Here is a 252,732-nt window from a genome sequence, read left to right on the forward strand (position 1 = left end):
TTTCTTAAAGCTCTGTCCACATCGCGGGCAGAGACATTTTCTCTTAAGATGTAGCAGCTGTGACCCTGATAAAACAGTGTGTGTCTGTAATGATAAATAAAAACCCTGGAATGGGTTCTACATGTCAGAAGACGGATTGTTTTCTTTGTAGTCCTCTACTTGAACTGTCTTCACATTTGTTTTATACCTTCTTATAAACAGTGGTTTTGTAAGGACAAAAGTTTCATAAAGAAGGTTCTGAACCATTTTCCAGACACCAGATGAATGAAACAATGTCTTCCCGTTTGACAGGCATGGCACTTTGGCTAACTTTAAATATGACTACCACTCACATCGGTGGGCAGACCACTCAGAAGCATCTCTACTCTACTTCTAAACGTAAAGGAGACTGTGTTTTCCTCAATGAAACTCAAGAACTCTTCACAGAGTGCTAGGAAGTGTGCGTGGTGTTAAATGCTTTTGGAGAGGAAGCATTTTCTCTGCCGGGTCCTGGCAATGCTGGCTTGTACAGCTAGACTTTCACAGCGATTATAATTTTGCATAAATATAGCTCAAAAGACGGGTTGTGAGAAAAGATATAAGTCAAATATGTTGTCACATTCTGTCAAAGCAAAAGCCATCAATTTGACAATCAGGTTTCTTGTTGAAGCCGTTCATAGCTAGCGACATAACTGATGGCATTTTTTTTTCCCACACTAATTTCATCATGTGTTTTTGAAGCTTGGCACAACGTGACATGCCCCAGTACTTCTGTAGTCCTCCTCCACGCATTCGGGAAAAGCCTGAAAGAGTGTCAGGACCCTGAGAGCTGCCTTCCCCACCATCCCTGCCTGTGGCAAAAGAGTATAGCATACAACGTACTCAGTTAAACAAATATTTAACTTGTTCTACATCCAAGGCAATCAGCTTTCAGGGCAACATATGGGCTTCCAGTTCAGGGCTGGAGCACATGGCTCGGGTCAGGTCGGGGAGTGACTGATGTGTGCAATCACGGGCAAAGGTTCCGGATGGGATTGGCAGATTTGGGGGTCAGGAGAGTGGATGGACTGGTCTTTGCTTTATTTTAGAATTCATTCCAGGTTAGAGCTCTCAGGGTGGCCCCGCATTGCTGATCTAGAGTCAGAATGTAACTTTTTTAGTTCCTTCTGGACATATTATTACTGGGGTCTAAGGTCAAAGGCCTGACTCTTGGGGTCTCAACGGACCACACATGGTCACTTGCCAAGAGTCCATCCAATCAGAAAGATGAGTTGAGGGCGTGAAACAAGAAAGATGGTTATTCAGTTTGGCTATATGGGGAAGAAACTGGGTGCCCGAGTCCTGAGGCCTGTCTTTAAGGATCTGTGGGGTTATATGGGGAAAAAAAGCACAAAGGCTGAAAGACTAAATAAATACCCAAGGGGCTTTGTCAAGTGTAATCTGGTTTGTCATCAGCTCAGGTCTGGTTCTGTGGGCTATGATTGGTTCCCATCATAGTGGGTAAGCCTGCAGGGCTCACTCTTCCTGGAATTTAAGGGAAGCCAGAAGAGACCTGAGAGAACAGGCCTGAGGAACTAACTGGAGTGGATCTGGACAGTGATTGGATCCTCCTCCTGGGAACAGGGTCATGCTGGAGGCATCTCTACTGCCATCCTCAGTAATGTGCCTGTCAGTGACCAGCACTTCCCACGTGCCATATAGGTCATGCAGATAAATGGCTTGCTCTCCCAGTGGAGATATTCTTGGGGCTGTGGAGTCTTCAGGTGGCCGTGAGAGATCTAGATCTGAGCTGTTCTCCATAGCTGCTTGGCATTCCATGGCTACCGATGCTCGGCGAGTCTAAGGTCATCCGTGTTATAGGCGTGAAGTGGCACTGTGGCCTGTTCTAGTCAGTTGAGAATCCTCTAGTGTATTACCACAGGCTGGGTGGCTTAGCTGCTAATATCTAGTCTCACAAGTCTGGAGCTCAGAAGTCCAAGACTAGCAGCCAGGATACAAGGACACTAATCTCATCTTGGGAGCTCCGCCACTCTGCCTTTGTCTAAACTTAATCGCCTCCAAACGACTCACTTCCAGATATCATCGTATGAGGGACTGGAGCTTCAACATAGGAACAAAAGTGTGTGAGGGGAACACAGCAAAGGCAGTATGAAAGTTATAAAGTATGTCAATAATTTTACATTAAACAATTTCTTGATGTCTTGGGTCAGATAAAATATATCTGTTGTAGGTGACCTCTAAAAGGTCCCCTCTGGTTGCAATCTCCTGGCACTTGTGCCTATTTCTAATTTTGAGATGGAGTCTCAGACTCACTATGTAGCCCAAGATGGCTTCAAACACACAGCAGTCCTCTGGCCTTGGCCTATCAAGTGCTGAGTCACAATTCCTGGGCTGGAATAGCTCAATCTTAGTATAGAACAAAGCTCGAGTTATAGACAGTCACGTCCAAGATCAGATTATGAGGAGATTACAGCTGCCATTTTGGATCTTCCTTCTTTTACCTCATTGCTTTTCTCTCTCTCTCTCTCTTTCTTTCTTTCTTTCTTTCTTTCTTTCTTTCTTTCTGTCTTTCATCTTAGATCCCAGTCATCCAGAACTGAGTGCCATTCTGAAGATACCAGACATAGGGGCACTGCTGTGGCTTGCCATCTAAAAGTCCATGTGCTGGAGCCTTTGAGTCCCAGTGTATCACTACTAAGGTCATGGTGTCTTCAAGGTAAAGGGGCATTGTCCTCAGAAGGGACTAATGCCTGCCTGTCCCTAGGTGCAGGCTCAGTCTCAAGGCTTTGATCGGTTACCGAAAGAGAGTGGCAATGAAGTAAGCTTGGCTGTGTCTCTCACTTTCTGTCCCATTCCCAACCTCCCTCTCATTCTCCCCACCATGATGAGATGCATCCAGATCTTTATCGCCTGTGGATGCCCTGTAGTTTAGATGGTCCAGCCACCACAATAAAAGCCAAATAAACCTCTTTTCCTTATATGTCACCTAGTGTCTGGCATTTTCTTATGGCAACACAAAACGGACTAAGACAAAAAGGATGAGAGGCCCTGTAGGAGAGAAATGAAGCACTTTAGCAGACAGCCAGTAACTGGTGTATGTTGCGGGACTGAGACTTCGTAGGAGCAAGGGAGGTTTTTGCGAAAGGACTATCCTGCCCCTGTCAGCACCGCAGAGGCCGTCACCACGTCCATGATGTGACTAGACTCTGGAGAACCCCTGAAGCAAGACTTTCATCAAGCTAAGCCACAGACAAACAATGGAGGTTTTACAGAGAAGTTTTAAAACATAATTGTTATGGCAACACATAAAGGATGGGCTATTTCTAAGGTCAAGTGTAAAATTGATTTTGCCTGTTTTTTTTTTTTTAGTTTTAAAGAAAGTTTTCAAGTGTATACCTCTATTGGGACTGCACTAGTGTCCGTGGTTTGGATGGGAACAACATGACTCAAGCTTAATTTGGGATTCTAAGGAGCTGGTCTCAATTATAATACATGCATGCATGCATACATTCATACATGCATGATTACATATATACCTAAAAATATGTAGCTGCAAATATAACAAAGTAATGTCAAAAATCATTCACCTCTTGTTGACCTATTAAACAGCTATGAATTGATAACCAATTATAGCCTTTCATGAATATCCCACAGTTATCTGGAAATTGCGCCCGGAAAGATCACTTTCTTTCTTTTCCTTTTTCCAGCGCTAGAAACTGAATGCAGAACTTTGCACATGCTAGGCAAATACCACACCTCTAAGCTAACCCCTGGTCCCCGAGGCCACTTCTAATAATTCTTCTAGTCATTCAACATTTTCTGGTTGGTTCAACACTTACTCGCTCCAAGGAGGTTATGGGAACACTGGCTACGCTGTATTTTTTTAATAATAAACTCCATATTTGCATGGACATATCATACACACACACACACACACACACACACACACACACACACACACACACACACACACAACCAACCAACAAAAAAAACATGGCCTCTTACAAACCGCTGCAGTGCATATAAGGGGGGTGACCCTGAAACACAGGCATCTCCAGCACACCCAAAACTGTCCCCTACCTATGTGGCACCGCCACACGCCTCCCTTAAGCACTGCTGTGCTGTCTTCCACAGGCCTGACTTCTCAGAACTCCAGAGAGCTGTGTTTTCATTCAGTTGTTGTTGAGCTAGAGCTGAAGCTGGGAAGGAACGAAGGACTTCATTTTCTATTTATTTGAATTTGCAGAACCACAGAAAGCCAAGGTGATAATTAGAAAAAATATTTTAGAAGACCATATTCTATTGGGTTTTTATTTTTCTAGCACAGTGACAAGTTCTGGTAAGTTTTCAATAGTGAAACATCATATTTGCCTTCATTTGACCAGAGAACTGTTGGGGCAGGCCTTTCTTGCCCCGGCTATTTATAGATTGCCCTGGAATAGGCTGTCTTGCTAAAGTGAACATTGTTTTGTTATTTTTGCAGAAATTTAATTTTAAAAAATTCTCTTCCTTGCATATCTTAAACGCATTTTATTTTGACATCATAATCGCAGGTATACTTCATGCTGCCCCAGTGAGGTGACGTCTATGCCAACATTTGGTCATGAGTAGTTGGTTCACTACAAGTGATAGTGTCAGTCTTTTGAAAATGACTTTTGATAAAAGCTGTAGAAAGCATTCCAGCATGGCCGTCGTGTGTGATTTAGCCGGGGACAGGGGTGGTTAACGCTGCCTAACTTTCCCAAGGTGTTAGTGCATAAAGGGCGCTCTGAAATTTTGTGTTAAAAAGCTAACCTGCTGGGCCGAGCATGGTGGCGCACACTTGGGAGGAAAGAAGCAAGTGGATCACTGTGAGTTCGAGGCCACCTTGTCTACAAAGTGTGTCTAGGACAGCCAAGTCTACACAGAGAAACCCTGTCTCAAAAAAAAAAAAAAAAAAAAAAAAAAAAAAAAGAAAGAAAGAAAGAAAGAAAGAAAGAAAAGAAAAAACAAGAAAAACAAAACCAAAACTGTCATTAAAAAAAAGTTTACAAAGCTAACCTGCTGATCTGATGCAGGCCTTTAGTCCCAGCACTTGGGAGACAGAGGTCTCAGGTCTTGGTGAATCTTAGCTTCTCAGTGAGTTCTTGGCCAGCCAGGTCTACACAATGAGACCCTGTAGTACATCAAAAGAGCTGATCTGAGTGAACATGGTTTTGGAAGGACACATTTATTATTTTTATTACATGTATTTCTATTGTCTTCCATTTAAAGTCCTTAAACTAATATTCCAGGTGTCATCAAGTCTTTTCTAAGATTCCGAGACAATAGAGTCAAAGGAGTATGAACGCTTCTGTTTCCCAGGGCCACTAACAGCACGTGTCACAATCCACCTTTCAAAGCCACGCGCCCCCCCCCCCCCCCCCCGCCCCCCACCGATGCCACTGACTGCTTTTCTGGAGCCAGGAACACAGGGCGCCCTGCAAAACATGCTTGTCTAAATTTACAGCCAAGGACTACAAAGGTAGAACTTCATTTGTTAGTCTCATCTTAAAGCCCGTTCTCATGGCTTTCACATTCATTGCTAAGAACCGTTGGCTTAAGGCTTCGGGAGACTCTCCCCCCCCCCCCCGCCCCCACGGTAACGTACATGGCAGACACACCGTGTATGTTCCTTTGAATCAAGAAAGCTGTCAGTTTGCCAATGAAATTCTACTGCTTTCTCTGAAAAATGAGGAGTTGCTTTATAAAAGCTAATGCAGAGGGCCTGCTCAGAAATTAAAAAAAAAAAAGCTAACCATGTTTATATAAATTAGCATCGTTTGGGCACTTATTGTTTCATTATATTTCTTCGTATTGCTTTTCACTTCCACTGCTACTACACTTTCAGTGGACTTCGGGTTTTCCACTAGACACGGCATTTAGAAAACCCTTGGGAACTGAAGGTGTTGGAATCCACGCAAGGCAGGTCTTTACCTCCCATTAACCGGCCTCCTGCTTTCTACCTCCCCCTGGCTGGATGTCCATTTAGTGTCTACCATGTACACATTAAGTTTTCTTCCCTGGAAGTCACTGTCTCTAACCCTCTAACTTCGGAGGTCTCTAAGAGGAGCGCACCCTTCCGGTTGTTCTGTTTCAGAGCCACGCGATTGGGCACTCTGTCAGGAGCCTCACCCCTTCCTTCTCAGCCCCCTGCTGATCCCGAGGTCTCCTCAGTAACTCGCCAAGTGTATCCAACGTCAGCAAAGAAAGGTGCCTGTGTGAGTAATGAGAAGAAAGGAGGGAACGTCCGCTGCGGACTTAGATCAGCATCAAAGGGTTGCGCCAGCAGCCCCACCCCAGGCACAACGCACAAGCCACCACGGACACCAACTATGCAAGTGGCTTTCCAGGTCTCAACCCAATGTCTTCCTCACACACTGCTGCCTTTTCAAGCAATCAGTACAAAGTATGCCTGTGGCTATTATTCTGTGGCTTTTGAGATGGTGATGAAGGGCATAAGAGCTGAGCAGGAGGCAAGGCCTTCCCTGGGCAATTTGCCTGAGTCCCTGTGTGGGGTGGGTGCAGACTACTCGCTTTGTTTGCCGTTCCCCACATGACTCCTTGGATGACTGACAGAGCAAGCAGACTGCGAACAGCATCACTTCAGGAGGATAATGACCAGCCATCATAAATTCCTTTTTTTAATAGTTTATTACAGGTTGTAGACTGTTGACAATGACTTTGTTTTACAGCATGAAGGATGATCAGTCCTTGTTACTGCCAGTCTCTAAAACAACTTTAAGACTTTTTAGTACCCCCAGAGAAAACAGCCTTTCATGAACCAACTCGTAAATAGTTGTGTTTAAGCCACAGTTACATAGGCCGAGGGAAGAAGGGAAGAAGAAAAAAAATCTGTCTTAGATGCAAAGAGGTCCTGCTGGGGGTCCCCTTCATGTAAATAAAATGGCAAGAAGCCCTCTGGGCCATTCCTCTATATCTGTCTTTCCTGGGTAATAAATGAAACCGGATGAAGAAATCTGTGAGAGACGTCACACCACGACAGAGAAACTAAAATGAGGTGTGAATGAGAAACCTGTCATTTCATTACTAACTCCTTTTCTGTGAGAGACATTAATATCTTTTGATAAAAATCTCATTTTTTAAAGATTTTTTTTTGTTGAACATTAAATAGGAAACAACAGGTCATCAACATCATCATCACTGGAGAGCTTACATGGCTCAACAGTTCCTAAAAATGGCTGTCATGAAGTAGAAAATAATTCTGTGGGTGTTTCATTAGAGGAAAGAGTCTAGAAGAGAGTGCACATCTTTTCCCCCCCCCCTTTACAAATGTTTTGTCTTTCATTGGAAAAATGCATAAGCCCTAGATTATATATTTTTAAAGGCAATTCTTATAAAGCACACACAGAGTTCGAGCCACACAAGTCAGCGACATATGTGACTGATCATATTTTTGATATATCTCTCTGCCTAATCATTAACTTTAAATGCCATTTAAGAATTTGTAATCCACCGTAAATTATCTCACAGGAAAAATGTAAGAGGGCTGCTGAGTAATGTGGAACATGCGAGTCCGCCAGCACTTGGCCGCCAAACATTGGCGGTGGGGGGAAGTCCCAGATATAAGTTAACATAAATTATAGTGACTGTAAATCTCTAATGATACAGTGCTGGTTAGAGATGACTGTGTTTAGAAGATAGGAGCAGACCTATTAACCACCGCGACATCTGCCCAGCAGCCCTTGAAAGTCCTCACCCCCCACCTCACCCCCCCACCTCACCACCCCCCCCCTCCCCCCACCCCCCCTCACCTCACTCCCCTCACCTCACCCCCCTCACCTAACCCCTCACCCCCCTCACCCCCTCACCCACCCCCCTCCCCTCCTTACCCCCCTCACCTCACCCCCCTCACCTTACCCCCCTCACCTCCCCACCTCACCCCCCTCACCTCACCCCCTCACCTTACCCCCCTTACCTCACCCCCCACCTCAAGCCCCCCCACCTCACTGTACCACATTTCAAAATGCATCGTACTCATTACAGCCCATTGAGCACAGAAAATCATATTTGAATTGTGACATGCTACTCAGCCTCAGCTTTTATAATGAAAACTACAAAGCAAGCTCTCGATTCAGGTTTCTTATTTTCTCCATTCGCGGCAGCAGCTTAGACAGAATTGGCTCAACAGGGTCAAAAACCAGAGAGGGATGTGCAGCCCCTTAGAAACTTTGCTCAGGTGGGAGTCCACAGTGAGCTGAATTGGCTATGGTCATTGCTGCGTTTAAAGTGTTTAAAGTTGTGTTTAAACTTCCCCTATGAAGTGCAGGGGAAGTTATAAATCTGTTTGAGAAAATTAATCCCCTTTTCAAATCTTCATCTTTTCCTTCAAGATGTGTCTCCAAAGAAAGACAATTACGTCAAAGAAGGTTTGGGGGCCTCACTCTGCACATTATGGAGGGCTATTAGACATCATGTAAACTGTAGACAGCAGCATTTCCACCACCCCAGCCCTTCACATCTGCACACCAGCTTCTTGGGAGCAGAGCAGAGACATGTGCATTTTAACATATTCCAACAACAGAGTTGGGGGTGGCACGGATGTACCTTTTGCCATATATGGCCATCACGCAATTCTATCCAAGAACTCAATGCAGATATTTATTTATATAATATTGCCATTCCTTACCCCCACCTCCAGGCTGGCAGAGGTTGAAGGACACACTTTGGGGAGGTCTCTACCGCAACTGTATTCCAAAATAGAAATGGTGTTGATTGGGTTTGACATATTTTTTTTTTCTTGAGGATGGATTGGACTATCAGTGTGTGGGGTATGTCAGAGTATTTTTTTAATCAGCCCTTCTAAAACTATCAACGGGTATAACAAAATTTGAAGTTATTACACACTAAACATTTTATTTGTGCTTGGGGATTCTTGGCTGAGCGTACTCATTTCTTTGGAGAATCCCAGGCCCCACTCAAATTCCAGGCATAGCCCCATGGAATAAAATGGATTCGAGATGGTATTTCATAAATAACTTGGGGACACTGCCTAACATGCTTAGACTAAGCTTTGCTGATTGTTAAGGAGGAGAAATGCAGTCAACAGGTGGAACGGAAGGACTGGAATCGAATTCCAAAGGAAAGAGTTTATATGGCAGTAATTTTTTTTCATAATTAGAATTTTTGTAATTAGGCAAATATAAGTGAGATTATTTTAGTGTAGTGGCCATTTCAAAAACGTACAACAAGGATGAAAATGTAGTCAAATCAGAAGTTACGGTGTTATAAAATCTGATAGCAAGCAGCGAGCGGCGGTGCCCCTCACCTTTAATCCCAGCACTCAGGAGGCAGAGGCAGGCAGATCTCTATGAGTTCAAGGCCACTCTGGCCTACAGAGTGAGTTCTAGGACGGCCAGGGCTACACAGAGAAACCCTGTCTTGGGGTGGGGGGAATCCGAGGGCATGCGAAGGAAAGGGTCATTAGCCTAGAATCCATCCAATTCTGCTCTCTTCTTGGCTTTCTGATCTCTCTTCCTTAGAACTCCTCTCCTGTGACGATCAAGCAGAGGACAGTTTTAATTGCTGTGGGACAGTTAACCACCTTGGCAGCACAGAACTCAGGAACCAGGACACTCTTAAGCATGGTGCGGGGCCCACACCATTTTCACTGTCAGTGTAGGGTTCTCACTGTGGCTCCATGCCAAGCTGTCTGCTCTCCCCTTTTGGTCCCCACAGGAGCCTCTGTGTCCGAAATGCTCTCCACAAGTTAGATGAGGCGTGGCTTTATGACTCATCCTCTGCCTGATGGCCTCCAACCCACAATAAAAGCAAGCCTCTTCTCAACACCTCCCGAACCAGAATGTTCCATTGGAGACCAGAGACGCTGCAGATCTTCAGTGTTGCACAGCCAACCCTCTCACTCCGTGGGCCATTCTCTCCTTCAAATTATATTTCAAGTCAATTCACCCACCTAGGTGGTATTGTAGCTCCGCCCCATAGGGGTGGGGGAGGAGGGGCTATCCTAAAAGGTTAATTATCTGGAGCGTGGCAGGCGCTTAACATTCTGGATCCCAGAATGGAATTTAAGCCTATTTAGATTTTTCTGTGAATTCTTTGAGGTTAATGCAACTTCTGAATGTGACTAATAATCTCTAATTATTTGCGGAGATGGTAGATGTGAGACCAGATTAAATCCAGAGATAATCCCCAAATCTCATTTTAGCCAAGAGCCCAGCGCTTTTCCCACCAACCCTAAGTCAACTCAGAACCACAGGACCGACTCGATGCTCAGCTTTCCTTTCTCCTGTCCACCCTCTGCTGGAGATGCAAACGAATCGCGGGATTTCCAAGGCGTGGCTGGAGGGTGAAGGGAGAAAGCCTGCGGAGGGGAAAGCGGAAAATCCCGCCGACAGCCTGAGCCCCCTGCCTTACCGGAGAGGCAGACACTCAGTACCCGAAGGCCAGGGTTTTAGCATAGAAGGAACAACCACGTGTGCAAAACATAGGAGCCCCGGGCGCCAGTGCCACGAGGAAGCCTCTCTGTCCCTTGTTCAGAGACGGGGACACTGAAGTCCGTGGTCCCTGCCAAGTTGGACTAGCTTCCTCCTGGCAGGGGGGTGGAGGACAGTGGATCCTGGAGCCTCCACTCTGTGCCTTCAGCTCCAGACAAAGGGACGCCGGGGGGGGGGGGGGGGGGGGGCGGGCTCCCCTGCTCCCTCCCACTGAGACACAATATCTGTTAGCTAGGCCCAGAGGAGGGCAGCAGGGGCTTCCCCACCGGCCTTGCTTTTATGCTGTCTGCTTTTTTTTTTTTTTTTTGGTTTTGGTTTTTCGAGACAGGGTCTTTCTATGTAGCTTTGGCTATCCTAGACCCGCTTTGTTGACCAGGCTGGCCTGGAACTCACAGCGTGGCGCACGCCTTTAATCCCAGCACTCGGAAGGCAGAGGCTAGTGCTCTTCTTAAAGCTCTTCTTAAAGCTTATAAAATCTTTGTCTTACTTTACCTGTTTATTAGCATCGGAACAGTTTCATAATCTCTTTGAGGCAGGTATGTTTTGAAGAGACATTAAATTTTTTACATTATCATCAATCTTATTAGAAATTTCAAGATAATTATCAAGGAAACAAAACATTGCAAATATTTTTAAAGCTGAGATTTTTTCCTTAAAAGAAAAAGCTGGAATGAATATATATATATATTGGTTTTTCGAGACAGGGTTTCTCTGTGTAGCCTCAGCTGTCCTGGACTCTCTTTGTAGACCAGGCTGGCCTCGAACTCACAGAGATCTGCCTGCCTCTGCCTCCTTGAGTGAGGGTGGAAATATTTTTATTAAAGAATTAAATGTCCTCAGGTGGTGGTGGCGCACACCTTCAATCCCAGCACTTGAGATTAACCGGATGAACGGTATTTTCTTGGGGTGGGGTGACAGAAACGCGTGGAAATGTATTCCAAAAGCTGAAAGGAGCCAGTGGGGGGGGGGGTCGAAGGAGCAGACGGAAGGGGTCCATCAAATTCATTACCCAAAGCTGGGTCCTGAGCTTCGATCCTAAGTCTCAAAAGTCAATGATCGGCTAATTTCAGAGACTCTACACTCAGTGTATTCAAAAATGTAGTGGGATCGGGGTCCGGGGTGAACCGGTTACAGATAAATAGGTTCACAGACAGAGGCCAAAGCGTTAGCGGGAAGAAACTGAGCACCTCTCTTCCCAGGATGAAATGTCCCTGTGAGGGTTGGAGGAACCTTCCTCCCTGCTCAGAGCTCCTTGGCGACCGCCTGCAGGACTCCGTGTCGAGTCGCCGCCTCAGCAGAAACGGGGTACCCTACCCAATCGCAGGGCGGCTGGCGCGGGTCAAATGCACAATCCAGCGGCGACTTCTCACTGTCCTCGGGGGACTCCCGGGGACCCCCTCCGCCTCCCGGCGCCAGCTGCCACCCCGGCTCAGCGCCTCGCAGCCCCACCAGCAACTGGGCTGACTCGCGCCTCGGGCCTCTTTCCTGCCCCCGCGTGGCCATCCAGGGAAAACCGTACGGCTCTCGCCAGTCGCCTAGGGCCGCCGTTGAGGTCTTGATGGGGAACACCTGGGTCAGTGCGGGGGGGGGGGGGGGGGGTGGGGGGCTGCAGGGCGGGGCGGGAGGGGTTGAGGGCACCGCGAAGAAAAACTGTCGAAGACGTTAACGCTGGATCCAGTGGGCTCTGACAGGAGGATGGTCATCTAAAGGCCGTTGACCAAGGACCCGGCTGGCTTAGTGGGAAATCATGTGATTAACGTGGTTCTGTAGTACGGAGGTAGGAGACAGACAAGGGGCATAGTTTTGACCCGGCGGGACCAGCCTGGCTGCCCCTTGGCAGGGCCAGCAGCAGGAAGGTGCTTCACCTTACTGCTTACAAGGCCTTACAAATGACTTCCACATCCTATGTGGGTGTGTGGCCTTTCCAGTGGCCACGTAAGCTCTCTGGCTTTCAGCTGCCAAATAATATGTTTACTGCCCTCCGTTTGTCATACAAGGACAAAATTGAATGTGACTGAGGAGGGTAGGTTTCCTGTCTTTGCTGCCCCCAGAATAATATGGCTTGGGGAACAAAGATCAGATGGGGACCCATTTCCCTGTGGCCATCCAGGTTGCTGCTGGTTCAGGGCCCCGTTGTCACATGACAAATTATCCATGGGGCGCAAAGCAGGACTGATAAACGCAGCTCACCTCCCTGGAAACTCCAGGTGGGCTTGAGTCACTCGCTGGTTTGTGTTTTATGGAAGTTCTCTGGAGGGCTTTGAAGTGTTTGTCTTCAAATCTGTTTCTCAGCTCCCAGCTCCTGAATAAATTACCCTTCCCTCTGCTTCCACGCCTTCAGCCCCCCCCCCCCAATACCCCCCTCCGCCCCCACCACCACCCCGCAGTGTGAACAGGGGAAGTCGTGGGTTGTTTTTTGGCTTGTGTGTTTGTGGATTGGTGTTTGTTTGTTTGCTCTTAGAATGAGAGCAGTTGGACTTACCTGACACTTGCTGGTCCTGGGAAATCTATTTTGTATGTGGTTGGCTGAAAAACTTGAGTGAGATAAGGGGAATTGGACCGTTGGACTGGATTCTGGTGTCAGGCTTGCCCCTGGGTCACAGGGTCACAATTTGCTTCTCGAGTCTGATTGTCTTGTGAGTCAAACAGCACTGATGCTCATTTATAGATGATGTCAAACACTCACGCTGAGAACATCTTGATGCTCGTAGAAGGATTGCCACAGAAGCTGGTGCTGACGGGTGCCAGGCAGTTCTGCTGTGGAGACTTGAGGCTTGTATTTGTTGTGTTCTTTGTATAAAGGGGGGGGGGGGGTCATCAGCTAAGGCCTTTGGCAAGCCATGAGGGACTTCCTGTTACCCAGCAAGCTTTGTAGATGGGATTGCTCTTAGGCCCGTGAGAGAAGGCAGAGCGTGGATCAATTGTCCATTTTGATGCGTGTGACAGGAGGGTGCTGCCCTTTTTATGCCCTACAATGCCACTAAAATTGACATTTCCGCCATCCACACAGTATGTTGAAGAGGTTATTAAGAGCCCCTAGGGAACCCCACAGCAGCCATTTCTGGGATCCTGATTTACCACATTTTCATGACTTCCCTCCCCAGAGTCTTGTACTATGAAAAGACTCTTTGGTTCTCCAGCGGGGCCTTCCCAAACAAAACGAAGGCCCCTGTTGCCCTTTCCATGTTGAAAGTTCTTCTAAAACGACAACAAAAAGTAAAACAAACAAAAACTTAAAATAAACAAAAAGAAAGACATCTGGTGTGTTCACAAAGCACACATTTCTTACCCTAAAATAATTAAAGCCTGCCACAGGTTCAGCTGGTCCTGCCTCTGGCTGGACGCATGGCTTCAGATGCCTGGTCCATATCACAGCTCCAAAGGAGGACAGCGGAGTCATCACTGCACTCTTTCGTCTTCTTTGGGGGATGTGCTCGCTTGTCTGGACTTCCCGTGTCTGTGTGTCTCTTGTTCCAAGGCCTCAGACCTATATATACAGTGGTTCTCCTGTGCAGAGGAACCTTTGCCGGCAGCGGGGGGTGGGGTGGGATAGGGGTGGGGAGCTTTCAGGTTCCTCCCTGGGCCTCTGGACAGTCGCATGAAGTCAGCAACATCCAGGAAGGTTCACAAGCTCATCTGATACTCTTTATTCTCCAGGAGCACGTCAGGGAGGCTGAGCACCATCCTCCCAGAAGCCTGCCCACTCAGTATTAAAAAGGCCCTTCGTCCCTCCTGCCTCCCCCAAGTACACTGCTGAAGTACTCCCCCTCCTCCACCCTCACAGACCTCCCACTGAGCTCCAGTTTCCAAACCAAACTCTGTATCTGCATTCTTGATTCCCTAGAAAGCATTTAAAAATAAAATAAAATTATGTATTTTGAACTGACTTGCATACTGGAGTCTTTTCTTCCTGCCTGCTGCTCCTGTCTCTGAGGAGGACTAATCTCAGTCAAGTTCTAACCCCAGGGATGGTCCTCGGACTCCTGGGAGGTGAAACTACCTGCAAAAAAAAAAAATCACTTGTCATCTCTGCAGGTTGTCACGTAGTCCTTCAGTCCTCTCCGATGTACCAGGCATGATTTTACAAGCCAAAGCTATGACTCTGTTGGGCCAAGAACTATAAAATCACAGCCGCAGGTAAACAGGTTCACGAGTTCCTGTCTGCATGAGGAAAAGAACCGAATTCCCCAACTGGCAGTTTGTGTATCTCCTGGTGAGGTTTATTTGTTGAATATTTTCTTTAGCCTTCTACAGACATCTGTTACTAAGCAAGTAGGAGTGCGTGTCAAAGGTTGGAGGGCGGAGAGATGAGAAGAGTAAAATCTTTAAATTCACTCACTACACTCTCAGATAAAGAAGGCAAAACAGTGGCTTCCTTGGAAGGTCCACTTTCTAATAATGGAAAGTGGTGGCTGTCACCTTTCCTGGCAAAGAAGGCTTGCAGCTGTGACTATGTCAAAGGTCTTGAGATGGGGACATTTTCTTGAATGATCTGTTGGGAACCTGTGTAATCACAGGGGCCTTTGTAAGTACAGGAGGGAGGCAGGAGAGTGACAGACAGAAAGATCTGAAGATGCCAAATTGCTGGGCTTTGATGATGAAGGGAGAGGCCATGGGCCAAGGAATGCAGGAAGCCTCTAGAAGCTGGAAAAGTCAAAAAGATGGATTCTCCCCGAGAGCCTCCAGCAGGAGCAGCCTTGCCAACATCTTGATTTGAATCCAGTGAGGCCCACTTCAGAATTCTGACCTCCAGCACTGCACACTAATAAATCTGCATTATTTTAAGCCACTGAAGTTGTAGATGCCTTTTACAGTAAAACTTCACAGTGTCTGTTAGCGTGTTGACACTGCTTCAGAAAAGGGTACAGTCCTTGTTTTGGATTTAAAGGGGACACTGGTACAACATGAAAAATAAAATCATATTCCCATTTACTCCTTCATCCCGAGAGTTGTAATCTGCCGTTTTGTCACTATTATCGCTAAAATCTGCATAAGAAACTGTGATGAACTATGTGAGAGGAAACTGAGGCTTACATTACAATGGTTAGCTAACTTCCCTGAAGCTGTACCCTCAGACACAAGCGAATCCTCTGCAAAGTCCAATGCTCTGATCTTCTACTTGGTAGGTCTCTATGGCCCTTCTCAGAGAGCGGCTCACGTATCCCGCGTGTGTGGTAACTGCACAGTGCTGTGAGTTCTCCCTGAGCATATGCATGAGGCTATGCTTGTGAAATGCATGTGTGTTGAAGGTCTGTGTGAGTTACACTGTAGAATGTGGGGAGTGTATGCATGTGTGTACATATGCATGACTGTGGCAGATATGTGTGGTCTGTGTGGCGGGGGGGGGGGGGGGGCGCGGAGAGAGATTGACTGACTGACTGATAGATTCTGGAAACAGTTTCCAATCTACAATCTTCCCACTGCAATGTCCTCAAAGTCTCTGTGGCCCATGCCACCGGCGTTGACACTGAGCCACGCAGAAGAGCAGTCTACAGAAGGTTTACCCTGCAGCTCACTGAGCTTCATTAGAAAATGTAGATTTATTTTTCTCAGTGACAGTATAATTTGCTTCCTCTCTTGTAAGAAATGAAAGAGCAGTTGCTCCTGACAGCTGTGGGGGCTGCCTTCCTGCCCAGATGAGTCCAGTCTCCACCAATGCTGTTACACCTGTTTAAACAAGGAACAGAATAGGTATTTATTTAAAGTTCAAGAGGCCATATGAGCCACGGCCTAAAATCTAGGCCTGGATATAATTATGAAAGATACATCCTCCTTTGTTCTGGAGGGTTTTTGCAGGCCACGGTCCCTCAAAGGCTTAGACAATTTGCCTCAACTCCCAGAGTAGGTACCTCCCAGAGCGAGAAAGATGGGGGCGAGCCTGACCGCTGAAGTGGAGGCTGCAAATGTGTGCTTTCACATGGACCCCAGAATGATGCAATGCAGGCCCTGCTGGTGGCTGGAACCATCCAAGAGGGCATGGATAAAGATTCGAGAACCGGGTCCTCTCCTGGCGGTTGCCATGGGGCCCAGGAATCTGCATTTTCCTAAAGTTCTCTAAAGGCATCAAGATGGCTCAGGAGTAGGGGAACTGGCTGCCAAGCCTAATGATTTGAGTTGGACCCCAGGACCCATATGGAGGCATGGGAGAAGTGACTACTTACGCAAATTGTTTTTTGACCTTCACACATGTGCTCTGGCATAAACACACATACGCGCACGCGTGCACACACACACACACACACACACACACACACACACACACACACACACAGTAAATAAGATAAAAGCAATTCCCTTGAGAGATTTCTGCACGATGACTCCACTTTGGAACCCCCTAACTTAGGACCTGGGGGCAAGAGGGAGAGTGTTTCTGAGACCAGGACAGGGACAATAAAGCAGTAATTACCATTTACTGAGCCTGCTCGAAAGCACGTGCCTGTCGTTTGGCCAGTTGGCAGATGAAACCACTGGGACCTTTTATTCACTTATCTGTCATATTCTGGTGCACCTCGGGGCAGGGGTTCTCCATGTTTTTGAGGTCATAGGCTCATTTGAGATGAGAGAAATCATTAAACCCTCTTAGGATAAAATTGTGCATGTCAAAGATTTTGCACCATTTCAGAGGGTCTGTAGCACCCCCTGAAGGGCTTCATATTGAGAAAGACGGCCCAGGAAGTCAGTCCCTTGGGGTGTCCACACACAACAGCCTGAGTTAGAGCTTTCGGGCACTTCCTGTATACAGAGCAGCTGGGAACTGCTACAGACACAGAAGGGGAAGACGGGGCGAGACAGTCTGGAAGAACTGACAGACCAGAAAGACACTGTGAAGTTCAAGGCATTTGTGTCAAGTTCTGGCGCCATGACTGTGGCCCTGGTAGGAGGTCTGAGAGAGAGGGGAGGAGCTCAGCACAACAGAGGGGATTTTGGGCAGGTGCGCTCAGCACACGACCTCTTAAAGAACATGGCATTTTGTGGAGAAGGAGAAAACCACATCCAAAGCAGAAACCAGGAAAAATAAGTCTTGTTGTTTAAACAAACAAAAACTAAGCCAGGCACAGTGGCACAGGCCCGTACTCCCAGCACTTGGGGAGGCAGAGGCAAGCAAATTTCTGTGAGTTCGAGGCCAGCCTGGTCTACAAAGTGAGTCCATGCCAGCCAAGGCTACACTGTCTCAGAAAACAAACAAACAAACAAACAAAGAAATGGAGAAATAGAGGGAAGAAATGTGTGTGGGTTGAGTTCTGTCAACCTGACACAAAGCTAGACATATCTAGGACAAGGGGGTGTCTTAATTGAGAAAATGGTCCCATAAGATCGGCCTGTAGGCAAGTCTGTAGAGCATTTTCTTGATTAGTGATTGATGTGAGAGGGCCCAGCTCTCTGTGGGTAGTACTATCTGTGGGACGGTGGTCCTCGGTTCTGTAAGAAAGCAGACCGAGCAAGCTGTGAGAGCAAGACAGTGAGAGCACCCCTCCATGGCCTCTGCACCAGCCCCTGTCTCCGATCCCCTCCCTTTCTCCCTCCCTCCCTCTTGGAGTTCCTGTCTTGACTTCCTTAGACAACTGCCTGTGGTGTGGAAGTGTAAGCTAAACATGCAAACTCTTTCTTGTCTGAGTCGCGCTTGAGTCAGGGTCAGGGTCTTCATCGCAGCAATAGAAACCCCGGCTATGACAAAAGGTTAAAGACAGGGAAGACGCTTCAGATGGCAAAGTGCTTGTTGTGCAAGACCCAAGTGCTTATAGTTCAGGCAGGAACTGGTCTCCAGTCTGCACATAAAAGCTAGACGTGGTAGTACAGGGCTGTTTCCCCAACACCGAGAATGCAAGGATTTCCAGGGCTTGGTCTCCAAACAGTCTAGGGGAGTCAATAAGAGATTCAGGTTCAAACTGTTGGCGAAGACATCCAATGCAGACTTTTTGGCTTACACACACACACACACACACACACACACACACACGCGCGCGCGCGCGCATGCACTATACCAATTCCCAGTTCTGACAGGACTTAACAAAGTTGCATGAGGCACACTTGCTTGCAGATGACAGAGGAAGTCTGAACTTGCAGCAGTTAGCGAGGGTGGCATTTGAGGCGAATGCCACACGCCTCTGTCCCTTCAGTCTGACAACTATCCACTATAAGACCCTAGAAGTCTACAAAACAACATGTAGGTCTGGGTCCCTCTCCAGAGGCTTTTGGATACTAAGAATTCCCTCCTCTATCCTGTAGGGGGAGCTGCTACAGTTTTGAGATCTGTCTTTTGAGTCCTTCCAAGGTGGAGGACCAGGAATAAACGAGGCTGGGAGGCCAGCCAGGAAAGAACTGTAAAGGACCAGATGCAAGGAAGGGCTGACCAAGGGCCAGGGGAGAGCAGGTCCTGGTGAAGCTCTATCCAGAGGGAGGAGGGGTGGGCAGGACCATAGCTTTGTTGGAGAGTGGTTGAGCCAATATAATTTAGAGGGTCGTGTGGCATACCACAAGTCCAGGAGGGAGACAAGAAGTCACGTGGCTCGAAGTATCTTCATGGTATTGGGGATCAATATCGTAAGGAAAGCCCACTGTCCAGCTGGCGCTGGACCCATGAAGCTTGGGTTATTGAAACAGGCGAGGGGTTTCAGCGACTCGAGGCCAGGCTCCTTGCAGGCAGATGGAGTGCTTTGATAATGTGTACTCTATGAAGGTTAACCTAAAGAAAGGGTGAACTTGAAACGGTAAAGTGTTGAAAGAAACGGGGAGAAGTGCGGCCTAGAATAGCCCTGACCTTCTTGGGACCCGAGGGAACTGCCACAGGAGGAAGTGTGGAACCAGATGTAAGGGCCCCATACTGGTCCAGGTCGGTAGGAGTGTGTCAGAAATGTTTATAATCACTGCCTGGGAGAGAAAAATAATTTCTTAGGCAAAAAAAAAAAAAAAAAAAAAAATAGTCGCCCAGTTGAGAATGTACTGTCTTTGCATACCAATGAGGTTACTAAGTAGATCCAGAAATTATTACAAGGTCTTATAGCCCTTTTGAAACAATGGAAAACATACCACAAATATGATTTCCTGTTTTAGACAAAGCCACACATAACCACGTTTCAAGAGAAGCAGCAACGTAGGTTCATTAGCTCTGCTCCCATTCAGAAGGAAACTTGTTTTCATTTAAGAAACTCTCTGACTGGATTTCACTCTCCGCTCTACATGAGCATCCCTTAGTGACCAACAGGACAGGAGGGTTTAATCACGTGCTCTTGTATCCACTGGTGAAAAGGACCCGATTCCATCTGGTCTCCTCCAGACCAACTAGAACACAGACGGCCCTCCACTCCCCTTGTCAGTTCTGCTTGCAAACGAGAGGTAATAGTAGCACCCACTGGGACCACTGCAATCTCAACTCGGAGATGTTTCTGGCCTTCCGGGCGCCATCCCAAATGACACACAGTCACGAGTCACCTGGAGATAGGGTTTGACATAGTTCTGAGATGTGTCATTGGGTGATGTCATCACTCTGCTAATATCATGGGTGAGCTTATACAATCTGGATGGCTCAGGGCTGTCATGTGACACTGCTCCTGGCGAGGTCAAGGGATGTGCTAATCACAGCTGCGTGGAGGTGCTGTCGGGATAACAAAGCATTCTGCTTTACAGTCCGCTTTTTAAAATATAAGTGGGATTACATACTAGCATAATAACTAAAGGTATGGTGCTGTACTTGGGTGTGCTGGCACACACCCATAAGCCTGGCATTGGGTGGGGTGAAGGCAAGGAGGATCAAGAATTGAATGTCATCCTTTGGTTTATTACAAGTTCAAAGGGCTGCAGCAACCTCTGTAATGAAGAAACTATAGTGGAGAACCCAGGAATGGACATGATAGCACAAGCCTTGAATCCCAGCTCTCAGGAGGTAGAGGCAGGTGTACCTCTGTGAGTTTAAGGCCAGCCTGATGTACATTTAAAGTTCCAGAACAGCCAAGGCTATGCATTAAGACCACATCTCAAAAACAAACAAAAAAGGAGAAACTAACAACAAAATCAAGTATAGCAAATATGCAAATCAGCAACATGGATGCTCACTAGGATTGTGAAGTGTTACGGACTGTACTTTTGCACGCCCAGCAGTGAAATTTCTACCATGCCACTGAGAAAATGTGAATAATGAGTTGCACCTCATTATCGCAATAGCTATGTGATACCACCAGGAAACACATATTTTCCAGTCCCCTGTAATCTGAGACCGCCACAGTATATGTGATGCACTGTCGAACTCTGATATTGGCATGCTGTGTGGTAACATTGCACTCTCAAACAAAACTTCGAGGTGGAAAAGAATTAAGAAAGATAATAAAAAGGGCAAAATTACATGTGTGTACAAATTTGTGAATGATGATGAACAATTAGATAAATCAATTTATATTTAAAAAAAAAAAAAACCTTTGAGCTGACAATATTAAACTACCTAGAGATGGAGAAACTGAGACAGTTGTGTAAAGTCATTGAGTCAGTAAATGGTGAAACCAAAGATAGCATTCAGAATCTATGTTTTGACCACTGATTTTGTCATTCATATAAACTGGTGAAAAAGAAACAGACTTTCCCCTGTTGCCCCAAAACCAACACATACAGAGCCACTGCTGTTTCTCTTCTGTTCAAACTTTGCTTGTAAATGAGAGAGGAGGTAGGGTCTGCTATCATTATCATAAATACAACACTAAGTGTTCAAAAGCAGTGCCTATCACTCCGAGACCAAGAGGTACTCTCAGCCTGGTGGCACTAAGGGACTCTGAGCTATGAGAATTACAACTTCTTAGATCTAACCCAGGTTCAAATGTCAGCAGATTTTTCTTTCTGGCTTATGGGAGCTTTGAAGCAAAGTATATGGGAGCTTCTATATTAAGGCGCAGGTAACTTCTCTACCTCCATTGGACTCCTCAGGATGCAGTTGGTGATGTTGTTTTAAGCATCTTTTCTTCTAATGTTCTGCTCTGCATCCAACGTAGGACTGCTTGTTCACCAGAGGAACAAGAACAGCCAGCCCAGAACCAGGAACTCAAGGTGGAGCTTTCCGGACATGACAAGGGCCTCTTAAAGCCCAGGGCCTAGCCTGACAACATTGGTTTATTTACTGGATGGCCTCAGGTTCCTTCCTGTAAGAGACATGCTGACAATGTCTTCAACACCGAGTCCCCCTTCCTGGACATGCCTGTATGCCCTCTGCTTGCCAGAACTGTCATAGGTAGACACAGGTATGTGAATGGTTCTGTCCAATAAACTGTAGTTGAGATGGTGTACGTTACTAATGAGCCAAGAGAGTGAGGACCCAGCTGTCCTCCTCTGCCACAGCTTGAATAGAGGCCTCGGGCTGAGGACTGGGGAGTCACCAGATGAGCATGGTGTCGAGCACTGTGTTGAGGACAGCCACTGGAGAGTTATGTACGTGTACAAGGGACTTTGTATGAATGAAAAAAAAAAATAAGTAAACATTTGTTGTTATTCAAACACTAAGACTGAGGTGCTAGTTGTTATTGCAGCGAAGCCTAAGCCATCCTGACTAATAGGCATGCCTGCCTTAGTTTTCTAGGTTTCATTTCCTTGCTCAGGTACTTTACCACCCTCTAACAATTTTTCAATACAGGTGACTTTTTTTTCTCCCGTAGCCAAGAGGTATGTGGATCCATGATGTCCGGTGTGTGTACTGTTCAGCACAACTATTCTGCTCTTTTCTCTTTCCTTTTTAACAAAAAAATGCAAAACAAGACTACCCCCCCCAAACATAAACACTCCAGCTACATCACCCAAAGTCACGATTGTTAGATGTTGCCACTGATTGCTTGCTATAGAGTGCCTGTTGTGGTTGTTGTTTGTTTGGTTTATTCATCTTGTTTGGTTTGATTTGGTTTGATTCTGAGGCAGCACTGGCTGGAGCTCACTATGTAGACCAGGCTAGCCTTGAGCGGGTTGTGATGCTCCTGTTCTCGCCTCCTCAGCTGGGGTTTACAACATGAGCCAGCTCAGCGGCTTTCAGAGCATCCTTTTTAGAAATTAAGTAAAATAAAATGGTCTCAACTGAAGTACTCCCCCATTTGCCACCAACCTGTCCAGTACTGTTAGTGTCACAAAGTGACTCTGCCCTTGTGCCCTGGGGGAATGGGATGCAGATGTGAAGTGCTCCCTTTGAGTCCTCCTTGTGCTCTTACCTAAATTCACACTTGCTAAGGCTCGTGTTTACATGTGAAGAATTCTTGGGTTTAATTATTGTTGGCTCAGTATTAAGTTTGCCATGGGATATGTGTGCATGCATATTTCTGTGTCGCTATGATGAAGTTAGTTTATTTCACAAATGGACCACATTTGCCATCTCTTCCCCTGTAGGGGGTGCCATTGCCTCCAGCTCTCATGCTTAAGCTCAGTGCTGTAGGTGACACCTTTCAGACACCTACCCAAAGAGCTGCTCTAGGGACAAATAGGAGTAGCAGAGGTGGGGCTATTGAGACACTTGTCCCAGATGATTGCATTTTACAACACTTTTAAAACACTTTTAAGCATTAACTTTTTAAAAAGATATATTCACCATAAAACAATTCTTAAGGGAACAAAGAACTAGAAGTTACTTAACCCAGTCATAAACGCCTTCCAAACACTCCTGTTGGAAGTGGCTGGGAGTGTGTGTTGCATACATCTATGCTACTCTCCGGTCTTGGATTTTGCCCAGCAGTGTATGTTAGGAACATGTGGCACGTGTTCTCTAAGACTGTAAAGCCTCCGGCTGCTTTGGGTTGGAGTTTCTTCTAGGTTCGAAGCTGAGAGGAAGAGAAGAGAGAAGAGGGAATTAACAGAAGGATGTGCTGTCTGCTAGATCTGGTCTCATCTCAGCCATCTTGGGACACAAGGGCAACCATGCTTTGCAGGATACGGTGGTAGCTACAGAGCGGGAATTCAAGAAAGTCTCCTGCCTTTCTACATGACTTATTTTTTCCCACACTCCCCACTGGGATGCTCACTGTCCTCATCTTCCACTGGGATACTGTCACTATCCCCATCTTCTGTTGAATATAGAGAATTTGAAGACGCAAGAGGCATAAAACTTTGTCCTCACCAAAACCTTGGTGAATACAACAGAGGCAAGAATAGAAAATATCTGCTCTTCTGATGTGGACATCTGCCTTCCATCTCCCATTTCAAGAGACACAGCAACAGGGTCTTCCTGAAAGGCCTGCTTGGGATGGGATGGGGAGTTCACCACAGAGCCGATAGTTGAAGGGTAAAGATGAAAGTACATGCCTTAATGGGAAGGAGCAGCCAGAGCCCAAGGGAAGGTTCTGAGTACTCCCACATCTCAATAGGGGAGAAAGGGTCAGCAGGCATTGAAAGACAAAGATGAGAGGGCAGCATTCAAGGTGGGGAAAGAGCTACAAGGGCCTATCTGAGCCCAATGGGAATAGCTGAGACAGATGAAATGAGGACCAGGGTCCCCCAAAACTTCACTTAACCCAAGGTGTATGTATGTCCTAGTTAGGATTATGACTGCTATGATAAAACACCATGACTAAAGCAACTTGGGAGGGGCAGAGTTCATTAGGTTTATGCTACTATCTCATAGTTCCACATCAAAGAAGATCAGAACAGAAACTCAAACACACCAGAAATCTAGGAGGCAGGAGCTGATGCAGAGGCCATGGAGTGGCACTGCTTACTGGTTTGCTTAACATGACTTGCTCAGCCAGCTTTCTTATTGAACCCAGGACCATCAGCCCAGGGATAGCACCGCCCACAATGGGCGGGGCCCTCCCACATCAATCACTAACTAAGAAAATGTCCCACAGGCTTGTTGGCAGCTCAATCTTAGCAAGGCATTTTCTCACTTGAGGTTCCCATCTCTCAAATGATTCTAACTTATGCCAAGCTGACACAAAACCAGCCAATACAATGTCAGTCCATTTTAAGCTACCTGAAGCTAGGCACGGGACCAAGAGGCTTATTTAGCCCACAAATATGGAGAACTGAAGTCCTGAAGCAGGAAGCAGAGCGATTCAAGAGCCATAAGCTCCCAATTGCAACAACTCCTTCACTGCACAGCATCAGCATGACTCCTTCCTGCTGACCTCATTCCATGTCACTAGGCCCCGCCTCATAAAGGCTCTATGGCCACATGGGGACAAAGCCTCCAGGACACAAATCCTTTAGGAACAAACCACATTTAAGCCATAACAGTCACCAAGCCAGGGACCTAAAATGCCACATGCCCAGCAGGCTTCCAGGATAGTGGGGGGTGGGGAGTGGTCTAATTCTTTTCAGACTACATTGTCTTTTATGAGTGTTTTGCGTGTGTGTGTGTGTGTGTGTGTGTGTGTGTGTGTGTGTGTGTGTGCCGTATGCATTCATAGTGCCCAAGGAGGCCAGAAGACATATTGGATCCCAAGAATTGGCACTGTAAATGGTTGTGAGCTGCCTTGTGGCTGCTGGGAACCAAACTTGGGTCCTCTGCAAGAACAAGAGCTCTTAACCACTGATCGATCTCTCAAGCTCCAAGCTGACCTTTCAAAAATATTTTATTGCATGCTACTTATTCATAATTTCTTATATATGTGGGTGGCCACATTCACTCCATCCTACAATGATTTTGGGGGAAAAACATTTATTTATTGGGAAAAGGGTGTGCGCACACGCCAGAGCGCTGAGCCATCTCACCAGCCCTAGGCTAATTTTGTTTTGTAGCTATGAAGCAAGTTCACGTTTCCTGAACTTGATGTGTGGTTCAGAAGGTGGAGCTGACTCCACAGCCGTTAAGAGCCACGTCGTCACACTCAGAAGAGTTTTCTGCTCAGTTCCATCTTAGAACTCTTTGCTGTTTCTGAGCAGGCGTGCCATGTTTTCACTTTGCACGTGTGTGAAAGCACGAAGCTCTAAATCCACAACACTCTTCATAAACAAGCGTGCTTTGGGTGGCTCCAGCTATTTGTGATCGATAATTGTCACCCGTCACCACTGGGTGCATCTGCAAGGTTATTTCCAAGAGCTGTCGCTGAGGACAGCTATGAGTGTGGACATCCTCATCCCACAGGCTGGCATCCAGGACTGGACACAAACGAGAAAGTGAGCTGTGCACCAGCACACACACACACACACACACACACACACACACACACACACACACTCCTGCTTCCCGTCTGCAGACACAAGCGACCAGCTGTCTCATATGCCTGCTACCAAACCCTCCCTGCCATCGTAAGCTAGCTCCTTTCTTTTATATTCTATTTGTGAGTAGGGAGAACACGGGCGTGGCGTATGATTAGAGGTCAGAGGACAACCTTTGGGAATCACTTATCTCCTTCTGCTGTGTGGGTCTTAAGGGTCAAAGTCAGGTCATTAGGCTTGGCTGCAGTCATCTTTACTAATAAGTAAAGATGAGCCATTTTGCTGGCTTTTCTATTCCTTCTTCCATCATGCTAAACTATGAGCCCTCCACTCCTCAAGTTGACCTGATAGGGCATCTTTGTCTTAGCAACAACAACAAAAACAGAAAAACAAAACAAAACAAAAGAAATCTAAAGCACTATTGTATTTGCAAAAAACCGAATCACCCAAAGGGGTGTTGCATACATCTTTCCCACACACATAAACACACACACATACACACACACAAAAAAAAAATAGAGCCAATCATAAGCAATATGTTAGGAAATTCAGTTTGAAGAGTGCGACAGTTTGAACAAAAATTGTCCGCCATAGGCTCGGGTGTTTGAACACCTGGTGCCCAGTGTGGCGCTGTTTCTCCGAGAAGTGTCACAGCTTTTCCGGAGGAGGTATGTCACTGGGGTAGGGCTGGGAGCTTTGGGAGTTTATATGTCTCTTGTTTGCTTTCTCTGCTTAGTGCCTGTGGTTGAGAGCTGCTGGCTCCCTGATCCTGCCGTGGAGCCTGCCGCTTGCTCCTGTGCTGTCCCAGCCAGATGGATTATTATCACTCTGGAACAATAAACCCAAAGAAACTCTTTTCCACAGGTTACTTTTGTTCGTGGTGTTTTCTCATAGCAATAGCAAAGTGTCCGATTTAAAAAAAAAAAAAAAGTGTGGTGGTGTATAGTGAGGCAGGCCTAATTGGAGACAAAGCTGCTCCTGGGGTGACGTTTTGGTGTCATTCAATAACAAGGGCTGTGACATGCCAGGAAGCTCCGAAAGGTAACTGAGTGTCGCAGCATGCCCACCCTCCTTCCCGCAACAGCACTTACCCAACATGCGTAGCGCTGGGGTGCTCCCCGGCAGAGCCAGCACCATCTTGTTCTGTGGTCTTTGGAGGATTCGGAAGTCTTTGTGGATATTTGGGACTGAATAATTTCCCTTTGAAGGTCCAGGCACTTATGGTGTCTCTGCAGTCTGTTCTCAGGCTCTTAGACAGAGCAGAAATACTTCTTCCTATGTCCGGATGCTTGTATTGCTGCCATATGAGGTACCACACAGGCTCTGAGTGCACCCATGCATAGGACCTTATTAGGTAGAAGTGGGACCAGGAAGCTCGGGCACTCCTCCCTCCTACACAGTCTCTGCTGTAACCTGCAATACTCATATCCCCTCCACCACACACAACCCTAGCCTTTTAAAATCTGTGGTAGACACAGAGATACACTCCACTGAATCGGCACTCGGCACTCAAGCCGCCACCTTGGCTGCCTCCAGCAACGGTACTGCAGCTCTCTCCCTGTGCCTTCTAACAGCTCTGCAGTGAGCATGCGCTCTTGCAACACCTCCTTTAAAAGGAGCCAGAATCAAGGTTGCCCAGAGCCTCCCCTGTGTGAATAATGTATGAAAGATAGTTGGCAGTGAGTTCTGACTCCTACAGCCATTAAAGAAAGATTCTCTCCGTGAGATTTCAGCAGCTCCTAGTGTAAGGGCAAAATTAATGCCATATTCTATATTTAATCTATATTCTGCAATTAATGCCATGTGCAATTAATGTCTGTGAGAAAGTTGTCCTCCAGGTGATTCCACTACTTCCTGCATTCTGGGAAAGACCACGCACTGCCATAAACTAAACCTCACAGCACTCTCCAGAAGATACAATTAAGGCCCAGTGATCCTCCGAGATAAAACAACTTCCCTGGAGATTCAGCCTCCTGGACCCAGCCCGCCTTTTCAGGCCGACATTCCTGAGACTCACAACCTTCCCTTGAGATCCGGCCTCCACCCAACCTGCCTAAAGGACTACATTCCTGAGACTCACGACCCTCACTTATGTTTTTTTCCTTACTTCCCTGTGACCCCCCACCCCTAATTACAGTTTCTCCTTATAAACCCATTACCCTTGAAGCTCCGGGATCACTCTCCTATCCTGCTCCATCAGGAAGGATTGTGATCCGAAGCTCTGAGCCCATAATACAGGACCCTGTGTTTGTTGCATCGGTATCGAGTCCTGGTGGTCTTTTGGGGGGGGTGTCTCGCGATCTGGGTAATTTTGGCATGACACTTGCACATATGACAAGCGTGTGTCCTGTAGTTAGAATGCACCTCCATACTGCTGGCTAGTCATATGGCTTTGTCTCACAGGCTTTGTCTAGGAATCAAGGATCAGGAAGCACCAGCACTCACCAAAAGTCAATCAACACTGTACGCCCTCCCTTCTCTCTCCCTCTGGACCCTTTATTTCCTCCACTCCTCCTCTTTCTCCTCCCCTGTTTTCTCTTCATTGCTTTCTTTTCTTTCCTACTTCTTCTTTTTCTCCCCAGCTCCTTTTCATCCTCTTCCTCTCTCCTTTTGCTTCCTGAACTCTGCTTTCAACTGTCTACTCCACACAGTGGTACTGTAGACAAACCAACACCTCTCAGACAGACTCTAGTGTTTACCTGTGAAAGACCTAAGGAACTTGTTAAAATTCGGACACTCAGAAGGTTTGGGTTGGAGGCTGGGATTGCATTTCCAGCAGTCCCTGGTGGTGCCTGCTGCAAGTTAGTAAGATGCTTAGAGGCCCGAGTACCACAGTAACTTGATGTCCTTTTAGCATTTTCGTAACAAATGCCCCTGAGCGTGTTCAAACACAGTAACTTTTCTTCCAGACCTTCTTCCCTCTTAGTGAGCATGTCGCCCTGTCCTTCAGGAAATGCGACCCCCTACTTTAGTGGGTAAGGTCCTCTGCTGCTTCTCTGAAATCAAGGTGTTTGTCATCATAGCATGGGGTTCCTGGCTTGACGGGGGTTTGTATTAAACATGTTAACATTTCAAGTGCAGACGCCTACGCAGAGCCAGAGCTGGGTGCTAAGTGAGGGCTGCAGACAACAGAGAGGAAGACCCCAGAGTCTATTTTAAATTCTGTACAGAACTGAGACCCAAAGGCTGACTTTGAAATGTTGAAGGCGAACACATGCTCCAGATGTGGGGCCGCAGCAGGCATGTGCCTCGATGCGACAGTTGTGTCTCTCCGTATAAATACACACTCCCACGGGACACGGGATGCCGTGGCGTATCGTCGAGTGTTCGTGGCTACAAGTTTTACTCGTTCCTCATTAGTGGAGCAACCCCCGGGCTGTGATGTGGGCCCATCTGGAACACGAACACACAGGCTGTTCTTCCCTATTGTGCCCATTGTTTAAGCAACATGTTTATCTCATCTGGCTACATTTTGTGGGATTGCATCCCCTGCTCCATTGCATCTGAAGATTATTATTTGCCATGGAAACATTGATGTCAAATGGATGTGGGTGGGGCTCAGGCCATGAATAAACACAGAATAGTCCATCCCACGGGGTGCAAGTTATTATTGGGTCTAGGAGGTGCCAGCTGTGTGGGTCACCCCCTCAAAAGCTCCGTGTTCTGTATGGCATAGCCTTGCAGGCTGCAGGGTGCCTCACTTAGGAGAAAATGTATGTTTAAGCAGCAGGAACATCCTGGGATAAGTGTATGGAGCTAAAGAGGACACAATTTACCCATGGGAACAGTGGGAACAGAGTAGAGAGGTAACTTGAAATGAATTCTAGCATTAGAAAGAAAAAAGCTGCCAACTTTCTTTTTGCATATGTAAATGTGAGGAGTTTATGCATGTGTATGTGTGTTCATGTGTGTGTGTGGGTATATGTGCAGGCTCTGTGTGCATCTATTAGAGGCCCCATTGTTAACACTGGCTATTTTTGTCATTTCCTGTCTTGCCGAACTTGAAGCTTGCTGCATTAGACTACTCTGGTTAGCTGGTTTACTCTAGGGTTCCTATCTCACAAGGTAGGATTGCAGGCCACCATGCCCACCTGCCTTGTGAATGTGGGGGTCTAGAGACCTGAGCTCTCGTCCTCTCGCTTGCACAGCGAGCTCTTTACCCACTGAGCCATTTCCACAGCCCTCATTTTAACAGCTGATCACCGACCATGTGTGCTGAGACGAGTGATCAAATGTGGCAATCATTTCACGAGGGGCTGGTGTCTGGGAAACAAAGCACTGTGACTACCAGTGGGACAGTCTTCTGAATGCTAACTCCTGGAAAATACGGGGTTTGGGAGGGGGGAGGCGGGGTCTAGAATCCTTGTAGTTGAACAGAGTTCAAGTAAGCTGTAGCTACCATGTGATGCCAATGGAGCTAGGAGAGAGTGCTTGAGCCTAGCCTGTGGGCAGGGAAGATGACAAAGGATTGCCCAACCATGCACCTGTCTTTTTACCAGGTGCTGATTCTGGGCTAAGCTTTCTGTCCTTTCATTCTCCCAAAAGACCAGTGCCGGGAGCGATAGTGTTAAATCCATCACAGATCTAGACATGGACTTTGTAGATGGAGACCTTGCCCCAGACCACTGCCAAGTGACAAGGTGAGAGCCCGATCACAGTCACATCTGACTCCAGAACTGACTTTTTCGCACCACCATTCTATGCCTGTAAAGATAAAGGCTGACCTGGAAACATAGAGCTTTAATCTATTGGCCTAAAAGTGCTGGGGTTCTTGAAACTCACAACATGGTCAGAGGGCCCATCAGATGAGGTTCCCAGGCAATCAGTGACCAGGCTCTGTTTTCACTGGTGTTGGCAGTAAACTTCAAGGCCACAGTGGACAATAACACCATTGAAAACACCATCGCATCTCTCTGGTTTCCTACCTGGGCTCCGGACCTAGTTAAGTCCCGAGCTGAGCTTACAGCTACAGCAAGAGGCTAGAACTACTAACTCCCCTTGGAAGACAGATCACAGAATCAGGCGTGTGGCAGTTCCCAGTGGCATGTTCCAGATCACCACCAGAAGCCAGGTCTTGTCCACCTCGCTCCGCTGCCTGGAGGCAGAGATGCGGTGAGTACAGGTGAGTGTGAGGCCACATCCCCACTCCATAAGGAGGCCTTCCACTAGCTTTTATTAAGGTAGAAGCAGGCTGAAGGCCAGAAGAACTTCTACCAAATCAACTATAGACTCACACACACAGGGGCTGGCTGCATAGTTTAGGGGAACGCTTGCCCAGCATGCACACGGCTCTGAGTTACATCTGTAACTACGCAAGCATTGTATATACAGATCTTCTATGGCCACAGTCTCCCTCAGTACCTAGAATCTTCTTCCTGCCCACAGTCACCCAGTGTATTTTCCAAGCGCATCATCCACTTCTGCCTACGGTTCACAAGGCACTGTTGAGTGTCCCATTGTGACAAAGCCTTTGTTGGGATGGGCAGTCCCACCTGACCTGGGCTCCTTGAGGGTGAATACAGTTCAACAAGAATGAGGCCACATCACAGATGTGCATTTCATCTTTGTCCCTGCCCCGCCCCCACCCCTCAGGTCCAAGGAACCAGAGATTCAGAGAAGGAGAAAAAGAAACCCTCATCAGATACGATGGATGGGAAACCTCCGTGTAGACACTTATGGAAAACATCAGTTCTAGTGGTGTCTGGTTCCATAGCTGGGGCAAGGGCTTCCGCGGCTGGGCAACCCTGCGAAGACAGTGGACATGGAAACGTGTTTTACAGATTCTGGAGTGAGACTTGAGCCGTGACTATTGTTTCAGTTACATAACAGGCACAGTTAAGGTTTCTGGGTACACAGTTTGTGTGTGTGCCTGTGGAGGCCAGAGCTTAATGTCATGTGTTGCTTTCTATCTTATGGGTTTTTTTTTGTTTGTGTGTGTGTGTGTGTGTGTGTTGTTCATCTGTTGTTTGTTTTGGGCACTGTCTCTCACTGAACCTGGGGCTCACACATTCAAGTAGGCTAAGTGGGGTTCCAGAGGTTTAACTGCCCATCTCTGCCTCCCCAGTGCCAGGATTACAGATTGGTACCTCAGCACCCAGCTCCTTAAAAGGATGCTGGGGATCTGAACTTGGGTCCTCATGATTAGTAAGTAAAGTACATGTGCTCTACAGAGTGAGCCACCTCTCCAGCCCATAAGTTATATAAAGTACGTATCTTTAAACACTCAGAGAGAGAGAGACAGAGACAGAGATACAGAGACAAAGAGAGACAGAGACAGAGATACAGAGACAAAGAGAGACAGAGAGACAGAAAGAGAGGCATACAGATACACAAACATAGAGATCACACAGGCACATACACACAAGCAAACACACAGAGACAGGGAGAGAGAGAGAGAGACATATACACATATACCGACATACAGACACACAAAGATACACACACACACACACACACACACACACACACACACACACCACACAACTGGGAGAAGTTTCAGAGTAAGAAAACTTGAAATCATGCAAACCCAGAACTCAAACTGTGTGTCCAGTGCTCAGATCTTTCAGTTTCTCTATGGGCAGCCCTCACCACAGGATACTGATTGAGTCCCAAATTCTAGGTTTCTTCTCAATTTATTTATTTTTTTTCTAGATGCCATTCCTTTCTCTGTCGTCCTCTGCCAACTCTTGCTTCTCCATCTCTAGTCAGAACTGCACAGCTGTGCAGCAAAACACGTACATCCAAGTCTTTGTGACTCCAATGACTGGCTGTCCTAGCAGCAGGTCGGAAATACTTAGGGGGACCTTAACCATTATTAATGTCTTGTTATCCCCTCCATATACTCAAATGTTATGGATCTAAAGCTGTTATTCTAACAATCAGCCACAGCTGAGAACCATGAAGTCAAACGATGCTGTGAACGGTACCTACTGGGAACATGTGGTGCACAACCATCCACGCTGTGAGTGACACACCCCTGAGACCTGTGGTATGTGGTATGTGACCTGTGTTGTCCTTCAAGTTGTCCCTGCCCACCCCCTCTTGACCCTGCCCCATCCCCCAATGACTTAAGGGCTCAGAGGCTAAAGGCACGGTCCGGCCTCCATGTTTCTCCCCTTCGGTTGGAGTTGCGGGGTTGAAGACACCTTGGGGATCTAACTATGTCCTCAAAGGATCTCCTCTGCTTCCTGTTCCCTTCCGACAAAGGAGGCGCAGATGAGGCTTGAAGGCTGCTGAAAACTCGCAATCTTTTCAGGCCGGGCCTTGGAGGCCGCCCAGTTCCAGTGCTCTGCCCAGGGTGAGCATGCTGCTTTGATTGCTTGCCTGGGAGAGTGATTTAGGCTCTAGGAAGAATCTGGCTCATTTCCCCTGGTACCCAAGTCATTGTAAATCAGCCACCTCAGCCACCTCAGCAGCTGCGTTTTCCTCTCTGGCCACAAGGGAACCGGGTTTTTTTTTTTAACTGAATTAGCAATTTGATTGCACCAAACTCAGTCTTAAGGCCCCAGTGAAGTCCTGGCAGCTCCCCAAGGTGTCTGGCTTCCTGCTTCTCCCCTCCTGTCACCTTCCCAACCCAAGGAGCGAGGTAAACTCTGGAAAATCGGAGCCCGTTAGACCTCAACCATTGGAAGGGTCTTTATTCTGCATGGGTCAATATCATCACATCCTACCACAGGCATTCAATGTCAACATATTTTTCACAACTGATGTCCTTCAAATGTGGACATCGAGGAGAACCAAAAACCCACAAGAATTTAGCGAAACAAGACAAGTATGTGACACAAACAAGTCCTCGGTGTGGTGCTGGGTCAAAAGCTAGACTGTTTTACAGCTTAGCTCTCTGCAGCTCGCTGATGTTCTTAAGCGGGTCCTGCAGCTGTCATCCAGAAAGTACAAGGCAAACATTCTCTGCTGAAGCCTTGCATCTTGGTGTGTTTATTTACACCGGGCATCTCAAAACTACTGTTTTTGGTCCAGCCGTGGAATTTTTTTTGTAATTTTTTTTTCTCTTTTTAATTTCTAAATTCTGGAACAGATATTTGAATCCAGACTGAAAAGTTGAAGAGACACAGAGAGGGGGAAGAAAAGAGAATGCCAAGAATGGAAGAGCGTATTAGATGCCTGTTCAGAGCCCAGTTGACTCTCTGCAGTCAAACAGCAACAGCAAAACACTGCTTTTTGCAGACTCCCTTGCAGCTCGGTACGGCCCAGTTCTGTCAGCGATGAAGAAATGGAAGTACAATTATTCTTGAAAGAGAGAATAGCCTTATGTTGCTGTTTTAGAGCCTTACCTTCCTTTTTCTACCATGTTCACCATTGTAATTGAGGACCAGCTTACAATATTGCTGTTGCCAAACCTTTCCAGTCTTGGGGAATAATTCTGTTCTGAGCTGACTGTGAATTTATTGTCTACTGCAACTGAGTCCTTAAATCTCCTCAAATCTAACGTGTCTATAGGATTCCATTTAAGTTCTTTATAACCTTGGGGCTGCCTGGTAGGTCTTATATACTAACTGGATAAACGAAGGGTGATTTTTTTAAACAACCCTTGGAGCAGTTTCATCATGTAGTGGTGTGGTGGATTCTTGCCTAACTTCCTCCACCTGTGTCAAATTATTTTTCTCATTTTTATTTATAAGTCTCTCTAATTTTTCTTCCAAGGCTTCTATCTTATCAATCTAATTTCCATGTTTTTCTTTTTCCTGTGTCCCTGAAGCTTTTTTCTTTAAGAGGATACAGAAATCAATTATGTCTATTAAGGATAAAATGTGAAATACCAAAATTATAATAATCATAATCAGTATTGAGCCAATTTCAGGTAAGCCACTTAGCTGTTCATTTTCTGCTTCTATTTTCAAGCCATCTAAGTAGCACTACACAGGGCCCTAAAGCCTTGTATTATGGTACATCCCATCCTTAACTCTCTTCCTGAGGACTTCCCAAATCTGAGGGCTTCTCAGTTTGTCCATAGTTGGTATGATTTCTCTGTCTGATCATGCCACACATTGGGTTTGTGGCAGTTCAGTTCATGGAATTCAGGGGCAGTTTTTACCAGGAGAGTTTGACAGAGACAGGCTGAAGAGAGAACAACTAACACAGGTGAAGACTGAATGAGCCAGAGAATGAGAAGGAGCCAGAAGATTAGAGCAAATTGCCAGTTAGTTTGAGGCCAAGCAGAATAATTCAGTTAGAAGTATAAGAAGCCAGTTTGAATCAGTCAGCTAGGAGAGGAATTTGAACCTAACAGCTGAATTGAACAAGCCAGCCCAGAGCTCAGTAAGAACAAGGAAGAGTGATCTTACTCAGCGGTGAGTCTCAGAGGCTGAAAACACTCTAGGCCTAGAATAGATTGTTCACAAAGGCTAGAAGCTTCCAGCACTAGGCCTAGGTTAGCAGACAGAGGCAGTAAGCCTTCAAGATGACAATTATGTCAGGCGAATAAAAGTTGCTTTTACAAAAAGGTCTATGCTTGGGAGGATATCAAAGTGATGGCAAATGTTACTTCTCAAAGTTCTTGTTTTCCTGTGCAAGGCTGAGGGCTATGACTGTTAACAAGCAGATATATCATTTGAAGTCACGGATTCATTGTTCACAGTGTATCCCACACACAAGTCTGAGTCACTAGGAGCTGCCTAGCAATCTTAGCTTTTTTTTTTTTTTTTTCTTTTTTTTTAATTTTAAAACTAGCTTATTCTACACAGCCCAGACTAGACTTGAACCCTTGATCCTTCTGCTTCTTCCTTCCGAGTACTGGGATTACAAGCATGAGCTGCCACACCCAGTCAACATACTCTAAGTGCAAATGGCCCCCTAGAGAAACTCTGATTGGCTCAGCTAGCCACTCTGTCACAGCCCTGTTTTCTTCAGAGCAACTTGGAACAGAAGTGTGTTGCGTGTGCTAATCTTCTCCCAGACTACTAAAAAGATGTGTTCACAAGGCTCGATGTTAAACCCTTTCAGTGAGGCATTTTGTAGTGACTGTTTGGGTCCCTCTACACTGAGGGTTAAACCTAAGGCTGCCATGTGCTACACAAGTGCACTGCTACCCAGAGCAATCTCCAATGCTTTTCTTAATCCTTATATTGTCAAGCAGGTTCTCACTAAGAGACCTTGAACTTTTAGCCCTTTCTGAGCATGGACTGGCTTTAGTTTTTGTTTGTGTTTACTATAAATACCGGTGAAGAGTTAAGGTGCTTTTAAAAAGTAATTTAGCTAACTCTGTTTATTCGGCTTATGAAACACAGTCTTCCTGCACATACCCAGTCTGGCCTTAAACTTAGTAGGCTTTTGCCTTTGCCTATTAAGTGCTGGGATTACAGATGTGAGCCACCATGCTTGGCTAAGAACACAGCTACTCTGGGCAAAGGGGGCATCCTTATTACTTTCTGGCACTTACTATTACAAACTACCACAAACTGGGAGACTTAAAACAACAGAAACTTATTCTCTCACAGTCTGGAATCAAGATGGTGTCATCTCCACCTGGAAATTCCAGGGGACAGTCTGTTCTCTGCCTCTTTCAACTCCTGGTGGCTGCTGGCGTTCCTTGGCTGGTGGCCACATTATTCCAGTCTCTGCCAGAAATATGAATTGGCCTTTTCTCTGGCTGATAAAATTGCCCTCTGTCTGTTTTGTATAGAAATACCTGTAGTTAGCGGTAGGACCCACTTAGAGGGCTCAGGATAAGTAATATCCCCATCTTGGGGGCCTTAGATCCATCATATCTGCTGAAAGTCTTTTTCCAAAAAAGTTAAAGGTGACCATTTCAGGGACTAAGTTCTGATGTCTCTGTAAGGAAGACATTTTTCAGTCTAGCACAGGACAGCTTTTTTTGCCTGGTGCCAAGCCACTGGCAGTCTGATTCACTCACTCTGGCTTTCACGGCATCGGTAGAATGTCCACATGATTAAAAAGAGAATGGACGTTTTAGATCATTTCATTCATTTTGACCCTGTGAGGTCCCTGCCCCCATCAAAAGAGATGTGCGTGGTTTGGGGAAAGGCGGTGTCCTAGAGAGTCCTGGGGACCCATAGGAGCATCTTCTGACAAACACTGAAAACAGAGCTGGTTATGCAGACACATGCTGATATAGACAGAATTTTCTGATACAGTGGCCCAGAAAGGGGATCTAGACTTTGCGCTGACTTTGGGAAAAAGAAGACATGTTCTCCCACAGGACACATCTCCTCTGTGCCTGATGGGTGTGAACAGTAGGTAGGAGGGTGAGGATCAGATGCTTCAAATAATCAGGTCCCCCAGGGAAAGAAAGACCTTGTCATGTGAAGAGGAACATCTGGGCTAACAGAACCAGAGAGAACAGAGCTGGGGACCAAAAGCCTGCAAAGGACACAAGAATAGCCTGGGCAGGGTTTCACCAAAGTCACCGTGGTCAGTGGGTCAGCCTGTTTCTGAAAACCAGGCTGCTGCGGGATCAGGCTGCCTCTCAGGTGCCCCCTTCCCCACCACACCTCTTCTCCTAGGTGTAGTTAATTGTCTAGCAGCTTCTAACCTGCTAAGGAATCCAGGTGCTTAGGCTCCTCCCAGTCTCTCCTCCTGAGACTCAAGGTGGTGCCCCCTATGACACAAACTGCTGCTGGCACCACACAGTTTCCCAGGGTGCAGCAGTGGGTCTGGGCTGGGAAATTACCAAAAAAAAAAAAAAAAAAAAACCATGCGTGATATAACCATATGACTTCACCAAAGAAAGAAACCATGCGTGATATAACCATGTGACCTTGCCAGTGCATACAGCTGATGCCCTGGACACGGCAGCAGAGAACCCCAGCAACATAGGCACATGGGGAAAAGCAGAGGGAAGCCGCTCCTGACACAGGGAGCTGTGCACACCGTGGGTACAGCGCCGTGTGTGCATGCATGCGTATACACCACCGCTCCTGTGTCTGCGCCGTCTGTGTTTCTACTCCATAGACACAGAAACTGTTCATAGCAGAACTCAAGAAGACAGAGTCAACAGTGGACGTTCACAGAGAGATGCTATTCTTTATCTTCCTCTATCTTTATTCAAAATGTTGTTTTATTTAGTATGCCCTCTGGTTAGTAGTAGTTGTTGCTGCTGCTGCTGCTGCTGCTGCTGCTGTTGTTCCAACTCAACACAAGCTAGAGTTATCGGAGAAAACAAACTGAGCAAGCCACGAGAACGAGCCAGTGAGCAGCTTTTGTCCATGTCCCTTGCATCTGCTCTTTCCCTCAGTGATGGATGAGTAAGGCAAATAGACCCTTTCCTCCCCAAGGTGCCTTTGGTCACGGTGTTTATCACGGCAATAGAAACCTAACTGGATGAATGTGAATTCATGCATGTCCCAGTGCGCATGTGGGGGCCAGGGAACAACACTGTGGAGTTGGTCTTCTCTTTCTAGCTTTATGTGGGCTCTGGGCACTGAGCTCAGGTCAGCAGGTCACCAGGCTTCCACAGCAAGCACTGTTACCCATGCAGCCATTCCCTGGCCCTCCTCTTCTAGCTTAAAAATAACTGTAAGTAGGTAATATATGAATGTGACTTTAAGAGCCTTCCATTTTCCATCCCAGAATTAACCATTACCAGTTCTTGTGTATAATCTAAGAAATTTTCCATGTATAAAAACATTAAACATACACAAGTATATTTCCATACTTATTGATTTACTTACTGGTTTCTTTGTTTTTTGTTTTATTTTGTTTTACTCATAAGGGCAGATGAGAAAATGTATAGCCCAGGTTGGCGGAGAACTCATGATCCTCCTGCCTCTAAATTCTCAACTTATCTACCAGAGTGTGCCGCTACAACCTGCTATTTCTTCACCTTTGAGGCAGGGTGTCTCTGCATAGCCCTGGCTTGCCTGGCCTGGACCTTGCCTGTGCCTTGTTAGTGCTGGGATGACCAACAGCACCATCAATCTTGAGTCCATTTTGAAAATGTTATTCTTTTGAACTAAGGCATGAGAGAGAGAGGGTCGGACCAGGAAAACAGTCCTCTCCTACCTTGCTAACTAACGTGGGCTGGAGAGCACATTCTTGTCCGTGATTTACACCCTTGTAGGTTTTGCAATGCAGGGCAGAGCCCACGTTAGAGGAAAACTTCAGAAACCCAGGGAATGGATTTCCTTACCAGCTCATCTGGTCATTTATCTTCTTAAATGCTCAAGACAAACAAAATTCCCTGTGTGAGACCTCTGTGGCTTCCAGAGGTGGTGAGAACGGTTCCCGAGGCGTTGCCGCCTTCTGATTTGTCATCAATTCTTCCACAGCGACCCAGCAAAGCTTTATTTACTGCAGCTTTCTGTTGATTTTATAGCCAATGGCTGACTGCTTGGGACATAAAAAAATTTGATGATTTATGAACAGTAAGTGGGGAAGAGATCCATCAATCAGACCGCATAATAAGAGAGTACAGGTGGATGGATGTCTGCACACCTCTGAGAGTGAAAACGTACAGGGCAATTTTTTAATAAAGACCAAGTGAGAGGCTTTGTTCCTGCTTTTGAGGTGTAAAAAGGAGTTTTGTGGTTCCTAGACAGATTTTTGTTAAAGAAAAAAAAATTGTAGTGACCAGGTCAAATGTGTTGAAGTCGTGTGTGTGTGTGTGTGCGTGTGTGTGTGTGTCTGTGTGTTTAGACCCCCGTGCAGGGCTGGAAATCCAATAGTTATTTAAAGTAGAGGCCAAATCTACAAATTCCATAGGAATCCTACAGATTGGGGATGCTGACAGAGTGAGATGTGATGTGGAAAACCTTTGAAAAACATTTTTGTATGGAAAGTAAAATGTGTTCCCCATTACTGCCACCCAAGATGGAGTATGAAACAGCTAGAGACTTAGGTGTTTAGGTATTGAGTAAAAGCATCTAATTTATTGGGATCTTGATGCAAATTAAGGAAAGTGTAAGCGTTAGAAACCAAATAAGGGGGCAATTGCATACGGACTAGATATTTGATGCCATGAGGCCATTATAAATTTTTAAGTGTGATGATGGCTGTTGCAGTGTTGCAGCTGTTTATGAGTCTTTGTTGTTTAAAGATACACAATGTAAAAACATAGATTTTGGTTTCTCTGTGTAGCCCTGGCTGTCCAGGAACTCACTCTGTAGATCAGGCTGACCTGGAACTCAGAGATCCACCTGTCTCTGCTTCCTGAGTGCTGAGATTAAAGGCATGCACCACCACTACCCAGTTTAATACAATATTTTAGATTAAATAATTTGACAGATTCTTTTTAGTATCCAGGTGACCGTGCATGGTGCTGTAAATGGAAGTTGGGTGAAGGTTACATGTATTTCATAGATTATTATCACCACTCTTCTATTTTTTTGAAGATATGAATTATATGAAGAACGAATAGACCAGATATGGTGCCGCATACATATAATCTCAGCACTCTGGTGTAGAACTCTGGAATTAAGGTCGAAGTCTGGTGTTTCTGAATAGCATCTGAGTTCGAGGGGTTCCCCCTTCTCCTGATCTGGGGAAACCCAGATCCCCTAAGGAGTGTCCTCATGGCCCTCAGGGAAGAGTCCTGACCCTTCCTGGGAAGAAATCTACCCAGCAAGCACCTGGAGATTCCTGGAGATATCCACCCTATGCTAATAAGATGTCCTGGTGTCTTGGCTTTCAACCAATGACCTTTAACTGTCCCGGGAGATTCTCCCCCACCCATAGGGTAACTAAGTAATGCTTCCCCCTCTTGTGACAAGGATATTTTGTTACTTGTAGATTAAGTATCCCTGGCACCTCTAGCCCCAGCGAATCAGACATATTCACCCTCAAAACCCCTCCCACTGCCCAAAGGTTATAATTCCCTATTTCACACAAAATAAAGGGGGGGGGGGCAGCATCATTTATTTCACCATGACCATCTGAGATTTGTCATTTATTCTGGTGAAGGACAGAGTCCTCCTCCTCCCTGAAGGTCACCTCGAGCTTCTGCTGTTCGGCATGGACCAGCGCTTCCGTCTTTCTAGCTCCACTCCGTCCACCAGAGTGCCTGTCTGTGGGAGCAGGCTGCTGGCTCCTCATGAAGCAGCCAGCAATTTGTCCGCCTGGACAAAACCACAGAACAACACTCTGGAAACGGAGGGATCATGAATTTGAGGCCATCCTGGAAAACCTGTTTTAAAAAAAAGAAAGAAAGAAAAGGAGCGAGGGAGGAAGAAAACAAGAAAAGAAGGGAAGGCCTGGGAAGATAGCTCAGTTGAGAAATCACAGCCTGAAGCCCAGAACCAGTTTTTATTTATTTATTTTTAAATATTTATTTATTCAGAAGAGGGCATCATATCACATTATAGATGACTGTGAGCCACCATGTAGTTGCTGGGAATTGAACTCAGGACCTCTGGAAGAGTAATCAGTGCTCTTAACCACTAAGCCATCTCTCCAGCCCCCAGAACCAGTTTTTAAAAGGCAGAGTTGGTTGTATATGTGTTTGTAATCCCAGAGAGGGAGGGACAGGTGCACATCTGGGCTTTGCTTGGCCAGCCAGCCTTGTCTACTTAGTGAGTTCCAGGCCGGTGAGAGATCCCCTGCTTAAATCAAAATAAACCAAAACCAAACCAAACTAAAACAAACAAACATGGTGGATGCCAACTGAGGAACAATATCAGAGACCTCTGGCCTCCATATGTATACACACACATGTGTGCGTGTACACAAGACAGAAGTCCGACGTGAGGATGTATGCCTGTAGTCACATCTGATACAATGCTAAGTGAAGGGAGTCACTTGAGTCCACAAGTTCAAGACCATCTCAAGGTCAGACTCCATTTCAAAACAAACAAAACTGTGAAAAAAAAAACAAAAAGCAAACAAACAAACAAACAAAACCGGAACAGCCGGGCATGGTGGTGCACGCCTTTAATCCCAGCACTTGGGAGGCAGAGGCAGGCGGATTGCTGTGAGTTCGAGGCCAGCCTGGTCTACAAAGCAAGTGCAAGACAGCCAAGGCTACACAGAGAAACCCTGTCTCAAAAAGCCTAAAAGCAAAAGAACAAAAACCGAACAGGTAGACCGCTTATCTGAAAGTCCTCATTCACCTCACATTTTCCACTTCTTAGGAATAGTGCATCGGCTAAGTGCAGGGCTGGTGAGGTTTCTGTGGCTGCTGATAGTGACATAGGCATTCAGATAGCATGCGGGTTGTTTGTACAGGTGTGGAATACGCTGGAATCTAGACCATATCATATCTGATGGATGATGGAACCTCTCAGCTCATGGTTGAGGGAAGGTTTCCATGTCGTGGCTTTGGAGAGGGGCATCTGTCTAGGGGAGACAGCCACCCCACAGTACTGAGGTGCAGTGAAATCTTACTCCATTGATCGAACAGTAAACAAGGCCAAAGGGAGTCCCGTAGGACTGAAAGCTGAAAGCGGACACCCAAGGTCAGCACTCCACAAACAGGCTTTATTTTTCTTTCTCCTGTATCAAGAGGAAGAAAAGTCAGGGGCAAGCTAGCTGAAAGGCCTGTTTTTGTGTCAAAAAGCCACAGGGTGAATCTGCAAAGTTGCTGCATACCTGGCTCAGTGGAGCGAAGGGGAAGTGACAGGAATGCCCTGTGAACCTACACCTGCAGAAGTGCTGGCCCACCCAGGCTCAGGACAGAAAGGATGTGCCCTACAGCTCTTCCCGTAGGGGTATGGGCCTTGCTTCTCAAGCCAGAAGGAGCTCAGGCCTGCCCCACCAAAGGCATCAACAGCTACCAGCTTTACCACCAAAAGACCTGGCCCACATCTACTCCCAGACGCTCTGAGATAATATTAACTTCTTTTTGCTGTTCTTCTGAGACCAAGCCTAGGCTGGTTTAAAACTCCCTATGCACCCAAGGCTAGCTTTGAACTTATGAAGATCTCACCTACCTTTATCCCCAAGCACTGAGGTTACAGGAGAGAACCCCCATACCCGTCTAGAAAGTTCTTAAGGAGCTTGTTTCCTTCGTTCACAAGCCTTTTCCACCATGCTATCCATGGGGCCCTCTGCTGGAAAAGGAGGCTCAGGTGTCCAAGGGTCCCCATTCAGTTGTGCCTCCTGCTACTGTGGCTATAGGCCTATGCCACCCTACTTCTGTGGCCGTAAAGCAGCTTGAATTTGTGCCACCATGCACAGTGAGTCGTGCTGCTGCCTTATCAACGCTGTTTTCAGTGGTGTTTTTAGGACATGCTCTGTCCAGCTCATGATTGACAGGCAATAAAAAAAAAGAGATGGTGCAGGTCCCACAGCATCAATAGAACTGTTGAAAGGGCTCTTACCACCCTGAGCGTGGTGGCTCTGGCAGGCCTTGCCCTGTTTCCCCATAATACCCCCTGCTTTGCTAAAAAAAAAACCATTAGGTTACATTCCTAAAGCCAGCCACCAAGGTCTGTCCTCTTATTTGGCCAATTCCTCCTCCTGAGGCTGACCACCAAGGCCCAGCTATCAAAGTATTGTGGTCCAGCAATCAAAAGCTCCCTTTGGCTCACCTAATTAACATGCCCAATTAAAATTAAATACTTCACACTGTGCGTGGTGGTGCATGCCTTGAATCCCAGCACTTGGGAGGCAGAGGTAGGTGTATCTCTGTGAGTTCGAGGCCCGCTTGGTCTACACAGAGTGTCCAGGACAGCCAAGGCTAAACAGAGAAACCCTGTCTCAAAAAAACCAAAAACTAAAAAATAAATTAACAAATTAATTAATTAATTAAATACTTCATCTCAACACAGGGTTTTCTCTTTTACCTTTATAAACCACTATTTTCCTATGGGCCACATCTGTCTCTTCTCTATCCAGAGGCAGTCCTTTGTCCCTCTAGAGGAAAATACCCCTTCCCTCTCTGTGTTGTTTCCTCCCCTGCCCTTCTCCCTTGCCCTCTGTCTCCTGTCTTTGTCTCTTATTCCCTGTTCTCTGCCCCTTTTGTGCAAATAATTCTTTGTGCCGAGAGTGTGGTCTTGGGGATCTTGAGCTGATACTGTTCTCTTACAGCTGTGTTCGTTTCTAGGATTTTGTCTTTTACTTTTAAAAAAAAATTTTTTTTAATTGATTCATTCTGAATTTCACAATGTGTACCCCAAACTTACTCGTCTCACTGTCCTTTCATCCACCCTTGCAACCTCCCCATCCTCCCCCCGCCAAAAAAAAAGCAAAACAAAAAACAAAAATAAAACAAAACAAAGCACAGGAAACATGTCATCGTGGATGCTGTAGTGTGTCACAGTGTGTCCCACACTACACCCTTTTGTCCACACGTCTTTCCTTGAGAATGTTCATTGCAATGACTTATTGGTCTGGTTTGAGGCCACTGGCTTCTGCTACACCACCAATCCTGGATCCTTACACAGACTCTTCTCTGATATCCTGTTGTCATGGAGATCCTGCAGCTTTGGATCTGCAGGACAGGTCCTTTTAGGCACTCTAGCAGTTCATAGATGAGGTGGATTTGGGGATTGGCCCAACTCAAAGCCCTGAATCTGGGCTTGACTGATAGCTGTATAGGTCAGCCTGTCAGTTCTCACACCCACACCACCAGGGCAAGCTCTCCAGCATTGCTCCAGCTAGTTCACCCAATGCTGCAACCAGCAAAGGGCAGCATCAGCTCTGCTGCTCTCATGCCCTCGGGGTCAGCTCCCGAGTGCTCATGCCACCAGGGCCAGCTCTACTGCGGTGCCCAGGTGAGGGGCAGGGCTCTTTCTGCTGAGTGTTGCTGTGGTGAGAGATGCAGACAGCTCTCCAGAGTGCCTCAGACAATGAGGAGTGAGGCCCACTCTGCACAGCCCTTGGACATCTACATGGTGCCTGGTGGCAGTCCAGACCAGGCATGTCCTCATAGTGTTTAGTGGTAACATGAGACACGAACATCAACACTGCTGCTGCCCGGGCCACGGACCCAGACATAGCCCTCATCGGCAGCATCAGTTGGGAGTTCACCATGGCCTCAGGTGGCCGGGCTGGCTACTCACCACAGGCTACTCCGCTCCACCCTCGAGTCTCCTGTTCCAGCTCCCTTCACTATGCTAAACTGCTTCTCTTTCTCTCTCATCTGTCCACCACACACTTGCACACTGTGGTGGCTCCTGCTGTAAGCATGCCATGTGGCTGGTGGCACTCTGGGTATCCTCCACCTGTCTGCACCTTGAGCATGGCCTACTTTTTTTTGTTTGTTTTTGTTTTTTGAGACAGAGGTTCTCTGTGTAGCCTCGGCTGTCCTGGACTTACTTCGTAGACCAGGCTGGCCTCGAAGTCACAAGGATCCACCTGCCTCTGCCTCCCGAGTGCTGGGATGAATGGTGTGCACCACCATGCCTGGCTCTGAATGTTTCTGTGACTACTGTTATTGGTCTTTTAATACAAACATAAATTTATGCACATATATCGAATTTTTGGAAACTAGCTGTGTTGTCAGCTTTAGAGAAAAAAAGTTTACCAGGTTGAGTTAGCATTGTACAGGAATTAACAGTATTGAGTGACTATGCTGCCTGGAGCTAACAATCCCCCCCCCCCCCGGGGTCCCCATTCCTGATAAATGACTCTTCCAGCAAAATCAAGACAACTGTCAGCCTTGTCCAACGCAGTTCTGTACAAATGCCCTTTTCTGACATTTTCCTTCTGATGCTCATTATGAGTCAATCACAAATATAAAAGGAGGCGAGAATGGGAAGAGAAGGGGTAAGGGAGGGAGACAGGGCTGCGTTGTTCACCGGGACAGCATGCCATTAGTGATGCTCTATCACTAAAGTGCTTGTCTCCTAACTTCCTCCCTAAAGTCAGTGGTCCTTAGCTAAGAAATCCTTGACTACGAACTGGGGATTTTGCTGGTTGTGGTGGCACACTGTCATCTCAGCAGGCGTGCAGGCAAAGGCAAGCAGATCTCTGCGAGTTCCAGCCCAGCCTGGTCTAGATAGTTACCCTGGGAATTCAAAGGCAGGCTACATAGTGAATGCTCAGGGTTGCATGAGTCTGTTATACAGAGAGTCAATATGCTGAGTACAGAGACTTCTAGTTTTCTATTCCTCCTTACCATCAATGTGAACGCTAATCATAAAGGCTTTTGTCCCGAAGGCATAATATGAATCACAATAATAAACCAAGATCATTTTGCTGATCTCCTTGAAAAACCAAGATATTTCTGGTAGAAAATAAAAGTAACTCTACAAGGGCTGAGCGTGGTGGTGCACGCCTTTAATCCCAGCACTTGGGAGGCAGAGGAAGGCGGATCGATGTGAGTTCAAAGCCAGCCTGGTCTACAAAGTGAGTTCAGGACAGCCAAAGCTACACAGAGAAACCCTGTCTCAAAAAAATTTTTTTTAATTAAAAAAAATTAAAAATAAAAGTAAAAGTAACTTTACAGTACCCAAACCTTAAAGACCTGCTGATTCCCATGTCTTTCTTGGGGACAACCGCCTTTACCTTGAATGGTCCTTTATCTTTGTGAAAATTTGTTTTCCTTTAAAAAAAACCTTTAGACATCTCCCAAAGTCTCCGGCTTTGTTCTGGCTGTTGATGACACAGTTCGGACTTAGGAAGATGAAGGTTTCTCTGCTCTGATGGAGGTGAAGGTGAGCTCTTGTCACCCATGGAGGCCACCCCCATGATTTGCGACAGTGCAGTGACATGGCAGCCTGGCTCTGTGGAGGAAGAAATATCTGTGTTCTGAAACTCACTGGTCTGAACTAGTTTATACCTGCAGATCCTAGCCCTGGGGGCCCAGGAGCTCACTCATGTACCTTGAACTTACACCTTGAACTTCAAGCTTGCAGAAGAAAACAACAGCAGCAGGGAGTGACTGTGACTTGGGGGCAGCGTATGAGTTTATTCAGTACCCTACTGTTCTCTCTTCCACAGTGTCTCATCAGCTACCCAATACTATTCTAGCATGAGACATTATTTCACTCCACTATTTATTCATTTATTTGTTAATGGGTTCCCCTGCCCCGGCCCGTCCCACCCCACCCCACTCCACTCCCCCCCCCCTTTTTTTTTCCTTTTACAGACTTTTCAAGATCCAAAGGCTTCAAGGGAGACCAGAGGGCAACCAAGTTGTTTGGGATAAGTAACTCCATGATGGAAGGTCCAGCATGGTGCAGAGAACTCTCTCCCCAAGGCCACTTTCTCCTCCTTGCTTCCCTGCCGGCCCCACGTCCATCAGTCTGAAAGCTGCCATGGCTAGAAGTTAAAACTCCTAAGACACTAATGCCTTCAAACGGAGACAGGGTGGGGAGTGAGGAAACTGGTGACCTTTTTCCTCCTGGACTTTCTATCACGAGGCCTTGTTTTTGTTTTTCTGGCCCTAGAGATTAAACCCAAGATATTGAGCTTGGTCCACAATCACTCTGCCGCCCACCCCCCCCCCCCCCCCCCCCCCCCCCCCCCGCCCCAGTGGCCTTCCAGCTGTAGAGGCTTTCTTAGGGGGAGCGAATTCAAAGCTGTGGGGCACAAGGGCATTTACCCAGGGCACCTTAATTTAGCAGTCTTGGGACACTTCCTTCCCACCTTGACTGGCTTCTATCTGTAAGGTTGCCGGAGCTGCTTCGGCATCTAACTTCTTAAGATTACGAACATTAAAAACTCCCCACGTCTCAAGTCACAATGACTGAAATGTCCGTCCGGTCCCGTAGCACTGCAGTCTCTAGCGAGGGAGGGAGTATATCTCCTCATAAGGGGGAGGAGAGAAGCGCACGCAGTTCTCCTCTTCCGTCGGCGTCTCTTCTAGCTGGTCAGCATCAGAGCTGGGCCTGCAACGTGAGCACAAAACACAGTTGTACCTGCAGAGATCCGTTACCAGCCACCCGGGGTGGCAGGATGCACACAGAGATTTACAGTCTCCACCACCTGCCGTAGACAGTGATTGTGATGCTAAATGGGGGAGGGGCAATCCCAGGACCCAGCGTACCTGTTATTTCCAGCACCCACAAAAGGCGGGTAACCCTCGCTCTCCACAAACGCAGCGTTGTCTTGAGGGTAGATGGTATAGTACTGAGGGGGACTTAGTGTGGCAGCCGCTGCTCCGCCGGAAGGTCCAAGACCGCAAGGGTTCGTGGTGGGCTGCAGGTAGGCAGCGTTCATCCCCAAGGGCTCCTGAGAAGCGTAAGGAGGAGGAATGTACTGGACCACAGTGGCCCCGTGGAAGGTGATGGGCTGGTTGATGCCGGTGAAAACGAACGACTGTCCTCCGGAAGTCTGGTCTGAGTCCAGAACCCTTTCCTCGTTTTCTGTGCACATCTGGCAGGATAGCATTTTGAATTTGCACACAGCGATGAGGATGAACGTCACTCCGACCGACAGAAGGATGGGCCCGAGGAGCTGGGTCCATTCAAAGTGGGAGACACCCTGGTACTTGATCCATCCCATGACAGTGAAAGTGATCCCTACCAGTCCTAAAAAGATGCCCGAGAAAAGTAAGGTGGCCCCTGCCTTGTCATCGTCGGACACCTGGATGTCGGCGGTACTGGGTGTGTACGGAGTGACAGAAAACACGTTAAGCGGGAAATCCTCTGGGTGATTTCTGCTGTGTTCCATGGCTCCTCGCTGTCCAACATGAGAGGAAACGGAGACTGTGAGAGGTGGGAATGCAGGCTCAGGTTAGTTAGGGAAGGACCTTTGGGCTTCTGTGGTTAACAGAGTATAACATACATGGGGCTGAACTTTGTTTAGAAGAATAAAGGTCTGAGAAATGAAGCCTGAAGTTTTGTTGCAGGTTTCCAGACAGTTGCGGTCTCCATTTTATGAAGCAATACTTAACATCCATCCATCCATCACCACCATCATCATCACCATCACCACCACCATCATCATCACCATCACCATCATCATCATCATCACCATCATCACCATCATCATCATCATCACCATCATCATCAAGTAAAGAAAGAGCAACAGCAACAAAACTACTCAAGCCACTGTTATTGCAGGGAGGTGCTTTTCTATAGTCACACATGGCACTGCACTGTGGTCTTGTCTCTGTCCCACCAAAGCAAGGTTTGTGGAAGTGGCAGTGCCACCCCTAACGTGGAGGGAGTCCTTTGTGTATCACCTGCTTGAAGCTCAGCTGGGACGGCTCAGCAGAAACAGGTCCATACATAGTCCATGCATACTTCTAGTCTTAACCACTTAAGGAATCTCCACGGTGGATGATGGTTCTCTTAGGCCATTTGCTAATAGGAAACAACAGAATGGAGAGTTGTTTGTTGTTGTTGTTTTGTTTTGTTGTTGTTGTTGTTTTACAGTTTCAGAGGTTTCTGAGGTCAATGTCAATATGCATCTAGTGAAGACCTTCCTTCTGCCCCTGCCCCCATCCACATGATGTGAAAACTACAGTACATCAGCCACGTCTCCCTTCCCCTCAGAACGCCACCAATACCATCATGGGGCCCCTCCCTGACTACTTCATCTATCCCCGATTATGCCCCAAAGGCTGGACCTCCAAATACCATAAATGCACAAATTCAAGAAATGAGTAACATGCAAGCCTTGGGATCACACTGAAACCTCAACAACGCTTACTCCTTAACATCGGCCCTCAATGAGGCGCTGAGGCCCTGTTAGGGCCGGCTGGGGGGCCCATGTTTTTTCTAGCTCTCTGCATCGGAGGAATGCTCCAGTGGTGGGAAAGGAAAGACACCCCCAGGAGCCATTTCTGTGTGCCACATTGCTGCCACACATCTGATGGCATGAACATCAGATGTGGTGAGATGTTGCCTAGACACAGGCTTCAGACCCTGCCTCTGGTGGCTACACGGTTCCAGGTCTCCAAGCGGAGGCAAACAGCTGTCTTTTAGAACCTATTCTGTTTTGCCACCAAACCCAAGCTAGTTCAAGAAGACATCCTGTGGTGTTATCTGCTTTGACTCACTGTAGAATTTCCAAACAGACCCGTGAACTTCTTCCTCCGCTGAACAGTAACTCTGGTCTTGTTCTCTTCCTGGACAGACTTTATCCAAGCAGCCGCTTCTCTTCACTGGTTAAATATTACATCAGCTTCCTTTAGCAGAGGCGAGAGAGCTGCTCTTTTATCCAAGGCAGCCTTCCTCAACTTCCTCTGATGTTAAAGCTCACATGGGCCACTGTTTCCTTTCCCTCACGTCCTGGAGATGGAGGCCAGGCACCACAGGAAGTTAAGGAAGGGCTTTATGCTGAGCTGCATCCCCCAGCCCTCCGCTACTTTTGAAAAGAAGAAGATCGAAACTTCCAGCAAAAACCAACACACCCAAAATATCCGAGGGAGAGGGTACTAAGTGCTTATGATGGCTAATCTTCACCCTCAACATGACCAGACTTAAAATCATTATGCAGACACACCTCTGGGGCTGTGTATGTATGTGTGCACACCTCTGGGTGTGTGTGTGTGTGTGTGTGTGTGTGTGTGCGCGTGCGTGCGTGCGTGCGTGCGTGCGTGCGCGCACACCTCTGGGGGTGTGTATGTATGTGTGCACACCTCTGGGTGTGTGTGTGTGTGTGTGTGTGTGCGCGTGCGTGCGTGCGTGCGTGCGCGCACACCTCTGGGGGTGTGTATGTATGTGTGCACACCTCTGGGTGTGTGTGTGTGTGTGTGTGTGTGTGCGTGCGTGCGTGCGTGCACGCACACCTCTGGGGGTGTGTATGTATGTGTGCACACCTCTGGGTGTGTGTGTGTGTGTGAGTGTGCGTGCGTGCGTGCGTGCGTGCGCGCACACCTCTGGGGGTGTGTGTGTGTAAGGGTGTGTACAGAAAGGTTCAACTAAAGGAAAATCCACCTGGAATGTGGATGGTACAGATTCAAGAAGGAAAGAAAAAGAAAGAAAGAAAGAAGGGATGGAAGGAGGGAGGGAGGGTAGGAAGGAAAGAGGGAGGGAGGAAAAGAAAGGAAGAAAAGACAGAAGGAAGGAAGGAAGGAAGGAAAGATAGAAGGAAGGAAGAGAGGGTGGGAGAGATGTCTCAGGACTCAGGAGCATGTGTTGTTCTTGCAGAGAACCTAGGTTTGGTTCCCAGCACCAACAAGGCAATTTACCACCATATGTAACTCCAGTTTCCAAGGATTTGACGCCCTCTTCTGACCTTCCTGGGCACTGAGTATACTTGCAGTACATATATATCATGCAAGCAAAACATTCATACACTATATATATATATATATATATATATATATATATATATATATATATATATTTTTTTTTTTTTTTTTTTTTTTTTAAAGACAGAGTTTCTCTGTATAGCCCTGGCTGCCCTGGACTCACTTTGTAGACCAGGCTGGCCTCGAACTCACAGAGATCCACCTGCCTCTGCCTCCTGAGTGCTGAAGCTAAAGGTGTGCGCCAGCACACTGGGCATAAATCTATTTTTTTTTTTAATGGAGAAAGTGAACTGGGCACCAGTGTCCATATCTCTGCTCCCTGTCTGTGAATGCCATGTGATCAGATGGCTCACGCTCCTCTGACCACACCTGTCCCTGCTTTGGTGACTGTAAGCCTCAAACTGTGGTGCAAAATACACCTTTCTTTTAAGTTGCCTCTGTCAGAGAAATGTAAGCCAGATTAATCCTGACTGCTGCTAGGCATCTAGAGACTTGTTTCTACCGTCCAAATGCCTCTCCTTGCTAAAAGGCATGACCTAGGACCTTCTGCTTCACTGCCAACCACAGGGGAGATGGTGAGGGGCCCCCAGACAGCTAAGATGCAGTCATTTTCCTGTTGGGGGGAATGTCCTTCCCACTCATTTAGAAATCCCCACAGTCTACAAACATGGACAATACAGCTTTCTAACACCAATCACCTTCTCTCCTTAATCAAAATGTTTCTGCTCGGTCAGCCTGCCATGCCCTCCAGCTTCTTAAGGCTCGAGTAAACACTCAATGTAGGGGGGCTGGAGAGATGGCTCAGAGGTTAAGAGCAGTGGCTGTTCTTCCAAAGGTCCTGAGTTCAATTCCCAGCAAATACATGGTGGCTCACAACCATTTATAATGAGACCTGCTGCCCTCTTCTGGCTTGCAGGTGTACAAGCAGATAGAGCTTGTTTGTTTATTTTTGGCTTTTTTGGATTTTTTGAAACTGAGTTTCTGTGTGTAAGCCTGGCTGTCCTGGAACTCACTCTGTAGACCAGGCTGGTCTCAAACTCACAGAGATCCGCCCACCTCTGCCTCCCTAGTGCTGGGATCAAAGGCATGCAGCACCACTGCATATTCTTTTTTTTTTTTTTTAAACTTCATTTTTACATGTATGGGTGCTTGGCATACATGCTTGCCTGAGCACCACTGTATGCCTGGTGACTGTGGAAGCCAAAAGAAGGCACTGGATGCTCTGCAACTAGAGTTGCAGACAGCTGTGAGGTGCCATTTGGGTGTTGGAAACAAACCTGAGTCTTCTGAAAAAGCAGGGATGCTTTTAACCAGTGAGCCACCTCTCTACTCCTTATAGCATGTATTCTTTTTTTAAAAAAATAATTTATTCAGACTGCATCTGGATTGTCATACCCTCACTTGTATCTTCCCTTTTCCCCCTCCTTCCCTCCCTCCCTCTCTCACCCTTTCCCCTCCCCTAGGCCTGTGACAGAAGCGGACCTCCTCCCCTACCATATGATCAAGGCCTACCAGCTCTCATCTGGGTAGTTTGCTTCCCCTTCCTCTGAGTGCTACCAGACCTCCACACCGAGGGGAAGTGGTCAAATAGGGGTACCAGAGTTCATGTCAGAGTCAGTCTCCACTCTCCACACAACTGTGGAGAATGCACTGTGCATTGCCTAGGTCTGAATAGATGGTCTAGGTTTGCTGCATGCATTGTCCTTGGCTGATACTGCAGCTTGTGTATGCCACCTGCATCCAGATCCACCAGCCTTGATGGTCTTATGAAATCTTGAAATTTGCAGGCATGGATGGAACTAGAAATGATCATCCTGAGTGAGTTAACCCAGACCCAGAAAGATACACATGGCATATACTCACTTATGATTGGATACTAGCCCACCATGGATGTCCTCTGAGAGTCATCACTCAGCGGGGGATTGGGACAGATACTGGGACTTGCTATTGGGACTCCAGGTGAGAGAGGTAAGGGAGGATAGGGAAACAGAAGGATCCATTGGGTCCTGAAACCCTACAATATAAATATAAATATAAAGCATATATTCTTTAGACAGCTTCACATGAGTGTTTTACCGGAATACAGAACAAATCACTGTAGTAACTACATATGGGTTGGAGAGAGAGAGGCCTGAAGGCCTGAGAGTTTCCTGCTAAAAGACTAAACTTCCCAGTCTCCCTTGTAGACTAAGGAAGTGATCCCCACCCCTATAAAGGGTCACTTGCCATCTTCTGTAGGCATTTTGACCATACTCACACTTGGATGACAAAAGTGGCCTCTCAGTGTGAATTAACACTATTGGGCCTAAGGACAGACCAAGCCTGCCTTTTCTCTGCCTGACGTCTGGGGATACCCAAGCGGTATCTGGCAGCAGTAAAGTGCCAGAGTGAAAGAGACATCGCTGGTCTCCAGGAGTTGAGTGATGCATGCAAATGTTTTCTAAGAAATTCCAAAAGCCAGTATTTGTTTAAAACTCATTTAATTTGGTTGGCTTGCTTTGCAAATTATGCCTCCAAGCAACCAGTCTATTTTTAAATGTAATGATGTTAAGAAATATGCTAACTTCTGTCAGCATGTGGTGACCTAGAGATTTATCATTTATCCATCGGCAGGAGTCAAGAGGTTGCCTCAGCCTTCTTTGTGAAATCAGTTTGTGCTGCATGTAAATTATTTATTACAGATTTGACATAACCGACAGCTTTCATCTTTCATTTGTTGGTTGAGTGTATGCAATGAACATATAGAGAAATTTTAAAAGGTTCTGTTAATAGGGTTAATTTTTAAAAGCCTAGTAAAATAAATCATTTACTCTCTTGACAAGGCAGTCCTGTCTCTGGGAATATACCTTTTAAATTGGAAATTGAAAATCATTTCCTTTGAGTGGAATACAACTTAGAATTCAAGTTTCTCCTTACATAGCCTGACAATATAAATTATATTTACTGTAACAATTTGGCGTTAACAAAAATATGTATTGTCATGTTTTCAAATTCTAGATGTGGTCATTTAAAGTAATAGTCCCAATCTTTAATGTTTAAAAACAAGCATACCAAGTCCGTCAGACTTGGAAACAGGAACTATCACTTTGACCCCTTCTGACCAGATTCATTCCTTAGATGCTGAATTTAACTGACTTCTTTTTGTTTTGTTTTGTTTTTCAAGACAGGGTTTCTCTGTGTAGCCTTGACTGTCCTGGATTAGCTTTGTAGACCAGGCTGGCCTCAAACTCACAGCGATCTTCCTGCCTCTGCCTCCCGAGTGCTGGGATTAAAGGTGTGCGCCACCACGCCCAGCTTTAACTGACTTCTTGTGCTGGAGTCTGATTTAACAAACAGCTGGTTACAGTTACAGTGTGAGAACTGTGTGGTTTTGGTTTCCTTAAAAACACAGGCATGTAATAAGAATCTGTTCTTTGCTTTAATTCCAGGTGTGTGTGGCGGGGAGGGGCGCGGGGAGCTGCTTCACAGCAGGTGACTGTGATTTGCCTCCTGCTCTAGCAGAGGCCGGGGTTTTGCCAGCTGCAGATAGTTTCTGGGATTCTGGGAACTTTTCAGAGGATATAAAAATGCTGGGGCCCAGAGAAGCAGGTTTGCTGTTGTTGGCTGGTTGGTGGCTGAATGCTGTTGCTTGCAGTTGGCAAGTGGTTGTGTGCAAAGAAACGAGATCAAGCTTGCCCCAAGGAGCTTGCCCCCCAGAATCTGCAGGAAGTAGTAGTCTAACGGTCTTGCTGCCCTTTTCCCGTCTATCCTTTCTTCTCCCCTATCTAGTGTCAGAGGGTTCCTAAGGGTGGGAGAGAAACAAAGTAACCAACCCACAATGTAGCAAACGCCAGCAGCACAGTTACCTTATGCTTCTACAGAACTCTGCTAGCATGGCCCAGCCTGGCACACAACTGGCCTTGAACTCCCAGAGATCCTCCTGCCTTTGCCTCCCAGGTGCTGAGACTAAAGTCCTGTCCAGCTGTAACTTTGTCTCTTTTCCCTCCCCCACAAAGCTGCACAGTCATTGCCTCGTGGCTCGTGTCCTGGATCTATCAAGTTCTATCACAGACGCTTTTCTGAGGCTCTGTAGGTGCTGCTCACCTCATCCCCTTTCTGTCAGCCTTAAAGCAGTTAGAAAGATCGACACCCCCATCCTCCTAAAAGCAGCTCTAGTGACTTCTGAAGGAGGCTATTGGGCCAGGGGCCATCCAACTTGTCCATCTTCTTTGGGCATTGTTTCTGGGACTCAGAACTGAAACAGTTGGGACTGGAGCCTTCTTTGCATCACCAGCTCAGATCAGCTTAGCATCCTTGAGGACCAGTTCGCCTCCTTGACTGCTACAGAACTCCGCAATTAAAAAGGACTAGATCAGCCGGGCGTGGTGGCGCACGCCTTTAATCCCAGCACTCGGGAGGCAGAGGCAGGCGGATCGCTGTGAGTTCGAGGCCAGCCTGGTCTACAAAGTGAGTCCAGGCTGGCCAAGGCTACACAGAGAAACCCTGTCTCGAAAAACAAAACAAAACAAAACAAAACAAAAAAAGGAAAAGGAGTAGATCTACTAGGGTGGGCTTATGCTCTTTTCAGACACGCTGCTGCCAGGCCAACACATCCTAACTGGTTTGATATGAACCTACAGACAAGAGACAAAAATTTCCTTCTGGTTCCCTCCCACTCTGGTCTGCTTCTTGATTGCTCTTTCCTCCTTATTACCCTCATACCTACGTGTTCAAATGTCTTTTAGATGTTTTACTTACCCCACAAAATGTTCCGTGCAATCTCTCCCCATAGCTCTCACACTGCAGTAGCAAAAAGACCTTTTAGATGGCTGGGAAGGACCCTCATCCCTCCCACCCCAGGCCAGATACTCCTCTTTACATCAGTCCTCTAGTTTCTCCTCTTCCCTTCCTTAGACGCTCTCGGCTCTCTGCTGCTCCTGCTGGCTCATTTTGGTACAACAGTCTTGTCATCGTTGTCGTCCTGAACCAACTCTTAAGGCCTCTTTCTCTCACGGACTCATTGTCTCTTTCCCCTCCCCTCCTACACCAGCCTTCCCAGAAATCCTCCAGGTCTACTGCGTAACCGAATTATCCGCTTACAGCTTACAGCCCCCTAATACTTGTTTTCAAGTCTCTTCAAGAATACAGGACTACATCCAGTGTATACATGCCTGATCTAGTGCAGCTGATCAAGTTGGGACCCTCCCCTGCTACATGACCAGAGGACCCCCTCTTCAGTGGACCCAGAACTACCTTCTCCAACTATAACACCCTGCCCTTTTTCCTTTCCTTTTCTTTCTTTCTTTCTTTCTTTCTTTTCTTTCTTTCATACTCTCTCAGAGTTAGGAATGAGTTTTTTTCCTGCTCAAAGACTTCCCAGCTTCCCTTGCAGAATACAAAAGTCATTTCTGCCCCTATAAGGGGCCCCCATATCATCTTCTGTAGGTATTTTGGCTATCCACACATGTGGGTTACAAGAGCGCCCTCTCACTGTGAATAAACATAGCCCAGCCTAAGGTCAGACTAAGCCTCTTTCCACCTTCTGTCTTGCCTTTTAATAATCTAAAAATGCCTGTCAATGGTTGGCTGGTTCAATAAGTTAGAGTGATAATGGGGTACACTGTTCGGATTCTTCAGTAGGATATATATAGTATATAATAATAAATATATATATAAAACTTTGAGTTATATATAACTTAGATATATACACATATATATACACAACAATCCACTCTGGAAACACTCTCACTGACACTCCGCCCCCCCCCCCAAGTGTTCCTCAATCCAGCAAAGTTGACAATCCAAACTGGCCATCACGGGATCTGGTAGTGAAAATTTAAGCCAGTTCTGTACACACAGGTCTGGCATAGTCTCCCAAGATGCACCACTGCGTAAAGGGAGAGGAGCAAAGGGACCGGTGTTTATTGCGCTGCCCTCTTCGAGGGGAAAGACACGTACTCGACCTTGAGCGTGCGTGTATAAAATATTGCTGAAGGGATACACAACTGGAGAAGAGAACCGGGAAAAATATTCCATTCGTATACTGCCTTACAGCAAGCTGCCCAGCTTTGCGAAGCCCAGGAAAACATTTCCATTTCGTTCCATTGTGTTTCATTCAGTGACTAAGCCAACCAGACTGGAGGGGAAGGGAAAGTGACTCCTCTTTGCTATGAGAGGAATGTGAAGGTCACACTACAGACAGACCTGTTGGGCAGGGGATCATTACAGCTGCCCTCTTTGCAAATACCTTACACAGAGGGATACCCACTTCTGTTGCACGCTGGGATGTTACTTGGTCTGTTCACTTGAGCACCCAAGAACATGCGAAGATAATTCAGATCTTCCGTATTCATTTGTATCCTGCTTGGTCACTAACTTCCTCTTCCTTCACTGACTCAAGCTCTCCGGGTGTCCCTAGGAGTGACCAGCCCACTGTTAACAGTAGCGTAATCTGAAGCTTCCTGGGTATCCTGTTTGTTTTCACTGCTTTTCAGACTTACCCATCAGACTTCCTGTCTATAACCAGCAACTCACATTCCCAGCTAAAAACAGCAGTGCTGACATGGTGATGGGTCCATGGCATAAATGGGCAATGGTATTTGAATAAAAAGAAGATTTGCAAGGCTACCAGAGACATGTGGGAGTGAAAGTGGTGTGTGTGTGTGTGTGTGTGTGTGTGTGTGTGTTTGAATAAAAAAAAAAAACCACAAACAAACAGAAAAACTTTAATCCTAGAACTCAGGAGGCAGAGGCAGGTGGAAATCTGTAGGTTGGAAGCCATCTTGGTCTACACAGTGGGCTATAGGCCATCCCGGTGTACACAGAGGGTTAGACCAGCCAAGGTTACATAATGGAACCTTGTTTAAAAACAAACAACGACAAGAGAGTTTAGTAATGTGACAAATTTAGCTGCTCAGAGCTTGAGTTTGTGGAATATTCTCAGCAGGTGGCCACACTCCCTCTAGTCTGACTACCAGAGAAAAACTACAAGGCTCACTGATAATTTTTACTTACTGAAGATAATTTTTCATATGGTATATTCTGATGGTGCTCCCCGTTCCCTTGTCTCCTTTCCAACTCCCTACTCAGTCAAGACCATGACTTCTTTCTCTATGTATATTTAGAAAACAAACAGACCAACAACAACAGAATAAAATAAAACAGAGAAAAGAAAAAGGAAAAAGAAAAGGCCCATGAAGGCAAACACACAAAACCCATAAAAACACAAAATTGAAAACCATAATAAATAAGCAAAAAGACAAGGAAGGTTTTAAAAAATGCCTAAACAAAAAACAGTATGAAACAAAACATCTCCAAATGCCCTTAGGTGTCCTTTGTATACCCAGTGAGATTCCATTGCAGAAAACTGTTTTTTTCCCTTTTGTGAGCAGTTGTCAATTGAACTTCATTCTCGGGATAGGAATGGGGGTTATGCCATGTGAAACATGTCACATATCACATGTTTATGTCACGTCTCAGTGCTGGGACCCCATCTGCCGTGGAGCTGTGCAGGCTCTGTGCATGCTGCCACTGTCTCTGTGGGTTATACGTGCGTTGGTCCTATTGTTGACAGAACCCAGTGTTTCTATCCCCACCGACTTTTATAGTTCTTCTCCCTCCTCTCCTGCAGAGTTCCCTGAGACTTTAGGGGAGGGGTTATGATAATCCTTAGTGTCTGATATTTAAATCACTTACAGCACAGTAAAATAAAATATATTCATGAGCTTTAAGGACATGGGGGGCGGGGAGGGGAGAATGTCAAAAATGGAAACATACCTTTCCCCAACATAAAATGGCCCAATGTGGCTTCCTCTCTCCCAAGCACATGGTATGAAGAGGGGAGAAAGAGAAGCAGCAGAGGTAGCCACTGCTCCGTGAGCTGGAACCCATATCCATGGCCATCATTCCTGGGAAACTGGGCAACAGCAAAGTCAAAAAGATGTAGATGTGAAGAGGGCCTGATCAGGCCTCAGGCAAATTGGCCTGTGAGCTCAGCTCTGCCTCCAGACTGACCTGGAGAGATACACAGGGTCTGAGTTAAGAGCTCAGAAACCCAGGAACTAGATATGTTGATATCTCATCCAGGCTAGGTGTCGTGACATGCCTGCTGCCTGCTCCATAGGGCTAGGGCAGAAGCAGGCAGATGCCAAGGAGAGGGGTGTGTGGGGTCAGAAAACCCCATATGTCAGCTCTGTGCCTCCAGGGGGCCAAGGATGAAGACTTCCAGGGAGTCTAAGTAAAAGATGAGGCAACTTCTGCTACTTGCCAGCATCTTCAGAAGGACTTTCAACAAAAAGAACAATGCATTTAAAAAGGGTGCAGAGCACCACACTGGTGCCTGAACCCTGAGAAGAGTTCACGTCTGTGAATGCCCGGTGTAAGGCATTTGGAGGGACCCATTTGAAGGGAGTCACGAAGTAGGAATTATGAAGTGACTTGTTTTATTTATTTAACTCTGTCTGACTATGACAGCAAATGGTTAATATTAGCCCCATATAAAAAGACAGGCTGGTCGGCTTGTGGTTTATACTGCTGTACCTATCCTGGTGTCTTTGAAAACCATACTACAGTTTTTAAACATTGCCTTGTTATTAAAGGATGGCATAAACCATAAGGTGGGGACATCCTTGTGTGAATCCTGCCTGTTTGGACTTTTCCATGACCCAGGCTTCCTGGGGTCCTGGCGAGGTACAGGACCTCCACATACTAGATAATTAATCTCCGAAGCAGGAAGGGAGGTATTTGACTTAATAGCAGACAAAGGGCAGCGATCTGTTTCCCTCACATGCTTTTGAACTGCTCTTCCATGAAGGGCAGGCTCTCGTCCACAGGGCATCTATCTGCCTGGGTTTGCTTAGGGTGGGCTGGTCAGGTGGTTTCCAGTGTGTTCTCACCATCTTTAGTTTTTTTCCCCCTTATGGACCTGCAGGTTGGCTTGATAGAACTGGAATACAGATCACAGCCACGCTGGATGGTTGCCGTTTAGGATCTGAGGAGGTTCTGGAAGGGGCAAGTCTGCACTGAGCAGCAGCCAGCAATGTGCTTTGGTCCTCAGGGATTCACGTTACACACACATCAGATGTCCGTGGCAGGACAGCTACAGAGTTACAGACTCACAGCTTTGGTAAGTCATTAGCTCTCAGCTCCCGAGTCGGACCGACTCAGACCTGGCTGTATTTTCTGGAGGTTCAAGGAAGTATTTTTCTGAACTTCTTCAGGTTATTGGCAGAATTCCTTCCCCGGCAGAGGTTGGACAGGGCCCCTTTCTAATTCTAGAAGCACCCAGACTTTCTCATCACACAGCCCTCTGCAACCAGAGGCTAACACTTCCCCTGTCACCCTTGTCCTTCTGCCTCAAGAGCCATTGAAGTTCTGCGGTTTCTATGTGGTTAAATATCACACACACACACACACACACACACACACACACACACACACACACACCCATACACACCACACACATACATACACTCATACACACACACACCACATACACACACCACACACACATTCATACACACCACACACATACACACACTCATACACACACCACACACACACACACACCACACACACACTCATATACACTCACACACTCATACACACTCATACACATTCACACACACACCACACATACACTCATACACACACACTCACTCACACACACTCATACACACACACACTCACTCACACACACTCACACACACTCATACACACACACACACACTCATGAGGAGTGGGGAGAGACAGAGGGATGATTTTTTTTTTTTCCTGCGGGAGAGTGTTTGGCATTTAGAATTCCACCCACCGCATTCCGGCTGCTGCTGAGCTCCAATGAGAGTGACTGAAAGATAAATGCCTGTTAAAGCTGATGCTTCTCCGCACGCCTGGCCAGGGTTCATCAACATCACTAGACCATTTAAAGAGCAACACTGCAGTGTGGCTCATGGGTCCTGCCCTGTTCAAATTACTCTCATGTAGTGTGTCTCTGCTATGGCTTAGGTATAGTTTGAATGTGGCCCCAAAGATTCATGTGCCAGGTTTGTGCCTTGGGGTGGCAACGTTGAAAGGTGGCAGGAAGTATTTAAGTCACCTTCAAGAGACTAACAGGGATTCCTTGGAGTAAGTTAATTCTCACAAAACAAGTCCCTGAATCCCTTTGGCTTCCTGTCCCTCCACCTGGTTCTCTTCTTTGTGTGCTTTGGTCACTGCAATGCTACCTGCCATGAGGCCCTCACAAACGCCAAAAAGGCTCTAGCTGCCTGATTTTGGACTCCCAGCTTCCAAAACTGTGAGCCAAATAATCATTTTCTTTATAAAAGAACCTAGCCTCAGGCGTGTGCTTATAACTTAAACAAAAACAAAAACAAAAACAAAAACAGACTAAGACAGTTTCTGCTGTAGGGTCCCAGAGCCAGCATCAGGGAAGTTAGCTAGAAAAGCACATCTTCAGGCCTTTTTGGGATACACTGAACTAGCGATCAAGGCCTGGAGATCTATCCTCCAACCAGGACTGGGGTGACGATGATGCTTGCTCAAGTTAAGAGTAATATTTAAAGCAAATCCTGGGTGGGTTTTTGTTTTGTTTTGTTTTTAAGATTTATTTATTTTATGTATATGAGTGCTCTGCCTGCATGTACACCTGCAGGCCAAAAGAGGACATCAGATCTCAGTGTAGATGGTGGTGAGCCACCATATGGTTGCTGGGAATTGAACTCAGGACCTCTGCAAGAGCAGCCAGTGCTCTTAAACCTCTGAGCCACCTCTCCAGCCTCGCAAATTTTGGTTTTCATCCTTTATGTGTGATCGTCGGAACTGGGCAAGGATCCAGACAATTTGGGGAACGACTTTGGATTCTGTGAATCCCACAAGTGATGGTACTGTTTAAGTCTGAGGACACGTATACAACAGCATGTGCGCGTGCATGTGTGTGTGAATTTACACGCACTCAATGGTTAGGAGCACAGGCTCTACAATGTCTACAGTGAGACCCCCAGCCCCATCAGCTTCTAGATATGGAATTGTGTCAGTTGCTTAGGCCTTCTGAGCCTCAGTTTCCTCACTCGGGGAGAACAGTACCCACCTCATAAGGAATTGAGGGTCGAGTGAAGTGGCAGAGAGAACACACTGCAGAGAATGAGTGACAAAATGGCCGCTGAGACGCCAGCTTAAGTCCCCTGTAAAAGCAGCAAGTTCTCTTTACCACAGAGCCCTGTGGTTGTTGCTAGCCGGGTGTGGTGGCGCACTCCTTTAATCCCAGCACTCGAGAAACCGAGGCAGGTGGATCGCTGTGCATTTGAGGCCAGCCTGGTCTACAAAGGGAGTCCAGGACATCCAAGGCTACACAGAGAAACCCTGCCTCAAAAACAAAAACAAAAACAAACAAACAAACAAAAAATCAAAACAAAAATAAACTACCTATGACCTAGAACAGAGCTAAGGTGGGCTTCTGTGACCTTTGAATGAGGGAGCACATCACTTGAGGGACGCTGACACTTTCCTTCCCACTCTCCTTCCCTGGCACCACAGGCCGGAAGAGACCTGGCCTCCAATTGCTGTCAGGCTTAGTTAGACTTGAGGACAGGAGAAAAGCCTTCCTGAGAAGGCCTATTTCTCCCAATGGGATCTGGGCTCTCCTCCCAGGCTGGGCCTATGGTACTGATGAGGCCACCCAGTGCGAACTGCTGCAGCCTGAAATGGAATCCACTCTCCTAGCTGTTGGCAGTGACAGAGGGACTGCGCCTCACAGCTGCTCTCCACCCGCAGTCTGTTCCCAGGCTCCACAAGGCTTCCCATGCCACCAAGACACTGCTCAGCTAACAACCGCAGGAACCCTTGGGGCAGATGCCTCCTGGTCTTCTTGGCTGGTCTAGGGCGCATATTCTGGCTGCCCTGGGGAGAGCAGCAAGGCCTTGCAGACATATGCATGATTTGAGGTCAGTTGCTGGCTAGGGTCTTAAACAGCTGCCAGACTTTTCTGTGCCTGATGAAATATGAGGGAGAGCCAAGAAGAATTCTTCTTCTTTGGAGAATGTTACCAGCTTTAAGCAAGTGAAGTCCCCCTGGGGAGGGCAGAGCACACAAGCCTGTAGTCTTACATGGATCTGGTAGTTTTGGAAGCCTTCCTATAGTCAAGAAGCAGAGGTCCAGGGATGCACTCACAAGTGTCCTTGCAATCTATAACCCAATACCCTATTTGCTGTAGTGTCTGACATATGAATTCAGCTGGTTCCTTTTAGGCAGACCACAGCTGGACAACTGTAAGGGCAGTGTCCTTTAGGAGCTCCAGAAAGCCTACGAATAATTAGATTCAGAGAGCAAGAAGTCTGGATGTCCAAGAAGCCTGCAGTGCAAAACATTGCTCGTCAAATGCCACTGTAGAAGAAGCCTGGAAGACCAGTAGCCAGCACTGTGGAGGTACTTTTCATACGGTTCTGAACAAAACGAAGTACATAATAAAAGCTTAGGAATGGGGGAGAATGCACAGACATGAGGGCAAAGGTATAACATAAGGTATGTAAGTGAAAATGCATACGCAAATAGTGCTCATATTTTACACAAATGTGTGTGGGTGCACTCGCTTGTGTGCATGCATGTGCACGCAATGGTAAACCATATTGCTGTCATTGCCTTTGGGGAAGAAAGGTTTTCCATGCTAGGAATAGAGAAGGAAGGGAAGCAAGGAGGGAAAGAGGAATAGGAGGAGAAGCCAACGATGAGAAAGACCATGGCTGAAAGAGTGTAAGCATCCGGTTCTCCAGACCGAAACTTCTAGGATGGAAAAAGACTGGAAAGCAAGGCTTTGTCGTGTCCTCTTCTCATGACTGGCTGAGATGTGTGTCTAGTACACGGGTGCTGAGGACTAGAGGGGACCCCAGGTTGCTGGCCAACCACACGAGTTGGACACCCTAGCAGAGAAGACTTAAAGCCTGGGTGTCCCGGCTCAGAACTACAGAACTGAGAGTCAGCTCTGTGTTGAGAAACAAGAGGAACAGCTGGAAGCTGTTGGCTGCATCTCAAGTGCCATGGTGTGAAAAGAAGCAAGGGTTGCCGGGGAGTGGCTGTGTTGGTCCAGTGAAAACAGAAGCTGGTGTAGTCATGGGTAATGTGTCCATGCTTCTATAAACAAGTGATCACCCGTGCTTCTGTAAGTCATCCTAATTAAACTCATTGGTACACACACACACACACACACACACACACACACACTGCACATGTGGGTGGGTTCCAGTTGAGAAGAGGAAAGGATCATTGATTTATTTGTCTTTCCCATTAGGGAATGAATATGATCAAGACATTATATTCATGTATGAAATATAATGAAAGCCACTATGATGTATAATTAATACATGCTAATAAAAATTTTAAAACCCAAAGGCAGAAACTTTAACGAGAGGACACTGATAACGACAGGCCTATTTTGTTTTGGTGGCAAGCAGTGTGTCTCCGTGAATGAGCAGCCCGTTGTTGACAGGCACGATGGGCTCAGCTCTCCTTTGTGGCCTGAACGTCACCTCTCACAGTGAACATGTGTAGAGATGCCGCCATTGTTTTTGCGTTCTTTTGGCCTGAGCGAGGCTGAGCAGTGGGATTATATTTTAGGAAAACTGACTTTCGGTAGCTTCTCCCTTTAAAGCCACCGTGACCAATTTCAGATCCTCACAGACTCCAGATGCTTCTGTTTGCCATAGCCACTGTCTCTCTCTCTCGTTGCCAAGGGAAAGGATTCAATAGAAGTCGTGTCTTTTCTGGAACCAAGCAAGCTGTCTGATGCTTCTTATTTTCCAAACTAAAAGGCAAGGAACCAAAGTCCAACTTCCTCATGGACTTTGAACTGAAAGACCCAAGAGTGATCTCACAGCATCACTTTGTAAGTCTTTGGTGGTCATGCGAATCAACTGCCCTGTAGCAGCCATGCTGTGAGGAAGGCTGTCTGTCCCTCACAGACGGGGCCATGGAGAGGCACATATCTCTGGCACACCTGGAGCCACAGGTTATGTTAAACCTCAGGAAATGTGATCAATTCTTTTCCATCTGTTATATGCATATTTTCAAGCCTTTGCTCACAGAAGACAATACTGTCTTCTGACAGCTCCAAACACTGGTAACAAAACCATTAGCTGTCAATCACGGCAGCTACCAAAGAAACTTACTATTGGCTCATGGCTGAAGTAACGATGGGGTCCCTTCAGCTTTCAGTCCGCTCTGTCTCCAGATAGTAAAGCCATGGTCCAGGGTACACATTAGAGCATCCTGTCATGGTGTCTAGAGTACAACTAGTGTGGGGTATGGTGTCTTAGTCAGTTTTCCATCACTGTGACAAAACACATGAGATAAGCAACTAAAATGGTAAAAAAAAAAAAAAAAAAAAAAAAAAAAAGTAGGCTCCCTACACATATGTAGCAGATGTGTAGTTTGGTTATCATGTGGGTCCCCTAACAATTGGGGCAGGGAGCCCCCTCTGACTCTGTTGCCTGCCTTTGGATCCCTTTCCCCTAGCTGGGCTGCCTTGTCTGGCCTCAGTGGGAGAGGATGCACTTGATGTACCAGGGTGGGCTGGTACTCATGGTGGGAGGCCTTACCTTCTCTGACAAGGGGAAGCAGGAAATGGCAGAGTGGGAGGGTAGGATGAGGAGGGGCCTGTGATCAGGCTGTAAAGTGATTAAATAAATTAATACTTTTTAAAAAGTTGAGAGACTTAGTTTGTGTCACTGTTTCAGTTCATGGTTACTTGTTCAGACTGCTTTTGGTCCTGAGGCAAAAGGGCATGGTAGAGCTGACTGCAGAGCATGGTGAAAGTAACCTACTTGTAGATAGCTGAGAAACAAGAGTGGGGGTCAGGTACCCTAAAATTCTTTGCAAACACACCCCTAATTACTTCCTTCCACTGACCCTCACCTCCTAAAGTTTCCATCAACACCCCCAGCCACCCGCAAAATGTGCCACAGGCTGATGACCATGTCTTCAACACATGGCCTTTGGAGGGTGTTTAAGATCCTCCAAGGAAGCCAGGAGGTCAACCACATTCCAGCCAGGGGCTGCGTCACCATCCAACCAGCGTGCTCATGTTCCTGCTATGATTTGTCCCTCCTGTTCTGAGAAGGAGGGGAAGAAAGAGGAGGAGGAGGAGGAGGAAGGAGAAGGAAGAGGAGGACAGTGACTAAGAGAACATTTTGAGTTTAGTCACATCTTCAGTCACCTTTAGAGGAAGGATTTGTACACTCATGGTGAGCAGTAACACTTCAACATTTTCCTTCCCCACTTATTGTTATTAGTTTGGAAAGTTAGGAAGAAATGTTGAAAAATAAGAAACATTGAAAGTATAATAAAAACCCATATCCTACCATCTTCAACAATTGTATTTGTCACACTTGTTTCATGTCTGTGTGTGTCCACACAGCTTTCATGGTATAATGCTATTTTATTTACCAAACCACTTCAAAGTAAGTTGCAAATATCTTAAATTTTTATTCCTTAAGATATCAGCATGGATCTACTAAGAACAGAAGGGAGATGCTTCTCCTTAACCCAATGCCATTATCATGCTTACAAAGGTTAATAACCTTTCTGTATTATTAATAGCAGTATCATATTAAAACATTCCCAGTTGGGACTAGAAAGGAAACTTAGTAGCTAAGAGCATGATCCAGTTTGAAAGAGAATGGGGCCCTTAGGCTCATATGTTTGAACGTCTGATCAGAAGTTGGTGGAACTGTTTAGGAAGGATTAGGAGGTGTGGTCTTCTTGGAGGAGGGGTGTCACTGGGAGAGGGATTTGAGGTTTTAAAAGCTCATGTCTGGAGTGGATGTAAATACGTTTTTGTTTTGATCCCAAGTGTGGTATGTGAGACAGACTTGTGTGAGGCTGTTTTTCCACTGGAAACAGACTTCTGAGAGAACAGGTGATGTTTGTCCACTAGGAGAGGAACCGCCTCTTGTGGGGGCGTGGTCTCTGCCAACTGACAAACATCCTAGTACAGACCCATAGACCCATATATATATATATATGCCCAGAACAAGGGGCTTGGCTTTTTCGGTCTTGGCATCATTTCCTGTTGTTTGGCTCCCCTTTAAAATACTCCTAGAGAAAACGGCTCCAGTGGATGCTTTGAGGTCCTAGCTGCTGCTCCAGGTTCCGGCGGCTTCAGTTGCAGTGACCTTTGCTGAATTGCTCGTTTGCTGTTTAACAGGCCAGCTGGAATCCTACTGATTAAACCAGTGGAATCGCTCCAAGGAACTGAGTCTAAGAAGGTCTACTTCTCCTGTTCCCATTAACCTCTTCTCTCTCCTATCTAGGGTAGGTGGGTTGGAAGGGAGGCATAATCATTAAAGAACCCCAAATAAAGTAGGTTTGAAAGAGTTCAAAGCCTATGTCAGGCCAGACAGTGGTGGTGTACACTTCTAATCCCACCACTTGGGAGGCAGAGGCAGGTGGAACTCTGAGTTCAAGGTCAGCCTGGTCAACGGAGTGAGTTCCAGGACAGTCAGGGTCACACAGAGAAACCCTGTCCCCACTCAGGGGTGGGGATGGGGCTCATGTCATTCCAAGTTAGTGTCTCCCCTCTTTCCCTCAGGCCTGTGAAGGGGATGGATATAAGCTCTTAGCTACTGCTCCAGTACCATGCCTGCCCACCTGCCATTGGTGGTCATAGACTCACTTTCTGGAACTGCGTTATATGCTTTGTCTTATAAGTTTCCTTGGTCATGATGTCTCTTCACAGCAAATGAAAAGTAACTAAGACAGCACTCATATTGCTCTTTCAGAGAACCCGAGTTTGATTCCCAGCACCCATTTCAGGCAGCTCACAACAGCCTGTAACTCCAGATCTCTCTCCTCTGCCCCCTGAGGGCTCAGGCACTCTGGTGCAAATAACCCTAAAAAGCAATAAAGTGATTCTTTAAAAAATTTTTCCAAGCACCCTGAAATATCATTGTTTTGTTTGTAACAAATCAGCGTGCAACTGGGCACCACACATTGCATTTGGCTATTTTTCCTTGGTCTATTAAAGTTTTTTTAATTAAGCAAAGTCAGTGTGCAATGAAGTGTAGCAATTTTAAGTATGTGGTTTGGTGAATTAAAAAAAATTTTTTTATCGCCTTTATTGCTAGTAGTCAAGAATAGCCCTGAATTTCTGGCCTTCCTGTCTCCACCTCCAGATGCTGGGATTGCCAGGCTTGATATATGCTGGGCATCACTCTACCAGCTGAGCTGGGCATCACCCTACCAGCTGAGCTGTATCCCTGGCCACCGGGATCATCTATTAGGCCTTTTGTCCTCAGCATAGTTTGTCGATTCACTGATGCCACTGAATGCAAGCACTTCAGTATCCCACTGTCCAGAGGTGTCATGATTTGCTCTTCTGTCACCATCAGGGGCAGGAGGAACTCTCCAAGGTCACCATCAGACTGTGTAGCAAGATCCAGCCTGGGTTTAAAAAAAAAAAAAAAAATATATATATATATATATACACACACACACACACATATATATATATATATACACACACATATATATATATATATATGTATTTGGGCTGGAGAGATGGCTCAGAGGTTAAGAGCACTGGCTGCTGTTCCAAAGGTCCTGAGTTCAATTCCCAGCAACCACACGGTGGCTCACACCCATCCACAATGAGGTCTGGTGCCCTCTTCTGGCAAGCAGACACACTTGCAGGCAGAACATTGTATACATAATAAACAAATAAATCTTTTAAAAGTATGTTATTTACCTATAGGATATATACATATAAAATGCCACAGTGAAATCTATTACTTGAAAAGCTAATTAAAAATTAATTTTTAAAAAGGGAAGGCTGGGGAGATGGCTCAGCAGTAAAAAAAAAAAAACATGAGCTGCTCTTGCAGAAGACCCAAAGATAATTCACAGCACCCATGTGGGGTGGCTCACAACTGTTTGTAACTCCAGCTCCAGGGGCATAGGATGACTCTGGCCTCTAGGGGCAGCTACACTACACACACACACACACACACACACACACACACACACACACACACAATTAAAAATAAAAATAAAATCCTTTTTAAATTGATTTTTTTAAAAGATATGTATATGCTTAACATGTTAATCTTTAACATTGCAAATGATATTTTTTTATTTATTTCATTTTGTGAGCAAATGTACCAATAGATACTTGACTTATGTGTATCAGCTCTATAATCTGTATCTTCTTCGGGTTGACTATCTTACTTTTTTTTTTTTTTTTTTTTTTCCCTACTATAATAAAACACCTGATGCTAAATACTTTCTAAAGCAAAAGTTGGCTGACAATGCTGGAGTCACTGGCATTGGCTTCTGGTTAGGGTCTTACGGTAGATGGCATCATATGCTGGAAGCATATGAGGGGCGGGGGAAAGAAGTCACATGAGGAGAGTAAGTTGAGAACACCAAATTCAGCCTGCTCTGACAGTGACCAACACAGCTCCAAGGGCTCCTTAACCCCATGCTAGCAAATAGTGACTGACCTGTCCCCATGGTTATGGCCAAATAACTTAATCACCTCCCATTAACCCAGTACTATTACATTGGAGACCAAGCCTCCAGCACATGAGTCTTTAGGGGGAGAGGGGAATATGCTAATTACTTTGCTTCTTGCAGTGGCTAGCTGCCTATCAAGAAACAATGTAAGTAGGGAAGGATTTACTGAGGCTCACAGTTTGTTGAGATACAGTCCATGAGGGAAGGGGAGAGAAGGCATGGAGGGAGGGGCTGGCCTCTGGCTGTGTTGGTAAAGGCTTACATCCCAGGCTCCTCACTCTTGGAGGGCCAAGCCAGAAGCAGATGGTGACTAGGTGGGAACTAGAGCCAGAGTACAACCCTCAAAACCTATACTATCTGCAGAGTCTTGCTTCCTTAAGTCTCCTGTAGTGAGTTGAATGGGATGGTTCCCATAGACTCGTGAGTTTGAATGCTTGGCGCATAGGGAATGGCACTATTAGGAGGCGCAGCCTTGTTGGAGGGGGTGTGACCTTGTTACAAGACATGTTTCATGGTGGGGGTGGGCTTTGAGGTCTCCGATACTCAAGCTACTCCCAGTGTGGTGCATGTTCCCCTTCTGACGTCTGCGGATGAAGATGGAGAACTCTCAGCTCCCTCTCCAGTACAGTGTCTGCCTGCGTGCTGCCATGCTTCCCACCTCTGACAATGACGGACTAAACCTTTGAACTGTAAGCCGGCCCCAATTAAATGTTTTCCTTTGTAAGAGTTGCCGTGGTGTCTCTTCACAGCAATGAAACCCTCAGACACCACCTCACTAAACGACAGCATCTGTGTCTCCAGTCTAGTGAGACCACTGTCCTTTATTTGTGTCTTGTCCTTGTGGTGGGACAGGTAGGTGGCTCTGGCAGGAAGTCTGGGTGACTGAAAGGCTCACCTTACCTGTGGCCTTCATCCCTGTGCTGCTGAGTAGCCCACGTCTGAAAACAGTTATTCAATATCCTGTTAGCTTTCTGGTTATGTGGAGGGTGATGCAGCCAGTGCTAGTCAGTATTCATAAAAGGAGGCAAGAGATTCTTAAAGTTCTTTTATTTCCTACAAGGATAGCAAACTTTTTCTTTTCTTTCTTTCTTTTCTCTTTCTTTTTTTTAGCCCTGACTGTCCTAGAACTAGCTCACTATGTGGTCCAGGCTGGTCTTGAATTCACAGCGATCCACCTGCCTCTGCCTCCCGAGTGCTGGGATTAAAGGCGTGCGCCACCATTCCTGGCATCAAACTTTTGTCTTAAAGGGTAGCTAATAAATACCTTTCGTCCAGTGTGATAGCTAATCTTGGTTGTCACTGAGCTGCATCTGGAATTAGCTACAACTTAAGCTGTCTACACTCCTGTGAGGGATTTTCTTGACAGGATTGGGGGATTTTGTTTTGTTTTGCTCTTGTTGTTTTTGGTTTTTTGAGACAGGGTCTCTTTGTGTAGCCTTGGCTGTCCTGGACTCGTTTTGCAGGCCAGGCTGGCCTCGAACTCACAGAGATTTGCCTGCCTCTGCTTCCCCCATGCTGCGATTAAAGGCGTGTGCCACCACACCCAGCTCAAGATTGTCTTAATCAAGAAGAGTCACCCCAAATGTGGGCAGTACTCTCTGGTGGCAGCCCAGATAAAAGGACGTGGAAGAAGGAAGCCGCTTTTTGCCTGCTTGCTCTCACTCTTGCTGGCAAGTTCATCTACCGTCTTGTCTCAGTATTCCTCCACGATATTAGAACCGACTTCTTCAGGGTTCCAATGTAGACTGAAGTCCAGCTGCTCTCCAGGAATCCTCTAGAACTCTAGTGCCAGACTGGAACTGCTGAGACATCCAGCCTTGTAGACTACACAACTACCAGCTTCTCGGCCTTTCCAGTGTGAGCCAGCCACTGTTGGACTACTTAGACCACAATCTGTAAACCACTCTAATAAATCCCTTTAGAGAGCCCTGACTAACACCCCCAGCCTCGTTGACTTTCTCACCACACACCACACAAACACACATTACAGCTCAAACGCTTAGTCCTGCCACATGCAACAGCAAGCTTTATTTGTAGAGACAAATGACTTAACCTGCCAGCCATAGTTCACCAGCCCTTACTCTGGAACAATACTTTTGCCCATTTTTTCCCTACAGATTGACTTTTTCAGGACATTCAGCCAGGCATCTCATTGACTCACCCCAACTCTGGATTAAATTAGCTGTATTTGCAAGACATAGTATATCGTGTGTGTGTGTGTGTGTGTGTGTGTGTGTGTGTGTGTGTGTGTGTGTGTATGCAGCTAGTAAACCATATTTCTTTTGTTTTTTATAACATATTTCTTTATCCCTGTGTTGAGACTTTAAGCATTTTGGGCAAATTAAGACTACTAAATTTTGAAGGAATATCACTAAAGTTGATTAAACTGTGAACATGGATCACCCTTTCACCTGTCCACCTTCCATTCACTGTTCATTCATCCATTCACATTGCTGGGCTAACCTCTGCTATGCATGTTGGAGAATGTTCTCAGAGGCATGTCATGGGACCCACCTTGTCCTTGGAGTGAGGTCAACCCACCACAGACTACTACTCAGATAATCTTTTTTTGTTTTTTTGTTTGTTTGTTTTGTTTTTTCGAGACAGGGTTTCTCTGTGTAGCCTTGGCTGTCCTGGACTCACTTTGTAGTCCAGGCTGGCCTTGAACTCACAGCGATCCGCCTGCCTCTGCCTCCTGAGTGCTGGAATTAAAGGCGTGTGCCACCACGCCCGGCTCTACTCAGATAATCTTAAAGCTAAAAAGAAAGCCTTTATTGCTGACCGGGAACTACATGGGGGACTTGTCCAAATCGTGCTGCCCAGAGCCTTACAGCCCTTTGTCTCTTTATGCACAAAAACACATCCTGGTTGTCACATTTCAGTTACCAAGAAGCAGAATTACAGAAGCCAAAAAGCAAGGTTAGTACAGTTAGGGGCTTCCTGGAACTACAAGCCAGGTCTATTCTTCTTGTTTTAGCAGGTGGTGGGACCTATGTGCTGGGCTTTAAGGTCAGATTGGTGCCTCCAGCATGGCCTCCAGCATGGCTAAGGTCTGGGGGCCTGTTATAGCCTCGGTACATTGAGGCAGAGATGGTTTGGTGACACAAAATCATGGTGCGCATTGTGTCTGAGTCAGTTTTCAAGGACCAGGTTTTCTAGATCTGTGGGCTAGAAAGGACATTGTAAATAAAGCCAGCAGGGGACTGCTTCTACTGTCAGGGTTACCAGTGAGGTAGGCCTGCCTCAGAGACCATGGGGGCCAGAAAGCCCTTTGCTCAGAATGCATCAGGCTTCAGAGCCTGTGGTGATTTAAAAATGTGTTCATAAATTCCTTGTGACATCTGCCTTCTAAAGATCCAGCTAACTGCTCCTGAGCTGGATTTTTACCAGTTTCTGACAGGCCATAGAGGCAAGCAAGGGTTGCAATGGGAAAACTATATACTAAAAAGCACCGCAGCAGCACCGCCCTTGCTCTGTCTCAAGTCTCTCACCCTGCATGAAATCAGACATCATTTGAAGACACCCCAAGGACCCAGAATGGAATGGAGACCCTTGCCACCAACCAGCATCAAAGTGCCAGCCGTGTGAGTGCCTTCAGCCTGCTATGACAAAGGCACAATGCCAGGCCAGTGACTTTCTTCCAGTTCTGCATTTCTGAGGTGCCAGAAACTTCAACCTCTAGTTGGACTTCCTTCCCGGGCTACAGACGGATAACTTTATTTCTTCACATAACAGGAGTTTCACCGTCATGACTTGATCACTTTTGAAGGTGCTATTTGGATCCAAGTATCATCATGTTGTAGACTAGAACTCAGAAACGGAGAAGCCTGGAGAAACATGTCGAGTTAGAGCAGTGACTAACTTGGAAGCAGGTCTCTGGCCCCACTCACACCTTCAGACAACCACGGTCTTGCCTGACGTCCCTCGCATCCTCATCACTCTCATGAAATCACCACCCAGCCCGAGCGGCTCCTAATTCCTGAAATTCAAGAGACAGCAGAGTCTGCCTCCTTAAGCCCTCCTTTGGGGAGCAATCTTCAGGCAACAACAGACAGCTAGCTACCCGGGACTTTGCCCCCTGTTAGAGCTGCTACGGCTGGGATCACATGGGAAAGGCTCACCTCCTCCCTCTGCGCAGCATGTGGTTTGAGAGGAACACAAGGCAAAGCTTGGTCCCCTGCATGTGTCTTTCTGATGGCTGCTGACCTCATAGGGAAATTCCCATGCAAAACTTAGCACTGAGCCCCCAAAGAGCCGCAACCTGGGACACCCACCCCCTGGGCGAACAACATTTGGAGATGACGCCACAGCCCACCCCTCCCCACGGAGTATTCTTTTGAGACCTCTGTCTGAATGTGAGGCAGCTGCGTGGCCCCACTCCTTGCTGGGGAACAGCTTTCCCTCCCGTGTAGCCAACAGCACATGTGGCTGTGCAAACTGCAATCTTTTTCTCATTAACACCATGTTCCAATGAAACCAGAGGACTGGCCAAGATTCTAAAAAAACACTAAAATGGTGAGTTGGTGCCAAAAATGCTCCAGTTGATTCAATGGGACCCACGGAGAAAAATTAGATATTAGGAGCTCACTAGTACTTTTTGTTAGACAAAGCTTCAGAAGGAAGGCTCTATATTTCCCGATTGGTTTGATTTGCATTTGATTTCTATATATCTAGCAGATAGACACTAGAGGGGCTTTGCTTGTCATGTGGTAGTGATACATGAGGCAGAGGCAGAGGCAGGTGGATCTCTATTCATTTGAGGGCAGCCTGGTCTACAGGTCAAGTTCCAGAACAGCCAGGCCTACACAGAGAAACCCTGTCTTGAAAAACAAAACAAATCAGACTATAACTTAGTAAATAAAGGTAACTATCAACAAGTAGTTCATAGAAGAGTCGACAGGTTTTGACACAGAAAAGACGTCCAGTTTCATGGCAGTTACAACTACCATGAACTGTGGACTCTTGGCTGTAAAACTGACAGAAACTTGTCCATGTTTCTGGTAGAAAGATAAAAATGGTCCTTGGGGCTGGAGAGATGGCCCGATGGATGCTGTTTGTTGCAGAGGACCTGAGTTAGGTTTCCAGCGCCTTCATGGTGGCTCCAAAACTGTAACGCTAGCTCCGAGAGATCTGACTCTCTTCTGGCCTCCACAGGAACCTGCACGCACAGGGCACACACACACTTACATACATTCTGGCATATGCACACACACATTAAATAAGTAAATCTTAAGTAAATTTTTTTTTTAAACTGCTCTCCAGGAGAAGTTGTGGGTATCTGACATAATTACATGTGCCTTTTAAGATAGCAATAGTGTGTCTAGGGATTTGTTTGCCCTGATGCCACGCTTCAGAAAACAACAACATACGTGTGAGACTGTTTGTGCTGGTGCTGTTTGTCATGTTTAAAGGACTAGAAACAACCTCAGTGCCTACTGCCAAGTACCATGGGGGAGAAAAATCATGTGGCATAGCCACACAGGGGGGTGAGATACTGTCAAGTGAAAGAAACAGAGATGTGTGTGGAATGGTGGCCAGAAGATATTATTAAATTAAAAAAAAAAATTAGAACAATGCGTATGTATACATGTGTGCATCTCCAAAGGAAACACGGCGGGGGCGAAATCCATGTGAAAATAATAAAATAACAATGGCCTGTTGGAGGGCAGGTGTGGAGCAGCGTCTGTGAAGGAAGCAGAACAAAGGCTTAGTGCATCCTCGCCTCTGTGTAGCAGATGCCTGACACGTTCAAAGTAAAAGTGATCCAAGCCCCCAAATTAACCTTAAATTTTAATATAAATGGGACCAAGTGGCTCTAATTATATGTCATCTTAGTAACGTAAAAGCCAATAAAGAGCCAATAAAATGGCTCCGTGGTGCTTGCTACCACATCTGACAATCAGAGTTGGAGCCCCAAGTCACCATGTGGACAATCCCTAGATCCACAGGGTGGGAAGAGAGAAAACTGTCTTCTACATGTGTGCCATGATATGCACATTCACACCCACTCACACATCTACACATGACAGACAGACACACACACATATGTGTGTGTGCTCAAAAGAAATAGAATGTTTAATAATTAAAAATCACAGAAGAAGTAGTATTTGAAGTGCTTTTTGGCATATTACTTTTACTGTCTGAGCATAGTGAGATATTCCAAAGATCTTTTTTAAAACCAAAACAATCATGCTCCATTCAACAGTTTTATTAGCATTAATAATATTAAATAATAATGGTGAAATTCTTTTATATAGTGTATGATAACTCAGTAGGAAAATGAAATGGGTGTCTTATGTGACATCTTTTTTGTAAAAATCAAGAGTTGAGCTGGAAAGATGGTTCGGTGGTCAAAAGCACTTAATGCTCTTGCAGAGCAAGGAACACAGGGAGTCATGGAACTGTAGACCATATTAACTAACGTTACCCATACATGAGCATAAAAGACAGTAGACTGCTGGACAGTCCTTGAGACAAAGCAGAAGTCAGCATTAATTTTAAAAACAAAAAATGTAGGCTCAATTTTCTTAACCAATATATTTTATTAACAACTTAGTGAGTGACCAAGCATATGTCACTTATAACCCAACTAACCAAAACAATAGGAAATGATGATTAATGGACACATAACAAAACTGTAAGTATATCAGTTCCGAGGAACGATTCTCCTGGCACAATCTGCAGGATTTCTTTTGCTGGAACCTAGAGTAGCCAGAATCCAGAACCTTAGCAGGAGCCGGAGCCCTGAAGCCTTCCCTCAAGCAGTTCTCTCTAGGAGTGTCTTGAAGTGTAGCAATGAATAGCCAAAACTATCCCAAGTCTCCAAAGGTCCCACCTCCAGTTCTGGGCTCATTTATATATCTCCTCCCAGAGTCTGTTCAGGGGATCTTTTCAGCTGGCAACAATCAAGCTCCTGCACGAGGTGGTTGGTCTTCTAGTGGATTAACCTCACCTGTTCCCACAGGACCGTTCCAATCCCGCACTTGGGATCCTACAAAACAGGTTTATCTCTCCTTCAAAACAACAACAACAACAACAAGCTGACTTTACTTAAAGAGAAATTTCAGGGCCAGGCATGGTGGTGCACATCTTTAATCCCAGCACTTGGGAGGCAGAGGCAGGCGGATCGCTGTGAGTTTGAGGCCAGCCTGGTCTACAAAGTGAGTTCAGGACAGCCAAGGCTACACAGAGAAACCCGGTCTCGAAAAACAAAAGCAAACAAAAATAGCAGTTCTCCAGAGAAACAGAAACCGTAGGAGATACTGAGGCAGGGAAGAAAGACTGTGATGGTTAGCTTGTAGCGACTGCAACAAAACACCAGAGCTCATCAATCTGATAAGTAAGAAGGTTTATTTTGGCTTCCGGTCTCAGCCCACGGTTGCTGGCCCTTCCTGTAGGGAACTGAGATGTGAGAAACAGGTCCACTTGCCAGGAATCCTTCTAGCATCTGTCCACAATCTTGCACTTTCTGTGACTTCATGAGTCTTTTGTTTGGTGGGAGGAATCCAACAACTGAGGGAGCTTTCCTGGCCTCTCTTCAATGGCGTCTCTCCCTGTTGGCCAATGTGCTTGATAAGGAAGAGCTGTGTGCGAAAAGGTCAGGCTGGAGCGGCAGGCACTTGGCCTCCCATACGGAAAGACTCGCCGAGGCAGGATGGCCAGGCAGCAGGGAGAACTCACAGTTTCTCCCCTTGCTTCCTACTGTTTATTTATAGAGAACAACCTAAATGTCCCAGAATAAGAGAATGGAGAAATGTTATTAAAGCTGAGATATCGCAAACATATGTGTATGTTGTGTTAAAAAAAAAAACCAGAAATATTTTGGGGGAAAATATTTAAAATTGGATGCCATTTAAACAAACGTTCCTCTTCATACTGGCTGCTAGCCAGTCCCCAGCAAGCACAGAGTGACCCTGAAGAAGAGAGTGACTCTTGACCAGGGCTCCACCCGCCAACCTTTCCTGCATAGTCAGTCAGGCTCTGGGGCCAGCCGTGCTGGGACCCTCCTGAATCTCATCTGTCACTGAACATCTCCCAGCTAACTACAGCTTTCAGGAAGGTTTTTCCTTCACACAGAGACCTCCACAGCCACAGGCCATCCCACCTGCCCTGCAGGAGGGGCCACATCCTGGGATCATAGTGCACGCTGGCTCTTGGCTTCACCCACCAGCGGCTGGTGCTCAAGACATTCCCAGGATTTCCTAGAGTAGTGAGCTTTCCTCTCAGGCCAGGAACTCCAAAGTGCCTGCCCAATAGCAAAGGCGTCCTCTGCTGCCACTTTTTTTTTTTTGTATTAATTTATTCAGATTACAACTCAATTGTTATCCCACCACTTGTATCTTCCCATTCCTCCCTCCCTCCCACTTTCATCCTATTCCCCTCCCCTAGGTCTATGACTGAGGGGGACCTCCTCCCCTACTATATGGTCATAGGCTATCAAGTCTCATCTTGGTAGTCTGCTTATTCTTTCTCTGAGAGCCACCAAGCCTCCCCACCAAGGGGAGGTGGTCAAATATGGAGCACCAGAGTTCATGTCAAAGTCAGTCCCCACTCGCCACATAACTGTGGAGAATGTCCTGTCCATTGGGTAGATCAGAGTAGGGGTTCAATGTTTACTATTGTATTGTCTTTGGTTAGTGCAATAGTTTGAGCAGACCCCCTGGGCTCTGATCCACCCATCACGATGTTCTTCTTGTAGGTTTCTAGGACCCTCTGGGTCCTTCTATTTCCCCATCTCCTATATTTCTCTTACCTAGAGTCTCAGTAGGATGCCCTCTCACAGAACCTGAACTCTGCCTTTGAAGCCACGGTGTCCACATCAACCCTCGCTGTTCTAGCCGCCTCCAGCCTGACAGGATTCCAGATAGCTTCCTAAAGTCAGTAGCCTAGCATGGAAAGAAATGCGGGAGCCTCTTTAAAGTCTGGGATGAAATTCTAGTCCCCTTCCAGAGCCAAAGCATGCTGCAGACAGGTGTGGGCCGCATGGGAGAGGTGCGGTTTTTCTGCTCACACAAACCTGCAACTTGCATAGCAGTGAGAACATGGCCTCCAAGTCAGGCAGGCAGGAGGCGGTGCTGTAATTGATTCTACATGCCTGGGCTGTAGATTCTCTGCTGTGCTGAGAAGCACACAGCGTTTACAAAGAGGCTTCAGAGCAGCACCTCAGAGCAGTGTGACTACGCCATGGGAGCAGGCTGCCAGGGGTCCGAATCCCTAGACAGCAAAAGCCAACACAGCAGCAGGGTGGCCCCGGCAACTCTGCTGTACCCAGCACTCAAAAGAAGAAAGGAGACCTCAGGCCTAAGGAACAGACTCTGCAAGGTGACTTAGCATCCTTGTGCCAGAGTGAAGGCTCCAGCACCACGGCTGCTCCTGAGGGAAAGCGCTATTGCCGGGGCAGAGTCCAGAGCCTCAGGAAGACGCTGAGTTTGAGAAAGAACCAGCCATGCCCAGCCTGACCTGGGAAGGCCCTAAACACCAGCCTGGTCTCTCAGCTGTTTCCCCAGAAAAGAGGTACTGTCCTCCTTGGTGAAAACCGCTGCTAACTATGCTATTTGGCTCTGCCAGTGCCAGGAGGCAGGACTCGGTGATAAGACCTTTGAGGAACTGTCCTGTGATAACTTTGGCATGACACCGGGCAGCTGAGGGGCCTCATCCACCCATTGTGGATATCTAGGCCTCGCATAGCTCTGTCCTTACTGCCCAGCCTAGTTTTCTGTCTGTTGCCTTCATACTTGGAGCCATACTACACTTCCCAACTCAGCCCAGAGTGGTGTTCTAGTGTGGACTGGATCAGAGTCCAGTGCCAAACCATTAGCTCTCTGTCTGTCTGTCTGTCTCTCTCTCTCTCCTTCTCTCTCTCTCTCTCTCTCTCTCTCTCTCTCTCTCTCTCTCTCTCTCTCACACACACACACACACACACAGAGAGAGAGAGACACACACACACACACCCCGAGTGCTCCTAGTTAGAAAAAGCTTCATCCATCCTCCATCCTCTTCCTTCACGTTGCTCCTCCCTGGGGACTCGGGCTGGTGGCAGCATGCTTGATACTCCAGGAATGCCAGGTATGCGAGATCAATCCCAGGAGGGCTTCTAGGCAACCATGCATGGTTCCCCTCCGAGTTGGCTCACCTCCTCATGCCCACCACCTCCGCAGTGTGCTTCATGACTTCACCCTGCCTTATGGGAGGGGTGCAGCCAGCAAAACCCAGCCTGGCTCCTCAGGGAAACTCATCCACCTGACTCACCAGGGGCTGGCGGGGACAGGCCGGAAGAAACCCTGGCTAGGACCTTTCCGTGATCATCCCCCTTGGGCGGCAACCTCAAGCGGTTTTCACTTTAATCCAGTGGATGCCCTTCATCTCTGCCCTGACAAAAGTCTTGGGTACCCACTGGACCAGCCTCCTCGGAGATACAGAGGCAAAGATGAAACCACGCTTTCCTTAGTAAATGAGCCCAGGATTTCCTACCTGGGTGTCTGACTCAAGGCGATAATGGGAAGGCTGCAACAACCCTGGGGGCCAGCTCTTACCCCCACAGACTTCCCCTCAGGGTCCCTCAGCACCAGCTGGAAAATGTAAGCAGGACTCGGAGGAGGCAGGAGGAGGCTCTTAAGATGTTGTGTCTGCTACCTCTCTATGGAGCCCCATATCCCTCACTTAGGTGATGAACTTGGCTTGCTGTGGATTTGCTGGATGGCAGGACGGTTTACACTCAGCAGCTGTTCTAGATGGTTCTTACCCTCCTGGAAGGTGGGGACACACTATGCAGGCTGCCTCTGATTTAGTACTGAGAGTGGCCTGAGCCCTCTGTGTGACACCCACCTAGCAAGCCAATAGTCACACCCACAGAAGGACATCAAGGGGCCACCAGAACTCTTTCCATCCCTCTCATCACCACCCCCAACCTCTGAGATAGAAATTGAGTATGCACTTGCCTTGCCCCATGACTCTCATCTTTTGAACACCTGCTCCCCTTGACTTTCTCTCATTCTTCCTCACTCAGGTATTGAAATATCAAAGGGAATTATTAGCTAAAATATGCTTTAACTTTAGCAGACCTGGTTGGCTGGAGTCCACTTCAGCAGTCCCCAGGGAAAAGCAAGGAACTCACAAGAGGTTTCTACAGAGGCAGCCTGGTGGCATGTCCCACCATAAATGGGCCACCTCGCCTGAATTTTCAGCCTCATTGTACTTTTTTAAATAATGTGACTTCCCTGCATCATAAGCATGGAGTCTGGAGTAAGATCTCTGTGTTAGTCACTATTCATTATATGACATACCTGGGGCAGGCTACTTTAAGAGGAAAAGAGGTTTATTTAGCTCACAGTCTGGGAGACTAAGCATAGCACAGGCTCTAGTGAGGGTCCTTGCTAATTTCATCATGTCAGGGGTTGCCTATGTTTTTTTTTGTGTGTGTGTGTGTCTGTGTCTGGCCTCTGTCCCTCTTCTTAGAAAAACCAACAAAATTCAATTATGGGCGTCCATCCTAATGTCTTGATTAAATCTATCTTGCCAGCCCCAGTTCCTGACTCCTAATGCCATTAACCTATGACTTAATGGAAGTAAACTCCTGCTTGAGTTTGGAAAGCAAACTGTAGAACTGTGTAAGCTTGTGTGGCTGGTGATACGTGGTGTTCAAAATCAAATACATATAGAAAAGTACTTGCCCCTTCTGACAGAATCGTCCTAGCTCTAAAATGGCCCAGGTCGCACCTCTCCCCTCCATCCTGTATAATCCACACCTCCAGAAACAGCGGCACATGGACAGTGCTGCAGAGTTCTGCCGGCAGCTTTAGGTGGAACCTGTACCGTGAGCCACTCATCGTCGTCATCGTTTCCCCCGCCCCCTGCACCCTCCCCCACCGCGTGGTGCCGGAGACTCCTCTGTGACTGTGCTGATCCATTTCTCAGTTGCAGCTGCTTCTTCCTCACCAGCCCCAAAACCGACCTGCCTCAAAATGTCCAGACAACTCAAGGCTTCATCTGTAAATCCAGTTTCGCTCAGGTTCTCAGGACGGGAGCAAAATGAAGCCATATTCTTGGCTGAAATTACACAAATGGCCTCTGGCCAGTTCCTGAGAAGATCCTCAGTCTTCTTCAAAGGGTTGCCAGGCAGGCCTCTGTCACTGTTGTTTCAAGTTCCCACCAGATCAGGCTGTTAAGCTGGGCTCTGGCGCAGCGCGTGGAGCAGGGAGGAGCACTTTTCTGACCCAGAGTACCAAGCTCTTCCACATTCCAGCCACAAAACAGTTTGAAAGGCCAAAGAATCACCCGTCCCGTTCCTCGCAGCAACAGCCCCACTTCTCGGTGCCAACTTGCATCATGGTTTCTTTTCCTGTGATAAAAATTCTCACAAAACCAGTTTAAGGGAGAAAAGGAGCATTTGGCTTAGAGCTCTGCTCACCACAGCAGGAGGCGGCAGCTGCCAGTCAAGACATGATAGAAAGCAGAGAGCAAGGGACACCTTCACGGTTTCATTCCATGCAGAGTACAGCCCAAGAACTGATGCTATCCATAGTTGGGGTGAGTTCTCTTATGTCAGTTGGCCCAATTAAGACAATACTTCACAGACCTGAAGGCAGGCCAAGCTAATCTAGACAGTCCCTCACTGAGACTCCTTTTCCAGGTGCTTCCAGATTCGGCCGAGTTGACAATTTTTTTTTCTTTTTTTAAGGAAAACAAGTGTTAGTGAGGGTGTAGAAAAATTCGAATTCACATATTTTGCTAGTAGTAAGGTGAAGTGGTATGTCAGTGGATAAATGGATAAAATTACTGTGGTATATCTATACCATGGAATATTACTTGGCCACAAAAAAGGGATGGAGGAGTGATAAGTGCTACAGCATGAATGAACCTCAAAATATACTAAACAAAAGAAGTCCAACATAAAAGGTTGTATTGTATGATCCGACTTACATGAAATATTCAGAGCAGGTAAGTCTAGAGTGGCAGAAAGCAGATGAGGTGCTGTGAGGAGATGGGGATGCCAATGTGAAAGGGGATGATGGGGAATGATTGCTTAGTGAGCATGGGCCTTTGTTTTAGGGAGCTGGAAGGAAGTGGTGATTAGACCGTGGGGCGTGAACTAAATGCTAATGAGTTTTCACTTTAAAGCAGTTCATTTGAGCTGGGCAAGTGGTTCATTGCCAGGGCACTTGCACAACACACGCAAGGCTCAAGGTTCAATCTTCAGCACCATAAACAAATGGCTTAGTTTGTAGTGCACACTTTGACCCAGTTAAAACTGAGAGGAAAGGAACGCTGAAGCCCTAAGTCGGCTTTCAGAAGCTGCTGCTCAGATCAGACTCTGACAGGGGGAAAAAGGTGGCTTCCTGTTGGATGACAAAAAAGAAAAAGAAGAAAGGAAGAACGTGACTGCTCCTAGGTATGATGGAGGAGAAGGTTTATTATAGATAAAAGGGAGAGCATAGCCAGAGGCAGACACATCTGGGAGAGTCCAGAGTGGACATGACCCTGAGCTGTGTGAGGAGGGGAGAGCCAAGAGAGTAAAGAATAGACAAAAAAGTGGATTACCAAAATGGCTGGATTATACAGAGAAGGGCAACTGGGGGAAGGGCAGCCCAGCCCTTGGGCTGGAGAGCTCAGGGTAGAGGGCAGGGTGTGCCAACCATACTCTGTAACAGGTAGGTACTGAGGGATGCTGGGAGAACCTGGCAGCTAGGTCCAATTCAATATGTGGTGCCTGTTTAACATATAGGTCCTGGGTTTGAGACCTAACATGTGTCACATGATCTCGTCCAAGTCTTCCTCCTGCCATGGTAGTCCTCACACACTCCGGGCCTCTGCTGGGAGGCCTTGGCCTCTGGCTTCATTTTTTCCAAGCTACCGAAGACCACAGAGTCAGCCGACCTCCACGACCACAAGGTCAGACTTACTCCTGACGACTCCTAACCGTTTGCTTAGCTTTACAACCACATAAAAGCAAAACCCTCAGTCACAAAGCCGACTCTGAGCCATTAAATAGGCTCTGGATTATAAACGAAGACTTGTAACTCGTAATTCTCCCTAGAAGTTTCAGTTTGGCCATTTTAAACAAATAGCCACAGAAGGAAGTGGTGGTAATCCATCCTTTGTTCTAATTTTAAAATGTGAATAATTAACTTTCCAGGAGGAAAAATACCCAGACTTTTAAGAGCAGTCCAATCCAATGAATGTCCAATTTAAAAAGAGATTAGGACTTCTTGCCCAATCAGCCACCCAGATTTACAATGGCAATTCACGTGTGACCAGTCATCACGGCAGACAGACTGCCTCCCCCAGATGCCCTAGCACCACCCCCGCCCCGTGCTCTGTTGTCAGACTCTTGACTGCTAAATAACATTGAGGCTTGCAAGGTTTGTAGTTTATAGAGAAGGCACACACATGCACAAGCTTGCACGTGCACATGCACACACACACATGTGCACACATGCACAAACAGGGGCGGGAGGGGGGGTGGAGAGCAAGAGAGAGCAAGCATGGTGGCTTATGCCTATAATCCCAGAACTCTGAAGGCGGAGGTATGAAGAGCACAGGTTCAAAGCTAGCCTGGGCAACATAGCAACAATTCTATCTTAAACACAGAGCAGAACAGAGCCAGGCAAATTACAGCCCATTTATTCAGAGGCTTCACTGTGCTATGAAGCCTGGAGACTCCTAAAGCAGGCAGAGGGGAAGAGAAATAGGGAAAGGAGAAAGAGAGCAAAGGGATGAAATGAAGGAAGTGTACTTACACACACACACACACACACACACACAGTCACACAGACACACAGAGATACACACCTATACACACACAGATACACACACAGACACACACAGACACAGGCACACAGATACACACACACACACACACACAGATTCTTCATCAGAAGTTCTGTGACTTTGAAGACGTTCCTTACTTTCTCTGAGCCTCTGGTTCCTTATCCACCAGTACAAACAAGGCCACCACCAGCCCCTAGCATTGTAGGTCTCAACAGGCAAATCCTGTTGGTGTCTGACAGGATCATGCTACATACCCCCATGGTCTGAAGCCAGGCAGCAGGGTCTAACATGAAACAATGGTCACTTCCTTTGGATGCTATAGCAGAAAAATGAGAACGCACCCATTGTTACTGTATTTTTTATTAAAAAAACAAATTAAATAAAATAGCAATTTGTGGCATATATAAAACTGTGTTTGAGTCCATAGTTCATGGTGGGGACGGTTCAGAAGGTGCAGCCGAGGGTGTGGCTGGGGCAGTTTCTTTCTCTTCATATCTAGGGGGCAGATCCAATGGAAGATTACCAGTGTGTGAGCTCTCAGAGGATGAATCCCACCCAGAAATGGTGTAGATGAGTTGCCGTTCTCTTTCAGAGGCTGCGCCCTGGCTCTCAGGAGTTGGGGTCCTGCTGGAAAGAGAGAGCAAGATCGTGAAAACAGTGTCAGCCATCAAGCACTAGGCTTCACTGAGTGTCATGTTTCTCCTGTATTCTACTTTGTGGCTGCTGTTTTTGAGACAGTTTCTCTCTGTGCTGACCAGGCTGACCTCAAATTCACAGACATCCACCTGCCTCTGCCTCCCGAGTGCTGGGATTAAAAGTGTGCACCACCATCCTTGCTTATTCTGTTTTATAGATCTGCTTTCTTTCCTTACCCTTTACTTTTTCTAAGAAAGTGTGTGTGTGTGTGTGTGTGTGTGTGTGTGTGTGTGTGTGTGTGTGTGTTATGTGCCATGATGCATGTGTGGAGGTCAAAGGACAATTTTCAATTGTTGGTTCTCCTCTTCCACCATTTGGGTCACCACGATTGAACTCAGGTCGTTGGCTTGGCAGCAAATGCTTTCACCCAATAAGCCACCTTGCAAGCCCTATAGCCTTTATTTTTCTTAGAATTGGCTATAACCTTAAGACATCCTGGTTCCTGATGTCATTGCCTTTGTCAGGGACAAGGGTCTATGCCTAAAGATTGACACATCACTTAGAGACAGCTGGTGTGCCAGCACCCCGATACCTACAGTCACTGCCTTCTGAAGGGGACACGAGAAGAAATATGAATAATGAATAATGAATAGAATAATGAAAACACTAAACCAAAAGCCTGCTGGGAGTCCCTGGAGAGGCTCCAGCGGCAGGCAGGGCACTGAAGTCTCAATTCCACTCTGTTCCTTTCCCTGTGGGCAATCTTAGATTCACCCTTCATGAGCCTCTGTTACCACGTCTACACCACTCTGATGATGGCAGCACCTTCCACCTGGGATGACCGTGAAAATCAGAAAGTAACGCAAGCGAAGCCAGACCCAGAGGCACCAAAATCACCACAGCAGCCACAGCAAGGACTCGTCTGAAGACCCTAGATGTTGGTTTTAGGTTTAGGGGAAGTTTAATCATTTGCCTCCCGGGTCCCCAGCTCTATGCGGCACTCATGAGCTTGATCTGCCTTCTGCCCAACTCCTTCCCCCTCTCATTGGAGAACCCCTCCCCCTGCTTCCATGGTAACCAGGGACAACCTCATGCTCTTTAGTACATTGATGAAGGGCACGTGTCCTCTGGCCCCTTCACCAGGCTGCACGCCTAATCTATTTGAATGTTAAGGTTCTCTTAGCTCCCCAGGGAAACTCTTAGTGATGGCAGCCATGGGTGCCAGGTCCCTAGGGCCTACCTTCTCCTCTGAAAAGATGGACACATTTCCCCATCTGGCCAGGTAGCCTATCTACATTTGCCTAGGGATGTTTTTGCACAAACGTCCCTTCCCTCCCCACCATCTGGATCTCCTCACACCATAAGCAGCTGGGGGGCTACACACGCTGGCCGAAACTCCTGCCTGGATACCTTCTACCATGGCTTAGCAGCTCCGCATCAACACCGTCTCTCCCCCTCTTCCTAGAGGCGAGCCTTTCTCTTACCCTCTCATACTGTCTTGGGTTCTTGCTGCCTCAGGCCTGCCCCATGGACATCTCCTTGCTGTTCTGATGTGGAGCTGCTTCTGATGTGGGGCATGGACCATCTACCTCCACTACTCAATGGTTTTTCAAATCGCTGAGGCCCAGAGGCAGCTGAACATGGCCTCCTTCATTAGACTACTGAAATCCTTCTGAACACGTTGAAGGTCCCCTGGGGCTCTGACCCTTTCTGCCATTGGAAACGGTGACGCTAACAGAACAGAGGCCTCCAGCCTCTCAGCGTCAGATGGGTAGCTACAGGAACAATTAAGATGCTTAGAGGTTTCCTAGCAATCCTTCATCACTCAGCTTATCAGCTGCTAAGTGTGAACAGTGAGGCCAGAACTCTAACATGCCACCAGACGCTTGGCGTTCTACTATTTGTCCTTACACCCAAGCCTTAAAGCTACACTGGCCTGGAACAACTACACATGCCCCAGCGGGTGACGGTCAAGAGGAAGTCTTACCCATAGTTAAAAAGGCTGGAATAGGAAGGTGGGTTTTCAATCCGGTGCAAGCCGTTAGCCCCAGGAGATTGAGTTCCTGCTGAAGATTCCGGAAAGTAAGGTGGTGGAGGAGGCGGGAATATTATCACCGAGTCGCCTTGGGAATCACATAGCAACAAATTAGGAAAAAAACAAAAAACAAAAAAACCAAAGGCAACAAAAATAACGACTTCTATCTTACCCCCTACGCCATAAAATGTCAAAACACTCCTGAGCGTGCTGGAATGTAAAAGTGGGGCTGTGTCACTTCCGTGTCAGATGGAACAGGCTCTGGAGAGAACTCTTGCCCAATGGGATCATGGGAAGGTTCTGAAAGCTGAGGTGATAACAGTATTACACTATTTTGACCATGTTTAATAATATTACATTGCATTTTTGTTGCTGTTTTGGTTTGGTTTTCTTTTTTGTTGTTTTGTTTTGTTGGTTGGTTTTTTGGTTGTTTTTTTTTTTTTTTCTGAGACAGGGTCTCTCTGTAGCTGTCCTGGACTCGCTTTGTAGACCAGGCTGGCCTCAAACTCACAGCACTCGACCTGCCTCTGCCTCCCGAGTGCTGGGATTAAAGGCCTGCGCCACCACACCTGGCTTGTTTTTGTTTTTCAAGACAGGGTTTCTCTGTGTAGCACTGGCTGTCCTAGAACTTACTCTGTAGACCAGGCTGACCTATAAACTCAGATTCCACCTGCCTCTGCCTCCCTGAGTGCTGGGATTAAAGGCTTGTGCCACCCACTCCAGCCCTGCAGATTGTTTATTTTTTAAACAGTTAAAATAGGACTGGGGGCACGCATGGGGTGGAGATGGTTCGGTCAGTAAGCATCACAAGCAGAAGGATGTGAGTTCAAACCTATCCCTGCACCAAAGTAAGACACTGGACAGCCTGGAGTGTGCCTGTAATTCTAGCTGCAGGGCAGTAGAAATGGGAGGATCCATAGGGTTCCTCACCTCGCCAAATCAGCAAACCTTCAGTTGCAGCTGGGATCCCCATCTCAAAAGGTGCATAGTGGCTGAGAAAAACACCTAACATCGACTTCTAGCCCCCATCTGCACACACATGTGCACATGTGCAGACAGACACACACACTCACAGAACACGAAAGTAAATGAAAATTAAAAATGGTCAAAATGGTAAATTTTTTGTTGTTTTGCTTTTTATTGGTTTTCCTTTCTTTTTTCTTTCTTTCTTTTTCCTTTCTTTCTTTCTTCCTTCCTTCCCTTCCTTCATCCTCTCTCTCTCCCCCCGCCCCTTTTGACTTTTCAAGACGGGTTTCTCTGTGTAGCCTTGGCTATCCTGGAACTCATTCTGTAGAACCAGGCTGGCCTCAAACTCACAAAAACGTGCCTGTCTCTGCCCAGCTGGTTTTCTTTGTTTACTTGAGGCAGGATCTCATTATGTAGTCCTGGCTCGCCTCAAGCTTGCTCTGTAGACCAGGCTGGGCTCAAACCCAGAGAGAGCCACCTACCTTTGCCTCTTGAGTGCTAGGATTAAAATACGTGGGATTTAAAACATGGGATTAAAAATACCATGCCTGGCCCTAAACTAATAAGTTTTGTGCTACATATAGTTTACCACATAAAAAGCTGGCCTATAATTCAGAGCCCTGAGTTCTCCTGTGGCAGTATGGGCTCAGTCTTTATCAAGCGTGTCTGAAGTAAAGTATCTGTGAGAGTCGGCTTTCCACAGACTGCTGAGAGAGCTTTTATTGCTTTCTCGTGAGAGACTTAATTCACCAAGGGCCAGCTGCTGGATAAGGTACAGAGTTGCTCAAATACAGTACTCTGGGCACATGGCAATATGCCACACTGTGCCTCACCTTCGCCCCAGCTACATGGGTGCCGCCAACCTAAGAGGGCGGGGAGGAAGGCACCACCAGGTGACACTTCCAGGAAGATGTATATGTGTGAGAGAGCACGCTGCTTCTTTGTAGGAAGGACTCCAGTTCACACAAGTGGCAGGACTTTTAGAGAACATTTGCCAGGAACCAAGCCCTCGTGGCCCCCCTGAGCAGACTCGGAATTCCCTGGCCTCAGCTCCCACAGCTGCCAGCTGCAGCTGAACAGCACCTGTGTTGGAGGACAAAAAGGACAGGATGTGGCCACTTGTGTCCAGTGTTGCACACCACCTCACACAGGGAGAACTGGTAAGCCTCTAACACCTGTTGAGGACACCTTCATTTCTATCACCAGCTAAAGGTGTTTATTTACCTGGTGAAGAAACACTTCCAACTGGCGCTCTCTCTGTCCCCCTGGCCTCAGCCGTCCCCCACAGGTCACAGAGATGCCCAGAGAATGGACGAGACCATGAAGTCTTCCTCTCCTGTGAGGAGACAGTATGTGGTCTCTGACCTATTTCTTGCTGACTGAAACACTGGAAAGGCTCTTTTAGATTCATCTACTTTTTACAGGGTATTGGAGGCTGGGCTGTGGGGGTGGCTCAGCAGGTTAAACGAGTGCACACTGCTCTTTCAGAGGTTCCCAGTTTGGTTCTGAGCACCACCATCAGACAGCTCACAACTGCTGTAACTCAAGTTCTAGGGGGCTCAGCACCCTCTTCTGACCTCCTCAGGCACCTCTACCCATGTGTATATATCCCTAAACACACACACACACACTTAAAATTAAAATAAATCTTATCTGGGAATAGAAGCACGTGCCTTTAATCCCAGCACTTGGGGAGGCAGAGGCAAGCACATCTCTGTGAGTTCGAGGCTAGCCTGGTCTACAAAGAGAGTCTAGGGCAGCCAAGGCTACACAGAGAAACCTTGTCTCAAAAAACCATAAATAAATAAATAAATACTTTTTAAAGAGAAGATCTTGGTAAGTCTAGGAACTAGAATTGAATGTTCACTTTAACTACGTATCGTAGTATAAAGAGCCTGTGACGCAAGCCCACAGGGCAGGCCATCTTGTAGCCTATTTTCACTGGAGACAGGCCTCTTGATTGATACACGCTCACATGTCCAAGATCTATCACTGAACATGTCCATAATGGGACAGTGTTGAACACTGTGAACCCTCTCCCACAACCTCATGGAAAGAGGAGAGTGTGAGAGGCCAGGGACTCACAGGTTTGATGGGCAGTGAAGTGGAAAGTGAGTTTTGACATTTGCAATTTCAGTGGCATGCTGGGGCAGGAGGACGGGTTTCAGGAGTGGCACCCCAGTTCTGTTCCCAGCTCACCCCAGATTCCAGCCGCCTGCTGACGGGACATCCCCTTCTGTTAAACCCCAAGAGCACATCTCAAAATACTCCCACCCTAGCCCAGTGGAGGAGCACATATATCTGACACATTCATTTACCTCAAAGGTAAACAGACATCACGGGTAACACACATGACACTGGGGCGTCTCCTCATATCTCCTAGATTGCCTTCTGAGAACACCTGTGACTGGTGAGATGTGACAACACCTGACTTCTGCTGGGGAGGGCCCAGTGCACAAGCTAGAGTCTATGTGGTTACCCATCTGGCTAACTGCTCCTGCCCCTTACTCATCTGTAACCTTGGGCCTCTGTCTCTACACATGTCACGTGGAGATGGCAGACCTGCCTTGATGGGTCACTTTAAGCGTGACTGAATCTCAGATAATAAGCTCGTTAACACAGGTTTAGACCCTCTGTGAGTGCTAGCTTGTATTGATTCTTGTGTTGTCACTATGAACATTCATGTACATGAATAAATGAGCCCGAGAGTTTACTCTAGCTTAGGACGGTACACTCTACAAACCCATATGCTCCCCACCCCCCCCCAAGCCTGCTACCTCAGGAGGCCCAGTGAGTTCATTCCCTCCCTCCACAGCCAGGGAATACTGCAGCGACCAGCAGACGTCGCAAACATGAGCCGCACATCTCGCCTATGGTCTCTTTTCTGTAACTCCCCACTTTCAGCTCTGAGGCCTCGATGCCCAACCCTTCATTGAGGATAGCCTGTGTCTGCATGGAATGGCCAGTGAGGGGAACCCCAACAGTGACCCTAAACTGAATGTGTCCCATTCCAGCACAGGAAGAACTGGGGAAATGAATGGGTGTCGCTCGGTGGGTCTCTTGGGTGACAGAAAGCTCCAAGGCTACTTCCTGGTTCTCTCTTTCTTCTTAAGTTGTTCTGTAGCCCAGTCAAGGTCATTACTGACTGCCTCAGTGCTTATGCTAAATAACACTGTTGCTGGGGATAGAATAACTCCCACAGGGCATACCACAGGGATGGGTGTGTGTGTGTGTATGTGTGTGTGTGTACTGTGTGAGTGAGTGTGTGTGTGTGTGTGTGTGTGTGTGTGTGTGTGTGTGTGTGGTAGTGGTAGGGTATCTGTGTGCATGAGACAGGAGTTGAGGAAAGGAATCTACACCAGACCTAGGGAAGCCTGGTTAAGCCTTGAAGCAACATCCACTGTGACTTGAGCAAGTGCACAAATGTCACACACTCACCTACAGTGATGTGGACAGGCTCCGCACTGTGGTTGTGTCCGCCTTCGATTTCAGAGGCGTCTCGGCTTGAACTCAAGTTGTTTTTCTTCTTGACGTGGGCCACCACAAAGAAACATAATCCCACAAGCACAATCAAGGGGCCCATGATCTGCAGTGAAAGGAAGCCACAGATCTGGGGCTCTGTCTCTCCACTGTCTGTCTCATTCAGCAGCTCCTGTGCCCAGTCTGAGCCACATCCAGGCACCCAAATGCCCAGGATGCTGATAAGCATGCCACTGGTCAGAAACAAAAACCCAAAGATGAGGCACTGGGCAAACTGGCGGCTCTCTCCGCAGAAGAAGGATTGGTCAGGATCCTGGTGGCCTCGCCGCTGCCCCTGCCGCAGATGCAGTCGTGCCCGGGATCTGGCCAGAATCACAGCCCCAAGCCCCATCACAGCACACGAAGGCCCGGCAATCTTTAGCACCATGCTGCAGTGTGAAAGGGGCTTATATTGACATGCCTGGTACCCAAAGATGGAGAGCAGGATCCCCACACACAACAGGACTGCGCCGAAGACAAAGAGGAAGAAAATGAGCTTGCTGACATGCCTGTCCCTCTGGTCTGTGTCTGGCTCTGCCGTTCCTACAGAAGACATGGCCAGAAAAGAAAAGGCTTCCTTGATGTTTTCCGACCCGGAGGGAAAATGCCTTTCCTTCTCTCCAGCAGTTTCAGACTCTACAAGGGAAAATAAATGTAAAATTACAGTGGGTACAGGTAGCTCTGACCAGCTATGATCTCTTACTGGCCGTTGCAGAAATCACAGAAGGGTGAGCTGTCAGGAGGTGGGACTTCATGCCACTGGTCCCAGTGTAGAACAATGACTTGGCCTATGAGTCAGGAGAACTGGCATTCAAAGACTCCCAAATGTGTAATTTCATGAATATATAAAAATAAAAGAGGAAACTCAATTAGCATGCTTCTGAGATAAGGAAAATCTTTTCTAAAATAAATAGAATGAGTGGGTGTGGCCTTTCCTGTCCTGAATCTTACAAACTCACTTCTCCAGAATTAAAAAAAAAACAAAATCAAAAACAAAAACAACAAAAAAACAATGGCAGATAAGGGAAGAGCAGTAGTGACAATTTCTGGCATGTAGCTGCCCCATAACGTGTCAGAACTGCTCTGAGCCTTTTGGTGTGTTTCTGTCCGATAACTAACCTTCTACTTTCTGCTTAAGACTCCATCAACTTTTCATTTCTCACTGAACCCTGTGGCTACATTCGCACACGACCCAGGGTCAGCAGTTTCAACCAAATGAAAAGGCGGTGGAGAGACAGTGTGGGCTTGTAGACTGTCAAGGTAATTCTGTCAAAATGGAGTTCTCAAGAAGCAAACCCTGGGACTGCCTGGGCACCCCGCCCCCACTGGCAGCTCAGTTTCGGGGACCCTGGTGTGACCTGGGAGAATCTGGCACAACAGGTAAAGTCTAGCACCAAGGTAGACAGTGCCCTTGGGTAGGGAGACAGGCCAAGGCAGGTGGCTATCATGGTGCCATCCACTTCCGCAGAGGCTTCGGCACAGTAAAAAGCAAGCAGCTACACAGCATAAAAGGCTAACAGAAGTGAGACCTAGTGGAAAAGCACCTTTCCTCCAAACCACACAAGGTCAGTTCTTCAAGAGTGTTTTATACTGGCTTGACATGGTGGCACACGCCTTTAAGGAGAGACAGAGGTAGGCAGATCTCTGAGGTCAAGGACAGCCTGGTCTACAGAGTGAGTTCTAGGACAGCCAGGGCTGCATAATAGAGAGACCCTGCCTCAAAACAAAACAGAGTGTTATATACTAACTTCGCCAACAGTAGTTAAAGGGGGTGCTGGTTCACACAACACTGATTTTTTTTTTTCCGAGACAGGGTTTCTCTGTGTAGGTCTGGCTGTCCTGGACTAGCTTTGTGGACCAGGCTGGCCTTGAACTCACAGAGATCGGCTTGCCTCTGCCTCCCAAGTGCTAGGATTAAAGGCGTGCACCACCACGCACAGCCAACACTGCTCTTTAAACCAGTGATCTTGTCTCTCGCCAATGAATTGGGGTAAGGGCCCTGCTATACCATCACAAACACTACCCAAAGTCAAGAAGGACATTCAAACAGAGAAAGCTTTAAAACATCCTTTGCCACTCACATTCATGATTACATGAAGGAGTCCAGAGCTCCAAGGCCAAGACCATCTTGACAAACTAAAATCATGTGTTAGGAAACTAAGTTTGGGTTAAGAACACAGGCAGTTGACGCTGCCACCCTAGGAAGTGCTTTTCCCAAGGAAAGTGCAACGGAACCAGAAGGAAGCAGAGAAAAGGAGGAAACAGAAGAGCGAAGTAAGATTTTTTTTCTCACTTAGAAAAGCCACATCCATGAAGACGCTAAGGTGGAAGACTTAAAGCATCCTGTTAATTTAAAAAACACATCTTCCCATGAATCACACAAGCTCCCTGCTGCTTTCCCAGATAAGGACCGCCTGAGTTCTGCTAGGAACTCACTGTGTTCTTGGTCTTGTCAGCTTTGCGCCAGCTGTGGGCTTCAGCTCTCTTAGGCCATATTCCCAAACACCAACAATACAAATAGAAGAAGCGCCAAACTAGATTTGTAGTTTCTTTCCCCCAGGACGCCTAGCACATGTCGGCTCAGCGCCTACCCCGCTCCCCCACCCCCGTCCCCACCCCCCCACCCCCGCACCAGGTGAGCTCAAAAACGAACACCCAGGGACATCCAAATAGATGGAAAATTACAAAAGAAATTGAACCTTTTCTACCTTAAACCCGGTTTCCTCACAAAACCAAATCCGCCCCCTAAATACTCCTTTGGTTTTTCCAACAGCTAGACACAAATCAACAGCATCTCTCAGTTTCCAAAGCTCCAAAGCTCGAGAGAGTTGGCAAAGGCAGGCCAGGAGAGGGGAATGTTTGCAGGGAGTTGGGAGCCGCTGTGGTTCCCTGGGCGCCGCTTACCTGAGCTGATCCCGGGACTCTCCGCCGCCCTCCTGGCTCCACGCACACCCTCTGCGCGTCCGGGCGCGGAGGGCGGGCCGCCTCTGTGTGCAGAGGACCAGGCGGTGCCCGGCTCGCGGGTTCGGCAGCCAGGCGGGGCAGGGCAGGGCTGACTAGCCGGAGCTGGCCGCCGCCGGGTGCTGCCCTCCTGGGGCCCGGGCGCTGCCCTCCTGGGGCCCGGGCGCGCCTCTCCGGAGCGCAGAACTAAGGGGCAGCCTCGGGGGCCCTGGTACGGTAGGACTTGGCGAAGCACGTGAGGGACTGGCTGGCCGTGGAGGCAGACGAGCACGTTCCACCAAGCTGGGGGGCACCAGCGAGTTGAGATTGTCCTACTGGTGCGTGCGGCGGCAGCGACAAGGAGACGGGCAGCTAAGAGAGGAGTTGGTCCCTTTGCAGCCTAGGGCTGCAGGATATCTGAGCCCGGGGCAGAGCAACAGGGAAAGTTAAGTGCCCCAGCCCGCGCGGCTGAGCGGAGATTCACCGTCGCCTGCCTCCACTGCCAGTCAGAGGGCAGGTGGCCTTTCTACTGCTCTGAGACCTTGACAGGGTCACAGGAGCTACAGCGTAGCAGAGAACTTTCTATAGCGATACCGGGGACCTTGTTTTCTAGCCTTCTACCTGAGGGTCTAGCTCCTATACTGAAGCAAACCCCTAAAAACCCATGTCCCTTCCTGGTCATTTATGTACATGCAGCCTTCCTTTGCCCTTCCTGCTGTTTCGGGGGATTAAACTGTTAACTTTCCCTGCCCTTGACCGGAGTTTCTGATGGGCTTGCTAATCCTGGTGCTATTTGCAACCTGCCCCCGTGACACTTGACAAGTATCCAACTGTGTTGGTTTCCACACCAGAAGTCAGGCCACTGTGAGAGATGAGTCAAGTGTGCTCCCAGCCCAAACACAGAGGCACCCAGAGTTCTGGGGACTTCCCCGCCCTTACCTTTTCTCCCTAGCTTCCTGTCTTCTTGAAAGCCAATCTATTCTTGTTAGCTTCCTGATGGGTGAGCTAGGCTCTGTAAGATGAGGTGGAGGTGGAGAAAGGGGATAGAGAGTTACCTGGTCTTTGGGGCGGGTGGAGTGGGGAGAGTGAGATGGGGGCTTGCCAGGGAGGCACACAGCCATGGGAATGGGGGCAAGGGACAAGGCTCTAACAAGGTACTTAGCCAATGGCTAACACCATCGTTCAGCCCCCAGCTGGCTCTGGAGTTCCTCCTGCCTTCTTCACCTGCAGCCCCTGCTTCCCTACTGTGTGTCTCCAGCTCCCTGGGAAAGTTGGGGTCATAAATGGATGGGGACCTAGCCAACCAATTGATTCAACTAAGGAACTGAAGCCAGGAGGTGAAGTGACCGCTTGTGTGCTGAAAGCTACTGTTATGCCCGCGGGTTTGCCTGTCACCCAGAGAACGTGCACTTATGCTGTGGGCTTGGAAAGGAAAATGCTTTTATTGCATGGTCTTGTGAGACCAGGGAGGGACTTGTGCAGATCAATAAAGGGACTATCCCAAGGATATTGCAGTCATCCATGCCTTGGGTGGGGATATATCTTGGTCAAAGTGTCAAGATATACCAGTCAACCTCTGGAAGGGCACCAAGGTATGCCCAGTTAGTTAATGGGCAGAGGACTAGCCACTGCTATTGCATAACAGTGGAGAGCCCTGGGCTTTCTAAGAACTCACAGCATTAGCCTCCTCTGACCCAGGCCTGCCAACAGCTCTTCACCCTACAAGATGGTTCCATACCCATTGCCCACTCACTCTTCCCTTCTCGCTTATTTGAAAGTCAATCACTGGCTGAGTCCTGTATGAGCCCACAAGGGGCCTGTTGATACAGCTGCCCTCTGGTGCCACATGACTGCGGGCTCGCCACCCATGACAGCCTTGAATGTCCTGGCACCAAGGACGATCAGATTAGCCTCCCCCTTGAGATCTCCACTATTTGTGTCTTTTGGGGCCCAATTGACTGGATCAAAGCCTTGGAAACTGATCATCTGTCATGTATGACTTCAAGGTGCCTGTCCTTAGGTCAGGCCTGGTCTTGGGGGAGATGCTGCCTGAGCCAAGGCTGGTACCCCTCCCCAGCCTTCAGGCAGTGTGAGCGAAGATACACCCAGGCAAAACCCTTAGGAAGATAGCAGCAAAGCAAGATTTTAAAGCAGGATGCAGCCAGGCACAGCGGAGAAGGCAGCCTACCATCCTAGCACTGTGGAAGCTGAGGATCCTGAGGTCAAAGATAGCCTGGGCCACACAAGTTCCAGGTTAACCTGGTCTACGCAGGGAGACTCTATCTCAGAAACAAACAATACAAAACAAAACACGGATACATCCCCAGATCCATCCAGCCCCTGAATACAGGAGGATAAAGCAGGGGGGCGAGCAGTCATTCATTCAGCCAGCAAATATTTACTGAGCGCTTAGAGAATTAAACGGGGAGACGACTATTTAGAAAGCTAGGAGAACAACACATGCGAGGGGGTGGGCTGAGGGCGCTGTTCTTATCAGCGTGAGTGATGGAGGTGTCTTCACAGGTGGCAGCACAGCACACACCTGATGGGAATGAGGAAGCTATGCACTGTCTATTATTATATAACAAACAGCCCCCAAACACAGACGCTGAAAACAATAGATTTACTGTCTCAGGCAGTTTCTGAGGGTCAGGAAGGAGATCACTTTCTAGGAGTGGCTTAGCTGGGTGGTTCTGGTTTGGGGTCTCTCCCAAGGCAAGGCTGCAGTCACGCTGAGGGCCAGAGTGGCAGGTCCGTGTAGGTGTGCCTGGGGCTGGAGCGCAGCTTCAGGGAGGCTCCCATTTGCTGTTGCCAACAGCCGTCCCCCGGATGGGGCAGCTGGCTTTCCCTGTGGGAGCCATCTCAGAGGGAGCAAAAGGGGGTGTGGGGGGGTGTGGAAATGCAGGGCCTTCCGTAAGGCAGCCTCTAAGATTCCACCTCAGGATCTCTGCTTCATTCAGTTCTCAGTATTGAGCCACTAAATCAATGGGAGAGTTAGGTTGTGCATCCAAGAATCTGTGGGCAGGTTTTTAAATACCTGGAGAAGAAGGGGAGAAGACTGTAGACAGACTGGAAAACTCGCTTAGCTCTTCCTAAGGACCCAAAGTGGAGTTCAGTTCCCTAGCACTCACAGTGGACAGCTCGATACCTGTAACTCCAGGTCCAGGGAATCTGACACTCCCTTCTGGCCTCTGCACACACCAGACACAGCTACACACACGCGCGCATGTACACAGACATGGACGCATAAAATAAAAATAAGCCTTAAAAACAGCACAGGGTGTCGGGCAATGGCAGCATACACCTTTAATCCCAGCACTCGGGAGGCAGAGGCAGGCGGATCTCTGTGAGTTCGAGGCCAGCCAGGCCTACACAGTGAAACTCTGTCTGGAGAAAACAGAAAACAAAACAAAACACAGCACATGCACAAACACTCTGAGATGGGTGTTTGCAGGTTCAGAGTAGAGCAGGAGGTCAGGGTGGCTGAAGCAGGTGAGCACAGGGGTGAGGACGGTAGAGGAGAGAGGTTACATACACGGGGCAAGGGCGGGGCGGGGGCGAGGGGCAAACAGCCCTGGAGAGCAAATGCCTACAAATCAGGCCCAGTCTCAGGAACACCAGGAGCAGAGGAATGAAAGCGGCCGTCAACCTAGGGGGGCCTTGAAGATCACTGTGGGCAGCCTTAGTGAGGGGATGCCCTGGGCTGGCTTTTGAGCTTAATGTATGGTGTGATTTTGCTTTATTTGTTTGTTTATTTTTAGTTGGGCTCTCATGAGGAGCAGGTCTGGAGTCTATAGTCTATAGGCTCGAGCCACCCTCTCTTAGTCGTCTAAGAAGCTAGGGTTGCTGATTCATTAATTCAGTTACTTGATATTTTATTTATTTTGCAATGCTAGATACCAATCTCAGGGTCTTGCTTATACTAGGCAGGTCCTCTAAAACAGGCAAGTCCTAGCAACCAAACCACATCCTCAATGCTTGTTTGTTTCTTTAACTTTTTTTTGAGATTTTTAAAAAAATATGTTTATTTTTATACTTTTTAAATTGTGCACACGCTCATGTGTGTGTGTGTGTGTGTGTGTGTGTGTGTCTGTACATGCACTTGTATGGCTATGTGCACATGTGAGTGCAGTGCCCACAGTGGCCTGACGTGTTGGAGTCACCAGTTACAGATGGTTGTGAGCCACCCTACCTGCGTACTGGGAACGGTGTTTCAACACTGTCCCCAAGATGCCCAGATTATTCTCAGAAGCTGCCTTGCCCGATCCAACCACTATTCCTGGTGGCAGTTTTTTCTTTTCTTTTCTTTTCTTTCTTTCTTTCTTCTTTCTTCTTTTTTTTTTCCTCCACAACCCAGGAGTCAAAGACATGGGTAGAGGTTGACTCACCAGCAAGTTAGACTTTCAGGTTCAGGCTGAGTACCTCAGCTGACCCACACACAAAGGCGAGCCTTGCAGTCATTTTATAGCCTGGATGGTGCCCTTGATCTCACGTGGCTGATAACAGCTCCACCTGAGTGCCTGGTAGCGCTCCAGGAGCGTGGAATGCATGCATTTGTTTCAGGAAGAGAGAGTTCTGCCTGGAGTACTGTGGCCCTGCTGAGGACAACATTTGTGCACTTTGTCAAGGGAGAGGCGCCCTCAACACACACGTAGTGGCCGCAGCTTCCTCTCTGAGGGTTGGAAGAAAACGATGTGTTGAAAAAGTCTGAAGGAAAAAATGGTGGTTTCCTGGTATCTTGTGCCGCCCGTTCAGTTCTCTGCTGCCTACTGGACCTCAGAGAATGAATGATTTCCTCTCAGCGTATATAAAGAGGGGTTAGATGGGCTGGATTCCGATATTGTCTTTGCTAGTTTACTAATTGCATAGCCTTGGGCAAGTAACGTCTCCATGCCTCTCACTCCTCCGCCATCTTAGGGGAATAACAAGACTTACCAGAAAGGCTAAGTGTATGGCAGGTGGAAGACGCCAACAAACACATTTCTTTTTTAACCTCTGTGGTTCCTCAGGAGAGGTGAGGAAACACCCACCCACCTACCCCCACTCTGTGATCAGATGACATCACGGTGATTTTTTTTTTTTTTTTTTTTTTTTTTGTTCCCCAGATCTGAGGACTGAACCCAGGGCCTTGCACTTGCTAAGCAAGCACTCTACCACTGAGCTAAATCCCTAGCCGCGTCATCACGGTGATTCTAATGGCCAGGTAGCAGTGGTTTGAGCTGACTCCTACAGAAGCCCTCCCTTGTCCCCTCTGGGGTCGAGAGGTGAGCCTCAGATGGTTGCAGACACCAGCATGTCTGCCCAGTCACTCCATGTGTCCTGTGTTTCAGCCTTCTTGTATCCACACTTACAGTGCTTGTGAAAGGTGTCCAGTGGTTGCTGGTTTCCCCAGAGGGACACGTGACCTTCCAAAGACGCTCTGACAGCCCGTCCCTGGCCAAGGCTCGGATTCTGCCTGTCCCAGTTCCCCCAGATCCTTCCCTGTCTTCAGATTCTCTGTCTGGCCTCTCCACTTCCTAGTGGCCACTGCTGACTCCCAGATGGCGCCAAACCAGTTTACTGTGCTCTGACACTACAGCCCAATGGAGCAAAACCAGGAAATGGATGGTGGAGGGAAGGAAGGAAAGTCTTACCCTGGCTCCCACCCCCTTTAGAGAGACGGTGGACAAAGTGCTGGGCAGATGTTACCTGATGTCACCCATATAGGTAACTTGCCTACTTTAGAATCAGCCAGGGAAGCATGGCCTGGCCCAGAGACCCAAGTGGGACTCTTTGACTGTCCCAAAGTGCTGCGTGACAAAGGCCAGGGGTCTGGTAGGTAAAGGCTCTTCCCAGGTGTGGCTGATCACCTTGATGACATTGGAAAGCCGCAACTTCTCTCACAGTGACTTTTGGCCTAAAAGAAAAAAATTTTTCCCCTTAAGTAATAAGAGTCTAACACCTGAGAGCCGGGAGGGCTTGATAAATAAAAAAGACAGCTTGGCAGAAAGCCAGCCCCCACCCCAGTGCCCCACATTTGAACAAAAGGCTTTTTGTAGAAGCCACAGACCTCAGGTAGAGGTAGGGCTGGAGGCCGCATCGTTTCAGAAAGAAGGGAAAGAGAGCCACTGGTTAGAGTTGTTTCTTAACCTCATGCATAAGTTTGCGGGAAGAGTGCGCAGAAAAGGACCAGCCATCCTGTGTGCTGGGTGTGATCCTGGAGAAATGGTTAACCTCAACTGTCACGGGAGCTCACGCTACCAATGGCCAGCTGAGGCTGGGACCCTCAGAGGTGGGAACACCTCGCCTGTGCTCAGTACCCTAGGAGGTGGGTCCCACAGGTGCAGAGAGGTGGTGGCCGTCGTCTGTTACACACTGCACAGATTCACTGTTCCCGAGGGGGCTCCCAAGCCGGGCTCAGTGATCTGGTCCCCGATGGACGCTCTGCCACCACCTGGAAGCAGCCGTGGCTATTGTCAGTTTCGAGTCAGCCAAGGCCAAACTAACAGACTCCCATTCATCCTGTAGAATTCCAGCTGGGTGTTCTTTCCAGGCCTCCCCTTGACCTGCTAATCTAAATGAGCCCCAGCGCCTACGGCACCTGTGACTCTGTGTGTGCTTACAGAACATCTGTTTTTGCACTCCCGGCCCTTATCAGAGCTGTGGTAATTTATTATCTCGTTCAGAGCTACCCCCGCCCACCCGTGGGGTCACCTCCTGCCCTCCCAGTCACCATCACCACTGGTGCTCTGGAGCTCCAGTCCTTCTTGGTGTCTAGCATCTGCTGGATTCTGTCGTTCCAAATCCCACCTTAAAAATCCTCCTTCTGTACTCGGGAGGCAGAGGCAGGTGGATCACTGTGAGTTTGAAGCCAGGCTGGTCTACAGAGTGAGTCCAGGACAGCCAAGGCTACACAGAGAAACCCTGTCACAAAAACCAAAACCAAAACCCAAACCCAAACCAAATCCTGCTCCTTTTTAGCCTCTATGTGGTGGCTGTCATCAGGAACCCAAGCCTCGTCACCTGAGTCCTTCCTCCTCCTCCATATGCCTCAGCTGCTACCATCTACCTGCTCAGCCAGGACCAGTGATTCCGAAACAGCCTCTCCTACCAAACACAGGTTGCGGTATCTACCTGCCCTGCCCCGCTCCTGCCCCCTCTATCCCCCTCTCCCCTCCCCCCGCCTGTCAGCTCCAGCTGTTCCTGCTGCCTCTGCTGCCCTTCGTTCATGTTCACTGTTACATTACTTCTTCTTCATAACCTGTTCTGTGACCCATCAACTCAAGCTCTTTCCTTGTGGGTAGTGTCAGCTCTGTGATCTATCAGTTTCAGGAACAGTCTGATACTCTCATTTTTGGTCTGTGTCTCCTGGTTCCCATCTATCAGTTTAGTCATTGCTTGCTGTGTTGGTTAGCTTCCTGATGCTATGATTTAAAAAAACAAAACAAAACAAAACAAAACAAAACCTGAAATAGACAAAAGAGCAAAGATTGGTTTGGGGCCGGGCATGGTGGTGCATGCCTTTAATCCCAGCACTCAGGAGGCAGAGGCAGGCAGATCGCTGTGAGTTCAAGGCCAGCCTGGTCTACAAAGTGAATCCAGAAAAGTCAAGGCTACACAGAGAAACCCTGTCTTGAAAAACCAGAAAAAAAAAAAAAAAAAAAAAAAAAAAAAAAAGAAAAGAAAGAAAGATTCATTTGGGCTCAACAGTGCATCCCTGATCACTTGACCCTGTCTCTTTGGCCTGAGCCTGAGGCAAAGCTGAATATCTCTGTAGGAAGTGCAGTGTGGAGCAAAGTTACTCCCCCTCATAGCAGCCAGGAAGTAAAGCATGGACAGGAAAGAGGCAGGGCCATGGCCTCGGTATTGCTTTGAAGGACACATCTCTAGGACCTTACTTCCTTCTTTTGGGCACCGCCTTCTAAGAGTTGTACCACTTCCTAATAAGCTTGGCTGGCCACCAAGCTTTAGGGTATGGTCTTTGGAGAGCATTTAAGATCCAAACCTGGGGCTAGAAAGATGGCTCAGAGGTTAAGAGCACTGACTGCTCTTCCAGAGGTCCTGAGTTCAATTCCCAGCAACCACATGGTGGCTCACAACCATCTGTAATGTGATCTGTTGCCCTCTTCTGACATACAGGTGTATGTGCAGGCAGAACACTGTATACATACTAATAAATAATACATCTTTAAAAAAAAAAAGTCTGGGCCAAACCGGGTATGGTGGTGCACGCCTTTAATTCTGCCTCTAGGGAAAGAGGCAGGCAGATTGTTTTGAGTTCGAGGCCAGCATGATATAGAAAGTGAGTCTAGGACAGCCAAAGCTACACAGAGAAACCCTATCTTGAAAAAACAAAACACAGTAAGATCCAAACCCTGACACCCAGGCCTCTGCCTCAGTAGCTGGGTTCTGCTGCCTCCAAAAAAAAAAAAAAAAAAAGGCAACTCAAAAGTCAACTGTGACCTGTGAGTCAGCATCTTCTCAGCTGAAGTGGAGTTTCAACCCTGTCTGACCACACAACCCCAGGTTACTCCTGGACTCCCAGAAAGTTGCAAAACCTACCAAGCCCTTTCCTGTGCCCAGATGACCCCGTGGCTCAGGCAGCAAGGCTCTTCAAGCCGGACAGCAAGCAGGTGAACCTTAGCCAAGCATGCCTTAGCTGCCATGCCCTGGCCTGGGTCTCAGGTTAACTCTTCACTTTGCTATCACCTGCTTGGCTCCCGAGGTATAATGGCTGCCAAGTCAAGTTGGTGACTTCACACCTTAACCTCCTGTTGTGGAAGTGCTGGTTTTCCTGGCATGGTGGCCAGACAGATGTCAGCGTGTCCACAGTCTTGTTTTTCATCTTCGGTCATGAGTTCTGCCTCAAGGGCATTTGATACTTCTTGCAGGTGGCCTAAGCAGGAACTGCCTCTCTCTATCCGCAGGACACAGAGCGGGTTAGCCATCTTTTTGTGTAAGGGGCGGATAGTAAAGGTTCCAGGTTCTGTAGGCATCTGAACATTTGGCTTCTGCCATAACTATTCCACTCTGCTGCCATAACTGGAGAGAAACCCCAGACACAGTCAGCGTGTCAACAGACAAGCAAGGCCTTAGGCCTGTACAGCCTGTGGTCATGGGCACCGAAGCTGGAATTCCACGTCCCAGAATATTATTTTCTTTATGTGCATAGTTGTCTTTGGCATCCCAGATTTGACCCTTGGGCTGGGGTTGGCTCACGCCTGCACTCATCTGTTAGACTTTAAAAGGGAAGGCGGCAGTGCTGGAGAGATGCAGAGATGCAACAATAGTTAAGAGCACTTGCTGTTCTTTCAGAGGACCTAAGTTCAGTTGCCAGTACCATAACAGGTGGCTTGCAACCATCTCCGAAGGAGCCAATGCCCTTTTCTGTTCCTCTGAGGGTATCTGCAAAACACACACACACACACACACCCATACACACACACACACACACACACAAAAGGGAAAGGGGTGGTTTCAAGAAGATGGTAGTATAAAAAAACGCCAAAAACCTACCTTCCACTTAGTCAGCAGCTACACTGATGTAACTTGTCCAACTCAACAGCTCAGAACTGAGAACTGTGAAGGCTCATAACTTCCAGCAAAAGAAGGCTTAGACAGTACGTTACAGTTATTTGTTGTCAATTCCAGGCTTTAGCATAGCAGCAGCTACTTGCCTGCATAGATACATGTCAAATATCTATGCTAGTCCCTAATGCAGTAAGTATTCACACACAGATTGGGGAAAGCCGCTGGAGTCCAAAAAGCGTGCATCTGTGTCTGATCAAGGTGGAGCGACCTCTGTTGCTGCATCACCCCTGATTTAAAGAGACAGTGCTCTTTCTCCCCTCTTCCATTCTTGTCCCTTCCCTATAGAGAACAGGACAGTAAAGACTAAGCCACGGAAAGGGAATGCCTATGCAGGGAAAGTTAGAAATTGGTCGTGCATGTCCAATAAAAGACCCAAGAAATCCTTAAGCCTATAGTTCCTTAGCACAGAGACAGCCTTGCACAATCAAAACAGTCACTAGGAAGAACAGCCACGGGCCTCGGGGTGCAGCTCAGTGGGAGAGTGCTTGGTACCACGCATGAGAACTTGGACTTGCTCCCTAGTAGAGAAAAACAAAACCGAACAAAAATAGTAAAGAAAACCCAGCAAAGGCTGGAGAGATGGCTCAATGGTTAAGAGCACTGACTGCCGTTCCAGAGGTCCTGAGTTCAATTCCCAGCAATGGCATGGTGGGTCACAACCATCTAAAATGTGATCTGATGCCCTCTTCTGGCCTGCAGGGGTACAAGCAGACCATATACATAATAATAAATAAATCTTAAAAAAAAAAAAAGAAAAAAAGAAACCTAGCAAATCCCAGGACGAGTGGAAGCTGCTTCTATAACTGCCACGCCATGAGGTTCAATGTCCAGTTATCAACAACAAAAATCCCAGGGCGTACAAAGAGCAGAGTACAGGCAATTCAAAAGAAAACTAAAGTCAACAGAAACTGTCTCTGGAAAACACCTAAGTCAAAAACTCCCAGATCAGTTGTTCTCAACCTGTATGTCGTGACCCCTTTGGGGGTGTCACACAACCCTAGCACAGGGGCCGCCTAAGACCTGGTACCGAAATGGTGGTCATCAAAGGCTTGCTCCTTTCCCCAGGTCCTGTGGTACCAGGGTGATGATGGATCTTGAGTTCACTCCCCAACCTGGGCTGTGTAGCTCCAGCTGAGGTCAGCTTTTGCTAAATGTGAAGTGGAAAGATCCATTTCTAGTCAGCATCTTTGAGGTGGGAAGACCACACCTTCTGCTGGAAGCCTCTGTCAAAGGACATGGAAGAAGGAAGCTTCACTCTTTGCCTGCTTGCCGTCACCTCAGTAGCAAGTTTATTCCTTCACTGGCATTAGAGCCTACGTCTCTGGGATTCCACTGTATGCTGAAGGCCAGCTGAGATGTCCAGTCTCGTGGACTGAATGGCTCCTGGATTCTTGGACCTCCCATTAGTAGACAGCCATTGTTGAACTAGCTGGACCACAGCCGGTAAATCATTCTAATAAATTATATGTGTGTGTTTATATATTTATATATTTGGAGGGGAGAGAGAGAGAGAGAGAGAGAGAGAGAGAGAGAGAGAGAGAGAGAGAGAGAGAGAGAGATTGATTTATTCTGTAAGTTCTGTTACTCTAGTACAGGTCCCTAACCAGCACCTTCACCCCTATGAAGTAATGTTCAGAGTACTGGAACGTACTCTGTATGACATCAAAGGAGAAAGATAAACAGCAACCCTCCTCAAACAGTTCAGTCTACAGTGGTGACCGGCCTGCATCACATGCTAGTGCAATAATGGCATGGACATCAAGGTAGTAACCAAGCATTCGGTAGCTGAATTTAAGGCCCACTCCATTAGATGCGACCTATGCCTGACACTGCTCAGGTGGCCAAAACTCTGAGACCGGAGAGGCCATGGGCCAAGAGAAAAACCAAAATAGCACTGTTCTGCTAAAAAAAATAGTAGAGCAATGAAACACCTCAGAGAATCATCCTCTTGCAGTACATGGAAACCTGTACAGAGATCCATGCCTGGACAATGTGAAGAGAGTGGCAGACTCTGGAGCACTCAGTCCTAAATAGGATGTTCACCAAAGCCCTCCCACCAGGGCGCTGGGATCTATGGGGAAGAGGAGGAAAAAAGATTGTAAGAGCCAAAGGAGACGGATGACCTCAAGGTAATAGTCTTCCAGACACAACAGGGGACTGTCACACATATGAACTCACAAAGACTGTAGAGCCTGTGGCAGCATGCACAGGGCGAGCACAGGTCCAAGCCAGATGGAGCCCCAGTACTCCCAGGGGGACAGTGGACAGCCAACACAAAGAAAACTCAATGGTATTTTTTGTAGACTTTCTGTCTCTTATTACTTTATTCGGGTGGGTTTTTGTTTTTGTTTTTGTCTTATTGGTCTTTTGCTTGTATATTATACTTTCCAATTTTGTGGTTGTATGTGTGTGTGTTTGTTTGTTTGGTGGTTTTGCTTTTGTTTTGGGTGTTTGTTTGTCTGTTTGCCTGTTTTCTAAAGAGAGAGGGAGAGAAAGACAGGTTGACAGGTGGAGTTGGGTGAGTGGGGAGGTGGGAAGAATCTGGAAAGGGCTGGGGAAGGGGAAAGTATGATCTGAATATATCATATGAAAAATTAGCTGGGCAGTGGTGGCACACGGTTTTAATCCCAGAACTTGGGAGGCAGAGGCAGTCGGATCACTGTGAGTTCAAGGCCAGCCTGGTCTACAAAGCGAGTCCAGGCTAGTCAAGGCTACACAGACAAAAGCTGTCTCGAAAAAAATAAAAAAATAAAAAAAAAAAGGAAAAAAATTTAAATGTGCTTACTTAAATTTAGTTCTATAATCTGTAAATTCTACTTTTAAATAAAATTTTAATTTTCTTTAATAATAAAAAGTGCAAATAAAGCAATGATGCTTGTTTAATGAAAATTTTCATTTTTTTTTGAGAATTTGATGTATATATGCAATTAATTTTTATCAGTCTCTTCTTTAAAGATGTTTTATGTGCATATGTGCACATATGTGTGTTGTGCCACATATGTAAAGGTCTCTGAGGAGGCCAGAAGAAGACACTGGATCCCCTACAGGTGGTTCAGGGATGCTTGATAAGGGTGCTGTAATCAGCCATGACACTTTTTGAGATTATAATTTAATTACAATATTTCTCCCTTCCCTTTCTTTTCTCAAAACCCTCCCATATAATCCTATCTGCTCCTTCAAATTCATGGCCTCTTTTTTCCTACTTACTATTGAATGCACACACCATTACTTTTTTTTTTAAAGATAGGGTCTCAGTATGAATCTGAGGCTGGCCTGGAATTCACAGATACACCTGTTTTCACCTGCTGGTCGACATATAACTTTGAGTCCCTGTCTAGCATCCATGCATTTACCTTGCCAGGTTCTATTGAGCATTTCTTGCAAAGAAAGTCAAACCCAACTTGGGTTCTCTTCCAGAGTAGTGTGCACTCTTTGGTTGGTTGGTTGGTTGGTTGGTTTTTCGAGACAGGGTTTCTCTGTGTTAGCCTTGGCTGTCCTGGACTCGCTTTGTAGACCAGGCTGGCCTCGAACTCACAGCGATCCGCCTGCCTCTGCCTCCCGAGTGCTGGGATTGAAGGCGTGGCCACCACGCCCGGCCATGTAGTGTGCACTCTTAACCAGCGAGCTCTCTCTCTAGCCCCTTGATCATATTCTTAATAAACACTTCGATATAAACAAGATTAAGTTGGTTTCAAAACAAATCCTGAAACCAACACATCTTTTCCAAGTAACCAAATGCATTCTCGAGATCATGACTTTTTGGCTGCACATTATAGCTTCAGTGTCTGCCATATACCCCCTCTCTGTATGCTTGTCAAGGCATGGCTGACGTCACCTCCGACCTACTTCCATTTGTTCATGGGTTCAAGCAAGATTAAACCTGACTTGTTTACTGTTAGAATTTGGACGTTGCTAGGGTTTGGACCAGGCTTGGGCTAACAGGAACCGCCTGGCCACCGTCTCCTGTCTGTGGCTTCGTGTTCACAACAACAGTTCTGTACTCAGGACGGGAATCTTGTCTGCGTCACGAGCCACCGTCCAGATGTTTCTGGACTTTGACCCGGTAAATCTAGTGGGCTTGAGGATTATGCCTTGCAAAGCAAATCACAACCCCTCCTCCCTCAACGGCATGGCTAAGGGTACAAATGGCCTAAGCCTCTTCTCTGGGGGATCTGCTGCCAATCCCCAGAAACTGGGTGGGCTGAGGTAATGTGGAGGTTTCTCAGTGCCGCACCCTAGAATGTGCAGTTCTCTTTTCTTTCTACTTGGATTTTCAGGGCCTTTGTTCTTCCCTTAGGAGGACTAAACTTAGGATGGCAGAAGCACTTTCCTCTCTGGGAGGGCTTATCCACTATAGCCAGCTTTGGTGGTGGCTGGCATGCACCAGGCTTGGGGGGCCCAATGATCTGCTGCTGGCTGGGACCAATGCAGACTACAGAGTCCAGTGCAGACTAGGAGTAACAGTCCTGCAGCTCAGAAGCTCGGGGTCAAGCCAACTGAGGCCATCGGTCCCCTGCAAAGCAGACCCATAACCAAACTTTAAGAAGACAAAGAACATCTTGAAGGCAGCAAGAGATAAGTAAGGCAGCCACTGCCAGATTTCTCATTAGAACTGGAGGCCAGAAAGCAATGGCCCACAACGAATTTTTTAAAAGTCAACCAAGAATCCTTCATGCAGGCAGCATGGTGGCAGAAGCCTGCAATCCCAACACTCAGGAAGCAGAGGCAGAAGAGTCTCAATGATTCTGAGGCCAGCCAGATCTACAGAGTGAGTTCCCAGCCAGCCAGGGCTGCACAGTGAGACGCTGCCTAACAACAACATAAAGATATCCACGTCTAAAAGCCCCGCTATGTGTCGCTGGGACAGATGGAGACACCATCAGACAACCATGGCTGGAGCTCATTGCTTGGGTTGCTCTGCAAGAAGTGCCAATAGGCCCTGGTGAGTTAACCGAAAAGATGCCTGACAGACACTCAGTCACATGGCCATCAGTGGACAGTGGGCAGAGACAAGTGTACCTCTGAGTTATGAGTTATAGGCCAGCCAGGGCTTTATTATAAGGCCTCACCTAAAAAAAAAAAAAAAAAAAAAGCTATAGGGAAATTAGAAATGTCTGGACTGTGGGGATGGCTCAGCGAATGAATCAATTGCTTCATGAGACTAACGATCAGAGTTTAAACGAACAGGATGCAAATAAAGAAGCCAGGCATGCATGTGGTGCTCCCTCTCCCTCCTTCCCTCCCACCCCCCGCCTCTCTCTCTCTCATACACACACACACACACACACACACACACACACACACACACACACACACACACACAATTCCAGGACTCCCAGTGACTAACTAGACACTGTATTGGAGAGCTCTGGATTCACAGAGAGACCTTGCCTCCATGAACAAAGTGGAGAGTGGTCACGAAAGAGTCCTAGTGAGCTGGAAAGTTGGCTCAGGTTAGGAGTGAGTGTTGCTCTTTAGTCCCAGCACGTGGAAGGCAGAGTCAGGCGGATCTCCTTGAGTTTCAGGCCAGCCTGGTCTACAGCGCTAGTTCCTGGTCAGCCAGGGCTACACAGAGAAACCCTGTCTTGAAAAACCAAAAAATAAAAATAAAAAGTGAGTATTGCTCTTGCAAAGGGCCTGGTGCAGACACAAATGTAGGCAAAACGCTTATACATATAAAAAGATAATAATAAAATAAATACATCTTTTAAAAAGATACATGTCAATTTTAGGCCTCTGCATGTACACACATGTGCACCCACATACATATAGTCACACACACACACACACACACACACACACACACACACACACACTGCCCTCATACATACACACAGAAAAAAGAAAAGAAAGTAGAGATCTCAGTAGAGCCAAATCCATGATAAAATCTACTATAAAAGTTGGTACTGTGGTAACATCAAAAGCAACTCTGTTCAAAGATGGACAGAGGATTTTTGTAGGCTTGCAATGAGCATGTGAAGAGCTGTTCAACATCACTACTTATTAGGGGAGATGCAAATCAAAAGTACAAGGATGTGCCAAGTGGCTGCGGCAGACGCCTTTAATCCCCGCACTAGGGAGACAGGAGGATCCCTGACTTGGAGGCCAGCCTGGTCTACAGAGGGAGTTCCAGGCCAGTCAGGGCTACACAGAGAAACCCTGTCTTGAAAAACAAAACCAACCAAACAAAAAGAACAGTGACACCTAACACCATTAGAATGGCTCCTCTCAAACTCCCAGGAAGTAAGTGTTGGTGAGGATACAGTGTTGGTGAGGATGTGTAGGAACTGGGTGTCTTATGGCAAGAATGGAGGAGAGGCTGTGGAACAGAAACGCGTTGTCTGGGACGCTTTCCTTAGGAAAGTGTCTATGGCAGCTCTTGTTAAGGAGCACGCTTACAAAGGCTCTTCTTCGCAGCTCTGTTTTATCAGTTCAACTTCCATTTTGGTGGACAGCTTTCACACATACAAGGGAATGGCAGTCCGCACTGAAAGGAATTTGGACACGTGCCATGGCAAGGATGAACTGTGAGGATGTCATTCAAAGTAAAAATAAGCCAGTTGCAAAAAGGTCAATACGGTATGATTCTACCCAAGGGAGGCTTTGCATAATCAAACCCAGAGTGTAGCATGGTGCTTGTCAGGACCAAAGAAAATAGGAATTTTTCACTTCATAGGCATAGTTTCCTAGACTGTATCATTAGGAATATAGATAGTGGTGACAGCTCTACAGCATTATGAACAGGCTTTGTACACTGAACTATGAATGAAAAAAAAAATAAGACAGTATATTTTATATTATGTATTTTGCCAACACCACAACAAAATTCTCTGCAATGGAAATGGTTGAGACTGTCAACTCTGGGACAACAATGCTCTCTTCCTGGAGTGCGTATCCAGTTACCCTGGACAACAATGCGGAGTAGAATCTGAGGAGGCCCCTTGGGAAGGCTCCCGGCACAGGCCAGCTTGCTCTAAACACCCACAGATGGGTTGCTGCCTTCTCAGTGCTCAAAGGGCTCCAACTCAGTCTCCCTGCCCTCTCCCACCAGGCTGCAAACATCTCTCTGCCAGATCCATCCCAGAGCTAAGCAAACCACCAGCCACTAAAGACTCCCATGGGACTGAAGGCTTCTCCAGGGCCCATGACACAGGTGGTTCTAAAGGGGCTATCACACTCTCCTCTCCCCAGAGAACTTTTTTGAACCGGTTCTACCTTTGGGCCTGACAGGACCCAAAGCCCCTCACCCTCCTGACTCCACTTGGCCCACATCACCAGAAGTTTTAAGTGATATGTGGTTGTGTGTGTGTGTGTGTGTGTGTGTGTGTGTGTAGTGTGTGTATGTATGAGACACACACACACGCGCACACACACACAGAGAGAGAGAGAGACAGAGAGAGACAGAGAGAGACAGAGAGAGAGAGAGCACGAGCGCTGAGTATTACCCAGTCATAAGAGCCTAGGGCTTTCCAAATATTGTTCTGCACAATAAACAGATGGGGCGGTCAGCTGATCAGTCATTACAAATAACTTGTTTATGAAAAAAATCATGATTTTTTTGGCAAAAAAGAAAAAAGTGAACTTGTGGAAAAATCCAAAGAATAAAAAATTCTCACTGTAATAAAATTTCCTATTGTACTTGTGTACATGGCCAGGAAATCCTAAAAAGATAGTGTATCAGGATAAAGTTCTATTCCAAGGAAATACATAGAAATAAGAATTTACCGTGCTGAAAACATAAAATATTATTTTAAATATCTGACTGATTAAAAATAGATTATGATTGCCATGAAATAATGTAACTTAACTGTGTCCACATGTCAAGTCGCTTTCATTAGCAACCAAGAATATCTCACAGTGTCTAAACCCTACCTGCTGTCCACAATCTCACTGATGGGTGTGAGCAAACACCTCAAAGAGATCAAGTCCTGTTAAGCATACAGACCTTTATGAAACAGTAACTAATGATTACAAAGCAGTTTATACAGCAGCTGTAGCCCACAAGCTTACCAACAATTGTCTGGAGGCAGCTAACCGAACATTCCAGGACTGAGTTAGCTCACCCTCCCTGTGCTTAGGGCTATCATATATTGCTGTCACCGCTGCCAACACACACACACACACACACACACACACACACACACACACACACACACACACACGTCACCACCACCACCGCCGCCAACACACACACACACACACACACACACACACACGCCTGTCTGCATACTTTAGGTTTGGTTTGGTTTGTTTGAAAAGGTCTATAGCTATGATGCCCAGGCTGGCCTCAAACTCCTGTGTCACCCTTCTGTCTCATATCCAGAGGAGCTCGCACTACAGCAGCTGCTATCACACACACCAGCGCTCCCTGTTCAGTCGCCTGTGGGAAAATGAAGCCCACACCCTCATTCCAAGGTAGGGAAGATTTCTAAAGCCAATGCATGTCTTGATACCTGGGATGCCCTCGGGAAAGTTCACTGTTGGCACTCATCACACCACTTTAATAGGCCAGTTTTCACCAATAAAGATGGTAGTTAGCAGAGTCCCAGATGTCCTGTCAATCATCTGAGTCTCAGGCTAGCTGAAGCACCTGTAGATTTGCCTCCAGGCTGTGTTCGCTGACTTCCTCAATGATGTCCTTTGTCACCTGAGTGACAGTTTCATCTAATTAACACTTACATAAAATCACAGACCACAAAATCTTTAAGTAAGTATGAGCGTTTTTAACACCATCAAAAATCACTGAGGCCTGGTGTGGTGGCTCACGCCTTTAATCCCAGCACTCGGCAGGTGGATCCCTGTGAGTTTGAGGCCAGCCTGGTCTACAAAGCAAGTCCAGGACAGAGAAACCCTGTCTCAGAAAAGAAAGAAAGGAAGAAAGAAAGAAAGAAGGAAGGAAGGAAGAAAGAAAGAAAGGAAGAAAAAAAGAAAGAAAAAAATCACTGAGGAATGTGTATCTTCCTTGGCATCTTTTAAAGCAGGAACACTGCATAATAAAATACCTAAAACAAATGGGACACGATGGTACACACCTGTAATCCCACTGCTCAGGGAGGCACGGCAGGCAGATCTTTGTGAGTTCGAGGCTAGCCTGGTCTGCAAAGCAAGTCCAGGACAGCCAAGGCTACACAGAAAACCCCTGTCTTTGAAAATGAAAACAAAAACAAATTATTAAGTAATTAATTAAAATTAAAACACCATGGCATATTACCACATAGGGCATATGCAGCATGTAGTATAAATGCTTTTGTTTGCACTGATGATAAAAATATGTCATCTTTGACATAAGCAGAGGTATATACTTTTTAAAACCCACTTTAGAGGTGACCTAAAAGGCTGGACAACTGTTCAGCAGGACTGTCTTGGGGGGGGGGTGGAGCACCTCTCCTGGGAGCACTCTGAATTCCGGAGGGTCCACAGCAGCTGCCCTTTCAAGCAGCCGAGCTCCCATGATAAGCCTTGCAATTTCTCTAGCTGAGAGAGGACTCTTCCAGAACACAGACCTGCTCCTTGGTGGCCTAGTGGTATCACTAACGCTGGGAACTGGTGACTAAATAGTGGATTCTGGTTTGTTTTGTTTTGCTTGAGACAGGGTTTCTCTGTGTAGCCTTGGCTGTCCTCACTTGGTAGACCAGGCTGGCCTCGAACTCACAGCGGTCTGCCTGCCTCTGCCTCCTGAGTGCTGGGATTAAAGGGGTTCACCACTATGCCCTGCTAGTGGATTCTTTTTTAAAACTTTTTTTTTTTTTTTATCTTACCAGCCTCCCCCAGCCCACTCACCCCAACACAATTCTTCTTTTAGTTAGAAAATCAGTGTGCTCTGTGAGGCAGAGACACGTCTGATTTGCTAACCACAATGTCCTTTGCACACAACAGAGTACTGGCTGGTCATCTAGCACTCAGAGAACATTTTCTGCATCGAAGATAATTAAAATTTTATTAATGAGATAAAAAATGAAAACTAAACAGAACCACGAGATGCCCTGATTCAAGGCTGAAGCCAAAGGAGAATTTATTCTCTCAGGTCAACCAAACAGTCTAGTGGCCCTGATAAATATTAAGAAGACAGGCCAGGTATGGCTGGATCCAAATAGGTCATAGGTCCTGGAAATGCCAAACACTAAGTCTAGAAATGAATATATATAATTGGCTCTTGCCATGAACGACTGATGCTACTTATCCCTAGCTGCCTACTCATGGCTTATGTTCTCCCAGCAAAGCAGCACTTCCATTCCACTCTGGTCATCTCCCGGATCGCCCACCGATTATAGCCTGCCGTCTCGCTGCCCCTGTTGGGAGCTATGTCACGTCTTCTCTGTGCTCCCCTCTGTGTTAGCAGTGTTTCTTTTCACTGCTGTTTAGTTTGGTTCCTGAGAGTGGCTTTGTTCCTACCGTGCACTTACAATCCAAAAGGCATCCTTCCTGTTTGACCCAGCTGTCCGCTGTTAGGCAAATGGCCCTGCAAAGCTACCATCCGCTCCTTCACCTCAATCAACTCCTACTCTGCTTGACTCTTACTGCCCTGACAATCCTTGACTGCACTTGGTGATTTTGAATTACAAATGTCCCCCAATTATGTGAAGAGAGAGAGTTTGCATGTGTTTCTCATTACTACCACTATTCTAGTTTACTTTCTGTTGCTGTGATAAATGTCCATGACCAAAAGAAATTTGGGAAGGAAAGACCTTAAGGTTACATTCCATCAGGGAGGGAGGCCAAGGCAGGAGAGCCTGAAGAAGAAACCAGAGAGTTACCGCTTACTGCTTGCTCTCTGTAGCTTTCTCATGCAGCCCAGAAGCCCCACCTGGGTGTGCTTCCCGAGTGGTGTGAGCCCTCCTACGTCAGTTAGCAATCAGTAAAAATGCCTCGAGATACACCCACAGGTGGCGCTGACCCAGGGAAGTCCTCAGGGTGAGGCTCCCTCTGTCCAGGTGACTCTAGTTTCTGTCGAGTTGACAACAAAAACTAACCAGGGCACAACAGGATTTTTTTTTTTTTGTTTTGTTTTGTTTTGTTTCTATCCTTGAAAAGTCTTTTGAGGGGCTGGAGAGATGGCTCAGCAGTTAAGAACACACTGTCTGTTCTTCCAGAGGTCTTGAGTTCAATTCCCAGCAACCACATGGTGGCTCACAACCACCTATACCCTCTAATGCCCTCCTCTGGCGTGGAGGTGTATATGCAGATAGAACATTCATATAAATAAATAAAACCTTTTTTTTTTTTTTTTAAGTCTTTTGAGAGGTCAAAATGGCTCAATTGATAAAGTGTCTGCCGCACAGGCATTAGGAACATTAGGATCCCAGCTTTGAGGGGGCAGAGACTGCAGCATCTCTGGGGCTTGATGGTCAACCATCTGGTCCAATTATTTAAGCTTCAGGTTCGCTGAGAGACCCTGTCTCAAAAATAAGGTTAAGAGCAATGTGGGAAGACACAAGATGCCCACTATCGACCTCGGGCCTCCGCATGTGGGCACACGGGTTTGCAAGTTTGCGTACACACAAAGCCTTTTTCAGTACTATTTTGAATGTGAGTGATGAAGGAGTAGAGGCAAACATTCTAGGTGGGGTAGGAGATCATGGTGGGCAGGACCCAGGGCTTTAAAAAGGGCAGTGGAATTAATGGTGAATCTGTTGTTAGGCTAATGTGCTGGAAACCAAGCCAGGCAGTAGTGGTGGCCCACACCTTTTTCCCAGAAGTCAGGAGGCAAAGGCAGGAGGATCTGTGAGTTTGAGGCTAAACTGGTCTACGGAGAGGGTTCCAAGACAGCCAGCACTACACAAAGAAACCTTGTCTCAAAAACAAAATGACAACAACAACAGCAAAAAAGAAAAAAATGTTGGAGATTGAAGGGTACACAAGAATGGTATTTGGCTTGATGGGGAGGCCCGATGGCACTTGGATGAAGGCTAGCAGACTACCAAGAAGAAACTTGATACCCTAGCATCATATTCAAGGGGAGGAGGTCCCCATTAGTCACAGTCATAGGGAAGGAGAGTGGGGTGAAAGTGGGAGGGAGGGAGGAATGGGAGGATGCACAGGATGGGATAGCAATTGAGATGTAATATGAATGATTTTATTTTTCAATTAAAAATAGTATAAAAAAAAAAAAAGAAAAAAAAAAAAAGAATGGTATTTGGAAGAGTCAAAGAACATCTAACCATGCCAGCCTGTGGGGTTTTCTCAACACTGCAAGGCAAGAGAAGCCGTTAGAGGTTTTCACGGAGGGAATCATCAAATTGATAGTTTCTAGGACGGGCTGGAAATAGAAGGAGGATCTAGCGACAAAGAGAGCTGTAGGAGGGCGCTGCTAACACTCTGAATCAAAGTGGTAAGTGGCCAACACTATCACCACCCCTCTCCACCCCTCTAACACATACATATTCCACTCAGGGTCCAACTGATTCAGTCACACATAACCTACATAATTGCTTTTGTTTTTTTTTTTATTTAATGCTAGACTGTTATTTAAGAATATGTGTAAGATCTGCAGAGATGGCTCAGCGGTTAAGAGCACTTGTTGCTCTTGCACAGGACGGGGTTCAGTTTTCTGGGTACTGGCTGGGTATGTGTTTATCAGATGCTGCTAGGTCACTGGTGTGGAGACGGAAAATAACCAGCTTATGCTTCTGATATTTCTGCCTGGCTAGCAGTGCAGTTTATGAAACCAACTAAGAGGACAAAAGAATAGGAGTTCTTGGAAATAATTATACAACTTCACAGCTCATTAGCAAACTTGACTTCCTACTACAAACCATGGAGCAGTGATACGAGTTTTATTTTCATCACTCCTTCATCATTTAAAACTGTATCCTTAGTTCCTATAGATTTCATCATCAGACTTAGTTCTCTCTTGCAAGCTAAAAACTGACAGCAGAGAAAAGCACCCATTTAAAGCACAAGTCCTAAATGTATTAAATACTCATATATGCTTTAAGAGAAAGTGTGTGTGCATGAGATGGGTTCCCTCGCCGGGTAAAGGGCTAGAGATTGAGTAGTTGAACTTTTAGGCCCAACAGGCTTCTGCTGAGGTGCAAGGCCGTTTGTTTCCTGAAAGGGTCTTTAGATTATTTCCATAGGGTATTCACACAAGGTATGTCTATACAGTTTGCACTTTAGTACTAAATTTGCATGCAGCAGAAGGCAAGCTAGAGTGTTCCTAATCAACTGGGAATGGCACAAGTAGGCTGTCATTAGAGCTGACCATGTCCTTAATATTACCATTTACCACAGGGGGAAGGGCTGCCACGCTCCACCTAACAGCCACTGCCAAGACGCTAGCTCACTTTTAAAAGATGCCCTTCAGCATACCTAGCACTAACAGGCTCTGCCTATGTCACATGACTCAGAACCATGCTTTAGCGGATAAACAAGGTTACATTTCTAGAACTTCAAACAACAGAGCCAAGCTTTGGAGACTTCAAGTCACCTTGGCTATAGGACAAGATAGTAGCTTTTTTTTTTTTTAATTAAGAGAAGAAAGAACCAGTGGTGGGTTTAAAACTGTTATGAAGGCAGAGCACATCTTCATTAAGTATTTCCAGTTAAAAATCTCGAGGGAGAGCCAGAGATCTATGTCGGTGGTAAAGTGCCAGAAGCCCTAGGTTCAATCCTCGTCAGCATCACACACCCCAAAATAAAAACCGACTGATGCTTACACAGTGGCAGCTTATGTATGGGATAAGTCCCCTCCTGGTTTCTTCTGGAAAACTGACTTCAGAGCCATTGATGATATCTAGGTATTTTTCCTTGAGTGCTCTAAGAAATTCCAAGTGATATGGTTTGCAGTTATTCACATGAAAAGTCAAACAAGAGACTGTTATTTCTAGGACTTTTATGGCAAAGTAGATAATATCTGGAAAATTTATTGGAGCCATATAAAATCTGCATGCCTTGGAATGTTTGACAGGCTACATTACCTCTGGTTAATTACTGAACTTGGAAATATTTGTACTTTAAAAATTCCCATTTTTTTTTTTTAACCCAAAGACTTCAGGAAACATACAGGGTTGTCCTTTTCTCTTCCTCATTGTTTGCCCACCAATAAAACACCTGCTTTCAGAGGTTATTTGCAACAATGTGTTTTAGATATTTCATACAATGCCTCTTGCTTCAGGAGAAAGAAAAATCTGTTCATGTATATGAGTCAGTGGAAATGCCCCCTTGCAGAAGCTGGGTTTCCAGTACACGACTTCCAGCTTCTGGTTTGGAAACTTGTGTAGTGGCACATATTTGTAAAGCCTGCACTCAGGAGGAGAGTAAGGCAGCTGAATCCTGAGTTCAATGCCAGCCTCGACTACGCAATGGGTTTGAGGTCAGGCTAGATTACATAGTAAAGTAATGGCCAACCTGGGCTACACAGTAAACTCAAGGGCAGTCAAAACTAGACAGTGAAATGCAATCTCAAAAACACACACAGACTAGAGGGATGTCTCAGTGGTTAGGAGTTTGTTCTGCTCTTGCAGAAGACTTGGGTTTGACTCCCAGCGCCCATGTCAGGCAGCTCACAACTGTAAGTCGGTATCTAAGAGGATCTGAGGCTTTTCTCTAAGTGCACTCACTCACTCATTCTTTCTCTAAGAGAATATATAGTATAATACAATATTATATATATATTCTACACACAAACTACAAAAAAAGATTAGAAAGAAGCCAGTGGTGAGTGTGCAAGTCTCCAGGGCTCACCCACCTGTCCTCAGGATGGCACTCTGAGATGGTGCTTCCTGTCCCCCAGCTGAAGAACTGACTGGGGCTTTTCACTGAGAACAGTGTGTGCCTAAGGAAGCAAAGCCAGCAGCTGCACTTGTGTGGAGCCAGGATTCTGAAGACTAACCTAGCAAGCTGAAAGGCCACCTCACTGTGAAAGGAACCGCCATCTGGTGCTCTGCTCACATGGGCAGGTTAACAATATGCCTGTGAGTTTTACATGCAAACTGACATGGAGATAGCCTGGACCAAAGTTCATTTTTCTTTTCTTTTCTTTCTTACTTATTTGGTTTTTTCGAGACAGGGTCTTGCCATTTAGCCTTAGCTGTCCTAGACTTGAACTCACAGAGGTCGCCCACCTCTGCCTCCCAAGTGCTGGGATGGAAGGTGTGTGCCACATTCTCTTTTAATACTTGGTGAAAACTGAAGCTCAAATTTTGTAAGGAGCACTAACCATCTTATTACAGGTTGCTGTCTTCAAGTCTCTGTTATTATCTGAATTGCGGCCTTTAGTGTAGAGAGCAAGAAACAGGAAGAAGAAAAAAAAGTAGAAGAAAACTGTATCTTAACATATGATGTCCAAAAAGCCTCAGTGTCCTGGGAAGATCAAGTGGGAAGCAGATGGCTACCTGAGGGAGGCTTTTGTAGAAAATTAGAAAAGCTTTCACAGCTCGGGTCAGCAGGCAGTTCAACCTGCAGTCTATTTCTAAAAGTATTTTCTAGAGATGCTGTAAATGTAGTCATATGAAAAAGAAAATGCAATGTGGACAACAGCAAACATTTGTAGAAAATATAAATCCTGCCACACAGAAGTTATAGAACTCTCAGCTAATCTCCAGCACCATGTCTGCTTGGTGAGGGTTCATGAAGATATCTGTTCTCTGTGTGCACACTTACAAAAATAACAGAGGTGTGGCGGTGGATACTTGTAATTCCAACACTTGGGAGGTTGAAGGAGGAGGACTACAGGTCCAAGGGCAGCCTGGGAATTTAATGAGTTCCAGGCCAGCTGTCTCAAAAACAAAATATAAAATGACACTTTGCCACTAACCACTTGTTAATATTGTGGCAGTGTTTCAGTGTCAGCAACTGTTTTAAATAAGGTCCCCACAGGCTCCTGTATTTGAGCGTTTAGTCATCAGGGAGTGGCACTAGTTGAGAAGGATGTGGAGGCGTGGCCTTTGTTTGAGGATGTGTTTCACAAGTTGTGGTCTTTGAGGTTGGCGGGGCGGGGCTGCTGCTAAAGTCTAAGCCTGGCGTTACTGGGAAGCCCTCTGAGCTCTCTGCAAAATGACAAACTCCCTTTGTCAGCAGGGCTTCCTCTTCTTTGCATGTTGTGGGGAGCCCTAATCCCCACATCCTCTACCTGAGGAATGTCACGTAGTTCTTAGGGAAATTACAGGTTCAACTCCCTTCCTTGAGGAAGAACCTGTTCAGCAAGCACCTGGGATTACTGGCATGTCACCCTATGCTCATGAGGTATCTCAGGACCTTAGCCCTCCAGCAAAAGACATTAGCCCACCCCAAAACCACCTACCCACTCTCCAAAGTCCTATCTAACCCACCTTTACCCTGAATAAAATTGATCTGCCTACCCGCAGCAGATCCCAGAGGTCATTCTGTCATGCTCACACCATCTGAGTCCTTGTCCCTGGTGACTGATGGCCATGGTCCCCAGGGAGCCAGGCCCAGTGGCTTTCTCTTTTTCCTTCTGTCTACAGATCTGAATATAGAACTCTCAGCTAATCTCCAGCACCATGTCTGCCCACTGCCACCATGGTCCCTGCCATAATAAGACTGAACTTCTGAAACTATAAGCAAGCTCCAATTAAATGCTTTCGTTTACGAGTTGTCGTGGTTATGGTGTCTTCGCAGCAGCAGAAGAGTGACCGAGGCAGAAGCTGGTACCAGAAGTGAAATATTGCTGTGACAGGCCTGACCATGCTGGTCATTGGCAAGATGTAGACTTTGGATTAGGAAAGCAGTTGAACACTTTTAAGCAGAGCTTGGTGGGCCATAATGGTTGGAGCATGGAAGACGTTGCTGAAGGTGACTTGAACTGTGGGGGCCCAGCTCAAGAAGCTTCAGAGAGAAAGAACATTAGTAAGTGGCTTAGAGCTCATTCTTGTGATATTTTGGCAGACTGTGGCAGCTTTTTGCTCTGTCCTAAAAGTCTGCCTGAGGCTAAATTGAAAACGTCTGGCACTGGTGGAGATTTCTAGACAGCCTAATATTGACTCTGTGGTGTGGCTATTAGTGGTCACTCTTACACAGAGCTATTCTGAAAATGAGCAAGCTGAGCAAGGAAAATGGTGTTCAATTTGAGGCAAAAAGAAGCATCAAGAAATGTAATAGAGCCAAGTCCAGTTTTCTAGAAAATAAAAAGCTTAAAGAAAACCCCGATGTTAAATGGAATAAAGGGAATGGTGACCTCAGGGCAAGACCCCACCCAGGTAAGCTTCCAACTTGTGAAAGTAATGAAGGAAACCCTCAAAACCAGAAAACTGATAAAAATATATTTCAAAGAGGGGGACATGTTGCAGGCCCAGCAAGCAGCAGAACTTGGTAACTTTGGCCACGTGGTTCTGGCTTTAGCGATAAGAATACAAGAAAAGGCAACTAAAGAAAGCCATTGACACCAGGTATGTGTCAGGGGTGTGCCTGCATGGAGCCCACGGATGAAGCTGTGAAGGTGAAACCTGGATTGTCCTGGAGGCTCCAAGATGTCAGAGCTGCCGGGTACCCACCAAAGGAAGCTTCAGACCAGGTGTGGAACCCACTCAGGAGAGAAAAGTGTGCTGTAGTCAACAGAGCCGAATGGAGTTGGAGCTCTGAAGATTGCTTAGACATTGGACATGAAGATGCTCAATGTGGTGGCTGCCCAGCTGGCTTTCCATCTGGTTTTGGCCCAGTATTTCCTCACTATGTTCCCTTTCTTCCCTTTTCAAATGGTTATGTATATTCTGTGCCACTGTATGTTGGAAGTATGTGATCTGCTTTTTTTTTATTTTACTGAGGGTCATAGTTAAGAGATTGTCATTTGTCTTGATTCTCAGAAGAGACTTTGACCTTATAAACAGTGTTGAGACTGTTACAGACTATGGGGACTTTTGAAGTTGAACTGAATGGTTTTTCCATTATGATTTGCTACAAACATAAGGGGGCAAGGGGATGAAATGTGGTGGGCTGAGTAAGAATGGCCAGCACAGACTCATATATTTGAATGCGCAGTCACCAGGGAGTGGCACTACTTGAGAAGGGTTAGGTATGGCCTTGTTCTGTGGCTTTCTCTTCTTCCTGCTACTTTCGGATCTGGCTATAGACCCCTCAGCTACTTCCCCAGCACCACGACTGCCAGTGTCCTGCCATGGTCCCCACCATGGTCCCCGCCATGATGAGACAGACTGAATTTCTGAAACTGTAAGCCAGCCTCAATGAAATGCTTCTTTTATAAGAGTTGCCGTGGTCATGGTTGGTGTCTGTTCACAGCAACAGAACAGGTTTTTTTCTTTTGTTTGTTTTGTTTTGTTTTTTGAGTCAAAATCTCACTCTATAGCCTTGGCAGGCCTGGAGTTGGCTATACAGACAAAACTAACTCACAAAGACCTACTTGCTTTTGCCTCACAATCAGTATTTTTAGTAGCTACATAGAGTTTCATGACATGGGAATTATTAACTTTTTTTGGCCAACCCTCCCAAGTTTGTCACAGTAGAAACAATATTACAATAATTATCTTTTGTATGCATCTCCTTGCTCATCATGTTTTCCCAGGAAAGATCCCCCAGTGAGTACTAAATGATACATACATTGGGGGGGAGGGAGTACTGGGCTCAAATCACCATGTAGAATGGCAGTGGGAATTTACTGGTCTAAAGATAAAACAGTAGGTATCCGCATCCAAGTTCATCCTTCTCATTTATGATAACTTCACATTCTGTGACCATCAGGCTTTTAACTCCTAAGCCATCTTTGTCAGCCCTCGTTTCTGACAGACAAAGCTGACTCCAAAGACAAGCAGCTGTTTTTGAGTTATCACGAATGATCATTAGGAACAGCCATTAGAAGGATGAATGGAGGAGTTCGTGAGATGACTAGGCTGGGAAAGGTGCTTTGTTGTCAAGCTGGTCAGCACAAGTTTAATCAATGGGACCCATATGGAGGGATAAAGAGAGATGACTCTGTGTTGCAGCTCTAGGAGAAAAGTGTCCTGGCATACCATAAATACCATAAAGCCACACTGTACAACAAGACTCACACAAAAGATTTTCTGGGAGGAAAACAGCCCAGGATGGTGGCTGCCTATGCTCAGATGACTAACAGCAGCAAACTGAGCAGAAGGCAGGGTTACAATGGATTTCTTAGGGGGATAGAGCTTTCCAGGGTGAGGATTGGTGGGATTTCAAATCCTGAACTTGGGGGAGCTCAGGGATTGGTGGGTTTCTGTAGCAATCTCAGGGATTGGTGAGATTTTTTTTTTTCCTTGTAGGGTAGGAATGACCTGTTACAGACATTAGAAAGCAACAGTTAGGCCATTAGGAAGGTCTGGGGTGCCTGGCCACTTTCCTGCCTTGAGGGTTTACAAGTTTACAAAGTTTACAAAGGGAGTCCAGGGCAGGGAAAGCTACTTGAATTGGTGTGAATAACCAACAGACTTCAAGTTGTCTTCTGGCCTCCACACATACAGGACAGCACACACACAAATAGTAAGTATAATTTTAAAAGAAGAAGTATAAGGAAAAATCAGATATACTAAAAACAAGGATAGAATATCAATATATACCAAGAGTTTATGGAACACCACAGACTGTATCAAATGCATGTTTGAAGAAGGGTCAAGAAAATTAATAAAACAAAGAAGGGACATGGTTGGCAGCACAGAACTGTTGCTTATTTGAACCCACTCTGATGCTTTTCTTGTCATATACAGGTATACTTCCTTTCTCATTTTCCTGCAGTAAACTAAGGCTGTGATCCTAGCTCATGGGACATGAGCAGAACGGATGATTCCTTATCTAGGCCTGACTCACACACAACCAATTAACACTGCTTTCTCTCCATCTGATGGCCAAATGAGGGTTTTTAACAGTATCATGAAATAGAAGGAGCCCAAATTCCTCACTTATTGTATGAGCAAAGAAAATCCCTCTACTTAGGACTGTGGGGTGTGTCATTCTGGTCTGTGCTCTACCTCAAGATGAGAGGGTATCACAGCAACTCTTGCCTTGTCTGGTAGAATTGAGAGTAGACATGAGGAGAGAGAACAATCCATCAGATGTGTGGTGTGAATGCTAAGAGGTTTCCAAACGAAACCTAAACAATTATACTAGCTGTTTTTATGATGAAAATGTCATTATTTAAAATAATTTTTTTTTTCTCATTTTATCCTTTTGTTCCCTCCTAAATCCACTGGTTTTTGTTTTGTTTTGTTGTTTTGTTTTTAATTTTATTTTCCAGATTTGGTATTCCTAACTTCTGACATTTTAAAAAATGATTTTAAAAGTATACTCATTTACTTTATCTTATCTTGTGACTATGTAGGTCAGAGAATGACTTGAGGGAGTCAGCTCCCTCCTTCCATTATGTGAGTCTGGGGAATTGAACTCAGGTCATCAGGCTTGGTGACAAGCACCTTTCCCAGCTGAGCCACCTCTCATGCCTCATCATGATTTCACAATCAATTTAAATATATTTATATAAATGTTAAAAAACTGTTTAACATTTTTTATATTTAGAGACATGTACCATCAAGTTTTCTCCATAACCAATAAGACCTCAGTGGTTCCAGCACAAGCGGTGATCTAAAGGTCAAACTCTGCTAGTGCTGCAGCTCAAGCCTGAGTGTCGCTCCAGAATGTGCGCCTAGCGCCCGCCACACCCTGTGTCCAACCCCCAATGCCACAAAGGAAAAACAATTCTAATAAAGTTCAAAGTCAATTACTCACTCCTTCCTCAGCTTGACTGTCCTAGTATCTATAACATATCTATTAGTAGGGATACAAAGACACATAAAATCAACTGCTAAATTATATATTACATGTTTATTAGGGATACAACTTTTATGGAAAATTTACACTTTATGAAAAAAATCAAAAATATTTACAAAATTTTGGAAGATAGATATGCTCTAATTACAACCCAAAGTAGTAAATAACGATCCTTAAAAGCTCACACTTGTTAGGAGTTCTGTGTTTACAAATTCTTGGTTAAAGAAGCAGCTACAAAGTTACAAAGTTATCACTGTACACAAGCAAGAACCAGCTTGCTAGATAAGATAGTCTCCCACTGAATCTACTTGGTCTTTTTTTTTTTTTTAAAATATTTTAAACAACATTAGTGAATTTTTACATGGAAAAAGATCGCTATAAACTCATATGGCTTTAAAACTGTAACCTGTACCCAATATAAACTTGCATGTCAACACTCGGTATGAAGGCTATGGGGATTAAGAAAGTGCACAAGGTTAACCATTCAGTTCAGCATTTTAAGGTAATACTTTATTAAAGACAGACATTGTAGTAGTGTCAGAATTCAAATAGTAAAGCATTAACTGGCCAATAAAAGCAGGCTTCATCACTATTTTAGTAAGGGTAATTGTAACTGGCATTTTAAAAATATAAGAGTTAGAAATTCTAATTTTGCTGGTTAGTAAGGACTAAGTTGTCTCATGTTTACCTAAGTCAAACCTAAATTTAGAATTGGAGTAACACTGAATATATAAAAATGCTCACTTTCTATTACATACTGTGAAAGAGGAGATTTTCTGCTGTGTTTACTATAGCAAGATGCTGTATTAGTGGCTAATAACAGGGATGTTATGTTCTGTAAAAAGCTTAACAAAATAATCAATGGTTTATATAAATTATCAGATACAACACAAACTATTACTTCTATAAAAAAGAACATTGGCATTTATCATAAATTCCCATTTATAAAATATGAAACTTTGTCTAAAAGATATTTTTCTTTCATTAATCAGAATTTGCTATGAAGTTACTCCTCAGTATGAGCAGTTCGCTTTAAGGAGCCCTCAACCCAATCCTTCACTTCAAATACTTTACCTAGTCTTACCATATGGGAATCGGACAATTTTCTAATTGCCAAAATGAAAACATGTGACAGTACTTCTCTTATTGCCAAAAGGAATCTTCTTAAAAATTATTCATAAAATTGTAGAAAACGCATGTTCACAACATAATAGAACTAAGTGTGTAAATTTTCCTTGATAAATTGGGTCAAAGGAAATGCTAAATTAGAGTTAAAATACCAGTAACCAATGTATCACCATAGTTCCGAGCTTGTCCACTTCACATACTTATGATGAGGTCAATGCTGAATATCTAAAGGTAACTTTATTCCCAGTAAACATACTCCATTAGGCTGATTTGTTTTTCTAATGGCTACAGTGTATCACTAAAGAAATGAGCCAGGATTTTTAAGTATAAATTATCTTTCAGTTATTTTGAATTTTCTTCTCATTTATAGGACAACAGTATTTTAAAAATATTCCAAGTATCTTTTAAATATGCTTGACCACTGTATGATTCTGAATATAAGATCCAGAGTGAGAAAAAAGTGAGGCACATTAATTAACACAAACTAGAGAGGCACATTTCTGGTTTTTGTTATTGTTTTAAAAGGCACACATTATGTAATCCATATAAAAATAAATTAAATCTACAGCATTAATTCATCAAAACAATCACAACTCTATAAAGTTAATTAACTGCAGAAGTAAGTTTTTCTGCTGTCCTTTGCAAGCTTATTTTAAAACACATTGCACTTGAGAATTTTTTAAAAATCATATAAAACACCATTTACACTTTATTAATATGCTTATGAGATTCAGATTATAGGGTTGTTCCTTTGTTTTCTGTTTGCATCCAACTTAGACTCTGGTCTGATTACCTTATGGCACATAACTCAATTAGATTGAGTTTTGAGTTAACATTCAAAACTTAAATTTCATCTTCTGCTTATATCATTCAATATCAAACTTATGGAACTTCAAAGCTCTTTCTCAGTCTAAATACTTCAAGGAAAGCTAAATAATTTTGTGCTTGCTCTCCTGAAATTTTAAGCTTGTTGCTACATTCTAACCTTTTTAAGAACACAGACACTGAAGGCAATAAACTTCGTTTTAGTGACAATTTGAATACATGTGCTTCCTGAATATTGCATTTGATCATTTACTGTGTACAAGGTCATATCAGTGCTATTTCTTTCAATGACTTATTTTGAAAGTGCAATTTAATGTTTGTAGTCGGCTTTCAAAAACAAAGTTTGAAAGACATCATACAAGTAAAAATAGTGTTTGGAAAGAGCAGGTGATGCGGAGTGGCAGGTTCGCACTACTCCCTTGAGAAACCACTTTCTAGGTCCATCAACAATCCGCCAAGTATCGTCCTGAAAAACAGCAAGCAGGACTTGCAGTTACAGTTTCAAGTACACTCAAATGACCACAATCCTCTTTGTGGTTACAGACACAGAACTCTAGTTCCCATCTGCTGTTTACAATGCATTAGAAACACATCTATGCTCACCATGGGAGCTCTACTAAGACTGTCTCTACCTGGCAGCTTGTAGCAGGGGGGGGAGGGGAGTAAATAAATTAATTAATAGAAACTCTATGCTTTCAAATTATTAACTGCTAGAGTACAAAAACATCCCAACTTACCAGTGGCAAAACGCTTCTTGACTAAAGAAAGTCTATAGCCAGTGCCAACAAGCTCAATATCTACTCCTGAGAGGGTATTTCCCTCACTAAGGAATTGCACTGCAAGTGTTGTAGGTTTGCTGGGTCCTTCCGAAAGATCAAATTTTGCTCTGAGAGATCCAGAACCTGCAAAGAATAAAGACCTTATAAAGGATAATATACATTGCACACCAAATAAAATCAAATGAGCATCTAGGCCAGTATTTCTCAACCTTAATGCTGCAACCCTTTAAAACAGTTCCTCGTGTTGTTGTGAAGCAACCATAAAGTTATTTTTGTTGCTACTTCATAACTTTATTTTTGCTACTGTTATGAATCATAACATAAATATCTATATGTAAGATATATATGCGACCCCCAGAGGGGTAACCACACACAGGTTGAGAACTGCTGATCTAAGCTAAACAACCTCAGCCAATGGTAAATTCATGAGGTGCACATGGTAAACAAATCATTGTCGTGTTTTCAAATCAAATCTTACCCAGTGAGCCTGAATTTCCACTAAGGAATCTTTTTTTGTTTATTTGGTTGGGTTTTTTGTTTTGTTTTGTTTTATTTATTTGAGACGGGTTTCTCTGTGTAGCCTTGACTGTCCTGGAATCACTTTGTAGACCAGGCTGGCCTCGAATTCACAGCGATCCGCCTGCCTCTGCCTCCCAAGGGCTGGGATTAAAGGAGTGCGCCACCACGCCCAGCAAGGAATCTTAATCTACCCTTTTACTTAACAGTAATGTTCAGAGACATAAAATACTTCCTAGATGCCTGGGACACGTGTGTGTTACAGTGAGTCAACAAGGATGAAGGAAGGAATGGAGGGCAGCGCACAGGGACTGGGGAGGGGCTTAGTTGAGAAGAGGAATTGGGGTGGAGGGACATGGAAAACACACAAGAAGTGAGTGCTGAGCACCAAAACCATGCAGTCCAAAGAGTTATAAGAAAAAGAGGCAGCTATTCTTGTTGGGAGGAGGGCATCGGCCTCACCATTTGTTACTCACCTTACTAGCACCATGCTCTAATCACCTGAGCTAACTGGCTAGCTGCATCACCCTTATTTTTAAAATTTTACTCCACAATATTGCCCCTTAGATATTTTGTAAGTCTTTTCTTTGAGATGTGGTCATTTGCAGTCTGACTGCAGCAGAACTAGGGCACCAGGGACAACTAGTGAATCTGATAAATCTTGCCTAAAAACACACACTTGTGTTGAACATTACACACTCTGCTAGGCACAACTGGGTACTGGGATGGAAACAGGAGCCTGGTGAGAACAGGCTTAAGTGAACCACATCTACACCACAATATCTAGAGACCAGGGCACAAGTGGAGGGCAGCCGCAGAGACTAGGAAAGCTAATAAGGACCAGACCACAATAAAGTTTATGATATAACCATAAAGAAACACCCAAGATAAGAAAGGCAAGAATATCTCAGATTAGTGTCCTACATGAGAGGGGAGGGACTACTGCAAAGTAAGGAGACCAAGTACAAGACAATAAAACAGTTTATCGGGCTCTAGGTGACAGGAAAAGGGGATCTGTAGAAGGGCCAAGGCAGAAGCAAAGAATACAATATTTAAAAGGAAAAACAAAGAAGTCTAGAAGGGCTTCTAACCTGATTTAACCTTGCTTTCTGGTTAGAGAAAAGTTTCTTAGGCTTAATGTTGTGACCCCATTGGGGGTCAAATGACTCTTTCACAGATGTCATCTATCAGATACCCTGCATATCAGATAGTACATCACGATTCACAACAGTAGCAACATTACAGTTGTGAAGTAGCAACAAAAATAGTTTTAAGTTGGGGGGATCACAACATGAGGAACTGTATTAAAGGGTTGCAGCATTAGGAGGGTTAAGAACCACTGTGTTAGGGGAAGTGGACAGACTTGTTCAGTAGCAGCAAGAAGACATTTTAATTCCTCTGTATTATGTAAGCTTAACATTACGGAGAACGATGGCACCAGATGTTCTAACTAGTCTCCCCTACACTAGCATGCCTGTTGATGCATACCATAGTGGGCAACTGTAGCCTACCTCCTAACTACTGTCCACACTGAAACCTGTACATCCTTCTTCAACAACTGAGCTCTGTGTGAGTACCACTGCCAGCACCAGTGAGAAGCAATCACCTAGCAACCTGTAAGCTTTGCAACTGTTTCCCGCTCCTTTTCTGGGTCCAGAACTAGAATAGAAAACAGATTTCTATTTTACAGTGTTTGAGTCTGGTTGTCTCTTTGTAAAGGTCTGACTGACCACATCAAAACCACTTTCATAGAATTCTCCCAGTTCCTCACATAGGACACTTTCATACCTGAATAACAAAAGGAAAGTACTAAGTATGTAGATTAAAAAAAAACTAAAAACGTGAGATCTTCTTTTGAGAGAACAAATTCCTCTTCTGGTATACTGACAATTATTAAGTAGGGAACAAGATATTCTCTCTTCCTTGCTGGCTGGCTGTAAGCCTAATACACAGGACTTCTGATTAACTTCCAGTTTAAGTTAGAAATTTCAGTGTGGTTCACAAAAAGCTGTATGGCTAGAAGAAAAGTCAGTGAAACTACTGACTAAAAATGCTACCTATAAGACTAAACAACTAAAAGAAACTACAGGCCAGCTCAATTACCTTACTGTAAGTGTGATCCTGCATAGCAGATATAAATAAGCAGACAGCCTAGAGCTGCTGATGGTCATATACATATACATACTCATACCACATATACATACTCATACACACATGCACATATACATACTCATACACACATGTACACATACATACTCATACACACATGTACATACACATACTCATACCACATATACACACTCATACACACATGTACATATACATACTCATACACACATGTACATACTCATACACGCATGCACATATGCATACTCATACACGCATGCACATATGCATACTCATACACGCATGCACATATGCATACTCATACACGCATGCACATATGCATACTCATACACGCATGCACATATGCATACTCACACACGCATGCACATATACATACTCACACACGCATGTACATATACATACTCACACACGCATGTACATATACATACTCACACACGCATGTACATATACATACTCACACACGCATGTACATATACATACTCACACACGCATGTACATATACATACTCACACACGCATGTACATATACATACTCATACACACATACTCACACACTCTAGAGGAGAAACCCACCGCTAGCTTCAAAACATTCAAAAAGGAAAAGTTAAACAAAATTGGAAGAGCTAAAGAACTTGCTCATCAGTAAGAAAAATTAGTGGAGGCTAATTAGGAAGGGCGTCTGTTAACTAAGAGAGACTGAGTATCTTATTTTAGGATTTGGTTGTCACGGGAACTGTATGCTCATTTTAAAGACATACTCTGAGCTAGAGGCAATAGTGGAGTGATAGCTAGCCATATAGTGAACACACATGGACACAGTCAGTAGGAGACAGTTACCTTGCTTCTCCTTAAAACTGCCACACAGAACAGAAGACCACTGGTTAATACCAACAGGAATGAACAGAAAAGTTTCTCTTAGAAAGATGGACAAAGATTTTGCCAAAGCTGTTCTTCTATGTATTTCAAAGCTATTTTCTATGTAACTGGTGAGGAGAAAGCAGGGACACGCCATGAACAGAGTAAGCTCAATCATTTGCAATTATTTTGAGTTTCTACCTGAAGATAGGTCTATTTTTAAAAATCTATTACTAGGCATATCTCTTATGTAAACACAGAAAGCATTTATCTTGAAGTTATAAAATTATGTTAGTTATTTTTCTTACAGAGAAAGCAAATCCAAGAGAAGAATAAAAAACTGTTCTGAATCTCAGCATGTACATTTTTATGTAGGGTATTAACTTCCACCTAGTGGTCAGTTCTAGAACTGAAGACATGAAATTCCAGGAGGAAACTTCAATGACTATGCCTTTCAAAAACCAACCAAAGGCAAGATGGCTCAGTGTGTAAAGGCTCTTGCCCCCAGACTTCAGAGCCTGAGTTTTATCCTCAGGACACAGTGGGTAGAAGGAAGAAACTGAGTACTGCAAGCTGTCCTGTGACCACACTGCACACTCTCACACAGAATAAATAAAGGTAGTAACAGTAACAGAAAACAACCAAGGCCAGGGGCAGCAGAGCACCCATCAGGGCCTGTATTTGATCCTCAGCACAGAGAATAAGAGGGTGTACAGCCTTACCTCCACTGTCTGATTTCTCTGAAATCCCAGATAATTTCCAAAAGGCTTTCATTTGTTCTGCATTCCTGTAATAAGAACAAGTATCTTCAAATTCAGTCTCTTACAGTCTTTAATACACCAAAGTATTTTTATTATAAAAACTATAGTGTGGGCTCTAAATGGCATTACCTAGTGAAAATGGGTTAATAGTATCATATACATAAATGTAATGCTGTAGCTTTCTTGAGTAATGAAAGGTTACCAAATTACAGAATTTCTTTCATTTCCAATGGTGAAAGGAAACAAACCTGTGTTTACGTGGCTCAGTATCTCAGTCAAGGGAAACAATATTCTTTTGTTTTGGTTTGGTTTTTTGAGACAAAATTTCTCTGTGTAGCCCTGGCTGTCCTGGACTTGCTTTGTAGACCAGGCTGGACTTGAACTCACAGAGATCCACCTGCCTCTGTCTCCCAAGTGCTGGGATTAAAGGCTTGTGCCACCAGCTGGGAAACAATGTTCTTATGGTAACTAACTATGAAGAGCTGTCAGGATCTATATTAGTACTAACAGAGGGTAGGAAGGGTACAAGAGATGGTTAAGTAATGGCAGTACCTAGTACTATTAAACACTAAGCAGATATTCCTGTAGATAGGCAAAGTGCTACACCCAATCCTATTAAATAGTAATTAATGTTCTTTAAATTCTATGCATGTATAGGAATGTGCCTGTCTCTGGCACATGTAGGGGTCAGAGGATCTCCTTTACATGGGTTCTCAGGAACATTTACAAGGTTCTCAAATTTACTAAGGTTGTCAGGTTTGCATGGCAAGCACTTAACCCACTATGCCATCTCAGCAGCCCAATTATTGTTAGAGGTTAGAACCGTTGTAGCTGAAAAACAAAAACAAAAACAAAAAACAAAAGACAGAAATGCAACTGGAATGCAAAAATTGCTTACCATATTGCAGGGGGAAGAGATTGCATATTTGTGACTCCTCCATCCACTGGCACCACCACTTGAATGTTGGAAAGCACACTAGGTGCGACCATAGCTTCTGGGTTGTACTTATAATCCACTCTCACATCTGTGGTGCTGGCACTGCATTTCCAGTACGTGGCAAGATTTAGAGGAGTGGACTGAATGCCATTTGATGATACCTTTAAACAGGAGAATCAAACACTAACTGTCTTTGCCTGGAGAGTAAACAAGGCAATTAAGGCACAAACATTTAAGCCTAAGAATCTGAAGAATCACAACTAAGCAGCAAGGAAAGTGGCTGTTGCTAGGCAGAGTAAGCACTCAGCTCACGCAGTTGCACAGGCATGTTGACCTGGGACAGCCTGCCTGCAAACTGCCATAGTGCAATTCCCCTAGAGCCAATTGCAGAATATCTGATATTACAGATTATGGACAGAGTCCAGAAATCAGCATTCTATTAGCAAATCTTTTTATTATTATTTATTTGTCCAAAACCTTTCAAAGAAAGATTCTAAAATTCTTCATTAAGTATTTATGAAATTACAAAGAACTCAGATTATACATCTGTAAGAAAAAAAAAAGTTCACCATGTGGTTCCCAAAGCCTAGAATTAATACACTTCTAACTTTAAATATTTAATAACTTTTACCATACTGAACAGCATAACCTCCCAACTCTTACTCCGAGGGCTCCTTGAAGCCATTTCCTTTTGTCCATGCCATTTATTTTCTAAATAACAATATTATTTACTGATCATCTTGTCCTACTCCCAGCAATTAACAAGTATTCAGAGTATTGCTACACCATTAAAAATTCAAACATAAATGTTAAATAGAGAATTTATCTCCAGCATGTGCATGCATGCATGCGTGTTGCTGGGGACTAAATCCAAGGCTTAAGACGTGCAGGACAAGTGCTCTACCACTCAGCTATAAGCAAGCCACCCCTTGGTATTTTGATTCCCCACTGTTAACCTCATACTGCATATCCTTCCAGAACTTGAGGAACATGAAACATGAATCTACCTCATTCCTTGAAATGATTTTTTATAAGACATGGATGAAGCAGTGTATACTTAGGTGGCCTGAAAAATAATGCTGTGGAAATGTATTTTGTACCTTTTCTTTGCCTGTTATAAAATTTTTGAGTTACTATTTCAGAAAGGAATTTGAATTGAACATTGTATCTCTCTAATTAAATTATTACAACTTCTATTAACTTATATTCATAAGAATAAGTGGCCATATCCTTTTTAATATTGGATGGAGCAGTCTTGTGCTTACAGACCACTGTTATGAGTACCACTGAAGTAGAGTATGCTCCCAAGAGATTCCCACCTGTACTTACTAATTTATAAAGGTTCCTGGATCAATCGCTTTAGTCTATCCTATGCATTGCAACACTTTAAATACATACCCAATTATTTGGTTTTGTGTCGATTATCTTTTCTGACAAACTTCTGAGTTTTAAATCTATTATGTGTGTGCACGTGCACACACATGTACATGAAGGTTAGAGGTCATACTGTGGAGTGAGTTTATGGGAGCTCTAGGAACTGAACTTGAGCCATCGGGTTCCAACTCAGGTTGTGAGGATGACATGACAAGCAATTTTCACCACAAAGCCATCTCACCAGCCCCTCTTCTAGGTTAAAATTGTATTTGAAATGGCTTTCATAGCTCAACATTAAGGTTATATAATAAATATGTTTGCTCATAATTAATAATGAGGGCTAAAATTAAGTATTTCATACATGTGGCTTAGGGCTTCAGACTGTTTTTAAGATTTAATATTTTTTGTACGTGCCTACATGTATTTCTGTGCGCCATGTGCAAGCAGCCCGCAGAGGCCATGAAAGGCTCTCATGAAACTGGAGTTAGCTGTAAGCCGCCATGGGAATATGCTGGGAACTTGTACTGGTTCATTTTTTGTCAAGTTGACACATGCGAGGTTCAGCTTTGGAAGAAAACTTTAACAGAGAAAATGCCTTCATCAGAGTGCCTGTAGGCAAGTGTGTAGGGCATTTGCCACTCCTAGAGACACACAGTCCTGGGTTGTATAGGAAAGTAGGTAGAGCAAACATGGAGGCAAATGAGTAAAGGTGTTCCTCAATGGTCTCTGTTTCTGTTCCTGCCTTGATTTCCCTCAGTGATGGGGGGGTGACATGGAAGTGTAAGCCAAACAGACCCTTTGCTCTCCAACTTGCTTTTGGTTGTAGTGTATAAATAGCAATTGAAAGCAAACTCAGACAGACTAGGTCCTCAGGAAGAGCAGCAAGCACTCTTAGCTGACGAGCCGTCTTTCTAGCTCTGGCTTTAGATTAATTCTCCCCAGTGTCTTACTGTTCCCACACCAGCTACTGACAAATATCGCCTTGAAATGCTATCTCATCACACAAGCCACTTCGTACTTACCCTTAACTGTATATAATCTGCTTCACTCATTTGGCCTCTGTTGCCTTACCACCTCTGAACTATTAAATACTGTATCACAACATATGTCCTCCCATTAAATCTATAATACTGCTCCAAATCTATTGGAAACATTTTTAAAAATTATTCCAGAGTTGTTTTTCTAGAAAATACAGAAGTGATGATCAAGTTTCTAACAGAAACCCAGATATAAACAGCTCCATGGGGCTTCTCCTTAGGCTGCAGCAACTTCACAGTCAATTTAGAAACTGTACCCTTTGTAACACACATTTTCCTTAAATAATAAAATACACTTTTAAAATACTCATTTGAAAACTGGTCACTTCACCAATTTCTCTATATTAAAATAGGTTTTCAACTGATTCTCTTGACTTTCCCAGGAATATTATCTATCACCTGAATAGTAACTTTGATTCATCTTTTCCAATACTTATTCTTATTTTAGTCTCTTACCTAACAAGTTCTAACAAATCCAGAAGCACTTAAATATTGTACTATTAATATGAACAATAACAGTCTGCCACACCAAAGCTTAACTGGTTGCTTTGGCATGTCTTTATGAAGAATGACGATATTGGAGTTTCCAGGTTAAATGTTAATTTATGTATTAATATTTACTCAGTAGATTAGTCACGAACACATGGTAAACACTTTATCATTTTAGCTGAAACAGTCATTACCTTACTAACATAGTTTCTTTTTTGGTGGTGGTGGGGGGGGGGGGCTCGAGACAGGATTTCTCTGTGTAGCCTGTCTTGGACTCAACTTTGCAGACCAGGCTGGCCTCGAACTCACAGCAATCCGCATGCCTCTGCCTCCCCTCCTAAGTGCTGGGATTAAAGACATGTGCCACTACGCCCAGCTTAGTTTCAATTTTTAAAACAATTTTGCACTCTTGGAATGGACCTCATTTGGCTATGACATTTTATTCCTTAGTCTTTTGCCAGATACCATTTGTTTATACGTAAATTTAAGGTTGTCACAGTGATAGGACACTTACCTGATACTTTAATACATCTACATTATAGTAAGAAGCAGCTGGATTTTGCTCTGATAGCTTCTTGAGGTAGACAGTAACTGCTTGCATGTTCATCCAAAAATCTTTTGTGTTGGAATCACACTGTGATGGATCACTGTAAAAAACACTTTTGTTATTGCATTTTACTTATCTTTTTCCTTCCTACATTTAGTAGATTGTTTTTAGAAATGAACCGAAACCTACTCAAGAAAATAGCAAGTTTTCCTGAAAAACAGCTAGCACTAACATCAAAACAAAATAAAAGGATAGCACAAAGTTGCTTAAGTATAATAAATAACTTTGGCATTGTCTTCAAATTCAACATTAATTCACAAATAAAACATTTCTTAAAAAGAAACTTCAACTTTAATCTTAAAAGCACACACACCTGAATACAAGCTGTGAGTTTGGAAGAATTTGCTCGAGCCTGCTGATGTTTTTCACCCTAAAGCACAGAACAGCTGGAGAGGGGTTGCTTGTGAAGACTTTAATAATTCCACTTGGAAATGATATTGTCACGTCGCCAGTGATCTTCACAATACACCTGACACGGGAGGGAGGACATTGGCAAGTGCTTAATAATCTAATCTAATCTCTTCCCAAACAGTACGCTTGGCTTTAATAAGTGTATGTATGTGTATGCATACATATGTTTATATCCTTTATCATCACAGAGAACTACAACGGCATACTCCTCCTATTAAACCTAAGCCCAGTTCTGTGTGTGGTAGCCATGCTTGGAAGGCCTGTATGGGAGTGCTTCCCTGGTAACAGCATCACTAACCAGCTGCAGTTACTTTCTCCTCTTAGACCCTCTGAAAGCCTGGGCTTGGTGATGGCTGCTCTTGTTTATTGCTTCCTCCCTTGAAAAGTCAGGATTCAACTGTATTGCTCAGGGTGAAACCTAGCCCCTCAGATCATCTTCATCAGTCCCTTTTCATTTCCTGAAACCCTGAGTTCCTGGCTCACTGCGAATCTATCACTGCACCACTATTTCCAGCTTCAGTTTTTGTAAAGTTCAATATCCATCCAGACGGTCCTTCCAATATCCTGAGTCTCCTAGCTCTTCAATCTCCTTGTTCCAGCAGCTCTGTGCCTTAGCTTACCTCAGACACACCACGGTCCCTCTCATCCAATCTAATAGTACAGCTTAGTTCCTTATCATCCTACCCCATTTTTCATTCATCTTTAAAAATTCAAATATTTATACACCACCCATCTTTGAATTTCTCAGTTCTTTATTAGACAATCTCCTTTGCCTCCTTAAACTTTTACTAACTGCTTAGCTGAACAGTCTTGGCTAATCTACTTTCCTCTCCACACATACACAGCTGGATGTGACTAGAGAAAAAAAATCACATGGCCAAACCTCCCACCTGCTCCTTCGGCATGACCCAGTCAGCATGTCTTGTCTATTTACTTACTCTTCTGCCGCCTCCTGACTTCTATTTCTCAAGCCTACACTTACTCAAGTGAGCTCCAGGATCATGCATGCAGCTACCAACTTGTCTACATTAATAGCACAAGCACTTCAAACCTGGCATTCCATTCTCAACAAATTTTGATAACTGTTTTCAAATTGTATTTAGAATATCATCAGTGTTTACCACATTTCCTTTTTAAGTCACCATCCTCTCTTACAGCAAATCTTTTCCCTTTTGTTTATTCTCTAAAGAACAGCCAGAATGCTACACAACCATGAATCACTTTATCACCTCTCAAAGTGTCCACTTGGCTTCTTGCCTTATTACAAATGAATTTCTAACTCCTTACCATGGCCTACAACACCCAATCTGGTCTGAGACCTCCCTGGATGCACCCTTAACCACTCCTACTTTTTCCTATTCTGTGACATGTCTCATTCACTGTTTCCTGTATACAAAGTGTGCGTTTACCCTAGATCCTCCCATGGTGGCTTGTCCTGCACTGTTATTATCTCAGACGTATGGGTGGTTTGCTCCACCATATTTTTTAAACATCCACTTAAAACTTCCAAAAAGTTTTTTCCCTACTGTAATTTCCCACCCTCTGGCCCCCCTCTCCCTTAGTAACACATCTCAATACACATTCTATCTGCTTCTCTGATGTTTTCTTTACTATTAATGCAAGCTCAAGAGACCTCAGTTTTCTTTAGTAGCCTTAGTACTTTTCAAGAGTTTTACTGGGTATGATGGTGCAAACCTCTAATCCCAGCATTTGGGAGGCAGAGCAGGTAGATCTCTGAGTTCCAAGCCAGCCAGGGATACACAGTGAGACCCCCATCTCATAAATAACCTAAAAGAGTCTTACACAATAGTGAGTACTCAAGTACTTGGTGAATGAATGTAGGATGAATATTATTATTTAAGATAATAGAAATGGAGGTTAGAAATAACCTGACAGGTAAGAATCCTGTTACTCTAATAGTGATCCCAAGCTCAGCTCCTAGCATCCACATCAGGCAGCTCACATCAGTTCTAGGAGCACACACATGGCATTCCAGGGAACATACATATACATTAAAAAACAAAAATCTTAAAGGAGATTTAAATTTTCTCAAAAGTAGGATGCTAAACTAATTTTTCAAGAACCCAAACACCTAGTCTACATCTCTTTAGGTCCTAAAGTTTAGGAAATGGTACACACTACAAAAGATATCCCATCAGATATGCCATATTGGTTAAAAAAGCTTGGCCAAGAGTATAAATACACTGGAGGAAAGCCATCACCATTCATTGTTTATTACAGTGTGTATGTGTGTGTGTGTGTGTGTGTGTGTGTGTGTGTGTGTGTGTGTGTGTATACACGTGTGTGTACAGGAACTCCTGAATGATTACCTACTATGAAGCCAACAAATGCTTAGATGAAATTCTTAACCTACAAAGAACCAAAGTGTAACTTAACATTTACCACTAAGGCCCACCTCCCCGCCACAGAAGTGCTTTTGTATATTCAAAACTAACTTGGTAGGATCTGCTCCTTTAAAGTAGGCATTGACAGATTCTGTAAGGGCGATTGCCACAGGCAAGGTGTCCTGGTTTCCAAGGCTGACTGGGCTGGGACCTCGTGATACACCTAGAATAGGTATAATTTATTTGTTAAATCATTCTACAAGACATATGCCAAATACTAAGATTCATACCATAAATAGCAAGATGGATTCATGTTAGGGTGTCACAAAAGAACCTATTATTGGTTTCAATGATTCCGCAAGTATAAACCTAAAGGTTAAGAAAGACATCATAAAACAAACGAGAACATAATGTGAAGCATACACACACAAGTCTGGAAGGCTTTCAAACTGACTTCTACATGAAAACACATGTGATGGTTAAGAAATGTCAAATAGTAAAGGCCACTGATTTGAAAAGCTAAAATAACTACTGTGGCTTCCAAATACCTTCAAATATCCAATTCTTTTAAGGTTTATCAATCACAGACTTCAGGGCATTATACTAGATTTCTATCTGTTATGATTTAATAGCAGTTCATGTACTACCTATTATTACTCCAATTCTCTTTAAAGTCCTCTTTGATACCTATATGGCCTGAGTATACCTCATTTGAAATGCTTGGTGTCAGACATCTTTCAGATTTTAGAGTGTTTCATATTTCATAGTATTTGCATGATCTTCCCCTACCACCATCATCCCTAACCTAAAAGGTCCAAATCTAAAATGTTCCAAAGTCAAGTTTTTTTGCGAATTATCACCAAAGTTTTGAGTTTCAGATTTTTAATTTCCGGATTGCAGGTGCTCATCTTGCATTAGTCTCATATTTTTTGCCTGAATAAATGTTTGACATTTAACATCATTTTAAAAGCTGATTTAATATTCACACGAAACACCTTCTGAACTGTATCATATAAAGGTTTAAAATCATATTGTGATTTTTAAAAGCATAATAAAATACTGAACACATCTGTGAACTAATTTAAATGTTAAGCTAGCTTTATGGTCACTGGGGCCAAACACCTGACACAACTCAAAAACAATTACTTATATTGGCTCATGGTTTCACAGGGCTTCACATGCTTCAGCAGAGTATCATGGTGACAAGAGCATATGGTGGGGGATAACAGGAAGTAAGGAGAAAGGGACAAGGCCAGGTCTAACTGTCAGAGGCTGGGACTTTCCTCTGTCTATGTGGATCCTAGACACTTTGTACTAACACACACAATCTTCCAAATAGTGTCACCAGTTTGGGAGCAAAGCATTCAACACAAGAGTGGCAGAGCACATTCCATAGTGCTTTTTAATTTAAACTAACTACCTCGCAACTGTCACAGTACATTTGTGTGTTTGTCTGTCTGCACAGATGCACTCTTCCAGAACACGCTACACTACTGCTGCAGTGACTGGCATTCATTTAACCATGGTGTTTAGTGCCTTGTAACCAAACAATTTTACCAATGGTGTCAACAGGCATTTCATACGTGCAAAAGGCCAGGAAGATCTGCTGTTGTTCTAGACTTTGAAGGAATTTTGATTTAGAAGGTTCTTTATTGTTACAAAAATAGCTTTGGTGATGAAAACTACATGGAGACCAAAACTGGTGCTTCTGGACACTGGGAAAGGTATGTTCTCCAAAATGAGTAATAAATAATTCCATGTGAAAGTAAGAATTCAATAACATAAAAATTCATTCACAAAGCAACAGCAGCCACTATAGGTTAAGTAAACTATATCTGAAACGCGGGACCAGAAAAGTCTTCATTTAGTTTTTTTCAATTTGAGAATATTTACATAAACTCTGCCAATTAAGCAACCTAACTTCAAAATATTTGCTATCTAAAAAGCTCTGGAATCTGAAACTTTGTTGAGAATCTTCAGATTTCAAACCATTTTGAATAAAGGATAACTACTAACAGGTGCCAACCACTTTGCTAAAGGGGCAAAGAAAATAAAAGAGGTAGCTTTTGGTAACAAGTCACAGCTCTACAGAGCAGAACACATGGGTGCACAGATGGATGGCCATGACGACAAGGGCAGGGCCGCTCGAGGACCCTGAGCAGAGGCATGTGCACCGCACTACGTACACGAGGTAGAAAATGACAACAGCCTGATAGCCACCAAGAGAAGACTGGATTAAAAAAATAGGATAATGTAACAGTGAAATTTTATTCAGCCATAAAGAAAAATAAAATTATGACATTTGTAGAAAATGAGTAGAAAGGGAACTCATTTTGTTAAAAAAAAAAAAAAAAAAGAGCAAGATTCAAATACAAATACTATGTGTTCTCTTTCATATATGATACCTATTTTACATTTGTTTGTATGGTCTGTGTGTGTGTGCATGCAAGTGAGCATGTGTGCACAAACACATGTATGTTTGTAGGTCATGAAACTTAGAAAGGGGACAGTAAAAGGGGAAGAGACCTTAAGGAACACTGAGGGGGAAGAAAGATAGCAGAAAGAGGGCTATCAGAGAAGAAATAAAGGGGCATACAAGACAGAGGTGATGAGGACAGCAGGGGAGGATGACAGAAATATAGAAAAACGGCACAAGGAAATTTACATGTTAACTTGAAAATAAATTTTAAAAAATACCACCACTGTCAAAATCCAAGAGACATAACTTCTGAATACCAAGTGATCCTGACCTGAAAGGAATCAAATGCAGGTTTGAACCTGCATTTAAAAATTATTAGGTCAGGCTGGAGAGATGGCTCACAGGTTAAGAACACCGACTGTTTTTCCAGAGGTCCTGAGTTCAATTCCCAGCAACCACATGGTGGCTCACAACCATCTATAATGTGATCTGATGCCCTCCTCTGGCCTGCAGGCATACATGCAGGCAGAACACTGTATACATAATAAATAAATAAATAAATAAATAAATATATATATATATATATATATATATTTATTTATTTATATTAAGTGATTAGGTAAAAGAAAAGGAATTAATCAAAAGGCATGAATTTGGGCATGCAAGTGAGAAAAACTGTTTTGTTTTGTTTTGTTGGTTCTTTAGACAGGGTTTCTCTGTGTAGCCCTGGCTGTCCTGGACAGCTTTGTAGACCAGACAGGCCTCGAACTCAAGAGATCTGTTTTTTAAAAAGGCCAACTTAGTATGAGTTCACCAATTTCAACTATAAATGCATGTTTATAGACATGCAAATATCTCTATAGAACCTAAGTTTGAATCCACCAATTTTTTTCTAACATTTTAAGTAGAAGATCATCAGAATTTAATGACAGCACATTTTTAGGGAAAGATGGAGGGTCGTCTTCTTTTTTTTTTTTAAACTGTGGTAAAACATAACAAAATTTGTGGCCTTACCTCCCATCTTTTTTTTTTTTTAAGGCAGAGTCTCACTGGTCTTACCAACTTTTAGGTGCATAGTTTTTTTTTTTTTTTTTTTTTTTTTTTTTTTTTTTTTTTTTGGTTTTTCGAGACAGGGTTTCTCTGTGTAGCCTTGGCCATCCTGGACTCACTTTGTAGACCAGGCTGGCCTCGAACTCACAGCGATCCACCTGCCTCTGCCTCCCGAGTGCTGGGATTAAAGGCGTGCGCCACCACGCCCGGCTCTAGGTGCATAGTTAAATTACAAAGAAATAAATACAAATAATACTGTACAGCTATCACTACCATCTATTTCCTTAACTCTTTAAATCATACAGCACTGAAACTCTATACCCATTAAACAAGTACCCTCCATACCCACAGCCCCACTTTACCCAGCATCTGGCAACCACCACTGTACTTTCTGTCTCCATGAGCCTGACTCTTAAGTACCTCATAAAGATTGGATCAAATAATACTTAATAGCACAATGTACTGGATGTTTATTTATACTGAAGGAGTACGTCAGAATTCTCTCCCTTACTAAGGCTAAATAATATTCTATAGCATTCACAGATTACATTTTCCCATGTCTCCAATTTCTTGCTACTGTAAATGCTATGGTAAATGGTAGTGCTACAAGTAGGTGTAAAAAACTACCTCTTTGAGATCCTGCTTTCATTCTTTTGGATGTGTACCTAGAAGTCAAACTGCTGGATTACATACTTAATCTTATTAATTTCCTGATGAGCTGCCCTACTGTTCTCCCCAGTGACTATAAAGTTTACAGTCCTACCAACACTGTACAGAGATTCTCAGTTTTCATCAACACACACTTTTTATGATTTGTTTTGTTTGGCAGTACTGAGAACCAAACTCATGCATAAGAAGCAAGGTTTCTACTTGTGAACTATATCCCAGTCCACTGGTTTTCTCATTAAGGGGAATTACACGGCTGCTCCTCTGAACCTGAAGGTTCAGCAGACAGCATATGTGAGGAAACACTTTTTCTTGTCTTCATTCCCTAAACAATACAGTGTAACACCCATCTACAGCGCACTCATCATGTACTACACAGTCTAAGTAGTCTGAAGATGAGTTAAAGGATGTGTAGGGCTGGAGAGATGGCTCAGCAGTTAAGAGCACTGTGTTGCACCCAGAAGTCCTGAGTTCAATTCCCAGCAACCACGTGGTGGTTCACAACCATCTATAGTGAGATCTGATGCCCTCTTCTGGCCCGTAGGAAGAACACTGCATATGTAATAATAAAATAAAAATAAATCTTTTAAAAAAAATAAAGGATGTGTATAAGCCACATAAAAACAGAATGCCATACATAGATATAGGAATTGAGCATTCATGGATTTATTTATTTTTATATCACTAGAAGGTTGTAAAAACTAGTCCTCAATGGTACCAAGGCCTTTTATTAAATATGAAATTCATATTTTCCTTTGAAAAGCCCACAAATAAATATAAACACACAGATAGATAAAATTAGCACTTGCTACTCCTTTGACTATAAAAATTGAAACAAACAAGCCTGGGGGGATGCTGAGTTAATGAAGTGCTGACCACAGAAGCACAAGGCCCTGAACGTACACTGCAGCACCCACACAGAGCTGAACGTACACTGCAGCACCCACACAGAGCTGAACTTACACTGCAGCACCCACACAGAGCTGAACGTACACTGCAGCACCCACACAGAGCAGAAAAAAACGGCAGGGCATGTTCTATAACCCAGTTATAAACTAGAGAGGGGCTGACAGGTAGATCCTCAGATCTCTCTGGCCAGCCAATCTAGCAAAATTAGTGAAGAGACCCTGTTTCAAAATAAATTAAGGTAAACTACAATCAAGGAAGACACCTGCTGTTGACCTCAGGCCTCTGTATACACACACACAGCCAAACGGGTGCTCAATGACAGAGCAACTGACAAGCTGTTACAAAGTCCCAGGTTTGATACAAAAACTAAACTAAAAAAAGAAAAATATTTTAGCAAGTCAAGTTATTTATTTAAATTTTCCAACTTGACTATATGATGATAATTCTTTAACTAATTTCCCTCAAACTGCCATGCTTCTTATGAAATACACGCAAGCAAAGAGAAGATTTTGGGTGGGGGCAGAGGAGAGCTCAAAACTACTTACCAGTTCGTATATTCACATTTATGTTTTCTAATTTTGTTTTCAAAACCATATTGCGCACGTAGACTTCAAAATAATGAACTTATAAAAGAAATATTTACTGTCTTAAATAATAAGCTTATTCTTTATTTTTATTTAAGCATTTTTAGAAGCGAAAACAATCTGTGTTCTTATTAAGGATTATTTTCATTTCCAGTTTTAGTTTAACTGCTACGTAGCTAAATAGCTTTAATTTCTAAAAATACAGAGTGTGAGCATCTAGAACAAAACAGATACAGAGGACCTTCCTTCAACACTGGGTGTTTACACCTAATTCCTTCAGCACAGAACCCATGTGGCCTTTGCTCTCATAGTTCAACTATTATTTATTTTTATTTTATGTGTATGCACTGATCTTTTGCCTGCATGTTTACCTGTGTACTGAGATCATGCAATACCTGGAACTGGAGTTACAGACAGCTATTAGTTACCATATGGGTTCTCAGAATTGAAACCTGGGCCTCTGCAAGAGCAGCCACTGCTCTTGACTGCGGAACCAAGTCTCTAGCCCTTTTAATCACATTTTTAAAGCTGATATACTTTGTCTCTTTTCTAACCACTCTATTTTGACAGCTTGAGAGTTCCAATCTATTGATTTTAAATGCTTAGGCAGGATGGAAGAAAATGCAAAATCAGTATGCATTTTTATAACTAGAGATCTGGTCTTGTACAGTGACTGGACATAATTAGCACAAAATTGAGATAGTTAATTTTAGGGTTATTCTTGACTGCAGACACACCATACATTGCTGAAAAAGGAAAAATATGAGTGAAATATTTCAGACAGCTTTAGGAGCATTAGTCACACATATATTTGCTTCTGATACAATACCTGGTGATGTCTCATTGTGCTTTTCAATTTCAGAGAGTGTCCCAATCAAATTATCATCTTCTACCACATTTAAATAAGATAAAATATTGCAAGGAAAGAAAACATTTTCAAGAAACAAGAAAAGTCAACAACTTCAAATCTAAACAGAGCCAAATAATCATAGCAAAGAAAGAACTTTCTAGATAAACTGAAGACCCTCTGGTGCAAAAATCTGGTTATCCATTTGCCTTGCCTGCCTCATCTCTGTTAAATGCTACTGGATCTCCTATTGTCAACATTACGGACTGAAACAATAAACAAATAGATACCGTCTCAGTCAAAATCAACTTAAGTGTTTCCATCGCAAAAGAAAGCCTTCTGAAACAGGCATATCTAATGGACTGTGCGCATCCCAGGATAGATGTGCATGCAGCTCAACACTTACAAATCGCATTACCATGTACTACATATCAAAAAGCTGGACATCCCCATATACAATGAAAAGCTAAAGCTTATTCTGGTTACTCAAACTACCTGCCAAATTTCTAGTAGGGCCAATCCACCTAGTCTTATGACTAAAGTATAAATTTTGTGGAAATATAAGAAAACCACATACACAAACAAAAATAGGGCTGTTCATTAAAACACACTTATTAGTTATACTCTATATAAGTTTTAAATGCAAAAACACTATGTAAAAGTCATGTAGAATTATCAGGTCTGAGCATTTAGGAATCAAGGCACGCACATTTCCCTCTAGCCTGTGCTGCGCATGCTATTTTTACAACCATCACACCAACAAGATGCATTTCTTGTAAAGTCAGCTTTGACAAATTAAAGAGATTTTAATTAAATTAGATTAATTATAGGTCATTCATAAACAGCATGCATCACAATCACCTGGAAAACACATAAAATTCCCCAATCCTGAGTGCCTGACTTTAAATGTCTGCATTTCTATTAAGGCCCACGGGACACAGATGCTTGTAGGACCAAGAAGGGCAGCTGTAACTGGACTGGAAATGGCTGCAACTCAAACACTGCTGGAACGCTTCAGCAGCTTTGTGTTTGTTTTCACAGTGACAGTAACTTAGAAAAATAATGAGAACTTTTAAGAAGCCTGAATAAAAAGATCCCTGAGTAAAACCTTGATACAGTAAAACATTGGTTTTGTTTGCTAAGGTTTAGATTATGTAAATAATTTCAGCCCAATAACTATTTTTTAGTATTTGTGGTTAAATTTCTGTAGAAATAAATAATTCACCACAAACACACATTCTTTCATTGAATAAAATGTTTCAAGAAAATGATTTTCACACAAACTTTCTTCTCCTTTTTTGTGTCTGAGTGTTAGGTATGTGTACAACACTGGTAAATTAACCTGACTATGTCAGAATCCTCCAGAAATGGAGTTTGCAGGCAGTTGCGAGCTGCCATGTTTGTGCTGGGAATCAAGCCTAGGTCCTCTACAAGAAGAGGAAACACTCTTACCCACTCAACTAGCTTTTGTGCCCCCAAACACAAATGCAACTGTTAGAGCTGACTGCACTGTACATTATTCTCTTAAACAGTTTATACACTGACTAATTCATGATAGCTTTCAATAACAGTTAAATATTCCTAGTCTAGGCCACATGTGGTGGCGCACGCCTTTAATCCCAGCACTCGGGAGGCAGAGGCAGACGGATCATTGTGAGTTTAAGGCCAGCCTGAACTACAAAGTGAGCCCAGGATGGCCAGGGCTACATAGGGAAACCCTGTCTTGAAAAAACAAAACCAAAAATACCCCAAAAGAAAAAAAAAAAAGAAAGCCTAGTCTAGGAAATGTGGTCAGTTTTACAAGTGTCAAGTATATGTCCAGAAAAACAAAAATTCTGATGATAACTTTTTCACTTTTTACTAGAGAAAAAGAAAAAAAAAGTGTATCTATTCAAACTACTGGAGTGGCATCCATAAATACAGACTAATCATGTGCTGGCAATGTTTCCATCAGTACGCAAAGGACATAAGTTTCATTACATTGGACTAAGAAAATTTTTGAAAATTAATTATTCAAGGCCATCTACTCAGTAAAAGAGCTGACACTGGTCTTTGTACATAAAACTTAAAAAAAAAAAAAACCAAAACAAACTTTATGTGGTATTAGGTGTAGTGGCATAAGCCTTTAAATCCCAGCAGGGGCAGGCAAAGCTCTGAGTTCCAGGCCAGCCACGGCTATAGATATTTAAAAAAACAAAACAAAACAAAAAAACTTGCTTCACTAAAATGGGCAGGGGAAGAAGGTGTGTATGTATACATGCATATTTTGTACATGTGTAATTGTAAAGCTGATTTTGCCTTGTATGTAACTTTCACAGCCAACAATAAGCACTTACCTACTGTTGGAGTATTGGCAGCACTCAACGAGGCAGCAGAAGAGATAGAAGAACTGCTCTCTGCCCGGGCTAAGGGAGCGGTAGGAGGTGGGCTGGTGTTGGCAGTTACAGGTGGGCTAAATGGCCTGGGCTGAAAAACAAAGTTATTTATCAAAATGCTAAAAAGTCTTTCCTTGTCAGAGAAATATTTTAAGTCATAACAATCCGAACAACTTTTCCATGAGTTTCTTTTAACTAAGTATTGGATGATATGTCAAATCACTTCCAAGAAAATACTGAAACATGAAAAGGCTATTTTAAAACAATGCTATCAAGAAGGTTTTGTACACAAAATATTCTCTGTATTTCAAAAAGTATACTTACTATGGTTCTCAGAACTGCAATAAAAATTCTTCATATACTACCAAACCACTTCCCAGAAAGATATGTACACTATTTCTATAAATATGAGATTACTTCTCTGTATCCTGTCTATTGGGATAATTTCCTTCACATAGTAAGAAGAAATGTCTCTATTTCTATTGTTAATTACATACTTGCAGAGAGCTAAGTGCTGGCAGGATTTTGGTACTGTCATTTCTATGGTCCATTACAGGCTTCCTATTTACAGTGTCCCTCAATGTGTTAGGCAACCAGAGAGATGCATCAGGTGTTGTCTAGCTTTTGATTGATTACAATTAAGAGCTGACAGCCGATAGCTGGAGTAGAAAGTGGAGGAGAGAGAGGACTGGGGAGAAGAGAGCAAAGGTAGGCATTTTGGAGGCAGACATAACCATGAGAGCTAGCCACACATGAGGGTCGGAGATACAACAGCTGGGTCAGGTCTAGATAGCAGCAGTCTCCCAGCTAAAACCCTAAGCTTTAACTATGTAAGCCTCCATGCCTTATTTATACTGCTGGCAGTGGTACCTAAAGCCCCACTCCCCACAAGCCTGTCAACAATAACAGATGAGTCATGGAATAAGAAAAGGCAATTTTTACATGTTCTAGTTAATATAATTTTTTAAAAGTATATTTTTATGGTTTATAAAGTTTTATTGTATATTTGTGTGCCTGTGTTTATGTGCAGTTTACATGTGGCCAGATACAGGCATTATATCCCCTGGGCTAGAGGTACAGACGACCAAAGTAGGGTACTAAGAACCCAATGTCTGTGCCTCTGCAAGAGTAACAAGTACTCTTAAAAACTGAGCCATCTCTCCAGCCCCAGTATTTTCATTTTGAAGAAAGGCTTTGAAAAGTGTTATTATTTGAATTTTACTAACCCTTAATATTATTTGTTGCAAATAGTTTCCTCCTTAAATGCTACTTGGCCTTTATGTTTACAAATGTGCTCACATTTTTGTTTGCAGTTCTTAAAATACTTCCCTTATTAGAAAGCTTACACTAAACAAAGGTTTGAGAAAAATCTGAATTCTTTTGTTTTTTTAATCTAGAAAAGGAAACTAGAAAGTAACATATAAAAACGAATAGGAAAAATATTATCTCCAATTCTTTTATCTTTTACATTGGTAAGTGGACTTTTTCCAATAGTACACTAGCAATACTTCCTACAGTATACTACTTGCTTTTAAAGACATACTTAGCTTAATTAAAAATAGCCTCTTCCTGATTACAGAAATAGTAAACAAACAAAATACTGTTCTCACCTGCAAGACATTAAAAATATATAAACATTTACTTACTAAATTAATCAAATTTTTGTTATATTAACAAAAACTTACAGGCATAAGACTTCACTATTTACAATCTGTAACTCTCCCTCACTCATAATTTTTTAAACGAAATTTTCCTTGAATACAGCTTTCTAATGATTCATCAATCACTATGGTTAATGGGTTGAAAAACAGAACAAATGACTAAACACACAGCTGTGTATTTATGCAGAGAAGTGCACAAACTGTCTAAAACTTAAAAGTTTAAAAAAGTCTTCAGTTCAACTACTTTGGGAAATTTTTCCAGTAGCAAGATGACCTCACAGCTACTGTGATGTGGCTGCATTTTTACAGTGCATTTTATAATACTTAATGGGAAGGGGGAAATGGCTCTTTTCTTGCTTTTAGAACATAACTATCCAGTAATGTCACCAAAGAACTTGCTTTATATATATATTGCTAGTGCAAACTGAGATGGGTTGTAAGTATAAAAGTGAACTTTGAAAACAATGTACTTGTTAAAAAAAAAAGAGTGCAAAAATCTCAAAAGCTTTTGTAAATATACATTAAAATGTTTTTGATATGTTAAGTAAAATATAATAAAATGGATTTCAGTGCTTTTACTACCAGAATTTAATGTTTATATGTTGTTGCACATGTATCTATAGGACAGAACTGCTTTAAAATAGTGGCGTCAGATATTACTGCATGCTAATGGAGGACTTGCTAATACTCAAAACTGCCTGACCCCTCTCCTGGATTCGCCGTTTGTCTGGGTACAGTCAGAGAGTATTTCTACTGAGTTTCCACATTATACTAATGCTGCTAGTCTAAGCCTCCATTTGAGGCTACTACTATAAGACAGTAAGGGCTTTCTTGGGACAGACAAGGAGGGCACCACTGTTTAGTGATCAATAATGCAATCATCCTCAAAAGAATAAACTGGTGGTTCTCAACCTGTGCTTAGCAACCACACTGAAATACTGTTTTACTGGGGTCGCACATCAGATATCCTGCATATCAGATATTTATATTACGATTCATAACAGTAGCAGAATTACAGCTAAGAAGTTGCAACAAAAATAATTTTATGACTGAAGTCATCACGACATGAAAAATTGTATTAAAGGGTTGTAGCTTTAGGACAGTTGAGAACTACTGGTTTAAAATAAATGTACATACCATTTAGTCCATGAATTTCATTTTAAAATCACTTAATAAAGAAATAGTGAATGTCTACAAAGCACAGCTCTACTGTTACTATAATAATGAGAACTTAGAAATAATTATCTAATTTCTAACATCTTTTAAAACTTTAATTCTATAAAGTAGAAAATTCATACAATGGCCTAGTCTACAGCCACTTGAAATGTTGCTTCCTGAAGCCCCTGAAGTAGTTTCTAGGAGGATGGCAAGGAAGAAGAGGGGAAGGCTGATGGAAGCATCCAACTATGGACTCCACTTTTAATGATTTTACTTGACAAAGGATTCTACTACTTTTTCTTTTTTTTTCTTTTCTTTTTTTTTTTTTTGGTTTTTCGAGACAGGGTTTCTCTGTGTAGCCTTGGCTGTCCTGGATTCACTTTGTAGACCAGGCTGGCCTCGAACTCACAGTGATCCACCTGCCTCTGCCTTCCGAGAGCTGGGATTAAAGGCGTGCACCACCACCGCCCGGCAGGATTCTACTACTTTTAAAGAAACTTGAAAACTATAAAATAAGAATAATTTACAATAGAGAAAAACATTTCTAAAACAGTTCCAAGTAAAAAATATGTAAAATATTCATTAAAATATGCTTCATAACAACTTTTTAAGTTATCATCTGTACTCAACAATGTCCGTACAGTTTATATATATTAAGTCATTTAAATCTGCCAAAACACAGGTTCCATCTCTCCTGAAACTCTATTTAAAAAGAAAAAAAGATTGATTTATTTACTATGTTTACAGTGTTCTGCCTGCATGTACACCTGCATGCCAGAAAAGAGAACCAGATCACATTGAACTCAGGACCTTTAGGAAGAACAACCAGTGCTCTTAATAAACTTGTCAAATACAGAACAGCTAATATGTCTGTTCTTATAGTAACTGTTAATTTATTGTCTCTGGTCAAATATTTATGCAGTAGGAAAACAATGAAAGAATATATATTAAAATGTTATCAAAGTTATTCTTGGTGATAGAAGAGATTCTCCCGCCCACCCGCTCCCCCCCCCCACCCCCGTGTGTGTGTTTGTGTGTGTTTGTGTATCTTCCAACATGATTTAGTGGGGAAACGAGCTTTATAATGAGGGGAAAAAGGTGATTTGTGATTTGGGCTGGAAAGACAGTTTTAGAGCACCAGCTGTTCTTCCAGAGGTCCTGAATTCAATTCCCAGCACTCATATTGTGGCTCACAATGATCTATAATGGGTTCTGATGCCCTCTTCTGGTTTGCAGACAAAAGCATTCATACATATAAGATACATAAAGTTTTTAAAACTTAGTGATTTTTATATTAAATTAACCATCTCCTTTGCACTAGGAGCTAGTGTTTTAACTCACTTCCACTGGGCTATGACATTACACAGGCTGCCAATTCCACACATGACCCTCCATTCAAAGTACATTTCCTATCTATGTACCATGTGTTAATGGAAACTACTTTATGCAAGCTACTGTAGATATGAAACTGGCTAACACATAATGCAGTAAAGGGGAACAGATATTAAGGCTACACAATGTGACATGCACGCTAATTGAAATGCAAGCCAAATATATGGGAATATGCAGAGACTGATACAATTGGCTGGAGAAGTGACCAAAGGCATTTTTTTAAAGGCCATTTTGCCTCAGAGAAAAGTGTCACTTCAAACAGAGGAATACAGTAAGAAAACTCGGATGTGTAAAACAGCATAAACCAGCTGAATGGTTGTGTGTATGCTTACCATGCACAGTACAGTTCCTGTTTGAAGTTCAAGCCTATCTCCTTACAGTCCCCCACACATAAAAAGAAAACAACAAACAGTATATTGTGTTTGAAGAACACTAGAAAGTTTTGAATGGCCGGAAAGACAGGAAAGGGTGATGAGGGCTGCTGAGACAACTTAATAAAGTACCTTCTACATTCTGCTAAAATACACAACCACAACAATTATACTGCTGGAGATTGGTAAGAATGAAAAATAAAATAAGCTTGGCTTTCAGAAATGCAATTGCGGTAATTAAACAGCAATTTGTGTGAAAGATAAAACAGAGCACACAGGAGGCAAAAAGGCTACCCTGGACTCACTGATAGAGACCACAGGGATTTCTGCCATCACTGATACCTTTTGAAACCCCGTGCTATCTATTCTTTTCTACTCTATTATCACCTGACTGCTGTGGACTCCTGTCTACTATGGATAAAATAAAGCTAGACTTGATACATGCCCCCTGGGAATCTCCTAGCAGGAAGGCCTGAAATACACCACACTTTCTTCCTTAAACATTAAGCTTTAGGCAGAATTACATGAACTTGTTTGTTTTAAGTCACTGGAACTGACTTGTATAAAACATCCAACTTTTTAAAAGGAAGTCTCTTCTCTCTTAGGCAGTTGGTTACTTTGCTAGTAGATTTTTAGATTATATGATAGAGAGAAGTATGACTGGGAAAAACTTATTGTTGAAGTACTTTAGAAGAAAGCATTTAGCCATGCAGGGAACATAGAAAAATAACTATATCTTAAGTCAAAATAATTACATCATTTTTTAGGCCAACCTGGTCTACCTGGTGAGTTCTAGAATACCCAGGGCTACACATTGGGACGCTGTCTCAAAAACAAATAAAGAACCACAACCAGTTACAAAATTTTAAAAAAATCTTGAGTACATACTATTTCATTAATCCCACTCAGTTTGCCTGGAGCAAGCTTTGGTCTGGAAGCAGGCCTTGGAGGTGGAACAATGGTACCTATAGCAAGAGGAGTTGTGGGTCTGGCTGATGGGAGAGAAAAGAGAATTTGAAGAAAAGCATTAGTATGTAGCAATCCTTAAATAAAGACAGAAGAGCTTTTAGGATTCAAAGATCATTTTCCAATAGTCTTAATTAAGAGTATTTGTTAAAATAATGAAAATGTGTCCATCAAATACTTTTTTATCAAAGCTACTGCTAATATTCACAATTCCTCAAAACAATCATTAAACCTACTAACAAAACTGACACAAAATTGTTATTCCTGTTTCAATTATATATATATGATATATATATATGCATACACATATATATACATATATAAATTAAATCTAGCAGGTCAGTTAGTAAAACTGAACTAGGTTTACTATCAGCATATATAATTTGCAGAGATTAATGTGAGATCAAGGTTTTGCAGCTGAGCCTTCAGAATAATATGAATGCCAAATAGCACATTTAACCTTAATTAAACCTTATGATCTCACTTAAGTAGAACTACACTGTAATATTCTTCAGAATAATTCAAAATGTTAAAGAATTTATTAATCTGCTGTTTACTCCAAACCAGTATAATTTATTTTTAAATAGTCGTAATACTTTCATTCTTCTTAAATCCTTTATTAATTTGGTAGTTTGTCAATGCCATTTGCAATGTTTTTTAATTTTAAAAATCAGTATTAAATATCAAATTATCAATACTTAAATACCTTTATATATTAAATGATATTTAAATATATATCATCAAAATTAAAATATATCCATTGGTATAATTAAAGCAAAAATGAATTACAGAGGCAAATATTTAAATTATCTTTATAAAATTTAGTTTTGAGTGTGTGAATGTGGTGGTTTGAACAGGACTGGCCCCATAGACTCCTGTGTTTGACTGCTTGGGCCATATTAGAAGTGTGGCCTTGCTGGAGGAGGTGTGTCACTGTAGGGGCAGGCTTTCAAGTCTCCTACGCTCAGTGTGTTACAGTCTCCTTCTGCAGCCTGCAGGTAAAGATGCAGAACTCGCTCCTCCAGCACCGTGACTGCCTGCACACAGTCACGCTTCTCATCATGATAATGGACTAAACTTCTGAAACTGTGAGCCAGCCTCAATTAAATGCTTTCCTTTATAAGAGATGCCATGGTCATGGTGTCTCCTCACAGGAATAAGACCCAAAAAAAAAAAAAAAAAAAAGACCCAAAGTAAAACAGAGAGAAGTGCATGGAGGTCAGAGGACCGCTTGTGGGAATGAGCTCTTTTCTACATGTGGGCTCCAGGGATGGAACTCAGGGCCTTAGGTTAGCCACAGTATCGCCTGCTCAGTCATCACACTGCCCCTGAAATTATTTCCAAACCTTTGTTCAAAAATTCAAACACTGAAAAAAATAGTGAGTAGAAAAAAATATAATTAGCAATTTCTCCACATTTACAAATGTGGAAAATTACAAACACATTAAGAACCAACCTAAGCAAATACTTGAGAAAATAAAATACAATAAAAATAAAGTCCTTGGTCATCAGTGAAGGAGTGGAGACGTGGCAGGAGGCAGTAGGAAGAAACCAAAAGAAAAGGCAGCCACAGGATGGAAAACAAACTCACAGGAAGGAATTATCATTAGAAAGCACATCACATGAAAGTATGTATTCAGGCTTAAAGAAGGCAGCCAAAAGCTGGTAAGATACCAAGTTTTGACTCAGAGGCTGCTGCCTTTCTTTTCAAATGACACCAGTCTTTCCATGCTGTCCTTGTACTTGAAGATATATTCTGAAGATATATACACCAACCTGAGTGACTACAACATGTCCCTAGTAGCTACTGAAGATATAGTTGTCTAGCACTGAACTAGACTCAATATTTAAGCTTGTGAATGAGCTTACCACAGCAGAGGCATTTATACATGAATTACTTTTCAGTAGGCCTGTTCAAGTGACATTTCAAGTGGACTCAAGCCAATCCATACATAAGTGTGACATTAATTCCTTTGAATAACCAGAATTTACTCTATAAGGAAAACTAATAACAATACTTACTAACACTAGTTTTTATAAATGAATACTGTATCTGCATACATATCCCTCAGACAGTGCTTTTAGAAGCCACCGGAAGAGATGATTGCAGGTGTCTCCATTCTGGTTCTGGTGTGCTTTGTTTTTCACTAGTGATGGTGGAACACACAATTATTGGATACAAACTTAACAAGAAAAGCTTTAGATGATTAAACATAATACATAAATGGAACCAATTAAGAAAAAGTACAGCTACTATTTTCCCAAAAATAAAACATCTCTCATATACATATATTTTATTTTATTAGGTTGTTGTTTTTACCTGATGATGACGAAGTTAGTGACGCTGAAGAAGATGAATCAAGAGACGATCCGAAGAGGGGGTCCCAAGCAAGTAAATCATTGGTCCCTTTCCTAGCATGCCGTTTTAAAAGTAAGGATTAGCAAGATTATTATTAGTACAAAGCCATTTGTTTTTGCTCCATAGAATTATAACAGTTCAATTAATGTGAGTAAATAGTTGGACCCATTGAGAAATTTAGTCAACAGACTTAGCAAACTGCATTAAGCAGAACATACAATATAACATCTTGTTGGCAGGAAGAATGGTAAAGATTAAACCCCTGATCACATCTTGCTAAGCACGAACTGAGCATGAAGAACAATGAACTGCGATTGACAAATGAGGGAAGCAACTCTCTAGAAGAGCTACCCAACAGACACAGCTAACAGTCCTAAACAGTCCTTGAGGGCTAGCATAATCTAGGGTATCAAATTCAAAGACAGTGAAATCTGTAAGAAAGTTTGACTGTGTGTTTATTCTGTCAAAAGTATTACAATGACCTCAAAGTACATATCCACTATTTCAACACGCACCAACGCAAACATGTCATATCTTGTACAACATGTCTACTATTACAGCTACCTACATGACTTTCAGAGATTAAGCTTTTTTAGAAAAAGATACATTTATTATGTATATAATGCATATTAGATCACATTATAGATGGCTGTAAGTCACCATGTGGTTGCTGGGAATTGAACTTAGGACCTTTGGAAAAGCTGAGCCATCTCTCCAGGCCCTAAACAACATCTTTTAAAGTAGTAAATACAATAAAAACCACCATGATGCGCATTTGGTACCAAATAATCCTAACTACCCACTTCATTATCAATAATCCTAACTACCCACTTCATTATCAATAATCCTAACTACCCACTTCATTATCAATAATCCTAACTACCCACTTCATTATCAATAATCCTAACTACCCACTTCATTATCAATAATCCTAACTACCCACTTCATTATCAATAATCCTAACTACCCACTTCATTATCAATAATCCTAACTACCCACTTCATTATCAATAATCCTAACTATCCACTTCATTATCAATAATCCTAACTACCCACTTCATTATCAATAATCCTAACTACCCACTTCATTATCAATAATTCTAACTATCCACTCCATGAAACTGAACATTCACTCATGTAAAAGCATTACACAAAGAAATCACTTTTGCTGGCAGAGAAGTGAGAAGGAACTCAGGGAGCACTGGTTTTACTTTTTCCCCCTTCTCCTTTTTAAAGATGCAGCAAGATGGCTGTCTGGCTTCTTGCCTTCTCATCATAACTGAGATGCTTCATATTGAAGCTCATGGCAAATGGCCCATTCTAGAAAGTTACAATCAAAAGTGAAGGAGAAAATGAAAAATAGAAGTAAGAAAATTCCCATAAAAAACTGAAAACAGACAAGATAATCAGTATTTATTAGGAAGCTGTGAGGCTACCAAGGCCAAATGCAGTTATATGTGCTTTTTAGAAAACCATCATAAAAAAAAGTTTCACATGAAAAAAATTAAAATATCTAAAAGCTCCAACATAAATTTCATAGTTCAGAAAACAACACGACTAACATGTAACTTCAAAATTCTAGGGAAAAAAAAAAAAAAGAAAACAAAGGAAAATACTTAAAACCTAAATGTGGTTTAAAAAAAAAAAAGGACTGAATAAACAAGCATGAGATTTCTGTACAGCAAAAATACTGGCTAAAAACACTACGATGCCAGTCTTTTAAAGAGGGGCTTGGTGGGGTAAAGGAATGGGGGAAAAAGGAGGGAGTGGCTCAAACCCAGAGAATGTACCCCTATGGACTATGAATTTTGGATGATCTGTGTCAAGATGCAAGTTCATCAGCTTAACCAATGTTCTAGTCTGGTGAGAGATTTTTGAGAAGGAAGCTTGGCATATGTAAGGGTAGGGAATATATAAGGACCATCTTTGTACCTTTCACCCAGTTTTGATCTTAAGCTAAAATTGCTTGAAATAATAAAGTCTATAACGAAGTCAATTTAAAAAAAATAAACAGTGAACTTACTCATTGGGTACAGAAGACGGCTTTGATTTTGTTAACTCTTCATCTAATTAAAAAAATTAAAGTATTATATGAAACTAATAATCTGAGAAAAAAATATTTTAATTAAAAGATCCTCTATATGCTTACATATTCCAAAGCTAACGATGTACAAATTTGGGATAAATATACATATATATATATATATATATATATATGTATATAAATTTCAACAGTTGTGGAAAAAAGTAAACACCCCTCTGCTAATTCTTAATTTCTTTCACTAGCTTTAAGAAAGAAAACACAGACTGTAACTTTAAAATTGAGAGCCAGGCAGTGGTGGCACAGGTCTCTAGTCCCAGCACTCAGGAGGAAGAGGCAGGTGAATCTCTGTGAGTCCAGGGCCAACCTGATCTACATAGCGAGTTCCAAGACTACATAGACTTTACCTCAAAAAATAAGTATGTAATAAGAAAAATTAGAAGAAATGTTTAAGTACTTGTGTGCATTCTACTTAAGAACTTTAATTGATGAGTCCGACAATTAGTTTTCAAGTTCTCTGAATACTACTAGCGACTATTATATAATCATTAGTAGTGATGAGCTGCTAAAGGAGAGCCTAATCTTTTCTGCTGATTTTGTGTTTGTGACGTCTTATGTCACGAGCAGCTGGCAAGTAAGAGCAGCAATGGGAAGAACGGTCCCGTCAGTGAATATGAACTCCCTCCACACCTTAAATGTTCTATATCCCCAATCAAGAGCTGATGACTGCAGTGATTCAAAATGGGCACTACAACGGGCTGGAGAGATGGCTCAGTGGTTAAGAGCACTGACTGTTCTTCCAAAGGACCCTAGTTCAATTCCCAGCACCCACATGGCAGCTCGCAACTGTCTATAACTCCAAAATCTGACACCCTCACACAGACATACATGCTGGCAAAACACCAATGCACATAAAATAAATATATATAATTATTCAAAATGGGCATTGCAGCACATCAGAGCAGCACCACACTGAAAGCTATGCCTGTTTGCCCTGACTTTCCCCTCACTTATTCTGGATGTTCCTTCCGGTTTGCTGCACTATCTTCCACTTTGCATTAATCCCACTTAACCTCATTCTCTCTACAACCTCTATCATCACATACTTCTTTTTAATGGTAAAATCCTTACTTTAATTTTGGGATTTATCATTAATTCAATGCCTGTTTTCATTTGTGCTAAAACTGTATTCAAGACTGATTGATTGATTGATTTTGCTTTGTTGTGTTTTATTTTACAAGACAGGGTTTCTCCATGTGTAGCGTTGGCTGTTCTGGACTCATTTTGTGAACAGGCCGGCCTCGAACTCTCAAGTGCTGGGATTACAGGGGTGTGCCACCATCGCCTACGGATTACTGTTTTATAAAACATTTTCATATCCCCCTCCTCCAAAGTGTTGGGGTTTGAACCCAAGGTGTATGTTAACAAGTGAGTTAGATTCCCAGTCCATTTTAATATTCCTTTTTGTATTTTTAATTTTCAAGGAGAAATTTCTCTATAACAGAGCCCTAGCTGTCCTGGAATTTGCTTTGAAGACTTTGTAGACCAGGCTGGCCTCTCAAAGATCCACCTATCTCTGCCTCCTGAGTGCTGGGATTAAAGGCATGAGTGATATTTTTATAGACATAAAATAACCAAATCGCTGGGCGTGGTGGCGCACGCCTTTAATCCCAGCACTCGGGAGGCAGAGGCCAGCCTGGGCTACAAAGCGAGTCCAGGACAGCCAAGGCTACACAGACAAATGCTGTCTCGAAAAATCAAAAACACAAAACAAAATAAAATAACCAATTCCTAAATCAAACTTACTAGATGAATTCCGATTCATCTGCACCTAAAACAGAAATGCAAAATTAAGTATTATTAAACAAATAGTTTTATTTGGTAACAAAATATTTGGTAAAATGTTACTAATAACATTTATGTTGACTTTACTATATCTACTTAATTGTAAATTGCATTTATGAAAATATATAAAAAAATTCAGTAGTTATAAATGAGCCTTTAAATATAAGCATAACTTCTATAGTGTAGTAATTGAATTCAGAAAGCAAAATACATGTACCTAAAATATTAAGACAGTATCTACAGCAAAATACTACAAAATGTATTAATAATATAAATTTAACATATTTCTGAAAATCAAGTTTGTGATTTATTTTAATTTGACTTTTAAAAGTCAATAGGAAAAATATAAAATCTGACACTTACTGGACTGTGTCTCTGGCAGTGCATGGAAAGAAAAAGAAAGACAATGTTCAGTACAAAATTGAATTCTTTAATTTGTCTCTTTCCTTCTAAATCCTACTTAAAACATACACATCTTAAAATACATGGTTATGAGGGATAATATGCAAGTTAACCAAATGGGCAACAAAACGAAACATATGCAAAGATGTCTTCCTTTTAAATCCAATGTTGACTATTAAAAATTTTTTTTTTACTATTTCCTGGGTATAAAGTTAATATACATTCATTAAAACACACAGACAAAACAGATGAGACACAAAGCTTTTAAAAATACTTATGACTTCAACTGCTCAGCAAGAGGTTCATAACAATACTTATCCATCCCTCTAAGCTTTTGTCTATGTGTATTTTTAATTAGCTATGCTATTACACAATAAAAAATTTCAGTGGTTCACAACTCTCCCCTTCACATATACAAATTTCTTTATAACTAAATACTCATCAATGTTAAAATAATCACGATGTGATAAAACCCCACTTCAGAAATCTTTGAGGCATATCCTTGAATATTTAATTATAGAACCTTCTTCCCCCAATCAAAAATCATTTCTTCCTCCAGTCCCCTGCTTGTGTTACTGGGCATCGAACCAAGGGCATCTTGCTTGCTTGGCAAATGGGCTACTCATGGTTTGATATCCAAGAACACAAGTGCACGTCTAAGAGAAAAATACCTCCAAAACAAATGTATTTACAGAATAATTAGAATGTGTAATTAGGGCCAGATGTGGCAGCACACTTTTAATCCAAGCAGTCAGAATTCTGTGAGTTCAAGGCCAGCCTGGTCTACGCAGCATAAACTAGGTCAGCCTGTCTCAAAAATGATGTATTAAAATTTTAATTAAAACATATTCAAAGTGGAGACACAACCCTCAAACTAGCTTCTGAAACTGACAGCATTGTGTATGTTTAACTCTAATGAAACTTTGATAAATTATAGTTCTTTAAAAAGGTTTGATAACTGAGCCACCAAGATAGGGTGCTCCTTAACCTGTCGAAAAGCCCCCAGGTGTGCACCATTCTCCAGGTTTCCAGTGTTCACAACCTGTACCGTATGAGCTCCGAGTTTCATATTAGCAACTGTCTTTGAGTCCCTTGTGCTCTGGTAAGCAATTCCTTCTCAGGAGTCTTGTAAGTAACTCCAATAAAGTTCATTGGCTCAACAAGTTAAAAAAATAAAATACATATACAAATTAGGTAACATAAACTGGTGAGAAAAATTAATAAGATAAAGAGCTTTTAGTTCATGATAATATTCTAAGACATGCCTTTCTCCTGTAATACTTCTGAATTCATCATATGACATTATCAGTGGATATATTACCTTACTATTTTTAATTTTATCATTATTGTGTGTGTATAATACACATGTGAAGAGCAGAAGACAACTTTTGAAAGTCAGTTTACTCCTCCACAGTGGTATCCAAGAATAGAACCTGGGCCAACATAGCTCTCAACAGCTGAGACAAATTACTGGCTACATTAGTCTTTTATTTCTTCCTCAAATGCAAATGTTACAGTGAAAGACAATATAAAAACGCAAAAAAGGAGGCTGGGCGCGGTGGTGCATGCCTTTAATCTCAGCACTTGGGAGGCAGAGACAGGTGGATTAATGTGAGTTCAAGGCCAGCCTGGTCTACAAAGCAAGTCTAGGACAGCTGAGGCTACACAGACAAACCCTGTCTCGGAAAACAAAAAACAAAAAATGCAAAAAATAGCTAGGAACGTCATTCAGTAATAGTTGTTGCATAGTGTAAGCAAAGGCCCAGCATTTACAGAGGGAAAAGGAACAAAGATTGAATTTAATCTTTACGTTGACTTTCATGACATACTTTTATATTAGACTTGAAAACGTAAGAGAAAAAACTTTGAAATTAGACAGGGAAACATTAACTCTGTCAGTTCATAATCTTTTGCCAGAGACAAACAGTATTGTTTACAGACTATAACAAATAATAAATGTTCTACATTTTTGTTTTCTCAAAAATATTTCCACCAGGTGGTGGTTGTACACCTTTAATTCCAGCACTAGGGAATGAATGAGGAGGCAGATCTCTGAATTCAAGACCAGCCTGGTCTACTGAGCAAGTTCAAAGACAACCAAGGTTACACAGAGAAACTCTACCTCAAAAAACCTTATTTGTTTTTGTAAAAGTTATAAACTGAACTAGAGAGATGGATCAAAAATTGTAAGCACTGGATGGTCTTCTAAAGGACCCAGATTCAGTTCCCAGCACCCTATGGCATGTGGTACCTGTTGAGATCTGCTTTGGCCTTTAGTGTAACTATAGCATTTTGTCTTTGTCTCCATCTTGACAATGAGGTGAAAATAAGTTCAAATTCTTAGTATCTGCCTGCCAAAAGTTATTAACACTGCTAACAACAAGTAAAAGGTCAGATTAACCTCATATTTTACCTGACTCAACGGCTTCATTACTCATGTTGTTATCTTTGCACTCTGGAAGACCCCTCATCACCACCTCTCTTACCTCACTTGGGACCAATCAGCTTAAAGGTCAGCTGGTAATACTCTGTCTAGGAAGCCAAAATGAACTAAAATGTAACACTGCCCTTCCTTGCCTTCTGCGTGGGGTTTCCCTATAAAAGCCCATCCTGAGAGCAGGTCAGCATCACAGTTCAGCCCCAAGTCTGGGCTGCATTCCTGATCACAATCAGTCTTGGAATGTGTGTTCAGCAAATCATCATATCTGACTGAGATCAGTGTCTGAGTGGTTTGTGCGGCTATTTTTGGACTAAAACTGTCTGTAACCTATCTAAAACTCCAGTTCCAAGGTGTCTGACTCCTGTTCTGCCTTCCTTAGGCACTTCATACCATGGTCCACAGATCTACATGAAGGCAAATATCCACATACCTAACAGCTCTGGTGAAAAATAAGATAAAATAACAAAAGAAAATAAAAAAGGGTGATTTAGCTCAGTGGTACAGCACTTGCCTAACAAGCACAAGTCCTCAATGGAGGAGGGCAGGGGACGACACAGATACACAAAATATCATTCACACAAATCCTTTTAAGAATCACAAAGTAAGATTTTTCCCAACAAGTATATTTAACTATTGCTCAATGATTTAGTTTTTATTTATTTATTATTCTTAAATTTAACTATGAATGGTATAATACCTCAGCAGGTAAAAAAAAAAAAAAAAAGTATCAGGCACACAAGCAAGCATTACAACTTAAGTTTGATTTCCAAAACCCATGTAAGGTAAAGTCTGACTCCACAAGGCTGTCCTGACTTCCACACATACCCTATGCCACATGTACATATTCCTTTCTTCACACATTGTACACAAGCACACATTAATAAAAAAGCATTATTTTTTAAAAAAATAGCCAGTTGTAGGTAGATAAGTAAAATAAAAGGGCTTTTATGTACAGGTCAAATTGGCTTACATTCAGATACTTACAGATACTGCTGGAGACAGTGTTATATTCCCTATGGATACTTTCAACTCATCCAAAGAAGCCATCGTGTGATGCAAGTTATTTGGGTGCACAGGCTTGATCTCTATCCGGTACTTCTTTGGTTCTTCTTCTTCAGAATCAGAGTCACTGGATGAGTAGAAGTGGTTCTCTTTGGTATGTGAGTATGAGTTAAAAAAAATTCAGTTTCTAACTTAACTTGAATAACTGGTTTTCGACACATGCATAAAAAGAAAGAGAGCCTTCTAAGAGTAAGATATATGGGCAGGAATAAAACTACTAGCTTTAATTAGTAAAACATGTAAAATGAAGAACAGTCATATTTTAGCTAATTAAAAACAGAAGAGGCGGGGTTGGTGAGATGGCTAAGCAGTTAAGAACTCTGGCTGTTCTTCCAGAGGTCCTGAGTTTAAATCTCAGCAACCACATGGTGGCTCCCGACCATCTATAAAGGAATCTGATGCCCTCTTCTGGCATGCAGATGTACAAACAGAGCACCCACACAGTAAATTAAGAAAATATAAGAGGCTTTAAGAAGGACATTATTTTTATAGCTATGCATATGCCAACACAATCCACTAAGAATACCCAGATCATAAAAGGATATCATTCTGATTTGCTTCTGGTTTAATACTATAACCTTCTTCATCTACATCAGGAATATTCTAGGGAAAAACAGTAAAGAATTACTTTAATGGCAACACAAATATACAAAGACACTAAAGATTAACAATCATAGCATAAAATATTACTGAGAGCCAGGTATGGTGGCACACACCTTTAATCCCAGCAACAGAAAGAAATACATTTATCATATCTACAACAACCTGGAGGAATCACCTGAGATTGTGAAAAGTGAAACAAGCCAATCTGAACTGTACTGCTTACTTTTTTTTTTTTTCTTTTCTTTTTTTAAGACATGGGGTTGGAGAAAACAGCTGGCAGCTAAGAGCATCTACTGCTCTTCCAGAAGACCCAAGCTGGGCTTCCAGCGCCCATGTCCAGTGGCTCACCACCAATCCCTAAGTCCCCCTCCAAGGGTGGGGTGGATGAAGGAATCAGATACTTTCTTCTGACCTCTGCAGACATCCGCACACACAAGGCAAACACAGACAGGTACACACAAATTTTAAAAAATAAGAATAAAAAGAACAACAAAATGAGCGAGCTACCTGTTTCCAAATGCTGTAACTATTTGAGGAACTCTAATACTAATATAAACATACAGATTACACTATGTATCTCCATACGTTCAGCCCATGGTTTCTATGTCAGGACTCTCACTAATGTACAGAAGATCATGTCAATAACAATAAGAACAGAAGAGACCATTCCAAACATTTTAAATTCAGTTGTAGCAGTGGTTTCTTTAAAAAACACACTGTAGTTAGGCATGGTGGCATACACCTTTAATCCCAGGTCTTGGGAGGCAGAGGTAGGCAGATCTCTGAGTTCAAGGCCAGCCTTGAGTGAGCTCCAAGACAGAGTTTTATAAAGAAACACTGTCTCAAAAAAAGAAAGAAAAAGAAAAAGAAAAAAACATCAAAAAATCATACTATATGCATTGCACAGACTTGTAATCCCACCACACCATTAGGGAAACTGAGGCAGAATTGTGAATTCAACCAACCAACCAAACTAATGCAATGTTTCGTAATCTCTACTTGGAGAAATGCCACCGCCCCTCCAGAGAAAACAATCTACACTCTCTTGAGCAACCTCCAAAAATTTAGTGCATCAAATTAGTTTTCAAAATGTGTATTTTTAAAAAGAAAAAGGAAATGAACAATATTTTATCTATAGAACAACTTACTGATGTTTTAAAAAAAACAGAAGAGCCAGGTGCAATGGTGCACTTAGAAGGCAGAGCCAGTGGATCTCTGTGACTCCGAGGCCAGCCTGTATTACAAAGTGAGTTTTGGGACACTCAGAGCTATTTATAGAGACTCTGCCTATTTATTTATTTGTTTATTTATTTATTTGTTCATTTATTTATTTTACACACAGGGCTTCTCCGTGTGTAGCCTTGCCTGTCCTGGACTCACTTTGTCGACCAGGCTGACCTCAAACTCAAGAGATCGCCTCTGCCTCCTGACTAATGAAACTAAAGGCATGTGCACTACTCTCTGGTGAGACCCTGTCTTAAATAAATAAAATAAACAGAAGATACGGTCATGAAAAGCTTGTGTGTAAATAACAATAACTGGCCATAAACAAAATGAAGCAACAAAAAAATCAGTCTCCTTTCCTGCTAATCACCATAATCATTCTGCCCAAAGTCACAATTCCTTTGTGACATATTTTGTTTTTGAGATAGAGATCACATTCTTTAACTCAGAAAGTTCTTTCCAATACGAACTAATTCTTTATAAGATAACGTGTGCTTCTTGTTTGGGGAGATATTGCCAAACTAAACAGAAAACAGAGCGCTCCAATTTATATTAATGGCCATGCAATGGTGTGCGTGCATCAACATCCCTGCCAAGGTGAGGACTGCTGTGTGTCTGCTTCGTTTTGCGTCTTCTCTGAATAGCACTCATTATGATTATTCACTACGTACATTTCTTTTGAAGAAACCTGTTTGTTTCAATCTTATACCCTTTCTTGCTAGCTAACTACTTGATTTCTAAACTGACTTGCATAAAAAAAAGTTCCTTTATTGATACCTTTTAAAATGTACTGCCAATATGGTGATAGAAAACTATGGTTTCTTTTTCTAACTTAACAAATTTTTAATTTCTTTTTCTTTTTGGTTTTTGAGACAGGGTCTCTCTGTGTAGCCTTGGCTGTACTGGACTCACTTTGTAGTCCAGGCTGGCCTCGAACTCAGGGATCCACCTGCCTCTGCCTCCCTGAGTGCTGGGATTACAGGCGTGCGACATGGCGCCTGGCTGAATTTTTCATTTTACAGTAAAATTTACTTATTTCTTCTTCCAAAAAATTAGACCATCATGTTCTCTTTAGCCCTTTCCTAAAGCCTGATAGTTATATGTAAAGTCTAAAATGAGATAACAATCATTGTATCATTTAGCTGAAAGAATTAAAAAGAGAATACATATATAGATAAAATATTTGAAATAATAAAAGGTTTAATTGAATACTGCAACCATCAAATGTTATAAATAATTTCAAAATAAATACACAATGAGAACTATAATAAATATCAAATACATCTACTAACTTTAATTAGTTAAGCTTCTCTGATAACTTTTCACTCTTAATTTTCATACACATTTTTTTAAGATTTGCTTACTGTTTTTATTTGTGTATATTTGTGTGTGCCTGCATGAATTTATGTGCATGATGTACTCAAAGATGCAGGAGGAAGTTTGAGGGTATGTGATCTCCTGGAACTAGAGTTACAGACTGTTGTGAGTTACCTGATGAGTAGGGGCTAAGAATCAGATACTGGTCTTTTGCAAGAGCAGTACCTGCTCTGAACCACTGAGCCAGCTCTCCAGCCTCAATTTTAAAATAAATGTATTAATAAACCACAACTTTCTTACTTGGAAGCTAAAATAGAAAACAAAAATACCAGCTTATCTAAGTAAGGCAGTGTTTTACAAAGTACTTTCACTTCTTAATTTTGTTACAATGCTAAATCATTTAAGATTAAAATGTCTCAAAGCAAAAAACAAAACAAAATAAACAAAAAACCCAGAGTATTCAAACTCCTACACTAACCAGGTGTGGTGGTGCATGCCTTTAATTCCAGCACTCGGGAAGCAGAGGCAGGTGGCTCTCTGTGAGTTCAAGGCCAGCCCGATCTACAAAGCGAGTCTAGGACAGCCAAGGCTACATAGAGAAACCCTGTCTCGAAACCCATCCCCCGCCCAAAAAAATCAAACTCCTACACTAATAAGCACAATCAGTATCCAATAAAAAATATATCTGTTTACACATTATCTAGAGCATCTGATAAATCTACTCTTACACTATACCCATTGGGAGTTCAATTTGTTATCTTCTTCAATTCTTCATAATCACATTTACCAAAAAAACAAAACAAAACAACAACAACAAAACAGTGACCATACCTTGTTGCTATAAATTCTAAAATGATGTCTTAAATGAAAACCAAATGCACAAAGAGAGAATGTCTTTTAGGCAGGGAGGTGGTGGCACAGGCCTTTAATCCCAGCACTCTGGAGACAGAGGCAGGGAGACCTGAGTTAGATCCTGTTCTACAGAGTGACTTCCAGAACAGCCAGGGCTACACAGAAAAAGTCTTGAAAAACAAAAAACAAGTAAACAAAACCTGAATTTAAAAAGGTCCTCCATTTTTAAAGGATGCAGATTTTTTTAAATCTCTCATTTCCAAAGAAAACTTTATTGACATGGTGCCACTCCAATTTTAAAAGTAAAATTATCCATTTCTCAAAGAGAGTGAGAAGTATTTAAATTTAGCAGAAAAGTATACTGCAATGTAAAACTGAGATGCATCTTTAAAATTATTTTAGTATCAAATTATTACACGGTTAGTATTTTTCTTTGAAGAATGATTTAAAAAATGATTTTTTTCTAACAAAAATATCTATTTTAAATAGTCTGTAATGATGCTAGTTGAAGTTGGCACATGCCTTTAATCCCATCCCTTGGGAAACAGAGGCAGGCAGATCTCTGTGAGTCTGAGGTCAGCCTGGTCTATAGAGCTAGTTCAAGGACAGCCAAGGATATACAAAGAAACCCTGTCCGTCTCAAAAGAAAACTTTAAAAAAGAAAGAAAGGCAGAGAAAATCTGTAATGAAAATAAAACTACTTACAAGTGAATCTGCATCAGGACATTCCCTGTTTAAAAAAAAAAAAAGAAGCGTCTTATGATTCAATTATTAGAACTATCTGCTAATTATATCACGTTTAGAATAACTATCTTGGTATTTAAATACAGCTTTTGTTTGAACTCTACAAAAATATTTCAGAAATCATGTCATGAAGATTAAAATAACATCAATTAATTTTAAAATTCAAAAGTGGACCATCTCATCTCAATAATAATTGTTAAAACATAGAGAGCTCACACATCCTCTGACGTGCTTGTAACTGTACTTCCTTTCTAGGAATGTATTCATTGGTGTGATCAACGAAGCTGTCTACAGGGCTTTCTAGCAGGGTTTACATTTTTGTACTTTAAAGGGGGAGTCATATAACAACTTGCAGGACTTGCTTCTGTTTTTTCTACATGCAGGTCCCAGGTACATCAGCTTTGTCTCTCATGCCTTCAAATTCTAATGTAATAAATCAGAAAAGTTAATGCTATGAAGTAAAACCAGAGAAATTGACAGATCTAGTCATTCAGAAAGGTTTTTTTCCTTCCAGTTTAAATATATACTTTGAATACTTTCAAAAGACAACGTTCTCTTTTCAAAATCAAATTCTTAATCACTTATAAATAATAAAAAGAATTCGAGCAATATTTAAAATACTTACACAGATTCGGCATCCTTTTCCTTTTTAATTATTCCAGGCAAAGCAAAAGTCTTTCTTTTCCTTGGTTTTATGCCTTTAATATAAATGTACAGTAATAGAAATGTAACTACTCTTTATAAAAATATAAAACATAAAAACTCAAATTTTTTTAAGTGTCCAACAAACTTTGGATGAAAGAAATAAAAGCTTCGTCGAGAGTAGTGATTCACACCTGTAGTCCTAACACTATACAAAAAAAAAAACCATGATACATGACAAAACCGTTCTCCCCAAAAAAAGGCCTAACAAATTAATAAATGAGTGAGCAAATGATCAAACAACAATAAAGAATATCAATTAGTAAAGCCTACAACTTAAATCAATCACAGTTTATTAACACATGTTAATACAATATGGTTCATTAAAAAAACTATAGACTATTCACTTAATGAAATTCTCTTTTCTTCTTTTTAACTTCAGGTAAAATGAGCATATGAAGACATTAAAACCTGAAAAAACTACATAATTCATTATATGCATTTTTAGAATTATTATCTTGGGATATAGCTGTGGCTCACTAGTAGAATAAACGTTAGGACCTGGGTTCAGTATCCAAAATCATTAAACCTGTGCATTTTCAACAGTGTTAGCATCAATGGATAGCAGTCCCTGTTTATTTGCCCAACAAGCAGAAGACACTAGTTCTCACATGAGTCAGTATATTGGTCAGCTTACCTTCAACTGCACTAGCAGGGTCACACTCTTCAAATTCAATAAGGCCTGGGTTGGAGAAGAAAAACTGTTTTTAACTTTTTTAATTTAACTGGAAATATTTAATTTTTTTTATTTATTAATACTGTATGTGTCTACATGGTATGTTGAGTGCAGGCATATGTGTACCATAGTACACATGTGAAATCCAGGACTTCTTTCTTTCCATTCTGCTGAGGCAGGTTTCGTATATCTGCTGTACTTTGCACTCCAGGCTGGCTTGAGAGCAGACTGATGAATGCCACTGCATAAGCCTTTATTTTATTTTATTTTTGGTTCTTGGTTTTTTGAGACAGGGTTTCTCTGTGTAGCCTTGGCTGTCCTGGACTTGCTTTGTAGATCAGGCTGGCCTCGAACTCACAGCGATCCGCCTGTCTCTGCCTCCTGAGTGCTGGGATTAAAGGTGTGCACCACCATGCCCGGTGCACAAGGTTTCTTACACGGATTTCAAGAACAGAACTTGGGTTGTCAGGCTTGAGCTGTAAGTGTTTCTAGCTGTTGAGCTATCTCGCCCGCCTAACAAGACACCTTTTAAAGCCATGCCATGATATGTGACAGTGCTCACAGTAACAAAGTGTTTTGCTGTTACTGTACAGATGTGTGTGAGGAGCAAGAGACTTGGCAGGCACATGCAGTGGACACATACAGCCTTCAGGAATTGCTTCTTCCACCTGGGTTCCAGGATCAAACTCAGGCATAGCAATGTTTCTACCTGCTGAGCCATCTCACTGGATCTAATAATTTTTAAAAAACACCTGCATGTGTGGACATGAATCACATGCATGTCTGGTGACTGAGGAAACCAGAAGATGGTGGCCTAGAATTGGAGTTACAGACAGTTGTGAAGTGCCATGAGTGCTGGAAACCAAATAGAGGGCATCTGAAAGAGCAGCAAGTGCTTTTAACTGCTGATCCTTCTCTCTCATCCCCTCAGTAATGATTCTTAACTAAATAAGCCTAACTGAAAAAGCAAAGGGAAGCAAAACCCAAGGGCTGGAAAGACGGTTCATCAAGTGAAGAGCTTTGCCACCTGAGTTTGCCCGTGGAGCCTATGACAGATGGAAACAACTGATTTCTAAGTTCTTCTCTGACCTCCACAAGTACACCATGGGGTGCGTGGCCCCCTGGCCCCCTCACACATACATGAACATAAATTAAAATTTTAAAACCGAGACTACTCAAATAATACCTCAATAACTTATTGGAAACTTCTACTATGTTATACCACAGATCAGACATAGTTTCTGCTTTCAAGGACCTTGTAGCACAGTTAGTGGGAAAACTCAGTAGTAAGATGCAGGTGCTGACTCCTTAGCTGTGCTCACGAGGAAGGAAAAGTAAACAGTACGAGAGCAAACATGGCACCTCACCTACCCCATTCCTTATTCTAGTCTCAATTCCTAGACTCATGTTCAGCAAATACTAAGTATTTCAGTAAATACCCAGTGCATAAATAATTACATCCTCATCAGGTCACCTTAGGATCAAATATAGCTCTCTAATTGTATTAGAAGGCCAAGAAATTTTGATTGCAGTTTGCAGGCAATGGAAAGACTTTTGCTTGTTTCAGACAGGGTCTCACTCACTGTATGGCTCTGGAGGAGCTGAAACTCACTATTAAGCCCAGGCCGGCCTTGAACTCAAGAGAGCCACCTGCTTCTGCCTCCCAAATGATGAGATTGAAGGAGTGTCCCACCACACCTTACCTAATGGAAATACTTTTAATGTGAAAAGGACCTGCTTATTTTATTTGAAATTACAAAGGGAGTATTTACCAAGAGAAAAGAGAATCTGATTAAGTCAATATTTTATAACTTTTTAATGAACCACAACTTGGCAAGGTGGTCTTATAGAAAAATTAATTTGGTACTACTAGGAGGGATGGATACACTACAGAATGAGAACCGAGAAAGCGTGGCCGGGCGTGGTGGGCACGCCTTTAATCCCAGCACTCAGGAGGCAGACGCAGGCGGATCGCTGTGACTTCGAGGCCAGCCTGGTCTACAAAGCGAGTCCAAGACAACCAAAGCAACACAGAGAAACCTCTCTCAAAAAACAAAACAAAAAAACCAAACCAAAACAAAACAAACGATAAAGCAGAACTTGGACAGAAAGTAATTAAACTAGCCCTAAAATGACAGAGCAGCACGCTAGCTTGACATTTCATAGAAAAGGGACTGTTTCATACATGAGAAGTAAACTGTTTGGGTGATAGTAAAAGCAACAAAAGACCTGAATTGTTATTCTTCTAAAATATTCCATAGTCAAACATCACAGTTTGACTATCACATAATTTCTCTCCCTAAAGTGTTGTGTTAGCTTTCATTTGTAATACTTAAGTTTATAAAAGTCCAGCATATTTTATGAAATACTTAACTCGGAATGGCAACTGATATAACCTTCATTATTAAGACATTTACAAACAGAAACTGACTTAAAGAGAGATCGACAGGGTTCCTTACTTATTCTTTTCAGATGTTACACGTAACTATAACTATGTGTTAATTTATGACCTGAGTTCCTGTTGATTACTTGATTATATACAAAATATTTCTCTGTAAGAGATATTACTCTGTAAGACTAGATGTTCCCTCTCCCTTACCACAAATCTAAAGTTTCCTTTTCTTTGGTTCTTGTTTCTGTTCAAATCAAGTGTATCACTGTTTATTCCCAGAATAACTAAAATAGTACACAAAAGGAGCTGACAAAGTTCTAACAAATTACTTATCAACACCTTCATTTCTACACCATTATTCTATGGCATGTAACTACAAAACATTTATCACTTATACTCAAATAGTCTTAAAAAGGTTTTTTTAAAGTAAGATTATATAAACCCACAGTACAGATATGGAAACTGAGAAATCGCTTAATACAAAAAGCTTAGAACTTGTCCTTAGACTCACGTAGAGATCTGACAACACTACAAGGAGATGAAGACACACAAGAAAGGTAAATGTATTCACATCACAGAAACCAGCAGAAACTGCAAAGAACGAAGCCTGTCTCACCATCAGCAGCCCACATGCTACAGGCTTTCTTAAGTACTTGAAAACCTAAGGGCACCTCATTTTACTTAGGAACTACGTAGGAATCTCTAGACTACCAGCTTAATCTAGACCAAAGGAAAAAAGAACAGCACCACCACCTCCACACCGCAAAAAATGCAATGTATAGAAAAGTTATTTTAAGATCTCTGTATGATTTCATATGTGAAAATAACAAAGGCATCCTTTAAAATCAATTACTTTAGACAAAATGCTACTTTTTTCACAAACTTTTACTAGACATACCTTGATCAACCCTCCTCTTTATCTTTTCTATATACACATCCCAAAAATCAATTCAAAATAAGATAGCTTCCAATGAAATTATTAAAAATGACATTTTGCAATATAAAATATTAAACCATAGAATATAAGCAAGAGTTTACATTGAGTACCATCCACACATACTTTTCCAAATAGAAATGCCAACAGTTCCTAGCACAATGCAACTGACAGACACCTCAGAAAAAATTAAATCATGCACAGATTTTCCTGTTTCAAATGGCATGTGCTCCTTGACATGACTGGTTTTGTGTGCCTGGCTCAGCGCCAGCTGCCAGCTCAGCTGGATATCACTGCACATTCTGACCCCCTGGTAACATGTCACTTCTGAACTCTTCACAAGAGGAGAGATTATTCAGCATTTCCCTCAAACGCAGTTTCCTGCCTGTCATTCTGCTATTTAAGCATAAGACAAGTTATTTTTTTGACAGTACTACAGCCAGAGTAAGAGTCATAATTACTGGTTTGTTACAAATGGAATTTCAATGGCTTTAGACCCAATTAATTCTGATGTGAAGATAAATAACTGCCCTTAGCACTTAGTTTTATATGTGGTCACAGGGCAATTTAGTTTTCATAGAAGTAAATAAAACCATTTGCTTCTGTCTCCTGATGCTCTCAACACACATTTTCTAAAAAACCCACTGTATGTTCTACTCATGAAAGAAAAATCCCAAAAGGTGAGTAATTCAAAGCAAAATATCTTAAATATTATGCTTTAGTGAAAAGTAGAAATTGTTTCAAAAGCCATTGACCGAATGAATTTACCCAAGCTAATTTGGATCAGAACTTTTTTTTTTTTTTTTTTTTTTTTTTTTTTTTTTTGGTTTTTTTGGTTTTTTTCGAGACAGGGTTTCTCTGTGTAGCCTTGACCATCCTGGACTCACTTTGTAGACCAGGCTAGCCTCGAACTCACAGCGATCCGCCTGCCTCTGCCTCCCGAGTGCTGGGATTAAAGGTGTGCGCCACCACGCCCGGCTCTGGATCAGAACTTTTTATTTATTTATTTATTTGGTTTTTCAAGACAGGGTTTCTCTGGGTAGCCTTGGCTGTCCTGGACTCACTTTGTAGACCAGGCTGGCCTTGAACTCTTAACAATCAGCCTGCCTCTGCCTCCCGGGTGGTGGGATTAAAGTTGTGAGCCGCCACATCCAGCTTGGATCAGAACTTTTAAAAAATATTATAAAAGAAAAAAACCTTATTAATCTTGAATCACTAAAAGTTTTCTGTTGAGTGAAGCTGAATACAAAGTATGTGACATATTTAACTAACAGTTCTCACTGCCTTGGAATTAATCCTGTATCTCAGGCCAGCAACAGAGCAAATTTACACTGTCACATAAAAACCTGCCTTAAGGAGCTGGAGACAGTTCAGTGATTAAGAGCACTTACTATTCTTGTGGAGGACCTGGGTTCAGTTCCTAGCACCTCATGGTGGCTCACAACCACCTGGGCAGGGAGAACAGAGATGCATCTGACACTCGTTTTCAAGCTTGCTCCTGGGCTTACTAGATGTCTAGGATGAGGAGCCAGGCAAGCTAACAGTAAAAGAGCATCAGCCTGTGGGTAGGCAACTGCTGTGGGTTTCTAGTTCTACACCATGGTTCCTAGCTAGTTAGTTACTTACTTTGTAGTGTCATTCATCTGTATCACATATGAAGGGGAATGCTTAGGAGTACCTTTTGTCATGTATGGTTTCTCTATACATATTTTTCTTTTTCTCTTTTGTTAAACCATTTGAAAACTACAGTTATCAAAGATATCTATTTTAGTAAAGGACCTGTGGAAATTTTTTCTCTAATTAGGTGGTTTCAAATTCCATCTGGCTATCAGAAAATGCTACTGCAACACTTTTCAACCAACTATCTCAAGGTTATTGACACCTGGAGGGTTTGTCAAAAACATCTATCTCCAGACTCCAACCTCAGAGAACCCTACTCCAGCCTGGGATGGCATCTGGGCATCGGCATCTTGATGGTCCAAGACTCACACTAGAGAAGAACAGTTCTGGAGGACACTAGGGTTGCTATGAATCACTAAGTCTAGACAAGGCTTCCTGAGCTATCCTGTAACCACCCAGCGATCATGTTAAAATACATATTCTGATTTGGTATGGAGAGGGTTTGTGTTTTTCAAGATAGTTTCTCTGAGGTTTTGGCGGTTCTGGAACTCACTGCGTAGACCAGACTGGCCTTGAACTAAGAGTTTCAGCTGCCTCTGCCTCCCAAAATGGGATTAAAGGCTGCCAGGTTAGTGATTCTGTATTCTTAACCTGTATTCTTATCCTGTATTCTTAACCTGTATTCTTAACCTGACTTAACACTACAGTTTCTCAACAATCAATTAAAGCTCAAGCAGCCGAGGAGTAATAATTAAAATGTAATGGTTAAAAAAATAGTCCTCAAACTAGATAATAAAAACAAAGTTTTTAAGTGACACAATTGTAATTTTAAAAAGATCTCAGGCCAGGCATGGTGGCACACGCCTTTAATCCCAGCCCTTCAGAGGCAGAGGCAGATGGATCACTGTGAGTTCAAGGCCAGCCTCGTCTACAAAGTGAGTTGAGGACAGCCAAGGCTACCCAGAGAAACCCTGTCTTGAAAAACAAAAAATAAATTAAAAAAAAAAAAAAAAAAAAAGATCTCAGTATAGTCTTAATTTGAACATCCTTAATAATTAATGAAGTTCTGCATCTTTTCATGTGTTTTTCTTTTCTTTTTATTTTATGCCATTCATGTATTTTCTTTAAAGTATTCAAAGACTTAAATGTTTTATTGTTGTTTTTGTTTTGGCTGTTATTGAGAGAGAGAGAGAGTGTGTGTGTGTGTGTGTACACACAACTTGAAGAGGTTGATTCTCTGCTTTGGGTCCTAGGAATCTAACTTAGGTTGTCAGGCTTGGCGCAAACACCTTTCCCTGCTGAGCCATCTCACCAGGTATCACCATCATCATCATCATTATGAAAATGTTTTTAATTATTTATTCAAACATTTTCAATACCTGTATGAACTCCTGGCAATTCAGTTTCCTCTTTGCATTATAATACAATCCAATCTACTCATTACTTATTAGTTGCTCAAGTCACTCTAGCCATGACCAGTGGGAGAATTCCAGGCTGTCCCTTTGTCCTTCTAAAACTATAAAACTTCTACTATAATACTAGAAAATTAGAAAAGTACATTTTTGTGATACTAAATTAAACAAATACTTTTTTTTTTCTTTTTTCAGGTTGCTGAGACAGACATTCTCTGTGTAGCCTAGCTGTCTTTCCCAAGGGCTGGTATTAAAAGCATGCATAGGTAGGGGAGACAAATATTTCTTAACTATTACACCAAGTTACACTGGTGAATCAAGCCTAAATTCCAGCTACTTGGAAGGCTAAAGCAAGAGGATTGAGTTCAATGCCCATCTGGGCCACACAGTGAATTCTAGTAAAAACAGGCTGAGCAATATAGCTCAGTGATAGAGCAGCTTTCCTAGTATGTGACAGGCCCTGAACTCCACCCCCATAACACACACACACACACACACACACACACACACACACACACACACACACTTTTGGGGGGGGGGGCGGTGTCCAAGACTGAGTTTCTCTGTATAGCCTTGACTGTCCTGGACTTGCTTTGTAGACCAGGCTGGCTCCAAAGTCACAAAGATCCACCAGCCTCTGCCTCCCCGAGTGCTGGGATTACAGGTGTGCACCACCTCACCCAGCGCACGCGCGCGCACACACACACACACACACAAAATTTTTAAAAAATAACATTAGAGAATAAAACATAAAAAAAAAATCTGGTAAATTGGACTTGATCAAAATTAACTTTTATTTTTCAAAATGAAAACCCAGGAGCTAGACATATGGTTCAATGGTTAAGAGCACTAGCTGCGGGCTGGAGAGATGGTTTAGAGTTATGAGCACTGCCTGCTCTTCCAAAGGTCTCGAGTTCAATTCCCAGCAACCACATGGAGGTTCATAACCATCTGAAATGAGATCTAATACCCTCTTCTGGCCTGCAAGCATACATGCAGGCAGAACACAGTAAACATAATAAATAAATCTTAAAAAAAAAAAGAAAGAAAGAAAGAAAGAAATTAAGAGCACTAGCTGCATTTCCAATGAACATGGGTTCAATTCTCAGTACCCAAATGGCAGCTCAAAACTGTCTGTAACTCAAGTCCCAAGGAATCCAGAGAGTACCATGCAGATATCATGGTCCATGGACACACACAGAGATAAATAAAAAATAACAACCCCAAACTAAGAGAAAATATTTCACAAAAATGAATCTGATATACAGCTTATATATTCAGTATTAATAAAACATCCAGTCCAATTTTTGGAATTATCAAAGGTCTAAAATTCTTTGACAAGAAAATTATCAATGGTCAAAACATAAAAAGATGTACTATGTTAGTTCTTTGGAAAATGCAGATCAAAACTCCTGCTAGTGTTGTAACTTGCTTAAAACTGTAGCTCCTCTGTTAACACTTGGTTTCGTGTTTAGCATAACAGAAGCCATTTTGTTTTTAGGTCTTCATTTTGATTATAAGGTGAAATTAAATCCAGGTTTTCAGGATCTACCTGCCTGGGAGCTTGAATAGCCTTTTACTTATAATTCAATACTTGTTGAACATTCTGCCTGAATTAATGACATATGTTCTATTTAAATAAAAACCACGATACCCTGCTATGTTCCTTTCTCCCAGAAAGGAACGGTGAGGAACTGGAAAGTCCCCAAACCTATATCCTACCAATCAGCTTAAAATGCTTTGTCTAACCACCCGGATACAGTGTACTTGGGACAAAGTCTTCTTGTGTTTAGCTAGTCAAAATGATGTAATGCTGCCTTCCCCTTGCTTCCCATGTGGTTCCCTGGTTACAGTTGTTTTTATAAAAGGCCTGCCTTATTAGCTACATGTCTACAATGCCAGGACTCTGGGCGGCAGAAGCAGGAGGTTCTCTGTGAGTTTGAGGCCAGTCTGGTCTAAAAAGTAAATCCAGGACAGCTAAGTCTACACAGAGAAACCCTGTCTCGAAAAACAAAACAAACAAAGGCCTCCCTTAGAAACAGGCCAGTGTCACAGTTGGGCTCCCAAGTCTGTTCTGTAGCCCTGCCTGCCATCAGCCTTCCCTTGGGGTGCTCATTCACTCAACATACCATCAACACCTCACTTAAATAGATGCTCGAGCAGTTGTGTACTACAAAACTAGAGTGCCTCCCTTCAAATCCAGCATGAAAGTAAGCCTAACAGAACTAACAACACAGCAGAGCCCACGCCACACTGCTGCAGACACAAGGGCTGATGAAATGGACTGTATGTTCCTCACTGTAAAATACTTCCAATTACTGAACATATATCAAAAGTTACAAGCACATTTTTAGAGAGAAAATTTATGCTCAACATACATTTTCAAGCAGCTTCTCTCTTTGCCTCAAGTCCCATCTCCAGCTCCTGTAAGGGTCTCTGAGGGAAGAATACTGCAAGACTGAGGAGGACGAAGCTGACCTCAGCATAGTCATCTTTTCTGGACAGGCCCCTTCTTCGCAGTGGTAGCATATTCATGTTTACAACACAGGACCTAGCCAGAAATGACTAGTCTAATAGATTAGCCAACCCAATACCAATACCAATCGTAGTATTTCTCAAAAAAAAAAAGAAAAAATTGGAAAAGAAAAACTAAAAAAACAAAAAACAAACAAACAAAAAAACCCTTGAATTCACTAGCTCTAAGCTATGGGCACAACAAAGAAACAAGGAAAATCACTAAGAAGACATTGCTGAGATCACTTTATTTCGTCTACTTTGGAAGCAAACAAAATAAGAAACCATCAAGATAGAGACATCTCATTTTCTAACTCCTGTTACGTGTTTCCTTCTGACGCCTTGCCACATGCCTGAGTCTGAGTCATTGATATACCTCCGTTTCCTTCCAACCAACTACCTTTTAAATTCAAACTGGCAGGGCTGGAGAGACGGCTCAGCGGTTAAGAGCACTGACTGCTCTTCCAGTGGTCCTGAGTTCAATTCCTAGTACCCTCATGGTGGCTCACAACCATCTGTAATGGAATCTAATCTCCTGTCATGCAAGCACACATGCAACTAGAGCACTCATATGTATAAATTACATAAATAAATCGATATTTAAAAAATAAATAAATATGGGCCGGAGAGATGGCTTAGAGGTTAAGAGCACCGGCTGCTCTTCCAAAGGTCCTGAGTTCAATTCCCAACAACCACATGGTGGCTCACAACCATCTATAATGAGATCTGGTGCCGCCTTCTGGCCTTCAAGCAGAACACTATAAACATTAATCAATAACTCTTTAATAAATTAACTAATTCAAGCTGCCTTTGGGTTACCTTCTTTTATAGATTATAAACTAGAGCCTTATTCTTGTTACTATACACACAACTTTCAATTGCGCCGTGTGCAATGGTGCAAGTCACACAAAGCTAACAAACTCGGAGGCACTCCCTCCTTCCCACCCTGCCCCACCTCAAAAACAAGGAAAAGGGGGAAAACAAACCGCCAGGCAGTGGTGGTGCCTGGCTGTAATTCTAACACTGAGGAGGCAGAGGCAGGCAATCTGTGTTCAAAGCTAGCCTCATCTACAGAGCACATTCCAAAATAGCCAAGGCAATCCAGAGAAACTGTTTTTATTTATTTAATAATAATTTTTTTAAAAAGCTTTAAATTTTGTTTCTCTTATTTTAAAGGCAATTTTTAAAAATCTGGGTCATAAGCCCGGTGTGGTAGCATATACCTTTAATCTCAGCACTAAGGGATGGAGGCCGGCCTAGTCTACAAAATGAATCCAGGATAGCCAGGCTTCTGTTACACAAAGAAACCTGTCGGGGGGGGGGGGGGGGGTTCTGGGTCATAAAATATATAAAGGTAATTGTTTTTCTAGTTCTAATTCTGTCATAGAGCTTTTGGGTTTGGTGGTAGCTAAGTGTATAAAATATATTCAATACTAAAAGCATAAAATTTAATATCAAGCTCCACAGCTGTCATTCCAAACACTTATTCTAACTATACAGAAGATCAGAATTACAAATAATTTTTGATGTGCGAAATTTTTATTTATTTGCAAGGTTTAAAAAAATTTATAAAATTTAAAAGAGGTCTAGGTGGGGAGACGGGATAGAAAGGATAGTAAATTCTCTAGGTTTGGTATTTTCTTTCTAGGTATTGGCCTAGAAATACAACCAATAGATTGTATTTTTCAAAAAGTGTCTGTTTTACTTTATAATTTGTGGTAATATGCCTAGTATACAGTAGCTGAAATATTCCAGACATCTAAATATATCCTTCTCATTTAGGAAGTCTGATCAGAGGGATCTCATCTCCCTCTTCTTCTTTATGGTTTTTCTCCATCTACCCAGTGTGAGCTGCACTAAATGCTCAGTGAACGCGGGACTCGGTACCCTGTACAGCTGTCGTCACTTTGCAGACACACTTTGGTCTTTAGCAACTCTGAAGATTATCAACATGAAATGAAGATTTTTCTAAAAGTAAATTCACCCATTTCAGTCTAATCTTACCATTCTCTATTCATTTATTCATTATTCAACAAAAGCATATTATTTATAAATACAGAAATGAAAGATGAACAGAGGATGGAATGTTTTCATAAGTACACAAAAAGGAAAGCTATGAAGTTTAGGGGCATTTTTTATGAAAGGAGTGATATATCACCTGACTCTGCAAGAGGGCACTTACTTCTCACACAAGTGGGAAGACGTGGAATATACTATTCTGTAGAATAGGAGAATAAACACAACTAAGGCATCAAAGAAAAAGAGAGGCACGTGCAGAACCTGAAAAGCAGTTCAAGTTAGCCAGAGTACAGGTACTGGGTCACCCCAAAGCCTTAAGGGCTTTGAGTTCAAGTACAGATTTTTAACTTATATTAACTTATTGTCTATAATAAAATTTCAAAGATTTACGAGTATTTGCAAGGTTTTTGGTTGGTTGGTTTTTTGCTTTTGAGAAAGGGTTTCTGTGTAGCCTTGGTATCCTGGAACTCCCTCTGTAGACCAGGCTAGCCTAACTGCCTCTTGTTGCCAAGTGCTGGGACTAAAGGCCTGCACCACCACTGCCCAGTCATTGTCATTTACATTACCCAGATGCATATTTGCGAAAATGTCTGAAAGGGACCTGGTAAGAAGTGTCTCTTGAGCACTGTAAGAAAACTGCAAATTAAGCCAGGCGTGGTGGTACACATCTTTAATCCCAGTACTTGGGAGGCAGAGGCAGGTGGATAGCTGTGAGTTCAAGGCCAGTCTAGTCTACAAAGAGAGTCCAGGACAGCCAAGGCTAACACAGAGAGACCCTGTCTCGAAAAACAAAAAGAAAAAGAAAACTGCAAATTAATCAGGCAGTTTGAAAAAAACCAGAAAGGTCTGAGGGAGAAATACCAATATAATTCAATTAATAACATTTAAAAATTAATGAGATTTGAGAAGGAAAGAACGTAGATGACTCAGATGTCAAGTCTTGCTTTTGTGATAAACTGAGAAAAACTGACTCCCAAACTTTTCTGCTATCATTCACCTATTTTTCTGAATTCCATGCTATAGTTTAAGTTGACTGAATTATTTTTACCTGTAGAATGAAATACATTTTTATATGCTACAATAAGCAATAAACAAAGCCAAAAAATTCTGGAAGAGTGTAAGTATACTAAATAAAAAGAGATAAGCTGGGCGTGGTGGTGCACGCCTTTAATCCCAGCACTCGGGAGGCAGAGGCAGGCAGATCACTGTGAGTTCGAGGCCAGCCTGGTCTACAAAGCGAGTCCAGGACAGCCAAGGCTATACAGAGAAACCCTGTCTCAAAAAAACCAAAAAACAACAACAAAAAACAAACAAACAAACAAACAAAAAGAACCAAAAAGAGATAGTGGCTACTTATTAGACTGAATGTCATAATATGCTCATTAACAGTAAGATATGGGCCAGGCGCTATGGCAGATGCCTATAATCCCAGCATTTGGGAGGCAGAGGCAGAGCTAAAGGCGAACCTGTTCTACACAGAGCTCCAGCATAGCTAGAGCTACATGATAGAAAGCCTCAGTAACAACAATAATCATCATCAACAACATTAAAATATAAAATACAGCTTTTTAAAAAGTAGAATGGTTGAAGGCAGGCACGGTAGCACGTGCCTTTCATCCCAGTACTTAGGAAGCAGAGACAAGAGAATCTCTGTGAGTTTAAAGCCAGCATGATCGACATACTGAGTACCAGGCAACCAGGGCCATATAAGAAAGCCCTATTTAAAAAAAAAAAAAGAAAGAAAAGAAAAAGCAGAATTTACAATCTGGGGTCATTAAGGCACAAAAACTAAAACCAGGACTCCTACAATTATTCATTCATTGGGGTATTCCTAATGCTTAGCACAGTTAATACTCAATAAAAAACATATCTTAAAAATGTATACGATTAAGAAAAGCCATTAAATGTTAAGGAAGTTTCTATATTGGTCTCAGTGCTGAAGGGTCAATATTTCCATCCAATCTTTCTTTATTGAACAGGTTTCCTGTATCTGTAGCTAACTCTCTTTCAGAAATCTAAACAAACTGCAGACATATTCATTTAGTAAAGGCTACACAATCATTTTAAGTAATGAAATTATTAACTAAAAGACTGTGACAAAGGCCTTAATTTAGGGGCTGGAGAGATGCTCTGTGATTAGAGCACTTGCTGCTGGTGCCAAGGACCTCCTTCAATTCCCAGAACCCACATGATGGCTCACAACCATCCATAGCTCCAATTTCAGAAGATTGACATCCTCTTTGGCCTCCTTGGGTACCAGGCATGCACATGATATACATAAACATGTAGGCAAAACACTAATAGATAGAAAATAAATAAATCTAAAACAAACAAACCGAAATCTCATTTTTAAGCTTGACACCATTTTACAGTTTAAAAATGTTATTCACACCAGATATGTATTCAAATACAAATATTTAAAGAATGCTATGACACTAAGGCAAGGAGATCATGAGCTAGTCTATGCTACATAGCAAGATTCTGCCTTAAAAGAAAAATAATAAGACAAATATTTATTTCCTTTCAGTTTGTCATCTTACCAGGTCTTTCTCTCCCTGTGCCTTTTGACTCAGCAAATTTTTGTATCAAACTTTCAATTGTAGTATTAGCCATATTATTTATAAATTCTTCATGAACCTATTAAAAAAGAATAAAAAGTTTTCTTTCTTTTTTAACTAACATTCTTATTTAATTCAGAAAACTCTACAAAGCAATTTAAAAAGTTACACCAGATTTTTTTTAAACCTCCCATGTTATTTCCTAACTCTGTTGGCAGACTTATGGAAATCTTCTGCTTACCTCCTCCACTAAGACACTGCCTATAGGCAGTTTATTATTGCTACTTTTGATTATTTCATAAACAGAATTATGATAAATAAAACTTATAAAGACAGTATTTAAAATTTTAATAGCAAAGGAAAAGACCTCTTCTTATTACAATACACCCCAAATTATCATCAAAGACATTCTGAACACTACCACATTTAAATTTTCTAATTACTGAAGTTGTTTCTCTAACTTAAAGTAGCAAAACTTGAAAAAAGAAATACCCAAATTTGGTAATGTCCAATTAATTAAAAAGACTATACAGTTAATTCTTAGAAGTATACAACTATTTAAAATAAACAGGTGTTTAGTAAATACTATTTGTCTGTTATATAGCAATACTGATAAGTATAGCTATATAGTAACTATATAATTATATAGTACTTAAGTTATTTTAAAACAATTCATATGAGGCTAGAGAGATGGCTTAGTGGTTGCTCTTTCAGAGGACCCAAGTTCAATCCCCACCACCCACTGAAGAGGTTCATAGACACTAGCAGCTCCACTTCCAGCAGAATCTGACACCCCTGATACAAGCACATTCAGTCATGTGTACATATCCACACACAATTTAAAAACAATAAAAATAAATCTTAAAAAATAATAAATTGAAGCCGGGCATGTTGGCACACACCTTTAATCCCAGCACTTGGGAGGCAGAGGCAGTTGGATCACTGTGAGTTCGAGGCCAGCCTGGTCTACAAACCAAGTCTAGGACAGCCAAGGCTACACAGAGAAACCCTGTCTTGAAAAACCAAAAAACAAAAACAACAACAACAACAATAATAAATTGGGTGGTAGTGGTATATAGCTTTAATCCCAGAACTCAAGAGGCAGAGACAGGTGAATCTCTGAGTTTGAGGCCAGCCTGGTATAAAAAAACAAAAAACAAAACAACAACAAAATAATAATAACAACAACAACAATAATAAATTGTCAGCTCACACTGTTAACCCCAGCACTTAGGAGGTAGAGGCAGGAAGATCTCTGAGTTAGAGGCCAGCCTGGTCTACAGAATCAGTTTTAGGTCAGCCAGTACTATACAAAGAAGTGTCTCAAAAACTAAATACAAACAATAAAGGCAGGTATGGTGGCACACACCTTTCATCCCAGCACTCAGGAAGCAGAAGAAAGCAGATATCTGAGTTCGAGGCCAGCCTGGTCTACAAAGCGAGTCCAGGACAGCCAGAGCTGTTACACAGAGAAACCCTGTCTCAAAAAACTATAAATAAATAAATAATAGAAATAACCACAGCAGCAATGCTAATAATGAATTATCATACTTGGCGATCAATAAAAATACATATAAATACATAGTCCTCTCCTCATCTGAGATAATTCAGTATGATCATATGCTATATGATATGATGATTTCCAAACAATGTAATAAAAGACTTACTAAAGAGTTATAAACGAACATAAAATTTTCATAAACCACTTCAACATAAAGAAAAAATTTACCTGGCCTATCTGTAGATGAATTTCCTTTATAGCATTTGACAAGGATCCTATAATTTCCTTTATGTGAATAAGATGAGTTTCTTCAATATCTTGAAATTTCTGGGTTTGAAATATAAAAGTTTTGATTATGAAAATATATACAGATACATAAAATCATATACTCTGGAATCAAGACAAGTTTTACAAACCACTTCAATATAGGTACCTAAATTAAATTAGCACTATGTTTAAAATGCTTCTAGATAAATACATCTAATAAAGTTCAATTTTGTTATTCCATTTTCTTAGGCAAATATAAGGTTTTTTTCAAGTTAAACTTTATAATCAAAACTTTTTAAAATTAGTAGTTCCATAAGATAGCAATATTACAAAAACCAGAGGAAAGTTTCCAAAACTAAAGCCTGATGCTGGCAGGGCAAACCCTTACCATTTAACTCTAAAGTCTAAAATCTGGCCAGAGATTCTCAACAAGCCTGTCTAACTTTTGAAAAGCTAACAAAATTATAGAGTCTGTGAACAAAGAAACTTGGGACAGCATAAGTGATCTATCTCAGCAGTTCTCCATGGACGGTGGGAATGCACTGGATGGGGAGAAAGGGGTCACCCCAGAACATGGGTCTCCAGGATGCCTGGGGAGATGGGTAAGAGGGAATACTGTTAGGAAGGACTCTTCCCAGTGATAACATCTATAACCCAGAGAATGAACACCACTGCTAGCTTCTGCTGTGCAAAACTCATGATCAAAACCCCAGAGAAATACTTCACTTTGTTTAAACCCAGTATTTTCTAAACTTGCCCAACCTCACAACCTTAGAGTGTTTTCTCCTTCCCTAAAACACTAGTGTCAGTTCTACTGCACAGATTATCTTTTCCCTTTTTATCAAATTAAATCAATTCTAAAGAATAGGGTTCAGTGGGGGCTGGAGAGATGGCTCAGAGGTTAAGTTGAGAGCACTGGCTGCTCTTCCGGAGGTCCTGAGTTCAATTCCCAGCAACCACATGATGGCTCACAACCATCTATAACATGATCTGATGCCCTCTTCTGGCCTGTAGGTGTACATGCAGGCAGAGCACTGTATACAAAATAAATAAATCTCTGGGTGTGGTGGCACATGCCTCTAATCCCAGCACTCGGGAGGCAGAGGCAGGTGAATCTCTGTGAGTTCAAGGCCAGCCTGGACTACAAAGTGAGTCCAGGATAGCCAGGGATACACAGAGAAACCCTGTCTCCAAAAAAAAAAAAAAAAAAAAAAGTAAATAAGTAAATCTTTTTTAAAAGAATGGGCTTAAATTTCTAATTATTTTTCTCAAGTTAAGCTATCAAATTAAATTATCTCTCCTCACATTAATGTCCAAATTTATTCAGTACTGAGTTACTTGATCGGAATCATTAATACAGATTATCTACAGATTTGTGAATCAGTTAAAAATATATCAAAAGAGGCAAAACTATAATTTATGTGTGAACTATACTAACAGTTCCCAAACATCAATCAACCTTATTGATGAAGATGACGATAATAGAGTGATTCATCCTGACCACACTAATAAAATATCTATTTCAAGATCCCGAACTACCTTTAAGAACTGAGAAATGGCTCAGTGCTTAATGACACATACAGCTTTTGCAGAGGGCCCAATTTTAGTTGCCAGCACTAAAGTCAGATGACTCAGAATATCCTGTAATTCCAGCTCCAATGGATCTGAACCCTCTTCTCATGTCAGCAGCAGACATCCATGTACACTAAGAGGCACACGTAAATAAAAAGAAATCTTAAAAGAAGGAGAGATAACTGAGGAACATCCAATGGGAGGTTGATTCTTCTACATTCAAAATAGAAGAAATGGCCCAGGGGCTTGAGAGATGGCTCAGAACTACTTGAGAACGCTCTCTGAATAAGCACTGGCTCCTCTTGCCGTGGACCCAGGTTCAGTTCCCAGCACACAGATAGTGGTTCACAACCAGCCTAACGCCAGATCTGTTCCTCTTTCTGATCTCTGCAGCCACCCTGCACATGATACATATACATATATGGAGGCAAAACACATACATAAAATAAACACATCTAATAAAAAAAAATTTTAAAGAAATGGGCCTCAGGTTAAATGTCAGAAATGTACTAACAAAATATTTTCTCACAAACAAATACAACCAAATATAGTAAAGCTGACTCGTAATTAATTTCATATGGATGATTCCCTACTTCCAAGGAAAGTGTGTCTCCATTCCATGTTTTTTATGTGTATGAGTGTTTTGCCTGCATGACTATCTGTGCCTGCTGTGCCTGCAGAGGCCAGATGAGGGTGTCGGATGCCCTGGAACAGGAATTACAGATAGTTGTGAGCTGCCATGTGGTGCTGTGACTTGAACCCAGGTCTTCTGCAAAGCAGCCAGTGCTCTTAAAGCACTGAGCCATCTCTCCTGGTCCGAGTCAGAAGTATCTTGAAACATGAATCCACATTTAACTCAATGCATAATTCAGATACAATCTGAGATTGTGGAATTTTTCTTTGAAGATAGAAAAAGCACACTACTAACTAATGCTATTACTCAAAATTAGTAACTACTACTTCAGGGGATCTAAACCCTGTTCTGGCATGAGACACCCAAACATACATGGCACACACCCACTAAACATAGATTCATACATATACATAAATAAAAAAAAGTTTCAGAGAGACAGACAGACACCACAGCAATCTGTTTTAGTGGTATGTGGCTACCCTTACAGCTGGAAGGCTACTTTAAAAAATAAATCTTGGGGCTGGAGAGATGGCCCAGTAGATAAGAGCACTGTCTACTCTTCAAGAGGTCCTGAGTTCAATTCCCAGCAACCACATGGTGGCTCACAACCATCTATAATGTCATCTGATGCCCGCTTCTGGCATGCACGTGCCCATACATACATACACATAAAATAAATAAATTAATTAATTAAAAAAATAAATAGTAAGAAAAAAAACAAAAATAATACTAGGTAGTTGTAGGTGTGTGTGTGTGTGCGTGCACGCACGCAAGTACACACTACACAACTATCAGAAAGAGAAAGACACAAAAACGTAAGAGGAAAGATAGACACTAGCAAGGATTATTTAAATCAACGTAAACATATTCTTTTCACCAAGTAGTTTGTCTTTCATCTGTTCAAGTAAATTAATGTTCATTTACAAATGGCAGAGTAGCTGGGCATGGTGGCAGGCGGATCGCTGGGAGTTCAAGGCCAGCCTGGTCTACAAAGCGAGTCCAGGACAGCCAAGGTTACACAGAGAAATCCTGTCTCGAAAAACCCAAAAAACCAAAAATTAAAAAAAAAAAGGCAGCGTAAATAATTAAAATGCAATTTTGAAGAAAATGCAATGAGAGCAGAAAAAAGGTAAGGAAACGGAAGGATGAATGCTGAAAGGAACTTTTAAAATAACATTTCTTTCAAAGCTGTGTGAGTTGGCACACACCATTAATCCTAGGACTTGGGAGGCAGAGGCAAAGGGATTTCTATGAGTTCAATGGTCTATATGGTGAGTTCCCAGTGAGCCAGGGCTACATCGTGAAACTCTACTTCAGGGGAAGGGGAAAAAGTAACATCAAGATGAGGCAAGGTGGCAGCAGCTTGTAATTCCAACACCCAATAGACTGAGGCAAAATTACAAATTGGAGGCCAGCTTGGCCTACACAGACTCTAAAAGTCAAACACACAAACAGAACAGTGTATGTGTTTATAAAATTACAGGTCTGAGTTGAACCCTGGATCTCACAACGTGGAAGGAGATGTCCCACTCCATAAGAGTTGTTCTCTGCCCTACACACAAACATAAATTTCAGAAAATGTAGGGACAGCTGGAGAGATGGCTCAGCATTGGCTGATCTTCCAAAGGTTCTGAGTTCAATTCCCAGAAACCACATAATGGCTATAGTGAGATTTGATGCCCTCTCCTGGTATGTAGACATACATATAGACAGATTGTTTTTTACATAATAAATAAGTAGACCTTTTTTTGAAAAAATTAGGGAACGGAAAGATGGCTCAGTGGTTAAGAACACTGGCTGCTACTCCAGAGGACCCGTGTTCAATTCTCAGCACCCACATGGCTGCTCACAACTGTCTATAACTCCAGTCCCAGAGAGTTTGATGCCCTCTTTTGGCCTATGAAAATAAAACTCCCATAAAATATTTTTTTAATTTAAAAAATGTTAAGTAACATCAATACAATAAAGAAAAATACTGAACAGCAGGTTCTAATTTCTATTCTAGTTTAAATAATTAACTGAAAGTATTTTAATTAGTAGAAATGCAAAATTAAAAACCCAATGGTAACTGCTTTATAAATACATGATCTTTATGATTTAGAAGACAAAACAGCATTTGCTGCAGTCTGTAATAGCCTTCCTTGCAAAAGAAATTTCACCACTTTTAGAAAATCTCATTTAATACAACTAAAGCCTTCACCTTTCCCCCAGAACATAGTACTGGAACCTTCGGCAAACATTATCTATGGCTGTGCTGACATAGCAAGCCCCAGTTTTTTCTCTGGCTTTTACTTGGATTTCAGCTTCTCTTCCTCTATCAAGTTCTCAATGACCCCATACAAAACAAACATGGAGTCATCATGGCTTTGTAACTCACACTATTGTATTAAGGCTCAGCTTGTCATTTCTTACCCAAAATCTTTAGGGCCAGATATGTTTTAGAATTCAAGTTTTGTGGATTTTTAAAATAAATACATGTGGTACTATAAAATATGGCATATTTTATACTAGTACAATTGGGTGCTTACCAATCACACTAATGTACATTGAGTCTAAAGTAAAATCATAAACAGCTTCACACAGATTCAGGCCCAAGCTTTGCTGCCAAAGAGTTATAATAAAGGCTGGGCATGGTAGCGCACGCCTTTAATCCCAGCACTCGGGAGGTAGAGGCAGGCGGATCTCTGTGAGTTCCAGGCCAGCCTGGTCTACAAAGTGAGTCCAGGATGGCCAAGGCTACACACAGAGAAGCCCTGTCTCAACATGCCCCCCACACCCAAGTTGGACTTTCACAGCTTTGAGGACTCAAAACTATGACAATGGAACATAACAGCCAGCACTACGGCAGCCCCCACTGTCTCAGCCAGCATACTCTCTAACTGAACATCTGACTGCCTCCAGCCAACGCGAGAACCTCTCCTCCCCTGCTTCTCTTTATCCATGCACTTGACAAATTTGGGTTTTTGTTGTTTGGGGATTTTTTGTTTTTGTTTTTATTAGAGAAACTCCTTTAATCATGATATAGAGCTTCAAAGGGGGCTGACTGACTCTAAGACCCAGGTGATTAGACAGCAAGGGATGACAGGAGATGGCTGTCAGCCAAAACAGCCGCTTCCAGGAAAAGTGACCTGTGACACAGATGATCAAAAGCAGGTGTGGCTGGGAGGGTGAGGAGGGCAAGTTGCTGTCCCTTTCAAGTTGTAACAAATTACCCCTTCCTTCGTTAATTGGAATTACCTCAAGTAACTTTCTTAATCCTTTTTTTTTTCCTTCTTCTTTTGAGACAGTGGTTCTCCCTGTAGCCCTAGCTAGACAAGTCAAAATCTGAAAGTGATCTCATCTCCTTGAGAATTTCTCTCCCTCTCTAATCCCTGGTATTTCCACATTTGCAGCCTTCCTCCAAAAGGAACCACAAGCCCCTCATCCTTCTCACCTGACTTTCAAACTGACTACTCATCTCTTCTGGGGCTAGAATAATACACTGTCCACAAAACTGCCAGAACTAACTTAAAATACAGATCCAATCATGTTACAACAAAATGTAGGTGGCTACCAGGCTGCCAGCTGCTCTTAGGAGAACAACTAATCCCTAGCCTATTCTAGTCTTCACCCATTTTTTAAAAAACCATTTATTTATTTATTATGTATACAGTGTTGTGTCTGCATGCCAGAAGAGGGCACCATAGCTCATTATAGATGGCTGTGAGCCACCATGTGGTTGCTGGGAATTGAATTCAGGACCTCTGGAAGAACAGTCAGTGTTCTTAACCTCTGAGCATCTCTCCAAGCCTCTTCCCTCACTTTTTTTTAAACCCCATTTCTTTTTAACTATTTCCTTTTCCTTTTTCTCAGTTTTATGCTATACTTTCAGAATATAGAATCCATCTATTTTATACTTCTGGACTTTTATGCTCATGGCCCCAAAGCCTAGGATACTTCTATGCTACTATTCTACTTGTTTTTTTCAAGTCTCAGTTTTACATCTCTATTTTTAATGTTTAACATTTATTCATTTCATTGGGGGAAGGGTGTACCATGGCTCACGTGCAGGACAGAGGATAACTTGCAGGAACAGATCTCTCCCTTTACCAAATAGGCTCTGGGGACTGAACTCCAGATGTTAGGCAGTAAGTACCTTTACTTGCCAGCCCCAGGCATCAGATCACAGTATTCATGGTTGTGAGCCACCATGTGGTTGCTGGGAACTGAACTCAGGACCTCTGGAAGAGCAGTCAGTGCTCTTAACCTCTGAGCCATCTCTCCAGCCCCTCAAGCCTCAGTTTTAAATGTCACTTCTCTCAAATAAGTCTCCCAATTATGCCACTCTTACAGTGCTATCTCCTGGAAGCCTAGTCCTTCCCTTCACAACATTTACTAAAATGTGTTCATTTATAAGCATGTATTTCATGGCTGCCCCCATCCTCTGTATTGTCAACCGAATACACCTGCATCTAGCACAGTGCATTTGGCATAATAGGTAAACATGGGTGTGAGTGCCTGCACGCATGCAAGTACATAAACCTTTTGGTTTCTGAGGTGTAAGAACTAGGAATCAAAGTTTCAGAATTACCAAGACTTCTTTCATATCTAGTATATGCCCACCAAAAGAAAGAAACTGTTTTACCTGCTGAGAAAATAAGACTAAATGAAGTACCCAGTTCTTGTCCTCACTTACACGTGGAAAAGACACAGCACAGAAAGGAGTGGAGGAGCTAGTGTACCTCATCATGGTCTCAGATAGGATGACTAAAATGTTCCAAAAAGTCCCACCATTAGCCTCATGCCAGGAGATGCAGCACACCGTAAGAAACATGCAGCATGATATGGTAAGCCACTGTGATCTGCTGGGTCCTCTGCTAGCTACTAGATTAAACTAAGTCCCTGGTGTTTTAAATGGTGCTAGGTGCTAAGACTACCCCAAGACATGAGTTGAGAGTAGAAATGTTACTAGGTAGGATTCATAAAGTGCATCTACCTTTAAAAAGGCCTTCAACTAGGACTGAAAAGAACACCAAATTGCATATAATTTATCTAAAGTTAAAAGAACACAAATGTTTCCTGTCTACGTCCATTCACTAAAATTTAAGTCCTTTGAGAACAAGGCTTTTTCATTATTTTGTTTTCGGTTATATCTTCAGTACTGAATATCTTCCAGTAGTCTTCTTACACAGAAAATAAAATCAAGATTCGAGCCTGACAGGCAGCACTGTCTTCACCATCTACCAAAGCCTTTATTTTCCTCACGTATCTTTAAACAGCTCTTCTTACTAAACTGAATAAGCTTTTATAGTACTGTCATAGTCTGAGAATGAAATGTCCATCATAGGCTCATGTCTTTTAACACTTGGTCCCCAGCTGGTTAAACTATTCTGGGAGATCATGGAATCCTTTAGACAAATGTGCCTAGCTGGTAGATGTAGAAGACAGGGCCAGGTTTTGAGGAGTCTAGGCTGGCTCACTTCCAGACCAAACTTTTGCTTCCAGATCCACTAAGATATAAGAAAGTAGCCTCATATTCTCTGTCTTCTTCTATCACGACAGACTAAACCACAAGCCAAGGTACAGGCAGCTCTCTCTCAGGTGTTCGGTCACAGTGTGTGAAAAGTAACTGGTATACAAGCATTAGCACTCTGGCATGCTGGCCTTACATCTCCCAAACAAGATGCCAATATAAATGACTACTACACTGAAATGCTTTTTAACACCAAGAAAATTAAACAGAAACATTCTATTATTTAATCAATGTACACAAATATAAGCATCCCGTCTTAAATTTAAAGCCTTAAAAATACCAACCTGATAGCCAGGTGTGGTGTGGCGCACGCCTTTAATCCCAGCACTCCGGAGGCAGAGGAAGGCAGATTGCTCTGAGTTTGAGACCAGCCTGGTCCACAAAGCAAGTCCAAAACAGCCAAAGCTACACAAAGAAACCCTGTCTCAAAAATAAGAAGAAATTACCAACCTGAGCCGTTTCTGTCATCTTTTGTTCAAAATCAGCTTTTGTTAATGCATATTTTTCCACATAGAGTTTATAAGCATCTGTAGCTTTCTTAGATTTAACAGCTGCCTGTAACAAAACAAAATCATTTCTTAAAAGATGTATTTGTTTTAATTTTATGGGTATTGAGTGTTTGCCTTCATGTATGTGTTTGCAAACAGCATGCATGCCTAGTGCCCTTGGAAGGCATATGAAGACACCAGATCTCCTAAAACCAGAGTTACAGATGGCTGTGAGCTACAATATGAGTGCTAGGAATCAGACCTGGGTCCTCTGCAAGACCACCTGGTACTCTTAACTGCGGAGGCATCTTTTTATCCCACCACACAAAAGCATATTAAACTAAGGTTAACCATCTTTCTTTCTTAATGTAAGGTAATATGAAGTAACAAAGGGTTTGGTTTGATAAACAACAAACTTTAATCCTTTAGTGCTTGCCTTAATGATTTTTCTTTTTTTTTTTTTTTTATAGGTAGACAATAACTCAAGAATTAAACATGGCTGGGCATGGTGGAATATACCTGTGATCCCAGCACTAAGTAAGGCAGAGGCAGGCAGATCTCTAGTAATTTCAAGGACAGCCAGGTTAGCCAAAACAAAAACAAGCAAAACAAAAAATTAAACATGGACTCTTTTTTCAGTCTAATGGAATATAATTCAAAAGTTTCAAACATGTGGGGCTGGAGAAATGGCTCAGAGGTTAAAAACACTGCTTGCTCTTCCAGAGGTCCTGAGTTTAATTCCCAGCAACCAGATGGTGGCTTACAACCCTCTATGTGATCTGGTGCCCTCTTCTGGCCTACAGGTGTACATACAGGCACAACACTGTACATGTAATAAATAAACCTTAAAAAAAAAAAAAAAAAAAAAAAACGGTTCAAACACTTTATAACTCAGAACAATATTGTATAATCCTAAGCAATAGCTTTGAGAAACTGTAAAGAAACAATGCAAAAGGTACAACAATCAGAAGGCACCCGACACATTTTTCTGTAATTCTGGGTCTTTCTTTTCTCTCATTAATGCACATATATTCCATTTAATGTTTGATTGAAGTCTATAAACCAAACTCAAAATTAAAAAGATTGGTTTACCGTAATAGTTCTCAGTTTCTAAAATGTTCCAGTAAACCAATAAATGTTTTAATTTTTATCTATTTTCAAGATCTCTTTTATAAAAATACAATGGTAATAATATAGTTTTATTTTATCAGTTACTTAATGAAAATACTAAATATAATAAAAGAAGAATATAAAGTTATATAGGACATCTCTTCCTCAAGGACTCTGTAAATAACCGACACATGAGTAGAAATCAGAAAGTAGTAACATCACAGAACTCAATATAAACCTTGGGTGAAACATATTCTGGGAAAAATATATCCTAAGTAGCTCTGTACTGGGGTAGACACACAGCTGCAGTCTTCACTGCTGTAGACATTGGTATGTAGGCAACAAGAGCACCAGGCCAAGGTGGGGAGTAGCAGGCCAGGCTTTGGGGTGGAGGAAAAAGAAGAAATCCCTACTGTCTAAAGGTTGATGAATTTGACTAAGATGAGCTACAGAACAAGAAGTCAAAGATAAAGGACAAGGTATTGGATGTCAATACAGAAACAGCTCTATAGTCTTGATCATCAGACGATCTGGTTTTTATTATTTAAAAGTATGTGTAGCTGCGTATGTCTGCAGGTGAGTCTATGAACAAGAGTGCAGATGCGTGTAGAGAAAAGGGGCATAAGGTTTCCTAACGCTGGAATTCACAGATCACAATAATCTGATGAGATCACAACAGATGGTTATGAACTACCTAATATGGGTGCTGGGAACTGAACCTGGGTCCTCTGGAAGAGTAGCAAACGCTCTTGACCTTTATCCCACTGAGCCACCTCTCCAACCCCTCACAGACTTTCTTTCCTTCTTTTTTTGCAATGCTAGAGAGTCAAATAAAGGACTTTACAAATCCTAGGCAAACCAAGTAAAACCTCCAGTGCTAGGAATAGATTGTATCTTGCTGAGTCATCGGCAAAAAGAGGCCCCAGGGAAATCCCCAAACATGGCAGGTATTGCCAAGGCTATTGGTTGCTCTCCATAATCTGATGTACGGCCCTATTGTTGAAGACAACACTTACTTGTATCGCTGAACTCAGAGTAGCAGAGCTAGTATCCAACTAGAAACTCCACCTGTATTGACTAGTGTTCATGGTACTAGAAGGCTCTCTGTATGCTTCCAAGGGAGAAAGTTATCATTAATATCACCCAGCTACAAACCTTGAGACATCCAATAGAGAGACCTACTGACAGATATACTTATGTATTAGTGGCAGAAATGTTAGTTAAGTAACTAACCACTTTCTGTTTCGATTTAAGACGCAATCCATGAGATGGAATTCACACCTGACACTGTTAAAGTAGCCAAGAATCTGAGAATAGGCAGGTCATAGGCCTAGGAGAAAATCTAGTGTTATTACTCTACTAAAGGAACATAGCAATAAAATGACACTGTTTTAAGGTTTCTATTGCTATGAAGAGACACCATGACCACAACAACTTTTTTTTTTTTTTTAAGATTTACTTATTTGCTATATATACAGTGCTGAGCCACCATGTGGTGGCTTTGGAAGAGCAGTCAGTGCTCTTAACCTCTGAGTCATCTCTCCAGCCCCTCACAACAACTCTTATAAAGAAAAATACTTAATTGGGGCTGACTAACAGTTTAAAGAGGTTTAGTCTATTATCATGGAGGCAAGAAGCATGGCAGCGTGCAGGCAGACGTGGTGCTGGAGAACAAGCTGAGAGTTCTACATCTTGATCCACAGGCAGCAGGAGACTGTGGGCCACACTGTGCATAGTTTGAGCATATGAAACCTCAAAGCCAGCCAGTGACACATTTCCTCTAACAAGGCCCCATCTACTCCAACAAGGCCACACCTCCTAATAGTGCCAATCCCTACAGGCCAAGCATGCAAACACCTAAGTTGATAAGGGCCATTTCTATTAAGCCACCACAGACTCCTAATGGCATATTGCTATACCCATACATCAACCCACATCAAAGAAGCTTCTTGAAGGGCTGGAGAGATGGCTCAGCAGTTAAAAGCACTGGCTGCTCTTCCAGAGGTCCGAAGTTCAATTCCCAGCAACCACATGGTGGCTCACAACCATCTGTAATGTGATCTAATACCCTCTTCTGGCCCGCAGGTATACATGCAGGCAGAGCACTGTATACATAAAAAATAAAGTGAGAGAGGGCTGGAGAGATGGCTCAGTAGTTAAGAGCACTGTCTGCTCCTCCAGAGGTCCCGAGTTCAATTCCCAGCAACCACATGGTGGCTCACAACCATCTATAATGTAATCTGATGCCCGCTTCTGGCCTGCGGGTGTATATGCAGGCAGAGCACTGTACACATAATAATAGATAAATTAAAAAGAGAGAAAGAGAAAGAGAGAAAGAGAGGGGGTGGGAGGAGAAAAGAAGAAAAAAAAGCTTCCTGAAGTGATGGGAACACAGACCAACAACTGGACAACATGCAGAGTGTGAGAGACTTTCGAGCACTAAGTCCTGAATGAGATATCGTCATTAAAACTCTCCCCTGAAGGGCTGGAAATCTATGTGGAAGAAATGGAAAGACTGTAAGAGCCAGAAGTGATGGATGACTTCAATGTCTTCAAGATACAACAGGACTGATGCACATATGAAATTAGACAGTGGCAGCAAGCACAAAACCTGCGTAAGTTCAGGCCCGATGGGGTCCCAAAATCAAAAAGGGGAAGTGGACACCAGTCACACCTCTAACCAAGAACTACTTGTAATTGATAATCTGTTAGCAAAGGGGGGGAAAAATCAGTTTTCTCCAATGAGGTGCTACTGAATATTACCAAACACATTCCAAAGCAGGCTGCATGCCGAACACAAAACAAATTCCCTGTTTTGTTTTTGTGAGCTCTTGTTTCACTTGGGCTTTTTTTGTCATCTTACTGGTCTTTTGTTTGTTTGTTTGTTTTTGTTTTTTAAGAGAAAAAGAATATAAGGTTGTGTGGGCAGGGAGATGGGGAAGATCTGGGAGGAGATGGGGAAGATCTGGGAGGAGATGGGGAGGAGAAATATGATCAAAATATATGAAAAATAACTTAAAATTAAATTAAAACAAATTAAGAAAACACAAAAAAATGCTAGGCAAGTGCTCTATCACTGAGGCACATACCTAGCCATAGTTTTTCCTTTTCACGTGTTCTATACAAAAATCATGCTCCTTTCTCCCTACAAATCACCACTCTATCCTCTCTCTAGTCTCCGGATCTATCTATACTATTTAATAGTATATTTTAGCTCTCCAAGAAATGGGAAGCTTCTTGAAGACAGAAGGGAATTCATGTATTTAGCTTTAAACCACATAACAGAATAGCAAGAGGCTATGAACCAAAACATTTATTAACTACTCAATACAAATTATACAATAGTACAACAGTCCATCACAAAATATAATTAAACAAATCATTCATTAAGGCAATAATCTATTCTAAAGCTTATCTAAAACAAACTTGCAAATTTGTTTTTTATTATATTAAGGAACTAGGAAATTAAAATAATTTTCCAAGTAAATATATGCCAGTAAAGACAATGTAATAACAGCCTCTCACGATACTGATAACACTAGTAGTAATAAAGTTAACTGTTTGGAGGAACGTTACTTGACACAGAAGATCTGTGTCTCAATATTAGATGTACATCAGATGAGCACTTCAGAGATGGAAGGATGCTCCTGGAGCATCATTTCCTGCTCCTCAAATAGTTTCTAGAATTCTAAAAAGTTTTACTACTCAGGTCTTTACTTAGAAGGTATAATACTAACTTGGTGAGGGCTGGCTCAGGTAATAGTTTTGCTCAGTGCATGTGAAACCTGGGATTCAATCCCCAGCACTGCACACTGCACACTGGTGTGGTGGTTCAGAACTGTCCTCAGGAAGCAGAGGAAGGAAGACCAAGCGTTCACGATGATCCTTGACTACATAAGAGGAACAAGGCGTTTTGAGGCTAGCTTGAGCTACCATGCAGCTGTTTAGTCATGCAAGCAAGTTTGCACAAGAAACAAAGCATCATCATAAATGTCAAGTTACCAACAGCAATTAGACAATCATCTGTGATTTCAGAGATTTGAGGAGAAAATAAAAATGGCTCCTAGCTTTTCACATTTTCTTTTTCTCTGATCCTTAAGTCTACATGTATTTAGTTAGTGGGTTTAATTTCAGACTGGAGACTATAAATGAAGAAATTCATCTTCAATTCTGACTTCAGTCTAAATGACTAATTCTCCAAGCAGTAGTCGCATACTATTCTCTGGATTCTTTTTTCATTCCTTTAGAAATTTATGTTATGTTATGTTATGTTATGTTATGTTATGTTATGTTATGTTATAGAATATTAAATGAGGATAAGTTTACTTCTCTGTAATATATTCTGGGACTCTTAACACAAGCTAAGCAATCCAGACCTAAAACCTGAAACAAACATGATATCACAGTAGAAAAATCCAGTGGGGCTTCAGATACAAAATAATAACTAAAATATTATCTTTAATACATATGCATAAACTATAAACCAAAACAATTTAATTTGCATAAATAGGTGTAAATACTCCACACCCAGTCAGGCATACTGGCGGATGGTATTAATCCCAGCAGTGGGAGGAATATGCAAGTGGATCTCTTAAGTTCAAGGCCAGCCTGGTCTACATAGTGAGCTCTAAGTCAGCCAGAGCTACAAAGTAAAACTGTCTCAAAATAATATTAATATTATTAATAATAATTCATAAATATCCCAAATCTGGAAAAGAGCCAGTAATTCAAGAAAAATTCAGGTCCCATGCATTTTGGTTAAAACATTTAATATTCAAAGTATCCTATCTTCTAAATTTCTTCTTTAACTATAACTTTTAACTCTGTTGCCTTAAAAAAAAAAAAATTTAGTATTTTTTTCATTCCCAGGTTTCCAAATTAGCTCGCTCTATGCAGTAAGTCTTCATTCCGTCGCGCCTTCATTAACTCCTTAATTCTCCCTAGGGTGATTTATCTTCACTTCTTTCTTTGCACAACCTAAGACAAACATTTATTTTTGTTGATGCTTTTCAAATTTAAATTGCATCCGAGAATTCTTATTCCAATTAGTAAATGCATTAGTGACCTGTCTCAATATTAGATCTATTAACTGTGTTCTAGAATTTTACTTGTTTGCTCATTCCAAATGGGAGGTGTTCAGGTTTTCCCTCTTCTTTCCATCCCTCAGCATGCAAGTGAAGAGCGGCTCTTAAGACACACGTGAGCAGAGCACCCTCCACACGTGTCATGCTTTGACACTCACACCCAGCCACCTAGTTCTCAGGTTATCTACTGCCAGCTCTCCAAGAGATAGCTTAGCCTATGGTTTTTAACGACAGTTTAAACTACTTCCCTGTTAGAATGTTAGGGACAAGGGCAAAAGAGCCACGAACCGGTTCTACAGACTGACTCTGCGCCAGAATTGTGTACCTATAGTTTGTCTCTAAGACTCCACTCTCCCACAGTCTTAGGATTTACACAGCTTTCAGCAGTGAGCCAGGTTCTTAACGCCTCATCATAAGGGGGGAATTTCTGTTCCCCCTGTCACGTAAGAGTCAAATTTTAAGCTTCTGACCCCCAAAAACAATACTCTTCCTCTGGATTCTATCAAATTTGGCTTTTCTGTTTATATTTTATTTATAATTGCTGTGTCTGGAACAGAAAGTTTTCAGACTATAAATTTAATTGTACCTCATCTTTTTCTTGCCTCCCAATTTTCATTTATAATATAAACTATAAAAGAGCTTATTACTCCAAATCCTATCAACTTTTTTTCCTCATCTAACTTCTACCCAAAAGTATGCATTTGTTTTTCACACTAGATATGTTAAGTATTTTACAAAGATTTCAAAATTATTTCTACATGAGATATGCATCAAATAAATGAATCGCTGAAGTGCTTTAAGAGGAAAAAAGCCAGGGTGGTGATAGCTATGCCCATCTTTAATGCTAGCAATCAGAGAGGCAACCATCCTTGAGTTTGAGGAAAGCAGGGTCTACATAGTTCTTACTTTGAATTAAAACAGAATAGGGGAAAAGATTATGGTCCACTACACTGCAACATAAATTTGGTCAGTCAGCAACAACATATACTTAAAGCTTGTCTTTGGTTAACTATGTTTTCCTAATACACTAAATTACTTCATCAATTGTCTTACTATGAAAGTAACCAGGGATGGAGAGAGAGCGCAGTAAAGTTCATGCCATGGAAGCATCTATATAAAAGCCAGGCACGGTGATGTGCTTCTGTATTCCTGGTAATGAAGAAAGTAGAGACTTTTGGATTGCGGGACTCAATGGCCTCTAATCAATCTAGCTCAGTTATTTACAGTTCAGTAAGAGTCAACCCTGCCTCAAAATATAAGGGAAACTGACAGAAGAGGACAGAGTGATCTCTGGTCACCACATGTGCATGCATGTGCTCTACATACACCATACACATATAAACACATACAAAAAAGAAAGTACTTTGGAAGTATAAAAATATTTTTATTATAATTACCTTTTCTATTTCTCTTTGTGTTGCTCCCTCTTTTTTCAGACGTTCCTGTTCCACACACTTGGCATTGTAATTTTCCTTAGACTTCTGGAGGGCCTGCGTTATGTTCTGAATGGCTTGGACGGCTTCCAGAGTCCCAGCAACTTCTTCTTTAGTCTGTTTGATAAGAAATGGTTCAATAAAATGAGCTGTAAAGCACTCAGCATGTGACCTCTCAATTCTTTAACAAGTAAATAATTACCTTTTTATGAGATTTTACTTGCTCCTCTCCATACTTCTGAACTTCTTTTATCAATTCTTGTAATTTTCTAACAAGATCCAAATGACAATTTGCTAATTTTTCTGTAGACGTTTTGAACACATCCCACACTGGTGCAAATGTCCTAAGGAAAAAGCACAATATGGGGATTAATTTACTAAAAAAAGTAGTAACTGGTTTAAAAAAAAAAAGAAAGTAAAGTTTAAGGTTCTAAACTGAACCCAACACAATCAATAATGCTATACTCAGTAATTTTCTCTAGGTAAAAGATGAAATTAAGATAATGAAATGTGGTGGCCACTCCTTTAATCCCAGCACTCAGAGGCAGAAGCAGGCGGATCACTGTGAGTTAGAGGCCAGCCTGGTCTACAAAGCGAGTCTAGGACAGCCAAGGCTACACAGAGAAACCTTGTCTCAAAAACCAATTAAAAAAAAAAAAAAGAAAGAGAGAAATGACCTCTTGATTATGTTTGTCCTTGGTTATGACCCATACCTATTGTGTGTTTGTCCTTGATTGTTTAAAGTGTCTTTGAGGGGCTGAAGAGATGGCTCAGGGGTTAAGAGGACTGTCTACTCTTCCAAGAGGTCCTGAGTTCAATTCCCAGCAACCACATGGTGGCTCACAACCATCTATAATGTAATTTACTGTTGCCCCCTTCTGGTGTGAAGGTGTACATGCAGATACAACACTCACAGATAAAATAAATAAATAAATCTTTAGAAATAAATAAATAAATAAATAAATAGTTTTTAAACCACTGGGACACAAAACTTGGTAAATTTTATGTCACAGATCTTCATAGCTCTTGCCATTAATTGTATTTGGACACATCACAAGCCTTTTTATGATCACATAGTGTTAAAAGTTCACTTGTCAAACTTTCTAACTACTAGCTTCCCATTAAAGAAGCTTTATCAAAAGTTTCTCTGAGCTGGGTGTGGTGGCGCACACATGATCCCAACACCTGGGAGGCAGAGGCAGGTGGATCTCTGTGAGTTCGAGGCCAGCCTGGTCTACAAAGTAAGTCCAGGACAGCCAAGACTATACAAAGAAACCCTGTCTCCAAAAACAAAAACAAAAACAAAACAAATTCTCTAGAGTTGGAGACATAGCTCAATGACTCAGTACTTGTCTCACATGTAAGAGACCCTGGGTTTGATTCCCAACACCATAATTATAAAGGTAACAACAATAAAACCTTCTCTTTTGAATTTAAATACGCAAAATCAATTATACATGTGATTTCTTTGTGCCTTCAACAACTAAACACAAATTATTCAACCGCAGTAATCTGAAACCTTTATCAGAGCTTTGTAACTAGGCCTGTGTACTTAAACGATATACTAGCAGGTTCCCCTTTTTGACAGTGTATGGAATATGTGACATATTTCCCTCCTTTTTCTCAAATAGTAAAGACTTAAAATGTTCAGCAGTCTCAGATACATCTAAGGACTTCTATAATTACCATTCCCTTGGATAGCAATAAAATTTCTTTCCGGGCTAGAGAGATGGCTCAGAGGTTAAGAGCACTGTCTGCTCTTCCAAAGGTCCTGAGTTCAATTTCCAGCAACCACATGGTGGCTCACAGCCATCTATAATGAGATCTGGTGCCCTCTTCAGGTGTGCAGGTATACATGCAGGCAGAACACTGTATACATAATAAATAAATAAATCTTTTTTTAAAAATTCTTTCCTGTTTTTTTTTTTTTCCTTTTTCTTTTTTTTTTTTTTTTTTAATTTTTCAAGACAGGGTTCCTCTACATGTAGCCCTGGCTGCCCTGGAGTCACTCTGTAGACCAGGCTGGGCTCAAACTCACAGACATCCACCTGCCTCTGCCAACACCGTCCAGCTAGCAATAAAACCTTTATTGGTTATTTTAAACCAGGCTGGCCAGTGTAGAATTTTCTAAGGGTATTTAATACTGTGCTCAAATATTTGCTTTAAAAGTGGCCACAATAGAGCCGGGTGTGGTGACACACACCTTTAATCCCAGCACTCGGGAGGCAGAAACAGGCAGATCGCTGTGAGTTCGAGGCCATCCTGGTCTACAAAGTGAGTCCAGGACAGCCAAGGCTACACAGAAAAACCCTGTCTCAAAAAAAAAAAAACAAAACAAAAAAAAACAAACAAAACTAAACAACAACAAAATGTATCCACAATAAAGCTGCTAACAGAAAAAAACAAATAGCAGCCCAGTGTGGTGGCACATGCCTTTAATACCAGCACTCTGAGAGAAAGAAGCAGGTGGATCTTTGTGAGTTTCAAAGCCAACCTTGTCTACAAACGGAGTTCCAGGACACCCAGGGCTCTGTTACACAGAGAAATCTGTCTGGGGATTGGGAGGAATACAGTCATTTATTCTAACATATACTCTTTGCCAATTGCTATAATTCCTAACCAGAAAAAAAGTTAGCTGGGAACAATCAAAGAAGTTAAATTCCTTAGACCATGATTGTTCTGAGAAAAAAGATACCTGAAAACATGGGCTTCACTTCCTGTGAGCCTGAGCTTCACAAGGAAGCTAAGATAGTCTACCATTCACTACCAATGGATTCTTTACACCAAAACAGGGATAAAATGTGTAAGATTTCTCTAAAAATAGGGCTCTTGAGGCCAACAAGATGGCTTGGAAGGTAAAGGTGCTTGGTGTGTAAGCCCAACAGTCTGGGTTCCGTCCTTGGAATCCATGTAAAGGTATAAGAGAACTCAGTCCACAAAGGTGCCCTCTGCCCTACCTTCCCACCCACTTGCATGAAAGAACTGTATGTTCATTTATGTATATGGGTGCACCTGCATGCATGCATGCATACCATGTATGGGTGACTTGTGCACAAGGAGGCCAAAAAGGCACTGAACCCCTGGAACTAGAGTCACAGAAGGTTGTGAGTCACAATGTGGGGGCTAAGAATTAGCAGCAAAAGCTTTAATCACTGAGCCATCTCTCTGGTTCCACAAATTCAAAAACACACATATATTTTAAATTTTATTTTAAACTTCATTATAAAAAATTTTCAAATTAAAGGGAAAAATCATCATACACAAAATTAAGCAGAACCAAAGAACTCGGTGAAATCTCTATACAGTTGAGAGTAGCTACTTAGAATGGGAGCTGTGAAGCTTCACATTGGATTTTATACTTTCACTACTGAATATATTTTTATGTACTTATCATCTACCATTAAAACAAAAATAAATAAATAAATAAATTCATGACAGTTAAAGCTAACACAAAAACAAAAATAAAAACACTAGCTGTGGAGGTGCACCCCTTTAATCCCAGCACTCTGGGAGGCAGAGGCAGGTGGATCTCGTGAGTTCGAGGCCAGCCTGATCTACAAATTGAGTCTAGAACAGCCAGAGTGGTTACACAGAGAAATTCTGTCTCAAAAACACCTAAAAAAAAATTAAAAAGTAAAATAATAATAATAATAATAAATTAGCTTTATGTCCTCTTTAATAACTCATTTTCAGTGTTTGCATTTGGCCCTGTGTCATCCCCTAAAGGTTAGCTTTTCTTGTCTTCTTTTCCACATGTTATTGTGTTCACACATGTACATTTGATAGCACAACTTTTTTTCTGGGCAAGTAATATACATCATATTAATAGACAAACTGAGAAATTCAAACTATACCTAAATGCAACTGAACACATAGAAAATTAAACTTCTCGAAAAAATACACGAAATATACAAAAACAGTATCTAAAATCTCTATGCTCAGAGCCAGGCGTGGTGGCCCACGCCTTTAACCCCGGCACTCAGGAGGCAGAGGCAGGCGGATCGCTGTGAGTTCGAGGCCAGCCTGGTCTACAAAGTGAGTCCAGGACAGCCAAGGCTACACAGAGAAACCCTGTCTCGAAAAACCAAAAACAACAACAACAAAATCTCTATGCTCTTAAGAGATGAACAAAAACATAATAATGGGAGGCTGGAAAGATGGCTCCCTAGTTTTAAGCATTTGTTGTTCTACCAAAGACCTGGAAGCAACCAGCACCCACTGTCCTAACTGCAGTTCCAGGAGATCCAACGCTCTCTTCTGACCTTCATGGACAACAGGCAAGCACATGACATACATATATGCATGCAGGGAAAAATACACTCATTCACATAAAATTAAGTAAGACACCAGGTGGTAGTAGCACAAGCCTTTAACCCCAGCACTTCGGAGGCAGAGGCAGGTGGATATATGAGTTCTAGGCTAGCCTGGTCTACAAAGCAAGTTCAGGATATCCAAGGCTAATACAGAGAGACCTGTCTCAAAAAAACAAAAGAAAAAGATAATAAAATTAACCATTCCTTCTGGATTTGATATAGCTTATATTATGAAATTATTTTTCCACAGGTGTTATACCTGTATGTTTTCACTGCAAGTAAAGTCTTATTTTCATTTTATAAAGAACATAAAAATTTCAAAAGAAGATACAGTAAGTCTATTAAACAACAGAAGAAATTTTTAAATGTTTTTAATCATTTAAATGAAGTTCATCTTCTAGGTGAATTGATGCTGCTGTTGCTGCTGTTTTAATTTTAAGACATGGTCTCACTGTGTAGTCTAGGCTGGCCTACCGCTTGCCATCTTCCTGTCTTAGCCTCCTTAGTGTTAGGATCACAGGTCACACTACCCTTGGTAAGTTAAGTGAGTTTTCAAAGATCACTGCAAAAGTACAACCAACTATAATTGGACTTCCAAAAACTAGAATAATACTTTACATGTATGTAACTGCAATCTTAAAAACTTAACAATATTAAATGATTACATTGAAGAAATAAGTTTCATGAGGCCTTAATTCTAGACAAAGAATTACAGACAAGTAAGAGATGCTGAGAGTATGAGAAACTCTTTCCCATGGAAGAGCTCCTCAATTGGTTATCCAATAACAAATGGTCAGCCTTGAAATAACATAAAATATTGTAAGTACTGAGGAGGTTGTATTTATATATTTATATACACATGAACATATAAATATCTGCAATGACAATTAAGGAACCAGAGGCTACAAATTTGAGAGAGCGTAAATGGGTATAGATGAGAAGGAGGAAGGAGGAAAGAGAAGGAAGAAAATAAACTGATTGTATTTTAATTTCAACCTTTTGTTTGTTTTTCGAGACACTCTGTGTAGCCGTGGCTGTCCTGAACTCACTTTGTAGACCAGGCTGGCCTCAAACTCACAGAGATCCGCCTGCCCCTGCCTCCTCGAGTGCTGGGAATAAAGGCGTGCGCCACCACCAACCCCCAGCTCAATTTTTTTTTAAAAAAAGAAAGAAAAGAAAAACATTTCATTACCTTTGTTCTGACTGACTGAGTAACTTCAATGCCATTTTTCTACCAGGAATACATTGACATAAAATAAACATTTTAAGTAAGTTCATAATACAGACAGTCACATGCTCATAGAGACGTTTTTTTCAATGACTATTCATTTGTGCAACAACAGATATCAATGGCACCACAACCTTATCACTGAGTGTTCTCATAGCTGTTTTAGATTGTGTAAATACACTGTTATATACAAATGGGAAATTGTCTAACACACTTCTAAAATGTATAACCACTAGGAGATATATCACTGAATATCAATATACTTACAAACTATCAGATTCTTAACAGAAACTGAATAGTCTCAAGAACTTTGTCTAGATAAACATTTGAAAAACAGCCAGAAATTAACTCACCCAAGTTGTGAATAATTGCTTGCAGATTTTGCTAGTTTTGTCATTGATCTGGAATATGCCTCTTCTATTGTAGCTCTGTTAAATCAAATTGCTGTATTATAATATCTACTGTTTAGTGATCCAAACATAGCAAAGTTACAAAAATTTAATTAATGTCCCCAGAAAAGCTCCTCTGTTAAAGGTTTGGTCTCCAGTTGGTTAACCCAATCACTGAAAAGGCATGAGGTCATGAGGCCTCTACACTAAGTAATGGACTAATCCTTTGGTGGATTCGTATCTGTTTACATTACTGGGAGGTGGTGAAATAAAGTGGTGGGACCTACTTGGAGGATATCCTGGGAAGATAAACCTGGCTCACAGCGCTCTTTCTTTGCCTGGATCTGAGCTTCTGGCAGTCATGAGGTAAGCAGCCCCTGCTAGACTCTCACTGGTTAGCCTTGCCTCAGGCTCAAAGCAATACAAACGACCCACCAGGGGTTACCACCTCTGAAAGAGTGAGCCAAATAAATCTTTCCTTTTTTAATGTTGCTTTTTCAAGTATTTTGTCACAGCAATGACAAGTATGAATAGCAAGTCTACATATAGTATATACTTGCCCTACACATACATCTATGATAAAATTTTAATTTATAAGTTAGGCACACCAAGAAATTTATAATAACTAATAAAATAATTACTGTAACAACAACAAAACCATTAAGTCCAAGAATGGTGACACATACCTATAATCCCTGCACTGGGGAGGCTGAGGCAGAAAAATCACAAATTCAAGACGAGTACACAGTTGAGTTTACTAATCCCAGCCTGAGCTACAGGATAAGCCCCTGTACTTAAGTGTACTCAACAGGGTTTTATTGTTGTCCTATATTGTGATACATATTTAAAATAATAAACCTGGACTGGTGAAGATGCTTCTTGGGTAAATATATCTGCCACTAAGCCTAGCAACCTAATTCAATCCCTGGAACTCATGTGGTAAAAGAGAATTAAATTCCACAAAAGGCTCTCTAACCTCCACCCTGACATATGAACAGCCCATGCCAACAAAATAAAGATGTAATTAAGACAATTTTAAAATAAGCCTTATGACAACTATTTGCACAAGACTAAATATGAATCACCAGCAAGCAATTCTGAAGTCCTGAACTTTAGAGTTTATTTTGCAAACAGGTCTAAAACATTAAGTATTTCCTACTAGAAAAACACTGATCTAACTACTAAGAGCATGAAGATTTTAGGCTAAGAAACAATCAAAGCATATATATATACATACATATACATACACACACACACACACACACACACACACACACACAGAAACACACACACACAGCACTTGAGAGACAGAGACAGAGGCAGAGGCAGGCAGATCTCTGTGAGTTCGAGGCCAGCCTAGTCTACAGAGTGAGTTCAAGGACACCCAGAGCTATTACATAGAGAAACTCTGTTTCAAATCCTGCCTCCTCCCCCCCCCCCAAAAAAAAGAAAAGAAAAAAGAAAAACTGGTCAGGTGTGGTAGCACATATATGTAATCTGAACACTTAGAAGGCCAGAGGAAGAGGAATGCCATGAGTTCAAAGCCAGCCTCAGCTATATAGTAAGGACCTGGACAAAAAAGACCTTGACTCAAGAAAAAAGGTTTTTTTTTTCTTAAAGATTTATTTATTTATTATCTATATCATATTCAGCCTGCATGTGAGCCAGCAGGCCAAAAGAGGGAACCAGATCTCATTATAGATAGTTGTGAGCCACCATGTGGCTGCTGGGAATTGAACTCAGGACCTTTGGAAGAATAGCCAGTGCTCTTAACCTCTGAGCCATGTCTCCAGTGTTGTTGTTAATTTACCAATATTGCCCAATAATTGACCCCACCAAGTGCCACTTGTTGTGATATGGCCTAATAATGTTTACTATTAGGCCTATAATTATTACTACAGCAGTATAATCCGCTAGCAATCAATCAAGACACAGACACAGGATTATACATGGGAAAGTAGCTTGATAGAAATTACTAGAACCAGATGGCATGGGATTGGGGCAGGGATCCCATACCTGCCCCAGTATGAGAAGTAATCTGCCCTGCCCCAGGTTAACTAAGGCTATTTTAAAATATAACAGGTGCTGGGTACTTGGGAGGCAGAGGCAGGCGGATTACTGTGAGTTCAAGGCCAGCCTGGTCTACAAAGCGAGTCCAGGACAGCCAAGGCTACACAGAGAAACCCTGTTTCAAAAAACCAAATAATAATAATAATAACAACAACAACAACAGGTGTCTGTGTCTTGATTGATTGCTAACAAGTAAGAAAATACTGCTGTAGCCAGGCATGGTGGCGCACACCTTAAATCCCAGCACTCAGGAGGCAGAGGCAGGCAGATCGCTGTGAGCTCGAGGCCAGCCTGGTCTACAAAGTGAGTCCAGGACAGCCAAGGCTACACAAAGAAACCCTGTCACAAAACAAAAAAAGATATCTTAGTGAGTAAAGGCCTCGCCACCAAGGCTAACAACTTAAGTGTAATCCCTCAGACCCACAGGGTGTGGAAAGATAGCCAGTCCTGCAGGTTTTCCTCTGACCTCCAAACAAGCCAAGAGGATGTGATGTTCTGAGGTCTGTACATCTTCAGGAAACAGTCAAAGTAACAAGCGGCATTTGGTATTAATAGGACAAGGACCTCATGTTGTAATACCTAGGATAATCACAAACTGAAAGGTATAGTGCAGGCATTACTTCTAAACGAACAAGAAAACAGACTTAAACTTTAAAAAGCCAAAAACAGGCAAAAAAATTGAAGAAAAAAACATGAAAACAAACTAAGATGATAATAAATAAACTCTGAAAAATAAAGAAGCATTAACTAGCATGCAAATGCAATGCCTAGAGTGGAGGAAATCTGTTCAAGATTGGTATCTCGAGATGGAAATAAGAAGGAACCTGGTGTGAGCTAAAACAATGCAGGCTTATCTTACCAGAAATGGAAACCCCATGAAATCATTTAAACAAGGAATCCACAAGCTGGTCTATAGCTCAAAAATAAAAATAAAAACAAACAAAAAATCCCTCTAACTACAACACAGAAAATGAGTTACAGAACAAGAATCAATGAAGATAAACCAGGTAGGACCAACTGCTGACATTCAGGCAAAAATACAAATAGAATAAAAATAATGAAATTGCAGATTCATCCTTTACTAAGGGCTTATTCGGTGGCAAATGCTCCAATAAACACAGTAACCAGAGTACACAAATAAAACAAAACAAAACAAAAGCCCCACCAATGAGCACTTCCACCTCCATTCTAGTAAGAATGGTGGCACAGGCTTTTAATCCCAGCACTCAAGAGGCAGAAGCAAGTTGATCTCTTGAGTTTGAGGTCAGCCTGGTCTACACAGCAAGTTTCAGGATAGCACAGGTTACACAGGGAAGCCCTGTCTTGAGAAACAATAACAACAAAAAAAGAAATGGCAACATTTCATTTTATGAAATTCTTGTTTTATTTACATAATTTTGCTAACACATTTAATGCAAAACAAATAGATATTATAAAGCAATAATGTGCAAGCCAGGGTTTCAACAATGGCACTTTGAGCCATTTATCAGGTCTCAATGTAGAGATAATAGTTTGTAAAACACTCTTTTAAAATATAATTATATTGGGGCTGGGGAGATGGTTGAGTGGCTAAGAACACTGCCTGCTCCTCCAGAGAATCCAAGTTCAGTTCCAGCACCTATATGGCAGCTTGCAACTGTCTGTAACTCATTTCCATAAGATCCAACACCCTCATACAGACAGACATACAGACAAAACACCAATGCACATAAAATTTTTACAAAATCATTTGAAGATATATATATATAATATTGTTTTTTAAAGTGAATCTTGATTATTCAAATACAGCTAACATTTTATAATTTTTATATTCTAAAACTTAAATTGGTAAGTCCTTAAACATCATATAAAAATGCATACCTTTCTCTTACAAAATCTGCTAGTTCTTTAGTTGTTATCTGTCCATGTTTCATATTATGGTAGAGAACATCAAAGCCATTATTTTTTTCCCCCTAAAATTCAAAATATAAACAAAAACAGACATAGAAATGTGAAAATATAATAATGCTACATTAATTATTATATAATTCTTATGTTCTGGTAAGCGAATTTCCTAAAAATTGTTAAATGACTACATACTTTCAAAGCAATTCCAAATCTTTTGATAACATTTATAGTTTACCACATACACATATTCTATAAACAATAAAATTATACAATCAATGAAATTAAGTCTGTTATATTTAGGAAATATAAACATGGACCTTTAAAATACATTATAAAACCTCATTATACATAAAATGAATCTGAATTATTTATTCAGAGTTTATGCTTTAAAATAATTAAATCCTAGCTCAGTATGGTTATGCACATCTTTAATCCCAGCACTAGAAAGTAAAGGGAAGTGGATCTCTGTGGGTTCAAGGCCAGCCTGGTTTACATACTAGGATACCCAGGAATATAATGAGACCTTGCCACAAATGGATGGATGGATAGACGGATGGATAGATGGATGAAATATAACTACATCTTGACTTTTGAGGCAAAACAGCATACTATAAACAACATAAACTCTGAATATCACAAAATATTTTCTAATTCCTATTCAAGTTTTTAAAAAAGCTGAAAAAAAGCATAACATTTTTAAATTATTTATTTATTTTTATTGGGTGCACTGGTGTTTTGCCTTCATGTATGTCTGTGTGAGAGTGTCAGATCCCCTGGAACTGGAGTAACAGACAGTTGTGAGCAGCCATGTCGGTTCTGGGAATTGAACTCAGGACCTCTGGAAGAGCAGCCAGTGCTCTTAACCACTGAGCCATTTCTCCAACCCCAAGATTTTTATTTCCTTAAATAAAGACTTAAGGGAAGACAAGAAACAGGCTATTGTTTTAACTCCAACTGATGGAATTAAAAGACTCATACAAATATATAATTCTTTAAAGTCCTTATACTAATTAACCGTATAGGGTCTACGTTATTAAACTATCACAAAGGAAATACCAAAAGTGTTCATTTAACCTGTAAAATAAAGACCAATAAACTAAGCCTATGCCTTACATTTTAAATTTTCTTAAATGAAAACAAAATGAGGAATTAAATATATCTGTTGGAGCCAGGCGTGGTGGCCTTTAATCCCAGCACTCAGGAGGCAGAGGCAGGCAGATCTTTGTGAGTTCAAGGCCAGCCTGGACTACAAAGCAAGTCCAGGACAGCCAAGGCTACACAGAGAAACCCTGTTTAAAAAAAAACAAAACTGTTGGCTATAAAAGCAACACTGTAAGCAAGTATCACAAGATCGGAAATCTAAGTTTTCAGCAGCTCACCAAAAACAGGAAACAGGAACTTCAAATCAAACTGAATTAATCTCTAATAAACTGTTGACTTATAAACATCAAGTACTTTGCCACACATATAACAAATAAAAATGGTACATTTGTAATACTATAAGCACTACCTTTTATAATTTGAACATCCACATTTATCTATGAAGAAAAATATAAAATTATTGCCTCCTATGAATCCAACATTTTCACTGTGCTTCAACAAGTTTTCATATTTAAGAATGTATGATCTAACTTGAGATTTTTGTGGGTTTTCAACTTATGCTGTTTTTCAAGCCATTTTTCTGTCAAAATAAGATTATTTTTCCCAGCACTTGGGAGTCAGAGGCAGGTGTATCGCTGTAAGTTCAAAGCCAACTTGGTCTACACAAAGGGAGTCCAGGAGAGCCAAGGCTACACAGAGAAATCTTGTCTCAAAAATCCAAAAAAACAAAAAACACACACACACACACACACACACACACACACATATATATATTTTTTTACAGCTAACCATCATCATTAGTCTGCACAAACAAAAATATTATCTTTATGTAGACTTAGAAGCAACAGACAAGCCAGGCAGTGGTGGCACATGCCTTTAATCCCAGCACTCAGAGCCAAGTAGTATCTATGAGACTGAGGCCAGCCTGATCTACAGAATGAGTTCCAGGACAGCTGGGGCTATGAACAGAAACCCTATCTCAAAAACCCAAAAATAAATGAGTAGACATAAATGAAAATAGAAGCAATAGATAAAAAGCACAGGGATTCCATGACTTGAATGTAACACACAAACTACATGTGTTCAGTAAAATTACTTGCTTATAAAACGAGTTTGTAACTGAGCTGTAAACCTTTAAATAAACAGATAAAAATACTGAAATACAAAACCACAAAAACCCAAGTCTGAGGATCTCATGCCCCAGGGCTCTTATGCAAACATAATACAAGTTAAGATGTCTGAGTCCTAAATGGGCATTTTAAGTATAAAAGGTAGCCAGGAGGTATTAGGTCAGTGAAGGCACAAGACCAGTGTTCCAATCTCTAGCCCCGACTCAAAATATATGTGTGTCTGTGTGCACTTTTTTTTTCAGGGGCGGGGGGTTCAAGACAGGGTTTCTCTGAGTAGCCTTGGCTGTCCTGGACTCACTTTGTAGACCAAGCTAGCCCCAAACTCACAGTGATCTACCTGTCTCTGTCCCCAAATGCTGGGATTAAAGGCATGCGTCACCACACCCTTATGTGTTCATATTTAAAGGATAAATTAGAGTGATGGAATTAAAGGTATTGCTCTCTCAGCCTTTAAGTGGGATTTTAATAAATGTGGTTTTCTCCAGGACATGATCAGTGAACCCTGAATGAGGAGAATGCTACCTCTATAAAATGCTTTGAGATCAGCAGTATATAAAAGAGCCCATCTATAATCCCACTATAAAACTTGCCTAGTATGCATAGTACAAAAATCTTAATCTTCATCAAAACTGTCTTTCTCAGACTAAGAGTGATATTAAAAGCTTTTCTCGATTAATGACAGTTTCTATCAAGGATTTATCTTTATACAGACCTAACTGTCCTGGAACTTGCTACCATATTTTCCAGACCATAAGATACACTTTTCCCCCCCAAAAGTGGGGAGGAAATTAGGATGCGCCTTATGGCCCGATTGGTGTTGTTTCTTGTTTTGCTTCTCTAAAAACTGGGTGCACCAGTCCAAATAATACTGTATGTAGACAGACTGGTCTCTTCCTGCCTCTGCCTTCCTGGTGCCACCAGGCCAAGTTTCCCCGACCCCCCCCTTCCTTTTTTTCTTTCTTTGTTGTTGTTCTTGCCTTTTCTTTTCTTTCTTTTCTTTTTTATTTTTTAACCATGGCAAGGATTTATTAAGAGTAAATTGGGGCTGGGCATGGCGGCGCAAACCTTTAATCCCAGCACTTGGGAGACAGAGGCAGGCAGATCGCTGGGAGTTGGAGGTCAGCCTGGTCTACAAAGCAAGTCCAGGACAGTCAAGGCAAAGTTAAATTTGAATTCTCTATAGGTCTTTGGAGAGGAAATATATTTTTAAAATTCCAATACCCACAGGCTGGTTAACTAACACTTTCTTCTGATCTCTGTGGGCACTGCACACATATGGTATACAGAGGGCAAAACACATAAAATAAATACTAAAAAGTCTTTATTAAAAATACTATAATTAGCCAGTTGTGGTGGTGCACACCTTTAGTCCCAGTAATTGGAAGGCAGAGGAAGGTGGATTTCTGAGCTTAAGGCCAGCCCAATCTACAGAACAAGTTCCAGAACAGAAAAGCCCTATCTCGAAAAACCATTTAAAAACAAAAAACAAAAAAAAAAAAAACTTAAAAAACTAAAAAACAAAAAACAAAAAAACAAAACTGTAATTTTAGAATGTCTACTAATCGAGCTTAATTGAACTAAATTAATTGAATCTATAGCTGGATATTCTGTTGCAGTAAAAATAACTTGGGTATGGCTAACTTCTTAACAGTTATACCCTAACACATTTCACTTTGAATGCTTATGCTTGAATAAATACAGGTTCTTTGGAATGCTAAAAAGAAATTGACTGCCTATAGGGAGATCTTAACATCTGGCAGAAGAAAGATGGAGACTGTTTAACTTTAGTCTTTTTTGTACCTCTACAGTACCAATAAATATGAAATAATTTGCAAATCTGCTAGTATACTGTATATATTTCTACATATATATCCACATATGTATACACATATTTAATTTTAATACATCATCTGATAGAATTATATTCTAAGCAAAGATTCCAAATTTTAATAGTTAGAAATCTCAAGTAATAAGACAAGCTTCAGGGCTGGAGAGTTGGCTCAGAGGTTAAGAGCACTCTCTGACCTTCCAGAGGTCCTGAGTTCAATTCCAAGCAACCACATGATGGCTCACAACCATATATAATGTGATCTGATGCCCTCTTCTGGTATACGGGCAGAGCAATGTATACATAATAATAAATAAATCTTTAAAAAAAGAAGACAAAGCTGGGCATGGTGGCACACGCCTTTAATCCCAGCACTTGGGAGGCAGAGGCAGGCGGATCGCTATGAGTTCGAGGCCAGCCTGGTCTACAAAGTGAGTCCAGGACAGCCAAGGCTACACAGAGAGACCCTGTCTCAAAAAGAAGAAGACGACAAGCTTCTATTTTGGGTTTCCACAGTCATATCAAATACTTTTCTAAAGATAAATACTTTTAAGTTTTTCACCTCAATAAAAAAATCCAAAAAGGGCCGGGCGCACGCCTTTAATCCCAGCACTTGGGAGGCAGAGGCAGGTGGATCGCTGTGAGTTCGAGGCCAGCCTGGTCTACAAAGTGAGTCCAGGATGGCCAAGGCTACACAGAGAAACCCTGTCTCCAAAAAAACAAAAAACAAAAAACAAAGAAAAAATCCAAAAAGGGCCAGGTGGTGGTGGGCAAGCCTGTGAGTTTGAGGCAAGCCTGGTCTATAAAATAAGTCCAGGACAACCAAGGCTATCACAAAAAAACCTTGTCTCAGAAAACAAAAAACAAAAACAAAATAAATCCCAAATGTATTATTAATCTCTCATCTAAGATACTAGATTTAAAATTGACAATCAAACAAAAAAGTAATAAAGGTTTATACTCAAAAAACCTATTAATAATATAGTACAGATTTTCTAAAAGCATTTTAATCCTCCCAGATTTACCCATATAACTACAGATCATACTGAATAACCAAGTGCTGCAACTTAATTTGAGACTAAAACATGATGATACCAGTGAAGCCGTGAGTGAAGTGAGATGATGTACAGGCTCCACAGTAAGATTAAAGAGGGAAGGCTGCAAGATCAAAATACCTAAAGCCATCTGTTTGTTCATTTTTCATGTTGACTGAGACACCTTCTGGAGAAAGTTACCTAACTCAAAACATCAGCTTATTATAATGTGACATGCACTAAGGAATACTTGGCATGTTACACAGACTAGGTTTACTGTGAAAATGATATTTGTGAAGTATTAAACACAAGTCTATCGTGCTTATTTTCCTCTTAAGTAATTATTGTCTGTGGAATTGCTCCTTTTCTGTTTGTACTGATGAATAAGCCAGGTCTATATAAAAACAGTCATTTTGATTATTACAGTGCAGTGTTTTTACAGATAATCTCAATTTTATAAACTAGTACTTAACTCTTCCTCTGAGCAAGATTCAGCATAAGAGACAATAAAATACTAGGCAATATCCTTTTAAAGTTATATAATCCGTTAAACAGCTAACATTTATTTTTATATATTAAGAATAATAGTGTGGATGACTTTTAACAGAAAAGTGTTTCCAGCTTGATTATCACTAGCACTATGCTTCATGGCAACAGACTTATCAGCAACAGAACATCTGTCCGCAGGAAGTCTTGAACATTTTTTTTTCTTTAAAGTACAGTATTAAGGAATTTTTAATTTAGCAGTTTCTCAGGAAAAACTATAAAGAAAGAGGGAGGATGTGCTACTTTCAAAAGAGCTTGAAACGTGTTTTAATGATTCAAGCGTTCCTCTAACGAAATGCCACAATAAAAGGCCTGTCTCTATAGATGCAGAGAGAACACCATCCATAACATTCACATGTTGTTTGCTTAGAGACTTAAACTTCAATGTTTTCCATTACCTCACTTTGACCAGTTTTTTTGAATTAACAAAATGTGTGTGAGTAGGAAATAAAATTCAATCTATTTTTACTGTTTTCCTATTTGTTCCTAATAGTGAAAATGAAGGCAAGGACTGAAACATAAATTAGATTTTAGATATTCAAATTTTCTTGTTCCTCCATTAATGCAGTCAAACAAGAGGCATGACAAATATGTACAAAAATATCCAGAAAGGCATTCTCTAAAACAGGCAAAAACAAGGCTACACTGAATTTTCAACTGATAGAAAACAACTTTGGAACAGGGAGATACACTTTGGAATTGTTAATAAACATAAATATTAGCATGTCAAAATATGCAAAACATTCTGAAGAAAGCCTTTTAAATTACAATTGCTTCGTTGTGGGTGTGGGGTAGGCCTATCTGGCAAGGCAAACAGAGGGCAACTACAGGAGTCCTACAACTACCACCTCAGGAGCCCTGGGGATCAGGCTTGCAGTCGGAGGTCTTAACCAGCTGAGCAGTTGGCTCCTGGCTTAAGAGCATCAATCCCTATGCAATCTTCATAACAGTGCTCTAGGCTTCCACTTAAGTCTAAAGCGTATCGAGTAATCCTAAAGGCATCTGGAAACAGAAGGGGCTCCAAGAATGGCCACAATCTTTCCTTAAAAAAGAAAAAACTTGTAGGACTTGTATATTTACTGCTTCCTGACTTATTATACAAACCTGCATTAAACAGTACAGTAGCAGCTGACATAAAACAGACAATGGAATAAAATTGAAAATTCAAAAATAAACTCATTCACTGGTGAGTGATATTTGAAAAAGGTGCCACTAAACCCCAATGAGGAAAGAAGACTTTTTTTAAAAGATGCTGATCTGGACACTGTGGTGTATGACTGTAATCCCAGCAGTCATGGAAGCACAGGAAGCAAACTCTCTGTGAGTTTGAGGCCAGCCTGGTCTACAAAGTGAATCCAGGACAGCCAGGGATACACAGAGAAACACTGGCTAAAAACAACAACAACACAAAAACAAAAACAAAGCCAAGTGTGGTGGCGCACGCCTGTAATCCCAGCACTTGGGAGGCAGGTGGATCACTGTGAGTTGGAGGCCAGCTTGGTCTACAAAGAGAGTCCAGGACAGCCAAGGCTACACCCAGAAAATATCTACGGGTTGGGCATGGTACACCGTGGAGGCAGAGGCAGGCAATCGGAGTTCAAGACCAAACCTGCTCTGCATAGTGAGTTCCCGGGCAGCCAGGTTCTACGTAAATAGAACCTATCTCACAAAAAATAAAAACAAGAGAAAGAAAAAAGAAAGAAAGAAAAAAAAAAAAAAGAAGAAGAAGAAATGTTCACCCAGGGCTGATAGAAATGGCACACACCTGTATTCCCAGCACTCAGCCAGAGAGAGGCAGGAGGATCAGAAGGCCAGGAAACTGCCTTTAAAAAGCATGTAACCCACAGGGTAGGTTATCCAGAATATACAAAGAATTCAATTACAACAAAAAGGCAATAAAGATTACCAAAACTTAAAACCGGCAATGGGAGGGGCTTTACAGATGGCTCAGAGGTTAAGAGCACTGGCTGCTCTTCCAAAGGTCCTGAGTTCAATTCCCAGCAACTACATGGTGGCTCACAACCATCTATAATGAGATCTGTGCCCTCTTCTGGCATACACGTGGGCAGAATATTGTGTAACTAATTATAAATAAGTCTTTTTTTTTAAATGGCAATGGGTCTACACAGGTCTCCAAATAAAAATACTTAAAATGGGCAATAAGAACAAAAAAATAGGTTCAATATCATTAGTGACAGATAAATACAAGTCAAAAGCACAAGATGCTACTTCATGTCCACCTTCATAATACTATGATGCAAAAGACAGCAACTGTTGGAGAGTACATACCCTGAGACACTACAGAGCATTTGTACGATGCTGTCACCGCTCTGACCGGACGACCAGTCTAGCAGTTCACTTAACTAATAATCCAGTAAGCATCTGCTTCTTGGCCCTCTGGCTAATCAAGTGCAACTATAGAGCGAACCATATGATCCAGTAAATTCCATTCCCCAAAGAAATGAAAACACATGCTCTGACAAACATGTACAGAAGTGCTCATCGCAGTATTACTCATAATAAACAGAGTAGTTATGACAGGTACCAGATATCCATCACCAGTGAATGGGTAAGTAAAATATGAAATGGAATATTATTTGGCCATAAAAAGGAATTAAATACTAACATGTATTATCTCGTGGATTACCCTTGAAAATACTATCATAAGTGTTATAAATAAGCCAGTCATAAAGAGTCCTATATATACCGGATCCAGAAAAGATAGATCTGTACACACAGAGGCTGAGGCAAGGGGCAAACTGGGAGTGACTGCTAACCGGCACAGGATTCTTTCTGAGGTTATGAAATTGTTCTCAAATTGACTGCGGTATGCAGAAAACAATGAGGAACTCTTCACAATATGCACTTTAAATGCATGCACTGTATACGTGGAAAGGGAACCTCGATAAAACCGCTCTTTAAAAAAACACCACAGCGTACAGATGTTCGTGGCAAACGAGTAACACTCGAAACAAATAACCATGAACTGATTTTATTACTGAGCAAACCCGTGCTTGAGACAGAATTAAGAATCTGAGATAGCAGCGGCTGGCGTGACTGAAAACTGACTCCTTTCAACACGTCTACACCTTTGCCCAAATGAAAACTGCAGAATTTGCAACTGTCGAGCCATAAAATCCAAGTTCGGCCAAGATACCTGAGTGAACACACCTTACCCGTTTATGGCCGAAGGGCTCTCGCTAACCTCGGTCAACAGTAACTAACTACCCGAAGGGCACTCCACGAGCCGACCAGAAGGGTGCGAAGACAATCAGGAAGGTCCAAGAAATCCAACTACCCACAGGCTTTGTGAGCAGGCCTGGAGGCAAAGTCCTGGGCGCAGCGCCGCGAGCCCAGCCGCGCGGCCGAGAGGAAGTGCCGAGCCCCGGCACGGACACCGCGCGGGGGGCTCCCGGGCCTGCGCCGCGGGAACAGACCCGCCAGGAACCCGGCTCCCCGCGCCCGACGCCGCGCACGCCCCGTCGGCGCTTTGTCCCCGCCGGGCGCCGCCGGTCCCTTGGAGACCCCGGCGCGGCTATCCCCCCGCCACCCGGCCGCGCTGCCAACCCCGGCAGCCCGCGCGGTGGCCAGCCCGGAGGACACGGCGGCCAGCCCGGAGGACACGGCGGCCAGCCCGGAGGACACGGCGGCCGCAGAGCCGTGGCCCTCGGGAACTCGGCCAGGCAGCCCCGGGGCCGCGGACACTCGCTCGGCAGCCTAAGGAGCCGCCGCCCGCCGCGCACACAGGCCTCGGAGAGACGCCGAAGCCCGCGGCGTTCCCAAGACCTTCGGCTCACCCAGAAACTCTCCACGAAATGCGCCATGACCATCGTGCCGCCGCCGCCGCCGCCGCCGCCGCCGCCGCCGCCGCCGCCGCCGCCGCCGCCGCCGCCGCGCCGGGTTCCGCGTCCGCACTCGCCCGCCGCTGTGTAAACACGGACCGGCCCCCACGGCGCCCCCGCCTCTCGCCGCCGCCGCCTTCTTCCCAGAGACCGCCCGCGCCCTCCAGGGCGCATGCGCCACCTAGCGGCTGCCGCCGTCGCGGGCCGAGCGCCTGGACGCCGCTCCTCGAGTGCGCGTGCGCGCGGCCTGGCCGGGTCCGAGCGTTCGCAGGGAATGGTTGCGAAGTTTGTCTCCCCCACCCCAGTCGCCGAGGCTGGCGGGAGACGGGAGGGGGCGGGGCGAAGGGCCACGCCCACTCGCGAGTCCCGCGTCCGGGTCTCCGAGGATCTCCGGCAGTCTCAGGTCTTGGCAGGCTGGGACTAGGGAAACTTGGCCGCTAGCCACCCCGAGGAGACTGGGAAACCTTTGGTCAACAGGGAGCCTTGCCTTAACTGGGAAGTAAGATCCAAAACAAAACTCTCCGAGCCCGGAAAGGGAGGGAACGCCCAAGTGTCGCCTGCAAGACTCAAGGCACCGCACAGGGTCACAAGGGAGCCAGCCAGCTTGGACCGCCTGCTGAGAGGAGGCGTGACCTGAAACGCGACCCTTCCAGGCCTGTTCACAAAGCCCACGGTAATCTTACCAGCTTGTACACTCAGGAAAAAAAAAAAACACAAGTTTTAACATGCCTCAGCCTAATGGAGAAACTAAATCCCTTTCCACGCCTTACTTTCCAAAAGTTTAAAACAGAAACTTTATAGAGGTCCCAAGTTCATTAAGTAGGTCAAAACCTTCAAGTAAGAAGCCCCGCTCCACAAATAATGTAATGTAGTTTTAACTACAATATGTTTGCCGCATCTCCTAAGATCTTGTTTTCAAACGTGAAAAATATAACACTTTCTTCGTGGGAAATTATTTTCCTCCTCCAAAAATACAAACTTTCATATGGATGTATGTAAAATCTTCCGTATGTCTTTCATGTGGATGAAATGTGAAAGGTAACTTGGTAACTGTTGCACTTTTATAAGAATATCTTTCAGAAATATTTACTTAAAAGTATGACATCTAGGATCTGCTCAAAAGTATTTCACGGGAGTGGAGCAGAGGACTAGGGTATAGGCAAAACAAGATTGGCCATGAGCTAATATTTGGTGTTGGATGATGGAAAAATGCAGGCTTGATACACTATTTTCAAAGATTCTGTATGAGTATTTGCCTGCATGCTATGTATGTACTCCATGTGTGTGCCCGGTGCCCAGTGAGGTCAGAAGAGGGGGTGGGATCTCTTAGAACTGAAGATACAGAAAGTTCCGAACCCTATGTGCGGGTTGGAATTGAATCTGAGTCCTCTGCAAGAGCAGGGTTGCTCCTAACCATATAGCGATCTCTCCATCATCATCATCATCATTATTATTTTGGTATATGATACTCTTCTGTTTCTTTTAAATAAATCATTTCCTTTTGTTTTGTAAACCATCAGTGTAGTTAGATTATCCTTGATGCTGAAGATGGAAAATTCTGCCAAAAGGAGGAAGAAAGTTCACCCTGCAAAAGAGGCTGACGAATTCTAGTATCACTACAATGCCATATGTCTCTCTCTCTGCCTGTCTCTGTCTTACACACACACACACACACACACACACACACACACACACACACACACACTTTTTAAAAGAAAACTTACACCGGAGACACTGTTAATCATGATCTAATGTTAAACACTGGCCCCTAACCACAAATCTCCTCTCCCATGAGCGACATTATTCAAGTCCCAACAAAACCCCTGCTAATGTCTTCTCCCTTGTATCCTCAATTAAAAGAGAAACTGCGCATGGCAGTGAGAGTCTGTGGGAAATGTGGAAAGGCTGCCCACATCAGAAGCAGGCTGCTGCGGAGTTGGGGCAAATCTGAGCATCTGAAGGGAGGTTAATTCATCAAATTCTTCTCGGGCTGAATGCAATTGGTTCTCGCATAACAACAACAACAAAAAAGTTTGCCCCCTAGTAGTGTCAAGAACAGGTCTGCCTTCTCTTAAGGTTCTAACTTGTGGTTACAACACAGACCGTTGAGCAGTGTTCACAGTAGCCGTAGCTGCTACACCGGCCACCGTTTGGTTCTTACTGGCCTCATAGATAGCCAGGCTGTCTGCCATGAGGATAAATATTCTGTGGGGTTCAGGTGCTCGTGGGGTTCTTTGTTTTGTAATTACCCAGTAGTTAAGTTGTAGACCTTTATAAACAGTGATTAAGGTGACAGGCTTTCAGATTAGATGGTATAACATGAGAAGAGTGTGGGTTGGTATCAGCCATTTTCTGTCCTTACAGGAGATGTTTCCAGGGATGCACAGATGATCCAGGAGAGCGCAGGGAAGGCCCTGTGTGGAGAGGGTGACTGCCCCACACACCTATCCTTTTCTCATCCAAATAGATTCTGAGATTATTAAAAGCTGACATGTCTAACAACAGCATACAACTCTTCCTGCCACCTAATGGCAGTCACCTGACAGCTGCTCAGTTAATGTTTGGTGACTGAATGGGTCATTAAGCCTATCATAAACATGTCAAGGTGGCTCAGTCCTTGGCTATGCAGTCACTCCATTCTTTTACACATGCTCTTTAATGGATACTAATCCTATAGCTTATAAAAATACGAAGTCCTGCTTGGGTGAACTTTTCACCTTAGTTTAAATATTTTCAAACAATTTTTTTTATGGGCTTGTGCATGCTTCTGATAGAGTCCCAGTTTTAGTGAAATTGGACAAAGTCTTCCAGATATGCTTTATGGGCAGGTCTCCTTTGTGGAAGGGGCTCGACTCTCGAGCTTCCATCTTGAGATGCCTCCATCAGATTTACCTTCCTCTTAAGACTTTTCATCATACCTGCTGTCAGCATGCTGGCTTCTCAGGAGAGGCTGTTGTTCCCCCATTAAATTCTTACCCAAGCATGGACATTACAGCCAAACGCATTCCTGGGCTGTTAAGTCATAACTCAACGGATGGTAGTAAATGACAGAAGGGGAAAATTACATAAAATAAGCCTAGATACTCAAGGTTATAAAATATGGCTTATGTCCAAGTTCAAAGGCCCTAATCCATTAGGCAACAGAGCGCATCCACTTTTGCATTCCTTAGGATGAATATGACCTTCTGATCCGGGTTTACAGCTCAAAGCGCATTAGTCAACATTTAGTTGGAAGGCCTATTTCCTCATAACTGCTTGTTTCATTTCAGAGGCGTGGCTATAAAGTAAAGCACATTTCCTCTTTTTTTTTTTTTCAATGTGATTTTGTAAATGTACTTCACTAAGCCGGCAAATGAGAGCCTTCTCGGGAGAGAAGCTCAGGTAGACCTGTTCACCGCTGTTTTCCTCTCGAGGCAGCATCCTGCGGCAGGTGCAGTAATCTCTCTTGGTTCTCGTACTCTACAATAGCAATGGGAAAAGAGCTAAGCTTAGCAGCTGGTAGCCAGGCAGGCTTCACTGTGAGGGCCAAGAGGTAGAAACAAGCTGATGAAATGGCAGAAGAGAACTAAATGGAGCCCTCTGCACGGCTGCCTCTGTTTGGCCATGCAGCCAGGAACACTTATCTCTTAGGTGTTCTTGGAATTAGCAGCCATTAGACGCGGTACCATCCTTCCCTCTAGAATGAGATATATTTCCCCAAGGGCTCCACTGTCTTAGTCAGAGTTTCTATTGCTGTGATGAAACACCAGGACCAGAAAGCAAGCTAGGGAGGAAAGGGATTATTCAGTTTACATTTCCATATCCCTGTTCAGCATTGAAGGAGGTCAGGACAGGAACTCAAACAGGGCAGGAACCTGGAGGCAGGAGCTGATGTGGAGGCCATGGAGGGGTGCTGCTTACTGACTTTTTCCTCCCAGCTTGCTCAGCCTACTTTTTTTTTGGGGGGGGGGTGGTTTGAGACAGGGTCTCTCTGTGTAGCCTTGGCTATCCTGGACTAGCTTTGTAGACCAGGCTGGCCTCGAACTCACAGCATTCCACCTGCCTCTGCTTCCTGAGTGCTGGGATTTAAGGTGTGTACCACCACACCTAGCTTTCAGCCTGCTTTCTTATAGAACCCAGGACTACAGCCCAGGGATGGCACCACCCACCCTGGGCTGAGACTTCCTCCATTGGTCACTGAGACAAGGCCTCGTAGCTGAATCTCATGGAAACATCTCATGCTCCTTCCTCTCTGATGACTCGTGTGTGTGTGTGTGTGTGTGTGTGTGTGTGTGTGTGTGTGTAAAACAGAAGTTTTTGGGTTCTTTGTAAACTCAGTTATGTAAATATGTTTTTGTTTTAATCCTAAGTATGGGATCTTAGTTTGGGCTTTAGTTTGTCCATAGCTTATAATTGTCTTGTGCGGGAAATGTGGGCATGTGAGGCATGACTGCGGGGAGTGTGGAGCATGTGGGGCGTGGTCTTTGCCAGCCGGTAACAGCCTGCCTAGGTGACATGGAGAGGGGCACGGGTCTAGGACTTTGAGGAAGATAAATAGGAGAGCACAGAGAGAGAAAGGGTGGCTTGCAGTAGTGGCCTGTGGCGTGTTGCAGTTCAGAGAGACCAGAGACCCTGTGGTAGACAGAGAGATAAGTTTCAACCCAGCCGCTTGGAGGAGACTGCTTGCTGCTTTGCTGATGACGGAGTTTGTTATTAGCCCCAAAGAACCCAACTGACCCTAAACAGCCAGGAGAAGTAAAGGGGCCTATTTCCCCTCTCCCCTCTAACCTTCTTTCTCTCTTACCCAGGACTAAGGGGTTGGTGGAAGGGAGGTAGAGACTTCAATACCCCAATTAAAATATAGTTTAAGAAAACACTGTGTCAAGTTGACACAAAAGCAGCCAGTATATCCACTGAGTTTAACCAGGATCGTGCAGGCATGAAGTTACAGCAGTTGTCGTCCCCTGCAGGAGACAGGGCCTGCCAGCATTCCCTAATAGATGGGAGAGGAACTCATGAGCCACTATCTGGTCCTTAGAAACTGCTGTTGTCAGTTAGTGGTTGCTAAGGGAGGACACTCACTTTCCTCACTGGTGTAGCCAGCCATCAGTAAGTTGCCTTTGTTTCTAAATAGCCCCTAACTTGTGTTCATGCAAGCAACCCAAATTAAACAGTGGGATACATGCACATGGGGACACACACACATTGGGACAGACACATGGAAACAAACACACATGGGACACACACTCTCGGCTGCCACCCTCTGAGCGTTGTTTTAGCTTTATTCCTTTTTTCTCTTCCACTCAGATTTTCTGGATACTCTTCTCCCAAGCTTGTTTTTGTAAAAGCTTGGGATGGACGCTCTAGATATGATCTACCCTCAAGACAGGGTTCCTCCGTGTAGTCCTGGCTGCCCTGGAACCCACTCTGTAGACCAGGCTGGCCTCAAACTCACAGATCCACCTGCCTCTACCTCCCTAAAGCAGGAATTAAAGGTGTGCACCAGCATGCCTGCTCAAGTCTTTTATTTTTTTAATTCACTGAATTTAACCAGGATTATGTGCATGACTATAGGTTTGGAGCTAGCCACTGGAGCCTCGGGCTCTTGACAATTAGAGAAACAACAGCTTTTTGTGTTATTTCAGTTCTGCATATTAAAGGCATCCTTCATTAAAACCACGTGAATTCTGTGAGGTCTCCACTATCCCTAGAGTCCTCAGGAGAATACACAACTGAACACAGGGACCACTCCTCCCTTAAGATCTGTCAGTAGCCACTATTCAGTGGGAAGGGTAGGGCCTCTGAGCCCTTCGCTGAGCTGTGATTGAAGCACTGGTAGGCCTGGTCTTGTGTAGGCCCATGGCAGACTGCACAGCTGCTGTGGTTTAGACTCTATTACTGTGCAGAAGACTGCATTTCAGGGCCCTTTTCCTTATCTTACATTATTCTCAGCACCACTTCTTGAAAGTAGTGGTATTGGGGCTGGAGAGATGGCTCAGTGGTTAAGAGCACTGCCTGCTCTTCCGAAGGACCTGGGTTCAATTCCCAGCACCCACATGGCAACTCACAACTGTCTGTAACTCCAAGATCTGACACCCTCACACCAATGTACATAGATTAAAGTTAAATAAAATATATTTTTTTTAAAAAAAATTAGAAAGTAGTGGTATTGATGTCCTATATCCTTGACTTATTCCTATCTGGCCTTTTGAATTAGGAAGCAAACAATTTAGGAAGAAATGTGCTCAGCTGCTTCCTCTCTCTCCCTGCCTCCCTACCTCTCCTGGAATATCTTTGCCTTGAACACCATAGACCCATGTTCCTCAATATTATAATCCAATTTTCTACCCACAATCCTTACATTGTGAGTCACAAAAGAAAAGGATCTTTGGCATACAACTTGAGCTTCGGTATGAAAATTAAGTGTCTCTGTCTTTTAATGATTTGTTTGAAGAAAACACCACTAGGACACTATCTATAAATGTGTGCTTCTTTCTGGAGGTAACTTTAAACGCATGTCGTTCCATGAGAGAGGCAAGAATTCATTTTGGTGTGTAGCTTCATATGCTTCCTGTGCTGAAAAAAAAAATATCCTCCAGGAAATTAAATGGGTTGTGTACGGTCTCATAACAAGTAAATGGGGGAGTGGGGGCACAATTGTAAACGTAGCCACGTGAAGGAGGAGTGGACTACGGTCTGGGAAGGCGGCTCTGTCTCTAAGCGCTTGCTGACCAAACATAGGACCAACCAGAGTTTGATCCCCAGAACCCACATAGAAAGAGCCTCATAGAACGCTGTGAGTTTACAACCCCAGCACTGGAGTAGCCCAAGGAAGGACAGCTGGGGCTGACCTCTGGCCCACCTCCCACTTCCCCCACACAAACACACAACAAGGCAGGGGCAGAATGTTCCCGAGGGAAGTGAGACCTTGAGCACCAGACAGATGGGAAGAAGGAGCATATACTCAGGGCTTTCATTTCCGGATTTTATATAGATTGGTTTTAAACTGGTGGGGTCAGATGTTCAACAGTCTTCACATATCTCCATTAAGTCAGTTTTTTCCTTGCTTTCCTTCTCCCTGAGCCTAGGTATGATAAGATTTGATGTCATGGATATGAATGCTAATAAAGATCCCATAAAAATTTAAAGACATTTATTTACAACGTCCTGTTTAAAAACCCTTTTGTCTCCTTTACAGTCAGCTCTAAAGTGTAATTGTTCAAAAACTCAAAGTCTAATAAAAATGTAGGGCTGACCCACCCTAAACAGGACATCTGGTTATTGTATTAAAAGCTGGTCCCTGTGAGTTGAGGGTACAGTTCCATGGTAAAGCATATGCTTCCCATGTATGAGGCTGGGGTTGTGGGGGGGCTCAGTCAAAAGCACTGAAAAAGGAAGGAGAAAAAGATCCTTGTTTATAGGTAGAAGGACACAGAAAATCTGATCAGCCCATGGAGGTATCTACTGCCCTCCATCAAAACCCTTAAGAACAACCACTATGGCCAGGCGTGGTGGCGCACGCCTTTAACCCCAGCACTCAGAAGGCAGAGGCAGGCAGATCTCTGTTAGTTTGAGGCCAGCCTGGTCTACAGAGTAAGTTCCAGGACAGCCAGGGCTACACAGAGAAACCCTATCTCAAAAAACAAAACAAAACAAAAACAAAAAACTACCAACAACAACAACAAAAAAAAACCCCAACCACATTCTTTGCACAACCCTTTGAAAGGAGCACAATGAAAAGTCAACCATAGATTCCAATGAAGGAAGTAAGGCTGCAGTATTCCTTAGTGTCAAGAGCGCCTATCGAGTGCACACACAGACACACAGACACACACACACACACACCACATGTACACACATGTGTATGTACACACATGTAAGGAAATGACATTTTTGGTCCTAGCTTTAAAATCCTATTGGATGACATCTGCCTTTATTTTTTTCTTTACTGTGTTTCAAGAACATAAAATGTCGCCAGCTTTTTCTTTTCCTGCTTATTTAGGCACCTAAAATACAGGTTGGGTTTTTTTTTTTCCTTCCACCTCCCACATGCCAGCTAAAACCACTTCTTTCCGTTATTCAAAATTGTCTTCAAATATGTCTTCTAAAAAAGGATGTTCTTGGCACATTATTCTTCCTATAATGCCCCTTATATTTCTTTTCTCTGTATGTTCACTGATAGGTACAGCCCTTCACTGGAGTCATCTAGAGCTGGGACAAAGCCATAGTGTCTGCTTATAGTGTCTTCTTTGCTCTCCCTTTGCAGGTGTATGCATTTGACCTTGCATTTCTGGATGTATGCCTTGATTCTTTACTCTTTAACGATGCAACATCTTGCTGGGGAAACAGAGGCAGGCAGGTCTCTGTGGGTTCAACGCCAGTCTGGTTTACAAAGCAAGTTCCAGGACAGGCAGGGCTACACAGAGAAACCCTGTCTTGAAAACACAAAAACAAGCAAACAGAAGACACCGTCTCCTACTTCCACCTTGTGCATGGCTTCCATATTTGGGGAAGGACTATATTTAACTTAGAGATCCAGGTACCCATTTAAATCCACAAACGCTTCTCATATCCCTGTTGTGTGTTGGCCTATCCTAGGTGTGTGAAGAGAACAGGTCTTGTCCTTGTTCTCAGAGTTCTTTTTAAGACAATGTTTCTCTGTGTAGCCCTGGCTGTCCTGGATGCACTTTCTAGACCAGGCTGACCTCGAACTCACAGAGAACCGCCTGCTTCTGCTTCCCGGGTGCTAGGATTACAGGTGTGCACCACCATGCCTGGCTCACCTGAACACCTTTTGTTTTTAGTGCTGAGGATCTAGCTCAGAGCCTAGGTCATAGTATGAAAGGGTGCTATAACACCCAGGCCCAGGAAGAGATTTTTTTTTTAATTTCCTATTGTTTTTATGTTATGTACATTGGTGTTTTGACTGCATGTATGTGTGAGGGTGTTATAGACAGCTATGGGATGCCAGGTACGTGCTGGGAATAGAACCTGAGTCCTCTGGAAGAGCAGCCACTACTCTTAACCGCTGAACCATCTCTCCAACCCCCAAGGAAGAGAGGTTAATTGCTCCCATTACACATGTAAAAATAAGTGTGTGAGGTAATGCACGTTAGTCTTTCCACAATGTAAATATATAAATATATATGAATATATACATATAAATATATATTAATTTTTTTACTTTATGTAATATGGTTTTTTATATATTAATTTTTCAAGACAGGGTTTCTCTGTGTTATCTTGGCAGTCCTAAACTCACTTTGTAGACCAGGCTGGCCTTGAACTCACAAGAGGTCTGCTTGCCTCTGCCTCTCGAGTGCTGAGATTAAAGGCCTGCACCACCACACCTGGAAAAAAAAAATTTTTTTTAAATAAAAAGTAATGTAAACCAGGAATGGTATGAACACTTCTTTCTTCTTTTCTTTCTTTCTCTTTCTTTTCCTTATCTCCTTTCTTTCTTTCTTTCTTTTCTTTTTTAAAACAGGGTTTCTTTCTATATAGCCCTGGCTGTCCTGAAACTCACTCTGTAGACCTGGCTGGCCTTGAACTCATAGAGATCCACCTGCTTCTGCCAGGGATTAAAGGCAGCAAGACTACAGCCATCCCTGCTGTGCACACTTCTAGTTCCAGTACTCAGGAGACTGAGATAGAAAGATCACAAATTTGAGGTCTGCCTGTGCTCCCAAAAAGACCTCTCTCCAAAAGGATGCTGGGGGCTGGGGGCTTCGTAGTGGGGTCAGTGGTAGAGCACACGCACAGTCCCCACCACTGACATATAGTTTTCTTGCTTTTTAATAACAAATGAGGGACCATGTAGAGAATGACTGTAAACTCTAAAATGAAGCTGCCTGGGTTTTATGCAGGCTCTGGTTTATGAGCGCTTTTGTCCTTAGGGATATTACCTTAACCACGTGTGTGACTCAAGTTGCACAACTGTAAAGTAGGGGAAATAGGACCTACTTCAAAGAGTTGCTATACTGAATCAAAGCGCACATAACCCTGAGAGTAGTACCTGCACTGTAAGAAGCACACCGACGAAAGGCACTTACTATTATCACAACCAGGGAACAGGACGTTATCTAGAGCATCTGCAGTGTAGACCTATAGGAAGAGAGGCAAGAAAAGAAGCTTGCAGTGTCTGCAGGAAGGAACCTACCAGCCAGAAAAGCAAATGAGGCAAAAGATGAAGCCAGGGCGATGAGCTTGGCCTGATGAACATGTCTGACAGGGTTCTAACAGCTCTGGGAGACATCCGAGGGCTCTCAGGAAAGGAGCACCATGGCCAAATGCTTAGAGGTCCATTCTTCCTGTGATAGGAAAAATAGGTTATAGAAGCACATGATGGCGGCTTATTTTTTTTTTTTTTTTTTTTTTTTTTTTTTTTTTTTTTTTGGTTTTTTGAGACAGGGTTTCTCTGTGTAGCCATGGCCATCCTGGACTCACTTTGTGGACCAGGCTGGCCTCGAACTCACAGCGATCCGCCTGCCTCTGCCTCCCGAGTGCTGGGATTAAAGGCATGCGCCACCACGCCCGGCTGATGGCGGCTTATTAAACATCTCCAGCACACCACTAGATTCCGGATACACCACATCTTAAGTAGAAAGAGTGTGCAACACACTACCACAGGCTTTAAGAGGGCTGTGAATATAAAAGTTGTATGTGTATGTCCACACGTGTGTATTCACAGTATGTGTACGCTTTAACACCTATTTTCTTGGATGTAAATATCCTATCTCTGGAAGGAGGGATCTGTAAGCAAGTAGTGACAGTGATCCTTTGAAGAGGGGGACTAGGTGACAGCATTACAAAGGAGGCGGATGGGCTGGAGAGGTGGCTCAGTGGTTAAGAGTGTGTTCTGACAGGAAGATAAAAGTTGACTCACAACAGTGTGGTAGTGCATGCCTGTAATTCTAGCACTTGGGGAGGCAAAGGCAGGTGGATCTCTGAGTTCGAGACCATTCTAGTCTACAAAAGAAATCCATGACAGCCAGGGCTGCACAGAGAAACCCTGCCTTTTTGCAGGATGGTAGTGTCGGTGCGTGCCTTTAGTCCCAGCATTTAGAAGGCAGAGACAGGTGGATCTCTGTGAGTTTGAGGCCAGCGTGGTTTCCAGAGGGAGATCCAGGACATCCAGGGATACAGAGAGAAACCTTGTCTCGAAAAACGGAAAAGAAAAGAAATTTTACCCAGATGTGAAAAATAAAAATGGTGGGGGATGGAGAGATGGCTCAGAGGGTAAGAGCACTGGCTGCTCTTCCAGAGGTCCTAAGTTCAATTCCCAGCAACCATATGGTGGCTCACAACCATCTATAATGGGATCTAATGCTCTCTTCTGGTCTGCAGGTGTACATGCAGGCAGAACAATGTATGCATTGAAAAAAAAATGGTAGTAGCCCTGGGGTTAAGGGATAGCCCTGTAACCAAATGTACCAGTACGATTTGGATGCTTACCATGAAAAACACAAATATCTCTAGATAGGGGATGAGTGTATGTTGAGAAAATATCTTGTATATTTTATGGATGTAACACCTATCATTAAAAAATCTGATGGCCTGCAGCTTAGACAGGAAATAAAAGGTGAGATATCTGGCAGACACAAAGGATTCTGGGATAGACCCAGGCTTGGGAGATTTGACAGGCCGGATGTAAGGAGGACTGATGCACGGTACCTGAAGAGAGGTAACCAGTCCCGTGGCAGAATGTAGATTTGTATAAATGGGTTATTTCAAGTTGTGAGTTAGAAAGGAGCCTAGCTATAAGCTATAATATTTGTAAAAATATTTTGAGTCTCATGAGTCATTCCGGGAGCATAAGGTAGGGAGGAAGAACCACTACATAATGGAGTCCAATGTGAGGTATAGAAAAGAGTCCCAGGTAGAGGCACAAACCCTTTCTGAAAATAAAGCTTTCTCTCTTTAAGAAAAGAGGCGTGGGTGTGGGGCAAGAAGCTGCGCTTTAAATTAAAAAAAAAAAAAAAAAAAGATCCCTGGGGCTGGAGAGATGACTCAGAGGTTAAGAGCACCGACCACTCTTCCAAAGGTCATGAATTCAATTCCCAGCAACCACATGGTGGCTCACAACCATCTAGAATGTGATCTGATGCCCTCTTCTGGCCTGCAGGCAGAATATTGTATACATAATAAATAAAGAAATATTAAAAAAAAAAAAAAAGATCCCTGTTAAATAGAGAAATGGACAGAAGCCAGAGCCTCAAGACACACTAGTGGGCTCTCCATTAATAATCATCCTAGTGTATGCGATCAAACAAACAGAAATGAAAATGTTTTTCTGGGCTGGGGATATAGCTCAGCAGTAGAGCTTGCCAAACATTCGTGACACCCTGGTTTCAGTTTTAGTTATTGAAAAAATGTTTTGAACTTTAATGACAATTCGGCTGTTGTTAACTGCGTAAAATTATTATATATACTTTTTTATACATATATACTTATGTATAAGTATACTTATATATACTATTATATATATTATATATAATACTTTTATTTCCTTTATTTATTTATTTATTTATTTATTTTTGGTTTTTCAAGACAGGGTTTCTCTGTGTAGCCTTGGCTGTCCTGGACTCGCACTGTAGACCAGGCTGGCCTCGAACTCACAGCGATCCGCCTGTCTCTGCCTCCCGAATGCTGGGATTAAAGGCGTGCGCCACCACTGCCTGGCTACTTATTTATTTTTATTTTAGTATTATTCTACTATTCTCAGCTACTATTATATGTGACTTCTAAACTCCCGCCTAGGACAGATGACTCAGTGGTTAAGGGCACACACTGCTCTTTCAGAAGACCCGAGTTAGGGTCCTAGAGCTCAGGTCTGCCAGCTCCCACCATCTATAACTCCAGTCCCAATGGATCCAACACCCTCTTCTGGACTGCAGCCACTTCTCTCTTGTGCACATAGCCACACAGAGACTTACAAATATACACAACTCATAAATCAAATCCTTAAATTCCAGCATGAATTATATCTTTTAACCCTTCTTGCCTAAAAGATTTTTTAAAAGAAAAACTGAAAGAAATATTTGTGTGTGAGTGTCCTGCCCACATGTGTGCCCAGTTGCAAGGGGTTCAGAAACGGCATCAGATCCCCTGGTACTGGAGTTACAAGTAGTTATGAGTCACCATGTGGGTGCTGGGAACCAAATCTGAGTCCTTTGCAGAAGCACAAGTGCTCTTAACCACTGAGCCATCTCTTGAGGCCCTGAACTCTTTTTTTTTTTTTTTTTTTTTTTTTTCCCCTTTTGGTTTTTTGAGACAGGGCTTCTCTGTGTAACTGCTCTAGCTGTCCTGGAACTCTCTCTGTAGACCAGGCTGGCCTTGAACTCACAGAGATCCTCCTGCCTCTGCCTCCTAAGTGCTGGGATTACAGGTGTGCACCACCATACCCAGCTACAGGTGAATACTTTTTTTTTTTTTTTGTCCTGGACTCGCTTTGTAGACCAGGCTGGCCTCGAACTCACATGGATCCGCCTGCCTCTGCCTCTCGAGTGCTAGGGTTAAAGAGGTGCACCACCATGCCCAGCTAAAGGTGAATTCTTATTTGTTTTTCTGGAGTTCTGTGAGAGAAGCGGGGTTGGATTCCAGTCAGCAGAAATTCTCCTTCTAACAGAGTTTCTGCATGTGAGTCATCTCCTTTAGATTGTCATCTCTGCAGACCTCTGCGGTTAACACCAGAGGGTGTCACACGACAGACTTCCTCTTTTTCTTCAGCAGCATGCTACTTCCTGGAAAATCAGGATTAATCTGCATTATTTCTTACCCAAATCCCTCCGCTTTTTGGTCAGTTCCCAACAATCTTTACCACTAACACCACCTCTAACCACTAGTGCAAGAATGGGACATTTAAAAGAAAAAGAAAAAAAAAATGGGACATTCATTTGTGTTTGGAGACAGGGTCTTTCTATTTAGTCCTGGTGTTCTGTAACTCACTCTGTAGACCAGGCTGGCCTCGAACTCACAGAGATCTGCCAGCCTCCACCTCCGGAGGGCTGGGATCAAAGTCACATGCCTATTTTCATCTCTGGCTCTGCATTCTGCTTCAGCAATGAGCTCTGGTGGCTTCAGTCCCACAGCTGGCTTGGGTCTTCCAGGGGCTGTGGCCTTCCTTCAGCTGGCAGGCCTCCCTCCTACTTCGGTCTGGCCATTAAAAACATTCTGGAGGTGTGGGATTGAATTTTGGTTTCTCTTTGTTTCGCTGTCATGTTAATCCTTGGAGAGCTTTGTTCTCATTTGTTCCGTTTCTACTCATTTTGCCCTATTAAAAATGTTTTTAGCTAAGTACAAATGAAGGGATTTTATTGTTACATTTCCATTGTAATGTCACGAGTTGCTCACATCTGTCCCTCCCTACAGTACCCTTGACCCCCTCCCACTCCCGCTGGTGCCCTCCCTCCCTGGCAAATGTTTCCTCTCTGCTTGTGTGTGATATGCATCTATCTGCGTAACTTCTGCATCTAAGAACCCACGCACCATTTGTCTCTCCCCTCTCTTCTCTCCTTCCTTTCCTCCCAATTGGCCCTCATATGCTTTCATGTCAGATCACATGCATACATATACATACTGGAAATTTTGGTTTATTTTTCTTCTATTTTCTTTCTTTCTTTTGGTTTTGTTGTTGTTGTTGTTTGTTTTTCGAGACAGGGTTTGGCTGTCCTGGACTCACTTTGTAGACCAGGCTGGGCTCGAACTCATGATCTGCCTGCCTCTGCCTCCCAAGGGCTGGGATTACAGGCATGAGCCACTATGCTTGGGCATAACTGAGTTTTTAAAGAAACTAAAACAATAAGATAGATAAAATGTATGCCAACATGTGTGTAATTAGATCTAGATTTAAATAGATTCCTCATGAGAGAATATTCATCGGAGCCTCTTAACATCATGTTCTCCATCCATTTCCCTCCAGATGACATAAGTTTAATTCTTCCTTATGGCGAAATAAAACTCCCTTGTGTATACATAGCACATTTTCTTTATCCACCTGTGGCTGACGGGTGGCAAGGCTAAAATCTGTAACTTGGCTGTTGTGAACAGTACTGCAGGAACATGAATGTGCAAGTGTTTCTTTTGTCCTGAGGCTATTAGCTATACTTAATGCAAAAAAAAAATTTTTTTTTAAGATTTTATTTATTTGTTATGTATGCAGTGCTCGCAGGCCAGAAGAGGGCATCAGATCACATTATAGTTGTGAGCCACCATGTGGTTGCTGGGAATTGAACTCAGGGCCTTTGGAAAAACAGCAGAACAATCAGTGCTCTTAACCTCTGAGCCATCTCTACTAGTTCCCATTAACTTTTTTTCTTCTTTTTCTTTTTCTTTTCTTTTCCTTTTTTTTTTTTTTTTTTTTTTTTTTTTTTTTTTTTAGAGTAGCCTTGCTCTGCTCCTAAATTCAGTGCTTTGTTCAGCTCTTGTTTTCCCCCAGAATGTTGATTCCTTACTTCCTGTCCTTATTTGTAGGTACAGGAAATCCTCCCTTCAAATGGGAACTATTTACCTGGTACTGAATGAAAGTTTTGGCTAGGGTAGGACTAGGTTGTAGGTGACCTGACTTTTGGGTCTGTTCTCCCTCACCCTGCAGGGCATTGTCCCTGTTTTCCAATCGTAGCTTGCTCTGGAGCTGTGGTATTTGGTAAATGTTTAACAGCCAGCGTGGAGGTGAGAGTTCATCCTGATTTGCAGCGTTTCCTACTTTTCATTTAGAGTAAACTCCAGCAGGAGCCGTCCAGATCACTGAATAGCATGCACGGGAAGGGCCTGGCCACACTCTTTCCCCCTGATGAGATCTGACACGGATGGGAAGAGCCTTGGCCTCACTTCCTCTCCAGGCAGATCTGCCGCAGCAGCTGCTTTCTGTGCCTGACAGGGGAGCTAGTTTCTGCAGCTCCAGGAGCTGGTGGGTCTTATGGGATTGACTCAGCAAGTTAGCACTTTGGCTAGTTCACAGAATACCCTGTTCTGTTTCACGGTTTACATTCCTCTCTGCTATCATTTTTTGTCTATCTACCTATATTTGTGATTTCAGTGAATTCAGAGAAGGGCAAAGGGGGTCCTGCTCATGCCTTGTTTTCTTCAGAAGTCACTTCCTCTTTTGTCCTGCAGGTCACTTCTCTCCCAGGATTCCATGCAAGCCAATTATCTTGGAAGATGGTTTGGCTGAGAAGGGCCACTGAAAGGTTTCCCAGGAAAATCTGATAGCTTGAGGTTGTTGACTGTTCCACCTGGGCCCCAGCTGGGGAACCACATTGTTCAGCTCACCCACGCTGGCCAGGGCAGACAACCTCCTCACTGGTGCCTGGGCTAGAGAACAGCTAGGGTTCTGGGGAGCAAGTGACCCTCTAAGGTGGTCAGCGGTAAAAGGATCCGAAAGGGCATGCTCTTGCAGGTCAAATGAGGGACTCCTAGGCTCATTTAGAAGGCCCATGGAGGTGGGCGGCCTTAGATCTCCATATGACTTTTTAAGAAAAATTTTTATTATATATACAATGTTCTGCCTGCATGTACTCCTGCAAGCCAGCAGAGGGCACCAGATCTTATTATTATAGATGGTTGTGAGCCACCATGTGGTTTCTGGGAATTGAAGAGCAGCCAGTGCTCCTTAGCTTCTGAGCCATCTCTCCAGCCCTCCATATGATCTCTCGATGTTTGAATCTAACACTTTGGAAGCCCTCCCTCGCCAGAGCAAACTAGGCTGGGAGTGGTGGCACATACTAATCAGAGTGCAGGAAGGAGAAGCAGGCAGTGATCCAGATCCCTTTGAGTTTCGAGGCCAGTGAGGCCTAGGACTGTAGAGATTCTGTCTCAAAAAAGAAAACCTAATTCCCCAAAGACTATGGCAGCCACTTATGACTCTTCCTTGTCTTATTAACATATATATTAACAAGTTTTCTCTTCCTTTGATGTTAATTTATATAATTAATTTAGTAGAATTTTCTTAACTTAATCCTGAGGATACAAAATATCAAGTGTGGTTTATGCCAGTTTTTTTTTTTTCTTTTGTTTTTAAGACAGGGTTTCTCTGTGTAGCCCTGGCTCTTCTGGCACTCACTCTGTAGACCAGGCTGGCCTTGAAGTCATAAAGATCAACGCACCACCACTGCCGGGCAATGCCAAGGTTTTTTGTTTTTGTTTTTGTTTTTTAAATTTTTAAAAATTTATTCAGATTGAATTGGATGCTTTTGCTCTTGGCACCTGTGCTGCCTGTCTGAGCTGCTTTCCCTAGCTACCATCTTCCCACGACTGAAGGGCTAGGATTACAGATGTGTGCCACACTTCTTCATGAGCTCTAGATTTCACACGCACCCCATACCAAGTCAGAATAATTTGTATTTATCTATATTGATAAAACTAAGTAGCAAGATGGCAGAGTGCTAACAAACTATCAACTAAAAAAATAGGTAGAAAAGCAAGTTTTGGTATAATCATCCCAGGCAATGAGAAGCAAAAATTCTGAAAACTTGTGGAAATGTGACAAGAAGTGGGACATCTTTAAAATTCAAAATACGGGCGTGGTGGCGCACCCCTTTAATCCCAGCACTCAGGAGGCAGAGGCAGGTGGATCGTTGTAAATTCAAGGCCAGCCTGGTCTACAAAGTGAGTCCAGGACAGCCAAGGCCACACAGAGAGACCCTGTCTCAAAAAACCAAAAGATAAAAAATACGGGGTGGGGGGCTGGAGAGATGGCTCAGAGGTTAAGAGCATGGCCTGCTCTCCCAGAGCTCCTGAGTTCAATTCCCAGCAACCACATGGTGGCTCACAGCCATCTATAACATGATCTGATGCCCTCTTCTGTCCTGCAGGGGTACATGCAGGCAGAGCACTGTGTACAACATAAATCTTTAAAAAATAAAATTCAAAATACTGCTCCCAAGATACTCGTGAATCCCAGAGCTGAGAAATGTGGTCAGCAGCACAAGCTGGCGACTAGCAGGGCCCCTGGCAGGGTTCTCTTCAGAGGATGCTCTTCTTACTCCGAATGCACATCTCTGCACCTGGTAAGGAAAGAGTGAAGTGAAGCAGTGACACAATGCAGAAAGCAGTGGCTAAAACTGCCAGCGCCACGCAAGGTGGAGAAACCTGTCCAGATGAAAGCAAGACAGAGCCACCAACCCCAACCCGGGGCTTTTTTTTGCTGTGATACTAGGATAGTTAGTAAAATTTAAAATGTTGTAAATTAGATCTTTTAATTTCTGTGGTGACTTACTGTACAGCCAATATGGCTTAGAATTTGGAATCCTCCTGCCTCAGTCTTCCGAATGACATGACAGATCAGATCATAGTTTTAATTTTCTGTCTTTCGAAAGGAGACATTTCAGGACATACATGTTGAGGTATTTACTGTGTTTTTTGTTTTTTTTTTTAATTGCATGAGTGCTTTATCTTTAGCAGAGGGCATCAGATTGCATTATAGATAGTTGTGAGCCACCATGTGGTTGCTGGGATTTGAACTCGGGACATCTGGAAGAGCAAGCGGCCCTCTTAACCACTGAGTCATCTTTCCAGCCTGAGGTATTTACTGTTTAAGGGGCACTTTCAACTTACTCTCAGGTGGTTCAGGAAGCTTTATCTATTTGTCCACCAAAAAGATTTAAAAGACAGTATTACACACTAATATATACTAAGGTGAGCCTTATAGCCACACACACACACACACACACACACACAAACACACACACATACACACAAAGCTTACTGAAGCTTGGTCCATTTTGCCAAGCAGAACCACCAAGATGTACTTTATTGTGTCAAAGTGTATTGATACAATGGAATCCCACTTAGCAGTAGAGGAATGATTCACTGACTCCAGGAATCAGCATGGAGAAGTTGTAAATGCTTTTGTTAAGGGAAGGCTGGTCTCAAAAGACTATTTATTATTATGTGATTCTGGTCATACTAAGCAAGGGCAAACCTTTGGGGATGGAAAACAGTCCATGGTTATCAATGGTTAAGGGCAGAATGCTTATATGGGAGGAATATTTTGAGTAATGGAACTATTTTGGAAGGTTCTGGTGTAGTTAGATTAGCTACTCAAGTCAGAACTTTTACTGTATAGGCTTCTATAACCAGGAAACCAAGAGAAGTGGGATTCACATATAAAATGCGACTCAAAATGCGTAAGTGGGAATGTTGAGACAAGCAGGTGAGTAGCCTAAGGGGCCTTGGTACTCCAGCTGGACGCTTGGAGGCTCAATCCAGAAGGTACTGTCTAAAAATAAAAACACTGTGATCTAGTTCGTAAGTTTGCTCATCACAGTAACTAAATAAGTAGTAAATTAGATTGTTAGGATTATATAAATAACACACTAAAGATAATGAGCCAGTTTTATTATCTGCAGAGAAATGTTATCAGTACGCAGAAGGGGAGATCAGACGGGATCACAGTTGAAGCCATCAATGCTGAGCTATGTTTATTTTTGTAGAGTGGCACATAATCAGATGTAGATGTTCACTGGGAGGAGACAATGCACATGCAATTATTTCCTCTCAACCGAGAAACTACTATGGCTCTAAAGAACAGTCAACACACTCACCACCACATTTTGGTTTCTAAATGCTGATTTTCTGAAAGTGCAAGTGGGGAGAGGCTGCTCAGTGCATGCACTTCACCAGGCAGCCGGTGACATTCTGCCATGCAGCAGCCTGCTCTAAGTAAAGCAGCTGGTACATTTTTTTTCCTTTTCTAGGACTGGCCAGAGGCCTACCATGTTGTCCTCACATTTTGCCTTTTCACGCTTGTCAGCTTCCACTGCAAATAACATGACTGCATTGTTGTTTTTTCCCCCTCTGTCCTTTTTGGCTTTTCAAGACAGGGTTTCTCTGTATAGCCCTGGCTGTCCTGGAACTCACTCTGTAGTCAAGGAAAAGTGTGTACCACCACTGCCTGGCTATTGTTTTCTCTTTATAAATAGAATTTACTGAAATTGTTGAGGTAAAAACAAACAACAAAACAAAACCCTAGGCCTCTTGGTGAAATAGCAGATTCTATTGGTGGGGAGGAAAACAAAAGATGTGGTGTCAATACAGAGCTATGGGCCTTGTGTGCACCACACACTAACTTTAACACCAAGCTACAACCACGCTTCCAAAACTGTAACCACAAAGCACATAAAACAATCTGTGGTAACTAAAAAGTAGCAAGTAAACTTTATTAACATTGCTCTTAAATTATATATGAACTTCCAGTACATTGGAAAATTTCAAAAAACTATCTCCTCTGTACCAGATTCATAAATGAGTCAAAATGGTGGCTTTAAGACTAGAAAGGTGGGGCTGCAGAGATGGCTCAGAGGTTAAGAGCACCACCTGCTCTTCCAGAATTCAATTCCCAGCAACCACATGGTGGCTCACAACCATCTGTAATGAGATTTGGTGCCCTCTTCTGGCCTCCAGGTATAAAGCAGTCATATACATTAAATGAATAAATAAATCTTAAAAAAAAAAAAAAAAGACAGACTAGAAAGGCAAAGTAAAACTTAAAGCACAACGTGGTGGTATAATGGGGACGGCAACACCAATGGAAAGGTGCAAACTATCCTCGGCCCCACAAAACACCTGAAAGGAAGATGGGCAGACTCCACTTGACTAGTTGCCAAGATGCATCCAAGCAGCTCCCACCAGTTAAGACCATGCCATTCATTCCTTTGGCTTATTGCACAACGCGGAAGCCTGGCAGGTAACACTCTTAAGTCTCTTCATAAACAGGGTGAACCTTTTAAGATCTTTCTGATCCCCAGTCTGAGTATCAAGTCAGGAAGTAGGAGTGATCTCCATGTTGTGTACAGTCCTCCTGTTGGGTCACAAGCCTATTTGACAGGCTTCTCAGAGCAGAAATGCTTAAAGCACATTAGGCCTTTGGTCAATAACTGCCTTTGCCACTCGATCTTGAACATTTTGGGTGGCAGGTTACTTAAAAACAAGTGGCAGTGTGGTATTTTTTGCTAAAGCGATGGAGCCACATTGACAAGTTAACTTGTCAATCATGTGGCTTCGAATCCTGGCCCCTCAGGGTGACTTGCCTTTTGTGATGCAGTAATAATAGAACTATCAAGATGACGTGAACACTTGCATACTGCCAACAAATACTGTATGACATACTATGCTCCCGGAGCCATTCAGAACATTACACATGCTTGAGTTTCTGCTCTTGCAGGGCCCTTATGCAGGAACTACTTATCCTTTTTCTCAGGAGAGCACTCAGGTCCTAATTCAGTCAAGTCCAGAGTTAACAGGGCAGCACCTGTGAGCCTGTTTGGAACAAACACACAATGCATGGTCACATTTGTTAGCTCAAAACATGGATTTCACCCAGAAATCATACATGAGATGTCTTGCCTTGCCTAGATCAGAAACTCCATAAAGAACTTAAAACACCTTATAGTTCACAGACCACCAAGAATGGTATTAATGTGTGAGTGGAGGGAGGGGATGGTGGCTAGAGATGGCCCTAACTGCTCTTCCAGGGGACCTGGACTCCATGTCCAGCACCCACGTGGCAGCTCATAACCTCTCTTCTGGCCTCCATAAGAGGACACACACACACACACACACACACACACACACACACACACAGAGAGAGAGAGAGAGAGAGAGAGAGAGAGAGAGAGAGAGAGAGAATTAAAAAGGCTGCTATCATTTCAAAACATGTTCTGTGAGGTTAGATGATAGAGTTTTGCCCACCATAGGTGCATGTTCCTAAAATACACTGTCAGCATGGCAGAACTAATTCACATTAATGGCACCTTTTAGTCACTAGAATCTAATGGAAATACTCTCACACTATCACTGAATGAATACAGTTCAAGCTGGAATCCTGGGAATAACTTAAGAAAACAAAAATGTGTATGAGCCCAGCAGTGGTGGCGCACGCCTTTAATCCCAGCATTTGAGAGGCAGAGCAGGTGGAACTCTCTGAGTTCGAAGCCTGGTCTATAAAAATGAGTCCAGGACAGCCAAGGCTATACAGAGAAACCCTGTCTTGAAAAACAAAAACAAAACAAGAAAAGGCAGTGTGTACTTGGCAATTTCACACTGCCCAAGGCTGGCCTCCTACAATAGCCCAAGACTGATTTGAACATATGGTCCTGCCTCCACATGTTAGGATGACATACATGTAAGACTCAGACTAGTAGTGTGTGTATTTTATAACTTAAAATGTCCATATCTACATTGAAAAATAACATGAGGCCATTAAAAAACAACTAACCAACCAACCTTGGGACTGGCGAGATGTAGATTCAGGCACAGTTTTTGCTGAGGACCCGAGTGGGCTCACAGCACCCACACTGGGCAGAGTACAACTGCCATCACTCCAGCTCCACACAGTGCTCTGGCTCACTGGCCACTCAAGAGCACACACACTCAAAACAGAACCCGATACTTAGTAACCTTCAAACCCTTCCTCTTCAGAGTGGGACGACAGTCAAGTGCTAAATATTTTGGTTTGCTGTGGTATGGATACAAGGGTAAACAACCAAAAAACTAGATAAACTCTTTAGCTTCCATGTACACAGGGTTTCTCTGTGTAGCCCTGGCTGTCATGGAACTTGCTTTGTAGAGCAGGCTGCCCAGAAGTCATGAGATCCACCTGCCTCTGCTGGGATTAAAGTAGTGCACTGTAACCGGCAGGGTTGGCTAATGCTAACAGCACTACATAAACTTGCCTGTTTGCAGGATTGTTATTATAAAGCACCAACAGGTTGTTTGTTTTTTAGCTTAACATGCAAGTGTGGCATTAAACATACATGGTTATTCAAAACTTGTCTCTGAAGTTGAACTTATGTGCTAAGTCACTGCCCCATATTCTCAAAGCTGTCTGGCTTTGGGTTATCCGTCCGTGGCCTTTTGGGTAGGATTCTAGAGAATGGTTTACAGGCTTGTGTGCTGCCTTGGGCGGAGCCAAGTGTTCAGCTTCACTGAGCAAGGGCAAACTCCTTTCTCGGTTAAGTAAGTACACCAGGTCAGCACCGAAGGGTTTGGTTCCTTCCGTGATGTGTACATTAACAATGTATACCAAATTTTTATTTACTCTTAAAATCAATTTAGAGAATGTGAAGACATCTAGAGCCCTCCGACGTTTGCATATTAAGTACACAAACAATAATTCAAACTTAAACCAAGTTCAAAAATCATCCCCTAAGACAAACTTTTTACCTTCCCTGTTTGTTACTGCTAAGAACTGATGCAACACTCAGTCCATAAACTGTTTACATGTTACATGTTTACATGCCCGGAGCACTGTGAACACCCCATGAAGCTCAAGCATGTCTATTCCACATAAATATCTATGTGGTTTGGGGCCTTTCCAGGCAGCCCTCTCACACTGCCCTACCAATGGATGGCTCAGGTTCTGGTGTTTGGAAGAATACTTGACAGTATTTAGGTGGCCAAACTGGAGTTGGATATCAACTCACTCAATGGAATACCTGTAACACTGATTCTGTTTCTTTAATAGTGTGGTAAACGCAAGAAACATGAATAGTATCTCTGTGATGGATAATGAAAAGTTGCAAAGAAAAATAGATGAAAATGGAAAATAATTGGCGAGGCAACCCAGGCTTGAAAAATACACACTGCATCATTTCTCTATGTGGTCCCCAGCTTCTAATGTAAAGTATGTAGTATTTAATGGGGGGAAAGTGTGAACAGAGGCCAGGAAACTGGAAAAAACGGTTCATGAGATGGAAAAGAGGGGCTTTTAGGGAGGTAGGGTATGTGATGGAAAAGGGAATTATCAAAGAATGGGGAAGGTCAAAGGTGAGTACTGTGTCTGAACTCAGCATCTATATAGACACTGGCCTGCAACGATGGCTACCTGATATGAGAGCTGTTTCTCAGATGCCTCGTAATTCTAACATCATACAGTTGACATTTTGAAAAATCAACTATTTGGGGGAAGGTTGTTATGGATGCCACATTATGGATTACTTTTTAAAGAAACATAATGGGTTGATCAGATAGCTCAGGGTAGTGGTTAAGAGCACTGGTTGTTCTTTGCTGAGGACCAAGAAGAGTTCAGTTCCCAGCACTGACACTGCAGCTCACAGCCACTGTAACTCCCATTCCAGGGGGACTGATGCCCTCTTCGGGCCTCAGAGGGCACTTCTCCCACATGGTGTAGACACATAGGGAAAATTTGTGTAACACATAACATGAAATACACCTTTTAAAAAAGAAACATTTTAAGTTTAGTATATTTTCAATTCTTCTGTGTTATTTGTATCAAGGATCTGAAAGTGCAAGGCTGCTTTTACCCTGTAACTTTTATTTGCTGCCTGCCTTTATGAAATCAAATAACTTTAATCTAGCTATAAAAATTACAAATCTTGCCAGGTGTGGTCACACAGCACTCAGGAGCAGAGGCAGGCAGATCTTTTTGAGTTTAAGGCCAGCCTGGTCTACACAGAGTCCAGGAGAGCCAAGGCTAAACAGAGAAACCCTGTCTCAAAAAAACAAAAAAATTTTCTGATGATGGTGTTACAACTATCTGAGGCTACTTCTTCAACTTGCTTTTTACAAGCTTCTAAAAATTTAAATTTAGTTTAAAAAAAAAATCAAAGACTTCATATGCCAATTTGACCTTGAGAAATGGAAAACCAAGTTCTCTAGAAATTACTGGGGAGAGATAGTAGCATCTTTTTCTATAGTGATTAAGAAACCTGCTAAAGGCTTGCTGAGATGGCTCAGGGGTTAAGAACACTGTCTGCTCTTCCAAAAATCCCAAGTTCAATTCCCAGCAACCATACGGTGGCTCACAACCATCTGTAATGAGATCTAGTGCCATCTTGTGGTGGGGCAGGCATACATGCAGGCAGAATACTGTATAAATAATTAACAAATAAATCTTAAAAACAAAAACAAACAAACCTGCTAAAGGCTGGGCATGGTGGTGCACGGCTGTAATTCTAGCACTCAGGAGGCAGAGGCAGGAGGGTTGCTGTGAGTTCAAGGCCAGCCTGATCTACAAAGTGAGCCCAGGACCACTAGGGTGATGCAGAGAAACCCTGTCAAAACAAACAAAACCCCCGGAAACTAATGCCTTCCACATATTCAATGTATTCTTCAGTGTACTTACTACACACACACACACACGCACGCACGCATGCACGCACACGCAGAATGTCTTCAGTGTACCTACTTCACATACACATGCCATACTTTTCTGGTTTTTTTTTTCCAAAAAACTTATTTATGCATTTTATATATTTAAGTTTTGTCTACACATACATCTGCACACCAGAAGATGGCATAAGATCCCATTATAGATAGTTGTGAGCTGCCATAGGGTTGCAGTGAACTGAACTCAGGAGTTCTGAAGAGCAGTGAGCGCTGAGCCATCTCTCCATCTCTGGCTTGCTTTACTTACTTGTGAGCTCCGATGTTGGAATGCCTCAAGTCTGGTCCCTGACTTTCTTTTTTCCTCTTCTTTGCCATTCTCAGGTATTTTTCATCTTCTGCCAGGTATCTACTTCTCATGGATACCTCAAACCTATTCCAGTTAACTGCAATTATAACCTTGCAGCTGCTTGTCATGCCCAAGGTGTGAAGGGCTATTTGTGAATTTTCCCCTCACAACACATACGAGTAGACTGTCAAATCCCGGTTACTCCTTAAGACAATGCTCACATATACAATCACTTTTCCCCTTTCCCTGCTACTCATCAAACTCGCCCTGACCACAGCGCATGCCCTAACCCTGCCTCTGCCTTGGTGCGTACAGCGCTTTCGTCATTTTCTGCTCCAAAGCCCTCTCCACTGGCCTAGGTGACATCTAAACATATAACCGTGCAGGCCCTATTGCTTTGCTCCTTTACCTGCTGTCCCTTAACTGAGAGCTTCACCCTGTCAGACTTTGGCTCATATGACATGCCCTCAAGGCCCAATCTGATCTCCTACACCTGCCCTCTCCTGATACTAGCACGCTCTGCCGTGTAACAAACTACTTTACATAGCTTGTTCTTTACAACAGACTAAACCACATGTGACCAGCAATAGTGTCTGCAACACATGACTCAGGTAACAAACATGCTTCACACACAAAATTTCTTCATGTTAGAAACCCATGCCATTGGACAAGAAACCCATGCCATTGGACCACAAGGTACAGTAAACAAGGAGCTACTAGCTACGAAAATCTGCAGACCATTAAGTGAAGATAACCTTGTTCTAATTATTACTTTTGGCCTGATCATTCCACCAAAAAGGTGACTGTATATGTATGCCAAGTGTTTGAGCATCCGTATACCCATATTTCACTCAGAAATATTGAATGAACAAAAACAAGACAGTTGTAGAAACATAAATCAAGTATTAGGTAGCTGTACCTATGTGTATTCATCAACTGACAAATCTAGAGAGAACACTGCCTAAAAACAACGCAGAAACTAACAACACATTCCTGATTTAAAAAAAAAAAATCATTTAGTTTTTAAGAACGATCCTTTCTATTTAGTCCTGGACATCTTAGAACTTGCTATGTAGACTAGGCTGGCCTTGAACTCAGAGATCCTCCTGCCTCTGCCCCGAGTGCAGTTGTTCACTTCTTACTCATTTAATGAATTTCTTTAAAAAAAAAAAAAAAAAAAAATATATATATATATATATATATATATGTATATATATAAATTGAAGAATATTGCAATGGTCACGTAAGACTGTGTAACATTTACAGAAATGAAGTGCGTGAATGTTTGAACAAACATCTCAAAGTGGCAGCTATAACAGTCTTCACATCACTGCCAATGGATTAAAAGTCTTATTAAACTTCCTAACTATCATCTGCAAACTGTAATAAGAGACATTTCAAGAAGTCATTACAGTTTTACAAACAGATGACGCAGAGAAAAGGACCCCAAGTGACAGTCACAGTGTGAGTAGCTCCCATTATCAACTGCACAATAAAAAAATCTAAGACTTGTATGGTTTCCATTGTCACTTTAACCATGAACCCTAAAAGTAATCACATTAAATGTAAAATTGTTTATATCAGACTATGAACTCATTGCAAAAACACTGGTTCAGAAATGGATAGATCCTGCCAGAGGGGCGTGATGGTGCACACCTGTGATCCCAGCACTGGGGCTAGGGGCTACTGGGGGAGTGTATGTAGAGGCAGGCAGCTCTCTGTGCCAGCCTGGTGTACAAAGCAAGGCCAGCCAAGGCTACACAGAGAAAACCTGTCTCAAAAAACAAACAAACAAACAAAGATAAACCCATTCACTCACTTATCAATATGGCTGCCATATGAACTAAGAAAAAAAAATAATTTGAACAAAACCAGTAAGACTATCTTGTTAAACTATCAAGATCTTGTTTTCAGAAACAAGTGTTTTAGGAAGCACATTAGAACCCTGAACTAATGATCAGATAGATTCAATGAACTTCTCTTACACCCTAAGCCCATACCCTGAACCTTAAATCTCTTCTTCAAGGTGTTTAAGAACATGGTATCTCAGCTCCAACTCATTCTCGTCAGTCCAATTGTGTTACCGCAGATATTTTTAACACAAGCTCCACCCCCCTTCCCCCAACCCTCAAGCTTCACTCCCTAAGTTTTTGGGCCACAATGACTCATCTCAGGCCCTTTCTTGTTCTAAAATGTTCTGTATCTTGAGTATAAAAGACCACTTTGCAGCTATGCATACACACACTCTGGAATGTATCAGGACACGCAGATTTTAATCGGCGACTACACTGGCTGGTTACCACCTCGAGAGGAAATGACTGGACAGTGTCATTTCCACAATCACAGCGCCAACAGGACACGCCCTCGCACACACTCAGTCTTGCTCTATCATCAACACAGTATGCTCACTGCCTCCCCTTCAGCCCTTTCCTTCGGCAGAGCAGTTAATCATCTCTATCCTCCTCAGCTTGAATTGAAAGGCATTAATAGTAGCATTAACTTAAAATGTATGCAAAAGTTTTTTTTCACTGTAGTAAGTGCATAAATAAGAAAAAAGAAGTTGCTCAGACAACAGGTCACTTATGTGTAACCGAAGGGAAATCAAAAGAAATAAAAAGATCACACAGTACTTTAATCCCACCCCCAAAACAAACAACCCACCAAACCTATTAGGATACAAAATGAAGGAGGACAAAGATAAGGTTACTTCTTTCCATTAAAAATCAGAGTGCAACGACTATAGTTAAACAGCTTTATTAACATAGTCAAGCAGTGATTAACATTCACATCTATTATGTCACATCATACAAATGTAAATACAAAATTACTACAGTACAATATATATTCTCTGCATGATCCAAAATATTTGGTGGCCCCAAAAAACTCTCTTTAAAATTCAGCAGCTTATCAAAAATTAAAACCGTATTCTATCTAAAATGAAGATCTGTTAGCACAGAGTTAGACTTCAAGAAATATCAATTTAGTACAGTTTGAGAAGTTGCAGGATATGTTTGAAGGACACATTCTAACAGTGTGGCAGGTACAGGAAACATCAGATTTAAAGCTTTTAAGCATAACTCATACAACCTAAGTTGTCAGCAGAAAGATCCAGTTCTTTATAACTAAGCAAGTACTACTAAAGTTATTGCACCCGATGTTAACATGAATACTAAGGGTAAAACTTTCACAATATGAAGTGATTTACCACGTTTAAGCATCTCTTAAGATGATAATCTATTGAGTAAAATTAATTAATTACATAGTATTATCTAATTACCTCCATTAAAACAAATCAATGAAGCTCAGTTTGGTTATATATCCACATAGGGAAGCAGTGACAAAAAGATGAGGAAAATATAGTGGAACCCCGGTATGAGGTGGACATTAGGAGGGACAACACTGCCTTACAGGCTAACCATGTTATAGCAGGCATTTTAACAAGGTGACTGGACTTGTGAAGTAGATGGTTCTGCGTAACACCAAGCCACAGTAAGGGTGATGCATGGCAAACAAAACTCTTGAGAGCTATGAGCTCTGTACTTAGCGAACCACTATTGGCGAATAGGTGCGGCTTGGTTTTTGATGTACAGATGGGGAAAAGAAAACCAGCTTTAACTTCCCTCAAAGTCATGCATACATTCAGCTGCTACGCATCTTTTTATTTCAACACAATATACTCTGGGATACAAACCACAAAAACGGTGTAATTAAGCTTATACCTTACAGTTGTATAAGTACAGTAATTAGGCATTGAGAATTATCTACATATTTGTAATACCAACAGGGAGAAGATCTGTATCGAGCCTGAAGTTAGTTTCCAGTTACAGGCAAAAGAAACTAACTTTCATGTAAAACTTAACTTTAAAGAAGCTTAGAAGCATTGCCATATTTAATACAGTACGAAGTACACTAGTTAACATACAATGCTACTGCATGGCATTGATACTGGACAATATTGTTACCAACACAGGCCACTACTGCTCATCTTCCCATCTCAACTATCCCAGGGTGTTAACCACAGACCCTAGTTTCCTTATGAGTTCAACGCCCATTTTATTAAATAGTACTAGCAGCAACAATTAGTGTCCCCCGCCTTGTGATGTTTGCAAAAGTAACTCCATAAGGAAAGCTGTGTGCACCTGAGGCCCCGACAGAGGAAGGGACTCAGGCTGCAGCTATGCACACACGCTCTTCTCTTGGGAAGAATGCTTTTGCACTGGTATCTGTTAACACATTCAATATGAATATAATTAACTATATGAAGAAAAAAAAATCTCACTGCAAAGGTGTTAAATGGAGACAAGAGTTAATACATAATTTATTTCTGGCACCTCAACTATGCAGAATTTTATGTAAGGAAAAAAAGGTTCCACTTTTGTATTTTGAGGGTTTGGAAAAAGGAGAACCAAACACAACTCATTTTTAGTCAAATCTCCATATCAAATGTGAGGAGAGCTTTTTATATTTCTCCAGTCTGATAGAACACCTGGAGGGGGAAATATCAGACTAACTGCAAAGATAATCAATAAAATACATAAAAACAAAACAAAACAAACACCTCACAAACCTCCAAAGGCTATTAAGTATGATGATCTTTCTTTATAAACATGTCACCAAAGCAAAATGATACAAGGATATTCACCTGAGATAAAACTTGTATCTGAATATTTCATAACTGAGTAGACAAAGCAGTCAGAGGAAAGTCAGCTGAAATTATTCTGAAATATACATCTGACTCTATTTTACAATATATGCAATTTAAGCAATTCAGATCAATGAAAAAGTCTTAACCAAAAAGATCACAGTGTTTATCAATGTTAATTACAAAATGTATGCTACTTGTCTTGTTTTAGGATGTAATGGCTTGGTTAAGTGTTCCCGATCTCAAGTCTAAGTTGCATAACAAAATCAAGTAGCAATAATGTAAAGCATCAGAACTGGCTCTAAGGATATTTACAAGTTGATTATTTTGGAAATAACCAACAAACAATACAAAAGTGATTTTTCTTACACAGTATGAAGTCATTAAAGATATTAGACAGTACAAAAAGCAAAAGCATTTCCTGAAGAAATGAACACCTGTGGCACTAAGCTCGCTTGCTAATGGGCTGTAACCTGGAACTGCCAAATACGCATTTAAATTACACTACATACTTTCTGTTTCCAACTTAGGCTGATCAGCAGCTTTTGTTCTGTTAAAATCCTTCCGAGAGAGAAGCTCAAACAGGAAAAGAAGGCATATATAAAACAGTAAACACTGACCTCCTGAGGTTCCTACAACATAAAAGTATTCAAGTAGAAAATCTACATCGCTCAGCAGCGGCTATCTCTGTAGTTGAGCACACTAACAGCATTTCAGTGTGTAAGGAGCAGATGAAGCAAGCCGTGCTGTAAGCATGCCAAGAGGCAGAAACACTGGAATGTAACAATGACAACCTCACAGACACTCAGTCAACATTCAAAACTATCAAGACTGCACCACAAGAATTAAGTTGCTTTATATATATATCCCATGATGTGTTATGTTTTATCAAAACAATAAATGCTAACTCAGAGCTTACCTCAAGAAACATAAATGGCTTCTGCAAATTCTTGTGCTATATACTATGCTGTCTGAAATATAATATAAATTAAGAAAAAAACAATAGCCTCAATAGGGAAAGCTACATTAGAAAAGAAAAATCACCCTAATCTTAGGTTGTCAGTCTTAGTTTTCTAGTATAAAGTTATTAAAATTAGAAACATAAAATTAACTTACTATTAAACCAAACATTGTTTTTGTGCTGCACAACTGCCAAATTGGAGATAAATTCTTAATCAGACAGGTGACAACATTGCTTTTACTTAATAGACAACTGTTTGCCATAGGCCTAGATAACTTTACTGCAAGTTTTTATGCATTTGGTTTATTACATTAAGGGATGAATCTGGCTGTTTATTTACTACTTATGCAAGACTATTATAGATTTCCTATATGAAGTTTTCCCAAGTATCTGAAGCACTACAGGGTATACTACCACCTAAAGATAAAAATAGCTATTCTGCTCCAGCTTTAAAGGCCAACTCAGAAGCAAAATCTGAATTCCTGGTAAAATAACTGTACTAAAAAGTGAAATGCCACACACCCTGGAATCTACCTTGAAAAGAAAAAAAAAAAAAAAAAAAAAAATATTGGGCACTGCATATGGTTTTATTTCAGGCCCCACAGACTGAAATTTGCAAAGCCAAGATAGAAGAAAAGAAGGTAAAACAACATGTTAAAACAAACATATACACAATAACAAAAACCTGCTTGCATGCTACCATGCATGTGAAATGTTTTCAAACTACACTGGTAAGTCACACGCACACAGCTCGCACTTGAGTGCAATGGCCTTATCAGTCAACACTTAAGAGAACAGAGCCATGCAAAGAGGAGCAACTGCTTATAAAAACGGTTATTCGGTATTTATTCTGCAATGCAAAGGTGACAAATCAAAATATAAAAAGGCTGTTATGGCTTAACATTTTGTTGCAGATTAAATATGCAGCATTGAAAAATGGAAAGGTGTGGCTTCATCTCTGACCAGCAGAGCTTAAAAAAAAAAATCTCTCCATTTTCCTTTGTCATCATGGGATACGCACTGCTCAGGCATCCAAATCAATAAGGACTTGCACTTTCACGTGGACAGAAGATCAAGTGTACCAGTTAGGGTCTTCACATTCACAGTATATAAGAAAACACACATGGGAGGAAAAGTAAAGGGTTAACTGAACACGGATTTATTCACAGAAATACATGTAAGTAGAGGAAAAAAATAACAGAAAAGCCAAACAAATGAAATGAAGAGGATCCAAACCAACTCTCACTCTGTAGCTTTGAACGTGCCTTATGTGCATACACTTAGGGCACAAAGGGCCACCAACATGCGCCAATACAGTGTAGGAACCCTGCATTACATCCATTAACTTAAACATATCTTTAAGATCATGCTTCGAAAACAAAAAAGGAAAACAAAAACAAAACAAAAACAAAAAACAGGAAAGCTTAGAAGGCAACATGTTGAGTGGGAATAAACACTGAACTATAGCGATCATGTTTCAACTTCTACAATTGTCTTTATGTGCCAACTAACATTTATGTAGCCTTTTACAGATCTTTTACCATGAAATTTGAAATTTGATAAAATCACTAATAGTATATAACCATGCAGAAAGCACACCACACTGACAGCACAGAGGCAAAGGCTTTGCACAGGTTTATCAGCTTTCCACATTGTGCAGGTTACACACAATACAATATCAATCTTATTCCTAACAGATCCTAAAAGGGTATTTCAAGGCCTAGCTGTAAACTACAGTACTTTATATATCTATATCCTTAATAAAAATAAAACCCACAAAATCTTAAAGGAATTTTAAATGCAGGGCTATATTGAATTGGTAAACTGCAACCCAAACTGGCGCAACATAGGTAAATGAACACCAACCGCACTCTATGTGATGCAAGCATGCTTCGGTCCCACTAATTACATCACTTTCAATCACTATGAGCCAGAGCGCATGCCTGAACCTTAAACTGCACCTTAAGATAACGTGTTGGCCTAGAAATTAAATCTAAGAAGTACAACCATGAAATAATACCCACTAACGTTTTAATGTAAAATTAGATGTCACCTTTACTTTGATACCCCGACCCCACTTATTCCTCCCTCCCTGCCCAGCCCGCAAAGGTAAAAGGAGTGACTCGTTGGCATCTCACAGGGTGCTTCATTGTTCAAATTTGTTTTGTTTTATTTCCAACTTTTTGGGGGTACCTTAAATTGTAACTTCCAAGAACCTGCTTCTACTAGGGGGAGGCAAGCTGATTTTAACTGTTAGTTTTGTGTAGTTCTTCATCAGCGTGCAAAACAAGGCCCC

General features: G+C 42.8%; 4 protein-coding genes across 6 annotated transcripts in view; all 4 read right to left on the reverse strand.

Moving 5' to 3' along the window:
* Positions 1-46,912: 46,912 nt before the first annotated feature.
* Positions 46,913-48,159, reverse strand: Tmem174 (transmembrane protein 174). Its single transcript, XM_051172478.1, has 2 exons — positions 47,422-48,159; positions 46,913-47,263 (listed from the first exon to the last, which is right to left on the reverse strand). The coding sequence occupies exons 1-2, from the start codon at positions 48,045-48,047 to the stop codon at positions 47,158-47,160; spliced, it is 732 nt and encodes a 243-aa protein (XP_051028435.1). The 5' UTR covers positions 48,048-48,159; the 3' UTR covers positions 46,913-47,157.
* Positions 48,160-84,230: 36,071 nt separating this feature from the next.
* Positions 84,231-94,017, reverse strand: Tmem171 (transmembrane protein 171). 2 transcript variants are annotated; one of them, XM_051172450.1, is made up of 4 exons: positions 93,878-94,017; positions 90,893-91,609; positions 86,441-86,576; positions 84,231-84,441 (listed from the first exon to the last, which is right to left on the reverse strand). In XM_051172450.1, the coding sequence occupies exons 2-4, from the start codon at positions 91,527-91,529 to the stop codon at positions 84,246-84,248; spliced, it is 969 nt and encodes a 322-aa protein (XP_051028407.1). In that variant the 5' UTR covers positions 91,530-91,609; positions 93,878-94,017; the 3' UTR covers positions 84,231-84,245. The 2 variants fall into 2 exon arrangements, with proteins under 2 accessions (XP_051028407.1, XP_051028405.1); XM_051172448.1 differs by having other exon boundaries at positions 84,231-84,444.
* Positions 94,018-124,210: 30,193 nt separating this feature from the next.
* On the reverse strand, positions 124,211-219,475 carry Fcho2 (FCH and mu domain containing endocytic adaptor 2). Its single transcript, XM_051172471.1, has 26 exons — positions 219,399-219,475; positions 209,936-210,027; positions 205,970-206,044; positions 200,278-200,419; positions 200,040-200,192; positions 192,411-192,515; positions 184,204-184,302; positions 182,457-182,553; positions 168,987-169,031; positions 168,273-168,345; positions 167,609-167,633; positions 163,453-163,510; positions 162,830-163,005; positions 159,367-159,378; positions 158,965-158,989; positions 157,141-157,183; positions 155,080-155,171; positions 152,682-152,785; positions 147,173-147,302; positions 138,473-138,584; positions 135,919-136,074; positions 135,513-135,645; positions 132,060-132,259; positions 131,123-131,187; positions 126,862-127,026; positions 124,211-126,590 (listed from the first exon to the last, which is right to left on the reverse strand). Exons 1-26 carry the CDS (start codon positions 219,429-219,431, stop codon positions 126,568-126,570), a joined length of 2,433 nt encoding a protein of 810 aa, XP_051028428.1. The 5' UTR covers positions 219,432-219,475; the 3' UTR covers positions 124,211-126,567.
* A 32,097-nt stretch (positions 219,476-251,572) lies between these two features.
* Tnpo1 (transportin 1) overlaps positions 251,573-252,732 on the reverse strand; it is a 79,493-nt gene continuing 78,333 nt past the window's right edge. For both annotated transcript variants that reach the window (XM_051172431.1, XM_051172432.1), the window contains exon 25: positions 251,573-252,732. This exon is cut by the window's right edge and continues 425 nt beyond it. The gene's annotated coding sequence lies outside the window, so the exon portion shown is untranslated.

The sequence above is a fragment of the Acomys russatus genome, chromosome 30, assembly GCF_903995435.1.
Source record: "Acomys russatus chromosome 30, mAcoRus1.1, whole genome shotgun sequence".
NCBI lineage: Eukaryota > Metazoa > Chordata > Mammalia > Rodentia > Muridae > Acomys > Acomys russatus.

Coding starts and splice junctions, on each gene's coding strand:
- Tmem171 (XM_051172448.1), bottom strand. CDS start 91,529: ATGTCTTCTGTAGGAACGGCAGAGCCAGACACAGACCAGAGGGACAGG. Junction 86,577..90,892: donor GCCTGTCCACATCACTGTAG/GTGAGTGTGTGA, acceptor GTGATTCCCAAG/GCGACTCGGTGATAATATTC. Junction 84,445..86,440: donor TCCAGCCTTTTTAACTATGG/GTAAGACTTCCT, acceptor CTCTCTTTCCAG/CAGGACCCCAACTCCTGAGA.
- Tmem174 (XM_051172478.1), bottom strand. CDS start 48,047: ATGGAACACAGCAGAAATCACCCAGAGGATTTCCCGCTTAACGTGTTT. Junction 47,264..47,421: donor GTGGGTGCTGGAAATAACAG/GTACGCTGGGTC, acceptor CTCACGTTGCAG/GCCCAGCTCTGATGCTGACC.
- Fcho2 (XM_051172471.1), bottom strand. CDS start 219,431: ATGGTCATGGCGCATTTCGTGGAGAGTTTCTGG. Junction 210,028..219,398: donor ATTTCGTGGAGAGTTTCTGG/GTGAGCCGAAGG, acceptor TTTGAATTTTAG/GGGGAAAAAAATAATGGCTT. Junction 147,303..152,681: donor TGAGTGGGATTAATGAAATA/GTATGTACTCAA, acceptor TTTGTTTTTCAG/CCCAGGCCATTTAGCCCACC.